Raw genomic sequence first — 283,841 nt, 5'->3', positions numbered from 1 at the left:
TCTTTTGATGTAACTATTGGTACAAAATTCCATTTTTTTAGAGTTTCGGTTACTATTGAGCCGGGTCGCTCCTTACCACAAACTGTTTGATATGCAACTTAAAAGACAGAGTTGAGTCAATGTAGATAACTAAATATCTAAATACTTCCACTCTTTTTATGGAGGAAGTTCCAATACTGATAATTTTAAATGACACACGCTTTACTGCTCTCAAACCTCTCCCGAAAATCAAGAATTCCGACTTCTCTAGGTTAGGTACTAGTCGATCATAATGAAACAAAGAATTTACAATAAAAGCAACAGTTTCGAGGGCCCCTCGTAGGTCCTCCTCCACACCTTAGATATATAATAGAGTTATAAATACTCCTATCTTGCCCATGAGAAGCTTTTGGTACAGAGCTCTGAACTTGGCGCCTCCTAGATTGTACTATAACACCATAGGAGGGAACGCAATTTTGTTTTGCTTTGTCCAATTGCTCCCATCTTTTAGATTCAGACTGCCAGTTTCCTTTTCCAGTCGCTAGCATCGCTACCGCGCACTGTGTCCCAAAAATAAATCGAGTTTTCATAACTATATTGTATATCTAAGCTGTGGCCCTCCTCGTTGCTCACCTTCAAACTAATTGCTGTGTCATCTGCGAACAAATTGGTAATTCATCGTCCGAAGGCATGCAGTTTGGAAAGTCATTCATGTATATCAAAATAAGTAATGGCCCCAATACAAAACCTTGTGGAAGCCCTACATTTTCTAAAGGAAATATATAAGATTCCTCACCAACTTGGACTGTAAAACTTCTTTCTAATAAATAAGATCTCACTAAATCAAGAGCTATTCCACGAATTCCTATATTTTCCAACTTATCAAAAAGAATTACATGTTCTATTGCATCAAAAGCTTTTCTAATGTCAAAAATAGAGTTGCCGCCAAATAACTATCATCCATAGCATGTGATAAGGAATTATGGAAAGCAGCGACCTACCACGCAAGAAACCAAACTGATTGAGAGGGAAAACAAATTATTCTTTCCCAGAAAAGAAGTAAATGTAATCTTTATTATTTTTTCAAGGACTTAAGAAACATGTGAAAAAATAGTAATAGGCCTATAATTATTTGGATTATCTTTATCGCCTTTTTTAAACGAAGCGAAAACCTCAGCTACTTTAAGACAAACTGAAAAAAAAAATTCATGTAAGAAATGGGCTAAATCCCCCCCCCCTAAGCTATACTAATAACAAAAATAGAGCCTAGATCAAATCTATTTCAGAAATAAAGAACTCTCCAATATAGTTTATTTATTAATATTATTTTCCAGCTGTCTAGCATCCTAGCAAAAGTATACCCTCATGATATTTTAACCCTTCTTGGCGACTTCAACGGCACTGTCAGAGATACAGACGGCGTTTGGAACAATGTTCTAGGACCTGTAACACCCGACTGCTTGAACGACAATGGGCTAAGGCTCCTTCAGTTGTGCAACATGCACGATCTCTTGTTCACCAACACCCTTTTTCAAAGGAAAGAGGTTCACAAATATACCTTGTATAGCAATGACGGACGAACAAGAAACATGTTAGACTACATAATCGTGTCCCGACGCTGGCGTTCCTCTATAACTTATTGCCGAACTTACAGAAGTGCAGAATTGGGAAACATCGACCACAGGCTTGTCGTCTCTAAGCTTTGACTACACCTGAAAGCCCAGAAAAGTGACCACCGTCCCCCAAATTAGACCTGAACAATCTCGCAAACTCCAACACGCGCCAGGTCTATGCGGTCTCCATCTCAAACCGTTTTGACAGTCTTGGTCAAATTTCTGAATCTGAAGAAGCGTGGCAACTATTCAAAAACGGCGTATTGCTTTCGGCCGAAAGTACTATCGGTCGTCTGAAGCCCAGAAAAAGTCCTGGATATCGCAGGAAACTCTAGATGTTATTGAACAGCGTCACAAAGCACACCTAGCGAAGGACATGGTTACCTACAGACGTCTAAACGGCGTAAGAAATAAATTCCTCCACAGAGACAGAAAGCTGTTCACCATGAAAAAGGCCGCCGATCTCGAGGAGGCCGCCAGAAAGGGTGACAAATGCGCTCTATACAAAGGGGTCTTACAGATGGAAAGCCATCCTCCCTAGGCCCTATCACATCTAATGATGGAAATATTCTCACTGACGAGAGCGCTCAACTATTTGCCTGGAACGATCAATTCTCTTCACTTCTAAACATGGACTGTGTTAGCCAGCCCGACCCTGACCTCCTTCAAGTTGCATCTAGCACCCCTGAGGCCCAACGTGAAAGTGTGCAACACCCTTTCACCTCTACAGAAATCCTGAAATCTCTGAAACGGAAGAAAAACAATCGAGCCCCAGAAGTCTGTGGTATCCCTGCAGAACTGCTGAAATATGGTGGGGCAGCGACCCTTCTCTGGCTCCAAGTACTGTTCTCCATAGTATTTCGTACAGAATGGATTCAAAAGACTGGCGAGCGGGCATCATTCTGCCTCTCTGGAAACGGAAAGGCAGTCACAAAATCTGCTCCAACTATCGTGGCATCACACTCCTCTCTGTGCCCGGGAAGCTCTTCGTTATGACCCTCTTGGACCACTGTACCACTTTCCTCAAAAGCCAACGAAGAACCCAACAGTCTGGCTTCATGCCGGGAAGGTCTACCGTGGAGCAAATGTTCACAATGCGGCAGCTGATAGAAAAGACTCGAGAATTTCAACAAAAAGCATATGTTGCCTTTGTGGATTTCAAGGCTGCTTTCATTTCTGTCGACCGACAATCACTCTGGCTCATACTAAAAACAACGGGACTACCAGCGAAGTACTGCAACCTTTTCGAGCGGCTCCAAGAAGGGACTGAGAGATGCGTGCAAGTCAATGGCAGGCGCAACCCATCTTTTGAAATCAATACTGGACTCCGTTAGGACTGTGCTGCTACTCCAGAGCTATTTAATTGTGTCATCGACTACATTATGATTTGGACCATAAACCGCCTCCAGTTTGGGTTACATTACGGCTATAGAGTACTTTCAGACGCTGACTATGCCGATGACCTTGCTCTTGTCTCCGATTCACCGTCGAAGCTCACAGAAGCCCAACAGATCCTTGCTGATGAAGCCTTAAAGATAGGGCTGTCTATTAATTGGCAGAAGACAAAAGTGATATTTGTTGAACCCCGTAACTCACCACGTCCCCAGCCAGTCCAAATGGTCGGTGACAAACCAGCTGAGATTGTTGAGGAACTTAAATACCTTGGCTCTATCCTCTCAAATGACGGATCAATCCTCAAGGATCTAATGCACCGAATTGCCAAAGCCTCAGCAGTAGTGGGAAGACTAAGAGCCCTTTGGAGGAAACCTTTTATCAGCCGTAGGACCAAGATGCGCATATACAATGCTTCGGTGGGATCCGTGCTTCTTTACGGAGCCGAAACCTGGCCAGCCACTCAGTCTGTGCTTAGCACCGTTAATATAGCCCAAACAAAACATTTTCGCCGCATTAAAGGACTACGCTGGCACGATTTTGTTAGCAACAAGAACCTCGTGGCGTTAACTGCTCAAACGCCCTTTTCAGTCCGACTGGCCCAACGAACACTACGCTGGTACAGACATCTCCTTCGTATGCCCCCCGACACTCCCACAAGAATGATTTTTGACTTTGATCCCGTGCTACACGGCGGGAAACACCCAAGAGGTCGTCCCCCAACCAGATGGAAGGACACGACAGGTGCCTTCTTAGCCATGGCAAATATTCAGGAGGATGTCCACATCCTTGCAAGAGACCAGTCTAAATGGAGGCACCATGTAGTATCACTCTAGACGCCGGAAGCATTTCGGCTAGAGCATTAAGTCAAGTAAGTCAAGTACTTTCATTCTTCGGCATATATAATAATCATTCTATTGACAACCACTTTCAAAAAATGTTGAGAAAATTAAAGTTGCTATAATCCATCAAGAGGACACATCCCTGGTCCAACAAGATTTTGAAGTTAACTCATGCATTAAATAACAATTAGAAAATGTCTGTTTTGTATGTAATCCTTGCCTCTAAAATTAACTCTCTAATGCTACTGAATAGGCCTTAAATCTGTCAACAAGAATTTTTTATTTCTAGCCAAACATATTTTGGATACGGTTTTAAATTATATGAAAATGGCGGAGGGAATATACTCTTATTTTCAATTTTCTTTTGTTTATATTTTACTGATTCTAAAGAGAATCGCTATTGAGTTATTTTCAAAGCCAGGCACAAAGGTGTTTCTTTTGTCACTACTGCAAAATCTGAACATTTGTTTTGAAGATCATAATCAATGAATGCTAAAAGATATAAATATACAGTGCCTAAGCATTTCGAGAACTTACCATAATGATTTTCTTTTACTTCTTCAGCCTGAACAATGCACCTTCTTAAAAATTCGTCCGCATCTCGACCAACTTTTAAAAGCTAAAAAAATAACAACACTTTAATTTCATTTCCGTTAATGAAAAGGCAACTGAGACAATTACAAAGAGTAGGATCAACTAAAAACCCTAACTGTATACAAGGGAGAGGAACAAATACCAGGCCAAAAGATTTCGCTCCCCATAAATAAAGAAAACCATGAACTGCACTTTTGGATATTTTCAACTCCAAGAAAACCTTCTGTCACATACAGTCACGGAAAGCCTGAAAATTTGCTCCTCAAAATACACATCTGTAAGCATTATCGGAAGAAATGATCTATGGCTTACGGATAGAATAGATCAGCACTCTAAGTCAATTGAGAACACTCTTAAAAGGTGGAAAAAACAGAAAATTTTGACTCTGCCCTTGCAGGACATATTTATGATCATCCGGATCATAAGTCTTCAATAACACAGAGTCACAGAAAGCCTAAAAGTTTGCGCCTCAAAATACACATTTGTAAGCATTATCGGGATAACTGATCTACGGCTTATGGATCGAATAGATCAGCACTCTAAATCAATTGAGAACGCTTTTAAAAGGTGGAAAAAACAGAAAATTCTGACTCTGCCCTTGCAGAACATATTTATGATCATCCGGACCATAAATCTTCAATCACACACAGTCATGGAAAGCCTGAAAATTTGCGCCTCAAAATACACATTTGTAAGCATAAGGAGATCTTCTCTTCCTAAAAAAGGTCCAGAGACCTCTCTTCTAACACGAGGTGTTCAACTACGAAAAACTAAAACGAATCAACTCCATCAAATGAAGCTTACAAATAATTGTCAATAACTATTATAATCATTTATCTTGTATAAAGTACAAGAACCTACCACTAAACGATAATCTAGCCTCTGAGATTAGGCGGCTATATAAATAACTCCACAACAAAGCCGATTGGCTTACTTCAGAATTCTCCCATCATAGCATTTTTTTAACCCTATATGCACGAACGCTGTTGTTTCGGAGCATAAAATAGCAGTAAACAGGATATAATAGTACTTTAGTATCAAACCAACTCTCACAACATAAAAAACTGCCGAACTTGTTGCCTTCAATCAGCTAGCCTACATTTGTATACGCACAAAAAACATAAGTACATAAGTGAAATATCGTCGTCAAGGACACTGAAGGGTTGTGTCCACACTGAAGGCTTTGTTATATATTCCTTCGACTATTTTTAATACACAAGCTATCTCATAATTTTCGATCAGATATGTTTGGGGAAAAGAGGGCGACGGGAGGGGGGAGGGCTAGATGCCCTCCGTCATTTTGACTCTTACGCTAACTAGAAATTTCAATTTCCAATTAAATCAACCTCCTCTAGAATTCAAACGACTGTCCCTTCCATGGAAACCTTATATGCCTTCGGGGCATAGCTTGTAACCCTCGCCTTCAAATTTCGAGGGGTTGTTTCAACCCCAAAGGTCTTGTTATTTTACCTTCCGTCTATTTTGGACAAATTAGGTATCTCAAAATCTCTCTCGGATCTATTTGGGATACAGGGGAAGGGGAGGGGGTATTTGCTCTCCGATCACTTTTAACGCTTAAAAAGGACACTAGGACTTCTGATTACCAATTGAATGAGTCATATCCGAAGATTATGAGACCACCCCTTCCATAAAAACCTAAAATTTTAACAATGGTCAAATAGTATAACCTATAGCCCTTACCCTGAGGGTGGTGAGGGAGTTACCGTCCCCAAAGACATCATTACTAGACCTTTCAAATATGAAGAACAAAATGGCTATATCAAAACTTTGATTTAGTGTGTTCTTTGAAATGAAGGGCGGTGGAGGGGGAGGCTGGTTGTCCTCCAATTACTTTTGACTCTTAAAAGGGCACTAAAACTACTGACTTCCAATCAAATGAGCTCCATAGTTTATACGACCACCCATTCCATAAGAGCCTCCCATGCTCTGAGGTATAACTTATAACTCTTACCCCACGACTCTGGGGGATTCTGTCAACCCCAAAGGCCTTGTTATATGACCTTTGGACTTTTTTTGAACAAATGACTTATCTCAAAATTTCTAGCAAATGTATTTGGGGAAAATATGACGTGGGAGAGGGATAGCAGCACCCCGATCACTTTGACACTTAAAAAGGGCAGTAGAACATCTGATTTCTAATCCACTGAGCCCCCTCCTGAGTTTATACAAACACCCTTTCCATAAAAAACCTTATATGCCCTTTGGGCATTACTTAAAGCCATTGCGCTGAGGATTGTGGAGGGGGGGTGTCATCCTCAAAAACATAATTTCCAGACCTTTCAACTACGCGGAACAAAATGGCTATCTCTGAATTTCGATTAGTGGTTTTTTCGATATGTTGGACGAAATGATGGGCGTTGGGAAGGAGACTGCTTGCCCTCCAATCACTTTTGACCATTAAGAAGGGCACTAGAACTTTCAATTTCCAATCAAAGGAGCCCTTTTCGAAGTCCTTTTTCAAAGGAGCCCTACGACAGCTCCTTGAATACAAAATCTCCTGGTCTAAAACATAAATAAATAATAATAATATTAACGGATTGCACCAACATCCTTCTTTCCTTAGGCAGCGCTGCTGCCCTGCCTGATTCATTTCCTAAGCGGTTTGACTAGCAGCTTGTCTGGTGAAAAAGCACAAGAAATGAAACTGTAACTTCCTTAAAAAGTATGGTTGAGAAGCTGCAAAAGCTTTTTAGGATTTCTTAATTTTTAAATATCCTAGGCCCTAATTTCTCAAATCGCAAAAATTGCTATTCACATGAACATTGTTAGAATACAAAAGATACCAAAATAAATACATGTTTATAAATATAATTATTAAACAAAACCTAAAAAATCTCCAAAAATCAAAAATCAATTCATAATCCGTGTATTTGATTCGTTTGCCAATAAATATATTTTGTATTCCACATATAAAAGGAGTTAATCCTTCTGTGACTGGAGCGTATCAGATTTTCATGGTAACCTTGTGGTCCCGGTTTAAATTCCTGGTCTGAGTGATATTTATGTTTTATCACCGGTTTATAAGTGACTCAGAGAGAGAGAGAGAGAGAGAGAGAGAGAGATCTATTGTCTCCCCCGATTACCAGTTACCGATTTTCATGGTAACCACGTTGTCCCGATCTACATTCCTGATCGGAGCGATATTTATGTTTTATTACTGGTTTGTAAGAGACTGAGTGAATGATCTATTGTCTCCCTCGATCACCGGTTACCGATTACTGATTTTAATGGCAACCTAATGGTCTCGATTTACATCAATGGTCTGAGTGATATTTATGTTTTATTACCGGTTTTATAAGAGGCTGAGAGAGGGGTCTATTGTTTTCCCCGATTTTTGAATAATGTAAAAATAGAGGCGCAATCGTAAATTGAGTATTAATGCAGTTCGTGGTTTGAATCCTAAGTCTAATTTGTTAGATTTATGCCTTGTAGAATCATTGCGCGCCTTGTGGAAAACTTAAAAATTTTAACAAATACCAGAAAAATGTTCTTAGTTTCAATAAAACCAAGTCCGAGATTGTTCTTCTTAATTGGAAAGATTCGACTAATGTATCTATCAGACTTGGTGATACTACCGTTAAGACAGTGCCTTCGTTAACTTGTTTGGGCCTATTCGTCAGAACTTCCATGCGCGTAACCCGCTTGTTTTTAGTTAGTCACCTGCAAAACCAAATTTTCGCATCACATGGTAGCATTGTGGCAAATAAACTCCATTTTCTTCACATGATTTTAGCTGGATTATATGATTTAACTGTGCTGCCACGTATTCTGTATGTTGCACCTTTCTGGAGAATGTTTCTGAAATGTAACATTACGTAAATTCGGTCCTATTAAATTCGTTATGCAACGTATCTATTGAGACTACTTTTGTGGATTCAAATTAATGTATTAGCCTTCCTTATAAAGTTACAGAGCCATGTAAGGACATTCAAAAAGAGACCAACAATTTTAACGCAAGACTGTTGCAAGAGTGGTCGTCCCTTCTACGGCGGTAGTGTTGATATAATTTTTTTTAAGTATTTGTCCTTTCTTTTCTTTTTTAGTTTGTATTATGTTACACTCCGTCTTTTCGCTTTTTTGTAGTGATGGATAAAAAAGATAATAAATGAAGTACAGCACTCCTTAACAAAAGAAAATAAAACTTACATCCCTTATTGCTTTCTCGTCACTGAGAAATCGATTTTTGTTGAATTCTTCTCGAATTTTTTGTCTTGAGGCTACAAAAAATAAAAAGAAATACAAATTAAAAAAAAAAATTGAGAACAGTAATTATTAAAATAAGAACTAGACAGCGCGGCTGCTCAAGACTGGTGTCCTAAAGGAAGATAGTGCCCGTTATCTCCACGCTGGCACCAAGTCGGCAGGAGAATTAAGTCAAAGTCATAAAGCAGTCTACTGAAAACAGAGGTGACAAATTTATAGCTCTTAGGAATACAAAATGACTTTTCAAGGAGCATAACACATCCAAAACATATATTTTTAGCCCCTTATCCAAATTTATTTGATCTAGTACTTTCTTAGCAATAAGCTCGATGGCAGTGATTCAAAATAATCTGTATACAAGCATGGTATTGAAACTGTTACATCAACAAGCTCAAAAAACAGAAGTGTGAGAGTGGAGTCACAGAGGAGAGAGGAACATTCATTTTTTTTCGCTAACTGAAAGAGATCTACAGTGCATTTAGACCCTGAACTAAGGTAGTTAGCTCCAGCTGACTTGACCAAGTTAAGTCACTCTAGTTGAAACTACGTCTAAACATTGACAGTTTGACCCTTCGGCAGCATAGAAAATGCTTCCCAAATTTTCTCTAATTTTCATACTTATTCAAAAAGGGTTGGAGGAGCTTAGATTAAGCCCTTTTCAATAAAATTACCTTTGTGCAAATTTCACAAGTAAAATTCTTAACATCCTTAAGTAATTACATACTGACTCTACTCAGTGACAGGGGTGAGGAAACTTCGACTAGAGGTTTAGGGTTAAATAATCAGAACAGCTGTGACTATGGAGAATAAAAACTTGAAGCAGGATAAGCATAATGATCCTCAAGAGCCAATGGTTGCAAATAGGGCACTGAGTCCAACGTTTCAATTACCGAGGCTTTTTCTAGCCAGAACAGGTACCTAGCCTGTTACCCATTCTTGCAAAACAAGAGTCAAACACTGGACCCAGTATGCCAAGCAGAAATTAGACGCAATAAAGTATTTTTAAAAAAGGCTCTCTTTAAAAAATTGATAAAAAAAACTACTAATTGCACAGGAAAGTGATTTTTTTTTACTGCTACCCAGAAAAATTGAAACTTAAAATATAAGGACAGACAGTAAGGTTTTCACATAGCCTTTAGCATTTTCTGGGTGGCACGATTTTTTTTTTCTTTTTTTTACAACTTTTTAGCTAATTTGGAGACAAGTTTTATTTCACACTTTTTAGTCTTTGGTAGTTCTCTTAAGACAGAATCCCATGCATTGGTTATTCGAAGATTTGATTCTCAAGCCAGCCACATCTAAAAGGTCTTCTTTGCATAATACCAATTGTTTTTTCTAATATTGGCATTTAAGCTATTGTTGTAGAGAAATGGGGGGGGGGGTACTTCTCTTGTGGAAATGAACCCCCATAATTTCATTGCTGGTTTGTTACCCCTCGCCCTCCCCCCTCCAAAAATAACTTAGCAATGAAAACATCAACCTTACCAACTTCATTTTTTCTAAGCATTATGTTTCAAAGCCACACTTAACAACTAAATCAGCATAATTTTGTATCAAAGACAAGTTTCATTCATGTTAACTAATTAAAAAATATATTTATGAATGTTTAAGTTGAATATTCCTTCCATTTAATCGTCACTGTAAAAATCTACAAATCCATAGATTTAGGCTTAGGAAGCCAATTGTAACCAAATATATAATATACCATAGCTGTTGAACTTACCATCTAAAGCTGCAATATCTCCATTAAAGACAATCTTAGTTGTCCTAAAAAGCATTTTGTAGCATGAAAACACCTAAAATGTATAGGTAATATGAAAAATCAAATAGTATACACATACCAAATTAATTTCAGCAACAAATAGTTTATCGAGATGATAATAATACTAGCAAAAACACCCTTTCTTAGAAGATTTTTAAAACTTCCAGACGATATATTTAGGGGGGATGATGCTAAAATTCTTTAACTCTATAAATAGCTCTCTAATTCTATTTGGTAATAAACGAGTTCTATTTAAAATGAGTTTGATTAACATACACAATTGCTTTCTTGTTTTAAATATTGCAGGATGTGAAACTAGTAGAAAACTAAATTGGAATGTGGAGTACAAAAGAGTTTCAGAAAGAGATTCTTGTGAAATGAGCTCCATATAAACTTCAAAGATCGTCTATTCTGTATATGGTGGCTTAGAAAAACAAATGGCAGACAAGTTACTCATTCTTTATTCAATGCCACTACATTGACCATGAAAATAGCAACAAAGATGAAAATCTGCATTAAAATCTGACTGTGTTAAAAATATTGCAAAAAAATTACAGTTTTAAATCATTTAACACCACACTATTACCAGCTCAGCGAAGTGCAGAACACTCATTGACGTTGTTAAAAACTGAGTTATCTAGAAATTTTTGTGCCACAAAACATTGACCTTTAAGGATTAAGTTGAAAATTTTGCAAAAGAAAAAGCCAGGAAACAAAAACTAAACTATGTCATTTTTACTTTTGAGGAGTGTAAACACTTGTTGGATATTTTGATTGTCAGACAAAAAGTAATGAATTTATAATCAAAGCGGATTTATTTTGCTATATTTTAAATATCCTATAGTGTAGTGGCTGAATTATCTCTAAGGGTATCTAGTAAATTTTTGGTCTAGGATGTCAAAAACACTTAAGCTGGCCCTGATTCTGATTGACCATCAAAACATTCCTGGGAAAGCCTGGTATTGAGCAACAGACATTGAAACTTTAAAATGAGTAAACTTACATAGAGACAAGGTAAACGAGGTAAACATGGTAAAACGGTGTCAAGGTACATGACACCGTTTTTTAGCTTCTTCCAAATATTATGATTATTTCACTTGCAAATTATTTCAACTTGCAAAAAGTGGCATCTAATTTTAAAGTACCATGGACATTGAAAATGAAATCTGATATTCCAAATTGGTTTTAAATCTGATTTTATAAAAATCAGGAAAGCCCAAGACTTAAACTTTTAAGGAGAAATACCGTTATATTCAGTTATGAAGTTTAAACACATATTGGGTAACGAGTTTATAAATGAGAAACATATGTACAAAATCAGTAGAAAATTATTAAAAAAAAAAATATATTGTTATGGATCTCCAGAAAGTATAACTTTTCTGATTGCAGTAGTGAAAGACAGACACTACCATTGATTGGCAGTAAACTGGATGAAAAGCAGTTATTGAATGAGTAAAATTATCTGAGATTATGACTCTAGCCTTTTGCTATCAAATAAGAATTTCAAAAGGAATGTTCATATATATATATATATATATATATATATATATATATATATATATATATATATATATATATATATATATATATATATATATATATATATATATATATATATATATATATATATATATATATATATGATTTTCTTATCTTATCTCTATTTCGTTTTCATATTTTATTTTCTTATCTCTATTTCAAGTTTTTTTTTGTTTTTTTGTTTACAATGAGAAAGGCTCCCATGGACATCGAGCCAAAATATTACGAATTTTTTCATGATTTAAAATGTTGTTCGTTTTTGTAACTTTTGTCACTGTTCTGTTTAATTTAAAACCCATTTCTCTTACTTAACATTTTTTATATGTTCTCTTAACAACCTGTGTGGACATAGTGTGTTTCAATTTAGTTCCATACAGTTTCAATATTTCCCAAATTTTTTGCCTTAGTACCCTTAGTTTTAGTAGCAGCAGCAAAATTAATAGTAGTAGCCTTAGCTTTAGTGGCAGTAATAGCTTGTAGAAGTCGTAATAATAATAGTAGTAGTATGAGTAGAAGCAGTAGCAAAAAGGATGCAAATATTTTCTTTTGGTTAGTTAAACATCCCCTGCAATAAGCCCTCTATGTTTGAACTTCACACACCAAACTGTTCCTAAGATATTCAAGTTATGCCCTTTTGACATCCTGCATACAGGTTATGAGCTGTGATTATGTTCACCCCACCCAATCTTCAAAAACGGTTGTAATCTTCAAAAACATAATTACTGGATCTTTCAAATAAGCTGAAAAAATGGCTCTCTCAAAATGGCTCAAAATCTCTCTAAAAAGATGGCTCTCTCAAAATTTTGATTGGATGTATTTAGGGCTCTCTCAAAATGGCTCAAAATCTCTCTAAAAAAATGGCTCTCTCAAAATTTTGATTGGATGTATTTAGGGCTCTCTCAAAATGGCTCAAAATCTCTCTAAAAAAATGGCTCTCTCAAAATTTTGATTGGATGTATTTAGGGAAATGATGGACATAGTGGGGGGGGCTGGTTACCCTCCAATCACTTTTGCTGTTTAAAATGGGACCAAATGTTTCAATTTTGGGTCGAGATGAGCGTTAGGGGCGGTTTAGGGAGGACTTTTTGGAAAATATAATTATACTGTTACGATTTATCCCTTTGGTGTTTCAACTTTATTCATATATCAATAAAATCTTTATTCCCTGCTGATGCTAAAAATCTGACTTTTATTGCTTAATTATATCATGTATTATTTTACCATGTATTGTATTAAAAATTATTGCTTAATTTTTATCATCAAAAATTAAATTCAAGTATTTTGTATCAGACAACAAGAGAAAAAACCTAGATGTGGTGTATTAAAATATTAATTCAATACCCTTATCAAGACCCCTGATTTTTTGCAGGTAACAATCTGGTTGGTCATTGGACTAGCCAATATTTTTTAAACAGAAAAAGCATTGTAAAATTTACTGAATGAGTTTCTGCTCATTTGTTTCATGGTCCAATGGGACAAAAATGGTGTGACTTTGCAAGTGACACCTCAAGTTGATGATTTTGTAATATCCAAAAGAAGAATTATAGAAAATTCCTCTTTCTGGGCATGAATAGATATAAGATCAAGCCAGACAGTGATAAAAAGTTCTCATTTTAACGTCCTTAGTAAATATACTTTAGCTATTTGATTGAAATCACTAAGAGTGGTTTTCAAAAATTCTGTAAAATCAATTGAAACAAAGGATACAGATCAGAGACCACCAGGGGAGGCAAGGGTGATAATAACTAGGTATACTTTTAGGGCCCATTTAAGCAAGCAAGGTACCTACAGAGAGCCCAAAGCAAGGCTTACAAAACAAGAAAATAAGAAATTAGAGACCAAAATAGGTAAAAGTACAGAATAGGGACCTGTTGCAATAAAGGTTGCAGAGGGGCTGCCCAATGAAAACAGAATAAACAGGATGCTACTACTTTTATCATCACTACTCTTGTTAAGTAGTATAGTGACATGAATTAGGTATACTTTTAGGGCCCATTTAAGGGCTTTAAATTAGACTTATGAGAGAACTCATGATTATGCTTGGAACAAGCATAAGTTACAGCCATGAGTGCCATAGAGTAGGCCTATTACCTACTCTATACCACCAGGTGTCCAATTTGAATTTACTAGCTAATTACTAGCTGACCCCTGCCACGCGTTGCTGTGGTGCTGCATGCCCCAACAACACGTAGAGTGTCCCTAATCCCCCCCTACAAATCTTAAAATTAGCCAACCAGTCTATAAATATAACTACCCAAGATACAACTTTTGTGACTTTTTTCTTGATGTATCTCCCCTCTTTTCTCAAAGCTTAACTCTACCAATGAGAGATCCCTAGTTAAAATGACTAAGCTGTAAATCGAAAATAAATGTTCAAGATAACTTTGAAGACCACACTGCCTTTCCATGACGAAAGTAAAACAGTTCAAACAGGGATGAAACCTTTTTATTGACAGTGAACAGATATAAAATTATTTAACTGGATATTTTGAACACATATACAGTATTCATCATCAGCAGTAAAAGTAATCAGCAGCAGTAATCAGGAGTTTTACTGCTGATGATGAACACTGTATATGTGTTTGAAATATCTAGTTAAATAATTTTATATCTGTTCACTGTCAATAAAAAAGGTTTCATCCCTATTTTGAACTGTTTTACTTTTGAAATGTTCAAGATATTTGGAGATGCGAGATTTAGGCTTGAAACGATTGCTCCCACTTACATGTATAACCTCTGGATTTGACAAGGATTTATAGCCAGTCTTCCACATCAAAAACCACTTTTTCAACTTGTATTGAAGGATTAGTGGACAATGGCCCTGAGATATAATATTTTCTGAAAATGAGACACCAAAGGAAACAGCTAACAAAAGAGCATTTCTATGATCATGATTAGTTTCTAATAAAAAATTATCATATTGAATGTGACAAAAATGTTCAAAAGAATCATCCATATTGGCAGCAAAGGTCACTCAGTGTCAAAGAGTGTGTCACATTTGTCAAGGCCTCAATGGAAACATTTTAATTCATAGCAATACACTCAGTCAAGACTGCATTAGCCTTCACTTTAATGACTTGTCACAAATACTTTTTTCTTGATGTTTCAGGCCACATTTGGTGATTAATGTCAAAGAAAGAGGATGCTAACTAGTTAGTCCTATTAACAGGGTGCTACTAGTTTAATTGTCAATACTCTTGTTAAGTAGTCTAGTGACATGGATTAGGTGTGATTTTAGGCCCCAATTAAGGGCTTTAAATCAGACTTGTGAGAGAGCTCATGATTATGCTTGGAACAAGCATAAGTTACATCCATGAGTGACATAGAGTAGGCCTATTCAGGGATACCACCAAATGGCTAATTTTACAGTGTATAGGCCTATATGTACAAATCTTGAAATTAGCCAACCAGTATTATAACCCTAGGAGCCCAGCTGGACATAAAGAAACATGTTAAGAAAACAATTCTTACTCCATTAATGAGTGGGGTTACCCCTCCTCAACACCTTGCTCTTTATGCTAAAGTTTTTTGGCACTTTCAAAAAAGCAACTTATTGTTCTAATTCTAATTAAACAACCCTAGTGTTTAAGAAGTTGATTTTAAAGAATTGGGACAAAATTTATACTTTGGCACAAAGAGTAAGGTGTTGAGGAGAGGGCAACTCCTTATATATGTAATGATTTCTGTTTGTTTTAAATTGTAATGTTTCTAATTACTTTCAGTTGAAAAAACTTGTTTTTTATTTAATTTTGGATTGTTTTTTAAATAATGCCTGAATATCTGGCTCTACATCCATGAAAAATCCCTCTCCCCCCAGAAACATCCTCTGGATAATTCAATACTGACAAAAATTTACCCTGGATTAACCCTTAACATTTTTACACACAAACTCTTAACATTTCTACACAAAAAAAATGAATTAGTAAATAGAAAGCAAGATATATAAAGAAATTTTGAATTGGAATACTGGCAAATTCCCCTAGTGTATGATTGCCCCATGAAAATTTAACCCACTGGGAACATCCATCTCCATGAAAAATTTTCCCTGTGCAACATCCCATTAAGTAGAAAATTTTTCCTCCCCTGCCCTCTCAAAAAAGGCATGCATATTTCCTAATAACAAATACTATGCATAAACAATGGGTAAATGTTATAACTTAAAGACCTTTCCCTAGGGGCTGTGGGGGGTCAAGTTATCTCCAAAGACATAGTTATCAGGCCTTTCAACTATGCTGACCAAAATAGCTATCACAAAGTTTTATCAGACAAATTTAAGAAAAAAGTAGCATGGGATAGAATAACTTCCCATTACCATTAGAGTGAGCTTTCATCTGACTTTCTAGACCTAATGGGATAATATGATCACCCCTGAGAAGAAAAAACAACAACAAATAAACAGGCAGCTGTGATCTTTCTTCTGGCAAAAGCTATAGAATTTTATATTTTTGTAGATGGGAGCTTGAAACCTCCACAACAGGGTTTTTTGATATGCTTAATCTGATGATTTGATTTTCATTAAAGCTTTATGACTTCTAGGGGTCTTTCCCTCTCTTTTCAAATATCAGCCAAATTTTCTCAGGCTTGTCAATTTTACTTTTTAAAACTAAACTTAATGAAACTTATATATTTAGAATCAGCATAATAAGCCAATTCTTTTTATACCTACTAGTGTTAAGACTGTATTTTAGAGTTTCAGATAGCCTACTATTGAGCTGGGTTGCTCCTTACTACAGTTTGTTACCACAAACTGTTTGATAATATGCAGAGCAGTCATAGTTAACATATTTTACAGGGGAAGAACCTTCATCTTCACTTCTTTCCTTGTTTTTTCAGTTTTTCTAAGAAAGTCATGAATTTCTTATAACCTATGTACTTACAGAGTACATAGCCCCATCTTCAAATGTGTAAATACATACCCAGAATTGCATCCTGAATCTAAATATAACATATCAAGCTTGATAAATACAAACATTGGTTTCAACTTTGTGATCAAGTCTATCATAATACAATGATAAGGTGACCTAGGCATATTTCTTTAAGTAAAAAGAATGAAACACAAATTAGGGTTTGTAAGCATGGTTGCCACCTGCTCCTGTCCAAAGTGTGCTATTTTTCTCGAGAACAGGGTGCTACATAAGTGCTACACAAAATTTTTGCTAAATATGCAATTTTCGAGTAATCCTGCTTGGTGTTGATCAATTAAAACTTTTAGTCGAGTTTTCGATCACACAAAGATTACAGCATTTCTACGAATACCTTTGTTATTTTCACTAAGACATTGTACGCACATGCGTAATAAGCTGCGTGGCGCTTTGAGTTGCCAGCGATGGAAAAATTGTACTCTTTTTAGTACATTTTTTTCAAAGTAGTGAGTTGGTAATGCATTTGAAAAAAGTAGTACTTTTGCAGTACATTTTAAGAAAAGCAGTACTTTTTGAAAATAAATGTACTCTTTCTTCCAAAGGTGATCTAGTTGTATTTTGTCATAAATATGTTATCAGATTACCTTAAATTTAGTATTTGTAAGCTATTCAAATGAAGACAGCTATACAAAATTACGAAACATCTAAATGTCTAAAAACATTTGTTTTTGATATGTTATTCAAAACTTCCAAAAATTATTTCAAGGTGTTTCAAGCGGGATCACACGAGGTTAAAATAAATTATTGTTAGCAAGAATCTTCAAGCCCGGCTTCATTTTCCAGACGCCTGGGGCTTCCGGACAGTCAAGCCAACCCTTCCGCATTTTCATGATAATTATGATAGCTAATGTCACTGTCTACCAGTGTTTCCTAGATGTCCCTTTCAAATATCTATCTTTGCTTCACAGTCGCAACTGTCAATCAAAGCCAGGCTTCACCTTTCGGATTCCAGACAGCCGTTTTTGTCAAGATCTATTTTTCCTTGCGCAGCATACGCGGCGCGTTTAGAGTACAAACTACGGTTGCGACAGTGCAGAACGTCTTCTTGCACCTTCTTACTCATATTTGAACTATGTTTTCGAACCAGTTTTACTATAGCTGTCCAGTTTATCAAGTTGCAGTTGCATTGCATTACACACTGCATACAATTCGAGAGTAGTTTACGCTAATTTCGAAAAGTCTTTATCTTTCAGTGAACTGAACTTAGTGAACTGAGGTAGTTTTTAGAGGCAAAGATTTCCGAGGCTAAAGGTTTTTTCTAGCAGAAAAACAAGAGAAAAATACCCCCAGATTTAAGCAATGCGTGAAGCATGTGGTCGAAAGCAGGACTATTATTCGACTCATCTAGCAAAACTAGGCAGTAAAGAGGCTTTAAAGGCACAGTAAACTTGACTAGGCAACTTTCGGCCATCAAACCGGCCAGGGGGGCTTAGATAAATGTACAGGGACTTATTGTCGACAGGACCCCCCTTCTTTGTTATCTCGAAACCCCTCCTTATTGTTCCCAGAGCTAGCTGGCAGGCCCTTGCCCCTTATGCACTGTAATTATACACTTATGTACTGTCAAAGTTCGCCTTTTTACGTGTAGACCATAGTCAAACGTCACACCGGTAAAACGGCGTGGGCTCAATTCCTAGTTGCGGCACACAAACCTTTTGCTTTTTTTTTCTACTAAACCAAAAATCGAATTTTCGGAAACTGCCGGAAACTGCAATGGTCGTAACTAGAATTTTTCTTACTCTCAATATCGACTCAGGGCACATTCTTGATATGTCAGCTAGCTCCCTGAGTCAACTTTGAGTCAAGTTTGCTGTTCCTTTACGGATGCCCAGCTTTTTTTTTATCCAAATCACTGGTTTATTAGAGATCATTTTTTATTGTACTACAGATCATTTTCGAAAAAAATAAGAATGACTCTTGAATCAGTCGCAAAAATCTATTTCCTCTTCCTCATTTTGATCGACGCCAGTTGCGTTGCTACAAATGAGATTTACGTTCGTGGATCTCGATGCTCCCTTCCACTTCTGGAATGAAAGACGAAGACTGTCATCTATTTTCCAGGAGTTGCTGCTTCCAGCATCGGCGGAGCATCTGATCACATATCGCTTTGCAAACATCAGTGCACTCACAGTTTCAGTTTGGAGACGATTTCTAATTTTTGTTTTCAAACTGTGTTGAAACTGTGTCAAACTGCGCTGGAATAAGGAAGAGCACACAATGTCAACATTAACTTGGAAATTTCCAACTACACTGGCCTAGATATGCAGTCCTTGACGTCACTCAGCTGCTTCCAAAAGATTCCAGGATCATCGCTGGGTTCAAATTTCGGGAGATCCTCTTTTACTCGGCCAGCTTAGTCTATTGAACTTCCAGCTTATCTCGTAGAGTGTCACTTTCACCTTTGCTGTCGCCAAGCAGGTTCGGTAACGGATCATGAGTGGAACAATAGTATCCACTTTTCCAGAAACGGCCACGGTAGGATCTATACAACGAAGGTTCACCAATGTTTCATCTTTGTAATCAATTCTTATTGATACCTGCAAGCATATTTCGACGAGAAAGCTCAAACAGTTTGTATGGATTGTTTGCACTTGCTGCCTATTCAGCTGACCTGCGCTAGACGATGTAGCGATATAGTTCAGGGTGTTCGGCCCAAGCTTGAGCTCCTCCAGTTTTAGGAAATTTGGTGGAGTTAGTTTGACCCTGAATGGATCTCCTGCGATTGCTATTGCTACTTTTGTCACAAAGCATCTCAAAAGAGCAAGATAAGTCACTCTGGAACTCTGCAAGAGCCTATGAATGGGAGTTTTACTGCTCTGGAACTCTATATTCAGTTCGTTTACCTTTTCAAGGACAAAGGCAATAAAGTACAGGTAACCTTTAATCTTTGGGTCCTTCATACAAGCCAAAATCGGACTTGCCTTTTCTTTCGAAGATTTATCTCCTGCTGCATCACCTTCTCCGTGGCTTGCGATTCTCTTGACAGAGGCTTCCAATGATAGCCATCTTGTGTTTGCCACTTGAAGTAGGCGGTGGCTCTCTACACGTGCAAATTCTTGACACTTTTTAAACTCTTCCTGGCGCTTTGGGCTGCTTGCAATATAGTTTACAATGTCGTGATTGAATACTTCCAAACCCTCTGGTAGCTTTTTGGCGGCGTATGTTGTACATAACGCGAGCGAGTGACTTGTACAACCAAGAATGAACAAATTTGGTACTTCCTCTTTAAGCAGCACCCCTAGTCCTTTCACAGACCCAGTATTCACACTAGCATTATCGAAGCCTATACCCATTAAATTTTGTATAGGTATACCAAGGTCCGAAAGACATTTCATAATCAGGTTCTTCTGGCCGGCACTTGACGCGTCGTGCACGTCAAGAAGACCCAAAAAAACTTCACGAACATTGTAATTAGCATCCACATACTTTGCAATGATGACCAAAACTTTGGTCCATGACTTTTCCGTAGATTCATCTACAATAATAGCGAACTTGTTATTCCTTAACCAATTTGCAAGCTGCACTTTTTCCTCTGTGGCAAGAACATTCTTGATTATTCCAGTTGTCTTGGTTCTCGACGAGGCTAATGCTTGGCAAACAGCATCAGTTGGGAAACATGATTTCATGACTTGTAGCAATGAGTCAGTTTTTCTTATAGAAATATCCTCTTTGGCAACCAAACCTGCCAGGCGTAACTCAGCATCTTTAACTGAATCGTCAAAAAGCTGCTTCTTCTGCACTTCCGGTTTTTGCACAAACTGGTCAACAGGCACTGTGCATTTCATAGCCTGCACGTTTTGCTTGTGAAATATAGACTTGACATGTCTTTTGACATTGTAGATACTTCCTCGAATATCTTTCTTGCATAAATTACAATGAGCATGCTGACTGTTCATATCAGATTTACTAATAAACCCGCCGAGTTCAGGATCCATTTTCCACTTATCACAGAATTTATTTCGATTTTTGATTTTTCTGGGCTTGTTGGATATTTTCGACTTCTTCTGGTTAGTACTCTGTTTGTTTGGCTTCAGACTACTCTTGCGTTTTCTCGCTTCTTGATTATCAGTTGAGCTAGATTCGGATGTTTCTTCATCATCAGATGATTCAGAAGAGGAAGGGGAACTGTCGATTTTTACAACTGATTCAGAATCAGAAGACGAATCGGATTTATTCTTGTTCTTATTGGCTAGGAACTGAGTCAATGTACTTTGTTTCATGGCTGCAAAAAAAAGAAAAACACATTTGAACAAGCATGTGTTTCAGTCAATGGCTGAAAATTAATGGGATCAAAATTAAAAGAACAGTTTTTTGTTATTTAGATTGAGATTGATAGACAGGGTCTCCAGGTTTGTAGGCCTACCACAACATATGCAGCATTTGTTTGTTAAATATTAATATACTGGGAATTTTTAGTTTGAAACAAAACCTTAAAACCATGTAAAAATTTACAGAAGCCTTAATAACAACTTTGGCACCCGTTTCTAGGTGGTATTAGTAACAGTAACAGAACTTACAAAATAAATTTCCGATCTCATTAGTAATATGTAGAAATGTCACCAAATGTTGACTTGACACTTTGATAGTAGCCTACCCGCTACCTCATTCTTACCTGGTTTTTTGTTTTTTGTCTAGTTTAGTTGCTCTGAGGGAAGCACGCTTCCACAAATATTTGAATGAAAACCAATGAAAACATAAAACAATCTTCAAACCATAAAAGAAAATACTGATTTCCACTTCAAATGGAATCAGACAGTAGTTCAAGCCACTTTTTGAGATTTGTATAGCCCAGACAAAGGATTTGAGGAAATATATTGAAATGTGTCACGGTATCATCTAAACCTGTTGAACGAACATTTTGTGACATTTTCTTGAACCAGACAGTTAGATCGGTAATTTGTTTACTTATTATTTTATTTCAGTGTTATAAATTCCCTTCTATGATTGTACAGTCCAGTTAGAGCACATCTGAACTCTTTCAAAGTAAAATAGACATAGAAAAAGCAATTCTGCTACTTAAAAAAAAACAAATAATTTAATTGAGTTTGTGACCACAGCAGTTTTAAACAGGTCAGAAGGGCTTAAATTTGATTAGGAACTAATAAAATATGATTGAAACCGTGAAAATACAGTTTTGAACAGGATAAATGGCAGGCGCTGACCTTTCATCTTCATCTGGACACAAAATGGAATTCTCCATTGCTTTGCTCAAAAACAAAGGCAGGGCAAAAAGCATTTGACATACCAAAAGATAGACATGGACTCCAGCTACAATCTGATCAAGAGAGCAAGTACACAAGAAAATTACGGAAGATGAAAGAATTGTTTTTAGCAATTAAGTATTGGTAAGTATGGTCCTAAAATGGCTAAAAGGTGCTAACCTAAGCCTAAGGTCACCCTCTTGTACCTGAGTTTGCCTGTACACTTCACTCAGATGCTCTTGTATCATGATTTTTTTTTACCATTTCTTTAACCAACAAAACTGACATTATTGCAATAAGCTGTCAGTAAGTCTCACCTGTCTACCTCCATTAAAATCCACACGTCAAGCACAATTTGAAATTGGCACCAAGCGAGTTTTCTTTTCCTGAGGAAAAATCAAGTTGCTTCAACATAAGTTGAAATTCCCACTTAAGAGAACTTATCAAACTAGAAAGCTCAGCAGAAGATCCTCCTCCAGTCTTTTTAAATCCCCTGACTTGCTGCCACTGGTCCTAATATTTTTTTCCCGAAAATTGTAGCACTAAGGTGCTACATTTTTCCAGACTTTCCGAAATAGTGCTACATTTTACCCTGGTCGTGCTACGGTGCTACATAGGCAAAAATAGTGCTACAATTAGCACTATAGTGCTACAGGTGGCAACCCTGTTTGTAAGCGTTTATCTTATAAGAATAGTGACTAATACAAATCTCTATAACTGTGATTACCACTTATTACCTCAGATCGATGATGATGATGAGATGAATTTCGGACCCCTCTTGACTACATGGTCACTCAGGTCCTCTCTCTATATTCTTCGAATATTTGCTTGCTACGCTGGAAATTAAATGATTCCCAGCGTCTTTAATTACATCCTCTTGTCACATCCAATTTTTTCTAAGAATTGCACTACTAAGCGTATGACTGAGGTATTTAGTTCATCACTTAAGAAACCACCAAGTAGTAAATTTACTGAAATATTTTCCTTTTGTTCCTTGAAGAATGATTCTATGTGTCTTCTCTGATGCATATAATGATCACAATCAATTAAAATATGTTCAACTGTCTCTTCACTGTCACAGTGATCACAGATATTATCATCTCCATAAAATCTTGCAAGGTATGAATGAGTACCTGCATGTCTGGACCTTAGACGAAAAGCTATGGTTCCTTCTCTTCTAGTCAGATTCCTGTAGATTTTCAGTTCTGACTTCCTTCTTGTGTTTTGCTGACTTCCTTCTTGTATTGGTTGTAAACCAATTTCCCGAGAGGTTACGATTTTCTTCAAAATAGTACTGCTGCTGCTTTTTTATAACCTCCTCAATCATCATAATCTGAATTGGAGTTTCACAACATGTGAAGGGGTCCTCAATAGTGGTGCCATCTTTTGCAGCTCGGTCAGCTATATCATTTCCATGTATATCAACATGAGCTGGAACCCACTGTAAAACAATTTCTTGACCTGTGGGTATTGTGACTAATTCTTTATAGCAACTGGCCACTTCCCTTGACCGTGTCCCACTTCTACTTATGTTGGTGAGTGCTTCCAGTGCACTCTTCGAATCAGAGCAAATCAATACTTTAGGATATTCTTTCAGATTTTCTTTTGTATATATTACTGCTTTCTTTATTGCTATAACTTCAGCTTGAAAGATCGACGTTTGTTTGGGTAACTTATACTGTGCTGTAATTTTCTTTTTTGGTATAACAAATGCAGCTCCAACTGGACCACAGTCATCTACTTTGGATCCATCTGTATAAATATCAAGGAAATCCCTAAATGCTTCTTCAATCAGCAACTTGAAGCTAGTGGCAAAGTCCAAGTTTTCTTTTTTCTCCATGACCATTGAGCATTTTATTTTGCAACACTCCCATGGTGAAGGTAAGTCCATGTCTGGAACACGTAACATTTCTGTGATCTTTAGTTCTAAGTCAAATTGAGCACATATTTGAATGGACCTTTCAAGGAAGTTTAATTGGTTCTGCTTTCTGTGTTTGTTTGCAGTTGTATGCAGACCTCGTTTTACAATCCTTGATTTCACTGGATTTGTTTCATCTGACCCCCATACTTTTGCTAAATATTTTAGTGTAACAGTGTTCCTTCTAGTTTCGAGATCATCCAGGCCACTTTCTGCCAACATGAATGAAACCGGGGTCGTTTTCCTAGCTCCAAATGCAATCCTCAATGCTGTATTTTGTATAACATTTAGCTTTTTAAGGGATGATTGATTTGCAGGGTGATATACAGCTGCTGCATATTCTAACTTTGACCTGATATATGTTGTGTAAAACTTAATTAGAAAGTCAGCTTTGCTTCCCCTTGTGATGGCTGTTAGTGTCTTCATTATGTTGATTCTCCTAATGCAGGCTGCTTTAATGCTTTCAATGTGTAAATTCCAGTTCAAACGTTTTTCAATTATGCATCCCAGAAACTTTATTTGGTCCACAAATTTGATGGGCATTTTATTTAGGATTAAAGATGGCACTTCTATAGACTTCTTTCTTGTGATAAGCATGGCTTTTGTTTTGTGAGCCGAAAAGCTTAAATCAATGTCACTTGCCCAAATTTCAAGCTGTTCAAGAACGGATTTTATTACTGGCACAACATCTTCAATTGTTCTTCCAACTGCCCACAGGTTATTGTCATCTGCAAAAATTCCTGCACTAGAATCACCATCATCTAAAGGTATGTTGTGTTCACCCAGATTATAATAATCTGGACCCAAAGTTGATCCCTGAGGGACTCCCCTTTTTCTTTTGGTGAAATGGCTGGTGATGGTGTTTCCCACCCTAACATGCACTTCACGATCTTCTAGATAATTTTTCGTAAACATTAGCATTCTTCCACGGATCCCCGCCTCAATTAGTCCCAGTAATATCTGGCTGTGTACCAAATTATCAAATGCACCATCAACATCTAGGAAGACAGCTATCATTACCAACCCGTTTTGTAAAGTATAGGCAGCATCTCTTTGAAAACAAACCAGGTTATCAATAGTACTCTTGTTTCTCCTAAACCCACACTGCACATCTTTAAGTATTTTTCTTTTTTCCACTTCCCAGTTTAGCCTTTTCTTTACAAGTCTTTCATAAACTTTGCCTGACACGGGTAATAAAGTAATAAATCTGTGGTTTTCGATCTTTGAAGTGTCTTTACCTGGTTTGGGAATCATCACTGCTAGTCCCCCCTTCCACACTTTTGGGAAACATCCACTCTTCCAGGCAATATTTATTATTTCTAACAGCACTTCTACCCATTCTTGTGGGAGATTTTTAACTAGTTGGGGATACACCATATCTGCACCAGGGGCTGTATTTGGCAAATTCCTGATGATATCCTCTATTTCCACTAAGGAGAAAGGCTGATTGTATGGTTCTTGCTGGTCTTTATTAGTCAGCCGTTTCACTTTTGCTGCCATTCTTGATACTGCTTCTTCATCTGGATCCTCCTTTCCAATTATTTTTTCCATATGTTTGACGCTTGCATTAGCTTTGTCCAGATCACTTGCCAAAATTACATTTTCATAAACTAGAGGTGGGTTGCTTGTTTTGTTTGGCTGTTTGTTTTGCATCCTGCGTATAAACCCGTAAACTTTAGCTGCTGGTCTTCTGAAATTTAGATTTTCAAGAAACTCTCTAATACTGCTCTTTTTTGCTATGGACACTGTTCTCTTAAACCTTGCATAGGATCGTTTGACATTAATCAGATTTTCTACAGTTGTTGCTATGGCATAAATTCTTTCATTTTTCACATAGTCCTTCTTTGCTTCTTCACATTCTGTATTCCACCAAATGTTATTTTTGTGAGTCCTTTTTGAGTTACCTTTTAGTGGAATAGCTTTCTTAGCTGCTGTTAATATATTGCTTTGAAATACATGGATTTTATCGTCAATCAATGTTTCTGCTTCCACTAATACCTGAATTGATATGTTTTCAAGCTGTTCTCTATACTTAAGCCAATTTGCTTTTTTCAATCTGAAGTGAGGGGTGCTTGTGCTTTCCAATTGGGCTGGACTACTACTCTTATTATGACCCTCAATGTAGATTATTATGGGGGAATGATCACTAAATAGCAATGTATGATCTGGAATTGTAACAGTAGTCCTTGTGGCTAAATTAGGGCTAGCAAATGTTAGGTCAATTGTAGTGTGACCACCAGTGAAATGATTTTTACGGGTTGGCACTCCATTAGGAGTGGTCAGGCAAATTGGAGATTGTAACAGAAAGTCCTCCATACTCCTTCCAGATGAGTTCACAATATCGCATTTGCACCAAACCTTGCTGTGTGCATTAAAATCACAGTCCTTCATTAGTAGGAATATTCTTTGATAACTCATCAATAATGCCACCAATTTCACTATTGTTGCCATTTGCATTGTATACATTTATAATGTTAATGGTTGATCCATCTTGTTGAAGTATCCTGCAGCCATTGATTTCAACTTTATAATCTGGATGATCCTGCAATTCAATCTCCCATTCAGTGAAATGTAAATGCTTTTTCACGCAGGTCAGTACTCCACCTTTTGTACCTTCTGATCTGTCTTTTCTTATCATATTATATCCTTTAAAAGTCAGATTTATGTATGGCTGCAACCATTTCTCTTGTATGCATATTACATCAATTTCATTCTCCTGACAATATTGTAAAATTAGGTCTTTTTTCTCTTTCATTACTGATTGGGCATTCCATGATAAAATTTTAAGGTTCATTTTGGGCATTTTCAATTATTCCATTCATATTACAAACACTGGCAATCTTTTGTTGATTGAGACACCCTAACTCTAATTCTTCTACCAATCTGCAAAGTCTTTCAATTTGCTCAGATAATGATATCTTGCTCATTTCCAACAATTCGGCTTTACAGAGTAAGCCTATTACCATTTTTTCTGCAGTTTCTTGTTTTGTAACCTTTCTTATTTGTTCAACACTGTTGGCTGAACTAAAATTGTTTGGTGCCAGACTTTTCAAATTTGTCCTGTTAGCTGCATCTGCATAGCTCTTATAAGTTACTTGGGCCATCCTGTAACCCATTTGATAAGATTCTGCCACTTGTAGTATTTCACGATTTTGTTTCCTCACTGGACAAGCAAACAAAGTGGATGCATGATTTCCTCTACAGTTGGCACAAGAATAAGCCCTTGGTCTATCTGGGGAAATTTCACTTTTCAAAGGACATTTGTCTGATGAATGTTTATTTGAACAACGTAGACACACTGGTTCCTTGGCTCTACAATCCTTTTGCAGGTGGCCATACTTCTGGCATTTGTGACACTGCATGATTCTACAATGGTACACATGTACTTCTCTTTTCCTCCCACAAAAGCAAATGTTTGGAGGTAATTTGTCACTTTCAAATGTCACCATTACTGCAAAACTGTCTTCTAGTTTTCTTGTTTCCCTGTTGAACCTTTTTTGTCTCACTATGTCACGTATTATCATTGCACTTTGTAGGCACTCCATTATATCTCCTGTTGTTAAGTTAAGAGGAACTCCCTTTACTATTCCTCTCACAAGGGGCACTTTCAATTTTGCTGATACCTTAATGTCACCAATTTTTTCAATGTTCAGAATTATGTTTTTTGCATCCTCATTTTGAAGGTATACAGTCATTACAGACCTGCCTCTCATAACATCAAACTCAAACTTGTGGCTTGTAAGCAATACTTTAAAAGACTTTACCAGGTCAAAGTCAGGTGGTAAAACTTCCCCTTTATTAATCACTTCGATTTCAACCTTGGTGGTAAATTGTTCTGCTGTGGGAATGTTAACATTTGAAAACTCCTGTTTGGGTAGTTTATCAATATTCTGTCTTTTTGTCTCCAGAATATAGGATTTATTAGAACCTGGGGAAACATCTCTTCTTTTACGGCCAAAATTCTGGATTTGACCAAGCCTTGGCATTTCTGTTTGTCTTTTGGCTCCTTCCACATCATATGGGTTTGCAACTGCCCTAATCTCATCATCACTTTCACATGACAGTGCTGGGAATTGTTCTGAACTTAATGGAGTAAATCTATTAGCTATAGGCACATTGTAACATGGGGGGTTGTTTACTTTTTCTTGTTGGATCACTGAGTTTTGCTGAACATTGATACAATTTGATGGTGCTGAAGCATAGCCATGGCTATAGGAAGATTGGCCCTGATACTGGTTAGGCCAGCCTTGTGGATGTCCATACTGCCCAGGACTCAGCTGATAAGGCTGAGCCCAGTTCAACATCCCTTGCTTTCCATTATAATAAGGGTTAATTGGCACAAATTGTCCCTGACATCCCTGGGGGTCTGGCAAATTATTCATCCTTCCCAAATTCACTTCAACTTATAGGCCTATTGTACAATTGTCAAAAAGTTTTAAAACACAAAAGTATCAATGAATTCTAGAGAATCACAAGTAATCATATAAAATTATAAACTTGAAGCAAAGATTTTACATCCAACCGTTAATCTTTTCTTCCTCCACCTGGAGGATGACTGTTGTTGTTGTTGTTGATTCCAACGTTTTTGGAGCATGAATCAGCTCCGTCACGTACGTATCAATCTTGTCCAGACAATGTGTATGGAGAATTTTTAAGAAACGATGACTACTTTCAGATTAGTGAATCACTTAGAATCGTTATTTGCAGATTCTTTATTGGTGGCAAACCATTTTTTCCACTAGTATAGCCACCTACGTCAGACCACCCTAATTAATTCTATAGTATTTACAGCCGTAAATTACAATTTACATTAAAGTTCGTGGGAAACACATTAAACTTATACAATATATTGAATACATTAATAAACATTTGACTTGATACAACATGACCCAAGACTGTTAAAGCACATCGAATAAACTTGAAGTTCTAATAAAACAACCCAGTGCAGAAACAGACACCCTACGAGCCCACGGAGGGGCGGATGAATGACCCACCACCGCACGGAAAGTAAAGGCACCAAAGAGCTTTAGAACTTTTCTTTTTAATATTTCACGCTGGATATAATACTTTTTACACGACATTATAACATGGCGGACATCTTCATATACATTACATACAATGCAATTTGGGGAGTCAACCAAATTCCATTTAAAGAGAACAGAATTCACTTTAGCATGGCCAGATCTGATTCGAAATATTGTTGTGGCAATTTTCCTCTCACTGTGAATTAGGTCCAATGGAGGAGGCTTAAAATCATATAGATCCAAGATTGTATTAGTGGACTTTCTTGTGAAATCAGCTTTCTCATCAATTGCGGATTTGGCCTCATAACCCTGAATATATTCACTCAGGGACAAGTTTACATCCAACAATTCACCATTTCTGCAAGCCCATTTTGCCATTTTGTCAGCTGACTCGTTCCCAGGAATACCTGCATGTGCTGGGACCCATGTAAGTTGTAGATCATAGCCATGTATTAGAAGGTCATCAACTATTTTTTCAATTTGTGCAGCAGTTTCTTTGGCATCATTTCGTTTCATAGCTAAGTAATTTAATACAGATAGAGAATCAGAACAAATCAAAAAGCTACCAACTATACCGTTTGACTTAATATAAAGAAGTGCTTGATAAATAGCAATCATTTCTGCAGAAAAAACAGTAAGCTTGTCAGGTAGCTTAAATCCGCAAGAAGTACCAGTTGACGGGACTACAAAAGCGCAGCCTACACCCATTTCCGACTTAGATCCGTCAGTATATATGTGAGTAAAGTCAGTCCATTGCAGAGTCAGCCTATACCACTCTAATTTTAAAATTATTGTTCCTGAATCATTAATTCTATTATCTAGAGCTAAATTAATTACATTACCTATTCCGTTGAAGCGTGAGGAAAGGTCATCTATATTTGGGGTTGGAACTAGGCCTGGAAGGCCAGCATTACTCATCAGACAAGAATATTTATAGACTGTAGGGGAAAACCTTGGTCTAAACTGGAGATCTTGATTCCATGTAGCAATGCATTCTTTATAAACAATATGATTTGTTGATCCCATTTTTTTTAGAAAGTAACGGGCTTGAAGATTATTTCTTCTCCTCTGAAGTGATGTGACGCCAAGCTCACAGTAGAGGGCTGGGGTGGGGGTGGTTTTTAAGCAGCCTAGAGCTCGTCGGAGAACTTGATTAAAAGCTGAATCAAGTTTCTGGAGGTTGTGCTTAGTTGCTTCCCTATAGAACATGCTACCATAGTCCAGTTTGCTGGTGATTGTTGCTCCAATTAGTTTTGAAACACAAGAATATGGGGCTCCTCTTTTAGAGAGGCAGATTGCATTGACAAAGTTTGCCCTACTTCTCAGGTTACCAACAAGATAGTCGATGTGGTTAGTCCATAGCAACTTTGAATCCAGTAAGACTCCTAGATAGCAAAATTTCTCTGCATGTTGGATGTCCACTCCTGCTAAAGACACAATGGGGGGTTGAGCATTTGTTCGATTTTTCCTTGAGAAAAGAACACTTACTGACTTCTCTGTTGAAAATGACATGTAGTTTTCCATTGTCCAATTTTCTAAGTAATACAGGGCTTTTTGGACTGAAGCCTTAAGGCATCCCCTATCTCGAGAGGAGGCAGCTACTGCAATGTCATCAGCATATAAGTATAGTTTACAACCCAGTATCGTATCTAAGTTTATATCGTGACAATATACTAAAAACAATAAAGGACTTAGTACCCCTCCTTGGGGGAGACCCACATTATTTGGAGCACTAAAAAAGCCAGACGAATGATTTTCTAAAGTTATTTCTATTTTCCTCTCTGTCAAGAAATTACCAATCCATTCCACGATTTGAGGGTTAATATTTAGCTTCTTTAGTTTTGCCATTAGAGTAGGGATATTAACTCTGTCAAACGCTGAAGTCATATCAAGGAAAACAGCTAGAGTTTCTTTTCCTAGGCGGAATCCCTCTTTTATTTGATTTTCAAACCTCACAAGACAGTCTATTGTACTGCGTTGGGGCAGAAAGCCTAGTTGTTCTGGCTGAACTACTTTCTCAATTTCTGGTAGAACTATCTTTTTTATCAGTCTCTCCATTAACTTGCAGAGGCATGACGTCAAGGCAATTGGGCGATATGATTTTGGGGATGTAGGGTCCTTTTGGGGTTTCAGGATTGGTATTATTGCAGCTTTTTTCCAAAGCGATGGGACATAACCTTCCTTGATGGACCTATTAAACAAAGTTAAGACAGAAGCCTTAAGCAGGGGGGACATGTTGGACAGCATCTCATTGTGAATCCTGTCTGGGCCCATAGCCCCTGGTTTTAATTTTTTAATAATCGTATCAATATCCTGTTCTACAAGTTCAATATCATTCTTAGGGAAGACCTGTGTAGGTTGCATAGTGGGTCGGTTTTGAGTAGAAAGTTGTGGAGGAATGTTTGCAATTAGATACTCTTTCAGAAGTTTTATTTTCTCGGGTGTTGTGGCGGCAGTGGTTCCGTTGTGTATCATGATGCCAGATATTGGGGAAGACCTTTGTCCAGTGTAGACTTTCCAGCTCCTCCACAACTCTTTGATTGATGTAGTCTTCGTAAACTTTGTCTCAATTAGAGTCTTCCATCCATTCTTGATTTCTTGGGGAACAATTTTCCTAAAGATGGCTTGTTTTGCATTCATTTCAATTTTGTTTGTAACTGTAGGATTTCTTCTAAACTTGTTTCTTGCCGTGTTTCGTTCCTTATAAGCTTTTTGGCATGCAGCATTCCACCCTGGTGTGGAGTTTCTAGATTTTCTTTTAAGTTTTACATACCCAAATACCCTTTCACTAGCATTCACCATAACTTGAGTTAACTTCTCATTAAGCTCCTCAACAGAGGTAGGTAGTTCAACATCCGTCAGATCCGAGTCTACCTCTCTCTGCCATTCAGGCCAGGACTCCTTGCGGAACTTCCAACTCACCGACTTCATTAACTGAAGTCTATAAGCAGAAAAATTAAGCACCGACATCACTGGGAAATGATCAGAGTCAAAGGGTGACGGTATAATAACCTCAAAGTCAACTGAAAGGTCTAAAGAAGCAATTGTTAAATCTATAGTAGAAGTCTTCCCATTTAAGGGGTTTAGCCTAGTACCTAGATCTATTGGAGTGATAAGACAAACCATATTTTGAGGATCAGTAATAAAATCTGCCAGTAAATTAGAATTATTATTTGGAGAAGATGTTGAGTCCCACATTGGGTTATGAAGGTTGAAGTCACCAGCAATTATTTTCCTCTCATTACATTTCTGAAAAGCATCTTTGAACTGTTTAAAATCAAAGTCAGTTGCAGTCCTGTTATAATAGTTGATAACGGATATCCAGTTATCCGTTCCATCCTCTTTGACAGATATAATCCCAATTTCATTTTTTCCTGGGGTAAAATCATCTACTATTTTAAACGGGATATTATCCTTAACTAAAGTCATAAGTCCTCCCCCTGGTCCTGTCTTCCTATCCCATCTAGCCATGCTATAGCCTTTAAAATTTGGGGAAGTTTTCTGTTCATTCAATAAAGTTTCCTGAATTAGTACAATATCTGGCTTACTCCTCACTAGAAGGTTTTTCAATTCTACTACCTTTGATTTTCCCATTCCCCTAATGTTTAGTTGGATTACCCTTGTAGTCATTCTTTGATTTTTTGTTTATGAACACGCTTATTTAATGTCTTTTTCTCTGGAGAGGACAAAATTTTCTTTGGAACAAAGATATCTTCATCCATACCATCCTCTGAGTCTGTTTCATTTCCAGAAACAAAGGATTCAGATTTCTTCAGTGAAGACAGGATCTTCTGTACCTCTGACTTCGAGCTTTTGCTTAACTTTACACTGGAAGCAATCAGTGAGCACAATGATGACACTACTGTGGTTAGTTGGTCTATTTTTTCTCTCAGTAAGACAACTTCCTTGTTAATTGGTTCCTGTATTTTTGCTTCTGGTGGGATTGAAGGGTGAACAAGGACTGGAAAATGTTCAAAGTTTAAAGCTGGTGGTGGTGTGTGCAGAGTCTTCCCTTTGGTGTCAGTGAAAGCTTGAACTGCATCTTTGAATGATATACCTTTTGTGACTGACGTTTTCAGAATTGCAGCTCTAAACTTGTAATCCTGGCACTCTTTACTGAGGGCAGTGTGCTGTCCATTACAGTTTGCACATCTTACTTTTTGTTCATTTCTGTTTTTGTTTAACTCAGGGCAAGCTGTCATGGGGTGATTATCTCCACAAATACCACAAGTATCTTTACCCCAACAGTTTAGAGAGTTATGGCCAAATTTCTGGCACTTGAAACATCTCAACGGTTTTGGTATGAACTGTTTCACCACAGTGAGGGCACTCCATATAGGAATTATTGTAGGAAAATCCATTTCTTGAGAGAAGTCAACATGTATAGTGTAGCTAGTGTATGGTTTACCATCTCTAGATGTGGGATGAGGGTTTAGTACAGTTGCCTTTGTAACCTGTTCTACTTGCTGAATCTCCTTACAGAGTTCTTCAGGAGTAGCTAAGTCCCTGGGAACGTATAGTACTCCTTTTCTGCTTGAGTATAGCATATTTTCTGGCTTCATTTCAAATTTGATCACTATATTATTCAATGTGAGATCCCTTATGCCTAAGATCTTATTAGCAATGTCTAGATTTTTTGGAACAACTTCAAGAGAGCCTCTAGGACCTATTCGTGGGAGTATTTTCCCATAATCATTTCCTAGAGCTACAGCCAATCTACGCCCTAGATATCCAGCAGAAGTCTTTGATAGAGGGACTAGCATACCCTTGTCATTAGTGTCAGTAATTTTTGTCATATCATGACCTTTAGCCAACAAATTTGGTACAGTGGGTCCACCTCTAACTCCCCCACAACCTCCACCCTTCCCAGGACTACCAGGAACCATTACTTCTTTCACGTGACAAGCTTACTTTGCAGAAAAAAAAAAAAAAAAAAAAAAAAAAAAAAAAAAAAAAAAAAAAAAAAAAAAAAAAAAAAAAAAAAAAGTGAATGCACAAATACGATTAAACAGACCTCAATAAAGTAAAAAGAGAGGCAAAAATACAAGCAAATAAGGGCACTATATACAACACATACATACAAGTAAGCAATATTTCATATGGCACAAGATCTCAAGGAGATAAAAGAGCCTAAAAGGTGGTCTGAATATCAACCATACAGTCCCTTCACTGTTTTGCATTTACCAAAATTCAATAAACACTTTTTCACCTTCACATTAATTTGTTATTTTTTTTTTCAACCATCAAAATCTTCAGGTATTACTATTTTCTACAACTTGAATTGTTGCCAAGCAGCGTTTTTGGAGGATGACTCTTACCTCAGATCGAATATTCATATTTTAGATTTTTGAAATAGGCACTTCCAGGCTTCATGAGTGTTGCCACATAACTAGGAAGAAAAAATGGTGCCAATCAAGTGAAAGAGTTGTGTTTTTGCGGTATTCTTCCTGCCGAAATGCGGTATAATTTGTAGCATGGTTTGATGTCTGTAACACAAACACGTCACCGCTAACTTGAACAAAAAGCAACTTGTTTTAAATCACTTAGTTTTTCGCAGCTTTTTCTTTTAAGTGTTTACTAAGGTCTATTTTTTTCAGAAGTAAGATTTTACCCTAAAACTTGCGTAAAAATATCAGAAAAGAACAAAAAAAAAAAAAAAGCGACACTCCCGGATCCCATTCTCCTAAATGAAAAGGAAAAATAAGTAATTAATGATAAGTTTATGTTTTCTTTATTTTCCGGTCTTCTCATTCGTTCTCTAGCCTTTATAGCTTGACTGTCTTCTTTCTGGAAAAGTTGAAGCAGGACAATCTACTCTTTTCTTTTGTAGACCAAATTAAAAGTTTATTCTTCGGTTTTCGTCTCCTTTTTCATTTCTTTTTCAAAATGACCTAAATTAATATATTATACTAACGATATTACACATTAACACTTTTGTCCCATTTTTTATTTTCTGATCCTCTTGTTTACCGGTCTTAAAAACGAAAATAAGAGACTTGGTGGCTTTCTTACCAAATTTTTGGAAAAATGAACATACTCCGGATGTCCTCCGAAATCAATTGATGCTAGATTTAAAAATTTATTGCTGGCTTAGCAAATATACAAAGTAATAGTGTCGACCAGAACGCTGTTTTTTTTTGTCTTAGAAACGGAAAAAGGGATGGCTTTCCTATCAGATTCTTATAAAAAAAAACAAAGATACCCTAGCCGTCCTCAAAAACGTTTGAATACTGGATTTAAAAATTATTTCTGGCTAAGAAAATATACAAAATGATAATCCCGACCAGAATTCAGATTTTTTTTCTTCTTTTTTAATTTTAGATTCTTTGCAGCACAGAAAAGTTTTTACACAATCTATTTTTTTAAATAGGTCTCAAAGACATAAAAGTTTAAAATTAAAAGAATTTGAAATGATGAATTTTCTGCAGCTTTATCAACATTTCAGGGGATTATACGATTTACTTGCTGCAATAACAGTCAAAAGCATTGTTTAGATTTTTATTTGTGAGCTTATTCTCACCCTCTACCCTACCCCAAAGAAAAAATGGTATGTACACCCTTGTTTATAAATATAGCTACGCAAGATACAACTTTTGTGACTTTTTTTCTTGATGTATATCCCCTTTTTTCTCAAAGCTTGACTCTACCAATAAGAGATTCCTACTTAAAATGACTAGGCTGTCAATCGAAAGTAAATGTTCAAAAAGTTTGTAGACACGAGATTTTGGCTTGAAACGACCGCTCCTGTTTACATGTCCACCCATTGGGTTTTTACTGGATTTATAACCAGTCTTCCACATCAAAAGCTACTTTTTCAACTTGTAGTGAAGGAATAGTGCACAGTGACCTTGAAATATGATATTTTGTGAAAATTAGACGAAAAAGGAAACGGCTGGCAATAAAGTTTTTCTATGATCGTGATTAGTTTCTAATGAGAATTATCATATTGAATTCGACAAAAATGTTCAAAAGAATCATCCACATTGGCAGCAATGACACTCAGTATCAAAAAGTGTGTCACATTCGCCAGGCCTACATTGGAAACATTTGTATTCATAGCTATACACTCAGTCGAGACTTTGTTAGCCTTCAGTTTAATGACTTGTCATGGCTGCAACTGCCTTTTTCCTGACGTTTCCGGCCACGTTTGGTGACTGATGTTGAAGAAAGACCTATTGAACTAAAAAAAATTCTTTGACAGTTTTACTCCCTTTGAAACGCTGAAAAGACGCTCAGCAATAACGTTTGATATTGGCAATGAAAAGATATTGAATCATTTCAAAACGCTTGAAAGTAATCCTCCAGCAGGAGATTTCAATATGAGGATACATTGCCGATCCGTCACTATCTCGAAGTTGTACAAATTTTTGAGGTTAAAAACTTCAGGTAAAGTTTCCCCTTGATATGGACCTCCATTCCAATTTCATCTTTGCTTTATTCCTTATACAAGGGTCAAAGTACTCAAAAAGTTGATGAGGGTTAGGAACACTCAGTTAATAACTAGAACTTGTGGTTAGAAAAGGGAGGAAGTCATAGATATTTTCAGAGAAGGGAAACCAGCATAAAATCTGTTTGATATTGTCTACATTTGAATATCTTGTCGAAGGACAAATTCTGGAACTTTCAGCTAAGAAAAAAGCATCAACAACTTCACTCGTTTCAATCCCCATAAAGAAAATATGTCCTTTATTTCAAATGTAGATGCTGGGGTCAAGAAGATAATATTTGTATTATCGTGCGCATTGATGATGAAAGGATTAGTTTCTCAAATAAATGAAGGCTTCATGAAGTTTAAACCTAAAGCATGAACTGGAAGCCTTTTACCTGAATTTTCAAAAGATATGTGAAAATTGAAACAAAGTAATGTATACAAAATCAGAAATTAGAGACCAATATAGGTAAGATTACAGAATAGGGACCTGTTGCAATAAAGATGGCAGATGGGCTTCCCAATCAAAACAGCATGTAGCCTAAACTACATCGAGAAATATTAACCGACCTCCTTAAGGCAGCATCTAACCAACTTTACATTTGCAGCCTAATTGACTGAATAATCTGGAATCGGAAAAAAGGTAAAAAATACATAATGATAATTTTTTAACCCTAGCAGGTTAAGGATTCGTAAGATTTACGACACCAAAACACATTTTTGCGGTTACCATGGAAATGGATACATTGCGCAGACACACCTCCCATATATACTAATAATGGTATTATCATTAATCAGTTTTTAAGCTGTCACCGGGGTTTCTTTACCTGAACTAGTTGGGGAGATGTCAAGGCAAGTAGTAAAATTTACGAAGGCTTATTATCTACGTAACTTTTTCACCTGTTCAGGAAAAAGTGTTTTTTTTAATATTAAAACTATGTAATTACTAGGCTTCTTTCAACTGTGAGGTCAGATCAGTTTTCTAACGTTGTTTACAAACTTCTTAGCAAATTTTGCCAATTATAGCATATGATAATGCTGAATTTGGCCATTTTCTTATTTAACCTATTTGTTCCCCTATCTGGGGATCGAATAAAAATGTCACGCTTGACAACAGATTTACATCGATTAAATTTACAGCAGAACTATTGAAAGAGCCGTATCGAATGACGACATTTAGGACTGTGCGGAAAAACAAAAAAGATGTTCTGGAAGAGTTCTTTGTGAGCAAAGGGAGAATTGGAGGAACAAGAATGATATTTTTTTATCAGGAGCTGAAACCAGTGTCTTATCTTGCTAAACCATTAAAAAATGGTTCTGCTTTTTTCAACTTTCCATGAGGGTACCAGCATCACATATCCAATCCAGAAGCTTGAGATCATTGAACACTATAACGACATCAAAATCGGAGTTGAAACATTTGACCAACTATGTAGTTCATTGTCAACCGCTCGGAAGACCAACATAAAGCTCATATGCATGTATTAAGGGCTGATCAACATCGAGTGCATCAAACTTTATGTCATCAACTCCGTCACTATTTCCAAATAAGGTAAAAAACCATATTTACGAAAGCCTTTTGTGAATTTCGTGTCCAGAGAATTGGCCCAGCCGAATTTAGTGACTCGTTTAGAAACCAAAACAATAGATATTTACATTTTAAATCAAACCATCTCCCAAAGTTAAAAAAGCTGTCGTAATTTTTCTCTTCGATCGTACCCTAAGCATTTGTTTTGATTCCTGCGTCACAGCAGAACTAGACTTTATCAGGGACATACTTTTTGGAAATAGTATTCTTTTTTATTTATTAATAATACAATAAGCCGTAGACTGAAAAGATACTCCCGCAAAATCAACGATAATTTACCATTTGAGAATCCCGATAAGCCCTCAAACATAATGTACCTCCCATAGATCCCAAAAATCACTAGGAATCTTAAAAAGGTATGCACACAAAATAGTCTGTATGTTATATTTACCAATAATTTGAAAATCATAAATCTCCTAATTCTGGTAAAGATAAAACTCCAGTTATTCGTCAAAGAGGTGTCAATCAAATACCATGCGATTGTGGCAAATTCTATGTAGGGAGAACTCGCCAGAATTTAGAGAAACACCTACGACAGCATTAAGATGATATTACCAAAGCTCTAAATTCTAATATTGGTTCTTTTTCTTTTGATTCTGCTTTAAGCAGCCCTGTGTCTGAAAATCCTAGGCACAAAATGCTTTTTGAAGAATTTGTCTTTATTAGCAATGACCTAGGCATCAAGCAAGTAGTTCGAGAAGCATTTGAAATTAGACAAGATTAATAATAATATTTCCTTAAATAGGGACATGGGAGAATATTCACCAAATATTCTATACACAAATTTAATTAAAACGATCTTACAAAATACTATGAAAAACAAATAGATATTAACACAGAACCTGTCACAAATAGACCTACGAGATCAGCAGCCAAAAATGCAAAATTAGCATTAAAAACGTGTTTTTAAACCCTTCTCTTTTATTTCAATGAATTGCCTCGTTTCATCACAATTTACTTATCAGTCCTGGTTGAACTTCGCTGAGGTAAGGATGCTGGGACTGTTTTGGAAATATTTTCGTTTTAGTTGCATTGATTTTATCCTGTTGTTAGTTTTTTCTTCTTATTTATTTATGTCTTTCTGAGGACAGCCCCTGAGCATAGGGCCGAAATATTCATTCTAATTTGTTTCCCACTTTCTTACGAAAAGAAATCCCTATTGTTCTTCTTGTTTTTTGTGTTTGTAATGGAAAGAAAGTGTGTTTTTCGTCACTATTTGATACTATATGTAAACAATGGGCAAAGTTCAAAACTTGCAGTCCTTTCCCCGGGGCTCGGGGGACGGAGTTTTCTTTTGGAGTAGCACTACAGCCCTGTCTTTTTTTAACTTTTTGATAAATAAGGCCATAAAACAATTATAATGTCACACAGCAGCAAACGTTTCGAATCTATTATTAAAAATTGTTTCTCTCCTTGCTTTTTTCTTACTTCATACCTTTGGTATTACGATTGGTCATAAGGAATTTGAGAATAAGAGAAAAAGATTTAGTTCTAAATGAGCTTAGTAAAACTTAGCAATTCCACGGGCTCAAATATTAACAAAGTGTTTTAGCTCCTTCCGATATTTTGAAAAAAAATCAACAATATTCCCCAACAAGTTCTTTCACAATAGAGTCACTGGAATTGTCTCGCCTTACCGAGACGTTGCAAAATACCGAGTTTGACAGAAGTTTTAAATGACATGACATTTTACCGACAAAATACCAAGTTTTTTAGGGATTTACATAAAAAATCGTTTTGTAGAGAGTCAATTGGCTTCGATCAACTTTGCGCAAATGGAGTAATAGCTTTCGTCGGGCTCCGCCCAGCTAAGTGCTTTCCAGAAGCTTCACTTTGTGCCAAAACCTGGTAACTTTCTACGGGCTTTGGGTGACAAAAGTCCTTTTTAAGGACCTTTATTTCCATAGGAATAAATCCTATAGGATGGAAGCTCCTCCACTTAGTAATGACTCTGCCCATGCTTAGTCTTAGAAAAGCCGAAGGGTAACAAGTTGAAGCTCTTCGGAGAGGCTTAGGGGAGTATCGAACTAAATTAAAAAACTAAGAGTTTAGAAGTCGTCAAAAAAGGATAGGTTCTATATTTCAGGAAAGGCAAAGGGCCTTAAATTGTAACTTCTAGATAATATTGAAGGTGATTTTTTACTAAACCAAAAGACACTTTATCCATCCAGTTGTTTCTGTAATATATCAAAAACATCAAAGGATATAAATTTGAAGCTTTTCGGGAAAGCTTAGTAAATTTTGAACTAAACCGAAAGTGCCTATGTCCAGTCTATTGTTCGAGGCTGCTGGAATAGAAAATTATAAATCAGAAACCCCCAAAATATTTGTTTAAATGTTAATGATTATCATCAAATTTTTTAATTTGGCTCATTTGGGAAGATGACGTTACATAAACGATCCTGATAAGTGAGTTTAACCCTGCTTCAACGGAATTATTCAGATAGACTTGTTGTTAAATAGGTGGCGATAAATTAGTTTATTAATTTCAGTCTAAACATGTTAACTGAACAAAAGCTTTTATAGTTTCTAATTAGTGGAGTGATGTTACAAAGAAATTTATAAGTTGTTACTACTTAACTTTCTTCAGACATGGAGTCACTCCACATTAGCTTACTCTTACTAAAGGCTCTCTTCCTATGTTTGGAATTTGGTCAACTAGGTAAGGAGATCTGGTTAACCTGGAATAGTATAAACAATTGCCTTGTTGGATTACTTTTCTCAATTGATATTTTAAAGATAAGCTGCTGAGCTAGGTGAATAAACCTATCAGGATTTGATATTTGGGTCAAGTTCTAGATGAGAGACTTCTCAATAACCTAGGCTATGTAGGCTAGCCTACTTTTAACAAAAAATTACCCTAATTTCTTATTATTTTTGTCTATTTCATTGGCTCTAGTTTTGAAATGAAATTAGTCTAATCTTAACAGGATTTTAAATCATAGCTCTATCTAGAATTTTTCTCAAAACTTAAGAAGTGGGCCTAGGCTATTTTAAAAATTGTTAAAGCCCAAGACTATGCAGCAAAACTTTTTTATGCTCTATTTAAGATATAGATATCTGTTTCCTTCAAAAGAGCCCATAGACAATCACTGCTTTCTTTAGAGACTATCATCACTACAGTTGCAATTGCATTTCACTCCTACTCTCTCTATGCTAATAGGCCTAGATGTAAACCTAGGGGCTGGGGCTATTGATTGAATAGAAATTAAATACAAAATATTATACACAATTAGATTCTCCATTTAATGCTCTTTCCAGATGTAGTAAATACAGTCAATGTTCCTATTACCTGAACAAGTGTTTAGGGTCACAAAACTATTGTTAATAGATACATTTTGACTTTTTGAACATCTTTTCTCTCTTGAAAAATTACTGGAGTGGTTATCCCCCTACCTCAAAAGCTTCAAGCCTCAGGAATTTTTTTTTATTTAAAAAGGAGGACAGAAAAACCCTCAAAAGGGTTTTCTGCAATTTTGGTGGCACTAAACTATGATTTTGCCTTAAAGAAAACCAAGCTACTATCAATCAAATTTCTGAGATAGCCAATTAATTTAAAAGTATCAAAAGGCTATATGCATTGAACTTCCTAGTCAAGAGGAAGTAATGTCATTTGGTGATGCATTTGTTCCAGGAGAGTCACATAGTCCATTCAAGATAAATAATTAATACAGTTAATATGATAGCTATATTGTTTTTGATATATGAAATATGATTGATAATGCTTAATATGAATTAATATGGATATTATAATAATTAACTACTGCAGCATCACAAGGATGAAAAATCCTTATATCAATCCAAGGTGTAATTTAAGGTAAATTAATCTTAATGCTTAGTTAGCATTGATTTTTCATGAAATTATGTTCAGTGATGTATCATTGCACATTAGCTATTATGAAGGATGGGTAGTGGGTCATCATTTAGGTGAAGAGAGGCAACAGATGCCTGAAAAAGTATGTTTTTATGCCCAAATTGTCTAACACTAAATGAGCCTTCAGATAAATAAAGAACAGGGTATAGAAGAGGGGGGCTATAAAATAATGTATCATCTCCCTTCATTTAGACTAAGCCTAAATAAAGGTGCTAGAGGGTTATACATCCCTTCCTATTGCAGGAAAAAATATTTCAGGCATTTATTTTAAAGATTCATCTGACTAAATTGATGGGCTTGAATAATTTGTAAAATGATTTACCATGATGTGTAAATGTGCATCAGCTATTGTAAAGGAGAGGCAGTAGGTCATTATGTAGACAGGGAGAGGGGCTATCACGTCAAAGTATGCATTTTAATGCCCAAGTATTCACATCTCATTAAGCCTTCATATAAATATCAAATAAGTTTTAGGGAAGAAAAGAGGTAGAAATTGATATCTAATACATCTTGATTCCCTGAAATATTTTTGGTCTATGCCTTTATCATTGGTGCTGGGTGGGTAAAAGTGACCCATCCATTGCAGCAGTCTTTTCCAATGTGCCATGAAATATTGCATTGACATTCATACTAGTACAGAGGTGGAATTGTAAGATGAAGGATCATGAGTTACCTTAAATCACATTGTCCAGCAAAATAATGATTAGATCCTGTAGAATTGCTGGTTAGTGATGATGATGTTTGGACATCTCAATGGCATCCCACTCAGTTCACCACAGCTTTGATATCCATTCTACATCAACAGCTCTTTTAAAGTCAGCAGTACTGGGAGTAGTGACTGCTTCTTTGGTGAGATTAAATAAAAAAAAACTAATTTTTTTAGCTGAAAGTAAGGAGCAACATCAAAACTTAAAACGAACAGAAATTACTCCATATATGAACTGGGTTGTCCCCTCTGCAATCCCTCACTCTTTACGTTAAAGTTTTTAATTGTTTTAAAAAGTAGAATTGTGGCAAAGAGTCAAACTTCAGCATAAAGAGCGAGGGATTGCAGAGAGGACAACCCATTTCATATAGGGAGTAATTTCTGTTCGTTTTAAGTTTTAATGCTGCTCCTTACGTTTTTGAATTAATGCATGTTTGGTTTTGGCTCTCCACACATAAATTCTTAAAATGAAATTTGTATATTAATTCTTTTTTGGCTAAATGGCTTTCTCTTAGTTTTGATCATACGATTTTGAGAAATAAGGGGTGGAGAAGGAGGCCTAGTTGCCTCCAATTTTTTGGTTACTTAAAAAGGCAACTAGAACTTTTAATTTTTAACAAACGTTTTTATTAGTAAAAAATATTGGTTTTGGCTCTCCGCACATAAATTATTAAAATGAAATTTGTATATTAATTCTTTTTTTTGCTAAATGGTTTTCTCTTAGTTTTGATCAGACGATTTTGAGAAATAAGGGGTGGAGAAGGAGGCCTAGTTGCCCTCCAATTTTTCGGTTACTTAAAAAGGCAACTAGAACTTTTAATTTTTAACAAACGTTTTTATTAGTAAAAAATATATGTAACTTAAGAATTAACTTATGTAACAAACTTTCATAATCTTATATTTTTATTATGTATATGAGGGGGTTTGTACCCTTGTTAATACTTTGCTCTCTACACTAATTCGTAAGTTTTGTCCCAATTCTTTAAGAATGACCCCTGAATCAGAAAGGCCATAGAATAAATAGTTGAAATTACTAAAAATACTTTAGCATAAAGAGCGAGGTATATATCTCCTCCTAAATACCTCGCTCTTTATCCTAAAGTATTTTTAGAACCCCTCATATGCGTAATAATCTCTGTTCATTTAAGTTTAAATGCTACTCCTTCCTTTCATTTGAAAAACGTTTTCATGTTTATTTTTCATTGTCTTCTTATAGTAATGCTAGAAAATCCTGCGCCCTTTTCATTGAATTTTTCTTCCCCCATGACAGATTCCTCCAAGGAAAGATCCTCCAGCATAGCCCCCTCCCCTCAGCCCCACCCCCAAACAAAATAAAATCCCCCTGAAAACGTCTGTACACTTCCCAATAACCATTACTATATGTAAACACTGGTCAAAGTTTGTAACTTGCAGCCCCTCCCCCAGGGATTGTGGGGGAGTAAGTCATCCCCAAAGACATAGTTATTATGGTTTTCGACTATGTTGAACAAAATGGCTATCTCAAAATTTTGATCTGTTGACTTTGGGAAAAAATGAGCGTGGGAGGGGGCCTAGATGCCCTCCAGTTTTTTGGTCACTTAAAAAGGGCACTAGAACTTTTCATTTCCGTTAGAATGAGCCGTCTTGCGACATTCTAGGACCACTTGATCAATACAATGACCCCTGGGGAAAAAAAAACAAAACAAAAAAACAAATACACACGCACCCATGATTTGTCTTCTGGCAAAAAATACAAAATTCCACATTTTTGTAGATAGGAGCTTGAAACTTCTACAGTACGGTTCTCTGATATGCTGAATCTGATGGTGTGATTTTCGTTAAGATTCTACGACTTTTAGGGGGTGTTTCCCCCTATTTTCTTAAATAAGGTAAATTTTCTCAGGCTCGTAACTTTTGATGGGTAAGACTAAACTTGGTGAAACTTATATATTTAAAATCAGCATTAAAATGCGATTATTTTGATGTAGCTATTGATATCAAAACTTAATTTTTTAGAGTTTTGGTTACTATTGAGCCGGGTCGCTCCTTACTACAGTTCGTTACCACAAACTGTTTGAAAATTCCACAAACTAACTATTCTGTTAGAGAAGAAGTTATTGCATAATCTAATGTCAGCTCTCTTCTGGTATAGTTTCAGACTATGCTCCCTACTTCTGGCAGACTAGTTCGTTACCACAAACTGTTTGAAAATTCCACAAACTAACTATTCTGTTAGAGAAGAAGTTATTGCATAATCTAATGTCAGCTCTCTTCTGGTATAGTTTCAGACTATGCTCCCTACTTCTGGCAGACTAGTCAAGTTGAAATGGCTTATTTAATGGAGAGTTAGAATTAAGGAGCTTATGCATCATAATAATATCATTCCTTTTATATCTGTAGACAAGAGTGGGGAGTTTCAGGCTCATCAGATGGGATGAGTAGTTTAAATATTTGCATCCATCAATTGCTTTTGTACCCTGTTGCTGAACTGCTTCTAACTTCTACTGGTCACCTTTGTTGAGGTGTCTAGCAACACACATTCTAAACTCCAAATTAGGCCTGACAAATGCCTTATACAATTTAATCATCACCATAGGGGACCTTCTTGTGATTGTTTGTTTTATAATGCCAAGGATTTGGAGTGCTTTGGCTACGGTTGTCTATGTGTGAATAGTGAATTTTAATTCTTTATCAGCTATGACCCCCAAATCTCTCTTCACTTCAGACAAGATGATAATCCATCTTGATCCATCCATCCTGTTCAACATTTATTTACATTGAATTCAAGCCTCCACTGAGTTGCCCAATGGGAAAGTACCCATAGGTCATTCTTGTTTTATTTTTGACTGTGGTTGGTGTGTCATTAATATAAATGTTGAATAATGTTGGTTCCAAGATGGTTCCCTGGGGCACTCCACTTAATGCTTCCACTTTTTCTGAAAAGAATACCTGTCCATTTTTCCAAATATTTTAACCCTTTGCTTTCTCCTGGAAAGAAACTGAAGCACCCACTCTATGATATCATTATGTATTCTAATTGCAAATAACTTGATCCTTAGTCAAAGGTGACATACTTTATCGAAGGCTTTTGCAAAATCCAATAGAACCAAGTCAACAGGGATGGCTTGATCTAGGTGCTCAGTAATATAATCATACACATCAATCAAGTTAGTCTCAATTGAGCATCCATGACTAAAGCCATGCTGACTATCACTGAGCAGCTCATTGATGGTAAGGTGTCCAACAATGTGCATATTCACAACTCCTTCTAAGATTTTAGTAGCTACAGATTTAAGACAAATGGGTCAATAATTGGAAATGCTGTTGTGGCTACCCCCTTTGTGTACAGGCTTAATGTTAGCATTCTGCCAGTCTTGAGGAATCTGCTTAGCATGAAGAGACTTCTGAAACATGTTTATAAGGGGAAGGGCTATTTCTGCATGAGCTTCTTTCAATGCTCATGGGTTAATTTCATCAGGGCCAATGGATTTGTTAGGATTAAGCAGCTTCAGACAACCCTCCACATCAGAGGCAACCACAGTTATCTTTTGAATAGGTTCCTCAATAGAATATTCTGGTGCTTCTGGTAAGGGGGCATTGTCTGGAGGCATGAACGCTAACTTGAATTGACTACTCAATTCAGCTGCTATATTTTTTAGGATACTAACTGTATTGCCATTCACAAGAATTCTGTAACTGAGTGTCTCCCTGGTTTCTGAGCTAAAGCATACTAAATCTCTATTCATATTCTGTTGTAAGTTTTCTTGTGAGAAACCTAACTTTATTTCAGGTTTGTTTAAATTTTTCATAGTTCTCATGGGAGGGGTTATTTTTGTATTTGCTCCAATACTTCTTCTTTTTTCATACAGCTTGCTTGACATCATGAGTGATGAATAGTAAGGTTTTGGGTCTTCTTTTCCAGGAAATTACTGTATGTTTTTCTGTTGCTTTAATTAAAACCCTTTGAACAATCTTGGTGTTCCAACTCTTGTCTGACCTGGTTGTAATTTGTGTACACATGCTTAATTCAATTATCTTTTTGTGGATACAACCCAAGCCTACAAGTAATTGCAACAAGGTCACTTGCTCCAAATGTTGGTTCCAAGTCAACACTAACGAGTGTCTTGTGGTCATTAATAAACAAAAGGTCTAGTAGGGTTGGGTTCTGCCCACTTCTACACCTGGTCGGAAAATAAATTGCATGGTATAGGAATTGTTCACAAAGGTAATCTAGAAGTGGGTCATTTGGGTTTTCAGCCCCTTCTGTAACAGCAAACCCATCAATCCACTGTAGTTCCAGTAAGTTAAAATCTCCAACAATAAGAGCATTCTTATAATATTGGTTCATTGCATTATAAATAGAATATGCAATTGCTAGAAGGGAATTTGTCTGACAAGGAGAGCTGGGACTTCTATAAAAACAGCCTGTGACTACAGGGAGACTTTGCTGCAGAATTGTTATCCATATTTGCTCAACCCAAGGTTCGTAATCTGAATTTACTGAAAGAGCTCTTATCTGGAGCAGAGGTCTGACGCACACTGTTATCTCTCTACCGTTTGGCTTTGACAGATTGGTGAGTAGCTCAAACCGAGATACTTGAATTTGTATATCAGTAAGAGCAAATGCAGTATGTTTGTGTTTCACCTCAGAGAAGACAAAAACACTTACTTCATGCCTCGTTGACACCATTGACTTGATATCATTCATCTTTGTAGTAGGCTAATACAGTCTGCATTACTATATATTGCCATAAGTCCTTCAATAATAGTTTTGTCATCATTAGCTTCACTTGATCCACAATCACATGATTTAAAAGAAATGGTATCTGATATGGGTTCATAATTTCTGCTATCCAATCTAGCACTAACATACAATTCAGTAAGTTAGTGTCAGGAAATTTCTTGGGAGGGGCAAGTCCCACCAGGAATTTTGTTTTCAGGGATCATGATAATTTTTCTCTTTTCCAGTTTATACATGGTGTTTCAATGTATTGAAACACACATATACAATGTGTTTAAACACCAGAAAACCCTATTGAAGAGTTTGCAATTGCTACAGCTGCATAGAAGATCAAAAGTCACACATAACTTCCAACCATATAAACAATAACACACCTCTCCATCCTTCCAAAATTCTGTAGTAAAAAAATTTATTAAGACACTATCCAGCAAAACTGCTGTTCATGAAACATTTTGACCTAATATTTAAATCTTATCCCAAGTTTTAATTATAGTCCAACATTTTAAATCTTAATTAATTAGGATGCTACCAATCTACTTGCATTTATTGATACATTCAATTTAAAAGCAAGAAATTGGATGTTTCTGTGGCCAGTAGCCCACATCCTATCTTGGTTAGGCTTGGGTATGATTTGAAAAACAGCAAGAAACTGAATAAATAAAGAAGCTTTTTTTCAGCTGAAAATAAGGAACATGAACAGAAATTGTTTCATATATGAGGGGGATTACCCCTTCCTCAAACCCTTGCTCTTTATGCTAAACTTTGACTTTTCCCCCCAATTCTGTAAGAAAGACTGCTCAAACACGAGGGCTGTTCAATTGGAATAAGAAGGATTTTTAAAGCACTGTAAAACTTTAGCTTTAAGAGCAGGGAATTGAGGAGGCAGTCACCCCTTGTATATATCAAGTAATTTCTGTTCATTTGAGTTTTAATGCTGTCCCTTACTTTCAATTTAAAAAACACTGTTTTGTAAATTTAATACCTTTAAGCTTCATTTAGATTTGGTAACTTTTTGCCTATTTTTGTAATTTAACACCCCTGTGCTATGCTATGAAAATTATCTTTGCAGAATTTTATTGGATGCAATTCAAATTTTTACTTGTAATATAAAAGAATTTCTTCAACTTTCATCATGATTAGCTTGCAAAATAAAGAACTCTTGTTTCTTTGAAATTCATGCAACACTAATACCGAAAATTGAACAGAATAAGGTTTGATATTGCATATTTGAATTGGTATAGGACTTGATTGATACATGGTTCTCACCAAATTTAAAATTTTCTGTCAATATGCAAATTTCTCACTCAGTTGTAAAAAATGCAGCCAATTTTTCAAGTTCTAGTATATAAACAGCAAATTATTTGTGTAACAGAGCTTGTTTATTCAACTGTCATTGCAGTTGACTTTGAGAACATTGAGTTCATAATTGCTTTTTGAAAACAAATAGACAAAAACAAACAAGTCTATGGCCAAAATACTGTATGATTTGTATATGAATATTTTGTGAGCGTTGGAGTGAGAGCAAATGTAAACATTTAACTCATGTGTCAGAGGTTTTGAAAAAAGACGAAACTGTGGGTGTTTTTGATACCATAATCTGGAAAGTTGGTTTTCACCGTTTTTGAGAAGATAATCTACATAGGCCAAAATAAAATGAATTCGTGTCATATTCTTTGGTCACAAAACACAGCAATAAGGATTATAGTCAGTGTATTGGCCTATGCTGTACATTCAGAAACTTTGAGAAATTATGCTATAGAAGTGAAACTTCCAAAGGCATATTTATAGCCCAGCTATGGTCTTGCAATATGTTTCCAAGGTCCTACCTCTACTTATTCCTTACTTTTAAGGTTTAAAAGATTATATACTAATAAATCCTAACTAAAAAAAACAATGAGTTTAATTTGGCTGAAATTATAGGAGATGGCTTGTTGTGGCCTATATCCCAAGGGAGACAGACGGAAGGGAGACAAAAGAAGAAGGTTAGATCCATTTTGGCTTATGAAACTGTGAAGATTTTACTCACACTGATGACCTATCAGTACTGAGCTTGTTCTAGAGCTAAAGTTTAGTTCTCGTGTATTTTTGCTACCATCAAAATTCCTTGCTCTCTGATCAGGGAAGTTAGGAGTTTAATGAGAATATAATTAAAGTCCTACTCTAGGTCTGTCCTATTATTAATACTACTACTAACAACTCACTATAGCACGAAGCCACCCAAGGTAACACAGTTACCCACACTCATCCGTCCTAATCTATTCAAAACCTCCCTCCTTACGCCCTCCTGGGAAGTTCCCATTTCCCTTGAATCTTTCATTCAACATCCTCCCACCCCAAGTTGGAACAACCTGCTCTTTGTTTGGCCCTAGATGGTTGTCTAAAAAGGGACAATATTGGTAATCTTGGGTATATTTTTGTCCAAGAACTAAGCCTTAGCACAAAAATTGAGATCAGAGAAGGAATAGCTCAAGTCAATGAAGTTAGATCTTTGTAGTTTGATGAGTAAAATTTCGTCTTTATTTCTGCTGTTTGCAAGCAGCTATTCTTTTATACTTTTAGCACAGGATATAAATAATTATGGTGTTGTAATGAGCCTACCTTAAATAGTGCCTTTTTTAAAAGTCAGTGATCAGAGCGCAGCCCCCCCTGTAATGAGCCTACCTTAAATAGTGCCTTTTTTAAAAGTCAGTGATCAGAGCGCAGCCCCCTCCCCTCCATACACACAAACACGTCGTGTTTTCCTGGGATGCATCTAATAGAAATTTTAGACAGTCATTTTATTCAAAATATTCCAATGATCATATAACAAGGCTTTTGAGGTTGATACAAACTACCAGAGCCTGAGGGCAAGGGTTGTAAGTTATGCCCCTGAAAAATTTAAGGTTCTTGTGGAAGGGATGGTTGCATAAGCTTTGAAAGTGGCCTGCTCATTTGGTTGAAATTGGAAGTTCTAGTGCCCCCCCCCAACTACCCCTCTTTTCGCCAAGCGCATCTGATTGACATTATGCGTTACCAATTTTGTTTAAAAGAGTCCGAAGAACATATAAAAATGCTTCCAGGGTTGGCACAACCCCCCAGAGCCGTAAAGTAAGGGCTTTAAGTTATGCCCTGGGGGTATATAAGGGTTTTATGGAATGAATGAAAAGGTATGAATATTTGACTTCTACTTTCCCAAAATACAAAGGACATTAAGAGGAGTCTTTCAGGGGATGTTGAGGGGAGTATTGAACTAAATCTTAACATATTTTTTGTTTATTGGTTGTCAAAAGGGTGTATCTCAGGAATAACTGAGTATATTAATTTGGAATTTTCAGGAAATGATAATGGAGATGATCAATTGACTAAAAGGCAATATTTGCATGTTCCTACTACTGCAACTACTGCTGCTTCTACTGCTACCACAAGTACTAACTACTATCACTACAACTACTATTACTGTTGTGAGTACTACTAAGGCTGAGGATATTGAAAAAAAATGTCAGAGGAAACTCTAAGGGGGAAGTTGAACTAAATCAATACATACTATGTGTGTACAGATTGCTGATACGGGTGTATCAGCAATAATTTTCGAATGGCTTGCATATTGATAGGAAACTTCAGGGGCATCATGAGTGGGATTTTCAGTTGACCAAAAGGTAAAATATACCTGCTACTACTGCTATTAGTGCTGCTGCTACTACTGTTTCTACTAATAATTATACACTATTACTGCTACAACTCTTCCTACTACCACTACTACTATGATACTTGTTGAATTAAGGCTACACGTATGAAGGTGAAAAGTTGACACAATGTTGAGGGGAATTCGAACTAAATCAAAGCACACTAAGCGCATGCAGATTGTCAAAAGGACGCATCTCAAAAATTGATTTGGGTATTAAGTTGAAACTTTTGGAGAATACTTAAAGGGGAAGATCAATTGACGAAAAGGTAATATATGCATATCACTACTAACACTAATACCTTTGCTACGTTTACTTATGCTACTGCTGCTGCTAAACTACTCCAACTACTACTTCAATTGCAGCAACTTGGAAGGCTTAGAGTATTGAGGTGAAAAAAAGGCGTCAAAAGAGGCGTCAAAAGGGTGTCAAAAGCGCATGTCAACAATATTTTTGGAACGGCTTAACGTGCCAAGGGGAAACTTCCAGGCATCATGAAATCAATGTTCAACTGACCAAAAGGTAATATGCACATGCTACTACCACCACTAATACTGCTGCTGCTACTTCTACTACCACCAAAACTACTGTGATAATAGCACTACTAAGGCTAAGTCTATGAAGGTAAAATTTGAGAGAATATTGATGGCAAATTCAGAACTAACTAAAGACACTATGTGCATTTAGATTGTCAAAATAGAGTATCTTCAGAATTGATTTGTGAATTAAGTTGGAACTCTCAGAGAATACTTAAAGGGGAAGATCAGTTGACCAAAAGATAATATTTGCACACTAATATTAATACTACTACTGCAATATTTACTAGTTCTGCTGCCACTAATGCTCCAACTACTAATTCTATTCCAACTACTTGTAAGGTTAAGAGCATTAGGATGAAAATTTCAAGAAGCATATGAATATACAAGTTACAAAAGAGCAAATCGACTATATCATAGCAATGGCTAATTGCATTAAGTTGAGTAATTATACTACTGCTGTGACTACTATAACAACTATACCTAAGGGTATGAAGGTGAAATTTTCAGACAATGTTTCTGAAAATTTCTGTTACAGTTTTATATTTTCAGCTGTTATTTCTATAACAGCTTAAAATTCAAAAAACAGCTTTCATTATTAAGTTAGACCTTTCAGAGTAAGTTGTGACAGATTTTGAACTAGCCAGAAGACACTTTGTGTATACTTTTGATACTACTTCTATGGTTACTGTAACTAATTACACTAAGGGCATTGAGTTGAAATGTTTAGGGGGAGTTTCAATTTAACGAAAACAGTATACGCATGTAAGTATTAAAAGGGCATTTAAGCAATATCATACGCAGTGCTGCTCTATCATGGCTAGTAGTATCATTGATATTTTGAAGGAGCTAATTTGATTGGAAATTCAAAGTACTAGTACCCCTTTTAAGAGTCAAAAGTGAACAAAGGGCAATCAGCCCTCTTCTTTAGCTCGTAATTTTCTAAACACTTCCAACTAAAATTAAGATAGTCATTTTGTTGAGCATAACTGAACGGTCTTGTAACTGTGTCTCTAGGGCTATTGCGTTGGTCAGTCCCCCTCAGTTTTACAATTTAACTATTATGTTTAAGAACTAAATGTTGTCTTAAGATTAAATCAAAAAGTACTGTGTGTATGTTGATTGCCGATAAGACAGCTCAGCAGTATCCCAAGAATGACTGAGAGGTATTATGTTCAAACTTTCGAGGCTACTTCTGTTCTTAAAATTTAACTAAATCAGAAGTGTGAGTGTATCCAGGCTGTCAAACAGCATAGGTAGATTTATTTTTTGCGAATGGTATCAAGTTTTATTTTTCATATCAACAAGAGGAGGTACATAATTAGATTAAACACTGCTATTTGTGTCTAATTTTTAAAAGGGTGTATAATGTTGAAAAATTTTCTCCTGCATACAAATAGCAGGCCAAGCTATAAATTCTTAAAGAAAAACTGAAAAGATTTAAACTATTATTTTCTTTTTCTCACAAAAGACTATGTCAAAATAAAACAGACAGAAATTAATTTTTAAAACATTTTCTACAAAATCAGTTTTTCAAAGAAAAGTAAAGAATTTTATTAGACCAAAAATGAGCAAAAATAAAATAATCCTCCAGGCATAAAACTACCACAAGTCAGCATTGATGAATAAAAGAAACCCAAAAACGAATAGAAATTACAATAAATAGCCGAGTCAAACTCAAAACGGGCAGAAATTAACATGAATAGGGCTCAAAACCCCTATGTCTTCCCATGGCCAGAACATAATTTGTAATAGTAATTACATTGAGAAAGAGTAGCAAATAAAATACCCTACATCTGCACAAGATATAGCATATAGACGATATTCTTGCCTAAAATGGAGAAAAATATAGATGTAAGATGGATGAGTACAACCTGGACAATCTCTCTACTTATGGTTCAGTAGTTTTTGAAAGCATCAGTACTCAGTACTCAGCAAACTCATTGCTAACCCATCAGTACTCATTGCTAATACAGCTGTCTCAGAGATAGAATTCCATGAAGATTCAGTGCTCTTGTGGGAGAGACAAAGTGTTGAAGAAAGTTTGTAGGTATATGACCTATGCCCGAAGCAAAAGAAAATCTATGCAATAGACAACAATGATAGCAATAAAATATTGCTTTTTGTTTTATTATTATGTTTCTAAAAACTCTCCTGGACGTAGGTCATGCTGATGATTTAGGCACCCTAGATGAAAGTGAGCAAAATAAATGAGCCTTTACAGGTTTTGCGAGTTCGTGGTGCTAGAATAGGTTTGAAAATTAATGTTAAGAAGACTAAGTCACTAAGGCTAGGAATAAGTGAAAATTAAAAGGTCACGTTGGGTAACCAAAAGATTAATCAAGTTGGCAGCTTCACTTGTCTTTGTAGCATTATTAGTAAAGACGGTGGGAGCAGTGAAGATGTTAAAAGTAGAATAGCCAAGGCTCAGGGTGTTTTTTCACAGTTAAAAAAAAGTTTGGAAGAATAGAAAGAACTCTGAAGCATGGGCGCTCTGAAAAGCGGATGAAGATGTGCTAGATGTTTTCCAGAGAAATTGCCTACGGATTGTTCTGGGGACCCGGCTGAATGACCTTGTTTTAATACTACAGAATAGCACGGAAATTGTGTACTTCAATTCAATAGTACGAAAATTGTGGTACAATCCTGCTTTCTAGGGCTATAATGAGAAAAAGGTTGAGATGGCTAGGGCACGTTCTGAGGATGAAGGGTGACAGATTGCCAAAGATTGTCCTTTTTGGCCAACCGTCTAGGGCTAAACGGAAAGCAGTTCGTCTGCAGTTGGTGTGGGAGGATATCATAAAGAAATATTTAAAGGAAATTGAAATTTCCTGGGAGGGTGTAAACAGGGGGCTTTGAATAGACTGAGATGGTGGAGGAGCGTGCGTAGCTATGTTGGCCTCAGGCGGCTTGGTGCTTCAGTGAGTTGTTAGTAGTAGTAGTTGTGTTATAATGTGAATCTGTTTGGTTACTAGTATTTTACTTAATAGCAGCTATTAGCAAACAAGTATTTCTATGTGAAAACATGAAATGGCTCCAAGTGGAATTTAAGGAAAGCATATACTTACAACAATAAAAAGGAGGAACAGTGAATCATCACAAGCTCAAAAAGCTTGTTTCAATTAAACTTAAACAACTAATTTCGGCCTAGACCTTGCGTCTCTTTGGCTGTAAATCTTGGCATGGTATCTCCTGGAATTTGAGCTTAACTCTGAGCCAAATATATTATAATTATTTTTTACGTTACTTTCTATATTCATAAAATATTTAAAGTCTTTAAAGTCGGGACTGAGCGTAGATTGTACCTTCAGAACACCTTTCCAGAGTGCAACAATGGCTATTAATCCATTTATTTGCATAGCAGAAAACATTTAAGAATTCACGATAAATTCAGTGTTCCGGAGGAGATGGGGTAAATGCAGAAATTTGGAGGCACCACCCTAGGCTTTGATTTATCCTCTAGATGTATTCTTGAAGGTTTAACTGGGGTGATGTAAAATGTTTTAAGCTTGCGAAATACTTTTAGGCCTAATTACAATTTATTTATTAAAAGGCAGCCATACTAGTCACACAATAAGTAATAAAATACCCTGATTACTCACACAATAACTTATGTATCAAGGAACTATAATAAACTCTAAAATCTAATCGCTACTATAGTACAATAACCCTACTTTCAAGTTATATTTAATTGTTGTAACAGGTTGCACCACTCAGATTATAACAATTTTCAAATCATACGTTCCATATATTAACTCCAATTTCATCCTTTTCAAGATCTCACTTGGGCAATCACCCACAAAATGAGAAAAACGTCTTTTGCGCGTTACAATAGATTAGGGGTAGAATCCAGGCGGCAACCTGATAGTTCCTATTGGTAATAGCAATTGCTCAAAATTTAATTTTTACTTAATGCGTTTTGATTTTATATCGTTAAACTTTGTGGAAGTACCCTCACGCCATATGGGAGAAAAAAGGAAAATCATGATTAAGCATGGTTGTTAATTTTCACACAGATATTATCTCCTGTGTCCCAAAACTCCATATAGTTAGGCTTTTGGGCATGTAATGTTCTAATATTCTTTTCTAATTGCAGGTCAATGTCATAAACCTCTTAGTGAATATGTTAGCCATTTTGAACCACTAACGTATGACTCGCATGCAATAAAGAAAGAACATTCCAGAGTAAGAAGATCAGCCAATGATGATCATCTACAGCTGAAATTCCATAGTTATGGTCAACATTTTGCACTTCGTTTAAAGAGAGATAAAACAGTTTTTAGTGAAAATGTTGCTGTGCAAAATCACAACGGAACTTCCCTGGAGGTTGATTTATCTCACTTTTTCAGTGGACATTTAGAAGGTAAGTCTGTTAGTTTTTTTATGGCACTTGGTATTTACCAAGTGACACAGAGATGGCAATTTCTGTCGGTCTGTCTGTCTGTCGGTCCCGGTTTTGGTAGTTTGGGCACTTCCAGATAAGCCAAGACGATGAAATTCGGCAGGCGTATCAGGGACTAGGCCAGATTAAATTAGAAAAAGTGTTTTTCCCAATTCGACCATCTCGGAGGGAGTGGGGGGGGGGGGAGACGGTTAATTCGGAAAAATGAGAAAAATGAGGTATTTTTAACTTACGAACGGTTGATCAGATCTTAATGAAATTTGACATTTAGAAAGGTATCGTGTCTAAAAGCTTCCAGTTTAAATCCCAACTGGATCCGGTGATATTGGAGGGAGTTGGAGAGGGAAACCTGAAATCTTGGAAAACGCGTAGAGTGGAGAGATTGGGATGAAACTTGGTGGGAAAAATAAACAGAAGTCTTAGGTACGTTATTGACATAACAGGAATGGATCCGTTCTCTGGAGTTGGGGGAGGATAATTCGGTTAATTCAGAAAAATAAAAAAATGAGGTATTTTTAACTTACGAACAGGTGATTCTTAGTGAAATTTGATATTTAGAAGAACCTCGTGTCTCAGAGCTCTTGTGTTAAATCCCAATTGGATCCGGTGAAATTGGGGGGGGGACTGGAAATCTTTGAAAACGCTTAGAGTGGAGCGATCGGGATGATACCTGGTGAGAAGAATAAGCACAAGTCCTAGATACGTAATTAACATAATCAGGCCTGGCTTCCTCTCTTTGGGGGGGGGGGATTAATTCGGAAAAATTAGGAAAAATGAGGCATCTTTAATTTACGAATGGGTGATCAGATCTTGATAAAACTCGGTATTTTGAAGGACCTCATGTCTCAGAGCTCTTGTTTTAAATTCCAACCGGATTCGGTGACATTGGGGGGAGTTGGGGGGGGGGAAGCTGGAAATCTTAGAAAACGCGTAGAGTGTAGAGATTGGGATGAAACTTAGTGGGAAGGATTAGCACAAGTCTTAGATACGATATTGACATAACCGGGCCGGACCTGCTCTCTTTGGGGAGGTTGGAGGGGTGGTGGTGTTAATTTGGAAAAATTAGAAAAAATGAGGTATTTTTAACTTACAGACAGGTAATTGGATCTGTATGAAATGTGTCATTTAGATGGACCTTGTATTTCAGTGCTCTTATTTAAAATCCTGATCAGATCGGGTGAAATTGGGGGGGGGGGTCGAAGGGGGAAACTGGAAATCTTGGAGAATGCTTAGAGTGGAGATATCGGGATGAAACTTGGTAGATATTGGTAGGTATTTTTCGGGATGAAATATAAGCAGAATTCCTAGATACGTGGATGACATAATCGGAACGAATCCACTGTATTTGGGCTAGTTGGGGGGGGGGGGTTAATTATGAAAAATTAGAAAAAATGACTTATTTTTTACTTACGAAGGAGTGATCGGATCTTAATGAAACTTCATATTTAGAAGGACATCGTAACTCAAATCTCTTATTTTAAATCCCGACTGGATCCAGTGTCATTGGGGGGGGGGGACTGGAAATCTTGGAAAATACTTAAAGCGGAGAGATCAAGATGAAACTGAGTAGGAAGAATAAAAACAAGTCCAAGATACGTGATTGACATAACCGTTTCGAATTCGCTCTCTTTGGTGGAGCTGGGGGGGGGGGATAATTCGGAAAAATTAGAAAAAATGAGGTATTTGTAACTTACGAACGGGTGACCAGATCTTAATGAAATTTGATATTTAGAAGGATCTTGTGCTTTAAAGCAATTATTTAAATTCCGACCAGATCCTGTGACATTGTGGGGAGTTGGAGGGGGAAACCGGAATTCTTGGAAAAGGTGAAAATTGGGTATCTTTATCTTACGAATAGGTGATCGGATCTAATGAAACTTGATATATAGAAGGATCTTATGTCTCAGATGCTCCATTTTTGACTCAAATCGGATCCGGGGACATAGGGGGTTGGAGGGGGGGGTGAACGGAAATCTTGGAAAACGCTTAGAGTGGAGAGATCGGGATGAAACTTGTTCGGAAGAATAAGCACAAGTTCTATATACGTGATTGCTATAATTGGAACGGATCCGTTGTCTTTGGAGGAGCTGGGGGGTGTTAATTTGGCAAAATTAGAAAAATTGAGGTATTTTTAACTTAAGAACGGGTGACCGGATCTTAATGAAATTTGATATTTAGAAGGAACTCATGTCTCAGAGCTCTTATTACAAATCTACTCTAAGAGTGGAGGAATCGGGATAAAACTTGGTGGGTAGAATAAGCAAATGTTGTAGATACGTCATTGACGTTACCGTAATAGATTCGCTCTCTTTGGGGGAGTTAGGGGGCGGGGTTCAGTGCTTTGGCAAGTTTTGTGCTTCTGGACGTGCTAGGACGATGAAAATTGGTAGGCGGGTCAGGGAGCTGCACAAATTGACTTGATAACGTAACCTACGAGGGGGTGATCGGATCTTAATGAATTTTGATATTCAGAAGGACATCGTGACTCAGAGCTCTTATTTTGAATCCCGACCGGCATTAAGCCTCTGATTTTCATTTTAAATCAATCTATTGATTCTTAGAATTTTGCTAGAGCTCATACCATATGAGCTCTTGGCTCTTCCGGCCTCGTCATAAGTGCTATATGAGCTCTTAGCTCTTGTTTTTTTATGTTTGTATGAAAAACATCTATGAACCACTTTCTCAATAATAACTATAGTATAATATTGAAAGTAGCAGGTAATTTGACGCTGGTGTTGGGACAAAAAAAAACGGCTCATCTTGAAAAACATCAGTTTAACACCTAATTCTCCAGGATAGATATAAATTGACATTTTTGTATTAATATTGAAACCATCATAAGAAAGTTTAAATGTATGTTTATTCGAAAATGTTCTCAATATTTCTTTTGTTTTTCTTTCCTTTCTTTCTTTTTCTTTCTTTTGTCTGTTTGTATCTCAATGCTGAAAAAATGTTGTATCACCTGTAATCTTTTACCATTTTACCATCTTTTACCATTACCAAAGCAGCACAGACTGCTGGTCATTCAAAAAAAAACTACAAAAGCAGTAGTTGTGCTTCCTTACCACAACTAATGTAGTGATACTCTCCTGAAGATTGTCAGAAAACATCAGATGAGTGCTCATTGAGCCGTGACGACTAACCCACACTCACAAAAAAAAACGAACAATGAAACAGCTTGACTCGTATCAATTTTGTCTCAAAACCCCAAATTCTTGGAGGGATCTTAAAAGTAATATAGAGCTATTCAAAAATAGATATGAGAAGACAAAGGAAAAGATAATTAAATGAAGATTCTAAATGATTACGGTATATAACTAGTTTAGTTTAGAATAGATGACTCTCATAATAAGTAAAAATTTAATTTTCTATTCATATTTTTGCACCTGTTTGAATTCTATTCATTAATATAAAATGGATTTTTTACATTGTGTGTTCAATTCGCTCTGATCGATTGCGATCCGTTTTCCATGGGACTGTGATCTCTTGGTGTCAGGACCCACAGGGCGAAAACCATTGTTTAGGTAAACGATCGTCAGGGAACTTAGTATTAAAACACAATACCTGCAACAAACATGTTTTCCATTAGATTCGTCAAATATGGTTATCAAAACCAAATTTACAGCATGGAAAGTTTAATTTTTTGGGGCACTGTATGTTTTACTAGGGCTATCAAAGAAAACATGGTTTTGCACTTCGTTTTCGAAAGACCTATCCCTTGTAGCTCAGGGCATACCCAGGATTTTTTTTTGAGAGAGGGGGGGTACAAACACCTTCAAAAACGCATGAAAAATGTGGTTATATGCAGTTTAGTTACATTTTTATGAGTGGGCCACATTCTTTACATATGCTATGGAAATAGGTACATATGCACAATAGATTTGAAGGATGGAGGTAAGTTCTTACCTAGCTGGAGGTAAATTGATTTTCCCTCTACTTATGTGTCCAAATGAAGATTATCATGCAGATGATCATTTTTCTTGTGAAGAATATTTTCAACAATCTTCTTTATTTTGCTTCTGAAGTTGCCCAGATAAAAACTGCTGCAAGAAACCTTCATTTAGAAGTAGAAATTACAAGCTTATTGGGAATAGAATTATAATTATATTGAAATTATATTAAATAATGGCTTTCGGATGTATAAATAAATAATAGACTAATTTTGATACTGGACAGTGCTTATATTTTCTCTCTTGTGATTGATATTAATTTTTTTTCTGGTCTGTAGATGATCCAAAAAGTACAGCTTTCGGTTCAATCAAAGACGGTGTATTTGATGGAAAAATCATAACATCAAACGACATCTACTATGTGGAGCGATCTCACAAGTATTTCCCTGGAGAAAATGCGAAATTTCATTCCGTGATTTACAAAGAGGCTGACGTCGTTGATCCATATGAAAACAAAAGAACAGGTAGGAAAAGAATATCCCTTCACAATACCTTCTCGTGCATCCCCTCCCCCACTATTCAGGCCAGTTAGGGCTTTACTCTAAAAGCCTACTTAACAGTATTTTTATAAGCCAAAGCCTATAAAAATAGTATAATCTATTTTTATCCATCGAAACACAAATAGGAAGGAGGCTGAATAGCTGTAGTTGTAGGGGATTTTTGGAGGGACAACCTAGTGACGTAATCCAGAGAGGACCTTTCGCCTGTCTCCCCCTCATGTACACTTAAATTTTCCTGAATTTTCAGGCACTTCTTATACAAATTGCCTAGTCTTTTTTTAATATTGGCCTCCCATCCCGAATAAGATATCTGTATGTGTGCTATGGATGACTGTTGCAAAATGCGAAAAGGGCAAATGAATTATTATTTTAAGTATAGGTCCATGTATACGCAAAAATTTTAGCCTTTTCTTTTTTTTTTTATCTCGATTAATGAATCAGAGAATCGAAGTCAAACTGAAACACCGAGTTGACAGAAATCATGGTCGATGATAAAGTCAAACTTAAAGCGGATGGAAATTTCTGACAGTAAATACTGTGTTGCCTCCCCACTCGCCAAACAAATGTTGTATTTTATTTAATTTCCTCTTATTTTTAATTCACTTAGTATTCCCACTTATAAATAGCAACAATATCGGCTAATGAGCTCTATTAATAACTGTAGTTAATGGTTATAATAGAAACGTTGGAAGCAGTAGTCATGGCAGATGGGTTATGTACGTAGAAGTATCTGTGATAAGAATAGTCGGGTCTGGTTAAGGCGAAAACTCTGGTTGTGGAGAGTGGTATTATAATACTCGATTTTGGTGTATTTTAACGTCAACGTATCGTGACGTCAGCGTCAAGCAGAAACACAGAGTAGGATAACATTTCCTCAATTTTCAATCACTGTAGTACAGTAGCGTAATTTTGTCAAAATCCTTGGGAGTGGGGGGAGGGGGTAAAGTTGGAGACAATTTTTTTGAATCCGGTGAAAATGACAGTAAAAACTGAAAAATGAGCTATTTGGTACCATTAAAGTGTGATATAGTACTATAAAGATACTTTATAGCACTAGCACTAGAAAGGTAAGTAAATACTAAAGAAAACTAATCCGTTTTTGTTGATGCTTGAATTATGAAGGCTTATGATAATTTTGACTAGATTTTCGAAGAAACTAAATTTCAGATGGGGGTGGGGGGGGGGGGGGCACGGGATCAAGCACCATGTGAGATATATGTACTTACCTTTTTCTGATAGTTTTGCGAAAGTTTCGGACCGTTTTTCCTCTACCACTGCGAGTCAAAAGTTGTGTAGAAAATGTATTTTTACGAAGTTTAGGAGGGGTACATGGCCCAAGGTCGTGTGAGCCTAGCTTCGGGGGCTGCATGTAAGTATATGGAAAATATGCCAGAAGGCATGATTTTTAGGACCTTTTGACCGCTTGGAATTACGATGATTTACTTGAAATTCCACCGATGCCATTTGAAGCTGCGAGTGTCAATGTTGAAAGGGTGGCAGGCTGCTTATTGGTTGTTTTGTCCCTGAAATATTCAATATTAGTTTTAGTTTACGATTGAATGAGCCCTTTTTCGACTTCCTGGGATCGTTCGTTTTGTGTTATAAGGCTGGGGAAAATAAAATAAAGGATGAAAATTAATAACATGTGGGAGACACAACACCCCCTACAAAGTTAACACTGTTTTGATTATTGAAACAACTTGATTTTAAATGGTTTTTAGTTTACTACAACTCCCATCCCTGGCATCGAAAAAAAATGGTTGATTTCAATAGTTTTATCCATATTTTGTAATAATTGTGTAAAACTTCTGGGAAGCTGCTAGGAAAAACACTAAAATCATGGATTTACTGGATGGGACCAGGAATAAATATTTTTAGTTACATCACGTCCTTGTTTCCAGGTCATGTGTCTGGATGCGGAATAACAGACGAGATTTCTCATTGGATGGATTCAGTTCAGCGAAGTGGCGAAGAAGAGGAGCAAAATGCAATAGAAACACCCAAAAAGCCTAAACTCAGCAGCTCTACTCCGAAAACACTTGAAGAAGTATGGAGAGAAAAAGTCAGTGAGGATCCGTCATATAAATATACTTTAGAAGCAAACAAGGAGGAGTCCCGCAAAATATTGAGAAACAAAAGAGATACCCTAAGAGGAAATGAGAAAAGGACCTGCTCCATGTTCATCCAGACGGATCCTTACCTATGGAAACATGTTTATGAACAGGTAAATTTGCTCATTTTGATCGCGTGTTTCAGTGTACCACGGTTAATCACCCTCTAGCAAGGTTACTCGGCCTTGATGTTTTAGAAACGATAAAGAAGTCAAAGTTTAGAACAGCTACTACTCTGGAAGGTAGTCGCTACTATCAGTTATCGTTGCTTGTTCCTGGAGAAGGTGGGACAAGCAAGGATAACCATTATAGGCTATATACAGTGTTCGGACTCGCCTATAAATTCCAATAAATTCCTATATTTTAATGCACTCCTATAAAATGCCTATATTTTGGCTAAAATCCTATTATTCCTATATTTTCGGCTGAAGAGCACTAAGAACATTGCTCATGATTTGCAATTTTCTGTCTTTTGGTGTAGAATGATAATTAATTACAACTGTTGAGCTGTTTGAACTTAACTAATGCTTTGTGTTGGGCTTAGTAAGCTGCTTCTGCCTGGGCTATGCTGTTGTGTTGACTTAGTAGCCTATGTTTTGTTTTTTGTCATGTTGGGCCTTTCCGAAATGAGCGATGATCAGTATGTAGGCTAGCAGTCTCTGCTTAATGAGACTGGAGTTCTTGCGACTTATGTGTTTCCTGGCTGAACGCTGGCTGACTGATGCGAATACGGCCCAGTTATTCAAATGGGCTATTCTAAGATAGTTGCTAATCGAGGGAAGTATAATAGACGTGCACTGGGTAGGCTATATGCTACATTCTGTGATCAATCTGTCCTTTACCTATCTGGTCTTTATCCCCTTCTAAAGAAAAATGATGTTAATCAGATTCGGACTTTTTATTTCAGATATTGTAAATTTTTACTTTATCTCCCCCCTTGGTATAGCAATGGTAAGATAATTCGTAAGTTTGATGTCCCTGATAAAAGTGCAAAGTTGGCCCTCCCTCCTGCATGGAAGGTTGTCAGAATCAGCTTTTTATCGTTTATCGCCTCATCATCCTTTGGTCCGTCTGTTCGGTTAATCTCATTGTAGCATAGTGTTTTTATGGTACTTGGTATTAACCAAGTGACATATAGCAATCGCAAATTCTGTCTGTCTGTCGGTCCTGGTTTTGCTACTTTAGGCACTTCCAGGTAAGCTAGGTTGATGAAATTTGGCAGGCGTATCAGGAACTGGACCAGATTAAATTAGAAATAGTCATTTTCCCGATTTGACCATCTGGGGGGGGGAGTGGGGGGCCCGTTAATTCAGAAAAAATAGTAAAATGAAGTATTTTTAACTTACGAACGGTTGGTCAGATCTTAATGAAATTTGATGTTTCGAAGGATATCGTGTCTCAGAGCTTTTATTTTAAATCCCGACCTGGTGACATTGGGGGAGTTTTGAGGGGGAAACCTAAAATCTTGGAAAACACTTAGAGTGGAGGGATTGGGCTGAAACTTGGTGGGAAAAATAATCACAAGTCCTAGGTACATGATTGACACAACCAGAACGGATCCGCTCTCTTTGGGGTAGTTGGGAGGGGGGGGGGGGGTGATTCTGAAAAATTAGAAAAAATGAGGTATTTTTAACTTACGAACGGGTGATCGGATCTCAATGAAATTTGATATTTAGAAGGATATCGTGTCTCAAAGCTCTTATTTTAAATCCCGACCGGATCTGGGGACATTGAGGGGAGTTTGGGGTGACCTAAAATCATGGAAAACGCTTAGATTGGACGGATCGGGCTGAAACTTGGTGGGAAAAATAAGCACAAGTCCTAGATACCTGATTGATATAACCAGAACGGATCCGCTCTCTTTGGGGTAGTTTGGGGGGGGTTGATTCTGAAAATTAGAAAAAATGAGGTATTTTTAACCTACGAACGGGTGATCAGATCTCAATGAAATTTTGTTATGTAGAAGGATATCATGTCTAAAAGCTCTTATTTTAAATCCTTACCGGATCTGGTGACATTGGGGGGAATTTGGGGGGGGGGGACCTAAAATCATGGAAAACGCTTAGATTGGAGGGATCGGGATGAAACTTGGTAATTTATGTGACCAGGCATCCCACGCCATCTACCATAGATCTGATCCCGAGGACTTCCGAATCCTATATTTGGCCTATATTTGAGCCCAGGAAATAGGACAGAGCCTATAATTTGAAACGAAACAACCTGTCCGAACCCTGTATATACTATTGTAGGGGAAACGGGGATAACCGTTCATATTTATGTAGCCGGGTGCACCAGCACACATATTTCTGAATATAAAGGTATTTTGCAAAATCCATCTGAGCAGACCCGTCCGTCAAGGGAACTGCATTTTTTCTACTTAATCGGTTTGTGTTTTTGAACCTCCTCACTTGGAAAAATGCGATACGCCCCCCCCCCTTCCAAGGATTTAAACTTTGTTAAACTATGGTACAAGCTAGCTTAAAGCTACACCCTTCAAAAAGATTTCATTGGCAGTACCATTTTTCGAAAGATAGTTAAAAGAGCACCAGGTCTTCCCCCTCCCCCTCTCCCCGTTCTAAATATTTCTCCGACTCGTAGACTGGTCATAAACATCTAGGTAAAAAGAACATTTATCCTAAAAGACTAAAAGAAATGTGTCTACAAATTGAAATCCCCCCCCCGGACAACCCAACGAAAACAAGAAAAATCATGAATTCGGCCCTGCATATGTATATGTATGTATTCATTCATGTATATATTTGTGTAGTAATAAAAGATATTTGGAGATTTACATAATTAGTTTGTTGAAGCAACCAGCCATGATTTGAACTAATAAAGTTTCTGTACCTTTAGCTAAAAACTAATATGTATAATTTTATGCACCGTATCCCAAATTGAAGCCATAATATTTAGTTTCATGCTTTTTATTTTCATAGGTTTTTCTTATTATGTGAAGCGCTTAAAAAAGTTATATTCGTTCTTCTGTAAAATTATGGAAATGTTAGATACGCCTTCTCATATTGGTTGCGACAGTATATGCTTTGAGTTGTCATTTCTTGCAATCAAATCTAATTGAAGCAGATGAAGTTTTAACGTTTTCTTCATAATTAAAATTGGTCTTTGGAGTACGACAGTACTTGTCATTTTTTTAAGGAGGCATGGGGGTCTGTAGAACGAAGTTTATTTACTCATTTAAATGATGAACAAATTCCTTGTTTATTTATTTCTTAAAGTACGCATAAAATATCTTAAAGTTTTTGTATCTGATAGAAATATTGGATGATGCCTGTTTCGGGAAAAAACAATTCAGAATAGAATTCGGGAAGAAATCAGGAAAGACGTAGAAATAAGTATTTTCAAAGAGATCTGCTAAAAGAAATCTTTTTGAAAGAATTTTTTATAAAAAGATATTAAATAAAAACTTACGCTGGGTTTCAGAAGATCTTATCCTTAATTATTATGCCAATATGCCAATCCTTATCTTTCATCCGCCAAATAAGAATACTTCATCCATTGGCTATAGGATTTGCCAAGGAGTAAAAAAAAAAAAAATACAACAAAAAACAGAATATAATCTTCAAAGGCTGTTAAAAGTAGAAAATAATTTTTTGCTACTACTCTTAGAGTTCAAATTTTTTAACATTAAAAGTAAAAGCACAGGCAGTCGTTGTCACGAAATTAAATAAAAAAAGAAGTTTTTTAAATGAAAGTAAGGAGTGACATTAAAACTTAAAACGAACAGAAATTACTCCGTATATGAAAGGGGCTTTTCCTTCTCAACGCCCCGCTCTTTACGCTAAAGTTTTTTAATGTTTTAAAATGTAGAGTTAAGAGAAAGAGTCAAACTTTAGCGTAAAGAGCGGGGCGTTGAGAAGGAAAAGCCCTTTCATATACGGAGTAATTTCTGTTCGTTTTAAGTTTTAATTGGCTTTCTCATAATTTTGATCGAATGGTTTTGAGAAAAAAAGAGCTGGGGAGGAAGCCTAGTTGCCCTCCGATTTTCGGTTAATTAAAAAGGCAACTAGAACTTTTAATTTTTTACGAATCTTTTTATAAGTAAAAGATATACGTAACTTATAAATTAGCTTACGTAAAGAACTTTTGTATTCTTATGTTTTTATTACATATATGAGGGGGTTCGCCCCCTCGTCAGTACTTCGCTCTTTACACTAAAGCTTAAATTTTGTCCCAATTCATTAAGAATGACCCCTGAATCACAAAAGCCGCAGAATAAATAGTTGAAATTACTAAAAATACTTTGGCGTAAAGAGCGAGGTATTAGGAGGAGGTGAGCCCCTCATATGGGTAATAATTTCTGTTCGTTTTAAGTTTTAATGCTGCTGCTTACTTCCAGCTGAAAAAAAACTTTTTCATTGTTTTTTTAAGTAATTCTAGTAAATCCTGCGCTCCCTTCATGGAAATTTTCTTCCCCCATGACAAATTTCTCGATGGGAAAGTTCCCCCAGCATATTCCCCTCTTCTCAACCCCTGACTCCAACCAAAAAGTCCTCCTGAAAACGCCTGTACACTTCCCAATAACCATTACTATATGTAAGCACTGGTCAAAGTTTTGAACTTGTAACCCCTCCCACGGGGACTGTGGGGGAGTAAGTCGTCCCCAAAGACATAGTTATAAGGTTTTTCGGCTACGCTGAATAAAATGGAAATCTCAAAATTTTGATCCGTTGACTTTGGGAAAATAATTAGCGAGGGAGGGGGCCTAGGTGCCCTCCAATTTTTTCGGTCACTGAAAAAGGGCACTAGAACTTTTCATTTCCGTTAGAATGAGCCCTCTTGCAACATTCTAGGACAACTGGGTCGATACGATCACCCCTGGGAAAAAAACAAAAAAAAAAACAAAAAAAAAAAAACAAACAAATAAACACGCATCTGTGATCTGCCTTCTGGCAAAAAATATATAATTCCACATTTTTGTCGATAGGAGCTTGAAACTTCTACAGTACGGTTCTCTGATACGCTGAATCTGATGGTGTGATTTTCGTTAAGATTCTATGACTTTTAGGGGGTGTTTCCCCCTATTTTCTAAAATAACGCAAATTTTCTCAGGCTCGTAACTTTTGATGGATAAGTCTAAACTTGATGAAACTTATATATTTAAAATCAGCATTAAAATGCGATTCTTTTGATGTAGCTTAAGCATCGGCACTGTTTCTGTTTTTGAGAAAAACAGAAACAGAAAAAAACAGTTAGAAAAAAAACAGAACAGAAACAGAAACAGGTCAAACAAAAACAGGTGACCTGTTTCTGTAATCTATTCTGTTTTTCAAAAAAACAGAAAACAGCTGTTTTTAAAAAAAAACAGCTGTTTTAACAGCTGTTTTTCCTGTTTTTTCCTTACTTCTTCTATTTCTAATAGGAAAGAAAACATCTTCTTGTTAAATCCTTGTAGTCACATACAAAAGATCAGCAACTTCGTGTAATTCAACACACTAGCGTATTTTTAGGGGGGGGGGGCGAAATTTGTCATAAAATGTGTCCAATCGGGTGATACCAACGCTATATTCCTTTCAAGCTTAAATGTCATTTATAATTGACAATTTACCCTAGTTGCTCTTAGACCGTTGCTTTAGCGGTAAACCATTGCTCAAAGCATATACCAACACTATATTCACCGCTTAAAGCACGGATGCTTTCAAGCCGAGGCTACTTAGACCGCTGCTTGCTAATATATACCAGACAGACACAGAGTCATCCCATCTAGCTTATGTCCACCGCTTAAGTTAGAGGCTATTTAAACCGTCGCTATAGCGGTAACCCATTGCTCTAAGCAAATACCAACGGTCTATAACGCTCTATGGTTAGACCATTGCTCAAGTGGTAATAACCCTCCGCTACACACATACCAAGGTGTCTAGGTTCACCGCTTAAAGTACGGATGCCTTCAAGCCGTGGCTTGTTGGACCGCTGTTCTAGCGGTGACCCATTGCTCTAAGTAAATACCAACACTATATTCCTCTTTTATATGGGATTTCATTGAGCCCATGTTTGCCGCTTAAAGCACGAATCCTTAAAGCCGTCAATGGTTAGACCGTTGCTCAAGCGGTAATAGCCATCCGCTACACATATACCAACAGTAGAGACATTGTCATATGGGGTTCCCATCTAGCCCATGTCCACTGTATAGCGTTCAAGCTTCTCTCTCTTTCTCTATCTCTCTCTTTCGCTCAGATTTACCCCGCCGTGAATTAGCATGAGAGGTTGACTCTAGCTGAGCATTGTGGAGTGACATGCATGAGAGGAAAATTTTCAAGTAGTCAACCCGTAGTCAACGGGTTGACTCTATTTTGGCATTGTCAAGGGACATGCATGCACGGAGAGGTGTAGCATAAATGGGAGACAGTCACAACGGCAATCAAAGGGGTAAAATTAACCTTGACTGGGTTGCCCACTTAATTGGACAATCTGTCTTAGCTTTTTTCTACAATTGGCCATGACTTTGACTTTTCCCACAGCTATTCCCTTTTTGTTTAAATTCAAAAATCAACGGTATCATGGTATCATGCCCGCTAGATGTGCGTTTCAGTACGGTAGGTACGGGTAGGTATCATGCGTTTCGGTATCATGCCCGCTAGATAGCGCGGCATTTGAAAAAAAAAAAAACAGAAAAAAAAACAGAAAACAGATAAAAAAAAAACAGAAACGGAAAAAAACAGATGAAAAAAAAAACAGAACAGAAACAGAAACAGGTAAAACAAAAACAGGTAGCCTGTTTCTGTTTTCTGTTCTGTTTTTTTGTAAAAACAGAAACAGAAACAGGCAGAAACAGGCAAGAAAAAACAGAAACAGAAAACAGAAACAGTGCCGATGCATAATGTAGCTATTGGTACCAAAATTCCATTCTTTAGACTTTTGGTTACTATTGAGCCGGGTCGCTCTTTACTACAGTTCGTTACCACGAACTGTTTGATGCTAGTAGTATTTTAAATCACGACAGCCCCTCCTTTTATTTCTAGGTTTAAATGCTTGAACTTTTCTCTTTAGTAATTTTTATGACACTTGATATTAACCAAGTGACACATAGGAATCGCAAATTCTGTCGGTCGTCCCGGTTTTGCTAGTTTAGGCACTTCCAGGTAAGCTAAGACGATGAAATTTGGCAGGCCTTTCAGCAACCAGACCATATTAAATTAGAAATAGTCGTTTCCCCGATTCGACCATCTGGGGGGGGGGGGGAGTGTGGGACGGGTAATTCGGAGAAATTGGAAAAAATGAAGTATTTTTAATTTACGAACGGGTAATCGGATCTTAATGAAATTTGATATTTAGAAGGACATCGTTGCTTAGAGCTCTTATTTGAAATCTCGATCGGATCTGGTGACATTGGGGGGGGGGGCTAAAATCTTGGAAAACGCTTAGAGTGGAAGGATAGGGATGAAACTTGGTGAGAAAAATAAACAAAAGTCCTAGATACGTGATTGACATAACCGGAACGGATCCGCTCTCTTTTGGGGGGAGTCGGGGGGGGGGGGGGTTAATTCTGAAAAATTAGAAAAAATGGGGTATTTTTAACTTACGAAGGAGTGATCGGATCTTAATGAAATTTCATATTTAGAAGGAACTCGTAACTCAGATCTCTTGTTTTAAATCCCGACCTGATCCAGTGTCATTGTGGTGGAGTTGGGGGGAACCGGAAATCTTGGAAAACGCTTAAAGCGGAGAGACCAGGATGAAACTTGGTGGGAAATATAAGCACAAGTCCTAGATACGTTATTGACATACCCGGAACGGATCTGCTCTCTTTGGGGGAGTTGGGGGGAGGGGAGGGTTAATTCTGAAAAATTAGGAAAAATGAGGTATTTTTAACTTACGAAGGAGTTATCGGATCTTAATGAAACTTGAAATAAAGAAGGATCTTATGTCTCAGAGTGATGCTCCATTTTCAATTTGAATCGGATCCGGAGACATAGGGGGTTGGGGGGGGGGAAACAGAAATCTTGGAAAACGCTTAGGGTGGAGAGGTCGGGATGAAGCTTGATCGGAAGAATAAGCACAAGTTGTAGATACGTGATTGACATAATTGGAACGGGTCCGCTCTCTTTGGGGGAGTTAGGGGGAATTTCCTGTGCTTTGGCGAGATCGGTGCTTCTAGACGTGCTGGGACGATGAAAATTAGTAGCCGTGTCAGGGACCTTCACAAATTAACTTGATAATAGTCTTTTCCCCGATTTGGCCATCTGGGGGGCTGGAGGGAGAGGAAAAATTTTAAAAATTATAGGTACTTTTAACTTACGAATGGGTGATCGGAACTTGATGAAATTTGATGTTTAGAAGGACCTCGTGTCTCAGAACTCTTATTTTTAATCCCAACCGGTATTAAGTCTCTGATTTTCCTTTAAAGCAATCTATTGATTCTCACAATTTTGCTAGAGCTCATACCATATGAGCTCTTGGCTCTTTTGACCTCGTCACAAGCGCCAGAGCTCTTAGCTCTTGTTTTAGTTTTTGTGCGTTTGGGAATAAAACTTTTTAAAGATTTTTGATAATCGTTTTGTTTTTTATAAGTTAAAGTTGGTCGCTGGGAGAATGGCTATGGCTGTAACTAAGTTTTATAAATGTTTATCTACAGACTTTTACGTTTGATAACGTCTGAATGCTCATCTATCTATTTAACAAGTTTTTTTTTCTAATACTAAGTCGCTCTTAAAATTGTAAACCTGAAGTGAGATGTGTCGGACAGTGATTACTTGGATCCAGCAGCCCAAGGAAAGTCACGATTACTAATTTAGTACCATCAGACAGATTGATGATTAGTTTAAAGCTTTGAACTATTTTCTTCTTTTCTGATACATATTTTTACATATAATTAAGAAATTAGCTTCTGATTTTTATGCGTTTTTCATTTTCCTAAAACCTTAACGTTCTCCTCTTGGTACCTTATCTACAACTTTTCTTTGTTCTATAATTACCATCCTGCTAAACAATTTGTTTCCTACTGGAGTCAACTTAATGTCTCTATAATTACTTCATTCATTCTTATCATCTTTATTGTAGAGGAGTCAAAGGCGGATCTAGAGCAATCCTGGGGGAGGGGGGCAATGTGACAAAGGTCTCTATAATTGACCAAATTGACATGACTATTTAAAAAAAGAGTAAAAAAACACTGAATGAGGGCACCAGAAAAATTCTGGGGAGAGGGCCCCCCCTCTCCCCGGATCCGCCAGTGAAAGGAGCTGTATAAAAGTTGTTCCAAGCCCATTTGTCAAAAATCATGTTCATGCCTTTAGTTTGTAGTTACCGTATTTCCAAAGCTCATTTAATAGACTATCAGCACCTGGAGCCTCATCCTTTTTCAGAGTTTTTAATACCAATGTTTGAAAAGAAAATTTTAGTACAATATGTATGTTTTACAGGAAAAGCGGGATTCAGTAAGAACTAGAGAAGAAATAACGGCAATGATAGCTCAACACGTCAAAGCTGTAAATAGTATATATGAAGATACCAAGTTCGATGGAAAACACAAACACAGAATGATTAGATTCGAAGTTCAACGTATTAAGGTTAGTTCCTTTGGTATTGTCGCTCTCTTACAGCGTAAACTAGATTTACGTTGCCTCGGCAACGTGAATTTTCGCCGCAATGCTTTGCTTTTATTATTTTGTCATCAACTAAAAGTTTTAGGTGTCAATCCCTTAAATATTTTAAAACAGCTGGTCCCAAGACAAATCATTTCTTTAAAACAAAGGTGATGACGTGTTCCTTACAGACCGTCTCAAACTGCACGGTTTCTACCAAAAACCAAATTCATTTCATGTCCCTATGAAGTGAAGTTTCATGTCGCAATCTATTTCGTTCCTTTTTGTATATACTATCTACACAACCTGCTAATGCTAAATTGGGCATTTAGCCCACATTGGGTCTCCCCTAATAGAGATATAAAATCTTCTATGATTCAATTTCTGACAAGGTGCCCATTGCTTATCTTTTTGCTAAAAATGCTGTGGGGAGAGGGGCTGAGTTTTTCAGGGGCATGGTCCCACTTTAGTTCTCTGACCATAGCAGTTAAAAGTCCTTGGTGGTTCCGGGTTAAACGAGTTGCAACATGCCTGCCCTTTTGCAACCAAAGTGGCATGGAGAGGAGGGGAAGGGTCCATGTGCCTTAATTAATACTTTCAATCATACTGATTGGAAAATCCTTCAATTATGGCTAAGGTGGTAGTGGAGGGAGGGTGTTGGTCTGCTTTGGTCCACCAGTCATACAAATTGAAAATCCTTGCATGACTCCGGTCTACTGTAGGTCCCATTGTTGATTGTAAAAAAGACAAACAGTGCTATACAAATCCTCAAAACTCAAGAAAATGCTGGGCTCCAACCATAAACTAAAATTAATTTTCTCTAGTTTCTTCTGTCCAACAATAGAATATGCCTGTCATGTTTGGGATTTCGCTCTAACAAATGAAGAAAGTGATAAAATTGAACGTGTTCTGAAGAGATAACTACAAATCATGTACGGTAGTTCTCTGTTGTCTTACTCTTTTTATCTAAAAGAATTTGATCTTGAGTCTTTTTTTGTCTGTCGTGAGAAATTGTGCATGAAATTGACTCAGTCTTCATCTATCCTTCATTCCATCTACAAGACCTTCCTTCCGCCCCCTTTGTCCCTCTTAAATCCTATCTCCCCAGAGACGTGGCTGCGAAAGCTCACAGTAACTGATACCGATTTACTCCAGGTCAGATTCGCGAAGCTTTGGGCTGAGTTTTGTTCGTGTTTTTCCATGACGAAAATAAAACAGTTCAAAATAGGGATGATACCTTTTTATTGGCAGTGAAATATAAAATTATTTAACTGGATATTTCGAACACATATACAGTGTTCATCATCAGCAAGATGATAAACACTTGAGTGAAACTCAAGTAAAACTTGAGTTTTACTGCTGATGATGAACACTGTATATGTGTTCGAAATATCCAGTTAAATAATTTTATATTTCACTGTCAATAAAAAGGTATCATCCCTATTTTGAACTGTTTTACTTTCGTTATAGTTTGTGGATTTTGATAGCTTTTGGGCTTGTTGACAAATCTTCCATATGTTGACCACATCTTAATTGTTATAGTTTTGTTACTAAAAGATACCGTGTTTGGGCCATGCCTTTTTAATAAGTCTTGTTTTCAATGAATGGTTTGATTTGAAGCCCGGTTTTTATCTCTAATAATGATATCAAAAATTTCTCCATGATTCTGTTTCAAACAAGGTGCAATATCCCTACCTTTCTTCCAAAAAATGACGGAGATAGTTGGCACTGGCCAATTTCGTGCCTCCAGCTAATTTTTGCATTAAATTACAACTTGCCTTGCCTTTCCTCCGGCTTAGGACTAATTTCGGTTTTGCGCGGTCATAATTTATTTTTCTATTTTTTATTTTATATTTTATATATGTTTTATTTTTCTATTTTTTCTCTCCTTGTTCCTTTCAGCTCCTTTCACCTACTGCGTTGTTCCCGAAAATTTTGAACATTTTTACTAATTATATAGAACTGAATGCCCTCCGTGAAAATATGGATGTACTTTAATAATAATTAAAACATGTTTTTTTTTTTTTCACGCGAGTACAGAATAATAAAACAGAAATAAGTTTTTCACTATGAAATGTAAGTTAAAGTTGCATTATGAATGACATTTTTTTGGATCAATGAGAAGGATGCATTATTTAATACAATGCAATAAAACAAGATTTGATTTTTATGAGATTAATTTTCAGAATAACAGTTCAGGTTTTTAGAGCTATTTATAATAAAACGATAAACGAACGGTCAGACAATTTTATTGATTTGAAATGGTCTAGCGTGAAGAAAGATGTAATTATATGTTTGTTTGTTGCAGACTTTCCAAGTTATTTTTTCCTTTGTCAAAGAGTATTTTTTTCCCTTGTCAAAGAGTATAGGTAACTTAATTGAGTGGAAGCTGGCGCTAGTGTCGAAATTTTTACCAACGCATTTTTCCAAGCTTTGTAATTTGTTGTTATACTAATTTTTTCAATTACAATTCTTTTATCTGATTATCACATTGAGCAATTCCTAGAAACGCTAAACGTTAGATGGAGCGAGTGTTTTTTTTGTCGATACTAGTACTAGTTTCCACTCTTGTAAATTATCCTTAGTTTAAATTTATGCTCGGTGAGCATAGCATCATCGCTTCATCGGCATCATCTGATGCTGATGATCAGCATCAGCATCATCTCTTGGTATGACCAATAAAAGGTTCGAGCTGAATAAATTGAACCTTGTATTGAAAATAGTCTAATTACGTCTGGCACTCTACTTGTACATGAGGGAGGGGGATTCTCTTCATCGACAAGCTTGAAGAATCCCCTCCTCCCAGAGAAGTGATGGCCTAAAACACACTATTCTATTTATTTTGACCCTCTCCTCCCCCAAGGGGGAGGAATCAGCAACTTAAGCGTCGACTCGACGCCCTATGCGCCAGCAATGGCTAAGAAGGATCTTTATCTTATCCTCCCCCTAAGTGAGAAAAAACCTTAACATGCCTCCTAAGGGTCAGCGTAACATTAAATTATGTCAGTGACATAGGATGGTGGCACGGATGTAACACAAATGGTAAGTGTAGTTCTAAATCTTATTGTCTGTGCCAGGTCGAACTGTTGATCTACAACTTACTCATTTCTTACCCATTGCCCATTTCAATAAACTGTTGATTTTCTAACCCATTTTTGAGATTTATAACGTAATTTAACCTAACCTAAATTTAACTTTTGCCATTAAACTTTGCACAAGACTGACAAATCTGTCTGGCAAAGCTGACTGATCCAAGGAAAAAAAAAGGAATTTCGGACATTCACCGGTGCATGTCGACATTTACCGTATTCTGGTCTTTCACCGTAACATATATAATGCTATTTTCATCGTCTTGACTACTCTGATTCTATTGTTTTGTATCACTCAACTAGTTCACAAATTAAGACGATAAAATTACTGCACTTTACACAAAAGCTTTTAGCACTCGACTTCCTTTTACTTACTGTTCGAATGACATGCCCCCCCCCCCTGTGCGATACTTTACGGACGTATTTGCACCTACGCTTAGTATCATTAATGTGTTATGCCTTCCTCGACTTAAAGACAATAATTTTTTATCGCAAAAAAGATCTATGTGGGAATAAAACCCGGAAGTTTCCAATGCACTGTTACTAATTGATTTTGCTTCTATGCTTGTGTTGGTCAAGCGTGTGATTTTTGCGGGACTTCCTTTTTATTATTCATTACTCGTGTGACTCATTGCATTCGTTCATTATTTAGGCGACTGAAAATTTGTCAAAACTCAAATTAATCCTGAAAAAATAATCTTTTTGGTGCATATATTGAACTGAAAACAAGAAACACGTAGTAACCACTACTACAGAAAGCCTTATAAAGAGATCTTATATAAACTGTTTTTTATAGCATTCGTTAAGTCACTGCTTTCGTATTCAAGTGCAAGAAGGCTAAAATTTCTCCCCTTGTATCATATGCCATATACCCCTTCTTGACATCCTTCTCCAACTAGAAAAGCAATCACATAACAAGTCAACAAATAATGTGAATAATAAATAATCCCGAGTTGAACGTTTCGAATAATTTGGCTAAGTAGCATAAATGATCAAAAAGAACTTTTGAGCCCTCATTACCGCCTCCCTCCAGCAAAGCTAGGGTAAAACGCTTCTTGCTGTTGCAAAAATGTAAAACTCATTAGACTTAAATCTATCCTTATCCTTCAAATGAGAAGCTGTCTACTGTCACTTCGGATTGTCTTCCTTACGGATCTAAAAATGGAAGCTAGAGTATGGGAGGAGTCAAATGTGCTTCGGCATTTCGATTTCCCGTCCCACGACGAAAAAATGTGCACAGATATTCCCGCTGGCAAAATTCCATTTAAATCAGATAAAAGCGTTTAATTTGAAAGATATACCTTTGGACATATTTTATTTTGTAGAATATAAATGTCGGTTTTCTTTTTTAGATATGATCGAAAGAGTATTTTCTACTCCCAAAATTTGCCTAGAATTCTGCTAAAATCCTCTCTCAGAATATATCGTAAAAGATATGCTTCCACTGCTGCTGATTGCTGAACACATCAGCTGTTGTAATTCAAGTCCGTTATGTTTTTAGAAATACATTTAACGTAAAAGCGAAAAAAGCTGATATCGACCAGTATTTCCCACTGTCTATGATGTTTTAGGAGGTTCCCTGAGCTTTGAGGTTATAGTTTTTTTTTTGCTGAGATCGATCATTTTACCTGATTAAGGAAAAAACCATATATACCAAAAATGGTGGAAATGTTTCTAAAATAGTTTCTGGTTATTTTTCAGCATATCATTAGCCGTTCTCACTGGTTTAATAGCATGTTCAATAACTAAAAGTTTAGTTTGGTCCCTCTTCCAGAAAAAATATCTGTAAACCAAAAAATCGTTCTATTTAGTAGCAGATTATTCTTCTACCTATCATTGATCCAGTAACATGTTCAGTTACTGAGAATCCGTTCTTAGCACAGTTTTATTGTGGAAATTCTAAAGAAGTATCAGACACTTCGTCAAGTGATATTCACAATACATCCTATTAAACGTTGTACACCCGATTGATTGGTCTGATCAGCGTGCGTATACCTACTTTGGATCTCCAAATAACTAGGAGTTTGTGTAGAAATAGGAACATCTCCTTTTCTAAAACATAGAAGTAGTTAGCATTTTGGTTTTTGACATAAAAATCGTGTTGATGTCGCTTATGTTTCCTGAGAATTTTGTGTTTTCTCAGTTGAGATTTAGTAACCACCAGTTGTGAGATTTTTTTAGCAACCAAAGATGTGGGGAAAAGAATCTTGTTGTGAAAAGCTTAATGTATTTATAATGAATGAGAAAAGGGGATATAATTCCTAGAAAAAAAGAAACTACTGACTGACATATTGAGAACACTATAAACTAAGAGGGATGTGATTCGACCAATTGATAATGGGTGATAGGGTAAGAATATAGGCTGTGAATTTTAGTTTGACATTAGATGCCACATTACGCCTTTTTATCTATTTCAGTTGACATAGCGGCTTGGCTATGTAGCTGCGGGCCTTTTTCAGAGGGGAAGAACCGATTGATGGAGGGGCTCTTCCCACCGTGTCTTCAACCGTCACATTCTTCCTCTACCAATGTAACATAGCAACTAAACGCTGTACTAGACTAAATAGAAAGAATGCCAGTAGACTTTTACTTCAAGTTAATTTAACACCATCTATTTTTAAACAGTAAGTTATTGCCGGCCCAACTTTCCATATTTCTTCTGACGATAGTGCTAACCATACAATAAATTTTACAGATTGATGACTACGAGATCTGCCAACCTGGATATTCAGGCGAAGAATCAAAGTCCTCGACCAAGTTTTGTTTGCCCAATATTGATGTTTCAAATTACCTGAACCTGCACAGCCAAGGAAACCATGAAGATTTTTGTCTAGCCTATGTTTTTACTTATCGTGATTTCACTGGAGGAACTCTTGGCCTGGCATGGGTTGCTTCCGCTTCAGGTTTTTCCTCATTTTTTCTTCATTACTGCAAAGAATAAGATATGCTGAGTCTTCTTGCATTTGTCAAATTGTAGGAAAGTTAAGAAGATAAGTTTTTTAACTAAGACACCGATACTGTAATCAACAGTCACGACCTTCGTCAAATATGACCCTGAAACATGGGTGTTTTGAAGGGCTAGAAATATAAGCTAGGTGTTTTCACAGAAGAATTGTCAAAAAATAGTTTTTGACAATTCATTACTAGTATTCAGACTAGTATTCATTTGAGTAACCATAAACAATATGGTTGAAATTGAAAACTGAATTCCACACAATTAGACGCAAACTGAAAAACTTATGATGGACCAAATGGGGCGATTCTTTAAGGTACATCATCTTCTTAAGGACAGGGGTGGATCCAAGATTTTCTTTAGGGGGGGGGCGCATAATAGGTTGCTTGGATAAACTTGCGATCAAATAAATACCCACAATTGCAAGGGAGATGGAAATGCATAGAAGACATTTAAAACGAGGGTTTTAAGTATACGCCATAAAGCACTAACTAATAACTGTTTTTTTTTAAATAGTGTTTTAATAAACATTGTCAACTTTGACGAAATCTCAAAAATTTACTAATACAAATTTTCTTTTCATAACAATGTAGTGTATCTTTCCACTTTTTAAAGTTCCACATCTTTCGCTTAAATTACATAATTCACAATTTTACAAGAAAGATTCCATTTTTGTATTTTCACTCCCGCCATATCTATTTATTACGCTGTCGATATCTACCTCAATATTACGGTGAATATTTATAATGACTAGTCCTGTCAGTTTAGAGCTCTTCGTTAGTATTTCCTCTTCTATTCGTCCTAAAATATTCGAATCAAGACCAAAATCGTTAGGAAAATATAGACTCTAATAAAGCATGTGCTTCAAACTAAGTATATGAGTCGAAATACTTCTTTAAAAAACAAGTAATTATGGGTTTGTTATTTTGATTATTTTTCGAATGTTTAAATCTCGGTATGTCTGTTGAGCACAAAAATACAAATTTGAAATTTGGCTCATTAAGCATTAAGTAAGAGAATTATCCTGTAAAAAGTTTGATTTATAAACAACTAATCGTGGAAATATGATTTGATGGTATGCATAAAAATAAGTATAAACATCCTCAGAAGTTAGACAATTTTATGGACAAATATACAACCCCTATACTAAAACCTAACTATATTTTGTGACTAGTTGATATTGAGAAAGTGAGGTTTTCTGAAGTAATTTTGTTGTTGCATTCTGTTTCCGAGGTTAACTCAAGTTGTGTGAATTTCTTGTTTTTTATCAACATTTTATTAGCAAATGTTTGAAAAAAATCGATGCCATTCCAGTGATTCAAACTGAAGATTCAGAGACCCATCTATACAAGCTAAATGAAAAAATAATAATCATATAATTATTTGCCTTCTTTTATAAACAATTTTTCGAAAACCTATTCTTCTTAAATTTTACTCCGACCTTTGATGGAGTATTTCTACTCATATACATAGTTTTAAGTATATACTTGCACGAACTTTTATTAAAGTTCTAAATAGTTTGGCCTATATTTTAATGTTTTAGGATGAACAGAGGAGGTGATATCTCATATAATGCAGAGTTTTAATTAGATGAAAATAGGCAGTAAAGTGGCCACCATTTGCTCACCAAAATCCAAATCTTAAATTTATAATTTTTGCACCTCTCATACATTTACTTTCCATTATAGAAATCGCCTATAAAAACAACGTTGTAAAAACCGCCGCGATTTGCAAAAAAAGCAAACCCAAAACACAAAAACATAGCAAGACTCGAAAACAATTTTTGACAGTAAAAAAAAAGTAAATATATTGCTTTTCAGCTCCGTTGTGACAGCACAATCCTGAAATATAATATCGACTACCTAAAGAATTTAGAATTTTAAGTTTCCCCTCCTTGTTATTACAAAATGAAGATTTTTGCCTCCTAGTTGGCTTTTGGAGTAATACGGACAGATTCCCTTGATTAACCTAAATTTAATTAAATGCTTTTTGGCAGTATGAGTCATTAGTAAAATTTAACAGAGACCGCACAAAGTAACTAAAACCTTATTTCGAACTTGTTTGCAGAAAAGAACAATTTTAACAATTAAAAACTCATTAAAAACTCAACTATTAAAAACAATTACAAAAAAAACTTTCGTCCCAACCCAAACCAGGGCAAGTGGTCCCAACCAAATATCCACCACAACGTCAGGGGGGTGCCCCTCTGGATCCACACTGCTTAGGGATTATAAATGTGCAAAAAATGTGAACTTTTCAGTTAACCTTGCAATTTGCATGCTAATTTGCTCATTCAAGCAGCTAAAAAGTTTTAGGTTGCAATCAAGTTGCAGCAAAAATTTGGAACTTTTATTGTTTATGGTCACTCAAACGAGTACTAAAGACTATTCTTAGACAAATCTGCTCTAAGAACATAGGAGAAAATTCCCTTCAATCCCCTCCCTAGGGCTACAATGACTGTAGAACGATGATAGGCTGCCAAAAATCGCTCTTTTTGGCGACTTTTGGCAGAACGAGAAATAGAACGTTCTTGAGCAGCACGGGATTACATATTTCCAAAAAATAAACAAGAATAGGAACTTAATGGAGAAGGTCTGGGAGTTCTTTTGGCCTCATTTGGCGTCGTGCTGCTTTGATTTGTTTATGTGTTTTGTTTTTACCGCCTGAAAAGCAGGATGTCCTCGAATAGGATAGGAAGAGGTGTTTGAATAGGATAGGATAGGAAGAATAGATATACAGGAATAGGAATTGTATAGTAGGAGGTAAAGAGGGAGGCTCTTGGCAATATGGGAAGGTGAACGGCAGGCAGCTGTGTTGGCCTCAGATGGTGTGGTGTTGCAATGATCTGTCAGTAGAAGTAGGTTTACCAGTAAGAAGTGTGTTAAGACCTTATATTACTAGAATCAAACCATGGGTAAAATTAGAGTGGTTTTCCATGGGCTGAATGCACGTGATTCGCTATATAGGTTTTCTGCCATGACCCTCTAAACTTCTTTTTTCTAATCAATATATGTAAGATGTAATCTGTTTTTGGAAGAGGTCTAAAAAATATTAATTAAAATAATAGTTAATTTGGACGAATTGATGGAAGTTTTAAACATCAGAGAAGAAGAAAATTTAAGATACTGCCACTACTAATACTAAAAATCACCGCAGCACTAATTCGCCTGAGGCCAACACTGCCACACGCTCTTCCATTCCAACCTACTCAAATCCTCCCTCTTTACGCCGCTTATGAAATTCCCAAATCCCTGAAATCTTTCCTTACGACATCCTCCCACACCAGCTGGGGAATACCTGCTTTTTGTTTGACTTGAAACTACAAGACACTACTAGATGTTGATCTATACTTTTAACATCAGTCACAGTACTCCTATATACCTTAGTATTTTGTATCGATCCTCGTAGTCTTTAGTTTACAATAACATAATAAGATTAGCTGTCTTACCATCATTTGAATTCCATGCTCAATTATGGGCCATTTTATGACCAAAAGCTGTATTGGTCATAACTAGATTGTTATGCCTAAAACTGTTTTTCTTGCATCAAATTTTCCTAGGCTTTGGTAGTAGCTATCCCTATTTTTACCGACCTGGAAGTTGAAATCTCCCTATAAAAACACCATATTCCTACACAAGCCCCTGTCTATTTGTTTCTGTAGCTGTAAGTAAAATGCATCTCTGTGTTGCTGACTAATTTCTCCCTATTCCAATAAAGTGTCGAAATGCAAAAAATTCTTTGTTTATTATTAAAGAGACAAATCTTAACTAGCAAAATAAATCAAATAAAAGTTCATTACAGTCTGAGTTCTGCCATCTTGGAACTCACTTACGCAAACAAAAACTTCACATGAAAAATGATTTAGCTACAAGTATAATTTACATGGCCGATTCATGACACCTCTTCCTTCCATAAGAGGAGGGCAGAGGCATCCTTGACGACTATCACCATAATATTACTTAGAATAGCTCTGGAAGTGCATGAGCATTTGCGTTCATGGATCCTGGTCGGCCATTAATGATAAAATTAAATTCTTGTAGTGCTATGACTAGCGAGTCAAACAAGCTTTGCAACTTTGAGCAACATTAAGCCACCTGAGAGGGCTGTGGTGCGTTTCTAAGAAGAAATAGTGTCCCTTCAGGTGGTAATAAAAGCTATCAATTCCCCATTTGAGAGCAATAGCTTTTTCCACGGTCGAGTAACTTTTTTCAGCCAGCACCAGTTTCCTAATACGGAATGCAGTTGGGTGCTCTTCACCATCCTTTCGGGTGAGGACCGCTTCGACGGCTATGTCAGAGGCGTCTATTTGTAAAATAAAATCCTTACTGAAATCTAGTGTTGCCGATACAGGGATTTCGATGAGTGCTTGTTTCAGATTTCAAATGCACCAAACGCATCTCGTTCAGCTCCAACTTATTGGAGCAAAGTGAGGGGTTCAGCATTTTCAGCAAAATTCTTCATAAAAGGTCGACGATATGCTGCCATCCCAATAAAAGAACGAATTTTTTTCTTGGACATAGGTAGGGGAAAATCTTAAACAGCCTTGGCCTTGCTTTCCAATGGGTCAATTTCTTTATTTCCAGTGCGGTGACCCAGGTAACGAACCTTGTTCTGAGCATTTTAATCTTTCTAGAGGGAGGGATCTTCAACTCTGCTTCTTGTATGCTTTTTAGCATTCTTTTAACATGTACTAGGCGCTCCTCCCAAGAGTCACTAAAGATGACAATATCATCCAATACCATCCATCCATCATGATATTGGATATCATCCAATATCATCCAAATAGGCTCGAGCAAATGCCTTACAGGGTTCTAAAACCTTATCCATAAGACGTTGGAAGGTCGCGAGAGCGCCATGCAAGTCGAATGGCATGACCAGAAACTTACAGAGCCCGGAAAACGTCTGGAATGCATTCTTTTCCCAGTTAGAGGGCTCTTACAGCGATTACAGCCCTTACAAGGCTCTAAGAGCCTATCCATAAGCCGCTGGAAGGTCGCGGGAGCACCACGCAAGCCAAATGGCATGACCAGAAATTGATAGAGCCCGGAAGACGTCTAGAATGCCGTTTTTTCCTAGTTGCCTTTCTTCAGTTCAATCTGCCAGTACTCTCTAACCAAGTCTACAACAATAAATATTTTCTTGCTGCCAACCGTCTCCAGGGGCTCGTCTTTACGAGGTAAAGGATACGCATCAAAACGAGATATATTATTAAGCCCACGAAAATCAAGACAGGAACTTAGCGATCCGTTTGACTTTTCGACTATGACGACTGAAGAGCATCTTGGACTGGAAGATGGTTCGATGGTGCCCATGTCGAGCATATGGTTGACGTCCTGCTCAAAGGCGACCTATTGGGTTGGTAGGATGCGATATTGCCTCTGCCTCAGAGGTCGTGACTCACCTGTATTAATCTGATTTTTCACAATCCTAGTTCTTCCCGGTGTCCCTGAGACAGTTTCTCGGAAATCCTGGAATAAACTTAACAGCTCTTCCTTTCTCTTTTCGTCCTGGTGAATTACTGATTCACACAGACCAGAATAAACTTCGCTGTCACCACTGTTCATACGTTCACATACGTTCAGATTGCTGTCAACGACTGTCATTGAAATTTCTGTTAGTCTCCTCTCGAATCGCTGCAAAAGGTTGATGTGAAGTGCTCTGTATTTCTTCCTCGCTTCTGGCATCTCAATTTCGTAATTGACTGCCAATTTTTCGCAAGACTTTAATGGAGCCTTGCCATCGCATTTTCAGCTTCTGGCCACCCGCTGGCAGGAGCTCTAGGACTTCATCTCCCACTTGAGTTGGCTTTGTACGACGGTTGTATAGCTTCTTATGTTGGCTCGCTGCTTTTGTCCAGTTTTAATGAGTTTCCTTCATCAGTTTTCAATGCGAGAGCGTACTTTCAACAGTTCATCAGTTGATCGATTTTGTCTTAGAGCCGTTGGTGCCGCCTCCCACTGTTCTTTGAGGATATCCAGCGGTTCTCTTGGTCGATACTTGACTGTTTTTGACTTTTGTTCTTGACTGTTGACTTGACTTTGTCGATACAAGACTGTTTTGCGATACGCGAAGAAAATGTAGGGGATGTACCGGTCCTATTCTTTTGGATTGTCTATAAGTTATATCTTAAGCAAGTGGATTAAGGTTTAATTGAGTCTTTCCACCAGCACATCGGTCCGAGGATGATACGGAGAAGTAGTTTTTATAAACTTCCGGGGAGGTAGTAGAAACATTTTATAAACTTCCCTTAAACTTTTGGACAAAAAGTTTGATCCTCGGTCGGTCAAAATCTCAAAAGGATCTCTACTCGGCAAAAGAATTGTTTGATGACCTCTGCAATTTTTCTAGCATTGGTCGTCCGTTGAGGTAAAGGCTTCCGGATATCAGGTGGCATAGTCTGAAATTACCAGCAGAAACCGATGACCATTCTGTGATGTTGTTAACGGCTCATCAATGTCCGTAGCCATGTTGTAAAACGGTTCTTCCACTACGGATAAGGAAATCAGGGGTACCCGCTTTTTTACTTTCAGCCTAGCGGTGAGCTGACACGGCTTACACATTTTAATGTATTTTCGTACATCTTTTCTTACTCCTGGCCAGAAGAAACGATGTAAAATCCTATCGCAAGTCCGCTAGTTACCAGTATGTCCACTTAACGGCGAGTCGTGGACCAACTTCATGATGAAGGATCAACAAGTTGCATTACCTCCTCGCCCACTGACGAAGTCCTCTTCCTATACAGCACACCATCAAGGATCTCATAGCTTTCACGTAGCGGGTTGAATACTATGAATCATGGGCCCTACTCCCTGTCTATGCTGGGGCTATATCCAGGTATTAGAGGTTTCTGGAACACTTTGAATATCTGTAAATATATTAAAGGAAGATTCAGGGCGAGATTTCTCATAATCCATTTTCTAAGCTCTTGGCTTCAAATTATGACTGTCATTTTTTATATTTTCTTTTTTTTTAATAACTTCTACAATCTATAGAATTTTTGTGCGTTTATGCACTTACTAAAACTAAATGAAGAAACGATTACAAGGAGAAAAAAAGGGGATGAGGTAAGAGCAATTTATTCCCATTGAGTAAATATGGTTCAGAAATTCAAAGAAAGGATGAGATAATGTTTTGTATCTGAAGTGAACAACACACAGTGTTTTGTCAGTTATCAAGTATGAAATAGACTAAAAAATTCTTTTGAATTTTTGTTAAAACATATATCAAATATGTAGTAAACATATAAGTATACAATTCTTTCGAGTTGATTAAAAAGTTCTTTTGTATATATTAAAAAAATGTACAAAGCATCTTTAAACTCTATAAATTCGAATACAGTAATAATAAAGATGTACAGTGTAAATTTATTAGATTTGAAAAAAATGCCAAAAAATAAACTATTTATGTGGACAAATGTGTATAGAAAGTGGTTGGACATGAAGGATCCCCCCTTTTGAGCTTTTGAATTTTCTGACGCTTAAATGAAGCTTTCTGTATTTTAACCCTCGCCTCTGCCCCCCGAAGAATTTATCTATCACCCTTCTAATGTTCAGATCTTAGATATCACCACAGCATATTTAAGAAGGATATTGGTGCTCAATGATTGTCTAACAACTTGCACGTTGTTTACTTTTTTGCTAATATACCCTCCCACCTAAGAAAAATAGTTTCTTTGGGGGGGGGCTCCCTTTCGCAAAATTTTCTTGAATCCCTTGGTTCCTTTGGGGGGGGGGGGTTGAAAAACTATTGCCTCTAACCGTGTAACCTCAACCATTCCTTCAAGGGGATATTCCTGATATTGGGTCAGATCTGTGCATACTCCCGACTATGATTACAGTTAACGACCTAATTACATTCTTTTTTAACACAGAACTCAAACAAACAATTTTCACAATTTATATACACATCTGTCTTAGAGAGACCATTAGCCTAATGTAGCAATAACATTTTGAATTGATTCAATGCTACAAGCAGGATAAAATACCTTAACATAGGTGGAGGGGAGACGGCTCTATTTAACTGATCTTTGGAGGACCCCTTCTTCCTGGTGCAGGTATGAGTATAAGGTTCAGTGTTCTTAGTGTTGCAAGATTATTTTAGTGTTATAGATTATTACATATCATTGTATCAATATTTTCAACTGTGTTCGTCCAACATGGTCTTAAAATGCTTTCTTTTGTTAGATTGTTTTAGTATTGTTATATTGTTATAGTATTATTTGTATTAATATTTTCAACTATGTTCATCCAACCTGGTCTTAAAATGGTCTTTTGAATACTTTCTTTTGTTAGATTGTTATAGACTATTACGTATTATAATTCTTGTTAGTATAATTTTTTTTCAAGTGTATCAAACCAGCATGGTCTATAAAATAGTCTTTCGCATGCTTTCTATTATTAGGTTATTATTCTATTATATTATAATCCTTGTTTGTATCAATATTTTCAAGCATTTTCAATCAGTAGTGTCTTAAAGTAGTCTTATGTATGTTTTCTAGTATTTGATTATTATAATAGTAGTTTATTATAGACTATTACATATTATAACCTGTGCTTGTATCACTGTTTTCTGTATGTTTCTTTGGCATGGTCTCAAAAGTGCCTTCATAATTCACTGATTACTCTCTACATTTTCTGAGCGTTTTTTACGAACAGCTCATTTTTTTTTTTTTAGGAGCTTCAGGAGGAATATGCGAAAGATACAAGTCGTACACTGAAAGCCTGGGTGGCTACCATCGACAGACAAAGCGATCCTTGAATACGGGAATTATAACGTTTGTCAACTACAATAGCAGAGTACCTCCTAAAGTCTCCCAGTTAACCCTAGCACATGAAATAGGACATAATTTTGGATCACCGGTAATGCTGTACAGTAAAATCGTTTGAAAACGCTTAATGAAAAAAAAAAGGAATTAAAAATGAAGTAACTAAACAAATAAAAAGACAATCTTTTATTCAAAGTACATTAAAAATTACCAAGCAACCTCTTTTCCTGGTACATGGAAAAATTTAATATTTCAGAGACTAAATATGAAAGTGGGATGGTCATGACGAAAAAAGCCGTCCTTGAACAGTTAGTATATCACGTTAATATAATTAATGTATTTACTGTTGTAATTTAATCGATAGTTAATTACTACTACTACTACTAACAACTCACCGCAGCACCAAGCCACCTGAGGCTAACACAGCTACGCCTCCATCCCAATCTATTCAGAGCCTCCCTCTTTACGCCCTCTCAAGAAGTTCCCATTTCCTTTAAATCTCTCTTTATGACATCGTTCCATCCCAGACGAGGACGACCTGCTTTCCGTTTAACCCTAGACGGTTAGCCGAAAAGGAAATTCTTCGGCAATCTGTCATCCTTCATCCGCAGAACATGCCATAAGCATCTCAACGTTTCTTTCATTATAGCCCTAGAAAGTGGGATTGAACCACACTTTTTGTACAGCCCACTGTTTTAAATACGATCAGTCAGCCGGGTACCCAGAACAATCCGTAGGTAATTTCTCTGGAAAACACCTAGTGAATCTTCATCCGCTTTTCGGAGCACCCATGCTTCCGGACCATATTTGACCACTGCCATCACTCTACCTTCCAATATCCTAATCTTGGTTTGCAGACTTATCTTCCTATTCTCCCGAACTGTTTTAATTGTGAAAAAACACCGTGAGCCTTAGCTATTCTACTTTTAATCTCTTCAATGCTCCCGCCTTCTTTACTAATAATACTACCAAGGTAAGTGAAGTTGCCCACCTGATCAATTTTTTCGTTAGCCAACGTCACGTCATTAGTATAATTAATTAATCTTTTAAAAATATAACATGACTTTCTTACACTTTCATTTATGATATTACAAATTTCAGCTTCACTTGGTTATCCGAAAAAAATCTTACATTGTTTAGCGCACTTGATAGGTTTCTTTTCTAGTTTTATTGTAATTATCTTATTTTACCCTTTTTTGTCAAATTTTTGACAATTCTTTTAGAACGCTGGATACCTATAAATCTACCGTGTAAAGAATCATGGTGATACCACGCCTATCTCTACCTGAGCAAAGCAGCCGCTATGGCAATACTTGTGTATGATTAATGCCATGTCTGTAAACATATATTTGGTTTTATGAAGATTCAACCTTTGGTTTGATCATATGAGTAGATGACGTTGTAATAAAGTGTTCAAAACAGGAAAGGGTTAGCTAAAAAGGGGTATAAAAACATACGCAAAGAAAAACCTCACAGAACTGGCGATATGTGCTGACTTCAGTTCACAATAGGTTCAAACTGTAAATGCATCTTTTACACTAGCTAAGCCTGTAGTTATTAGCCTTGTAGTACATTAATAGCCAAATACAATCTTTTAGAATAACATTTTCTACCTTGAAAATGGCTGTGATAATTTTTGCCCCTTTAGTTGAAGTCTCAATTAGTCACTTTTGTGATTGGATTCTTAACCTCTATGAAATTATCATACTTTATTAGCTTAAGATGTTTTCACAATTCACCCGCTGCCTCATAAATTTATACGAAATCGATAAGTTGATCACTTTTGATCAGTTTATTTAATTGAGATAATATACTTGTTTTAATGCAGTGCATAGCTGAAAATGCTATACTTGATCAGAATTTTACTTAGGGTATGAGACGGGTATCAGGACATGTCTTGTTGGCCAAGCCCTGGAAAAATCTTTTAAATGCAACAATGGCAATAAATACTCGCGTTTTGATCAATTAAATTAAAAAAGTTTTTTTTCAGCTGAACGTAAGGAGCAACATTAAAAGTTAAAAAGAGCAGAAACTATTACGTATATGGGGAGGGGGGTTCGCCCCCTCATCAATAGCTCGCTCTTTACGCTAAAATTCGGATTCTATTCCAATTCTTCAAGAATTACCCCTGAATCACAAAGGCTGTTTAATTATAATAAATAGCTCTTTTGAAAGTACTAAAAGAACTTAAGCATTAAGAGTGAGCTATTGACGAGGGAGCAAAACCCTCGTATACGTAATAATTTCTGTTCGTTTTAAGTTTTAATGTTGCTCCTTACTTTCAGTTGAAAAAACTTGTTTTTTATTTATTTAATTTCTGATTGTTTTTTGAATAATGCTGGGAAACCTTGAGCCTCCTTCATGAAAGATTCTCTTCCCCCAATGAAAAATTCCCCCATGTAAAGATCCTCCAACGTAACCCTTTCCTCTACCCCTAGACATCAGCTAAATTCCCCCTGAAAACGCCTGTATACTTCCCAATAACCAATACTATATGTAAACAATGGGCAAAGCTCATAACTTACAGCCCTTTCCCGGGAACAGTGGGAAAAAGAGTGTCCCGGCAGCAAAGAGCGGCCCAACCCAATAGTAACCAAAACTCTAAAAACTGGAATTTTGATACCAATAGACACATCAAAAGAATTGGATTTTTATGAAGATTTCCAGGAACTGTTTGATATATTTGATAACTTCCACTTGATGGGATCGCTTCTTTTTCCTAATTCATTCCTCCTACATTTTGAGATTGGGAAGGACTATCAACATGTGTTGAAGCTTTTAAATACATCTAAGAAGGTAATACAGCCCGGATGTGGTTGTTCAAGAAATTGTGTAACATTTTCTTGCCAAACTGATATTTATAGACCTCCCCGGTTGATCGGTCGGTCGCGGTCAAGGATTAGCTTAATCTGTTTGTTCTGTATTTTTTGCCTCTGAAGATATTGAAAACTTAATTATAATCAATTTTTTCCTTTTCTTCTAAATTTTGTCACATTTCCTTATCTCAACTGCAGATATAGATCAAAACCAGAGTTTTCTTCTTAGGAATTTTTATGGCCCTTTCTAGTATAATTTAAAGAAGTATATTTAAAGAAGTATAACATCAAGTTTGAAACATATTTAATATTTTCAACTCCCCTGTGAAACTTATATTATGAATTTTTCATAAAATCATACAAGGTCACTGACAGTAAAAGAATTGAAAAATATTTCCAATCAAATGTTCGTGACCTCTTCTCTGGGCCGAAAAAAAGAGAAAAAGAAAAAAGGCGACAAAAATAAAATGTCAGTAAAATAAATTAAAGGAAAGCAAGGTAAAAACAAGTGACCTAGAAAGCAAAGGCTAACAGCAAAAAAACTAAAAGCAATAAAAACTGGCTAATTATGTAACTTGTTTATTTCTAAATTGAATCCACTTATAAACAAGTTGTCTCTTGACCTCTGAGAAGCCAAAAATCTTACTTGATATAGTTTCCAAGTTGTATACATATATATGATGATTATATTTTTTCTTAAGCTGACTTTTCTTCCGGTTACATGTCTTCATGCTCCTAACAAGAAGAAAACTGGACGATAGCTATAGAAAAAACAAAAAGGTAAAAAATCTATGATAAAAAGAGAACTATAAGATGTAAAATATTCCATATATTTGTCTAACAAAAAACTAGGACTTGTATCTTTTTCTCATTGCCTTCATCTCAATCTCCTCTTTTCTTCTGTACTCTTTTGTCTTCTCTTTCCCAGTGGTGGTCCTGGGCCTAGGCAGGGTTAGTGGCAGCCCCCCTTCTAATTTGTCTAACATCTGACATAAAATCCTTTTATTTTATATTTTTACACTTCCATGGAGCACCTTGCCCCCCCTCCTCAGATTAAGAAGTCTAAAACTGCTGCTGCTCTTTCCTTGCCCCTTCAAAGTTTGAGTCTCACATATATAAATTCAAATTTGAATCTTTAACTTACCAAGTTAGATTTACTTGATTAAACCTATACTTACCAAATAAACTTAATTGGTCCATTGTTTTGTATTACTTATGTATTATTGGAGTACGTGTTACTGTGCTGTTTTATGAGCATTAAATGGCAATTGTCGAGGCTTGCCACATCTTCAATTGTTTGTGGGGGAATAGGAGGAATTTATCACCTGTAATAAGAGAAATTCTTTGCGGATCTGCCTCCCCCCAATCATGGAAATATTTGAAAGTAATTGAAAATTCATAAAACAAAGGTAGTCTTGGTTTTAAACCCGAAAACGTACTTTATCTTATGGGTCAGTTTTTTCGAATTTTTAATTAATAATGAATTTTATGATTCGATTGGTTAATTTACATAGTTCAGATAAGTCATTTCTAGGATGCAATTAATATTATTTTCTAATGCATCCTATTTCCATTGAAGAATCTAATGATGCCTAGTTGTTCTGGACTAGTTTATCTATGTCTGGTTTCGATTATTTGTTCTCTCTTATAGTATGACTACCCTGTTAAATGTTGGGCAAGTGGCCAAATGAGGTATTTGTATTATGTTAGATTGATGTGATTAATTTGATTTTTAACGATAAATAATGATTTTTATGATTCAATTAACTAATTTCTTTAATTTAGATGATTGATTTTATAATCCAGTTATTATTAGTTTATTTTTATGCTCCTCTTTCAACTAAATCTTCATTGTTTTTGAAAACTATATCCATGTCTTGTTTGCATTATTTTCTTTCTCTTATAGCATGACTATCCTGTTAGTTGTCGGCCTGGTGGTCAAGGCGGAAACTATATTATGTTTGCATCTGCAACTAGTGGCGATAAGCCAAACAATTCTAAATTTAGTATATGTAGTGTTGGAAACATAAGTCAAGTTCTGGACGCTGTTCATGAGGGGAAGAAGAAAAACTGCTTCTCAGGTAATTTCAGTCTGTCTGCTCAAAGTTCTATTGAGAGGGAAGGGAGGAGGGTGTCTCCCCTCTATTTTTTTTCATCATTAATCACATAAAGTTTATTTTAGTTCTTAGACGTGTATTTTTTTTTCGTTGGTTTTTATATTTTACCAATTGGTGTTAAATTTTTATTGAATATTTTTTATGCTTGATTGATAGTTTTTAGTTTTGTCTTGCTGTATTTGGCACTACTGCAATCATAACTTATAGTTAGATGAATGGAAATTCAATTTTAAGAAATTTAGTTTTGAAATTCAATAGGAAATTGAACAAGAATTATAAATTAAATATTGAAGAAGAAAGACCTCTACATGCAGTTATGAGGTTTTTTTGTAAAAGTGTGTTCCAAATTAATAAAAAAGAATCGTGGTGGAAAAATCAGCGGAAAATAAGCTAAAAACAAATGCACCAATAAGCTCGAATTGTAGCTTTTCAAAGTGTAGCTTTTTGACTAATGGTTTTACTTATCCACTTTACGTTTTAATACTGCAACACTGACAATAATGTATTACTGCCCTAAAAACTTCGTAAGTTTGAAATAATCATTAGAAAAGTCTTAGAAAATCGCAGTTTTAAGGTGTGAATAAAGCTAGGATGGGTCCAAGAAACACAAAATTTTTCTATTTTGATGTTCTGGAGTTTTAAGACTAATGTTCTTTTTTTTTTGTATTCGCAAATCAACTAGTAAAATATACCACAAACCAACTACTAAATATACCAACTAGAATTATAATTTATTGTGAAATTAATGAAAATTCAATTTTAAGAAATTTAGTTTCGAAATTCAATAGGAAACTGAATAGGAAATTCAATAATGAAGAAGAAAGACCTCCATATACAGTTATGTAGTTTTGGGTAGTTAAGTGTTCCAAATTAAAAAAAAAAGCACGGCTGAAAAATCAGCAAAAAAAAGCTAAAACAAATGCACCCAAAAGCTCAGTGTGTAGCTTTCATTTGAAGGTATAGCTGTCTATGGAAATCTGCAGATTCCTTATGTTTAAATTTTTACTGATAGTAAGTTAACTAATGAGTTTTGCTTATCCACTTTCACGGTGCAATATGGCAACATGACAAATATGTCTTTCTGCCCTAAAAATTTCACAGTTTTGAAATAATAATCAGAAATTAGAAAATTACAGCTGTTAGGTGTGAATAATGTTAGGATGGGTTCAGGGAACATTATAATGTTTCTATTTTGATATTTTGGAATTTTAAGTTTACCTTTTTTCCTTTTTTATTCGCAAACCATTCTACGTATACCAACTAAAATTACAATTTATTGTGAAATGAATGGAAATTCAATTTTAAGAAGTTTAGTTTTGAAATTTAATAGGAAACTGAATAGGAAATTCAATATTGAAGAAGAAAGACCTCTATACACAGTTATGTAGTTTTAGGTAGTAGAGCGTTCCAAATTTAATAAAATCAGCATGGCTGAAAAATCAGTAAAAAATAAGCCAAAACAAATGCACGCAACAGCTTAACATTTAACTTTCATTTGAAGGTATGAAATCTACAGATTGCTTTTGTTTACATTATTCCTGATAAAAAGCTTTGCTCTATTTAACTAATAAGTTTTGCTTATTCACTTTCACGGTTCAATGTGGCAAAACTGACAAAAATGTCTCTGCCCTAAAAACTTCATAATTTTGAAATAATCATCAGAAGAGTCTTAGAAAATTGCAGTTGTTAGGTGTGTTCAGGGGTGTGTTCAGGGAACAAAAAAAAAATGCTTTTATATTGATGTTCTTGACACTTTAAGTTTGGTGTTTTTGTTTCTTTTGTATTCGCAAAAAATTCTATACATACCCACTAAAATTAGATTTTTCGTAAAATAAATAATAATAATTATCAAAATTAAAGACAGGCTACTGAAACCTTTTTTTTTCATTTTATTTGGAGTTGGATTTATCCTAATTTGATCATTCCCTCCAAGTATCACTTAGTGTCACCTTAGTTGAGTATTTTATTAGTGTTATGTAATTAGTGTTCTCCTTATCTGTCATCTCAAAAATCATTAGGTGAAATTCACCTAGTGAGAAATCCTTCATTGTTACTACCTAGCCTTTGATACATCGTGGTGCTCTGGTTATTTTCAGCAGACCCTGAAGACTAAGGCTACTATTAACAAGATATCAGTGTAAATGGAAGAAACTAGTTTAGATATGGCTTTTAGATAAATATGTGTACCGATATTTGCCCTAAGAAGGGCTCCATTGAACGCAGACTGGGGAATCCCAGGACAAGCTGTGGTTTGGCACCTCACCATCTGCTATTCTCTTACTGTGATCTTTTTTATTTTATTGGTTATATTGATTTTAGAGCAGGGATTGTTACAAAAGTTGTTTTGAAGGAAAGTTGTGTAACCCTCAAAGAAGAAAAGAAAGTTTGCCCACTGCTATCATAGTCAAGAGTCTAAACAAAATTGAAGCTGTGAAAAAATGAAACGAAAGAAGAAAAGAAAGTTTGCCCAGTGCTATCGCGGGCAAGAGCCTAAAGGAAAATGTAGTTTTGTAATTTTTAATGATGATAAATAGGTGTCATCATTGAACGAAAAACTAGCATTAGTAGACTATGATGTAATTCTTAGCTCAGCTATTTGGAAAAAACAATTCTCTCTGCTGAATTTGCTAAAAGTTTCTACTGGGAAACCTAATCTGGTATAAAAAAAAATGCTGCGGTATGAAGATAGAGTCTCGGATTTATTTACTAATATAGTTTCGATTATACGTAATACATCAGATTTCCAAGCCAAAAATGTACAAAAGACGAAATATTGCAGAAAAAGCCTGGGAGGTGCACTGGAGGCGATACCGACAAAATGGAGTCCTAACCTCAGAGTATAATACCGTTCCATACCAATCTACCTCCAGAAATACAAGTAAACGTTTCCAAAAAGAAGAGGTTTTTTTTTATCTGGACCAACTAAGTCGTCGACATAATATATGCTATTTACATCAATAAAAAAATAAGCGTAATTCTACTTAATTTCTATTTCCCTCAATCTATTCTCTTTCTTGCTAGTTTCTATTTTGTTTTGTTTCTAAGTGGAGGGAAAGCACTGGCGTTGGATAACCATTTTGTCCAAGTATATTTCTATTACTGAAAAAAGTTTCTAGATCTTTTTATTTTGTTCTTAATTTAATTTGTTTAGTTTATTTATATTATATTTCGTCACTCTGTTTATTTTGATATCCATCATCAAATCCTTGTTTTAGAATCGGATGGTGCGTTTTGTGGAAACAAAATTGTTGAGCCAGGCGAAGAGTGTGATTGTGGCTTTGATGACAAAGAGTGCTTAGAAGACCGGTGCTGCTATCCAAGGATTGTTAGTGAGGCAGACTTGAAAGTTAACTCTGGTGCTAAGGGTTGTACTCGCCGACCAAAGGCACAGTGCAGGTAAGCTTGAAGTCCATTGGACAGAAAAGTAGAATTAGAACAACGTTCTGTCTAAACAGCTTTAAGTTTTTTTTATCTTAAAATATATAGATTAGTGGGATAGAATCATATCTTTCGTATAACTTACACAGGGAAGGAAATTCATATGGATTTTATAATTTTAGTCCAGCATGTTCTGAAAAATTTAGTTGATTTTATTTTCATCATCCTCTCTTAATTAGCGGTCTGAATCCGTGGTCATAGAATTTTGGTAATTGAAGTTGGCAACTCCCAAACCACAGCTTCCCCCCCCCCCCCACCGTTTGAACAGCTCTGCTTTTACAAAATTTTCTGTCATAGAAAATTTATTTCGAATTTTCTTTCGAATATTTTATTTCGGATATTTCGAGTTTATTTCAAATTATAGAATTTTTGATTTCATCAAGAACGTCAATGGATTTTTGTTAACTTAAGAAATAGATTTGAATTGAAGAACTTTTACTTAGGACACAAATTCAAATTTAGTATTTGTGAAGAGCTTTTCCAAGATCCTTAAATATATCACATTTTTTTCTTTTTTTGTTTAAGATCCGAACAGTCCAAAATCCATACACTTATTTATAGAAGATTAGGACATTATTCGCATGTTCACACTTGCAAAAATCTGATCCTCTTCTCTCCGTTTTCTTCCTCTTCCTACCTTCTTTTTTTCTCCCTTCCTATTCGTCTCTCTTGTAAAATATCTTTGTCAAATAAGTTTGTTTTTTCATTGTCAGGCTCGTATATTTAAATGAGATGGAAATAGGAATTATTTCAAAAAAGTATCCTAAATGAGGAACTGAGAGCTAATTCTTCGTAAAAGTTTCTAATTTTGTTCCTGCGCCCTTTTTACATTTATTATTCTTGTATAAAAATTTAGGAATGTGCGTATAACATTGACTTACTTTTGTATCTAATGGGGTATTGTGTATTGGTTGGGAACAAAATGCACACGGGATGTGGCTTCTAAAACAATGAGAAACAAGCTTTTACTGAAAACATAGCATAAAACAGCTAATAGATTTTAATAATTAAGCACTAGAGCATTACAAGCAAAGGATTGTAAATAAATTTCACACAATAAACTTGAAAATATAAATTTAAATATAAATATTATATAAATGTGATTTTAATTGATATAATAAGTATAATTACATAAATTAAACTCAAATTATATAAATTAAAATTAAAAAAGCTATGTAAAGTCTGAAAGAATTGCTTATTTTTACATAGGTAAGATAAGGACTAGAAACTACAAAAAAACAACTCAGTATTATCTGTGAAAGCCAAGCAATGAGTTTAGGCAATAGAGTACTTCCTTTTCATTTTAATGTATAGTAGCAAAGAAAAAAAAGGAGACAGATTAGTGCTACCCATGCAAAAAAAAAATGATTTTCTTTGTTGTTGAAGATTGGGGGCTATAATTTATAAGCAAATTTAATTCATTTATAAATTAAACTTATAAATATTATTTTAATTCAAATATACAAATATAAATTTAAAATAGTAAATAAATTTGACAAAAACTAAAGTTTGGGAAGATTGGATTGGCGCTTTCTGAAGTCGTAAAAATACTTATCATGCTTAAAAAAATTAAGGTTTTTGGAAAATGGGGTTCTTTTCGGTTATTTTTTTCTATACCAAAAATTAGTAAAAACAATATGCTTATATTCAACTACGACAAAACATAGTGTTTATTGGTATATTTGCCTTTCAATATTACCTACTGCTTTAAGCCCTATCTTTTATTAACAGTCCAAGCGAAGGCCCATGCTGTGATAAGTCATGTCGCTTTCAACCTAGAACTGCTCAAAAATGTCGTTTTGAAACGGAGTGCAGTCAGTCTCAGTACTGCGACGGCAGAAGTGCAGCCTGCCCACCATCGGATCCTAAGCCAGACAAGACGGAGTGTAATGGTAATACCAAGGTAAGACTCTATATTCTCCTACACTTAAAGGTAATCAAACAGGTTGTCTTTCCAGGTGATAAATGCACGTTAGGTGAAAAATCATCCAACTTCGATGAATCTTGAATTAAGAAAATAAAAATTATTGGCCCCGAAGGACTAAAATATCTGTCTACAAAACAACTATGTCTTCTTAGACTTTAAAATAAAGTAATAAATAATAATTTAAATATTTAAATAATAAATAAACAGTTTATTAATAAAAATTGATTATTATTATTTTAATTGATCAATGTAATATTAAATTAAATAATTATTAAAATTAAATATAAATGAAATAAAGTAATTAATTGTACTTATTAGTGATTAATAATTGATTAATATATTTTAATTACATAATTTGATAATTTAAAAAACTGAATAAAATGTTAAGTGAAAAAATTAGCCAACCCATATGAATGTAGAACTGAATGAATACAAAATTTTAGGTTTTGCAGAACTAAAATATCCATCTATAAACTACTAAAAAGATAACTATAATTAGGTATCTATATTAATTATAAAATATAACTATAATTATCTATATTAAGTGTAGTTATCTATATTTAGTTGTCTATATAATAACTAAAAATTTCTGTAAAAACAATCACAGAATTAAAATCTAAAGTCATAATGGAATTTTTCCAAATTTAGAGCACAAATTTTGTTTCTGATACATAACGCAAGATGAATTCGCATTTTTAAAAACAATAATAAAAAAAAAAACGATAAAATAAAATAATTTAATAAAATAAATAATTATTTTAAGAAAATATTTAATAATTAATTAAATATTAAATAGTTTAATAATTTAAGAAAATTTAAAATTTAATAATTTAAATTTAATAATTTGATAATTTAGAAATTTAATAATTTAGAAAATTATTAATAAATCTAATAAATTTAGAAAATTTAATAATTTAATAATTTAGGAAAATAAAATAATTTTTATCTAAAATAGCCAAAACTATTTTATCTAAAATAGCCAAAACTAAGTTCAGTGTCGTTGTTGCTTTCAAGTTCATTTTAAGTTCAGTGTTTTTTTTGTTTTTTTTTAAGGCTTATATATATATTATAATTTACCTGATTAATCTTGCTTTATGTATTAGAAATAAAATTTGTGCTCTAAATTTGGAAAAATTCTGTTATGACTTTAGATTTTAATTCTGTGATTGTTTTTACAAAAATATTTAGTAATTTTATAGACAACTAAATATAGACAACTACACTTAATATAGATAATTATAGTTATATTTTATAACTAATATAGATGCCTAGTTATAGTTATCTTTTTCTTAACTAAAATCAAGACTAATCAAATACAAAATCTTATCGTTACCAATTTCATATGTCCTAGCTCTAAGATTTATTTGATTTAATGTGATCAAAAAGAGTGAAACAGATTTGGCTGGAAAATGACAAACTATCCAAATTATTTGTGTTTAAAAAGCAACTAAACCTTAAATAATGCCGTAGGCATGATCTATTCATTATTATCATAATCCAAATCCGAATAATTTTTATTCATACGACTGTCTTAGATAAGAAAGAATTCCAGCTATATAGCAGACATCCTTTCTATTTTTTATTTTTATTTAATTTTTTGTTTATTTTAAATTTTTTTTTACATCAGAAAAAGCAAAATATTGACAGCGTATGTCAATATCGTAACAACGTTTATTCCCTCCTCCCCCCTGCCATCATAATAAAATAAAAACTTGCAAACACTGGACTAGTACTTGTTAAACCTTTGATTTTTATTTTTATTTAAACAATTTTATCCGCAAAACCAGTTTTCACAAAGAAAAGTAAAGAACTCCATTAAACCAAAAATGAGAAGAAATAGAGTCAAGTAATTTTCCAAACGTAAAACTAACACAAATCACTATCCTTAAATAAATGAAACACAAAAGGAACATAAATTAAAATACATAACGAGGTCAAACTCAAAACGAGCAAAAATTAACATGAGTAGTGCCGATAACCCGAATGCCTTCTCAAGAACAGAACATATCCGCACTTCACTGAAAACAAAATAAATTTCAAATGTTTTCTCCTTTTTTTACTTTAATACATTAAAAATTCTGGAAACTTTAGGAAATAAATATTAGTAGCCTATTTGTGTAGTAAACTGACAATCCATGGTCATTGTTTTTTTTTTTTTTTTTTTTTAGTGGAAATTATGTTCTGGTTAATTTCCGTTGTTTTTTTTTTTTTTTTTATTGACATAGTCTTTTTTGAGAAAAAAATTACATCTCACTGTGTTTTCCTATAAGAATCCATAGTTTGGCTTGTTATTTGTGTGTTAGAGAAACTTTTTCACAAATGTTTGATCAAGACGCAAATAGTATTATGTAATTTAATTTTATACCTCTTCATTTGACCTGAAAAATTAAACATAATATCATTCCCAAAAATTCTTTCAATTCTCTTTGACAACTTGGATACAATTACACTGTTTTGATTTACTTAAATTTTTAGAGTAGAAGTCTGAAGTAGTAAGAGTAGTAGACCCGAAAGTTCTAACTTAGTAGTAGACCCCTAGTCGTTTTCGATACATTGCTGAGCTGACTTACCGGCTACCACATACACTGTACCTTTTGATTTAATTTCAAAGTAACATTCAGTTTTAAAGCATAATAGGCTGATTACATCATTGTGGCGGGTTGATATATCTAATATCCCTTGAGACATAGTTACTGGACCGCTCCAGTACGCTGAACAAAATGACTGGATATGTTTGGAAAATGAGTGGGCTTGGGAGGAGGGCTGCTTGTCCTCGAATCTCTTTTGACTCTTAAAAAATGGCACAAGAGGTTTTTGATTTAGTTCAGCACTCGCCAAAATATTCCTTGAAAGCCTCAGCTTAATGCTCTTAGCTCGTGTATTAGCAATAGTTGTAGCATCGGTCGTAGCAGTATGCACATAGCACAATTAGTTTCTTTAACATCCCCTTCAACACACGCTGAAAGTTTAAACTTAATACTATGAACCGTTCCTGAAGCATTTCTGATACGCTCTCTTAGCAACATGTGTGGGCATAGTGTGAGTCGATTTAATTCCATAAAGTCTCAATATTTCCTAAATTTTTCGGCTTATTACCCATAGTTTTATTAGCAGCAGTAGTAGTAGTGCCAGTAGAATTAATAGTATTAGCTTTAGTGGCAGTGGTAGTAGTAGTAGTAGAAATAATAGTAGCAGCAGTAGTATTATGAGTAGAAGTAGTAGCAATAGTATGCAAAAATTTTCTTTTGGCTACTTCAACATTCCCCACTACCAAGCCTTTTGGTTTCAACTTCACGCACCAAACTGTTCCTAAGATATTGCTGTTACGCCCTTTTGGCAGCTTGCCTGCAGACGGCGTGTTGTGATTAAGTTCACCCCCCTCCCCCCCAAAAAAAAAGACTTGAAAATTTCACCTTCATACCCTTAGGCATAGTTGTAGTAGTAGTCATAGTAGTAGTATTTGTATTAATAGTAGCAGTATTAATCGTAATAGTGGTAGTAATAGTAGCAGCAGCAGCAGCAGTAGAAGTAGGAGTTGAAATAGTAGTAGTAGTAGTAGTAATAAATATAGCAGTGATAGAAGTATTGCTAGTACCGTGCACATATATCCCTTTGGTCAGATGATTTTCGCCTTTTAGCATTCTCTGAAATTCTAGTTTGATGACCGAATCAATTCTTGAAATATGCTCTTTTGACAATGTATATGCACGTAGCGTCTTTTGATTTAGTTCAAACTTTCCTTCGATTTTTTAAATCGATTAGTGCGGTAGTAGTAGTAGTAGTAGTTTTAGCTGTAGTAGAAGTGGTAGTTGTAGCTGTAGTAATAGTGGTAGTATGTTAATATTCCAACTTAATACCCAGGGTCATTCCCAAGTTACGCCCTCTTGGCAGTCTTATTGATCATCTCTCTTGTAGTTGCTGAAAGGGCATACTTTTCTTAATAGCATATATTAGATGTAAACAATGAAAGAATTGCCTAACTTACAGTTCTTAACCTGAGGACTTTGGGGAGGTTGACATCCTCAGAAAAATAGTTACTGGACCTTTCGACAATGCTGGACAAATCTAATTTCTTAAAATTATGATTGGATGTGTTTTTGGGAATGATAGGCTTGTTGGGGAGGCACCGGTTGCACTTCATTCACTTTTGACTCTTAAAAAGGGCGCTAGATCTTCCGACTTCGTAAAAAATGAGCCCCGTCCGATCGAAAGTTTATGCGACAATCCGTTCTATTAAAACCTTATATGCCTGAGGCATAATTTACAACCCTTGCCCCTGGGCTCTGGAGGGTTTTGTCCACCCTGAACGCATTGTTATATGCTCTTTGGAATATTGTGAACAAAATGGATATCTCACAATTATATTTTAAAATGTTTGGGAAAAGAGGGTGTCACACGGGGGGGGGGGCTAGTTGCCCTCTATCACTTTTGACTCTTAAAAGGGAACTCGATTTTTAAGTATTTATTTAAATGAGCCTCCTCTAAAGTTCACTTAACCACTCCTTCCATAAAAAGCTTATATGCCACTGGGGCATAACTTAAGACTCTTGTCCCCAGACTCTGGTGAGTTGTGTCAACCTCAAATGCCTTGTTATGGATCTTTAGACTGTTTTTAAACAAATGGCTACTTTAAAATTTAATAAAAGGATGCATTTTTGAAAAATGTACCGTAAGGGGCGGGCTAGTTGGCCTCTCATCACCTCGACTCTTAAAAAGGGCCCTAGAGCTTCTAATTTTCAATCCAATGCATCTTCCCCTGAAGTTTATACGACCACCCTTTCCATAAAAACCCTTGCCCTGAGGGTTAATGAGGGGCGTCATCATCAAAGATAAAACTACTGGACCTTTCAAGCACGTTGAACAAAATGGCTATATCAAAAAGTGGATCGGATGTATTTGGGGAAATGATGGGTGTAGGGGAGGGGGACTGGATGCAATCCAATTCCTTTTGACTATTAAAAAGGGCACTAAAATTGCAATTTCCATTCGAATGAACTCCCTTCCGAGTTTCTATGACAACTCTTTCTGTACGAAGAGCCTTGGTCTAAAACCAAAAGGGGGGAGTAGCTGACCTCCAATCACTTTGACGTTTAAATAGAGCACTAGAGCTTCTGATTAGCAGTCAAATGAGCCCCCCTTCTAAGTATATGTGACCACGCTTTCTATAAAAAACCTTATAGGTCCCAGGGGCCCTAAGGCCTGTGGGGGATGTCATCCTGAAATATATAGCCTCGGGACCTTTTAGCTACGCTGAACAAAATGGCCACCTAAATATTTTGACTGGATGTGTTTGGGGAAATAATAGACGTCGGGGGGGGTGGGGATGGTTATCTTCCAATCACTTTCAACTCAAACTTTCAATGACAATCCCTTCTATACGAAGTGCCGTGGTCTAAAAAAAAAATCGCCCATATTGCTCTTTGCTTAAGCAGCGCTATTGCTCTGGCTATAATTGTGATTCATAGTCTCTCATTATTCTACGTTTCAAAGATAACCAAATAAGCAGAACAAATTAAACTATAGAAAATAAAAAAAAATTACAGAATAACTTACTGCTTCACTTTTTTTTACTAGTTTTTCCAGAAAAAAAGACTATGCGATTTAAATTAGTATATTGTATTTTTCTTTTCTAAAAAGAAACAACGACAGTTTGTGAAAACACGACAAAGGCAGTTGAAAAGAGCCAGAGAGATTTAATTTTTTAAATTCTTTAATCCGAATTAATTAGGCCTTTGGCCAACTTACTAAAAATTTCACTTTTAGAAACACTTAAAAATTAAATTTCCTGAAAAAAAAAATAGGAGTTATAGAACCTTTTGGACCGCCTGCCCTGCATCTGGTGGGATTGAACCGAGACTTGAAAATACTTTTAAACAAATGGATGAGATGGATATAGAGGTAAGATAAATAGATAGATAGACAGATAAGTGGATAGATAGATAGATAAACAGATAAGTGTATTTCAAAAGCCCATGGGCCATATATACGCAAAAGTATAAATAAATAACAAACAAGCAAGGAAATTAAACAACAGTAAAGATTGACCAAAATCAATCTTTAAAAAGAAAACACTATTAGAAAAAAAAAGACGCTACCAATTTAACATCTTTTAGCTCCAGGATTTCTTTAATTTATTTTGATTAAATCAGTGCAATAGATTTGGCAAGGAAATGAAAACATGGTCACGAATCATTAGTGTTTAAAGGGCAACTAAGCCCTAAATAATTCCACAGGCATGACAAACACTCTTCTGATCCACCCAATAATAACAATAATAAATAATAACTAACAATAATAACAATAATATAAATAATAATAATAATAATAATAATAATAAATAATAATAACAATAATAAAAAAATAAATAATAATAACAATAATAAATAATAACTAACAATAATAACAATAATATAAATAATAATAATAATAAATAATAATAATAATAATAATAAAAAATAAATAATAATAACAATAATAAATAATAACTAACAATAATAACAATAATATAAATAATAATAATAATAAATAATAAATAATAATAACAATAATAAAAAAATAAATAATAATAACAATAATAGAAGAAAAACCGAAAAAAACATTACACTGGGCATAATAAGATACAAGTGAATTTGAGAAGTGTTTATTCAAACAGTAGGCGGTTTTAATATTTCTTTGGATCTTGTATTTACTTTCTTCCTCCCAATAGCAAGTCGTAAAACATTGTGGGATCTTGTATTATGGAAGAATAGTGGGTTTTTTAAGTTTATCCCTATCCATGGTAATGATTTAATCCTAACTAAATGTAGATACTTTTTTTTATATGTTAGGGATTTCTTTCTTTTCTTTTTGTATGCTCCCTTCCTGTTTTTATGCCAGTATTTAAGTGTAGTTTTGTAGTCTGAAATTGTCTAAAACCTTTAGAAAAATTAATTTCCCAAAAACTAGTTAGAATGATTTTCTTGAAAATGCAGTGCAAAAAAAATTGATTGACATAGACTAATGTATGTTTTTTTTTATAGATATTTCCCCTGGCCGCGTCTGAAGTAGTTCTAAGTTTTGGGGATAATAAAAAAATATAGAAATACTAAAAGCCAATTTTAACAGAGAATTTTTAAGATGATTGATAATAAAAGTATAGCAATATTAGAAAATATAATGTTGGCAAAAAATCTTTGGGACGATAAAGAAATATTTGAAAAGTAATCGTAAAAAGGAGCGTTAAAAAAGAAGTACTAAGTCTTCTATTCAGTCAATCGTAACCATGAAAATAATGATACTACTTCTTCTGCTACTAACAACTCACAGCAGCACCCAGCCGCCTGAGGCCCAAACAGCTACGTACGCTCCTCCTCCATCCGAAATTATTCAAAGGCTCCCTCTTTTCATTCTCACAAGAAGTTCCAATTTCCATTAGTTATTCATTACTACATCCTACAGGCCCTTTCGGGACGACTTGGTTTTCGTTTTGCCCTAGAAGGTTGCCCGGCAAGGCAATCTGTCATTCTTCATCCACAGAATATGTCTTAGCTATGTCATCCTTGCTAACCTTTCTCAAAGTTCTCCAGGTACCGCCTTTTTAACGTTACTTTTTATTTTGATTTAAGAAAAACTTAGTTATTATTTAATCCATAGCGGTATCAAAAGAGGTTTTGCTATGTGTATTTTCTTCCCGAGTATTCCATTTTTTGTTTCTATCGCAAAAATAATCCTTTAAAAGCCTCTCCTCCTCTCTATTAAAAACATAAAGCACTGACACTAATATTCCTAGCTATCTTTCAATAATACTCCATATATATATATATATATATATATATATATATATATATATATATATATATATATATATATATATATATATATATATATATATATATATATATATATATATATATGTATATATATGTATATATATATATATATATATATATATATATATATATATATATATATATATATATATATATATACATATATATATATATATATATATATATATATATATATATATATATATATATATATATATATATACATATATATATATATATATATATATATATATATATATATATATATATATATATATATATATATATATATATATATATATATATATATATGTATATATATATATATATATATATATATATATATATATATATATATGTATATATATATATATATATATATATATATATATATATATATATATATATATATATATATATGTATATATATATATATATATATCTATATATATAAAAATAAGTTGTCTGTCCGTTACGCTAGATTATATCTTCTATATATATATAAAAGAAAACAAACTAGAATGTAAAAACTGGAAATTGCATAAATATTTCGAAATATTTTGACAATAGATAAAAGTAATTCGAAAAAGAAAAATGGTAAAAAACTAAAAAAAAACTAAGAGAAAAAACTAAAAAAAAAAATTAAAAATTAAAAAAATTAAAAAAAGAAAAAACCTAAAAAGAAAAAACGTAAAAAAATAAAAAAGATAAAAAACTAAAAAAAAACTAAAAAAGCTAAAAACTAAAAAAAGAAAAAACTAAAAAAAAAACTGGGAATTGCACAAATATTTCAATATATTTTGACAATAGATTAAAGTAATTCGAAAACCTTAAAACAGATACCCCAAATTTGAGGTTTAATTTAAATTGTTGGAGCTTTAGCATGCTTGGCACGTAAAGATTTTTCCAAGTGTCAATGTTAGAATGAACATTGAGAAATTGAAGAAAACAAATCAATAAAAAGAAGAAACTAAAAAAAGAAAAAACTAAAAAAGAAAAAAAACTAAAGAAGAAACTGTATCTATATATATAAAAATCTATCTTCTATATATATAAAAATAAGTTGTCTGTCCGTTACGCCAGATTATATCTTAAATATATATAAAAATGAAACTAAACTGAAAAGCAAACTGAAACTAAAAATGTAGAAACTGGTAATTGCATAAATATTTCTATATATTTTGACAATAGATTAAAGTAATTCGAAAACCTTATAACAGATATTTATAATTTTGAGTTTTATTATAAATTGTCGAGTGTTTGCATGCTTGGTACGTAAAATTTTTTTCTAACATCAATGTTAGAATGAACACTGAAAAATTGAAAAACATTGAAAAAGGTAGAATGTTACCAAAAAGCAAAAATAAAAGAAGCAAAAATCTAAAGAAGGTAAAAACTACAAAAAAAAAGAAAACAAAATAAAAAAATCTAAAAAAGCTTAAAAACTAAAAAAAAACTAAAAAAAGATAAAAAACTAAAAAAAAACTAAAAAAAGGAAAAAACCATAAAATAAACTAAAAACTAATAAAAAAAAAATAAAAAAAGCTAAAAAACTAAAAAAACTAAAAAAAAACTAAAAAAGGTAAAAACTAAAAGAACTAAAAAAGAAAAAAAACTAAAAAAAGGAAAAAACTGAAAAATAAAGGAGAAAAAGAAAACTAAAAAAATATAAATAAAAATAAAAAAAACTAAAAAGATAAAAACTTCAAAAAAAAACTAAAAAGAAAAAAGAAAAAAACTAAACAAACTTAAAAAAGGTAAAAACCAATAAAAAAAAACTAAAAACAAAAAAAAGGAAAAAATTAAAAATTTATTTCATCATAAGTTTTCAACTGACGAAATTACAGACCGGGACATCGGGACACAAATGACGACCGGGACACCGGCACATAGGGAATATGAATGACGACACTCAAAGAGAAAGCGACCGGGACAAAAGGAATGTTCGATTAGCAATCAACAAAGCACCGGGACACAAATGACGACCGGGACACAGGGAGTATAAATGACGACCAGGATATAAGTAAAAAAAACTAAAAAAACTAAAAAAAAGGTAAAAACTACAAAAAAACTAAAAAGAAAAAAAATAAAAACTAATAAAAAAACTAAAAAATCTAAAAATCTAAATAAACTAAAAAAGAAAAAAAAGAAAAAAGGAAAAAAATAAAGGAGAAAAACAAAACTAAAAAACGAATGTATATACAGACAAGGACACCGGGATACAAATGACGACCGGGACACAGGGAATATAAATGACGACCGGGACACAGGGACACAACTACAACGGGGACGCCGGGGGGCACAGGGGGATATAAATGACGACCGAGACACCGGGACACATGGAATATAAATGACGCCCGGGACACTCAAAGAGAAATCACAGACTGGGACACCGGGACACAAATGACGACCGGGACACAGGGACAAAACTACAAAGGGGATGCCGGGGGGCACAAGGGGATATATAAATGACGATGGCGACACAGGGAATGGTAGATTAGCAATCACCATCAACAAAGCTCAAGGGCAATCATTAGAATCATGAGGTATAGATCTGAATACGGATTGTTTTCCCATGGACCATTATATGTTGCATTTTCAAGAGTGTGTAAACAATCTATTTATATGCACAGACAATGGGACAGCAAAGAATGTTGTATATTCGCAAGTTTTACGTAGTTAAAAACATATATATATATATATATATATATATATATATATCTATATTCACAGGTGGGACGTAGGGACACAACTACAATGGCGCGTAACTAATATGGCGCGTAACGACTTACGCGCGCGGGGGGGCTTGGGGGGGGCGCGAAGCGCCCCCACCAACTAGGTGTTGGGGTGGCGCGAAGCGCCACCCCAACAGCTAGTATATATATATATATATATATATATATATATATATATATATATATATATATATATATATATATATATATATATATATATATATAAATGAGAAATAAATAATAAATTTATTTCTAAGAATAATTTCAGAATAAATGGGAAATAAATAATTTTGGCAATATATTTTTGCATATTAGGGGGTATATATTGCACTGGATTACACCGTATGTTTGTGTATCTGAATGGTTTTTGCACACTAAAAAAGGATGATTCTTTTACACATTAATATTTGTAATGGACCAAATAAATTACACTGGAAAGGTGTAATTCCGGTGTAATTATGTAAATTCCTGTGTAATTTTGTAAATTCCGGTATAATTCCTGTGTAATATTGTAAATTCCTTTGTAATTCACTTGTAATATTTAATATATCACACCCGACAAGGCAATCTGTCATTCTTCATCCACAGAATATGTCTTAGCTATATCATCCTTTCCCTCACAATAGCCGTAGATTGCTATTGCTAAATTACTCATTGCTTTGTAAGCCATTTACATACGTAGGCCTATTGAATTTGCCACCCCAACGATTTCTTGCTGGTATTCGACCAAAAAAGAAATATATTTCTTTACCACACTAAAAAATGTATAGACCAAGTAATAGAAACTCCACTATTGTCCTTTGTATAGCAACTGCTAAGTTTCTGTATTTGCAACCCGTATTGTAACTCATCTTGTACTCAAAACGTGATACCGGTTGTTAATATACGGGCTACGAAATAAGAAGAAAATAAGATTATCCAAAAAACATTATCGACTCATTGCAGATTTCCAGTCTTCAATTATGCATCTGAGTGTCAGTTCATTTAAGGTTTTTATTAAAGGAAAATGCATGGGGTCTACCATGTCTATCTCCATTCTATTTTTGACTGTAATGCAGGCACTGAGGAGTTTGTTTGAGGAAAGGGGCTTAGGAGGTAAAATATTTATAGGCGGACTTTCAGACTAGATGAGAAAAAAAAGAGCAGACATATCTTGATCAAAGGAGGGGAGGATATGGACTGAGAGCTTTAGAATGTTATAGCTCTCCCGCAATACACCAGGAAATCTCTTGATTCGAGGGAAAGGGTGGAGGGCTAAAATTCCACGTTTTTAAATTCTATTATTCAAAGGTGTTGTATGAAATCTGAGAACATATGAAGATATAACTTCCTAAAAACTAAATAGCAAGCTTTAAACTTTTTTTGGTTTTATCGTTTTGTTCTGTTAAAGTGTAGAATTTGATAAACATAGGGCAAAATGTGTTATATATTGATTAAGAATTACGAAGAAATAAGATTGTAAAAAGTATTATCAATTGATTGTAGATATTTAGCGTTCAATTATGCATCTCCGAGTTGAATTGTGTCTCTTTCCACTCAGTGTTGATTTATTTTAGGTGTGTATTAAAGGAGAATGCACGGGGTCGATGTGCACAAAATGGGGCATGCGAGAGTGCCTACTTACCAGTGCAATGGTAACTGATAAGCGGCGACTATGCGAGCTTGCTTGTCAAGCTGGTGATGATAATAGCACGTGCCGAGGGACAAGTGAGCTGGCACCGATCACGCACATTACTGGTGGTATTCTTTTAAGACCTGGATCCCCTTGTGATAATTACCAGGTAATTTGTGTTGATTTGTTTTTGTGCACACTTTATACCCGTTAACTATTGTATCAAGAATATGCTTGTGTCATTGAAACATTTTTATTTTGAAATGTTATGCTTTTACTCTTTATTTTTGTATTTACTTAAAAAAAAAAGATAGGAAAAAAGAAGCGGGTCGTCTGGACTTTACGAACTGTGACGAAGACAGTAAGATTTTTTCTAGGTCGAACAATTCTTTTTCAGAGTGGAAGACTGTTTTTCACCTTTTTCGCTCTTACCATGTTGATAATGTAGTTTCTATTCCTTATCTTTTTCCTTAAGATTTCTATCTTTTATCGATATATAGATGAATTCTTACAGGCCAAATTATTTGTAGTGGCAATTATTGGGAAACTAATACAGGGGATGACATAGTACCTGAAATTTTGCTAAGAGTCTGGAAAGCTCTTGCTTCGCTGAATTCCTGTTAAATACTGATGTTCTCGGGCAAGACATCGCTCCTCTGATTTGCAACTATGGCGATTCAGACCAGCCTCTCATTGGCGATAGAAGGGAGCTTGAAGAGAGAGTGTATGCGCTATTTACCGAAGGGGTTGGATGCAGAGTGTATGCACTACTGGGTAATGGGGTTGGAAACGGAGCATATACACTGTTTGGTGTACTGTTAGGTTTGGTGCATTCGGTTCCTACAGAAATGTAAGTAATGTAACTGGCGATTAGTCTTGGAAGGATCCTTGTTTTTCAGCAATTTTCTTTTTCTCTCCGTTAAGCATATCGTAAGTCAGTGGTTATCCATCTTGATGCCTGAAAAGATTGTGGGATTAAAGAGCCAAAAAGATGGTTTTTACATACGGATTCTCAAATACAGGGCGTAGGTGAACCAAGCTTTTTTATAATTTCAATAGAAACTCTGCCAGTCTGAACCTCAAAACCTTTTTTCGATGTATTCATGAAGCAACTTTTTTTCGTTATCTGTACCAGATATTCTAGCAGTTAAGAAAATTTATGCTTTTCTTTCATAGCTCTGAAATAAATCTACTTGGTTGTGGTTTATTGTTCTCAGCTTTTATCTGAAAGCTGCCAACCATTTATTTGTAATATCTTGTAATTAGTGCGTTTTTAAACTAGTAAACAAAGGTATGGGACTCATTAAACTATTCTGCATTTGGTGCAGTCAATACACACAATATATTCGCTTATGCAGAAAATTTATTGTGCATTGAAGACTGCGCAAAAAGAGTTTGTGGATGAAAAGACCATTTCAGAGTGTATAATTTAATTAATAATTTTGGGACTATGAAAATGCTTTTATGTGCCATTGAACTTAGACGGAACTACTTCTCCTATTCTCCTCAGCGATCTTTTTTTTTTTTTTTTTTTTTTTTTTTTTTTTTTTTTTTTTTTTTTTTTTTTGCAAAAAAGGTATGATGATGTTGGAATTTCTTTAATTCGTGGTTATGACTTTGATGCGCTTGTTTTTTTTTTCTTCTCCATGGGGTTGTATAAATATATGTAAAAATTACACCCATACCAGGTAGGGGGGGGGGGGTTCATTGATTTACCTGAATATTATATTTTGGTAATTATATACTAGATGGCATAGCTGACATAGGGACAAACTGAACACACTACTTGATTCCTTTTTCTGTGTTTTTTCCAAATGTGATAATCAATTCATTTACTTCCTGATGGTTCCATATAGCCTAAGAGATATATGAAAATTAAAAGAAAACACTAAAACAATGAAATTCATACTTATTGATTTGGAGGAAGTTCTTATTAATCAGGGTATCAAGTTTTCCTCTATTATTATACACTTTATAAAATTCATTTCAATTAGTATTTTGGTTAATTACGCACTCATTCACTCACAGAGATATATTGTAGACCGAAACGATAACCGAATTAGAGTAGGAGCTGTAATTGGGGTTGCCACCACGGTCAGTTCCTAAAGTGCTATAATTGCTGAAATGTGTGTGCTACACAGCGTTTTTCGGTCGCGTCTTGTGCTGCGACACGCGCATGGTTCGTTTAAATGTGCTTTGGTTAGTTTTTGGTCAATTTTTTTTCTTTTTTAATAAAGAGGAACAAGAATGTATCTTGAGCTCATCAGAGTGCTGAATGATAAAATACCGGCACACTTGTATATCCCGTATTTAAATGTTTTTAGATTATTGTCATGCATAAAAAATGTTTTGACATGTATTTTAATGTGAGACACATCCTGTAGTTGCGTTTTATATGCAGGGCTTGGAATTAGTCCCTAAAAGTCGCTGAAGTCCCTTTTTTGGCTGAAGTCCCTTCCAAGTCCCTTTTTATCTAGAAAGTCCCTTAACTCCGCTAAAAGTCCCTTAAGTCTCTATTTGGGAGCATGGTATATTTGGAAACTGAAGGATGATGTATTTGAAAGACCCTCAATATAGCTCCTCCACAAATTCGGCTGTATTTTTCTCTTGATTACGCCGTCGAAGTTCAGAAAGAAGTAACAAAGCAGTGGGAGCTTTGTCTCTGCCCAAAGTGTCCGTTAACTTATGTAAACATAGAAAGCTTATTACGGCACAAAATAAGCCTATATTGTGGGTGGGATAGATGGGTGTAGTACTGTTCAAATATAAAGAAGAACATTGACCTATAGGCTGGGTGGGATGGATTGGTCATATTGTGGTAAAGTTTAAGGATAGATAATTTCCTGTAGCTTCATAAAATGAACCATACCAGTATGAATTTGTTTGAATTGACTTATATTCCAAAGGTACAAATTATATATTCTTTCTCTGAGATTAGGTTCATAACTAATTGGGGGATGATTGAGAAGAGTACCATGAATGAAATGTTCAGATGGTAAAAATCTAAATGTTTTTCCTGCTGGGTTTCAACCTACTTGTCTTTCAAGTCTCCCAAGTGCATTTAGGAAAGGCACTTGGGAGCTTCAAATTTTGTAGCTCAGCTGGTTCACTGAAGCAAGACAGGAGTGGCAGAAAGATAAACAGATGGTGTCAGATTGGTGATGATGAGTTTTCTTTTTCCTACAAAATATTTAGGAATAATCTTAGCTGCCGCAAAGGCTTTTACGCCTTTAATCAGCCTGCTTCGTCGGGCAAGCACAAGAAACATGTTGTAATCCATATCAATTCATTACAGTCACGATTATGTGGATCTGCAAGGCAACAGGCCTAATGAAAAAACAAGGCCAATAGGTTTTAATCTACATGTAATGCTGAACTGGAATATATTTAATTTCAGAGTGTCACTACCTAGAGATTTGATGAGGCTGTTTTTTACACAGATTTACGTAAATGTTAATGAAAACTGCTCTCATTCCAGAGGATGGGGGATTTGCTGCTGATATCATCTGAATAATTATAATTCATTTTTTAGGGCTACTGTGATGTTTTCCTAAAATGTAGAGCTGTGGATGCTGAGGGACCTTTGGCCAGATTGAAAAATCTTCTCTTCAACCGAGAAACGCTTATGACTATAGCTCAGTGGGTAACGGTAAGTTTTTCAACCCCAGTTTATTGCTTAAAATACAGTCATAAAAAGAGCATATTTAGCTACATACCCATGTGGAAAAGAAAGGACTCTTTTATGCGTAAATTTGATGGCTCTTAAATTATTCTGATCACATGGCTCTGTATATTAAAGCTAAATGTATAGACAATTTTACACGTAAGTGGAAAACTATAACAAAATCTATTTATCAAATATGAAATCGCATCTAGTGCCACCGCTCTTGAAAAAATAATCAAAGCTCTGAATATCGTGCCACTTAAATAGATCTAGCTGAAATCCTTGAATATTTTTTGTTGGTTTGTCTCTTTCTCTCGTCCCTGATGCTCTGTAATCAAAACATGGGCTTTTTTTCAAATTTGGTTCAAACTTTTCAAGTAGTATTTTGTCCAAATGTTAAAGGTCACGCACATTTCGGTTATTTCCCCCTGTTAGAGCCCTACTAATAATTAATCATCTTATATTCTTTGATTTTTGTATCATTTTCGTCTGCTAAGCAAAAGTTAATGAGCAACAAATCCAAATGCCAGTTCAGTTGTCGATACCCAAATGCCAGTGCCAGGTGCCAAATGTCAAATACCCAAATGCCAAATGCCAGTTCAGTTGTCGATAGAAAGTCATTCATCGTTGGTAATGCGTGGTTGCCCATTCAGCTACCTCAATGTGATTTTGGATTCCGATAAGCTAATAAACTAAGCTTTTTAAGTTTGCAGAAAAGATAAGTCCGACTTGGTAAAGTAGAGAAGATGAACTTTTTACTAACATAGCAAGCTGTTGTGAGTGGCTCAATAATATTTCAGGAATGGTCCTCAAGCCTGATTTTAAGGCTTGGAAAGGTGTCTTGAAGATAGGTTTATTACCTTTCTGAAATATGAAAGAAAGAAAGGGAAAAGAAATATAAGTTTCAGGTTAGAGTTGGCTGCATCTCTTAAACTGTCAGCCTTGGCAAAATACCTCACAGGTTTAGAGCTGGATTCTGAGCCAAGGTTGCATCTTTTTTTCATAATTAGGATTGTCTAATTTTCTTAGAATCTTCGAGCTTAAGAAATCAGAAGGACTAGACGTAAAACTTTGACAATCCCTTTGTGGATTCGTGGTTTTGATTGAGTCTGGAAAATTTCCTCTTAAGACAAACATTCTGCAACTGCATGAAAAGTCAGTATCAAGGAGGGCAGGGGAGAGATGATGGGCTGTGGAAAAACCTTCCTGTGCCTCAGTTAAGGTCGAGAATCATTTCCCCTATGTTTCATTCACCCGATACAATAATTTCTGACCTAATAATAAGCCTCTCGTTTATGCTTCAACCTCTTATTTGTAGCATGTAATTGACTTTATTTAAGATGAGGCGATGGTTATATCCTGTTTTAAAATAAAGGTTGATTATATTTTTGCAAAAGGTGAAACTTGTAGGGAAAGGTGAAACTAGGTAAGTGGTTAAAACAGCTAGACTTGAAATCCTTTGTCCAAGAGGACAAGGTTTCGAATACTGCTATCGATGGTTATTTTGTTTGGAACTGGGGTCAGTGACTTGACTCTGTAAGCTCATCCAGAGTCGACCCAGCTCTAATGGGCACCTGGAGATATCTGGGAAAAAGGTGAACAAGGAAGGGTGTTTGAAAGCACAGGGTGGCTGATCCCAACCTTCCATTGCACTTCCTGCCATGAAACAGAGATCAGTACCACCAGTAGTAAAGACTGTAAAGTCCAACGTTGTATTTTTCTAATCTAACTTTTTTCTTTTTTTAAAATATGGGGCAAATTACAAAAATTATTAGACTTGAGAAAGATGCTGATTTCATAGTTTTCCTCCTGCTTACGTGCTTTTCTGCCGGCTTTGACTTCTGACCCATTCTTCGAAATTTTGCCACTGCCTTTCATCAAAATAAGAGTATTTCTCAAGACAGTCTAGGAAACAATAATAATGATATATTTATCCAACTCTACAAAAGATTACAGTGGAACGAGAAAAAATAAAATAAAAAAGAAACTAAGCGCAGCAAGAAAAATAAACACTTATTATTGCAGAAAAATGTCGTCTGTTTGGTGTCACAGGTATCAATACTTATCATGAATTTTCGACCACTGCTTAACTGGATTCGTAATCCCAAACTTTTCGAGACGGGAATTTCGGTGCAGCTTAGGAATAAACAATGGAGACTTTTTGTATGTAAGAGAGTATTTCTTGATTTTATCGGTGTCGCTGTCGGTATGTAGACTGGACGGACCAGCGAGATAAATAGCATGAGTTTGGCACATTGAGCGATAATCAATATGCCTATGTATTTAAAGTCTAATACTGTAGGAATTGCATGACTTCTAAGGGTAACGCTGTCACTTTATCGCGTTGAATGTTGGAAACTAGAACTTATCCATGTTTGTTAAAAGGCCGATAGACCAAAAATCCTTTTGCAGTTGGTTCAGGTTATCTTGTAAGTCTGCTTTCGCTCTGCTGTGAAGAAAGACGTTGTCACCGTAAGCAAGGTAAGATAAGTTGATACTCTGAAGTTGAAGAGAGGATGAGATGCTTTTCAGACTCTTTAGAAATGGCTTGTTTGCAAATGACAGGGCTTACGAAAAGGTAATAAAGTTTCACGATTTACACAAAGATAATAAATTTGGAAAACACTGCTTTAATCAAAACGGGTTCTCCCCGCGCTCAAGAAGCGTGTATATCGAGTGGCACTCGCCTAGCTTGGTTGAAGTGTGCTACGATTAATGTTCAAGTGGCACTCGGAGATGTACACTAGACGGTGAATTAATTAGCCGATTTACATAATTTTTATTAAGTGACAGAAAAGCTGTTGCTCTTCTGGAAGAAGCCGATTATTGCTGCAACTTAAAAAAGAAACTCTAAGATTCCTAATCCTAAGATAAAAAAGATTCCTTAAAATTGGAAGACTAAGGACTAGATATGGTCTTGTAGTGGCGCAGACGGTTTGACCATAACTTGGCAATATAGGACCCAGAGATCAGCCGTCCTGGCTAAGTGGCTGGCGCGCTGATTTGAGGATTTTTTGTCCAGGGGACATGGGTTCTAACCCTGTCATAGCCAGTAATTTGATTTGGAACGGGGGTTGTAAGCTCGTCCAGAGCCCACCCAACTCTTAATGGGTACCTGGGAAAATCTGGGGAAGGTGAGCAAGAAGGGTGTGCTTACCTTGAGGATCTTGTGCCGTCATACTTACTTACTTACCCCGAGATCGAACCTGTACTGTAGCAATACATTGCAGAGTCGACGCAGGGACCTTATTAGTCAAGAATTGTCGTTAATCCTATTACTTTTATATTGAATAAATATGTTTGTGACTAAATTACGAATCATACACTTTGTATGAGCGTTGGGATTAAAACAGGTCTTGTCCCATTGATGTTTCTTCTTTTTACTCTTTCTTCTAGGAGTACTGGTGGGCTGTGCTACTCATGGGTATTGCATTCGTTGTAGTCATGGGCATATTTGTTCAGTGTTGTGCTGTTCACACGCCTTCATCTAACCCGAAAAGAGCTCCTGCACTAAGACTCACTGATACTTTACGGCACCCTTATAGCACATTAAGGAGAAAGGTATATGTATTTTTCAATTTTTTTTTTTTTTTTACATGAGCTGCAGCTCCTACGAGGGAATGAGGAAAAATTGAGGTCCTGTATAAGCCTAAGATACCATTCTCGCGGAAAATCCATCACAAAAATCAACATTGTGCTAGCTAAGGCTATTATGCAGGCACCTACTCTGGATTTACTTCAGAGATATCCAACACCCCAGGAGGGGCATAAATTTAATAAAAGGCATAGAAATATAGGCAAACCATTTGGAAAATATAAGGAAAATAAGGCTTATTTTTTTATATTGGGGAAAGAGATCTATGTATAAAATGGCCACCTGCATTAGAGTTTCATCAAAGTTTCATAATCTTTGTTGCATTTTTGATTGGGTATGGCATCTGAAATACAAGGGGGTTTAATTGTTCCCAAGTCCCAAGCATGTTGAATTATTTCCCAATCATTATATTTCATCTTCTCAAACACAATTATTGTTAGCAGTAACAGTAGTAGAAGTATATTGTTTGTCCTGGGATATTTAGTCTTATGCTGCTGACCATCTATTTGTTTATAAATGAAGTTATTTTTATATTTTCATTTTCTAATAGTTTATATTCATTTTTACTATTTACGTTTATTTGCAGATTTTTTTTCCTGCTCCTTGGGAGAGTGTTATCACGAAGTCAGGGTTGTATATGATTTTGATAAGTTTTTTATTTATTTAAACTATCATTTAAATCTATCACTTTTTTCTCTTTTATTTTACGATGACACTGTTATGGCAAATTAAGAAGAAAATTGCTTCTCTTTTTTTTTTACATTCAGTTCTAGAGAGGAGGATAAGGTTTAGATCGCCTTTAAGTTTTGATAATTATTTCCCTAATAGTGAAATAAGAATTATTCCAATGCCCATCTAAACTTTATTTTGTACCCAATCGTCCATTTACTTTTCTTTTTTCTTTTCTTTTTTTTTCATTACGATATCTCCATGTCATTAATTTCTCCTTTGATTCTTTTTTCTCTCATGGTGCCTGCCTTTTTTTAAACCGTAGAGCTCCATCTGTGTCACTCTTTTCCCCTCCCCGTCTCTCTCTCTCTCTCTCTCTCTCTCTCTCTCTCTCTCTCTCTCTCTCTCTCTCTCTCTCTCTCTCTCTCTCTCTCTCTCTCTCTCTCTCTCTCTCTCTCTCTCTCTCTCTCTCTCTCTCATCTTTGTCACTCTTTTCCCCTCCCGCTCCCCGCCAAAAAGAAGTTTTATGTTTACTTTCTTTGAGGAGAGGTGAGTTTTTTATAGAGACAAATTTTCATTCAAAGTTTTTAAAATCATCTGTCAAATGATAAATACGGTAACCGTGTTTCAACGTCGTAAAATTCTATGTTACAATCTTAAAAATTATATAACCCAAATTATTTATTTCCCATTTATTCTATCACTTCTCTTTGTCTTTTCTCACGCCAAGTTGAAAGAAACTGGCGACAGAAACCGGTTTACAGTGCGTCAATACATGAACAACTTGAGCGGTAGGGGGTATATCACACAAGTAACTTTAAACTTTAAAAAAGCTTCGTTGTCTAATTAAACGACCCTTGTGTTTCAGGAGTCGTTCTTACACAATCTGGACAAAAATTCAAACTTTAGCGTAAAGAGTGAGGTAATGAGGAGGGGGCAAACCCTCTCATATACGGGATAATTTCTATTCGAGTTAAGTTTCAATGTTGCTACTCACTTTCAGTTGAAAAGATTTATTTGTTTTTATTTAGTTTCTGATCTTTCTCACATAATGCCGATATATCCAGCTTCCATCCATGAAAAATATCCTCCCCCCACAGAAGATTCCTCTGAGTAAAACTTCTCCCGTGTAAAATATCCCCCGGACAATTCTATCCTCGCTGAAAATCCCCCAGGAAAATTTCAGGCAGCTACTTTCATTTGAAAAAGACTTTAATTTCTGATTCTTTTTCAAATCATGTTGGATATCCCCCTCTGTGTACAATTTTTCCTGGTAATCTCCCACCCTCAGTGGAAACCTCCTCCCGCGGAAAATTCTGCCATGTAGGATTTCTCCCGTTGAAAATCCCCCCCCCCCTCTGGAAAACCTTCCAGACAATCCTAGTCGGGAAGACAAATTAAGAAAATTCCGACACATTAAGAATTCACAAATTAAGAATTAACAAATTAAGAATTCCGGTAAATCCCCCAGTGTAAAATTTCCCTCTGGAAAGCTCAACCCCTGAAACTTCACTCCACACGGAAATTTTACATCATAGTAAACTTCCCCAAGCTGAAATCCCGCTCCTCCTAAAAAAATGATGTCTGTGTTCTTCCTAATAACAAACACCATAGCCTACGTTAAAAATGGATAAATTTCGTTACTTACAGCCCTTTCTCCAGGGCCCGTGGGTTGTCATATTATCCCCAATGGCATAGTTTTTGGATCTTTCAACAGTGCTTAACAAAATGGATATCTCAAAATTTTGATCAGATGGCTTTGTTAGAAAGGGGGTGCCGGAGGGGACTAGCTGCCCTCCAATCTCTTTGCTTACTTAAAAAGGCTATCAAAACTTAGATTTCTGATCAAATGACTCTCCCGATCTTTTAGGATCGATGGTTCGATACGGTCTCCCCTTAGAAAAAAAAAAAAAAAAAAAAAACACCCATCCGTGATCTTTCTTCTGGCCAAAAATGCAAAATTCCGCATTTTTGTATATTGGAGCATGAAACATCAACAATAGGTTCTCTGATATTCTGAATCTGATGTTAGGATTTTCATTAAAATCAGTTGACGTTCTGGGGGTATTCTCCTTTTTCTTATCAAAAATTGGGCAAATTTTCTCAGTCTTGTAACTTAATAAAAAAAATTTTATTTCGAATCGGCATAAAAATTCGATTCTTTCGATGTATCTATTGTCGTTGAAACCCTTATTTTTTTAAGAGTTACGGTTACTACTGAGCCGTGTCGCTCCTTACTTACAGTTCGTTGCCACGAAATTTTTGATAGATGGTTCCTTCAGTGCAGACCAGGAGCCAATAGTTCCTTCTCAGGTATACATAAGGTGATTCAGCTAGCATTAGATCGAATAGTGTCTTGATTTGACTGGAAGTGTCCTGGGATTTCCAATTAAGTGGAGGCTTTTTGGAAGCCTGAACCCACCTAAGTCACTATGTGATTTTCAGCCCTCCTATCAACAGGAGTCGGAAGTCCTGCCAACCAATTCTTACACCTATTGCCTCTGACAAATTATGTAGTGTTGCGGGAAAATACAATTCTACGATGATGAGGCAACCTTTAATAAAATAAAACAGCGAATGGTGGTTAAAGAGCCCAACGAAACACACAAAAAACGGATGAATTCTCTTGTAAAAAAATCTAGTTTCATACTGTATATGTTAACTCAGTTATAGTTTTCCCGAAGAGTGCAACCCCTCATAGTCCTCGTCAGGTGAACTAGTCAAAGGCCCACCATGACACCAATTTGGGCTGCACAAGGAGGATCTATCTTCCAGTGATTGGTAAAAGAAAAAGTACTTACGGTGAAGGGGAAACCGATAATTCTCTAACAACATTAAAACCGCTCTAGCCTTTTCTGCAAAGACTTTTCCTTGTCAGCGTATTTTTAGAAGCTTCGAAGCTTTTATTTGCGAAACATCGTTGTAAGTATAGAAATAATTGTTTACGAAATCACGAGTTTGATTTAGCTGTGTATGGTGGTGCAGCTGTTTATGTATATTTTTTCGTCTGGAAATATTCCTAAGTCATACTTCTCTATTAAATAGTCTTGTCAACTAGAAAACCAAAATTTCAGAGAGGTTTAATATCTGTATCTTTTTTTGTTTAGCGACCTCGTCGGGAAGGCGGAGGTTTGCAAGGAAGAGCTCCACCCCCATATGGTCCACCTGGTAGACCACCTCCAAACGGGCCACCTCACGGCTATGGTGAAGGAAGAGGGCATTATAACAGACCAAAGGGTAAGACGTTGTCTTCATCTGTTTTTCTTACCATTCAGACGCCAAAACTAAAACCACGAGACTCTAGGAATTAGATACCCAATCGTATGGGAACAATCTAAAAGCCACACACCCCTTTGTTCCTATGTTAGCCTAGTAAAAATAACACCGTTCCCCTAAATCTGGATTAATGCGCAATGCTTGAAGTTTACAGTCACCTAACAGCCAAGGCTAACCTAGCCAAGGTTAGTGGTTTTATAGGGGATGATAGATTCTGTCCCTTCCCCCACCTGAGTCTGAAGAGGAAGTGTCAAAAAGAGATGGGCAGAACATTTTGAGAATGTGCTAAACCTAGATAGAATTGCAGGAGAAGATATAGAGGGAAATGAAAAAGTTTGTGATATCCTTGGATGTGAAGGAAGATCTGTTTTATGAGGAAGAATTAGCGACAGTACTAAAAGGATTAAAAAACATTAAGGCTCCAGGTGCTGATAGTGTGGTAAATGAGTTTCTCAAATATGGTGGTTCTTAGGTTAGAACTAATGTACTGAAGATTATGACTATGATTTTTGAATAAGATGAAGTATCTAAAGATTGTAGGAAAACCTTAATTAAACCATTGTATAAGAAAGATGATAAGAGTGAGTGTGGTAATTATCGAGACATCAATCTGGTCTCTGTAGGTTGCAAATTACTTAGTAATATGATATTTTTTATACTGAGAGATGCTGTAGACAAAGTTTTTAAGAGAAGAACGGTGCAGTTTTAGAAAAGGTAGAAAATGTGCCGACCAAATTTTCACTCTAAGGTTAATAATTGAGAAGTGCCAAATTTGTCAAACACCTTTGGTCCTCAGTATAGTAGATTATGATCAAGTGTTTAATTCTATCGATAGAAGAGCTTTAGCAAAGGTCTTATCATTTTATGGTATACCAGAAAAATATATTAAAAGTGATTAGTGCTCTATGTAAGAGAATAACGATGCTGCGGTTAAGGTAGGAAATAAGGTTAGCATCTGGTGTTGTATTATATCAGGAGTTAAGCAGAGTTGTGTCCTATTTCCCTTTATATGTATCATTTTGATGGACTTTGTTTTAATGAGGACAGGAAAGGCAATGGGAGACCACGGAATGAAATGGGTAGAAAAATCTCTCCTGGACTTAGATTATACTGATGATTTAAGCATTCTAGATGAACGTGTTGGCAAAATGAATGATTTTTAGAGGTTTTGCGAGTTCTGGGTGCTAGAATAGGTTCGAAAATTAATGTTAAGAAGACTAAGTCACTAAGGCTAGGAATAAGTGAAGATGAAAAGGTGACGTTGGGTAACGAAAAGATTGATCAGGTGGGCAGCTTTACCTCCCTTGGTAGTATTATTAGTAAAGATGATGGGATCAGTGAAGATATTAAAAATAGAGTAGCCAAGGCTCAGCATGTTTTTTTTCACAGTTATAAAAAGTTCTGAAGAATAGGAAGATTAGTGTGCAAACCTAGATTAGAAAATTAGAAGCTAAAGTCATGACAGTGGCCAAATATGGCTCTGAAGCATGGGCGGTCCGAAAAGCGGATGAAGATTTGCCAGATGTTTTCCAGAGAAATTGCTTATGGATTGTTCTGGGTACCCGGCTGACTGACCGTACTTCAAACAGTAGACTGTTGACAGATTGTTGAAGATTGTCCTTTTCGGCCAACCTTTTAGGGCTAAACAGAATGCAAGTCGTTGTCGTCTGGGGTGAGAGGATATCATAAAGAAAGATTTTAAGGATATGGGAAACTCCTGGGAGGGTGTGAAGAGGGAGACTTGAATATATTGGGATGGAGGAGGAGCCTACGTAGCTGTGTTGGCCTCAGGGTGGGCTTGGTGCTGTGGTGAGTTGTTATTAGTAGTATTAGTAGATGCCAATTTGATCATGTCTGTAAAAAAAATAGAAGATAAATAGAAGATGATAAAAAAAAATCGTTTCAGATTATAATTTTAATCGACTGGATGATGATTTTCTGAAGTGGACTTAGTAAAAATTACAATCTATTTTATTTTTTAACCAAAAGAAAATGTTAAAATTAAAAATTATTCTTTTGGCATTCATCCTCATTTTTAGTTTTTATCTTTTTGAATATGTAATCTTAGAGGTCAGTCTGTTCTGAAGGCAATGAAGGCTTGCAGATAAACTTTTCAGTTTGTGTGACCAGACTATTTAGAATTGATTGGGCGGTTTTGCCATGACTTTTAGACCGTAAATATGAAATCCGAATAAAGGATTGAAAACTAAAAGCGAACACCTACTTTCCCAGAAATCTAAAAAAAAAATAATCAACTTCTCCCATTTTGTGTGGGAGATAGATATGTTCAGTTTTAATGAAACTTGCATCGTTAGATATCGTGAATTTCGTGTTTTCGATTTATTGGCAAGAGGAGCAAAATTTGTTTGTTTAAATCTTAGGAAAGGGCAGTCCCTAAAAATGTTCTAGCATGCTTACTAGAAAAATACTAAGCATACGCTTAAAAAAAAAAATATTGTTTGAGCAATTTTGGCAGCTTTGGAAGTTCTCTTTAACTATCTTTGATTTAAAACCTTGCAGACATATGGGAGGTAAAATTTCATTGTTTTTTCAATTTAAAAAATATAGAAAGAACATTTTTAAGTTTAAACCAAGTCGGTCTAATTTTAAATGTTCTTGGAGTCTATTCATGATGCTGTTATGGTAATTCGACACCTTAAAAGATCACCCCAACTCGTCTATTTTACACTTTTTCAGTTTGTATTACCAACCTGTTTAGAATTTATTAGGCAGTTTTTTTCATAACCTGTAGAACGTAAATATGAAATCCGAATAAAGGATTTAAAACTAAAAATGAACACCTACTTTCCCAGAAATCTAAAAGAAAAAAAAAATCAACTTCTCTAGTCTCACGCGGGAGATAGAGATGTTCAGTTTTAATGAAACTTAATCGGCAGAAAGTGTGAATTTTGTGTTTTTGATTTAATGTTAAGTGGAACAAAATTTATTTTTCGAAAGTTTAGAAAAGGGCAGTCCCTAAAAATGTTCTAGCATGCCTACTAGAAAAATACTAAGCATTCGCTTAAAAGAAATATTATTTGAGCAATTTTGGCAGCTTCGGGAGTTTAATTTAAAATTTTATTTATCTTTATTATCTTTGATTTAAAACCTTGCAGACATATGGGACGTAAAATTTCATGGTCTTTTCAATCTTAAAATTATAGAACGAACATTTTTAAGTTTAAACTAAGTCTGTCTAATTTTAAATGATTTTGGAGTCTATTCATGATGCTGTTATGGTGATTCGATACCTTAAAGGATCACTGCATCTCGTCTGTTTTACACTTTTTCAGTTTGTATTACCAACCTATTTAGAATTTATTGGGCGGTCTTGCCATAGCTTTGCAGATCTACTCTCCCGTAAATCTTAGAAAAACCATTTAACTTCTCCTGTTGCGTGCTGGAGATAGAGATTTTCAGTTTTAATGAACATTACATCATTGGAAAGTGTAATTCTATTTTTTCTACTGAATAGAGCAGAATTTTGTTTTCAAGTTCAGGAAAGAGCAGTCCTTAAGAATGTTCTAGCTTATTTGCGTAGGAAACAATAAAAAACATCTTAAAGGAATTATCATTTGAGTAATTTAGCCACTCTGGGAGTTCATTGTGGTGTCACAAGCTTGATTGACAAGTTCGCCGAGAAAAGGGACGTAAAATTTCATTGTCTTTTCCGTCACTTCACAGTCAGACCACAAATTCTCGACGGCTCTCAAGGATGGGTAATCCCGTGGAAGAATTAGCTAGTGGGCCCTTTGTCTTAGCGACGCTAAAGCTTGGAAAATTATTTTTAAGAATATCGTATCACCTTAAATGAAAGAAGTAATTTTGATCTAGTATGAGTATTAGTCAAGTTGGAATTACAGTGGAAATAAAAAAAGAGGTATTTATTTTCAACAAAATTGGTTTGCCTAATAATATAGAAAGCTTTGTCGTATTATCATAGATTTAACGCGAAATAAAATGACTAGCACCTGCAACAGGTTAGTGTTACCCAGTATAATTTGAAAAATCAATAATATACTCAATTTATTAAAATTGATTTCAATTTAAGTGCAAGGCTAATTTTACCTGAAATTTTTGAATAGGAGCATCTTTGTGTTTTTGAAACAATTTTCATTGGTTGCACAATAGAACTGAGTTGGTGTGCAGAACAGAGGCTGTTTTGATAAGAAAGGGTAATTATAGTCAGAGCCGTATCCAGGATTTTTTTAGGGGAGGGGGGTAAAAAAAAACTAAAAAAACGCATCAAAAATTTGTTTATATTCGTTTTCGTTACATTTTTACGAGTCGGACAAATATTTTTTGAGAGAGGCATCACACCCTCTACCCCCTTCCTCCTGCATATGACCTTGATTATAGTCCTATTATACCGCCTATTGTATTTTTGGCACCGTGTCTCTTCATCTTCTTTGCAGTCGTTTTAAGTCTATGTGCAGCAGTATTTTCTTTATACTCTTTAGTTATTTTCCTGTTCATTCCTTTTTTGACGAGTTTTTGGAAACATTGTTCTTCCTACTTTTTTTTTAGTTTCTTGTTTTTCTTTCTTTTGGAGAGTTTGTGGCTAATTAACTCTGAAGGTCACCACAAGGTCGGTTTCAAAATTGAATTATCCATATCATTTTATCCTTCACTTCATAAAATACTTAGAATAGCAAAAGTACTTGCAATGCCTAAAGAGGAAATTTTGTCTGGTATACTGAGAAGATCGAGGGCGTATCCAGGGTTTTGGTTTGGGGGGGCGTGGTTAATTTTTCGTGGGGTGGTAATATTTAGGGAAAGGCTTTAAAATCATTTAAATTTGTTTGCGTGCATTTCTGTTACATTTTTACGAGTCGAACAAAAATTTAGGAAGGAAGGGTCAAAGACGGTAATCTCTCACCATCCCCTGGATACGGCCTTAAATAAAATGATAATTTTCTTGAGCTATTATACACATGTCAGAAAAAATGGAGCAGTCTTTTTTGTAAAATTGAAACAAAATATTTACAATGTTTTAGGCAATTAGAGACTAACGACGATTTTATTTCGAGACATATACCGAATAAAGCTGAGTATACAAAACTTTTTTTTTTAGGCACTGCGCCAACAACAGAATGGACGGGACCGAATGGAAGTCGTAGTGGTCAAATGGAAATGCGACCACAAAGGAAATAGCCACTGTGAATATATAGTCAAATTATTGTTTCTGATATCAGGGCAAAAGTGTAGAAGAGGGTACTTTTTACTTAATTACAAAGTGGTTCTTCAAGATAAAATGAAAGTTGTAAATTCAGATTTAGAGTATAAATTTGGCTATGAAAGTGGCTCCTACAGTTACTCCTTTCTATTTGTGGGACTTTAAAAATTTTATGGGGAGAAAGCCTAAATTTTAACAAAAATTCGAATACAGGCTCAAATCCGTTTTTTTTTTTTCAACAATATAGGCAAAATCTTCCAAGTCTTACAATTAGTGAATGAATGGAATTAGGAGTTTAGAAGTATTTTCCCAGACTGGGAAATCGTATATCCATTCCTTTTATTGGGTACTGTTTATTTTACTCAACAACTTTCTGAGTTTGCGATGATCCCTCCTCTATACTTTTATCAGCATCAGAGTTTCAGCATTTCAATAATTAATTTATCGAACCAATTTTCGTGAGAGTTTATTTATTCTTGGATTGCCTCTGTTGTGAATCGTATTGGTGAGAAAGCTGTACAGATAGAGCATTAAGATAACTTACTATGTTAACGAATTTTCGTTAACGCTAATTTTCATTAACGTTAATTTTCATTAACGAATTTTAGTTATATTGCTGTTGTATGACACTTCATACCGATTCTTTAGAGAATTTTTTTTTGAGAAATTGAAATTATCTCGAGATTGGAGTATGATGGCTAATGAAGCTGTGATTTCCCAAATATACAGTTCATGGGCTTTTTCAACATGACTTTCCCCATAGAAATTCTCTGACACAAAAACCCCTGACCAAATAACCTCAAATTGATATTTCAGGAAGACAACTTCCTTCGGATATTTGGGAGGACATTTTCCTTCTTCAGAAATTGTAGGCAAAAAAAATAACAAATCAGAAACAAACAACGTAAGATCAAAATGAAACAAAACTTAAATTAGAAGTTGTCATTCTTATTTTTTTATTCTATTATTTTGCGCACATTTATGTAGGGGGTATCCAACACCTAAAGGGAGGCTCAAATTCGAAAATTAGAAGGAAACAACACAGACAAATGAGACCTGAGTAAAGTAAAAAAAAAAAATATATCGGGAAAGTCATTAGTATTTTGAGATTCAGAAATTGGTATGCTTTGATATGATAAAACAAGATTTCTCTTTAAAGTATAATATTGTAAATTAGAATAACTGCTGACACCCCTCCCAAAATTGGTAATCTGTAAAAGAGGAATCTGTCCATCCATAAATTTTGCTAATTTTTATATTTCATAATTTGCATATATTTTCAGTCAGTTGTGCTTTGAGGAAATTGTCCCATCTCGTTTAAACAATTCAGTAAACTTCAAGAAATTATCCAACTGACTTCAATTTATCATTATCAAATATCATTTTCGCCTCAATTATTTTTCATCGATTTTTCTTCTGCAAAGGTTTTTTGAAAGATTCTATCCCTTTGAGCCCCTCCTATCAGATGCTCTTTCATGTACATGCTAAATCTCATGTTACGTGCTCTCGGATATTTTTTAGACAATTGTGTTTCCGGATGTGCACATTTTTCTGCTTTAGAAATATATAGCGTTCTGCAAGATCAATATTTTAGGGCTGATGTGTAGCCTATTTTTATGTCAGAATTTTCTTATTCTGTTCTTTTTTGTACTTTTTCGGAGTTTCAGTGCTTGTATATATCTGCTAGTCTATTTACTCTTTTTTATATTTTTAGTGAACTTTGTTTGGTTTTTACTAATTTTACCTCTCAGCATGGATAAATTCAAGAAAGATAGAGTGACTTAAAAAAGTAGAAAACTGAAAGGAGAATATAAAATAACTTCTGTATCAGGTCTTTGTTACCTGAGTTATTACCACTCAGTTATAATATGACTAGAAGATTTGTCAAATCAGTAGAAAATAATTTATTCGCAATCCTTTAAAGCCTCAAATATTATAGGCATATTCTTTAATATAGTACCCCTTTGAATTGAAAGAAAGAACAGACAAGAAGTATATGAATATTTAACAAAATCCATAGTATTTTACGTTCGAAAACGAGCATGCACTTTAACTTAGTCTTCCTCGTAAGGCTCTGTGGCCAGAAAAAAGCAGGGGAGAAACAAAACAAAAAGTCAAACCAATACATCCATCAAAAAATTTTTAAATTATACACTCGCAACACTAACCCAAACAATCCCTCCCCCCTAAAAAAGCAGAGAGTATTTTTCCTTGGTCGCCCTGATATTGAAACTGCCTCGATCCTCCAGATTTTATTTGGAAACTTAAATGGTTTTGATGTTAATTTAAAAAACTGTTGGCGGAGGAGGGGGATTTCTAAATTCTTTTTAATGAAGATGCAGAAACAAACATTATTTTTTTTTAGATACGGGGGAAGGTGATTTTAGTTTTTATGTTAATAATAAAAGTACTAACACAAAACTAGTTTTCAAAATCAGTTACACCTCTCCTCCCCCTCCCCTACGATGTGTAGTTCTGTCTTGCCAAAGTTTTCCTCCATTGATCGTATCTTTCGAACAAAAACTTCGGTCGGAAGTCACATTTCACAGAAGGTTTCTTAAACTACTTTTACCTCTTAGTTTACAGAATCAAATAAAGATGGGGTGTTTTGAATACCTCTGCGTGAATATCTTGCCGCTGATAGTTATTGACCGCCCTCATATTCGATAGCCTGTAGATGCTCAGGCTTTTGGTACCAGAGTATAACTAGTTTTGATATTGTGTGTTTAGCGTTGTTTGGTCTAAACCCGTAAAACCCGTAATCAAATTATTAAAAAGTATAGCCTCTCTTTTAATTTACTAATACCGACGTGTCCCATCTACGGAAAAGCTCTTATTATTTTTGCGGTAGGAAACTCATTTTAGAAATATAAAATTTTGTTCAAAGCCAGAAAAAAATAATGAGAAATATGGGAATTGTTAAGAAAAATGCAGGAAACATGAGAAACAGCTATGTTTAGCTGAGTAAAGCTTCAAACTTTTGACTATTTTTTTAAGGTTTTTTTAATTGTTGTGATCCCTTGTTAAAATAAATACAAATATTTTTGCAATTACCAGTCGCCGGGTTCCGGTAGTCGGCACGCTTATATTTAATCATTCTCATCGGTGCTTGTCTTCTAACCGCTGACAATTTGCTGTCTTTTCATACTGCAGTCAGCTTTTGATTTGGTTTCAACTGAATTTTAACTTAATTGATTTTAAACAGGTGAAGAATTGTTTTTGCGTAAAAAAAAAAGACATAAAACAAAACAAAACCCTGGTGTGTAATCTTGTTGGAGCCGGAATAAAAATATTCTGACCATTACTCAAAACACAAGATTCTAAGTCCCTTCTCCCCCTCCCTCCAATAGGAAAAAAACAGCCATGAAACAAAACTGAACATGCTCTCTTTGAATGATTGGAAACCAACCGGACTATGATTGTAATGTTACTCCAGATGAATATTGTTGTCAGCTACCTCTTGTGTAACCTTGTGTGATTGGATAGATGTGACGGACATTTACCAATATTGTAAAGTCAGGAAATTATGGGGAAGTTCAAAGAATATTTCTGTGCACCTGCCTATATTTGAGCACGAAACGTGGTTTCGGATAAAACTTTAGTTTAAAAAAAAACTAAATTGCAAAACAAAAGTAAAACTATTTCAACTTAAAAAAATTTAATTATTTGTAAAGTGCAATATTTTTAGAATAAAATATGAAGTTGTCGTACAAAAATGTAGTATAAGGCTTCTTTGCTCTGGTTTCAGGATTGAAATTCCCTTGCGGAGAAAAAATTATCTGCAGAATTCTCAAGTATATTTGAATTATTAGATAACGCTGTATGCTAGGAGGGTAATCAGTTCCGCTGTAGGAGAGGGTTCCATCCTTGTGAAATGATTCCTCTTCTCCCAAACAACCCCCCACCCCCACTCAAATATGAGATTGGTGCGTTTTTAGATTTTACACAGAAAAAGAAAACAGAACTTCAATATCTGTCTGAAAGTAACAAATCCTATGTGGTCACATTTCTCTAGATTTGTACAATTTATGGTTTCGCAGAAAATTTTCCTGAAAGTGCCGAACGTATATTTTTGGGTACTGGATTTCAATTTACGTTGAAACTAGTTAGCTGCTAGATGTTTTCCTTGTGTTTCACTGGAAAATAGTCTTTTTATGCTTTATTGAAGTCAGTATCTTACTAATTTCCCTCTTAGTAATTGTTTTCATTAAATTGTATAAATCTTAATTATAAATACCTTAAAGTTTTTCTCGCTGATGAAACTTGGAGAAGAGCATTTGTTGGTTTGATTTCTCAATTTACATCGTAGATTAAGTTTAACCCCGGATATGTTTTTATATATTTCGTAATTTTCCCCATTTTCATTCCTTACAAAAAATTTTCATCCGTACAAAAAAAGATTGAGCCGAAATTTCTAATATTGTTCTTTCAATAATTCTTCAAGAATGCTAAAACCGATCAGCTATGAAAATTATCCTTTCAAGCTCTCTTCTAACTAGAACTTTTTAAAATATACACAGGAAAGGAGGGTTTTGACAGTGTGAAGGAATTTGGATTCTGATTTATATAATCCCTCTTCAATGGTAAGTTTAGATATAATTGAAAACCGGCTTCCCATCCTATAAAACGATAGTTTGACTCGGAGAAACATTACTGTTTACCCTCATTTTTCAATATTTATTTATTTATTTTCTTTTTTGAGCCGTCTATTTCTTTTTTTTTCTTTTTTTGAAAAACAGATTTGATGAAATAAATTCTCAGAAAATTTGGGGGAAAGGCAGTTGTAATTGATCCGCAGGTATTAGATTCAAAAATAAAGTTAAAACATGTTGACTTTGTAGTGATCCAATTCTGAGTCCTTGGGCCTATTTCTGCTTACTCTTTGAACAATCTTATAGCTCTTTTCTTAAAAGAAAAAAGAAACAACAGAAAATAGCAGCTTTGGGATGGACATATTAATTTAATATTGATGCATAACAGTAAATAATATTTTAGGAGTAAATATTGTAGACTGAAAAAAATATTTTGCTAAAATTGTCTAATAAAAATATATTAAAGAAACAATAAGTAAGAACACCTATAATCCGGAAATTACAAAAATGAATGTAGTGGGAATACTGTTTTATTAATGTGGAGTTGTGTGTGGTTTTAAGAATCGTTGTAAAACATCATCAAATAGAAAGAAACAAAAACGTGGGAAGACAAAGAATTGATGGACCTTAAATTTTTTTTTTTTTTTTGATGCGTCAGAATATGGGTTTTTTGACCTAACCTAACCTATGTAGCTGGTTCAACACTGCTCCTTAACATCAGGCTAATTTTGATTAGGCGCTCAACTTGTCTCTTCATATTTTATGTTGATGTATACTGCTTTTCAGTCTCTAAGTGTTTTGTTCATTTATCGTATGGCCTTTATGTTTTGCTTTTCGATCTGTAGTCAAATTTTATTTCTGGTATAATGGTTGTATTTGAATATCTCTAAATGGCACATTTGTTTTCTTTGAAGGAAACATTTATCTTTCCCCTTCTTTATATTTTGCCACTGTATTTTTATAGATATTTTTTTCACTTATGGTCAAATATTTTTCTAGGTATAAATTGTATATAATACTTTCTCCTTTCATTCCAATAGCATATTTTCATGTCTTTATTATTTGAGTGATCTGTGCAATGTTAGTGCTAAGCTAATGGGAAAACTGCCTAAGTTGGGACTGGTTTTGGCTCCTTTTTTCTGTTACAAACCCGTACTGATTCCTTTTTATTTTTTTCATTAAAATATGTTTAGTGCTGAGCTATTAGGAAAACTGCCTAATTTGGGACTGGTTTTGGCTCCTCCTTTTTGTTAGAACTCTGTACTGATTCCTTGTTCAGTTTTCGCCATCGAAATTTGTTTATTTCGTCAAGAGAAGCTTAATCCTTATGTCCTTAAGGATTTAACCGTATTTTTGTTTGAGGGAGGAGGGGTCAAATATTTTAGATCTTCCTCATTAAAAGCCAAAAAGTTTCAGTTTTGCGTGATTTTCCAAATTTCGCATATGGTTGGGATGTGATATTAGACTCTTTGCTCTGAGTAAACTCTTGATTACTATTTGCCTGTGAATTAAAAACCGTTTATGTTGTTTTGTCTGTTGGATTTCAGCAGAATTTCTGGCATAGAAATAAGCTTGGTCATATAAAAGCCTTAAAATTTCCTATTGAACATCGAATCAGTCCAGTGTTGTTATGTCTCCATGTTGAGTTCCTGGCACGGCTGCAGAAATTTTCTGGGCCGTGAGGGGTGGGGGCTAAAGACGAAAACGAACCACAAAAGATCTACTTATCAAAGAAATATTGAAATTTTAGGAAAAATTGTATAAAAAAATCTTCATTTTTTGAGAGAATTAAAAGCCCCAACTCTTCACACCCCCCGCCCTCGATGCCTGATGAATTAATTTCTCTGAAATATTTTTATTTCTTTTTTTCCTCCACTTTCTCTGAGTCTAGGTGATATATATTCCTTTCTTTGTAGTAAGGCAAACTGTTTTTATTAAAATTTTGTGTTACGTTTTAAAATTGTTTAAAAATTTTGTCCTTTAACATATAGGGCAACTGAAAAAAAAATTGCAACAAATATCTCAAACGAACTCAAATGATATCTGTTCACTTGAAATTAAAAATGAAAACTCATGGGTGGTTTTGAATTTAATGCACCAGTTATCTAGGGGAAACATTTTCTAGCATTTGTTTTGCTTACTTTTGTATTTTATTACAAAAGTGTTTTATTTGGAAAAGTATATTTGTTTGGAAAAGGGTTTATATCATTTTCCAGTATTACTGCTTATTTTTGGTTGTAAATGTGAAAATTTGTAATTTAGTTAATTGCTTTGATAGCGATCCCTTAAAAGTAATAAATTGGCATCATTGGTTTGCGTTTGAAAGGCTCGATTATGCGTCATCATCATCACATGGTTTTTCATAGCCTAAATAATCAAATCTCAACCAAGCTCTGCGTGACGTATGAAAAGTGTTCAATTGGTCCTTTTGGGAATCTGGACCCGAGGCAACCATTAGGGGGGGGGTCCCTAAACTCTTGTCATCAGGACATCCAGCAGAACGGATTACTGAATGACAACCCATTTGGTTGGAGCTAAGAGGAAGTGACCTAGCTGTGTATTTTGACTACTAAACTTGGTTATACTACTTGGTTATCTACTAAAATGGGCTTGTCAAAGACAATTTGCTGGTTGATAGAAAAAAAAGGTCGTATCTGCACTTTTTCAAATTTTGAGAAGAATACAACTGAAAAACTTGATTTTCGTGGACCTGAAGGTATAGTAGATAGAAAAACGAATAAACGCCAGTTTAAAGCCGCTAGTATGGAAGACCTGTTGGTAGAATTTGGTTCTGTCTGGTGAAATTTACTAGGTCAAAAGGTCAAGCAAAAATGAATACGGCATTTTACCCGTCCTTTTTGCTACTATTTCGCGGATAAGCTTCTGGGCCCTAGGGGACCTTAACTTGTGAATTTCAGCCCGATCGGACAACGCTAAAGGGGGGCTGGGGTTGGTGGGTCGAAACTTTCGGCCAGGTTTTCCCCATGAAGGAAAAGTCGGAGGGGGATGAAATTTGGCAGGTTTCTTAGTTGAAGCTCGGGCTACGAAATGCATCCCTCCCCATCCCTCTGCGACCACTGGAACCGAAGATCGCTTAACATTGTCGTGGTTCGCCTCTTTATAGAGGCATGAGTGTGCCTCCTTGATGGTAGTTACGACAAAAGTGCTGGACAGCACATCGGTTCTTTTTCCATTATATTACGACTGTTTATTGTCAAGGTTTTCTTGGGAACAGCCAAGGTTAGTTTCTACCTATTTGCACAACTTTATTTAAACTGAACCTTAATTCAAAATCATTATAAACCAACTTCAGAAGTTTCAATTACGTGGTTAAAACAACAGAGCAAGGTAGCTGCTCAGTCCTTTACTTATGTCCTTTCCCATTTCTCGGCTTGTTTGGCGAAGGTGGGCTGCCGCTTCTTCTTTTGGGCATGTTGTCTGTACTGTGGTGGGTGGAGGGTCGTTTTCTTGACCAATAATAGCAAAAACGCGCTTGCAGCATGCCACATCTTGAGGGGACATTAACTTGTAGTCTGACTGTACATCTCGGATGTTTTCAACTGGAATAACAGGTTTTCGATCCAACGGCTTTGGTACCACAAGAAACTCAACCACTTCCATGGAAGAAGTGTCCTCTGCTTTAAGTTTAGCCTCCGCAGTTTAGCCATAAAGTTGTATTGTTGATTTGTTCAGCTGAGAGCCAACATACGATAAAAGGTATTATACCACTAGAAAGATTGTAAAAAATGATGCTAGGTAGCGCTCGTATCTCAATTTCGACTAGGGATGTCAGTTATGACCTTTTTGCTATCAATCGGTGCATTGTCGGTAATGTTAAGAGCTGTCATATACAAAAGTAGGGGACAAGAAAACAGCTGGAAGTTTCTCATGCATAAGTAAAAGCTCCTGTTAAGACGTAAGCTCAGTAGCGGTTCTATGCCTCATAATCTGGGGAAGGGGATCAAGGCATACCATAGGAGTGTAAAAATATAAAATCAATAATTTGCCATTCTGCCAAATGCCAAGAAACAACAAAATCAGCAACATTTTTTTCTGCCTAGGGCTACATCAAACCATTAGGGGATTCGGAACATAAATACGTGGTAACGGGCGCTAGCATAGGTGTGAAAATTAATGTTAAGAAGACTAAGTCTCTAAGGCTGCGAATAAGTGAAGATGAAAAGGTGACGTGGGATAACGAAAAGATTGATGCTGTAGACAGAGTTATAAGAGAAGAACAGTTCGGTTTTAGAAAGGGTAGAGGATGTATCGACCGAATTTCCACTCTTTGGTTAATAATTGAAAAGTGCCTCAGTTATCAAACACCTTTAGTCCTCAGTTTTATAGATTACGAGCAAGCGTTCGATTCTGTTGATAGAAGAGCTTTAGCGAAGATCTTATCCTTGTATGGTTTACCAGACATATACATTAAAGGGATTAGTGCTATGTACGAGAATAATACTGCAGCGGTTAAGGTAGGAAATGAAATTAGCAGCTGGTTTCGTATTAAATCAGGAGTTAAGCTTGACTGTGTTCTATCCCACTTTATGTGGATCATTTTGATGGACCTTGTCTTAAGTAGCACAGGAAAGGCAATGAGAGAACAGTGAATCAATTAGGGAGGAAAAACTTCCGTGGAATTAGGTTATGCTGATGATTTCAATATTTCTCTGAAGCATGGGCGCTCCGAAAAGTGGATGAAGATTTGCTAGATGTTTCCCAGAGAAATTGACTACGGATTGTTCTGGGAACCCGGTTGACTGACCGTATTTCAAACAGTAGGCTGTATGAAAAGTGTGGCTCAGTCCCGATTTCTAGGGCTATAATGAGAGAAAGGTTGAGACGGCTAGGGTACGTTCTGCGGATGAAGGATGACAGATTACCGAAGATTGTCCTTTTCGGTCAACTGCCTAGGGCTTAAGGGAAAGCAGGTCTTCCGCGGTTAGGATGGGAGGATGTCATAAAGAATGATTTAAGGGAAGTGGGAACTTCCTGGGAGTGTATAGAAAACGGGCTTTGATTAGATTGGGAATGAGGAGAGCGTGCGTAGGTGTCTTGGCCTCAGGCGGCTTGGTGTTGCGGTAAGTTACTAGCAGTAGTAGTAGATGCTGTGTTTGGAAAGAAATTGGTTAAATGGGATGGTATGTGACAAATACTTATAGCCGAGCGTGTTAGGTCCTGGGAGAGATACCAAGGAAGACAGAGGAAGAGCTAGTGGAACCTGCCCAAATCAGACCTTGAACCTGTAAAGGGGTCCAGAAAGTTTGGTCTCACATGATCAATATAACGGCTCAAGTTTGAAGAGTAGCTAAGAGAAGACCGCTCAGCTTAGTCCAAAGAGGTCTCCAAGACCATCGATGCCGTGCGAGTTGGAAACACCCGATTCCCACCGCAAGTGAAAATGTGTCACTGTCACCGGTGGGGCATGGCAATATTTCAGTGGGCCATGGACAGGGCGTGCACGCTTCGGCTCACTATACTCTCAGAGCCTTAATTTTGAAAAAGAAAATTATGTGAATGATTTAACATTCTTTCGCATTTAAATAGCAAAAAAAGATAATGTTAGCATTGCAATGACGTCTTACATGGTGTAAAAGATATTGTATTCAGACAGTATTTCATTTGTATAAAAATTGTCTAGTGGACGACCAACAAAAAAAAAACGAAAAACAAAACAAAAACAACCTAGTTAAAGGACCTTAAGCTTGCTTGGGGGGAATACACGGAAAATTTTGAATAATAAAATTTAAAAATTGCGAGAGGTCATCAGGATTTTAGCCTAGGTTGGGCATGGCCCAAAATCTGTTGGAAACCACTGCTCTAATCTAAAGGAAAGTGTTTTGTCTATCCTCTGAAGGTGTACCCGAAACAGATAAAATATGCAGTAAAGTCTGCTGGCACAACCGCTTGTTAAGATTGACAGTGGTAGAGGGAAGAGTGATATACTGCATACATTAAAATCTTTTATGACTATCCAAACGCAAATAGTTAATTTTTTGGATAAAAATGTAAATTCTGACGCTCAATAAGGCACCCTTCTATCAACAGTTATTGGAGTCCTACACGGCAATTCTTACCCCCATTAAAATATATTTTCCCACAAGTGCCATAAAACGACTGGAAGAAAACCTACAACAAAATAAGACATCAGGACGGGGTTAAACAGCCCAACAAAACACACAAAAACAGATCAACTCTAGAGTTAAATTTTGGATGCAAAACTGTGTCTTTAACTCGGTTATACTTTTCACGAGAAGCTCCACCTCTCAAAGTTACCTACAACAGAGTTAATAGCATCAGTTCTCGTTGGGTGAACTAGTGGAGGGCCCGCTCCGACACTACTTCAGTGTGCACAAGGAGGAGTTACCCTCTGGGGATTGGAGCAAAGAAAAGTGAAAATACTTGAGCCGAGACCAAAAACTATTTCACAACAGCGGAAAGGCTTTAGTCTTTATGCACAACCTATCCTTGTTAGGGGCACTTTTTAGCGCCTCCTAACCTATAATCACAATGCATTGCTGCAATCAGACATGATTTTCTACGGGACCACGAGTTTGATCTTTTAGCTTAGCTTGACGTAATTAATATTAGTATTCATTTTCTTTCTTTCTGATAGCATTTTCAAATCATGACTTTCTATTAACCTACTCTGTCAAATAAAAAATAAAGAAACAAAAGAAGTTTAAATTCTGCATCTCTTTTCATTGAGCGAGGAAGTTGGGAAGGTGGAGGTTTGCAAGGAAGAGCTCCAGCACCAGATGGTCCATCCGGTAGATCCCCTTTAAACACACCTCACAACTGTGATGAAAGAAGAGGGTATTAATTAGGCGAAATCATACGAAACTGATTATACATGTGTTTATTTGAATTAATCAGATGCCGATTGTTGATGCGAAAACAAACAACCGAGGAAAAAAAATTCTTTCTCAGTCAATCGACAAGATAGAATAGCAAAAGACCTTGTAATAGGCTATCTAACGAGACAATTCTATCTGGCACTGATGACGCTTTCCTAGTGCTTTTATGCATATTGGAAACAAAATCATAAGAATTTTTTATAATAAAAAACAATATATTAAAAGTTTTGAGGTACCTTAACTGGAAGCAAAGGGTCATCTAGTTTGATGTATACGTCGGCTAATAATTAACTATATTGAATCTTTTTCTAAGCTATTCGCCTAACAAAATCGAATGGAAGTTATAGTGGTTAGACCGGAATGCGACCATAAGGGAAATAGTCACTCTGAATTTACTCTAACTGTTGTTTCTTGTATCACGGTAAAAGTATAGAAGAGGGGCATTTCCCTTAATCACTAAGTTGTTTTTCTAGATTACTAGATCTACAATCTAAATTAGGGCACGGGAGAATCTAATGTATATCCTGTATCCACTCTTTTATTCAAACAGTTCGTAGTAACGAACTGTAGAAAGGAGCGATACGGCCCAATAGTAAACGAAACTCTAAAAAACGGAATTTTGATACTAAAAGATGCATCAAAAGTATCGGATTTTTATTCTGATTTTAAATATATAAGTTTTTTCTAATTTAGTCTTTTTCATCAAAAGTTAGGAGCCTGAGAATATTTGCCTTATTTTGGAAAATAGGGGAAACACCCCCTATTTTCCATTTTATAAAGTACTGAAATGCTGTTTAATAACGTAGAATTGAGAGAAAGAGTCAAACTTTAGCGTAAAGAGCGGGGCGTTGAGAAGGGAACAGCCTCTTTCATACACGGAGTAATTTCTGTTCGTTTTAAGTTTTAATGTCGCACCTTACTTTCAATAAAAAAAAACTAGTTTTTTTTTATTTAATACTTATAAGGCTTCGAAGATTTTAGGGAAATAAGGCTTAACTCTTTTTTTAATTTAGGCCAAAATCCTTGGAACCGCCCTGCCAAGGCCAATATAAGAAACACCTAAGCCAGAATTTTGAACAAATACAGACTTCTTGCGTTTTTTTTAATTATACAAAATCGTTTATATGAAAAAAAAAATACAAAACACATAATCCAAAAAAAAAATTTGTACCAATTTACACAGGTCCAAATTTCAAAACTCAAATAAAAGAGAGCTGTCAATTAGCTACACAAAACTGTCATCTAATTAAAATTGTTTGATTAAAATATCCATCTTACCAAAGAGAACAGCCGATTAAATTATCCGCGTGAATGTCAGCTGACTGATATATTGAACATAAAAACAAAATCAGCAATGAAAATGTTTTTTTGCATATGCAGCAGTAATATTCCAAAAATCGCATAATAGCTTTCCCACGGTAAGGAGCCACAAATGAAAAAAATACGAACTAACAAACCTAGTATAAAAAATCTTTTCCTTATGCTACTGTAAAATCCTTAAAATGCCGTTGATATTGCCAAAATGAGAATGGACAAGAAAAAATAATAAAAAAGCACAGAACAAAATAAATAAAAAAAACTGTTTTCTTTTGGAAGTGTTACAGTAAAATCCTTAAAATCACAAAGCTTTTACCACAATCAGGAGGCACAAGTAAAGAAAGGGGAAATATGAACAGCAATATTAAAAGCTTCCACAATATTTAGTATATTTAAATTTTAAGAACCTTGGTTTTGTTCACCAACTTAGTCAAAGTCAAAACTTGGGTTAAAGAAAATCACTATTTAGCTTTTAACAGCCTAACTAAACATTATATAATAATATTAACACTTTGGTACTATTTATTGCACCTAATTATATTTATAATGGTTTTTTTTACCACTATAGACAACTTGCTTCAAAGAAAAATATTATTTAGTGTTTTACAGCCAAATTAAACATTGTATAATAACATTAAACACTTCTATACTATTGATTGGGACTAATTTTAATTACAAAGGTTTTATTTACTAAATTAGTCAAACTGGCTTCAAGAACAACATTATTTACCATTTTACAGCCAAATTAAAATAAATTGTTGGTACCAATCCTTATCTTTAAAGAGATAAGAACAACCTCATCCATATACATACTCGAAAATAATAATAAAAAAAAACACATTACAGTGCTATGGCACTGAATTCTCAAAACAACAAAAGTAGACATAATCAAGTTGGCTCCTAATAGTAGCATAAACTAGATAGCACAATAAATCACAGACAGTTTTATCCGAGGAAATCGACTAAACACCTCAATTACATTCTTTTTGGTACAACTGGGCCTAGATAAAGTTAAACAGTAAGCCAAACAAAAAAGGTCAATAAACACAACTGAACTATTCAACATCGTCAGTATATTTAGGCAAATATTGTACAGCAAAAATTAAATTAAAAATTAGCTGTTTAGAAATGAGCACAGACACTACTGTCTTCTGTTGAATGTTTTCCTTTTCTTTAAAATCAATATCTCGCAACCAAATTGTGAAAGTATACGGTAGGAAAAGGCTAAAAGGAAAATGTTCAGGTTCGGAATAGCGAAAAATTTAAGAAGGGGACACTTCTTAATAGTTCCCGGTCCTTCCTGTAAGTTATTTTAAAAATAATACCTGGTTCTCACAATGTCCAAAATTTTTAGTGATAGTACAATTTTTACAGTGTTTTATTTAAATACAACCTGGTTTTTTAATGTTGTTTTTGATATTGCAAAAATAGGAAAATATGAATAAAGAAGTAAAACATCCATTTAGGATCAAATAGTAGATTCACGAGAACCAAAAAATGTTCCAAAAGTATCTTTTAATCCACATCTTAATTGGCAGGAGAAGCAGATTCATCAGTGGCAATTTACAAAGTCGATTTCAATTCAAACCTGTTTACCAGTTCTGTATTGGCAGTTTACAAACTGGACACCACAACCGTTGAAGAACTTACCAATGGGGACGCGCTATTACACTATTGCACACAATGTAAATAACAAGGAGAAATGAATAAAAAGTTTCTTTTTAATAATATATCAATCAACACTTTAAAATCGGGACAAGCCAAACGTTTCCTTTAAAGAAACCACCTTACATTAAATGTGTCGTATTAAACTTATCAGCAGCGCTTAGTAGCAGAGAAATTATAATTCTCACTTTGATTCGTTTCAGTTTTATTCACTGGAAAAAGTTTTATCAGTTCCATCAATAAATCATAATACAAACAGGATTTGTTGAATGATAATGATCATTTTAGAGATTGGACATCTCAGGAAAGTTTACTAATTCCAAATGGATCTTTACAGAGCCGCACCTGAAACACACAACTACATGCCCCACGGCATATCCTACCAAAACCAACCTAAGACAAATGTAACGTAACATGCAGCACAAAAATTGCTGTTTTAATTTTATTCAACTATCCTCCTGGTTACTAATAAATTTCTGTTCTAATTTCACTGTTGGACCATTTACTGTTACACAATACTTGTGGCTAAAGGGCTCGTCAATCATTTTGTAATTCCAAACAGCAACACAGACTAAACCTTACCTTTATACTATTATAATAGTTAAACGGAAAGTTTCTTTTTTCCAAACAGGAAACCCTTACAGCTCAATAATAACATATCTTGTTGCTACGGTTTTACAACATTTGTTAGAAGAACTACAAGAAACCAGGAGCATACTATTACTGCTATAAGCTATAAGCAATTGGAATGTAGCACTTTATGATAAAATCCCTCCAACGCAGGAACCGTTAAAATTTAAAAGCTACTACAACGTTGTTTAATGGGTTGCTGCTTTTTTTTTCTAACATCAGTTTGCGAAAAGCATTGCACAAAAAAAGAAGCGTACTTTAATACCCTTGTTTTAATTAAGGTGGACTACATAACGGGGCAAAATTTGTTTGTCATTATTAATAATAATCATTTTGCCCCTTCCCAGAGCGTCTTTGTCCACTCGATTTGAGTCATATCCTTCTGCAATGTTGACACGACTTGTTACATCTTGTGATCTTCCAGCTAATACTTTGCACAAAATAAGGGCTTTGACATTTTTGGCATACCCTAAAGCTACATCAGGAAATTCTGAGAAATAGTGGCCATACCCATAAACAGTTTGTTTTATGTATGAACTCTGAAAGTTATTCTGCAGTATAGACTGGATGTTTGACTCCACGGGAGTGCCATGAAACGCAAGGATTGGTTTGGCTTCTTCACTATTAGCACCATATTTCTTTTGAAATTGCTTTATGGTTTTTGCAAATTCTGACTCAAGTTTTGGATTCAGAACGTAAGTAACTTTAATCACCTCTCGGGTTTTACACAAACGCCGAAACTGGGCCTCGGCAACGCGAAAGTGGTAATCCAACTCATTTGAAGAGTCAAAAGACCTACTGGGAAGTATTTCATGAACCTGAAATTTCGTTGATAACGCGTTATCAACAGATATACCCAATTGAGTAACTTTATAATTAATAACATACTTAGGGTATGCTTGACGTGGATCGTAGATAACAAACTCATCAAACAAAACCCCGCCTACACTCTTTGTATCCCGAGGGGCAAAGATGGAGTCATAGCCTAAGCTCCTGATAGTTTCTAAGTTCATTTGGTAATGATGAGCGGATACCTTTAGTTGTTTTCCCAGTAAAACGTCGCACAAAATGAGCAAATTAGACCCCTTTGTGTAAACCTTTTGCGCACTTTTACTAGAATCAGTGGCAAAATATATGCCACAACCAAACATTCGCTGAATACCGTCATTTCGCGGCAGACGAAAGCCGTTATGTACGATTTTTTCACAAGCATCTGCGTCTGTACCGTGAAACTTTTCACGTGCACTTGAAGGGTCAAACAAACTGGCCTGACAAGAATAAAAAGCTTCAAGTAAATTTGCATTAAAAACTTCTTGAACTGATGTAACCTCAGGGTGCCAGCTATGAGCAGGCTGGATGTACTTAACAACTTTATCATTAACATCTAAGAATACTGATGAGGATGGATCTAGATTCACAATTTTGAATTTTGTGGCTTCAATCCTGAACTCAAGCGCTTTCTGCTTTGCCTGATCTTGATACATCTGACGCCGGCGATTCTGCGTTTCTAAAACAAGAAAAATTAATCTTAAAAAGATAAAATAGTTCAAGATATCTAATTTTATAATTTCAGAAGACATTTTTTACATCAAAACATTTCACAGAGACCTGACTGAGATTTGTCGTGATTGAACCCTGCAGTTACCGAATCCCACCATAGTCACACTTCTGCAACATTACCAATATTTTCAGCGGCAGTAATGAAAATTTACCGAGCTATGTTGAAATTTTGAGTATAATGGTGCATAAATTTTTCGGAAAAAAAAAATCTTTGCAAAAGGATAATGAAAGATCTATCAATTTTGTTTAAAGTTTAATGCAAAAGAAAATGTAAATTAAAAACAGCTTAAGTATACAAAAATTCTGCTTTGATTTCTTTTGAACAAAGTTCCCCCTTTTTGGGCAAAGCAAATTAAATTGGCACATTACAAATTTCCAAAAAATAACTTCCAAGATAAAATAAAAACGTTCAGTGTTGTTTTCAATACCAAACAGAAGAATAGTCTCATCTGTGGAATAAAATGCAAATGATACTCCAGGAATAAAAACAATAATAGCGAGTCAATGAGAAGTTCAGGAACCTTTAACTGGCTAATCCATTAAAACTAGTCCCCACCAAAATGTAAGACATTTCCAAGATAATGTAAAGTAAAAGATCACCTTCGTCCAAATCAATACATAGTTGGCACTGGGCTGGTGGTATACAAGGGTCACTGCAGAGGTTGGGGCAGCCGTGACCACAAGCAAGTTTCTTAGGGCAACGTTCGTGACAATTTGTTTTTCCACTGCAATAAGAAAAATATTAATGTGAAACAAATAATTTTAAGAACTGAAATTTATGGAAAAAAAAGAAATGCAAGTAAGTATTTTTTAGCAGAGAAAAACTCTTCTACTTTTCTTATTCTTCTGCATAGTGAGGCATTCGGACTAATATTCAGTTTCTGTCGTCTCTTAGGGGTGCTTAGTAGAAAAGCCCATGTGGCTGGTATAGGCGATCCAGGGATTAATATATGAGCTTTTTTTCAAAAGGGCCTAACCGAGGCCTAAAAACCTTTTCCGCTGCTTCTTCGTAGAAAAGGTGTGGTCGCACAAACTTAGGAGGGGGCCTGGCCCATTTGATTGACAAGAGGAAGTTCTAGAGTCTGGTTGGAAGGCAAAAAGAGAATTGAGGGAAACCAGCCTCCGTTCTGCGTCCTTTTATATTATACGGTCCTTTGTAACACCCCCAGTTATAGACCAATACTCTTGAAATGGATATTTTGTTCAGAAACATCAAAAGGTATTGAAGTTAATCCTCAGGAGAAGACACAGTTCCCATAGCCCCAGGGGGTCATGACACTAAATTATGTAGGTTAACCATCGTTCACGGACGCTTTTTAGCAGAAAGTGATCATATTTGGTCTTGGTTTCTGATCAGATGGGAGCTCTTGGAGATCTTTCACGAGGTCAAGGTTTCCTAAAAGCATACAACGAAAGTGACACATCTACATAAACAGACAGTATATGCAACCAGGTTTTCAAATATCTACGAAATCTCGATATCTAGTGCTACGAAGTGGAAACTTTCAGATACCTTGGATGATTGAACAGGGGGTTGGCTTTGACAAGGGAACTTCAAATTTTGTGTTTGGGGGAGGGGATACGATTAATGAATTTTATTTTTGTTCACGGAAACGTTTTGCAACATAACATTCAATGGGACCTCAGACCTATGAACGGTTCACCGAGCAAAGTATAAAAAAACAACTATCTGTTGCCGATTATCGATCAGAATTTTCCTCTGATATTAAGTTTTTATATAATCTTTTAACAAATTCTTTTTCTGTGCTCTTGTTGTTTTGAACAATTTTTTTTTTTACTGTCTATAAAATTTTTCCATCGCAATTCTGTTTGTTGAATTCAAAAACATAATTCAAGATATTTTTCTAGAACTCTTGATTTGTGTGGAATAATGCTTTGAAGATTTTAGATTATAAGAAGGTGCTAAGTTAATAGAACTAAAAAACTAAAAAACAAAAAAAACAAAAACAAAACAAAACAGCAAGTGTCAATCCATAAGAACTATGGGTATCGAGAATAATCTGAGAGCAATGGTTAACCATAGGTAGCGTAACAGCGCTGCCTAAGTAAACAGCAATGTGGGCACTATGTATTATTTGTTTTGTTTTTAGACCTGGGCACTTCGTCTCGAAGGCCTAACTGGTCATAAAATTTTCCTTCCTTTTTTAATCGTCAAAAGTGATTGGAGAGCAACAACAACCCCCCCCCCCCCCACGACCACCATTTCCCCAAACACATCTAATAAAAATTCGAGGTAGCCATTTTGTTCAGCGTAGTTAAAAGGTCCAGAAATAATGTCTTTGAGGATGACATCCCCCTCTCAGTCCTCAGGGCAAGGGTTGTAAGTCATGCCCTGGAGGCATATAAGATTTCTATAGAAAGATTGGTCGTATAAACTTTGAAGGGGACTCATTGGATTGGTAATCAGAAGATTCAAAGTGATCGGAGGGCGGGCAGATACCCCCCCCCCCTCAGACACACACCACATATTCTCCAGAAATGTATCTGATAAAAACAATTTAGGTGGCCATTTGTTGTCGTAGAAATTAACGAAAGGCCTCATTAGATTGGAAGTTGGAAAAGCTAGTGACCTTTTTAATAGTTAAAAGTGATTGTAGGGCAACAAGGTCCCTCACGCACATCAATTCCTAAAACATACATAATCAAAATTTTGAGATAGCCATTTTATTCTGCGTAGTTAAAAGGTCGGGAAATTATGTCTTTGAGGATGACAATCCCCCAAAGACCTCAGCGCAAGGATTGTAAGTTATGCCCAGAGGGCATGTAATATTTTATGGAAAGGGTGGTCGTATAAAATCCGGAGGGGGCTCATTGGATTGGAAATCAGATGTCTAATGCCCTTCTTAAGAGTCAAAGTAATCGGTGAGCAGCCATCCCCACGCCGTATTTTGTACAAATGCATCCGATATGGATTTTGGGATAGCCATTTGTTCAAAAATGGTCCAAAGATGATACAATAAGGCCTTTGGGTTTCACAGAATCTCCTATAGTCTGTGGATAAGTAATACCCCAGGGGCATATAAGGTTTTTATGGAAGGGGTGGTCATTTGAACTTTAGAAGAGGTTCATTTGATTGGAAATGTCTAGTTCTAGTTCCCTTTTGAAAAGTCAAACATGATGGAGAGAAACTAGCCCCCCCCCTAGTTGATATCCTCTTTTCCCGGAACACATTCAACTGAAATTGTGAGATAGCCATTTTGTTACCAATAGTCCAAAAATCCTATAACCATGTCTTTAGGGTGGACACAATCCTCCAGAGCTCACTGGTATGGGTTTTAAGTTATACCCCGGGACATGTAAGATTTTTATAGAACGGGTGGTCGTATAAACTTTGGATCGGACGGAGCTCATTTGGTTGGAAGTCGGAAGTTTTAGTGCCCTTTTTAAGAGTCAAAAATTAATTCAGGGCAATCAGCACCCCCAAGCCTATCATTCCCCAAGACATATCCAATCGAAATTTTAAGAGAGCTATTTTGTTTGGCACTGTTGAAAGGTTCAGTAATTACGTCTTTGGGGATGTAAACATCCCCATAGTTTTCAGGACGAGGACTGTAAGTTAGGCAATTCGTTCTTTGTTTACATATAGTATATGTTATTGAGAAAGGCGTGCATATTTGAACTTACTTTCCAAGAAGACAAAGGGCATTCAGGTGAACCTTTCAGAGAATGTTGAAGGGGGGTGTTCGACTGAATCAAAACACGTTATGTGTATAAGTATTGTCAAAAGGGTGTAAAAGGAATAACTGAGTATATTAATTTGGAAAATACAGGAAATGATCAAAAGGGCAATATGTGCATGCTACCAATACTACTGCAACTACCACCACCACTACTACTACACTACTCCATTAACAGTATTGAGGGGATATTTAAACCGAATCAGAAGACGCTATGTATGCATATTGTCAAAATAGCGTATATCCAGAATTGATTTAGGTATCAAGTTGGAACTTTCAGAGAGTGCTCAAAGGGGAGGATTAGCTCACCAAAAGGCAATATGTGCACACTACTGCTAATACTACTGTTATATTTACTATATTTACTACTACTACTACTTCTATGGCAACTACTTGTAAGGCAAAGAGCATTGACATGAAAATTTCGAGAAAAATATGAATATACAGGTTATCAAAAGGACATATCAGGAATGTCATAGCAATGGCTAACAGTATTTAGTTGAAACTTCCAGGACTTGATCAGAGGCATGTTCTACTGACGTAAAGGAAATATGTTAATACCACTGTTGATAGAAGTACTACCTCTATTCAATACAACTACAAGAAATACCAATACTACTACTGTGACTGCTATTACAACTATCCCTTAGGGTAAGAAGGTGAAATTGTCAAAGAATTTTTTTTTTTTGGGGGGGGGAGGTAAACTGAATCACAACACACCGTCTCTATACAGGTTGTCAAAAGGGTATAGCAGCAATATCTTTAAATTTTTTTAAAGATTTTATCTTCTAAATTTTAAGAAGAGTTTCAATTAAACGAAAAAACTATATGCATACAGGTTTTCAAAAGGGCATATAAGCAATATCATAGGCCACTCTATAACAAGGGCAGATCCAAGATTTACTTTAGGGAGGTGGGCGCATAGTAGGTTGCTTCGATAAACTCGCGAGCAAAGAAATACCCGCCATTTAAAGGGAACCTGGGCAGTTATGTGTCGTAGGTAGGTAGTGGAAATGATCTTAAATTTAATCTAAAACTGGTGAGGGTTAAAGTTCTAATAAATCTGTTGAAATTAAAATGGTACAAAAATATTGATACAAATAATAGTAAGTTATAAAAATCACACCACCATAAAAAAAAAAATAAAAAGCTGTTCACCATCTATAAAAAAATATGATTTTTAATATTTCCTGCATAATTTTTGCCTTTACTCTTCTGACCACTATGGGGAGTAAGTTAAGCTTTTTATTGTCAAAAAAAAAAAAAAAAAAAAAAATGGTCTTGAACCATCTTTTTGGGGTCATGCACTATTTGTGACAATTTGTATAGGTCAAGCAATTTAGCACGTCGCCCAACTTTGTGGCATTGCTTAGTGACTATGACATTAATGAAGAGTAGGAAATGAGGATAAAGATACAACTCGTATATTCGTAAAAGATATAATAAACATTAAATACTAGTTCTTTTAGGAATGTAACAAGAAAAACAGAACGAAGAGATAGGAATGCATAGAAGACATTCAAAACGAGGGTTTTAAGTGTAGGCAATAAAGCATTAACTAATCACTGTTTCTTTTTAAAAATAGTGTTTTAACAAGCAGTGTCAACTCTGACAAAGTCTCAAAATTTTACTAATCAGAATTTTACTTTTCACAACAACGTAGCGTATCTTTACACTTTTTAAATTTCGATATATTTCGCTTAATTTACAGAATTAACAATTTTATAAGAAAAAGTCGATTTCTCTATTTCCACTCCCGCCATATCTATTTATTACGCGGTTGGTGTCTACCTCAATATTTTGGTGAACTTGTATAATGGCTAGTGTTGTCGGTCTAGAGTCCTGTCAGGTTAGAGCTCTTCGTTAGTATTTCCTCTTCTATTCATCCTAAAATATTCGATTAAAGACCAAAATCGCCAAAAAAAATTGAACTCTAATAAAGATGTATGTAGGTATGTGCTTCAAACTAAGTATTTGAGTCGAAATACTCCTTAAAAAACACATAGATATGTGTTTTTTATCTTTGTATTTGATAGGTATAGATTGGTGGTCTACATTCTCAGGATTTCAACCTGTGGAGATTTCTAATTATTATTATTTATTTTTTTTATCCTAAGATTTTCAGAAGATTCAATTCAAACGTTTAAATCTCGATATGTCTGTTGAGCACAAAAATGAAAATTTGAAATTTGACACAGATTTAGCATTAATTATGGAATTGTCCTGTAAAAATTTTGATATATTAACAAATAATCGTGGAAATATGATTGGACAACATGTATCAAAATAAGTATAAAAATCCTCAGTGGTATATATAGGAGTTTAGACAATTTTATGGACAAATATATACAATCTCTATACAAAAACATAACTATATTTTGTGACTGGTTGGTATTGAGAAGGTGAAAAATTCTGAAGTAATAATGTAGTTGCATTCCGTTTCCGTGGTTAACTCAATTTATGTGAATTTCCACTTTTATCAGTAAACATTTGAAAAAAAAATCTATGCCATTCCACTGATTCAAACTGGGAATTTAGAGACCCATCTATACCAGCTGAAAAAAAAAAAAAAAAAAAAAAAACAGAATTATTTGCCTTCTTTTATAAACAATTTTTCGAAAATCTATTCTTCTTAAATGATTACTCTGACCTTTGAAGGATTATTTCAACTCATATACTTAGTTTTAAGTATATACTTGAACGAACCTTTAATACAGTTCTTAAGAGTTTGGCCTTTATTTCAATGTTTAAGGATGAATAGAGAGGTGATATGTCACATAATGCAGAGCTTTCATTAGATGAAAATAGACGGTAAAGTGGTCATCATTTGCTCACCAAAATCAAGAACTTAAATTAATAATTTTTGCACTTCTCATACCTTTACTTTCTATTATACAAGTCCCCTAAAACACAACAATGTTGTAAAAAGCACCCCGCTTCGCAAAAAAAAGCAAACCCAAAAAACCAAAACAGACAGCCAAAAAAAGTAATATCAATTTTTTCGCCTCAGCGCCATAGCAAGACTCGAAAAAAAATTGTTGACAGTAAAAAGAAGTAAATATTTTGCTTTTCAGCCCCGTTGTGAAAACACAATCCTGAAATATCACTTCGACAGTCTAAAGAAGTTAGCATTTTAAATTTCCCCTCCTTGTTATTACGAAATGAAGATTTTCGCTTCCCAGTTGGCTTTTGTGGTAATACAGAAAGATTCCCTTGATAAGCCTAAATTTAATTAAATAGTTTTTGGCGGTATGTGTCATTAGTAAAATTAACAGAGACCGCACAAAGTAACTAAAACCTTGTTTCAAACTTGTTTGCAAAAAGAACCAGTCTTAATAATTAAAATCTTATTAAAAACTCCACTATTAAGAACCATTTCCAAAACTATAACTTTCGTCCCAAACCAGAGCAAGCTGTCCCAACCACAAATACACCGCTACGTCCAGGGGGGCAGCCCCCCCCCCCGATTTGGCACTACTCTATAATAGCTAAACAATGTCATTGATTTGAAAAGTGCTAATTCGATTCAAAATTAGAAGTTCTGGTGCACCTTTTAAGACTAAAAGGAAATTGGAGGGCAAGCAGCTCATCTCTCAAGTCCATTCATTTTCCAAAGGCATCCCGTCAAAATTTTGAAACAGCAATTCTGTTCAGTATAGTATAACGGTCCAGCAACTATGTCTTTAGGGATAATGGGCATGCCAACCCCACACAATTATGCAATTGGCTCATTATACTTTAGAAATAAAATGTTACTTTAAATTATATCAAAAGGCATTGTACTTGTGGTTGCCAATAAGACATCTCAGCAATATATCTAAAACGATTGGGGTATTAAGTTGAAACTATCGGATCCACTACTATTACTATTTCTGCTCTTACAATTTAAATAAAAAAAAGAGTGTAAGTGTATCCAGGTTGTCAAAGAGCATAGAAAGAATCTTTTGGGAATGACATTAAGTTTTATTTTTCAAGTCAACTTCAGGAGTTATAAAATTGAATTAAACAATACTGTTTACGTCAGAATTAAAAATTGTTGAAAAAAAGTTTCTCCAACATACAAAAAGCTACTGAAACTATGGATTCTTATAGGAAAGAACTGAAAAGATATGAAATATTATTTTTATTCCCATGAAAAAGACAATGTCAATAAAAAACGAACAGAGATTAATTCAAAAAACTTTTTCCACAAAACAAGTTTTTCAAGAAAAGTAAAGAGCTCCATTAAGCCAAGAATGAGCAGAAATAAAGTCAAATAATCTTCTGAGTGTAAAATTTCCACAAATTACAATCGATAAATAACTGAAACTAAAAAAAGAACAGAAATTACAATAAATAACCGAGTCAAACTCGAAACGAGCAAAAATTAACATGAGTAGGGCTGATAATCCCCATGCCTTCTCAAGACCAGAATATAATTTACTTTTTACTGAAAACAAAATACATTTTAAATAATTTCACTTTTTTTACTTTCACAAATAAAATATTATCAAAACTTTAAGGAGTAAATATAAATGTCAATTAAACTGACAATCCATGGTCATTTGTTCTCTGTTTTTCAGTAAAGCGCAAATTATGCTCTGGTCTTGAGAAGGTATGGGGGTTATCAGTACTCATACTGATTTTTGCTCGTTTTTAGTTTGACTCGGTTATTTATTGTAATTTCTGTTTGTTTTGAGTTTTCTTTATTTATTGTTAGCGATTTGCCGTAGTTTTATCCTTGGAAGATTATTTGATTTTATTTCTGCTCATTTCTCGCTTAATGCTTTTTCTTTTCTTTGAAAAACTCGTTTTTTGGAAAACATTTTTTAAATTAATTTAACTTAAAAGACTGTAAAAGAATACATTTTTGCGAATAATTAATATTTTTTTAGGTCTTAAACCGCTAAATTTTAATGAAATGATTTCTAACCGTGATTACGCAAAATCGTGAGTGATAGAAATTCGAAGTCAACGTTCTAATTGTTTCTTCAAATTCAGCACATTAAGATCTATTAGGACTATAAATTTTACGATTTGAAACAAGAAATGATGTTCCTTGCTATGCATATTTCTTAACCAGATTTTCAATATGTGAACTTGAGAACCTTTCAAAAAGAATTTGGCTTACACACGCTTAAGCTCTCATAAATAAGGCAACAATAGCTGAGAGTTTGGACATAATACCTTTGAAATCCTCTTTATATCGTTTGCAAAATAAAAACAACAGCTAAGAGCTCATATGGCACATGTGCAAAATTCTAAGAATTAATAGATTGATTTTAAAGGGAAATCAGAGGCTTAATGCCGGTCGGGATTTAAAATGAGAGCTATGAGACAAGGGGTCCTTCTAAATATCAAAATTCATTAAGATCCGATCACCCACTCGTAAGTTAAAAATACCTCATTTTCTCTAATTTTGCCTCTCCCTCGCCCCCCAGATGGTCGAATCGGGGAAAACAACTTTATCAAGTCAATTTGTGCAGGTCCCTTGACACGCCTACCAATTTTCATCGTCCTAGAACGTCTAGAAGCACCGAACTCGTCAAAGCACTGCCCCCCCCTAACTCCTGCAAAGAGAGCGGATCCAGTCCGTTTACATCAATCACGTATCTACGACATTTGCTTATTCTACCCACCAAGTTTTAACCCGATCTCTCCACTCTAAGCGTTTTCCAAGAATACCGGTTTCCTCCTCCAACTCCCCCCCCCCAATTTCACCAGATCTGATCGGGATTTAAAATAAGTGCTCTGAGATATGAGTTCCTTCTAAATATCAAATTTCATTAAGATGGTCACCCGTTCTTAAGTTAAAAATACCTCAATTTTTCTATTTTTCCGAATTAACACCCAACCCCGAACTCCCCCAAAGAGAGAGGATTCAGTTCGGTTATGTCAATCACGTATATAGGACTTGTGCTTATTCTTCCCACCAAGTTTCATCCCGATCTGTCCATTCTAAGCGTTTTCCAAGATTTCCCGTTTCCCCCTCCAACTCCCCCAATATTACCGGATACGTTCGAGATTTAAAATAAGAGCTCTGAGACACGAAATCCTTCTAAATATAAAATTTCATTAAGATCCGCTCACCCATTCGTAAACTAAAAACACCTCATTTTTTTCAATTTTTCCTCTCCCTCCAGCCCCCCAGATGGTCGAACCGGGGAAAAGGCTGTTATCAAGTCAATTTGTGCAGGTCCCTGACACGCCTACCAATTTTCATCGTCCTAGCACGTCCAGAAGTACCGAACTCGCCAAAGCACTGGAAATCCCCCCAACTCCCCCAAAGAGAGCTGATCCGTTCCAATTACGTCAATCACGTATCTAGAACTTGTGTTTGTTCTTCCCATTAAGTTTCATCCCGATCTCCAATTCCAGTTTCCGGATTCCAAGAATTCTGTTTACCCCTTCAACCCCCTATGTCCCCGGATCGGATTCGAATTGAAAATGGAGCATCTGAGGCATAAGATATTTCTATATATCAAGTTTCATTAAGATCCGATAACCCAATCGTAAGATAATGATACCTCAACTTTCAAGTTTTCCGGTTTCCCCCTCCAACTCCCCCCCAATGTTACCAGATCTGTTCAGGATTTAAAATAAGAGCTTTGAAGCACAAGATCCTTCTAAATAACAAATTTCATTAAGATCTGATCACCGGTTTGTAAGTTACAAACACCTCATTTTTTCTAATTTTTCCGCATTACCCCTCCCCCAACTCCCCCAAAGAGAGTGGATCCGGTCCAGTTATGTCAGTCACGTATCTTGGACTTGTGCTTATTCTTCCCGACAAGTTTCATCCTGATCTCTCCACTCTAAGCGTTTTCTAAGATTTCCGGTCCTCCCCCCCCAACTCCTCCCAATGCCACTGGATCCGGTTAGGATTTAAAATAAGAGATCTGAGTTACGAGATCCTTCTAAATATGATATTTCATTAAGATCTGATCACTCCTTCGTAAGTTAAAAATACCTCATTTTTTCTAATTTTTTAGAATTAAGCCTGCCCCCAACTCCCCCAAAGAGAGCGGATCTGTTCCGGTTAATTTATCACGCATCTAAGACATGTGCTTATTTTACCCACCAAGTTTCATCCCAATCCCTCCACTCTAAGCATTTTCCAAGATTTTAGGTTTCTCCTCCAACTCCCCCCAATGTTACCGGATCCAGTCAGGATTTAAAATAAAAGCTTTGAGACATGATATCCCTCTCAATATCAAATTTCGTTAAGATCTGATCACCCGTTCGTAAGTCAAAATACCCCATTTTTAACTGTCCCCCCACCACACCCCCACCAAATATCCTCCGTGAATCGGGGAAACGACTATTTCTAATTTAATCTAATCTGGTCCCTGATACGCCTGCCTAATTTCATCGTCCTAGCTTATCTGGAAGTGCCTAAACTTGCAAAACCGGGACAGACAGACCGAAAGACAGGCTGACAGAATTTGCGATTGCTATATGTCACTTGGTAAATACCAAGTGCCATAACTATACAAAACGAGCAATCAATTTACCCATTGCAGGTGTATACTGTAGAATGACCACAAGCAAGCTTTGTTTTAATCCTACCACCACAGTTCATTGTTGAAGCTTGCCCACACTTTCCAACTCCTTCATGGCCACACTTAAAAGTGGTCTTGGTTTTGGCATTGCAACGCTCTGTAGTTGTAGTTTGTCCACAGGATACGTTTATCTCATGGCCACATGATAGCTTCCTCATCACCTCTTCACTACATTTATGAGAATAGTGAGGAAATTCGCAAGGAAGGTCACATCGATGGATTTTACAATCTTTCAGTTTATCACAAGTTTCTTGACATCGATTTTGTCCACGACGTACGAAGTGCTTTTGATGACAATATCTTCCATTTTCTAAAACATGATCAATTATTACTTGAAAAAAACGTCACTTGAAATAGAAAAGATCAAAAACAAATAAAACGATATAATCGTTTAGTCTAAAAGTGGTTTGTATAACAGAGCTAGGGATAAAAATAGCCCATAGTTGTGGTCACTTTGTGGCTAATTGGTCTTTGCGTCAATCCCATGAATTTGGCCTCACCCTCCTCCCGTTTCCAAATATAGTTATAATTGGAATGTAAATCAATCAAATTTTTGGAATTGACGAATTTACGAATATCCTCAAGCTAGTGCTATAAAAGAACTTAGATGCATTTTCAAGTTCTTAAAATGTCATTAGATTTGTTTCCTAAAGTATTACTAAACACTTCTTAAATGCTTTTTAAACATAAATGTAGTGGAATTTTTGAATAAAGTATTTTTTGTTTTGTTTTTTTGGTTCAATAGTATTTATTCCTCGGTTTTAGTAACTTTTCGCTCCTAGCAGAGGTATCTCAATTTCTTCAAACTTGGAAGTCACAAAATTTCCAAATTTGGTTTGAAATATATAGGCTATTGTAACTATAGTAAGGCTTTAACATCATCTCTTCGAGTAGAAAAGCTTTCCTCAACAATAAGGGGCATTTTTACTGCAAAAAGGAAATCCTTCGGGTGGCAAAACATTAGAGAAAAATACACTTTACACTAAAAGCGTATACTATAACTCATGAGCTTAAGGTCAAAACCAAGGCTAGTATTCCGGCAAAGAGCACAGAAAATTGGTAAAGTAAATAACTTTGCCGCTTTCACAGGGCCTTGATAGGAATGAAAAAATCCTTAGTACTGTGTTACGAATCCGAACTAGAAAATTCACAATTTTAATTCTACTATGGAAGTTTGTTGTCAAAGTTCTCTGAAACCCCTTTAGACAGATCTCTTCATATAAGAAGGAAAAAAATTGGCAGTTGCAATGCTGTTGTACCTCTTTTCCCGGTTTCCAAGGGCATTGAGGCAACTCCTACCGACTCCTCAAAAGAAAAAACTAGGTAATCATACATTCTAATTATTAATACAATTTAAACTATAGGTAAATTAAAGGTAGTATTTTTTTTTACCTTTAAGAATGTCAGCAGGGCTACCAATTTCTTTTGTTTTTGCATGGCCTGTTAAAAGTAGTACATTTGCTAGATTTATTTTTTCTTCCAGTTGACCGACTGGTTTATATTCATTTTGAACCTTCTGTAAGCTTAGTTTTGATGCAGCATGAGATGATTTAATTTCTTCGCCCTTCAAACTGTTTCCAGATCCCTCATCTAGGTCAGCAAATACCGATTTCATAACACGACAGCTTTGAAGGTAAGTTTCCTGTAAAGAAACTAAAGTAAACTGCTCTTTTGTATCTCGTTTAATATCTTGAGATGATATCTTTGAGTCGAGGGCATCCCTTTGCTCTTCAAAATACCACTTATGGTTACTATTTTCGTTGTCATTCAAGCGATTCATTGACTCCATTTCAGTTGGATGTCTGGCCAGACCTTCAGAAGCTATATAGCCACGAGTATTTAAGGAGCGGTCAGTCAGGTCTGAGCTCTCATTTGATTCTTCACTTTCAGTGGCTGAAACGTCATCGAAAAGCCCTTTACTTTCTTTCTTCTTGCCAAAACGTAATTCGATTGGCATAAGTTTAGCTTCCCTTAAACCATTTTCTCTGGTAATGTTAATATTCCGAAGATTGCTACTTAAGAATTCTACCTTTCCGGAGTTTTTCACCTCCGAATTTTCAATATCACTGTCATCATCATCACTATTTAGCACTCCAGATAAATTTCTATTGCAGAACAAACTATCGCTGCATGACATGTTAACATTAACACCCAAGTTCGATCTTACGTTCCAGTCTGGGCTAGAAGTTGGCACGGTTTTATATATGGATTGCGGTAGAGATTTTGAACCAAGCTCATTTTCTTCTTCAGAGAAAGAATTTACTTCTTCTTCCGAGGAATAGTCAAACAATCCTTTAGTCATCTTATCTAATGACTCATCAACCTAAAAAAAATGCAATTTGCACAAGCTCAAAGATTACAAACGCTGAAAGAAGATATGACATCACATGCAAGCCTTGTTCAAACAAAGACTTGTCAAAACAATAGGTAAAACTATTTTCCCAGTTATCTTTTTTTTCGTTATTTTGCAAACAAATTACTAGACTTTAAGTATCCATGAAATAATAAAGATTTTGACATCATAGGAAAAGTTTGTACTACACATTCTTTGTGGAGATAAAGAACAAAATAACCGTTTAATATGTATTATATAAAATTTGTAAGTGTTGAGAAAATTTTCAGAGGGGGAATATAGATCTTTAACAATTTCAACAGGAAGGGCCCAAAAATTGGTAAAATTAGGATTTTGGTGGAGAGCCCTGACCCTAAAATCCTTTTTTTTTTTTGCAAGAAACAGAATAACAGTAGTTTTTCCGACTTAAAAGTGTCACAATTTTACCACATGTTTTTGTTCCCTAGAGGGGGAAGGGAAGAGGAAACCTTTTCCTCTTAGACGATATTCATTCGATGTCGAATATCAAACGATATTCGTTCTTAAGCATGTTTATTGGCGAAATTCCGACAATAGTTATTTAAGTCTGATACGTCAATGGGAGAAGTCGATCAGCTGTTCACATTGATGGGTGGACTTTACACCATCTTTGCTATTTTATATTTTCATAAAAATAAGACAAAATTCCAAAGAAAATTATCTCCAATTGGTTACCAAATATGTTCCTATAATAAGAATAGTCTTTGTAAGCTTATATAAATAGTCTCAAATCTAAAACATAGTCATCCTAATACAACTGACTGAAAAATCTTAGAAAAACTCAAAAACCTTGAATAGCTCTGATTTTGAAAATGCATAACATGTTGACCATTACATTTAAATGAATAAAAAGGAGGGCGAGGGTTGGAAAAATATGGGTCCAAAAGCCTCATTTTAAACCCTTTTATCTAAGATAAAACACTTGCGACAAATCTCATTAGCCTATTATAAAGTGCAACATATCTCAGTTTCAGTTATAACGTATCGACCATAGCGTAGCTGTGCTGGCGAACTGTATATTTGAATTGACCCACGCCAATAGAAACCAAAAATTTTAAAAATGATTTTCGATAGAAATAAACAAAGCAAAAACTACACTTTCCTTGGTGATTTTAAATGTGTAGAAGTCATAATGTTAAGAGTGGTCCATCAAGAGCTATTTACATAACATAATTGCAATACTTTTTCAAAAAAGGGGAAAAACCCTCAAAGGGGGGTTAGGTAGAGACCTCGATAGTAGGAAAAATAGCCTTCATCCCTAATATAGGTATACGACAAATATTAGAAACTGTAACATTGCATCAAAACTATACGCTTTAGTCACACGTGGGGACAGCTATACGGAATCCTAACCCGTCACCGCAAAGTAGAAAGTTAGTCGTAACCCCACATTAGATGCTGCAGTTCGTAATGAGATCTATAATATCCATAAGTTCCCAGCGCCTGCTGATAGGTAGAGTTAGGTCCTCACATGATCAGCAATAGAAACCTACAATTTCTGATGAATTTCATAGTTCCTGGCCTCTTAATATTAAAGTGGGTTTATAAATATCTATCAATTTCCATGTAAGTGCAATATTTATGACTGCCTTTCCCCTAAGTAAAAATCATTCAATATTTTCACTCTGGTTAAGCTCAGACCAGATTTTCTCTAACCATGTACGTGTGATAAATGCGCATACCAATGCTCCCCCATGGAGAAGTTAGCCCGTGGCCCCCCCCAAAAAAAAAAATTCCCCAGACACTTCAAAATCCTTGGAAAATTTCCGTGGAACATCTCTACATATAAAACTGAGTGGTCAAACAGATAGTAAGACAAATTAAGGAATTCATTAGAGGAATTCCCGTCAATTCTCCGTGTAAGTTTTTTCCTGGAAAACTGCCTGAACAACTTCCCTAGAATAGAAAATTCTCTCCATGTAAAATTACCCTCCACAAAATTTCACTCCACCCAATAAAACAAAATGTATGTACGTTTCTCTATAACAAACACTATATGTAAACAATGGGCAAATTTCATTTGTCCTTTCCCCAGAGTTTGGGGGTTGTATTAATCCCATAGGTATAGTTTTTGAACCTTTGAACTATACTGAACAAAATGTCTATCCAGTTCTTAAGCCCCTTATATTATAGATGCAAGATTCCATACAAAACCATATACAGCTGTAGCAGGAAAAATCAAGTATTTGCAAGTAACTTTTAGCAGGAAAGTCTGAAGGTTTGAAGCCTATCCCTCAAATGCCTAAGTTTTAACAATTTATGATTTTTTCATGTGTAGTCCCTCCCTCTCAAAAAGAGCTATTATCTCCTTTTTAATGATAGAATTAATGATTCCATGCTACTTCACAGATAGTAAGTAAAGGTCTTCCTGTAATTGAGTTCCTGTTCTCATTTTTAACTCTATTTTTACTTTTACATTTCACTTCTGATTTTGAACTGATCAGATGTTTATTTTATTCAATTTTTAAATATATTTCCTCCCATGAAAAACTCCATCGTCCCATTTTTCATGTAGTGTGGAATTCCCATTTTCTTGGGTGAAGAGAATAGAACTCCTATACTAGAACTCTCCATTATTAGAAAAATTTTAATATAAGAATGAGAATTCTAACATATAGGAACTAGAAGAATTCTAAAATATGTCAATAATTTCTTAGACCACACTGATTTTGTCTAAAAGCAGTGTGGTCTTGTTACCACACCGCTCTCGCTAAGACATAATAAAAAATCTGAAACACTTGAATCCGCTATAGTGGAACATGTGTATAATTTTCCTCATACAATATTTTATTTGATCAGACAAAAATTATTGATATGTCTGTAGGAGTTTTACAAAGTTTCAGAGAAATTATAGAAATAAAAAAGATTATGTATGAATCTGCTATAGTGGAACATGTGTATAATTTCCCTCATCACAATATTTTATTTGATCAGACAAAAATTATTGATGTGTCTGTAGGAGTTTTACAAAGTTTCAGAGAAATTATAGAAATAAAAAAGATTATGTATGGGGTATTAGTATTAATAAGATGAAGGGGATTTTAAGATGCGAACGAAAGTCAAAGTAATGTCAATGTTGTGAGACGTCAGCGGATTGCAGCTAAACTAGTAAATGAAAAAATACATTCAATTTATAATTCATAAATTTGTTTCATTAACCTGTAAGACTTCCTTAGGGGTGGTAGACCTGGGGTTTGATGACCTTCTTTTTGTTTGGTTAAAGTAAATATAATTTTCACTTTTAATAGATTCCCATTGATACACCAATTGTTGCAGAGGAAAGGAACCCATGGTTTCATTATAAACATTTGCTTTGGTGCTGTCTTAAACTATTACCATCAGTACTAGGAGTTTTGTTTATAATGTGAGTTGTTCTTATTTATTTAATTTTTTTTGTGTGTTTTTTTGTCTTATGTTTTTAAAAAAACATTTTTTTTTCTTATTTTTTGTCGTTCGTAAATTTTTTTTCGCTGAGAAAGGCTAAAGGACATGGAGCTGAAATATTCAGATTATTTTTATTTCTTTTTTAGTTAAAGTGTAGTTTTGTTTTATATTTTATTTTTTGTTCACGGCTTAGTCGAAATTAAAATCCGTTTCTCTTTGCTTAATTTTTCATGATATATGTCAAATTTGTATTTCCTACATTCTTCTTGTAGTGTGAACTTCTATTATTTTTTTTGTAGTCATCAGACACATCCATTCAAATTACATCATTTTCAGTACATTTTACACCATTCTAACATCAAATATTAAACATTTTGAACATTTTCTATTCCTATATTCAAAATGAAAACAGGTCCTTGGAAATCAACTTTGGTCTCATTTGTGTACTTTTTCACAATGTAAACACGGTTTCGTCAACCCACCCAGATCACCCCATCAATTTACCCCCTATTCAATTGTTTTCCTACCACTATTAATTAAATTGTCGATATTTTTACAATTTCGCATCCTGAGCTTTAAGATTGAAACAGGTCTTGTGAAATAAGAATTTTGGATGTAATTAAAAACAATAGATTAATTATATTCCATTCTTCCTATACTATCGATAAAATGTAATAATTTAATATTTAGTGGATGGTTCGATATCAATATCAAAATAAGTTATATTATCTTTATTTTTTCTTTCAATAACCTTTAGAATCACACCTTTATCTAATTCTTTTAATTTCTTTTCAAAGTTGACTGCTTTAGAATCAAAACGCTTAGGTGCAAATAGATCAATCATTTCACCTTTAAAATCAATAAAGATAACGATTTTTTACTTAATTAGTTGTAACACATTTCATTCATGTAATTGTGCATTCCAATCAAATGTCTAAATCTTCTTTCCTAATAGTTTGATTATATTTATTTTCCATTTTCATTTTGCTTAAAAGATTCTCTATTTATTAGTTGTCAATTTCATTATTAGTTGCCTTTCTGGGGGGTTCCATCTAAAGCTGCAAAGACTACGTCCTCACAACACGCAGCACGCCCATGTTCAAGAATGAAATATTCCCCAACAGCTGGAAAGAAGCAGCTGCAACAATGTTGGCTGAGGAGGCTAAAAGGATGAGAACAAGTGATCCTGATGACAACAAATCCAGCCACTTGTCCATTGATGGTTTCTACAAATTTTGAAAAGATGAGAGCAATTCATCATAGTCTAACTCTGCAGTTAACAAAGTGAATATAGATGTTTTGCAGTTTCTAGGAGACAAATGGAGGGACCTTTGCGTTCTTAAGGATTACCCCCATGTGCGGCAAGTTTTTTGAAAGTACAATTGTGTATTGCCATGTTGAAAGACTTTTTTCTACTGGAGGATCTATTTTGTCTCTATGAAGGAATTTGTTATGAGACCTCAGGCTTGAGTGCTTAGCAGTGCTAAAAGCATATTCCCAGTACCAGCACCTCCACCAGAAGACAAATCATTAGCCTTGAGCAAGGGAGGCTGCACTTCTTTCAATGTTTCTTGACCTAGAATAGTGCAGTTTGGACTAAATGGAAACTAAATAAGTTACTTTCGTAGACTGTTGGATGACTTTTGTCAAATGGATACATCTGGCATTTTACTGTTTAAAACTAACATTCAAAGAAGCGGAGCTCTACTGTCTTTTAAAAATGGTGTCTAATTATCTTTTTTAACTGCATAATGCCTTTATTATATGACTTTATTTTATTTCCATTATACAACTCGAAATGACTGAGCTAGAAATGGTGCTAGTAGAGTTGTACTTGAAGTACTACTTAAATAAAAGTTCTGTACTTAAAACTCAAGCATTACTAAAGTAAGAAAATTGGAAGTACTTAATACTTGATACTGAAGTACAAATCTGAAGTGCTTGTCACAACACTGTATCCTTTGACGTTAATGAAATTTTATGTTTTTTTTCTTGTCTCTTTTACTGGTCTTGAACTGCATGCTCTTCCACTTGTCATTTTTCATTTCTATTTCCCTGGCTTTTGACTAAAGGTTCATTAAGACCTATGTCTCATCAAACATTTGGCAAAAAGATTCAAATGAAGACTTAAATTTGTATTCCAATTCAGCATTTTTGTTCTTAAGTAGAAAACATTTGAAATTTTTACCAATATCTACAATTATTCCATGATAAATCTATGCTGGATAAACAATAAACAAAATGTAAATTTTTAAGTTTTCTGAAAATCTGTGGATAAAAATAGAAGGAAACATGAAAACATGTTTGATTTGAACTTCCTGCATATTAAGTAGAAAGAATTTTTTATTAATATGTTCTTTTGTACTTCTTTATACAGCTAAGCAAAACAATTCCAGTAATCTACTTGAACTGTGCTTAAACTTGGACAGTGTTTTAATTACAATGTATCCTTTATAAAATGGATAACAGGTTGCTAATCTTGGGTATGATGTAGCTAGTTTTAAACACTTAAAGTTGGCTAGTTGTTGGGACTGGGCTAGCTGTGACTGGCTGACTGGCTACATTCTAGTATCACTTTTTGACCATTTAAATTTAAACAAAATGTACCCTCATATTCTATCCTATTCAAAAACAATGGTACTAATGCATTACACCTACTCAAGTTCTTGATATGCAAAAAAAAACTGGTTTTTCTGCTGTAATCAGAGATAACTAGCTTTATATCAGTGAGATAAACAACAGTGTAGGTATATTTCATTTAAATATTTAATATACAAAACTGGTATTTTGGTTAGGTTTATAGTATAATATGTTCTGGGTGGCCTGCTTTTCATAATTCTATTAACAAAGTACTATTCTATTTTCATCATATTTTGGTATATTACATTAGGATTAACCTAACTTAACTTCTAAAGTGGTGTCACTACAACACATAGGTACCAAAACAATTATTCTGCTTCACAGAACTTGCCTTAGATCATATGTATCTCTCATGGTCTTTTAATATTTAGATAGCCTGACTCAGGTTAACATATACATGTTTCCATAACTGATGTATGGACAACTACCTTAATTTACATAAATTGCAAGTGACAGATAAATGGCCCACAGTTAAAATATTCAAGCTAAACATATACTTATTAGAGAAAAGGTAAAATACTAGCCACAGCTACTCTTTCTTATCTTGGAAAGGGAATAGGTTAGGAAATCGAACTTTGAGCAATGAATCTAGGGCCACAAGTATACTCTGGGAAGGTGTTGCCAAGCTACTATGTTAACCCTTTTCTGATTTCTAAGTCTTAAAAATTTGTCTACTTGACATGACTATATGCATTGGAATATTGACAAAACAACACTACACATTAATTTTCAATTACTTTTTTTCTAGTTTTAGCTGCAAAAATACAAATCTTGTAATTCAAAGTCATATCAATTGTTATATTCTAAATTTAGGAAATGTATTTGAATGTTCATAACTTGGAATTGAGCTAAGTTATGAAGCTAAAAATATTTGATTTAAGCAGAAGGTCCATTTTGAAAGATGTCACTTTTGTAATAAAAACAATTTTTAAAGGTTATCAAAGGTTTGTCACTGCTACCTCATTCACAGGCTATGCACCCTGTCTCTTAGTCTAAAAGTGATCAGTTGGATTGAGGATTTTCTGAGGGACAGAATGCAGCAAGTGAAAGTGACCAATGGACCAAACAGTCACGCACTCTCTGATGAAGTTAAAGTCACCAGCAGGGTCCCCCAGGGCAGTGTCCTGTTCAATATATATGTAAATGAGCTAGCCCTTATCACCAGTAACAAAACCACTCTTTATGCGGATGATTCAAAACTCATAGGTCCTGCCAATACTGCTTCTGCCCGCCAATCCCTCCAAACTGATCTCAACCACATGTGCTCCTGGGTCAAAAGATGGTTGCTGGAATTCAATGCTGAAAAATGCAAAGTCATACACTTTGGACACAGCAACAATACCTAATGACCCAAGACCCTGGAAGTCACCACATACTGGAGCATGTTCAGGAGGAAAGAGACCTTGTTGTTATTGTAGACTCCCGGTTGAAATTCAGCTCCCACTCACAGAAGATCTCAGTCAATGCTAGCAGAGCCCTAGGTATCATTAAACACAGTATTACCAGCAGAAGTAGACATGTAATCACCAAGCTCTACAAAGGACTGGTAAGACTGTGTTTGGAGGTGGGGATCATCCTGGCCACCCCTTGACTCAAAAGGGACATGGTAGTGCTTGAGCAAATCCAACAAAGGGCCACTAAGCTGATTACCGGTATGGAAAACAAGCTCTACAGTGAATGGCTGAAGGAACTCAACCTCCCCTCTTTAGTCTACAGGCGGAAATGTGGGGATATGATCCAGGCACATAAACTCCTCTCTACCAATCAAGAAAATGAGCTCCTGGAGATTGACCCCTCCCACATAACACAAGGACACCCAAAACAAATCCGTAAACTTCATGCAATGACTGGACCAAGATGAAGCTTCTTCTCAAACCAGATTGTGAACCTCTGGAACAACCTCAAGGAGAACACTGTTTCTGCTGAATCAACAGATGTATTCAAACGCCATCTGGATGCTGAGTGGAGTGACAAACCATGGAGATTTGACTGGGATGCACCAAAATCTTCCACCAGAATCTAATCAACCACGTATGCAACTGTCATCACAAGGAGTGATTCAACAGGATCAAAAGTCCTTATTTCACTCCAAGCTGTGATTTACAGTAATTTAAGGTAAAGGCCAGTGCCCTCTGTAGAGTTCTCCATTTAAAGTGATCAGACATTGATTTTTCTTACTGATTTTTATATTTATTTTGTAGGTGCTTGGGTCACAATATAAGCTTACTTACTTACGTGATTGATATTTGCCTGCTTGCTGCATACCTGCTTGATGCATAAGAGAAAACTCCACATGGTGTCAGAAGTCTGAGGAATACAACATGGAATTCGGAGCTTGCCCATCAATAAATTGGGATGCAACAAACTTAAAAGTTGCCTGGTCACACTTCAAACAGCATGCAGAACTCATGTTTACAGGACCTCTAAGTGAAAAAAACAAGTGCAGTGAAATGCTCACACTTGCTGATATGGGCTGGTGAAAAGGGCAGAGACATTTTTAATACATGGACATTAACTCCCGATGAAACAAACAATGTCGAAACATATCTCAGGAAGTTTAGTGAACATGTTGAACCACTTGCGAACCCTATATTTGCAAGATATCAGTTCCACAAACGTAACCAGAGAGACAGTGAATCCATAGAACAGTACCTCACTGAGTTGCGCATCACAGCAAAAGAATGTGCATTTGGAATGACCAGTGATGAAATGATCAGAGATCGGCTAGTTTTTGGAGTTAAGCAAGACAAGATTCGGGAACGACTACTTAGTGAAGGAGCAGGACTAACTCTAGGTCGTGCAATAGCTACATGCAGAGGCGACCCAAGCACAGTTGATGATTATGTCCAACCAGGAACATTCAAAAGTGCATGTAAAACAAGAGATAGATGTGGTAACAAGGCAGGGACGAAAATGCTACAAATGTGGTGGCAGCTTCACACCTGGTCATGTATGTTCCCCAAAGGACTCAGGTGAAGGGCCAAAGTGTTACAATTGTGGTGGAGTGTTCAGCAAAAGCCATCAGTGCCCTGCCAAAGGAAAAAGCTGCATAAAATGCAAGAAGATGAATCACTTTGCAAAAATGTGCAGAAGCAGTCAAAGGAACATTCATAGCATTGAAACAGAAGAAAGTAGTACAGATACATCTTCACAGTATTTTATTGAAAGCATCCAAACCAAGGAGGAAAAGAACAATGAACCAGTGGCCAAACTGTATCTAACAAAAGAAGGAATCAACGTGGAATTCAAAATTGATACAGGTGCAGAAGCAAATGTCATACCAATGAAGACCCTTAACAAGATGCATCCACAACCAAAACTCAGGCCAACATCCGAGATACTTACAAGCTATACTGGTGAATCCTTGAAAGTAGCTGGTACCTGCCAGCTAGAGGTTCAGTACAAGAACAGAGAGCTGCAAACACACAAGTTCTATGTGGTGGATACAGACAAGAGACCTATACTTAGTAGGCAGACCAGTGTATTGCTGAACTTAATCAAGTTCATATACAACATAGAACAGACACCAGTAACTAGTACTATGGATGAGATTCTAGCAGAATACAAAGACGTGTTTGAAGGCATTGGTAAAATGCCTGTAAAATACAAGATACACCTGAAGCCCAGAGCAATACCATCAGTACAACCACCAAGAAAAGTACCCTTGGCAATCCAGGACAAACTGAAAAAAACGAACTGGAACAACTGGTATCCCTCAGGATAATCGAAAAAGTTATTGAGCCAAAAGAGTGGGTAAACTCTATGGTCCTAGTGCAGAAGCCCAACAGCAATATCAAGATATGCCTAGATCCTGTAGAATTGAACAAATGGATACAGAGACTGCATTATCTGATACCAACGTTTGACAACATTGCAAAAAAATGTCACGGAGCTCAAAATCTGTTCAAACTAGATGCCAGAAACGGATACTGGTCGATGGTACTTGATGATGCATCATTGGATCTGACAACGTTCAACACCATGTTTGGGAGATTCAAGTGGAGAAGATATCCATTTGGAATAATCTCAGCTCAGGATGAGTACCAGCGCTGGATGGAGGAGGCTTTTGAAGGATTGGGTCTTGGTCTAATAGTGGATGACATAGCAGGCGTAGGAACAAGTAAAGAAGATCACGACATGCAACTGAAAGCAGTCCTCCAAAGAGCAAGGGAAAAAGGAGTCAAGTTTAATCATGACAAATGTGTATTCAATGCAAAAGCCATTCCATATTTTGGCCATCTTCTAACCACGGAGGGTGTCAAGCCAGACCCCAACAAAACAAAAGCAATTGCTGAAATGCCAGAACCAAGAAACAAAGAGGAACTGCAGACATTATTAGGGATGTTCAACTATCTCTCCAGATATATACCAAACTTATCCAGTCTGAACCAACCTCTACAAGAGCTCGGAAAAGCTAAGGACTTTGTCTGGACAAAGAAACACAGTGATGCATGTCAAACTATTCACAAATCATTGTGCAAACACCTCTCATATTTCAATACTCACTGCCAGGAAGTTGAGATAATCGTTGACGCATCACAACATGGGTTGGGAGCCCAGCTACTAGTGAAAGACAAAACAGTAGCATGTGGTTCAAGATCATTGAGTGACACAGAACAAAGATTGTCTCAAATTGAGAAAGAACTACTCAGCATTGTGTTTGCATGCAAACATTTTCACCAAATATTTCACCAATTTTCATGAAAACATTTACAAACGAGTGCACCTACCTGCAAAACAACATGATGCCATTAACAAACATGGAGGTGCCCATGGAACCTGAACCATTGTGCAAATCCCCCCAAATCACGAGCCCATCAAGCAATATCAGTCAGAGGTTTAGCCCACCTGAAAAATCCTTTCAGACACCAAGAGCAAACCAACAACCAAACCCTAAGGAACCACAAAGCACACCTCCTGGTTCCAAAGCCGCAGCTACAGTGCACCCAGTACAACCAAATCTGAAGACAACAAGGTCAGGAAGGGTTATAAAGGAGCCAGCTCAATTAAATCTTTAGCCATGAAACCCCTGTTGGATCACTTGAAGAAGAACAAATCCAAAAGAAAGAAGATGTAGAGTTCTCCATTTAAAGTGATCAGACATTGATTTTTCTTACTGATTTTTATATTTATTTTGTAGGTGCTTGAGTCACAATATAAGCTTACTTATGGAGGTACCCATATAAGCTTACTAACATGGAGGTGCCCATGGAACCTGAACCATTGTGCAAATCCCCCCAAATCACAAGCCCATCAAGCAATATCAGTCAGAGGTTTAGCCCACCTGAAAAATCCTTTCAGACACCAAGAGCAAACCGACAACCAAACCCTAAGGAACCACAAAGCACACCTCCTGGTTCCAAAGCTGCAGCTACAGCACACCCAGTACAACCAAATCTGAAGATGACAAGGTCAAGAAGGGTTATAAAGGAGACATTGATTTTTCTTACTGATTTTTATATTTATTTTGTAAGTGCTTGGGTCACAATATAAGCTTACTTACTTACATGATTGATATTTGCCTGCTTGCCACATATCTGCTTGATGCATAAGAGAAAACTCCACACCCTCTAGAGGGAGATGGAGAGAAGGTGGGTACTTCAAAATACCTTCCTGGAACATATTTTATCATATATATCCATCCCAGACAGTTTAATTTTCATAACCTAACCCCTTTCTAAGACAGCAAAAAGTAGGTTATCTAGAATTTTACAAAAGAAAATTGCAGATAAATTCCAAGTGGAAATAGTCTAAGGCAAATATTGAGCAGTTCATACTATTGACCTACAAATAAAGTGACTATATCACTAGATACCATTTTTTAGGCTCTTTCTGAATATAAGAATTGTCTTTCTTGCAAATACAATTTAAAACCCTATTAGGACCCTTGAAAATAATAATTTTATTCTAATTTTGAATATAAAATGGGTTATAACATCTGTTTTAAACTTACTATTTTATTATAAATCCATTTTGTAAAATGTGTATTATTCATTAACATTTATTTGTCAAGATTATGTTGAATAAAAAAAAATAAATAAAAAAAATCTGCCATGTTTTCTTCTTATTCTGTTAGGCCACTTAAAAACTGCTGTTCAAATATACATTAAAATTATCAAAGCATACAGAAGAAACATGGCAGATGGAAAAATGGAAAAATTTACACTACAACTTAATTGTGACAAATCAATCCTTGCAGATTATGTATAACTTTAACAAAAAGGATTTTATCATGAAATAGTAAGTTTGAAACTGCTGTTTTAACCCGTTTTTATTCTAAAAAACATAAAAGAAATAGCCTAGTCATTTTCAAGGGTCCAAAAAAGACTTAAAACTAAATTTGCAAGAAAAGCAATTATTATATTCACAAACAGTATAGAAAAGGCATCTAGTGGTATATTCACTGTATTTATAGGTCAATAATATGAACTGCTCAATATTTACCTAGTCTAATCTCTAGGCTGGGAAAAATCTGGCTTAGCAGGTCTTGCTATCTTGGAAAGTATGCTAGCTGAATTAGGTGAACTTTCAGAGAATGAATCTAGGGCCAAATATACTCATGTTAATGTTTGTTTCTTAAATAAAGTCTTGCATAAACATTAGCCTATCATTAGAATTAACAGAGGTATAAGGCTAAAACAAACTTTCGTTGAGTGTCTGTTGTACTGTTAGCCAGGCTACATCTATTTACTAAGTTTAAAACTAAGTTAAAGTTTGAAAGTTAAGTACTTAAGTTTGAAACTAAGTTTAGCCTACTAAGTGATGCGTCCGATAGAAAAAAAATTAAATGAAAAATATCTCTACTGATCCAAATCTACATTCAATTTAAAAAGGTGTGGTTAAAAATTACTAGTCCAATTCGAATCAAGAAGGGTGCGTTTCTTTACTTGTCCGATTATTAATCTGATTAATCCAAGCGTTTCTTTAGACACATATGACGTCAGAGGTTAGTCGGATTATCCCCACAAACGCTCAAGATTACTTGTCCGTGGGCTGGCACTTTATAACCCCCAAATAAAAAGATTATTTGAGGATTGTGACGTCAATGCTATATATTTTTTTAAATGGATAAACATGTGAAATCGTTAAGTCTAGAGAAAAGACAAGGAAACTGTAAATAATAGAAATAATCTTAGCTTTTCAGTGACCTGTAAGTAATATTATGCATATTCCTTAGTATCTAAAGGGTTTTTGGTGTTCTAGGCCTGTCTTGCATAGGCTAAGCTTCATAAGGAGTCAGAAGAAAAGTTTTTTTGTTATTAAAAAGGTTGATTCTTAGGGAGGCAGCTATCACATTGGTGAGTTAGTCAAATGTTATTATATCAAACAGGCCTAGTTTCTAAACCATCCTATAATTATTAGTTGGAAAAAATTTAGAATGATTAGGCCAATACCTATAGCCTTTTATATAGTCTATATTTGTTGAGACTGCTATTTAAACTGGATTTTTAAGATACAGTAGGGGTAAAATTTTACTTTAGCTACTTTTGGCTATCTTTGAAAGAGGTTAGGCTAGGAAAATGAAACTTTCAGGGATGTGTCTACAGGCTAAAGTATTTCCCAGGAAGGTATTTTGAAGTACCTACTTCTACTTCTTTTCCCTCTAAAGGGTCCTGAAATTTTTGGGTGCCTTATTTTTTTGGTTATCAGTTTCTTTTTCTCTGGCCTTAGTTCTTAATTATTCTGGCCTTAGACAACTCCTGTTGATTGAGCAGAACTTTAAGCCATAACACTGTTTTTTTCTAATTCTAAAAATAATCTTTTATGCCACCTCATTATAGGTTAAATATATGGCTTATATTATTTATTCTCCATGAATTTTTGTTTTATTTGATTTCATTGATGTCAGTTGCTTTCTGTTAAAAATATATTTATTTTTTTACATCAAGCTTCTTCTTTTGTGAAAAAATTTGAACTGTTTTTCTTTTATATATTGTATAAAATGTAAAGGAATACCTGGCCCTTCATTTCACAGATTCAACTGAAAGTATTAGAGGCATCTTACATCAAAATTCATTTGACACATTTTAATGTTTTTTTTTTTTTAGATGACATAGGACACCATTAAAGTTTTGCATTTGCTTTGCTAAAAATTGTCTTAAAAAGTGCCAAGTTTAGAGAGTTATGTTAATATTTTTCTTGCTGATGAATATAATTTTTTTTTAAATTCCTTCTGTTTAAAGAATTTTAGAGAGATTCTGAGCCAACCATGGGTATATTGTTGTTACAAATGATTATTCTCAAATGGGGTTGTGGAAAACAAGTAGAACATATAATTTCTCTTTTTTTATTATTTCAAAACCAGAATATCACAAAACTAAGCATTAATATTGCTGATTGTACCTTAAGTAAATACAATCCCTGATGGAGTTTTGTTGATACCTGTTTAAAAATTTATTTGTCTTAATGAAATACATATTGTTTGTGGGACAGCAATGAGCAACTATGACTTGAGTTTTTTTTTTTTTTTTTAAATATTTTCTTTTTTCCGAATAATTTTTGTTCTCTGGTGACATTTGTATTCCTTCCTAAGTGGCTGGCACTCTAGGTTGAGAATCCTTTATCCAAAGGGCACAGGTTTAATTTCTGGCATTAGCAGTTTATTTGGTTTGGGACGAAGGTCAGTGATGTAACTCTGCAAGTTCAGCCAGAATTGGCCCAAACTTAACAGGTTACCTAGAGAAATCTGGGGTCAGTAAGCAGGAAGGACATGCAAAAGCATAGGATGACTGGCCCCTAGCTTCCTATTGCACTTCCTGTCTAAAGGATTACCTGGTCCTTTACTAGGCTTCTGACTTAGCCATAGGAGCTTTCTTTTAAACCCATTAAATATAAGTACAAAGGAAGAAATGTCAGTAAGGTGGTCCTTCCTTTTCCATGAATTTTTGATGTACAGACAACAGTGTAGGTCATAAGAATTGGCTGGTGAATGTTTTGCAAGGTTTAAAAATTTAGGGCAATTGCTCAGGTTGGCAACTGAGCACAAAAGTAAAATTTTGTGAATGGTTTTTCTTTGTGAATGTCATATTTATGTCATGTCCAGAATTTTAAAGTTAATCTTCATTGTTTGTTTTTTTTAATTTCCATGGCCCTAGGACTTTAGTGTATTAAAACCTACCTATGTCCATCCATTTTCTTTTAAACAGAGAGGAGTTCTATGTTTCCTAGCTCCAATAAATTTATATGCAATTTTGAGACCAGGGTTACAAAGTAGGTCAAAACTGGCAAGTGGAACTATAATATGACTAATTAATTTGTAAGAAATGTATATCAATTTAAAGATTAAAAAATTATGTAGAAAACAAACAAGACAAATAAATAAAAGTATCCCTTTACAACCATTTAATTAAGTGTAACAAATGTAGATTATCCCTAAGATTGAAATGAACAAAGCTTCAATTATGAATCTGTTTTCTTTAAACAGACTGAAGGGACAAACCTCCAAGCTATGACAAATTCAATCTCACTTTTGATCTCTTTCCTTTTCAATAGGAACTTTCTTTGGATTTTTTTTCAACCAAGTAAAAACATTAGGGACATGATCAGGTATAAGTGACCTTCCACTAAGCCTACATACCCAGGGGAAAATTGTGCAGCTATACTAATAATTGGTAAATTTTTTGTTGTTCATGTGTTTGATTTACAAATAAAGTGAACATACTCCTTGATGCCCTTTTTTATTTTTTACAAACATAATAAGTGCTTCAAGTACAAGTTTTTGAGCTCTTGAAAATGACCAAAGTATACTCAAATAGTTTTTGGGTATAAGAAAGCTTAAAACATTGGTCTCAAACTTACTGTTTCATTATTAATCCATTTTTTACATGTTGTATAATCTATGAGCACTGATTTTCCACAATTAAGTTGGATTAATAAATTTTACAATATTATGCTGTATTTCTTCTTCTTTGATGCCAAATTTTCAATTAAGGTATGTGTTTTTGGTCATTTTTGACAAAATAATGTATGTTTTTCACTGCCAAAATTTGTTAGGTTAAGTAAGGTCAAAAAGTGCTTAAACTTGAACTAGCAAAATAAGCAATTATTATATTTGTAAAGAACATACAAAAAGGCATCAAGTGGTATATTCATTTTATTTTTAAATCAAAATATGAACAACAAGAAATTCACCTCTATCATGCCTAATTTGCAAACATATAGCCCAAATTATATATTTCCAATGTTTTCTGCCACCTGTTACTTGTTTTTCCAGTTCTTGTTTTGCCACAGTTGCCTCAATTAACAGGTACAAGGGTTGAGGGATAGATTGGCAGAATCAATAGAAAATATGTAATTTCAGCTATAGATTTCCATATTAGCAGGGTTGGGGCTAAAGTAGAGCAGGGCTGCATGTAGAAAGCTATAATTATTATGTAAATTACAAAGAATCATCTTTTTTTAACAGGTTTTCTTCTATAGGTCTACAGGTCCTTCTCTTGGCTTATACCACATCAAGCATTATATAACCAAAGAAGAATAAGTAGCAAAAAGCTATATATACATAAGCACATGTTATTTAACAATGACTTCTCTAGTGCTTAACTATGACCCCTTAGTAATATTAACAAGAAACAAGGGTAAAACTGGTGCAAACAGTATTACTGGCTTTCATATAAAGTGAATATACCACTTGATTCCTTCTTATATGCTCTTTACAAATATAATAATTTCTTCTACTGCAAATTCAGATTTAAGCACTTTTTCACCTCTTGACCTCTTAAAAATGACCTATTAATGGAGTCATTACAAATCTGTAATAGTTTAGAAACAAATTTGGGCTATATATTTGCACATCAGGGGGGTGGGGGTAAAGCATAGCATATATTATATATGTAGACTAACCATTGCTGTTTTTTTTTAATTTGTTTGTGCACATCAAATTTTAATGAAAAGAGAAATCACCAGTGCAACAGCACAGACAAAAAAATTCAAGCAATGGTTAGTTTACATATTTAATATATGCTACACTTTACCCCCACCCCCTGATGTGCAAATATATAGCCCAAATTTGTTTCTAAACTATTACAGATTTGTAATGACCCCATATATAGGTCATTTTTAAGAGGTCAAAAAGTGCTTAAATATGAACTTGCGGTAGAAGCAATTATTATATTTGTAAACAGCATTACAAAAGGCATCAAGTGGTATATTCAAATTCTATGAAAGCCAGTAATACTGTTTGTACCAGTTTTACCCAATGGTAAAACTGGTGCAAACATAAATAGGTAACAGAAAAAGTGAAATTTAGTGTAAATGACAATCAGGAACTGGATCAAGGGGGCCAAAAACAGGGCTATATAATTGGAGTTCAAAGAACGTGGTGATTTTTTAGTGAAAAAAAAAGCACTTCCCTGGCTAATTTAGGACTTTGAATTAATTAGCCTACCAAAATTTTCCTATCCTATGCAATTGAAATAATTTTCCCTTTTCAGAGCATTAAGACAATTTATCACAATAAAAAATATCCAAAGCATCTTGAATGGAATGACTTAAAAAGGCAAATGACAACCACAATTTGAAATCTTACAGTTAAACTTCTGGCCACACAAATTGTATTAGGCTACCCAGCTCTGAAATAATTGCTGAAGCTGTATTTGCCTGTAAAATTTGAGACAGGCCCAAAGTCCTAGCCTCTTCCTTGTCAAAACTTCACATAGCATTAAAATAATAATTACACGTGACCAATGTTGTTATTATTCGCAATTAATCTTGCCGTTTTCAGTAACACGTGGCCAGACAAGTATTTGTTGCTATCTTTTAGGGGTTAAACCTCGATTAGTAAAAATCCCATTGGACAAGTAAAGAAACGCACCCGAAGTTATCGACTCGCCGTTGTCAATTTCAGCGTTTTTGATTTAGCGTTTTTGATTTTTGATTTCAGCGTTTTTGATTTAGCTCCGTCATGTACGTATCGATACTTTCCACAGACAGCACGCAGTTATCCCAGAATAGAGAATGGAACAAATTTCGATCAATTGGCTAAGCAGCTATTATAAAGGCGTTTACAGACGATGTCTAATTTTCGTGGGGTGAATCACTTCATGGGATTAAATTCCGTAACCTTGGTGGTGAACCATTTTCTCCACTAGTTTGGCCACTTACGTCAGACCGCCACAATTATTCCAAAAACAATTATACTCAGGAGATAAACATTACAACTTACGTTAGTTTCACATATGATATACATTATAACTATACAATATATTACGAAGATTAATAAATTATTTTGGTTTTAACGACATGTTTAACACTGCTACAGCATATCATTTAAACTTGTACTTCTAATAAAACATCCCAGTGCAGACACAAATATCTTACGGGACCATGGTGAAGCTGAAGAATGGCCAACTTCTGCACAAAAATTAAAGGCACCAAATGGCTTTAAAACTTTTCTTCTTAACATTTCACGCTGGAAATCGTATTTTTTGCAGAAAATTATAAAGTGGCGAACATTTTCACATACATTACTGACACTACAATTAGGGGAATTCACCAAATTCCACATAAAAAGAATTGCATTAACTTTTGCTTGATCAGATCTAATTCAATATATTGTTGTTGCAATTTTCCTTTCCCTGTGAATCAGATCCAATCGGGAAGGCTTAAAATCATAAAGATCCAAAATGGTGTTCGAAGAATTTCTTGAAAAATTAGCTTTTTCATCTTCTGGCTAGTGGGCCTCATCCCTAAATATCCCTAAATATATTCACTTATAGATAAATTAACCTTTTTAAAATTTCACCAATGATACTAGCATACTTTTTATCAGCTGCCTTATTTCAAAGAAAACATACATGGGCTGGACCCCAGGTCAATTGTACATCAAAGCCATGTTTTAGCAAATTATCCACTACTATTTCAATATTTGTAGTGATTTCTTTGGCACAATTTTGTTTCACAGCTAAATAATTTATCACGGACTAAGAGTCAGAACAAATAAGAAGACTACCAGTTATATTATTTGACTTACCATACAGAAGAGCTTGGTGAATAGCAATAATTTCTACATAACAAAACAATAAGCTTGTCAGGTAGGTTAAATCCAAAGGAAATACCAGTTGAAGGGACAATAAAGGGACATCCCGTACTGGTTTTAGACTTGGATTCGTCAATATATATGTGGTTAAAGTCAGTCCAATATATTGTCAGCTTATACCATTCTAATTTTAAACTCAATAACCCCACGTGCTTGTTCCTGTCACCTAAAACTAAATTAATTACATTAATAATTATGTTAAAACTTGAGAAGAGACGATCTATGTTTGGGGTTAGGACCTGACTTGAGAAGTCAGCATCATTCATCAGAGAAGAAAATTTACAAACTTTAGGTGCAAACCGTGCTCTAAACTAAAGTTCTTGGTTCCATATAGCAATGCATTCTTTGTAGACAATGTGATTATATAATCCATTTTTTTTAAGAAGGCAACGGGCTTTGGGATTATTTTTTTCTCTTCTGAAGAGAAAATTGCTTCTTTGTATAAAATACTATCATAGTCGAATTTGCTGGTGATTGTTGTTCCAATTAGTTTTGATACTCGGGAACATGGAGCGTCTCTTTTAAAAAGGCAAATTACGTTGACGAGGTTTGCCCTACTCATCAGGTAATCAGCAAGATAATCAATATGGTCCGTCCATATCATTGTTGAATGCAGCAATACTCTCAAATAACAAATCTTTTATGCCAATCAAATGCTTTAACCTGCCAACGACAGTATGGAGAATGAACGCTTAATTGATTTATTCTTGAGAATAGGAAAATTACCGATATCTCTGCTGAGCATTACATATAGTTTTCTACTGTCCATTTTTTTATGTAATCTAAGGCTTTTTGGACTCTAGCCTTGAGGGATCCCCCATCCCAAGAGAAGGCTACAACTGTCATAAGCATATAAATACAGCATACAACCCGAAATGGTCTCCAGATTTATATCATGGCAACTCTCCAAAAACAAAGAAGGGCTGAAGACCACTTTTTAAGGGAGACCTGTATTCACTGGGCTATTAAAAAAACGGGACGTCTAATTTTCTAAAGTTATTGCTATTTTCTTTTCTGTCATAGTGTTCAACCCATTCTAGAACATGGGAATTAACATTTAGGAACTGCAGTTTTGCCATTAGAATAGAAACAGATGGTTTTTTTTGCTTACCAATATAAACAAAATTATTGTTCATGTATCACACATTGACATTTGTGGACGTGAGATATCTGAGAATAAATATCTCAAACGAACTCAAATTATGTCTTTTCACTTGAAATTCAAAATGAAAACCCATGGGTGGTTTTGACCTGAATGCACCAGTTATCTGGGGGAAACATTTTCTAGCATTACTTGACACATGTTCTCAAAGTTCTCAAGGGTAATTAACTTTTTGTTAATTATGAAAATGGTTTATATCATTTTCAGTATCAATTCTTGTGTTTAGTTGTAAATGTAAAAAGTTGTAAGTTAGCTAATTGCTTTGATAGCAATCCCTTAAAAGTAAAAATTTGCATCATTGGTTTGGCTTTGAACGGCTCTATTTTGTGTCATCACCATCTCATGGCATAAAGCAATGATTGAACTAATGTTTTTCATTGCCTAAATAATTAAATCTCAACCAAGCTCTGCGGGACATATGAAAAGTGTCCTATTGGTCCATTTGGGAATCTGGACCGGACACAACCATTGGGGGGGAGTTCCTAAACTCTTGTCATCAGGACATCCAGCAGAAGAAATTAATAAATGCCAACCAATTTGGTTGGAACTAAGAGGAAGTTACCTACCTGTACCTTTTGGTAGTCTATCCCATTTTGTCCTTTGTGGGACGATTAAGCCCATAATTTCGATATCTAGTAAAACGGGTTTTGTCAAAAGACAATCTGGTGGCTGATAGAAAAAGGCCGTATCGGCACTTTTTCAAATAATAAGGAGAATACAACTGAAAAGCTTGACTTTCGAGGACTTGAAGGTGTAGTAGATAGAAAAATGGATAAACATCAATTTAAAGCCGCTAGTCTGGAATACCTGTTGGTAGTATTTTGGTTCTGTTTAGTGAAATTTACTAGGTCGAAAAGTCAAGCAAAAATGAATGCAGAGTTTTTATCCGTCCTTTTTGTCACATCTAGAGAGAATATAAACTTGTAGACTGACGGCACGTCTCGAATGTTTTCAACTTGAATAACAGGGTTTTTGATCCAACAGCTTAGGTACCACAAGCAGCTCAGCCTCTTCTATGGAAGTAGTGTCCTTCTCTGCTTTAAGTTTAACCTCCGCAGTTTAGTCACGAAGTAGTATTATTGATTCGTTCAGCTGAGAGCCAACATACGATAAAACGAATTACACCACTAAAAAAAGTTGAAAAATGATGCTAGGTAGCGTTAGTATTTCAATTTCGACTAAGGATGTCAGTTATGACCTATTTGATATTAACCAGTGCATTGTAGGTAATATTACAAGCTGTAAAATACAAAAGTAGGGGACAAGAAAACAGTTGGTAGTTTCTCCTGCATAAACAAAAGAAGCACCTGTTAAGACGTAAGCTGAGTAGTGGTTCTAGGCCGCATAATATGGGGGGGGGGGGGGTTCAAGGCATGTCATAGGAGTGAAAAAATATTAAATCAATCATTTGGCATTCTGCCGAATCCCAAATACTAAGAAAACAACCAAATCAGCAAAGTTTTTTTTTGTATACCGCTTAAGGCTACATCAATTCATTAGGGGATTAGGAACATAAATAAGTGGTAGCGGGTGCTAGCATAGGTTTGAAACATGGGCACTCTGAAAAACAGATGAAGATTTGCTAGATGTTTCCCAGAAAAATTGCCTACGGATTGTTCAAGGAGCCCGGCTGACTGACCGTATTTCAAACAGTATGCTGTATGAAAAGTGGGGTTCAGTCCGGCTTTCTAGAGCTATAATGAGAGAAAGGTTGAGACGGTTAGGGCACGTTCTGCGGATTACATATTACCGAAGAGTGTTCTTTCCGGCAACCGTCTAGGGCTTAACGGAAAGCAGTTCGTCCACGGTTAGGGTGGGAGGATGTAAAGAGGGGGGGAGGCTTTGAATAGATTGGGATGGAAGGGAAGCGTGCGTAGGTGCGTTAGCCTCATGCGGCTTGGTGTTGTGGTGAGTTGCTAGCAGTAGTAATAGAAGTTATATTTCGAAAGAAATTGGGTAAATGGAATGGTATGTGACAAATACTTCTAGCCAAGCCTGTTAGCTCCTGGGAGAGATGCCAAGGAGGACAGAGGAAGAACCGGTGGAACCTGGCCAAATTATACCATGAACCTGTAAAGGGGTCTAGAATGTTTTGTCACACAGGATCAATGCAACGGCTCACGTTTGAAGAGCAGTTGAGAGAAGGCCGCTCAGCTTGGTCCAACGAGGTCTCCAAGACCACCGATGCCACGCGAGTTGGAAACACCCGATTCCCGCCAGAAGTGAAAATATGTCAATGTCAACTAGCGAATTAATCTGAACTTTAACAAGTTTATCACCAAATTTTCCTAATTGAAAATTAAAATACTTCAAGATGTTGTACTTTTAGTTGCTCTAATCCCGCGATTCCCAACGTGGGGCAGATACCTCAACGGTACGACACGGTAATATTTCAGTGGCCCATGGGCAGGGCGTACACCATTCAGCTCGCTATACTTTCTGAGCCTTAATTTTGAAAAAAAACTTTTTTTATGTGAATGATTTTACATTCTTTCGCACTTAAATAGCAAAAAAGATAGTGTTAATATTGCAATGACGTCATACATGGTGTACAACGTGTTGTATTCAGACAATATTTTTCATTTGTATAAAATGTGTCTAATGGACGACAAAAAAAAACTTAGTTAAAGGACTTTAAGCTTTCTTTGGGAGAATAAACGGAAAATTTTGAATTATAAAAACTTAATATCACGAAGGGTCATCATGATTTTAGCCTATGTTGGGCATGGCCTAACATCTGTTGGAAACCACTGCTCTAACCTGAAGTAAAGTATTTTGTCTGTCCTCTGCAGGTAAGAGGGTATTAAATAGGCCAACTTATACGAAACTGTTTATACTTGTGTTTATTTAAATCACTCAGATGCCGATTTTACCAAGTCTGTAGAAAACAAACAACCGAGGAAAACTAAGAAAAAAAAACTCTTCCTCAGTCAATCGAAAAGATAGAATAGCAAAAGAACTTGTAACAGGCTATCTAATGAGACAATTCGGTCTGGCACAGTAAAAAGATGATGCTTTCCTAATGCTTTTAAACATATTGGAAACAAAATCACGAGATATTTTTTGTAATAACAAACAATATTTAAAAAAAGTTTTGACGTATCTTTTTCTAAGTTATCAATCTAAGAAAAGAATTAACAAAATCGAATGGAAGTAATAGTGGTTACACCGGAATGCAACCATAAGGGAAATAGCCACTCTGAGTTTACTCTAACTGTTGTTTTTTGTGTCAGGGTAAAAGTATAGAAGAGGGGTATTTCCCTTAATCACTAAGTTGTTGTTCTCGATTACTTGACCTACAATATAAATTAGGGCACGGGAGAATCTTATGTACGTCCTGTATCCACTCTTTAATACTTACAAGGCTTCAAAGATTTTACGGAAAGAAGACTCAACTCTCTTTCTTAATTTAGGCCTAAAACCTTGGAACCGCCGTGCCAAGGCTAATATAAGAAAAACCTAAGCCAGAATTTTGAACAAATACAAAATTTTGCACTTTTGTTAATTATACAAAATCGTTTATATGAAAAAAAAAAATACAAAACACATAATCCAAAAAAATTTTTGTACCAATTTACACAGGTCCAAATTTCAAAACTCAAATAAAAGAGAGCTGTCAATTAACTACACAAAACTGCCATCTAATTAAAATTGCTTGATTAAAATATCCGTCTTACCAAAGAGAACAGCCGATTAAATTATCCGCGTGAATGTCAGCTGACTGACATATTGAACATAAAAACAAGCAGAAGAACACAATCAGCAGTGAAAATCTTTTTTTTCATATGCTGCAGTAAAATTCCAAAAATCGCATAATAGCTTTTCCACGGTAAGGAGCCACAAATGAAAAAATAAGAACTAACAAAACTAGTATAAAAAATATTTTCCGTATGCTACTGTAAAATCCTTAAAATGCCGTTGATATTGCCAAAATGAGGATGGACAAGAAAAAATAACAAAAAAGCATAGAACCAAATAAATAAAAAAACTATTCTATTTTGGAGGTGTTACAGTAAAATCCTTAAAATCCCAAAGCTTTTACCACAATCAGGAGGCATAAGTAAGAACAGGGGAAATAATGAACAGTAATATTAAAAGCTTCCACAATATTTAGTATGCTTAAATTTTAAGAATCTTGGTTTTGTTCACCAGATTAGTCAAACTAAGTCAACTGGTCAAAGTCAAAACTGGCGTTAAAGAAAATAAATATTTAGCTTTTAACAGCCAAACAAAACATTATATAATAATATTAAACACTTCCGCACTATTTACTGCAACTAATTTTAGTTATAATGGTCTTGTTTATCAATGTAGATAAATTGCTTCAAAGAAAATTATTATTTCGCGTTTTACAGCCAAATTAAACATTATATAATAACATTAAAACACTTTTTACCTTTCATTGCGGCTAATTTTAGTTACAACGGTTTTGTTTACTAAATTAGTCAAATTGGCTTCAGAAACAAAAGTCAACACAACCTCAGAATAGTAGAACAACCTCATCCATATACATACTCGAAAAAAAAAACTCATTACAGTGCTATGGCACTGAATTCTCAAAACAACCAAAGTAGACATAATCAAGTTGGCTCCTGATAGTAGCATAAACTAGATAGCACAATAAATCACAGACAGTTTTATCCGAGGAAATCGACTAAATACCTCAATTACATCCTTTTTGATACAACTGGGCCTAGATAAAGTTAAGCAGTAAGCCAAACAAAAAACGTCAATAAAACACAACTAAACTATTCAACGTCGTCAATATATTCAAGCAAATATTACACAGCAAAACTTATTCAGAAATTAGCTGTTTTGAAATTAGCACGGACAATATTGTCTTCCAATAAATGTGTTCCTTTTCTTTAAAATAAATATCCCGCAACCAAATTGTGAAAGTATACGGAAGGAAAAGGCTAAAAGGAAAATGTTCAAGTTCGGAATGGCGAAAAATTTAAGAAGGGGACATTTTGTTCTCATTCCTTCCCGTGGATTATATTAATAACAGTTCCTGGTTCTCATTATTTCCAAAATTTATAGTGATACTACAATTTTTATAGTGTATTATTTAAATGCAACTATGTTTTTTAATGTTGTTTTTGACATTGCAAAAATGGGAAAAATATGAGTGAAAAAGTGGGTAAACACCCATTTAGGATCAAATAGTAGATTTACGAGAACCAAAAACTGTTCTAAAAGTATCCTTTAGCCCACATATCAATTGGCAGGAGACGCAGATTCGTCACTGGCAATTTACAAATTCGATTTCAGTTGAAACCTTTTTACCGGTTCTGTATTAGCAGTTTACAAACTGGAAACCACAAACTTTGAAGAACTAACCAATGGGGACGCGCTTTTACACTATTGCACACGCTGTAAATAACAGGAGGAATCGAAGTTTCATTTTAATATTATCGCAATCAACACTTTAAAATTAGAAAAACCGAACTTTTCCTTTAAAGAAACCATCATACCTTAAATGTGTCGTATTAGACTTATCAGCAGCGCATAGTAGCAGAAAAATTATAATTCTCACTTTGATTCGTTTCAGTTTTATTCACTGAAAAAAAAAAAGTTTCATCAATTCCATCAATAAATCATCTGAGATAGAACAAACAGGATTTGTTGAATGATAATGAGCCATTTACTAATTCCAAAATGGATCTTTACACAGCCACTCCTGAAACACACAGCTACATGCCCCACGGCATATCCTACGAACACCAACCTAAGACATGTAACGTAACATGCAGCACAAAATTGTTGTCTTAATTGTATTCAACTATACTGCTGGTTACTAATAAATTTCTGTCTTAATTTCGGGGCTACCTCAACCTTGGCTAAAGAATAAGTCTTTTGCAGCCAAACTTTTTAGAATAAAGCAATCAAAATTTCATAAACGATCAAAAAAAAAAAAAATTACATGGAATAGGTTTCAACGGAGACTGTTAACCAGCTCTGCATACGCAGTTTACAGATTTTAGACCACAGAGGCTGCAGAATCTACCAAACGGACTCGTGCTTTTACACTATTAGACAACTAACTTTTACACAATACTTGTGGCTAGATGGCTCGTCAATCATTTTGTAATTTCGTAACAGCAACACACACTAAACCTTACCCATATACTATTATAATAATTAAGTGGGAAGTTTTTTTTTAGACAGGACATTCTTAAAGTTCAATATCAGCATATCTTGTTGTCACGGTTTCACAACCTTTTGTTAATTGAAATGTAGCACTTTATGATAAAATCCCTCCAACGCAAGAACCGTTAAAATTGAAACCAAATATAAGCGTGTTTAATGGGTTGCTGCTTTTCTTTTTAACATCAATTTGCGAGAAGCATTACACAAAGAAAAGAAGCGTATTTTAATACCCCTGTTTTAATTAAAGTGGACTACATAACGGGGCAAAATTTGTTTGTCATTGTTAATAATGATCATTTTGCCCCTTCCCAGAGCGTCTTTGTCCACTCGATTTGAGTCATATCCTTCTGCAATGTTGACACGACTTGTTACATCTTGTGATCTTCCAGCTAATACTTTACACAAAATAAGGGCTTTGACATTTTTGGAATACCCTAAAGCTATATCAGGAAATTCAGAGAAATAGTGGCCATACCCATAAGCAGTTTGTTTTATGTATGAACTCTGAAAGTTATTCTGCAGTATAGACTGGATGTTTGACTCTACAGGAGTGCCATGAAACGCAAGGATTGGTTTGGCTTCTTCACTATTAACACCATATTTCTTTTGAAATTGCTTTAAAGTTTTTGCAAATTCTGACTCGAGTTTTGGGTTGAGAACGTAAGTGACTTTAGTCACCTCTCGGGTTTTGCAGAAACGCCGAAATTGGGCCTCGGCAACGCGAAAATGGTAATCCAACTCATTTGAAGAGTCAAAAGACCTACTGGGAAGTATTTCATGAACCTGAAATTTCGTTGATAACGCGTTATCAACAGATATACCCAATTGAGTAACTTTATAATTAATAACATACTTAGGATATGCCTGACGTGGATCGTAGATAACAAACTCATCAAACAAAACCCCACCTACACTCTTTGTGTCTCGAGGAGCAAAGATGGAGTCATAGCCTAATCTCCTGATAGTTTCTAAGTTCATTTGGTAATGATGACCGGATACCTTTAGTTCTTTTCCCAATAGAACATCGCACAAAATGAGTAAATTAGAACCTTTTGTGTAAACCTTTTGGGCACTTTTACTAGAATCAGTCGCAAAATATATGCCACAGCCAAACATTCGCTGTCGACCGTCATTGCGCGGCAGACGAAAGCCGTTGTGTATGATTTTTGCAGAAGCCTCTGTGTCTGTACCGTGAAACTTTTCACGTGCACTTGAAGGGTCAAACAAACCGGCCTGACAAGAATAAAAAGCTTCAAGTAAATTTGCATTAAAAACTTCTTGAACTGATGTAACCTCAGGGTGCCAGCTATGAGCAGGCTGGATGTACTTGAGAACTTTATCCTTAACATCTAAGAATACTGATGAGGATGGATCTAGATTGTCAATTTTGAATTTTGTGGCTTCAATCCTGAACTCAAGCGCTTTCTGCTTTGCCTGATCTTGATACATCTGACGCCGGCGATTCTGCGTTTCTGAAACAAGAAAAACTAATCTTAAAAAGATAACTAGTTCAAGATATCGGATTTTATAATTTCAGAAGACTTTTTTTGTATCAAAATATTTCACATAGACCTGACGGAGATTTGTCGCGCTGAAACCATGCAGCTTCCGAATCCTATTAAAGTCACACTTCTGGATAAAAGCAACTTTACCAATATCCTCAGCGGCAGTAACGAAGATTCATCGAGATTTACTGAGCTATGTTGAAATTTGGAGTATAATTTTAAAGATTGATTACTCAGCCTGAAGTTTTGTAGGCTCATTTGTTGAAACCTCACCCAGCATAAAGATGTGGATTATCATTTTTTTTTAATCCAATGATGGATTACTCAGCGGGCAAGGCATTATTTTTTGAAGTTAGAAGCTTGGGAAAGAAGTACTTCTATCTCTATCGTGAATAAGGCAGCGCAATATCAATTAAGTATATGTTTAGTTAATATGTATTATATAACTAAATATATATTTTGTATATTTATATGTGTGTAAATACATAAATATATGTGTTTAACGTAAAAATAAATCATAGAAGTGTACCTTCATCTGATCTGTCGCGTTCTTCTTGAATGTTGTTGCATATAAGGCACTGAGTTAACAGCATACAAGGCTCACCACAGAGGTTTGGACAGTAGTGACCACAATCTAATTTCTTAAGACATTTTTCTCGACAGGTTACTCTATCCCTAAAAAAGTTGGATAAATATACGTATAGCTACCGGGAAAAACTAAATAGGTTATGAGACCTATTTTCGTACAAGCCTTACGAAATATGACAAAAAAAAAAAAAAAAAAAAAAAAAAAAAAAAAAAAAAAAAAAAAAAAAAAAAAAAAAAAAAAAAAAAAAAAAAAAAAAAAAAAAAAAAAAGAAACCGACATTATCAGAGCCAGAAGGTGGAGATGTCTGGGACACGTCCTCCATATGGATGCCCATAGACTCCCAAAAGCCGCCTTACACTGGCAAACACAAGGAAATCTTAGCCGGGAAAACCAGGAAATACACTGCGCCCAATCTACCGGAGGGATCTACGCAACATACACACATCCGTTCTACCAGAATGGGAGGACATCACTGCAACAGCAAACCTGATAGAAGATTGGCGGCTCCTCCTTGATGCCTTAGGTGCCTCAGGAGGCACGGCCAGAATTAAAATCTAAGATAATAAGATTGCTTCGTGCATCAGGAAAAAGAAATGAAAATAGAGCAATTAAACAAAGAAAATTCCGAATAAGCCTTGTGAAAATTTATGTTAAGAAAAATAAAGTAAACAAAGTGAATGCTTTTATCTTTTAGTAAAAGGCTAAATAAAATGAACAAGATCACAGACAACAGAAAAATGTATCAGACAATGAGACTACAGACTGGAAAAAAAGAGCAAATGATAAATAAAAAACTAAATTATATGAAGAAAATTTTCCACAATCCAAATCGACAGCAGTGATTCAACATGTGTAAGTTATAGAATTCAATCAATCCATCAGATAGCGATTGTATCAATCCAAAGCAAAATCTAATGTAGATGATTTTATGTTAAAATAAAAAAAAAAAAAAATCTTTTTAGTGTGGTTTACACCCTTATCTTATTTTTACGCTTAATGTTGCCTATCCAAGATGGTAGTTGTCCAAGATGCACATGATTTCCCTGAAGTGCTTCTGATAATGGTAGACAATATAACAAAACCTCTGCTACCATTCGATAGCTGGGATTCTGCTATATGCATTTACGGGATTATTTTCGAAACCTGTTTTCGTAATTTTACTAGGGTAACAATTCCTTAAAAATAACATTCAAATTGTTGAAAAAAGGGAAAACTTCCCTACTTTTGAAGTGACTCTAGATGATGTTTAATCAAAGTTTCAAGAAATATTACACTTCTTGCTCAGTGAATGAATGAAACTGAAACCGATAAATCCATTTGTGCAAGAATCTTGTCCTGTTTGTGAAATCTACAGCGGCAAGCGTATCGTAAAATCAAATCTTTTAGCGGGGAAGACCAACCAACTTCAGACATTTAAAGGGTCATGTTAATTTTGACGTTTACCTAACAACATTCGTTTAAAAGCTATCAATAACTGTAGAATTTCATGCAGACGTGGACGTAGTAATTAAAACTTCCTTGGGGGGAATATCAAGCTAAATTATCGAAAATCAGTTTAATGTAAATAATTGGATATAATTATTAATATATAATTATATAATTGAATATGGTTAAATAATAATTGGATTCCTTGAAAACTCAAATTGGTGACCTTTCCCCCATCTGAATGATTTAAAATAAAAAATTTAGAATTGGTGAGATAAATCACATGCTTTTCTAAACAGGAAATATTGGTGTTGGATTTTTTCGTTGTAAGTTATCAAATAATGCTCCATATGATGAAATAATGAGCCAGCCCCGATCCACTTGTAAAATATATATCTGCCCATCAGCAACTATCAGAGGATAAGTTAAGCTGAAGTGAACCAGTGATCTATTTTTAACCTGTTACACTATCTGCTATAACATATAGAAATTGTAGGCCAATTCCAGCACTAAAATTACAGAAATTGCTATGTTTCTCATAAGATTCAGCAACAATCCGCTATTGACATGTCGAATACTGGACGTAATTCGGCCTACCGAATAAAATTCGGCCTACCAGCCTACCAGAATAGAATATTCTATACTGCATTGATCATGAAAGCCATGAAATCGTGACTGTAACCGCTTCACTGATTTCGGTGTTTGTGAGCATCCCAAAAAAGGCCAAGTAAAATAAATTCTGTGTAGCGGACACTGATTTTAAAGGTACGGAAATTATTTACTTATTATATATGAATTATTATTTTATTCGTTTATTCATTATTCAATTAATTTGTTTTCTTATTTGTTAATTTATTTATCATAAATTATTTGTTTTAGAAGTATAAGTTTGCCACATTCCTCAACAAATTTAGCTCTACCGGACATGGACGAGCTAAGTCCAGAGTTTTATTAGAATATAAAAAGAGCAATTCTGAAAACATGAGAACAGGAGCATGAATTTTGCAAATCAAGTAGAGAAGACGGGAAAAAGGAATGGCATTAGCCACCAGAATTGCAGCGGTGATAACAGTTCAGACTATCTCGATAGTTTAACATCCTTATGGTTTTATCGTCCCCAAATTTCGAATGCTGCTAATCCTGAGAAAAAAAGAAGAAGTAACCGTTCCGATAACGACAAGTGTAAGGCAATTTACGTTATATACATACAATACTAAATTTTAGTTAAACTCTCATAGGAGGGCTTCCCTAATAATACAGGGATACTGATTTATATTCATCCTTTCAGATCAGTTTTATTCTGGACGGTTGTGTTTTTCGTTCCTCTAAGAGCCAGAATACATAGAGGCACCTTTTACAATAGGAAATGTACACCCATAACAAGACGAGTTCTGAAGATTTATACATTAGCAAGACACTATAAACAAACGTGGAATATTGATGTTAAAACACTATAACATGAATGAACATGATGTGGTATTTTAGAAGCTCTAAAATACTACAGCACACTGACTGGACTGAAAAAGTATGAGTGAAGAAACCTCTGGCTAGATTGTGACAACGTGTCGGCAGCCAAGAGCACTTACAGATATGTAGCTTGTGAAAACAAAACATTATGTGATAGGACAATAACAATTATAACCATTAATTATACGAATAAAATGTGTTTGATTACGTATAATTGAATAATGAGAATCATGTAATTGAGCTTCTAACAACTTCAAGCGACCAGAAAGGCAACTATCATCTCTTTGGATACAACAATTATGCTGAAAAAGACACAGAAGAAGCTTACCCTTTGCAAATATACTTCTTTTGATGACCACACTGTAGTTTCGCTACCAGGGACATTCCACAATAACTCGTCGATGCTTCTCCACACGCCCCAACTCCAGAATGGCCACACTTGAAAGTAACTTTATCTTTAATGGTACATCGTGGCAATTTACCTGACTGACTGCACAGAATAATAGCTTCATGACCACACGAGAGTTCTTTTAGAACTTCTTCTGTACATTCATGGGAGTCATGGATTGGCTCACAAGAGCGGTGACAACGATGTATTTTACAGTTATTGAAAATTGAGCACCGCTCTTGGCAGAAACTTTGTCCAGGAGGGAGACAGTGTTTCTGGTGGCAATATATAGAGACGCCTGTAACAAGTGAAGGCTTGTTAATTTCAAACGTCATCTATACTGATATAAGCAATACTAATAAAAGATAAAACACAATAGTAAAACCAATAGTTTGCTTAGTTGAAATTGCACTCAGTATAGATGAATGCTGTGAAAAAAATCGTAAAATAATCTTATATTATAAATTTATAAATTATTTTAATTTTTATTTGTTACAGATTAATGCAATTACAGATTATATTACGTTAATATAAGAAAGATTTAAATGATTCAAAACTCCTTATTAAATATATTGCACATGTCAATTTAGAAATGAATCAATGTTTTGACATCGTCATCTGTGACCAATCATAACTTGATTCCATTTTTACAAGCAGCCCTGATTGGCGCGGAGTGATTGTACCTTGATAATAATGTAAAGCTAAGCACACATGAGAACAGCACTTTAATCTTTCGAAATACAGGATATATCGATATCATTAGTTTCTAATTCAAACCAAATACAAGATATTATTGACAAACAAAGGCACTCATTGGGAACATCATTTGTTCTTTCTTTTCTAAATAGGCTCCATTTAAGAATTAAATAAAAAAAGTTTTTTAACGGAAAGTAAGGAGCGAAATTAAAACTTAAAACGAACAGAAATTACTTCGTATATGAAAGGGGCTGCTTCCTCGTCGACGCCCCGCTCTTTACGCTAAACTTTGACTCTTTGTCACAAATCTACTTTTTAAAACAATAAAAAAAAACTTTAGCGTAAAGAATGAGGCGTTGCGGAGAGGAGAACCCCTTTCATATACGGAATAATTTCTGTTCGTTCTAAGTTTTAATGTCGCTCCTTACTTGCAGTTAAAAAAAACTTGTTTTCTTTATTGAATTTCTGAACCTTTTTGAATTAATGGACGTTTTGACTTTGGCTCACCGCACATGAATAATTAAAACGAAATTCGCATATTATTTTTTTTGCTAAATGGTTTTCTCATAGATTTGATCGGACGATTTTGATAAAAAAGGGTGGGGAAAGAGGCCTAGTTGCCCTCCAATTTTCGGTTATTTAAAAATGCAACTACATTTTTTTATTTTTTGTACGAACATTTTTGTTAGTAATAAACATACGTACCTTACGAATTAATTTACGTAACGAACTTCTGTATTCTCATGTTCTTATTACGTATATGAGGGGGTTCACCCCCTCGTCAGTGCCTCGCAATTTACGCTAAAGCTTAAATTTTATCCCAATTTCTTAAGAATGACCCCTGAATCACAAAAGCCGTAGAATAAATAGTTGAAATTACTAAAAATACTTTACCATAAAGAGCGAGGTATTAGGAGGAGATAAGCCCATCATATGCGTAATAATTTCAGTTGGCTTTAAGTTTTAATGCTGCTCCTTATTTTCAGTTGAAAAGCTTTTTCATATTTATTTTTTCATTGTTTTTTTTTAAATAATGCTAGAAAATCCTGCGCTCCCTTCATAAAAATTTTCTTCCCCATGACAAATTCCTCCAAGGAAAGTTCCTCTAACATATTCCCCTCTTCTCAGTCCCCCCAATTAAAAAAAGTTCCCCTGAAAACGTCAGTACACTTCCAAATAACCATTACTATATGTAAGCACTGGTCAAAGTTTGCAAATTGTAGCCCCTCCCACGGGGACTGGGGGAGTAAGTCGTTCCCGAAGACATAGGGGTTTTTCGACTACACTGAATAAAATGGCTATCTCAGAATTTTGATCCGGTGACTTTGGGAAAATAATTAGCGTGGGAGGGGGCCTAGGTACCCTCCAATGTTTTTGGTCACTTAAAAAGGGCACTAGAACTTTTCATTTCCGTTAGAATGAGCCCTCTCGCAAGATTCTCAAGATCCAGGACCACTGGGTCGATACGATCACCCCTGAAAAAAAAATCACCAATAAACACGCATCTGTGATCTTCCTTCAGGCAAAAAATACAAAATTCTACATTTTTGTAGATAGGAGCTTGAAACTTCTACAATAGGGTTCTCTAATACACTGAATCTGATGGTGTGATTTTCGTTAATATTCTATGACTTTTAGGAGTTTCCCCCCCTTTATTTTCTAAAATAAGGCAAATTTTCTCAGGCTCGTAACTTTTGATGGGTAAGACTAAACTTGATGAAGCTTATATATTTAAAAGCAGCATTAAAATTCGATTCTTTTGATGTAGCAATTGGTATCAAAATTCCATTTTTTAGAGTTTTGGTTACTATTGAGCTGGGAAAGTTAAACAAATATAATTAATCAGTTTTATAAGAAATAATCAATTAAATAAATCAAGCAATCAATTTCAACCAAATCAATCAACGGCCAAGTTAATCAATCTTGCATTCCTACTAGTACCACTAACGAATCACAACAGGTTCCATGAATCTTTTCCCGTTCCCCCTATGTCCCCCTATCCTCTCAATATCCCTCCTAGTTATCTCTTCCTACCCCATTCAGGGAGGAGTGGGCGGCCAAAAAACATAATCTATGGGAATTTCTCATCTGTAAGCTATGGTCTAGTCATCTTAACTTTCTTTCATTATAGCCCTACAAGGTGCGATCAAGCCAAATTTTTCGCATAGCCAATTATTTGATGTTAGGTTTGATACTTTGATCTTCAGCTAAGCCCAGCAATCTGTCTAGGTAATCTAGATTTTGCTTATGACATTGAAAAACTACAGCCCTGTAAGAATTGACTCCAAGAAATTTGAAATGGGCTGAGACAAAGAGCTGGTCAAGTGGGTCTCTAAATATTTTAACGCCGAAAAGACAAAATGTATGGCGACTACCGAAAATTCTTAGAATATCAGCACTTGCACATGCACCACAGCACCCGGTACCCGGAGAACAACCCGGAGTTGTTCTCCGGGTGCTTATTTACAGTGCAGGGATCAGGACATAGAACAAGTAGTTCAGATCAAATACCTAGTGAGCGTAATTAAGAATATTAATCTGACAGCACATAAACAGTAGCCGAAAGCTACCAACCAGAATAGAGTAGGCAAATTTCACCATCAATAGGACCAGTAAAATTAGACAATAACCGATTTTCTTTCTTCACTCAATGATATGGCTTTTTAATAGCACGTACTGATATATGTTTCAAAGAACTGACACTTAAACCAGCAGCAAGAATACCGAGTCCAGGCGTTCAAAAATTTTTGGCCTTAGCTCTAAACTCTAAAATTCCGATTCACTGGACTCAGAATTTGACAAAATCAATCAACATGAGAGGCAACGGGACAACCTCTTGTGCCAGGCGCCATCAGAGTTTAATAATGGATATATTTAGGATAGGTCTTATGAATATGCAATCTACGGTTTCCGAATGCTGCCCTTCACTGGCTTTTAGCGGACATCCATCAAATGGGAAGGCCCTGGAACACATAACGGCACAACTATTAGGAATACCTTCCTTTTACAAATGATAATATATAAAATAATAAAATGGAGTGCTCGAGACAGCTATTTCAGTTTTTCGGTTTTTAGTTTTCATTTTCCCGTTTTCGCCCTGAGGTAAAATCTATAGTAGTAGTAATCGGATTAACAACGCTGCTTGAATACTAAGGTTTCTACGTCAGCCCATCAGTGTGTCGATGCAAAAAGTTTCGATCTCTGGGTCCCATATTACCAAACTAAGGTCAAACCCACTGCGCCACTACAGGAAAACAAGAGCTTAGAGCCAAGAGCCAAGAGCTCATATGGTATGAGCTCTAGCAAAATTTTAAGAATCAATAGATTGATTTAAAAGGAAAATCAGAGGCTTATACCGGTTGGGATTTAAAATAAGAGCTGTGAGTCACGAGGTTCTTCTAAATATCAAAATCCATTAAGATCCGATCACCCACTCGTAAGTTATAAATACCTCATTTTTTCTAATTTTCCCTCTCCCTTCAGCCCCCCAGATGGTCAAATCGGGGAAAACGACTTTATCAAGTCAATTTGTGCAGCTCCCTGACACGCCTACCAATTTTCATCGTCCTAACACGTCCAGAAGCACCAAACTCGCCAAAGCACTGAACCCACCCCCTAACTCCCCCAAAGAGAGCGGATCCAGTACGGTTACGTCAATCACGTATCTACGACATTTGCTTATTCTACTCACCAAGTTTCATCCCGATTTCTCCACTCTAAGTGTTTCCCAAGATTTCCGAAATAAGAGCTTTGAGACATGAGTTCCTTCTAAAAATCAAATTTCACTAAGATCTGGTCACCGTTTTTTAAGTTAAAAATACCTCAGTTTTCCTAAATTTTCCAAATTAACACCCCCCCCCCCGCTCCCCAAAAGAGAACGAATCCGTTCCAATTATGTCAATAACGCATCTATAACTTGTGCCTATTCTTTCAATCAAATTTCTTCCCGATCTCTCCACTCAAATCGATTTCCAAGATTCCCGGTTTCCAAGATTTCTGCTTCTCCTCCTCCAACCCCCTGTGTCCCCGGATCCGATACAAATTGAAAGTGGAGCAACTGATACATAAGAGCCTTCTATATATCAAGCTTCATTAAGATCCGATCACCTATTCGTAAGATAAAGATACCTCAATTTTCACGTTTTCCAAGAATTCGGGTCCCCCCCCCCCCAACTCCCCTAATGTCAACGGGTCTGGTCAGGATTTAAAATGAGAGTTCTAAAGTACAAGACCCTTCTAAATAACAATTTCATTAAGGTCTGATCACCCATGCGTAAGTTACAAATACCTCATTTTTTCTAATTTTTCCAAATTACTCCCCCCCCCTAACACCACAAAAAGAGAGCGGATCCGGTCCGGTTATGTCAGTCATGTATATTGGACTTGCTTTTATTCTTCCCACGAAGTTTAATCCTGATCTCTCCGCTTTAAGTGTTTCCCAAGATCCCCCCCCCCCTCAATGACGCTGGATCCGGTAGGGATTTAAATTAAGAGATCTGAGTTACGAGGTCCTTCGAAATATGAGATTTCATTAAGATCTGATCACTCCTTCGTAAATTAAAAATACCCCATTTTTTCTAATTTTTCAGATTTAACCCTCCAACTCCCTCACACAGAGCGGATCCGTTCCGGTTATGTTAGTCACGTGTCTAGGACTTCTGCTTATTTTTCTCGCCAAGTTTCATCCCGATCCCTCCACTCTAAGTGTTTCCCAAGATTTTAGGTTCACCCCCCCCCCCCCCAACTTCCCTCAATGTCATCGGATCCGATTGGAATTTAAAATAAAAGCTCTGAAAGACGATATCCTTCTAAATATCAAATTTCATTAAGCTCCGATCACCCGTTCGTAAGTTAAAAATACCTCATTTTTTTCTAATTTTTCGATTTAACCGTCCCCTCACTCCTCCCCTCCCAGATGGTCGAATCGGGGAAACGACAATTTCTAATTTAACCTGGTCTGGTTCCTGAAGCGCCTGCCAAATTTTATCGTCCTAGCTTACCTGGAAGTGCCTAAACTAGCAAAACCGGGACAGACACTTTTTTTTTCTTCCACCCGATATCCTTGTCACCCTTTATTACTCTTTTATTTACCCATCTATCTCATACTGCGGATCTGTTTGGGGTAACACTTATCCTTCAATTACCAATAAATTAAAATCTGCCCAAAACCGTGACGTCAAAGCAGTTTTTCGGCTACCCCAACTATATCCCACCCAGGACTTGTACTCCGATTTTGGTATTATCCCTTTTGAACAAATCATCAAAAATTAAATCTATCCCTTGCATACTCCGCTTACCATAAAAATCTTCCTCCCCAATTATTATCTTATTTTAACAGTAATAATTCTGAAGGCCTCTGTCTCCGTTCATCCAACCGTTCCTTCATTGTCCCCAAATGTGTTTCTAGTTCCGCCCAGCGATCCCCCATTAAAAATCTATACTTCAATGGAATATAATACCCTCCACTGTCGAGCTATCCACAAGTTTTCTCACGCTGTATAACAATGTACTAAAATTTTGATATTATAATTCTCTAAATTCTTATTCAATTTGCTTTAATTACCCATGTTTTCTCTTTTCTTTTTTTCTTTCTTCTTCATTTATCTAACATAATACATTTTGAATTGCCTTCAAATGACTGTACAAGAGAACAAGAGTGACGTAAAAGCTTTTTTTATGACATCTTCTTTTTTAAATGAGAGAAAAGTGCAAACAATATTTGGTCCGTTTTGAAATGAATATCAGAAATTTACACTATTTTCAAGGGTTTTCTGGCTATTTTTTAAAATTCTCATAAATTGGTTTTTCAAAATAACATTTTACTATGAAGACTAATCGAGACAATGGTTACCACTCCTGAACCACCAACAAATGGCAATTTTTCTCATTGGTCATTTGTTTTTTTAATGAATTTCTTTAACTTTTAATTCAAAAAGGAGCACTAAATAAAGGTACAAAAAAGGTTTTCTTTTTTAAATTATCAATTTGATGGAAAAAACTAAAAAGTATGACTGCTACTTCATTTAAGTTGCAGGAACCCTAGTTATCACAAAGAGCATTCTTAGAAATATATGAATTATCAGGATTTAAAGCTCGATGATAGGATTCAAAGGTTCTTCTTGTATGATTGACTCACTTTATCAGAAAATATTTCACATTTTGATCATTTTATCGCAGCTGCAAAAAGTAAAAGATCACGTAAACTTTTATTATAGCCATTGTTTATATTATCATTAAACAAATTATTACCGCTTCTCTTAGGAAACCTTCTGCAAGGACCTTGATATTAACTACTTTGTTGTGTATTATTACCATATGCGTAGCTCAAGCGTATTCATGGGAGGGGGGCAAGAAAGGGTTCACATCCGGAGAATCAGGGGCATGGGAAATACTTAAGGGGTAAGGACTGTTGGAACATTTCTACTATTTGTCTATGTCAATTTCTCTTATATTTTACTCGAATAGGTTCCATTCAGCGGTTCAAATTGGAGGGGACATGGGAGCTTAGGTTTTTGTCTCTCCCCCAGACTTCACAAAGCGCATGTTTTGGTGTTTCCCTTCCGTTGTTTTTACGACCGATATATACCTTTGGATCCTGCGATCTGTGGTATTCGATGGATCTTAGCTATCTGGTAGCCTGGGTTGCCTTGCAGTAATATAAGTGGGCTTATAGGTTGAGGAGGTAAACGGTAAACCGGTTGACCTTTGAACTGTTTCAGAGCTTCATTCAGAGGAATTTTATTATCCTTTAGCTGATCATCACGCTTAACTGGAGTGTCATCAACAACTACAAGAAAAAATAGATAGAAGGGATTAAAAATAAACAGAGAAGAAGGCAAAGGAGTTTATAAAAAAACACATTACACGATTCATCGATTGTCTCGATGAACTGGGAGAAAAAAAAATCGAAACAAATTTTAAGCAATAAGTTTCCCTTTGCGACGGCGTCAAAGTGATAAATATTTGAAATATTTTCTGATAAAGAAAGTCAATGATACAAGATGAACCTTTGAATCCTGTCATCGAGCTTGGAATACTGATAAATTTATACATTACTAAGAATAATCTTTGTGATTTCAAGGGTTCCTGCGATTTTTTTACTGGTTTCCTGAAAAAAGAAGGCAAAAAACATTTGCGAAGAGGTGACAACGAACATGTTTCGCCATAACAGGTGATTTTTCACAACAAAGTTATTTTTTCTATTATCCAATCTACCTTTGAGCTGGGTCCCTCCTCGATAAGAGGGGTGGGAATAAGAGGATTCTTCAAGTGTAAGCTAGTTCTATTGCCAACTAAAGAAGATATAGGAAGGAAAGCCTAATAGTGAATGAAGACTTAAGATAGTGGTTTTTAGAAATGGATGTCTTAACTAAATATGTTTTTCGAGGTCTAGGGGGGAAATTTTTATTTTTCAATTTTTAAGTAAGGATACTGAAAAAGAAATGCGTTTTTCAATGAAACTACTAAATCGATTTATTTTCAAAATCTAGGGAGGTGGGCAATATTTTGGAAATCTCTCATTTCTTACAGACCTTTTCCTTTCATAATCTAAGTTCTGAATTTGGATTATGAGAACATACAAAGAAACAAGAAGTTCATTATCTGGAGTGTTGTTGAGAATAAATCACTCAGCCGTTGGATTCTCAATTGATTTTTTTTTCTTTTTTTTACTAAGAGTTTTAATCGTGAAAACATGAGCTATAAAATACATTTATATTAAATGAACAAATCAAATGATCTCGATCAAGCCCTACCTATGGGGCCCGCTAAAAAAAAAGTCTTGTGAAGTCCACCGGGATCGTTCTCCTCCTAACACCTCAGAGACTTCGTAGTTCTTGTCCCTTACCCTTCCAAGGGATATCCAAGCAGGTAAAGAAATTTTGCTCTGTTTAATAAAAAAAAATAATACGCTTTCTATTGATGTAGGTTTAACTAAGTCTGAATATCTCTATCTTTGGCAAAAAACTGGAGAAGTTAAATAGTTTTTCTAAGATGTCTAGGAGAGTAGGTGTTGGCTTTTAGTTTGAAATTTCTAAAACATTCGTCTATTTACTATGGACATACGAGGAGAAATATCTATTACTATTCTCTAGTTTAGGGTGAAAATTAGGCATGTACCCAGAGACAGGCATAATATCAGGTTTGAACCCCATACCACGAAACATTTCTCCAATTCGTAAATTGGTTAATTTTTTTTTAAATACATGTGAGAAAACCTTGCTTGGAACTCTTAGACAAGACGCACGGGAGGTTAATCCTTCTTCTTCATTCTTTTAGCAAAATTTTTATTTCTTTATTGCATAAAATGTCCTATATTTAATTATTTGTTTCCAATTTACTTGATTAGTAACACAGTTTTTATTTTTATTTTAAGAATTCTATAGCATTTATTTTCTTCTCTCTTTTTTACAATATTTTCAGTATTCTATTTCTAATACAATTTTACGATTGCGCTATTTTATTTCTTATTTATGTTTGGAGATCAGGTTTAAAAAACTCACTTATCATACTATTTCTTGTTTTATAAGAACTCTTAGTAGCACATAGATTTATCAGAAGATACCCCATAATTAGTAGAATTTTTTAAGTGGTCAAAAATACTTGCGCTGCAGGAAGATCAACTCGCTATTTACTTCCCCGCTTTTAAAAATCACATTCATAGTCTTCAGTTATTTATCTCAAACTTCACAACCATTATGTTTAAAAAACTTAATTATCATGATATTTCTAAATGATATTTTTATGAATATTTTTATTAATATGTAAGTATATCAGAGGTACAAATACCAGTTCAGTAGGGACGACTGTTCAGTAGTTCAGTAGTGAAACAACAACAAAATCTTTGGATGTTTCAGTCACATATAATGTCATTGGATATTTTTGGATACAAAATCTTTGGATATTTCGGCTACATAAAATGTGACCGATATATTCAGAGATTGTGTTGTTGTTTCACTGTCAAATAAAAAGATTTATCCCTACTGAAGTGGTATTTCCACGTTATGAAAAGGCAGTATTGTCTTCAACAATATCTTTATCAGTAGATATCCCATTATGGGTGGAATGCTTTAGTAGTCAGAAATACTAATGTTGCGTGAAGCTCAACACAATTTTTTTTGAATAGCAATGTTAGTGCTGGCTTTTGATTTTTGCTGATCTATATTTTGATATTGAGCTACATTTGATATTATATTGCTAATATGGACTGGCTCAATATCAACATATAGATCAACAAAAAGTACAACCAAACAATAATCATTACTTTAAAAAAGTAAGTGTGTTGAGCTTCAACTAGTGATTTCTTACCACTAAAGGATTCTACCCATAATGCAATATTTCCTGATAAATTTATATAGTACTAAGAATACTATTTGTGATGTCAAGGGTTCCCACAATTTTTTACTGTTTTCCTGACAGAAGAAGGCAAAAACCATTTGCTCAAAGTTTGAGAAAACGAAGAGCTGGTAAGAAATCTGCCTTCTTAATAGGATTATACATCGATCGCAGTCAAATCACAAATCACCACCCAAAATTGTTCCCTGCCCCATCTACTCTAGGAATCTAGGACGTACTCTCAACTCAAAGACAACAATAGAGTTGAAAAGAGAAGAGTGACATTTACCAATAACATTCGGAACTCTAAATATTGTTATTGACTCAATACATTATTTAAATAACTTTGGAGAAAAAGATATTTAAGCAGACCTTTTGTAGCGATTCCAAACATATTAAAAAACATTAGATTTAAAGTTAGGTAAAGAAGTTACGAACGTAAGAAAAGTTACATAACTAAAAAAAAGGATCGAAATGGAACAGCCTTTAAAAGTCTGTGATCTGACTGAAAATCATGGTACCGATTGCAACGAATTCAAAAACCCATGCACACAGTTTAAATTTCACTTTTTATTCAAAACACGGTCACAAATCCTTCTTTTCGCTGTTTTTCAGAGTCATTGTGGTGATATACGCTAGAAGTCATTTCTTAATAGAACAGAAATTTAAAGTTCGAGTGCTCTTTTAGCTAAAAAAAAAGAAAGAAAAGATCTAAAAAGTATCGATTTTTCCACTTTGCACCAAAAAACAACAATATTGCACCAAATAAAGCTGTAGTGACGCCTAGCAGAAATTTTGAAATGGTTAATCAGCTGCTAACATCGAATAAAAAACTATTCATATAGACTCCATTTCCGAAGTTTTTACTCTAATATACGGATTTTAGTATTAACAGTAAAAAGTATACTTATTTCGATGGGCCATGACCATTTATGCTCAATCGATACTATCACAGAAAAGATCATGGTTACAGCAGTAGTTGGAACATAGTAGAGAATTAACCACAACCTATAATATCCAAATAAAAAAAAAAAAAAAAAAAAAAACGTGTTAAAAAACTGCCTTGTGAGAAAAAATTACCGTCTGATACTGATTCAGGAATGGTAACAATTATTTCGGTTCATCTTAAAAGTAAAAGATTAGTGAAAAAAGAAATATGTGTTAATTTCGAAAAAAGCCTGAAACCCCTCAAAAATAGCGCCAGACCGAAAAAAATGCACCATTAGAATTAGCATAGTTTCATGGTTTGCAACAAAATTCCTAGTAGATCACTAAATCCCTATTCCAACTCCTTGCCACTTAGGTGTTGGAGAAGTGTAGGCAAATGGTTCTGGAACTACTCTAAGTTGTATATTCAAAGAAAGATTACTTACTATTATATTTACTTTTTACAATTTAATAGACAGGATAAAACTATTTGTACCGTATGTAGAGAAACCATGGTACTAAAAAGCTAGTTGTATTTTTTTTTTCTGTGATACTCTTCTAGTTGTCCGGTTACTTTCAAACCTTTGCTTGTTTATTGCTATTCCATACCTGCATGTCTAAATTGTTTTGGTGTTTATCAGGGAGGGGGGGGGGGGGTGAGACGTTTAGGGAAATAAGTTAGAAATACGAACATTTTGCTTAAGGAAAACCTCAAAAATCTTGTTTAGAAAAAAAGCTATTCCTTTTTAACTGTCGAGGTTGTCCACTTTCAAAAATCGTGCACACCATTTTGTGTAGCATGGATTTCTCAGCACTATTTGAAAAACGATCAGAAATCAAATAAAAAATTAAACTTAAAATGAAAAGTGATAATTCTGTATACGAGGAGGTTGCCCCCCCCCCCAAAAAATGAAAAAAAATCGTTGCGGTATTGTTTCTACATTAAACTTCAATTAAAAACAGGCAAATATTAATATTGAAAAAACAAATTTTTATGACGGAAGTAATGAGCGAAGTTGAAATTTAAAACGAACAAAAATTATTGCTTCACAGCCTTTCTAACATATACCAGTAAACCTAGTACCAATAAACCAACTAATTAAGTTCCCCTATATCTGCAGGATTATAAAGACTAGCGCTTTACTGAAAACACAAAACAATAGGCCTATAGGAGTTTTGGTGCAGTAAAATTAAAACGATGAAGGATACTTTTTATAATATATAAATAAAGCATTTAAGAATTGTTGCTTTATTATTATTTTTTTCGTTTCATTTGGTATCATTTCTGCATAATGGCTCCTTGGAATGATTGGCTCCCGTTTTGGTTCTGAAAAGGACATGTCATGACCAGTTTGTTGACAAGTTCGGAGTGAAGCCATCTTGATAGTATTAGGACTATAGGGCTCGCTTTTGAATTTGTATCATAACTTGAAATTCTTTTTTGCATAGAGAGAAATAACCGGATTTTCAGAGTTCATATTAAGGCTTATTTGATCTTCACTTCGAGTAATACTAAAGCCAATTTCTTAAAATTTAAGATTGTGTATTGTATAATATAAATTGTATACTGAAAGTTACTGGTATCAAAGCTGGTGTAAGACTATGAAAAACTTTGTAGATTAGTTTGTTGTTGTCAGGCTGCTTACTCACTTTTGACTCCTAAATGAATTTTCTTGTTTTTTCATACTTGTTTTTTATGTTTTCAGTAAAGCACTAGTTCTCTATACCCTTTCAAACATAGGGAGATATAATTAGTTGGTTTATTTTGTACTAATTTTATTGATATATGTAAGACAGACTATGAAGTAATATTTTTTGTTAGTTTTAAGCTTCAACTTCGCTCTTCGCTTCTGAAAAAAATCAGCTCTAAAAACAAAGAAAAACTCTGTTTTTTAAATTAACTACATTTAAAGAGTCCATGATAGATTTTCTTTTGCAAAACCCGATTATTTCCAAAACAATCTGTAGAAAGAAAGCTTTTTGTAAGCCAACTTTTTCCATGTTGCCCACTGCTTGCACTTACAAATTATGCAAAGCTGCCTCACTTTCAACTATTCAAGGAGTGTCCTTTTAAATCACCATAACACCGTACGAAAAAAAAAGAGGAAATATTACAATATTTCCACATATTCACAAGAAAAGAGGTACAGGATGTTCTTGAATAGGGAAGAGCCAAAAATGAAGTATTTAAAAGAAATAAATAATTTATGGGAGAAAGTAAGAAGTGGAACTCTGGACATGTTCGAGTAGAAAAGGATAAATGCGCAGAACTGTTGGCCTAAGGTACCTTGGTGGTGTGCATGAATTAAGGATTATTATACAAATTCTTATGAACTTAAATATTGACTGAGCTAAAATTGTTCCTTCTTACGAAAATTAAAAAATGTACTTTAACAATTAAAAGCTTTATATAGCCGCTCACAGTAACTTTCGTAAATTTGACACTGTGAGCTATTTTTCTGATTTTTTGTCTTGCACCAATTCTTCCAAAGTTCAAAAGAGGTGGAATCGAGTCACTCTTGCCATCCCATGGCCAGGATTGCCACGGAGTGAGACAAAAATCATCCCGATGAGATGGGTTTTAGTGATTTTTTGGTTGATATAGTTATTTTCTTCAATAACCTAGCTGATTTAGTATTTTTTTTGTTAGATAATATAAGAAAATCACTAGAATCAGTGATAAATCACTAGGGGTCATACTGCAGCATTTTCTCACAAAAATGACCGATAAACAAAGAGCAAGAAAAATCTATATGTTTTATTTGATTGTTTAATGATTGTTTCCGACAGTGTAAGTTACCAGACTCTTTAAAATAAGCAAGAATGACATCGATTTATAACGGTATTGATAAAAATGATCTTGGTAATTATTGCCCAATATCGGTTTTGCCATTTATTTCTCGTCTTATTGAAAAATAATATTGTAATCGGTTAGCCACATTTCTTGAGAAGCTTAATCTTTTGAATATTAATCAGTTTGGGTTCCGGAAGAATAACAAGAACGGAGGATGGGTTAGTATTTTTGACAAGCAGAATTAATGTGTCTTTAGACAAAATGATTTAATGTTGATGTAGCATTTCTAGTCCTAATGAAGGTTTTTGATAAAGTTCACCATGGCATACTCTTTGAAAATGTGAGGTGTATGGGATCCGAGGCAAAGCTCTCGATCCTATCCGGGAGTTTTCTTAGTAACCGGCACCAGTTTGTAAAGATGAATTGCACCCAGTCACTTGTGTTGTCCCACAGGGATCTGTTATTGGCTCGATTCTCTTCCGTTTTAGTGTTAGTGTTGTGACTAAAAGTCTTTGGAATACAATTATGTTATTATTTACGGATGCCACTGTGACTATCAGCACTGCAAAGATGGAAGAATTACACCTGACATCGATGAAAGATAATGTGGATAGGTTACATTCCTGGTTGAGAGTAAATAGGCTTAAGATTAACCTTTGTATATCAAATTCTGTCAATTTTTTCCCGATCAAATGTTTTTTTTAATCGTTCAAATCATGAAATTGTAATGTATTGTGCAATTTTAAAGCGTGCTTTATTGATTCAGTACCTGGAAGTTCACATTGAGGAGATCTTTTCATTCAAGTGTCATGCAGTCTGTGAGTAAAATTTTGTCTCGTAGCCTAGGTATAGTCAGAAAACTTAGGCATTTTTTCCCTACATATTTCCTATTCGTCCTTTATTTTCGCCTAGTCTATCCATATATTCTGTATTGCAGTAGCGTTTGGCTTTGTACATTTGCTTCTGTTGTCCGGTCTTTACAAGTTCTTCAAAATACCGCTGTTCGTTTGTTGGTTGGCCTGGAACCCCGGGATGCAGTACGGAACGTCTACGAGCAAATAAGGATACTGCCAACTTCTGGACTACAATTTATATACACTTTTGTTTATTTTTAAACTACAACATGGTATATTTCTTTCATGTTTTGACAATTTAGTTAATTTGAAATCCATAATCCACAATTATGACAGTCGATCTTCTGGAGAGATTAATACTCCATTGATTGTTTCGACCCGATTGACATTTTCTGTGCTTCATAGGTGGATTAAGAGTTGGAATCATCTAGATCAGAGCATTAAAAATAATAGTAACATTTCTGTGTTTAAGAGTGCAATTAAAGAAATCCTTTTTAGTAACAATGAATTCTAGTTCTTTTGTTGCCTTTTTTCACGGGGGGGCGGGTCAAATGAATAATTGAGTAGCTTATTATGGCCTCTCGGTGTAAGGTCTTAAAAGTAAACTTGAATTTGTCTTGTTAAATCTGCACTATTTGTATTAGTTGTTTCATAATTTATTTAGTCCTGTGTTATTTTTTAGTATATTTTTGTCACTCTCCCGGAAAGGTTTTTCTACTTCTCGGGGTGACTGTTAATATTAATGTTGTTTTTGGTTTAATAAATATATCTATCTCTCTATTATAGTATGTTAAAAATTAAAATCGATGTCACAAAATTACTCTCCAGATTATCTAGCCTAACATAATCTATAGAACGACAGGGGTAAAATATACAACCCCTTATAATCTACAAAAACATTCTATTTTTCTAAATATCCAAAGATTCAGAATAGACGATATGTAAGATTAAATAAAACCGTGTAAAAGTTTTTTGGGAAGTAATTTATAATTAGGTAATTTGGGAAGAAAATCACCAAAATTACCTAAGCAATTGTCAACACATTAAAATTCAGAATTAAAGGTTGGAAATTAAAAAGGAAAAAAAAACACCAAAATGACACACAATGCATTATAAAATCACTAAATTCCATAATAAATAATATGTTGTAAGAACACTAGGTTAAATTCTATCAATAGAAAAAAGTACAATAAAAACCTATTGGTTTTACTAGAGGGTGTTAAAAATCAATGTCATAAAATTACTTAGCATAACCTAATCTATAGTACGACAGATGCAAAATATACGATCCCCTTATAATCTATACAATTATTCTATTTTTCTAAATATTCGCATATTCAGAGTTGACGATTGGTAAAATTAAACAATACCGTGTAACAGCCTGTTTTATTTTCCAAATGAACTAATATTAAACTAGGTATTAAACTATTTACTTTTAATTATTCTTTTTGTGCTTGATTATTTTTTACTTTTTTCCGTGAGCATGTTTTTGAAGTACTCATTTCACTTTTACAATCAATAAATTGATTTAACATGTTTGATTTAACAATTTAACATTTAAATATTGTAAAATTCATATAATTAGTCTAACAGTAAACGAACAACATTTCTAGAAGTGAAACAGGAGGTATAAAGTGGGCTACCATCTGCTTGCTTAAAATTTTCAACTTACATTCCTGATTTGTCTTGTTCCGTTTCTTTCCTTTAACATGAATGTAGATGCACGCTGGTCGTGTGCATCCAGAAGGTTGACTTTCCCAATAACATTTAACATGTAAATTTGGCTTCTAAAAATATACAGAAATTACTACAACGACTAGAAAAAAAACTCCTGATTTTTCAATGTTATTATACATGTGTATTATATTACATGTGATTGTGTATTATAAATAATAATAATAATAATAAACATGTCCTCTTTACATACAAAAGATGTACACAGAGGAGCATGAAAAGGAAACTGAAAAATATAAAAATTACAATTTGAATGAAAACCAGTTGTTCATAGCTTTTTTAGTTTTTGCACATAACACAAAAAACCACTCACAAAACATGACCTATAAATCCATATATATAGAAATAAGTTGTCTGTGTGTGTGTCAAGTGACGTCATGTTTCTGTGTCGACTGACGTGATGTTTGTCGACTGACGTCATGTTTGTCAACTGGTGAAATTACATACCGGGACACCGGGACACAAATGACGACCGGGACACAGGGAATATAAATGACGACCGGGACACAGGGACACATCACTAGAATAATGAGGTATAGATCTGAATACGGATTGTTTTTCCCATGGACAATTATATGTTGCATGTTCAAGAGTCAGTAAACCGGACAATCTATTCATATGCATAGACAATGGGACAGCGAAGAATGTTGTATATTGGCATGTTTTACGTAGTTAGAAACATATATATCTATATATATATAAATAAGTTGTCTGTGTGTGTGTGGGTCTGTCGGGTGACGTCATGTTTGTGTGTTGACTGACGTCATGTTTTCGACTGACGAAATTACAGACCGGGACATCGGGACACAAATGACGACCGGGACACCGGCACATAGGGAATATAAATGACGACCAGGACACTCAAAGAGAAAGCGACCGGGACACAAGGAATGTTCGATTAGCAATCACCATCAACAAAGCACCGGGACACAAATGACGACCGGGACACAGGGAGTATAAATGACGACCAGGACATAAGTAAAAAAAAACTAAAAAACTAAAAAAAGGTAAAAACTACAAAAAAACTAAAAAGAAAAAAAACAACGAAAAACTAATAAAAAACTAAAACAGCTAAAAAACTAAAAAACTAAAAAAGAAAAAAAAGAAAAAAGGAAAAAAATGAAAAATAAAGGAGAAAAACAAAACTAAAAAAATAAAAAAAAAACCTAAAAAGAAAAAAGAGGAAAAATACAAAAATTTATACAACTACAACGGGGACGCCGGGGGGCACAGGGGGAAATATAAATGACAACGGGGACACAGGGAATGTTCGATTAGCAATCACCATCAACAAAGCTCAAGGGCAATCATTAGAATGACTAAAAAAAACTAAAAAGACGTAAAAACCTAAAAACTAAAAAAAATACCAATTCAAAAACGAATGTATATACAGACCGGGACACCGGGACACAAATGAAAACCGGGACACCGGGACACAAGGAATATAAATGACGCCCGGGACACTCAAAGAGAAATCACAGACTGGGACACCGGGACACAGGGAATATAAATGACGACCGGGACACAACTAAAACGGGGACGCCGGGGGGGGGGGGCACAGGGGGATATATAAATGACGACGGCGACACAGGGAATGGTCGATTACCAATCACCATCAAAAAAGCTCAAGGGCAATCATTAGAATCATGAGGTATAGATCTGAATACGGATTGTTTTCCCATGGACCATTATATGTTGCATGTTCAAGAGTCGGTAAACCTGACAATCTATTTATATGCACAGACAATGGGACAGCAAAGAATGTTGTATATTCGCAAGTTTTACGTAGTTAGAATCTATATTCACAGGTGGGACATAGGGACACAACTACAATGGCGCGTAACTCACATGGCGCGTAACGACTTACGCGCGCGGGGGGCTTGGGGGGGGGGGCGTGAAGCCCAGCTACCCCAACAGCTAGTATATATATATATATATATATATATATATATATATATATATATATATATATATATATATATATATATATATATATATATATATATATATATATATATATATATATATATATATATATATATATATATATATATATATATATATATATATATATATATATATATATATATATATATATATATATATATATATATATATATATTCACAGGTGGGACACAGGGACACAACTACAATGGAGCGTAACTAATATGGCGCGTAACGCTTGGGGGCGCGAAGCGCCCCACTAACAAGGTGTTGGGGTGGCACGAAACGCCACCCCAACAGCTAGTAATAACATAACTGACAAACATAACTCATAAAATAGCACCCATAAACATAGCGCATAAATATCTACTTTATTACAGAAATGACGACAAAACTGTTTTTCCATTAAATGAAACAATTAAGGAAAAAATGTATTCTATTTTCTCTAGACCGTCTAAGAAATCGGTCGTATTGCTGATCCATTTTAATAGTAATATCAAATATTCCGAATTTTCGTATAATATAACTATTTTTGAACCATAGTGGAACTCCACGAAAATATTTAAAGAACCGGAAAAAGTAAACGCGGATACGCTTTTTATCACTTTTACTCCAAAACTTCAGAAATGGAACAATGAAAAATACATGAGGTGCAAACATTGAATTATAAATTATAGCAAGTGCTTGTTTATCAAAATGACCTTTCACCCTGACTAGCAGGGCATATGTTTTCCTAAGTTTTTCCAACACAGATGATAACACCAAGTCCCGCGTAGCTCTAATTGACGGACCAAAAGGCAACCCAGGGTAATTAATGGAATCTTTATTAATAAGCATATATCTGTAGAATTGCAATAAAACAGTTTAATATGAAACAGTTTATGGCAACGAACTATGATTAAGGAGCAAACTCAACAGCAACTGAAACTCTAAAAAACAGAATTACGACACCAACAGATATATCAAAAGACGGGACAGCCGCATGGGATCAGGGACAGAAGTAGTTAACCGGAACTGATAGAACCAGAATCGGACCAGGACTGGGACTGGAACTGGTGTCGGAACCAGCAGAGTCAGAACTGGAATCGCTGTGAGCAGAGCAAGAAGCGGCGGAAGCGTCATTTTATTAAAAAAATGTCTGAAAATATCTAGGGTGTAATATGATTGGCTTTTAAAAACACAAACCGATGGATTTACAGCATGATTTATATAAAAAACTGTAGAATATGCATTGAGAATATTATTAGGTACCACGGATCCAGCATTTTTATTGAGGGCTACAAAAGGGGCTTACGTCCTTTGAATCAAGGGGCAGCCATTAGGTGAACCTCCCCATTGAAACACTTATTTACTGAAAAAGAATATATAGGCTGAAACAGAATATATAATTAATCTGTAAATTTTTGAGGGTAAAGCCCGCTCCAAGAGGTACCGGCCAAGTTACATAACGGTTTCCAAAGAAAATGTTTAAACGCTTGTATAGACTTCCGGGGGCTGGTGACCGTTTGGACGTAGAGATCCCCATACTACTATCTAAAAGTTCAAGGAATTGCAATCTAAAAATTACTAGGGGGTAATATAATTGGCTTAGAAAAACACAAAGCAATAGACTAAAGGCATTATTTCTATCAAGAAAATGCCTAAAAATGCTTTAGAAATGTCAATAGGCGCAATAGAGAGCCACAAGCCAGCCACAAAGGTACACAGGCTGGCAATTCCTATACAGTATCACGATCTAATAATGAAATGGTATGTTCCCACTGTTCAAATAAAAATAATCTGCCAGAATACACAAACGTAGGAAAAAGTGATACTGACGGGAACCACAGGGTGCCAGCGGGCAGCCAACTCTTTACAAAATCACAGGAAATAAGAAGAAGGCTGGTTCAAGAAAATGTTTTAAATTCTATATCTTTTTTAACAATTAGAAAATATAAAATTAAGACTGAAAATATATTGAACTTAATCAAAGGTTTTTCTAAAAGTAAGGAGTCGTGTTAAAACTTAAGAACCATATATAAAATGCAAGGAGGGGGTCGCCGTATTTTTAGAAGGTAATTTAGGTATGCTTTAGAAGGTCTTAATTTTACAGGGGAAATTTTGTTTTCATATTTTGTGTTTTCAGTTTTCAGGAAAATTGGTTGAAGAGAATAACAAAAAGGCTTATTCAAGTAAACGTTTCAAGTTCTATGCCCTTTTTAACAATAAAGGGGATTTTTTTTTTTACAAAATCACTGGAAATAAGGAGAAGGCTCATTCAAGAAAACGTTTGAATTCTTTGCCCTTTTCAAAATAAGGAAATATTTATGTAGACATTACTCGATAGTAAAACAGTTTAAAATAGGGATGATAGCTTTTTATTGACAGTGAATAGATATAACATTATTTAACTGGATATTTCGAACACATATACAGTGTTCATACACAATATGAACACTAGTATGAACAGCAGTGAACAGTGTTCACTGCTGATGACGAACACTGTATATGTGTTCGAAATATCCAGTTAAATAATTTTATATCTATTCACTGTCAGTAAAAAGGTATCATCCCTATTTTGAACTGTTTTACTTTCGTCATGGAAGGGCAGTGTGGTCTTCGAAGTTATCTACAATACTCAATTGAATGTCTTCAAACTGAAAATACCTTTTCCTAGCTGTGTAATATTGATTTCAATGCCCTAAGAATAAAGTATTTTAATAATATTAGTTAATTTGTTTATTAATAAAACTTATATGTACAATAAAAATCTTTGTCTTCATCTTTTATATTTCTTTTTCTACGATGAATCTTCAATATATTTCACTGTTGCAATTAAGGCATCTTGCCACCTATGTACATCTGTAGTCATTAAGCAGACCCGTTCAAGATTGTCTCTAATATAACTGTAAAATTCTGTGTAGCAAAGAAGAAAAGAAAGAAAATTGACCGTATAAGAGGGTGTATCCTATTCTAACCATAAGGGTACTCTTGGTTTCATTTCACCACTGCTAACACCTTCAACTTCCAACTTCACCTTAACACCTTCAACTTAATAGAGTAAAAGCATCCATTACTAGAATATGCTAAGAACAAGATCAATATTCACAATGTTGCCACTCTGATAATATCCCCTAGACTATTGCATATGCGATCACACGAGTAACAGATTAATAATCAATGATTTTGCTGGATGCGAGTGCGCTGACTGGAGTTGCTTGCATGGGGTTTGCATAGGTAAACAATTGACTAAGATGTAACATCAGGTGGCTTACGCTCCGGAACAATGCGTTGCGTATTCCTGGAACATAATAACAATAATTGCTTGCCAACTCTGTTGTCTAAGGTACAAATTCCTTGGAGAAATCTCTGGTCTTATGTTTGATTCCAATAGCGGACATGAATCTTTGATGACGGATTATAAAGGATCCCTGAATCAAAACACATTAAGTGTAATCGATTTAGGGAATACCTTGATGAAAAAGCTCGAGGGAAAAAACTTGGAAAAAAATCTCGAATTCCTGAACTAGTCAAGAAACTTCCACTGGACGCTTTTCTACTCATTAGTTTTGTGATGGTAAGGCCACAAACCAGCTTTACGTCATAGGACACGATTTGCCCTCAGTGAAATTTTGAAAGGTTTAGTGCCGTTTTTAATAGTACGAAAGTGATTGGAGGGCAAGTACCATTTCCCCAAACACATCCAATCAATGGAAATGGCGCCCACCATTTCCCCAAACACATCCAAAAAAAATTGAACATGCAACAAATAATTGTCCATGGGGAGAACAATCCGTATTCAGACCTATACCGCATTTTTCTAATGATTACCCTTGAGCTTTGTTGATGGTGATTGCTAATCAAACATTCCCTGTGTCCCGGCCTTATTTATATATCCCCCCTGTGCCCCCCGGCGTCTCCGTTGTAGTTGTGTCCCAGTCATCATTAATATTTCCTGTGTCCCAGTGTCCAGTCTGTAGTTTCTCTTTGAGTGTCCCGGTCTATAGCGTCAGCTTATATTGACGTCATATACAAAGCCTTATATACTTATAATGACGTCACATGCAAACCCACAAACAAAAAACATGCATACAAAAACTTATTTTTATATATATAGATATAATTTCTTTTTTAGTTTTTCTTTTTTTTAATTTCTTCTTTTTATTAATTTGTTTTCTTTTTTTAGTTTATTTCTTTTTTAGTTTTTCTTTTTTCTTTTCGATGAATTTCAGCTATTCTTACCAACGTCGGACACAGGGAGTATAAATGACGACCAGGACATAAGTAAAAAAAAAACTAAAAACATAAAAAAAGGTATAAACTACAAAAAAACTAAAAAGAAAAAAACAACTAAAAACTATTAAAAAACTAAAACAGCTAAAAAACTAAAAAACTAAAAAAGAAAAAAAAGAAAAAAAGGAAAAAAAAATGAAAAATAAAGGAGAAAAACAAAATTAAAAAAATAAACTAAAAGCTCCCCCAGCTTCCCCAAATAGAGCGGATCCATTCCAGTTGTGTCAATCACGTATCTAGGACTTCTGCTTATTTTTCCCACCAAGTTTCATCCCGATTCCTCCACTCTAAGCGCTTTTCAAAATTTAGGTCCCCCCCCAACTCCCCCCAATGTCACCAGATCCGGTTGGGATTTAAAATAAGAGCTCTGAGACACGTTATTTTTCTTTATATCGAATTTCATTAAGATCCGATCACCCGTTCGTAAGTGAAAAATACTAAATTTTTTCTAATTTTCCCGATTTAACCTTCCCCCCACTCCCTCCCCAGATGCTCAAATCGGGGAAACAACAATTTCTAATTTAATCTGATCTGGTTCCTGATATGCCTGCCAAATTTCATCGTCCTAGCTTACCTGGAAGTGCCTAAACTAGTAAAATCGGGACAAACAGAAAGACCGACAGAATTTGCGATCGCTATATGTCCTTGGTAGATACCAAGTTCTATAAAAACAAGGATATAACTTTCTTGCACGGATAACGCTTTTATGTCTCTTTTTCCGTGGGGATGGTCGTATTAAGGCAGTGGTCGTAAACTGTCGGGAGAGGGCTCATTTGGAAGAAAATAGAATTATCTAGAGCTTTTCAGTAATAAGATAGATGGCGCTACAGCAATGCTCCGTTTTCAACCATTTCGCACCGCAAAACATCAATTTTCACCTAAAGAGGTCAAAATGCAGGAAAATACATTTTCTGCCATTTCAAATAGATATCTCATAACCAAAATTCTTAACTGGATGTTTTTGCCCTATTTGAAGTTGGAGCTATCATCTTGAAACTTCGCAAAAGACTTATATTTTTATATATTTTTGGGAACATTTTGTCCATTTATTATAATGCAGGTAATTGGTGCACGCAACGTGTGATGGGGCTAACAGCTGAGGCCGTCTTCTAAAAGAACAACTGTTCTATGGTAAGGCCTCTTAAATAAAAAAAAAAATGGGATTTCGTTATTGCAATTGGCATATTGTTTATTGTCATTACGTCCATTTACTAAGACATGCTACCACTCTGATGACAAATAAAGAGTTCGTAAGAGCGTCAGGGAAAAGGCCGTGGCGCCAATTGAGGGAGGGGAATAAGTTTCCCTTCCCTCAAATTTTCAAATACACTTTTATTTTCTATTTTCAATTAAAAATACTTTTATTTCGTATTTTGATTGAATAAAAAAACAAAAGTGTCTCCCATAGATTCAGAAAAATACCCCCTTCCCCTACTCTTTCGTGAATTGGTGCCACGATGAATACACATCACCCCAGAATAGGTACATTACCTTAATTTGTAAAATACAGAAAAACCCTGTATAGTGCAGACACACGCTTTATTTTAATCAGAAAGCACACAAGATCTTACCAGGAACTTCGTATGCCGAAAAGAACAGTGTGGCTCATCACACTTTCCCCAATTCCAAAATTTGCAAATTGTTTCACTGTACATTGCAGCAGGCTCATGGCGAAACGGACACTGATAGCCCTAAAAAAGAAATATAGTATAACCAAGGCCGCATCCACGGGGGGCCGGGAGTTTTGTTAACCCCCTCCCCCGAAATGTTTTTTCTACTCGTAAAAACAAAAAGAAATGTATAAAAACAAGTTTGGATGTGTTTTTGTACCCCCCCCCCACCCCCGACAAACAAATCCTGAAGCCCCAAGTATAATTGTTGCAGGCTCATGGCGAAGCGGACTATGATTGTTCAAGAAAAGCAATACAGTATCAGAAAGGCCGTATCTAGGGAGGGGGGCTAGGAGATTTTAACTGACCCCCCCCCCCACCACAAAAAAATCGACTCATAACATTGATTTTGAGAAAAAAGGAGCGGGGGAGGAAGCAAAGTTGCCCTCCAATTTTTCGGTAACTTTAAAGGCAACTAGAACTTATAATGTTTTACGAACGTTTTTATTAGTAAAAGATAAACGTAACTTACGAATTAGCTTAGTTAACTAACTTCTATATTCGTATATTTTTATTACATATATGAGGGTTCACCGCCTCGTCAGTACCTCGCTCTATACACTAAAGCTTAAATTTTCTCCCAATTCCTTAAGAATGACCCCTGAATCACAAATGCCGGAGAATAAATAGTTGAAACTACTGAAAATACTTTAGCGTAAAGAGCGAGCTATTAGGAGGAGGTGAACCCCTCATATGCGTAATAAGTTATGTTCATTTTAAGTTTTAATGCTGCTCCTTACTTTCAGTTGAAAAACTTTTTCATATTTATTTTTTCATTGTTTTTTTTTCAAACAATTCTAGAAAATCCTGTGATCCCTTCATAGAAATTTTCTTCCCTCATGACAAATTCCTCCATGGAAATTTCCCCCAACATATCCCCCTCTTCTCGACCCCTCCCCCCAACTAAAAAATCCACTGAAAATGTCTGTACGCTTCCCAATAATCATTACTATATGTAAGCAGTGGTCAAAGTTTGTAACTTGTAGCCCCTCCCTCAGGGACTGTGGGGGAGTATGTCGTCCCCAAAGACAAAGTTATAAGGTTTTTTGACTTTGCTGAACAAAATAGATATCTCAGAATTTTAATCCGGTGACTTTGGGAAAATAATTAGCGTGGGAGGGGGCTTAGGTGCCCTCCAATTTTTTTGTCGCTTAAAAATGGCACTAGAACTTTTCATTTCCGTTAGAAGGAGCCCTCTCGCAACATTCTAGGACCACTGGGTCGATACGATCATCCCTAGAAAAAAAAACAAATAAACACACTACTGTGATCTGCCTTCTGGCAAAAAATACAAAATTCCACATTTTTGTAGATAGGAGCTTGAAACTTCTATAGTAGAGTTCTCTGATAAACTGAATCTGATGGTGTGATTTTCGTTAAGATTCTATGACTTTTAGGGTGTGTTTCCCCCTATTTTCTAAATTCAGGCAAATTTTCTCAGGCTCGTAACTTTTGATGAGTAAGACTAAACTTGATTAAACTAATATATTTAAAATCAGCATTAAAATGCGATTCTTTTGATGTAGCTATTGGTATCAAAATTCCGTTTTTTAGAGTTTTGGTTACTATTGAGCCGGGTATCTCCTTACTACAGTTCGTTACCACGAACTGTTTGATATTTAATAAAGATAGGCCTACAACGTTGATTTCAACTGAGTCTAAGCTAATTGTCTTCGTATACAGACAACTATAAAGAGGTTATTACATATTCTTGAAGATCCAAATTCTGGACTGTGTACTGGCTAATACGGAAGTACCCACTCAACTTCTCTGATCAGATTAACCTCTAAAAATCTCTTGACTGAATTTGCTACAAATCTTTGACTCTAAATTTAAACAGTAAGCGGTCCAGTGTAAAATTGCCTTTTTGACAATAATTTGACAAAGAAAAATGGCTCCAGGCATTCGTCATTATAGTCAATCTTCTACCTCCCAAAATGAGAACATTTAAGACTAAAAACAGATAAAGTACTTAGTTATAATACAGTATCGCAATAGCCCATTTTTAGCATAAAAAGTATTTTCGTATAATTTACTAAAAGAACAATTTTCAAAAGATCTTTTATTTTTGCTTTCTTAAACTCATTTCAATATGCAGCCAAAAATCACTTGCATTCTCAAAATAGGAGAAATGAGAAAACAAACGCTCTGTGCCAAAACCTGAAAAGGTAATATGATAGTTCGGAAATTAGCTTTCTTAAGGTAAAGAATGCAAAATAAGCACATTCTCTTGTTTCTCAATGCATCAGTTACATTTTTTACATTAAATTGATAGATAGGCAACAAGCAAGATTATCAGGAATTATTCAGGAGTCTAATTTTGGGGTGGGGAAGAATCGAAATCAAATGTAAAAACTTAGGAAATTATCGGAGAAATTCAAAGAGAGGAAAGTTGATTTTATTAAAACTACAAAAACTGGTTAGCGGACAATTGTTTTGCGATATAATTTGTCTGTAGTCTTATTTCACTGTTTCTCATGTTGAAAAGAAACAATGTGACTTACCTTCTTTTTTCTTTTTTTTATCTACTGCAACTTTAGGGCAGAATTTATGTCCAGGGATTGAAAACTAGGCAGCCTTGTTCGTTTTTTTTTTTTGCAAAAAAAAGGATATTTGAGCATTAATCAAAAGCCTACAGTAAAGGGCCACGAGGCTTAATGCAAGGCCGTATCCTGGATTTTTATTCAGGAAAAGGGGTTCAAACCCCTACCCCCTAAATACAGCCTTGGTTTCATGTTTTAGTTTTTCCCACAGACACTTTATATCGAAGGGGTGGTCTTAAAAACCTTGGGACAATAATTGAAAGTTCTAGTGCCCTTTTAAAGAGTCGAAAATGACCAGAGGGCAACCAGCCCCACTTCCATGCCTCTAGTCTAAACGCATCCAATTAAATTTTGAGATAATCGTTTGGTTCAAAATCATCCAAAGGTCAAACAACTATACCTAAAGGTTGAAAATATTCCTGATAGCCTTTCGGGGCAAGGACTGTAGATTATTCAACCTGCCCATCGTTAAGATACAAGGTATTTGATTAGGAAAAGAGAGCATGTTTGATCATGAGTCTCCAAAAAGGAATGGGTTATTAATATGAAACTTCAAGGAAATTTTGAGCGGGATAACAAAAACAGCCAAAAGACACTATATGCTTGCTGGTTGTCAAAAGGAGATATCAGAAATTTTAAAATGAACAGTTTAAGCTATTTAATCGAAACTTTCAAAGTACTTTGAATGGATGCTGAATATAATTTGAAGGCACTCCCCCCTTCTTGCCCTTTTTAGGTGCCCCCTCTGTTGAAATTGTAATTCTGTTCAAATTGGTCCTAAGCTCTAACAGTTGTGCCGGGATGGATGTCTTGCAACCCACAGTCCTGCGACAAGGATTGCAAATTATGCAACTTGGCCATTGTTTACATGCAGGATTTTCCATTATGAAAATTGGAAATGTTTGATTCTGGGAGTCAAACAGTTAGTGGTAACGAACTGTAGTAAGGAGCGACCCGGCTCAACAGTAAACGAAACTCTGAAAATCAGAATTTTGATGCTAAAAGATACATCAAAAGAATTGGATTTTCATGCTGATTTTAAATATATAAGCTTCATCAAATTTAGTCTTTGTCATCAAAAGTTACGAGCCTGAGAAAATTTACCTTATTTTGGAAAATAGGAGGAAATACCCCATAAGTCATGGAATCTTAGTGAGAATCACACCATCGCATTCAGCGTATCAGAGAACCCTATACCAAAAATTTCAAGCTCCTATCTACAAAAATGTGGAATTTCGTATTTTTTGCCAGAAGACAGATCACTGGTGCGTGTTTATTTGTTTTTTGTTGTTGTTTTTTTTTTATCTAAATAAGGCTAAAGACACGAAGGTGAAACTTTAAAGAGCGTTGAGGGGTATGCTAAACTAAATCAAAAGTCACTATCTGTATCCAGTTTATCAAAAACGAAGATGTGCAATATTTTAAGATAAGCTGGGGGTATTAAGTCGAAACTTTCAGGACATGTTATAAGGGGATGTTGAAAAGAGGTCGGAATGCTGCCAGCACCCCTCCCACGCCCCTTTCAGTTGCCTTCCCTCTAAAACATTCAATCAAAGTTTGGAAATAACCGTATTGTTCACAGTAGTTTAAACGTCAAATAACTGGACTATTTCTATTGGGATGGCATACCCCCCCCCCCACATCTTTTGAGAGGGCTGCCGATCGCAATCAAAACAAACCGTTGTCCATGCTCGTTGTCAAATGGGCGCAGAAGCAATATCTAACGAACAGCTAAGGATATTAATTTGAAACCTTCAGGGTATGTTGAGGGGGTGTTGAATCGTGATTGGAGGGCAACCAGTCACCTTGCCATTTTTGATGCTACTCCTCTGAATACTAATCAAAATGTTGAAAATACGATTTGGTTCAAAATAGTCAAAAGGTAGAGTAACTATGCCTCTGGGGTTACAATGCCCCCCTCACAGCCCTCAGGCCAAAGATTGCAAATTATGAAACTTGCCTTCTTCTACATGCAGGAATTATCGTTAGGAAAAAGGGAAATGTTTTATTTGGATGTGCTCGAAAAGGCTGAAAGTGTTGAGGTGAAACTCCAGGGAATGTCAAGGAACATGTCAAACTAAATCTAAAGATACTATGTGCGCTCAAAAAGGTGTACCTGCAATATATCAAGAACGACAGAGGGTATTAAGTTTAAACGTCCAGGGCATGTTGAGGGGGATGTTGAAAAGTGGTCAGAGCACAAACACTCTTCTTCTCATTCACTTTTAACCTTCCCTTCCCTCGAAAAATATCTGATTAAAATTAAGAACAGCTATTTTGTTTAAAATAGTCAAAAAGTGAACTGACTTTGCCTTTGGGGATGACATACTCCCCGCAGCCCCTGGGACAGCTGTTGTAAGCTTTATAAGTTGCACGTAATAATTAGGCTATATAAGCTACACATACAGATAACACTGTTGAAACAATAAATGTGTACACGATTAGGACAGAATCAAAACTGAACTAAGTAAACTTAATTAATAACTTATATTCACTTAAACCCCAAAAGAGTCGACTTTCAAATGTCAAGACCCGACTTTCAAATCTCACGACCTGACTTTCAAATGTCAAGGTTTGACCTTCAAGAAATGGCAATAATGAATTTAGTTTGCTATGAAATAGACATAAGAACATTATCAGAATATAATACGAAAATATGCTAAACAAAACACATACATATCCAACTATACATAACACTGATAGAAATCTTACATAAAACTGATAAAAGTCATTTTATTTAAAAGTCTAATAGCTATGCCTCCAGGAATTTCATGCCTCCACAGCCCCCAAGGCAATGAATGTAAATTATGCGATTTGTCTGCTTTTTACCTGCATAATTTATCATTAGGAAAGGGGGGGGGATGCTCGATACTGTGTGTGTGAGAAAAAGCTAAGAGTGTTGAGGTGAAATTTCGTGGAATATCGGGGGATTTGTTGAGCTGAATCAAAAGAAATTATCTGCACACAATACATCAAAAACTCGTTTCTGCAATATCTTAGGGATAGCTAAGGATCCTAACTTAAAACTTTCAGGGCCACTACTACTGACACTACTGAAGCCGCAAATGCGACTAGTTGAGACTGCTTCCAACAGCAACAACTTCCAATTGTTATTACATCTACTTGTAACTACTTTCAGGGAATACTGAGGGGGATGTTGAACAGAATCAAAACACACTTCGTGCAAGCTGAATGTCAAAAGGGCGCAGCTGCGACATTTGAGGAAGAGCTGACGGCATCAGGTTTAAACTTTCAGGGCATGTTGAACTTTGTTCGCAGTGATCATAAGATCTAGAAGCTAAGCCTCTTGAAGGGATGTTAAAAAAAAAAAATCGAAAGAAACAATATGCATCCAGGTTGTCAAAACGGCTTGTCAGCAATATGTCAGCTAATAATATTTAGCTGAAACTTTCAGAAGATATGGAACTAAATCAAAAGATACTACGTACATCAATTTTGTTACAAGGGTGTGTACAATATGCGAAATACCTCAGAAACAGTTAAGGGCATTAAGTTGAAACTTTCAGAGAATGTTGAGGATATTGCACTTCATTAAAAGACAATACATACATCCTAGGTGTCAAAAGAGCGTATCTGCAATAAATCACGAATGACTAATGGCATTTAATTGAAACTTTCAGGGAATGTTGAGTGCTCATTGGACTAAATCAAAAGAGCCTAATTTTAACTTATAAATAAACAAGAGTCAAGAGTTCATATGGCACTTGTGACGAATTCGGAAGAGCCAAGAGCTCATATGACACTTGTGACGAGATCAGAACCTAAAATTAGACTCGGGATTAGAGTTATCGATTTTGCTGTTCTTTGTTTATTGGCAATTATTACAAAAATAAGATGAGGGGACCATCTGGGATCCCCCCCCAACATGGTCGAATCGGGAAAACGACTGTTATCAAGTCAATTTGTGCAGGTCCCTAACACACCTACAATTTTTCATCGTCCTAGCACGTCTAGAAGCACTGAACTCGCTAAAACACTGGAAATCCCTCCCAACTCCACCAAAGAGAGTGGATCCGGTTGGGTTATGTCACTCATGTATCTACGACTTGTGCTTATTCTTCCAACCAAGTTTCATTCTGATCTCTCCACTCTAAGCGTTTTCCAAGATTTCTGGTTTCCTCCTCCAACTCCCCTCCAATGTCACCAGCTACAGTCGGGATTTCAAACAAGAGCTTTGAGACACGAGGTCCTTGTAATTATCAAATTTTATTAAGATCCGATAACCCATTCGTAAGTTAAAAATAGCTTGTTTTTTCTATTTTTTCTGAATTAATTATCCTTCCACCCCCAGATCGCTCGTTCGCTCACTCCCCCCCCCCCCCAGATGGTCAAATTGGTTAAGAGACTATTTCTAATTTAATCTAGTCTGGTCCCTAATACGCCTGCCAACTTTCATCGTCCTAGCTTATCTGGAAGTGCCCGAACTAGCAAAACCGAGACCAACAGACAGACTGATATGTCACTTGGTAAATACCATGTGCCATAAAAATGATTATTTCAATTCTTAAGCCAAAGATGTGAAAACTGTAGAAACACTCATTATATATACCAATAACAAACTTTGACGATGAAAAACAAAGAGAAATTAATGTTTCAACAAAAATTCTAAAAAAAGGCTTTTTATATAAAAGTAAATAGCCACAAAAAACTCAAGACCAGCAAAAATAAAGTCCAATAAGAATTAAAACTCAAAACGACCAGACTACAATTAATGAAGAAATGGCACCTAAAACAAAAACAAATTAAATAAATAATCATATCAAACATAAAGATAACAGATACTGATGTAGACCAGTAAATACATATTAAAACAAGTAAAAATCAAACTGAATATTGATGTCAAACCTCACCTCTAACCGTTTAAAGCTCTGTAGAAAAATGTGGTTCAATCCCACTTTATGGGGCTACAATGAAAAAAGGGAAAATAGCAAGGATACTTTTATGAATGAAGGTTAATATTGCCAAGTGTTATGCTTTTTGGAAATCCATCTCTGACCTAGTAGGTTGTCCCCAAATGGGGTAGAAAAAGGCTATAAGAAAAGATTTAAAGGGAACTGGAATTTCATGAAGAGGGGTTAAGAGTAAATCTTAAAATAAATTGAGGTAGAGAAGGAGTGTACACAGCTGTGTTGACCTTAGGCACCTTTATGGTGTGGTGAGTCCTTAGCACTAGCAGCAAAATAGGGAGATTCACAATAAATTTGATTTATTTCAAAAACTGTGCTTGGAAACCATAAAAAAAGATAAATCTAAAATTATTCTTTTGATGATTCAGACCTCTCCACCAATAAACCTTTTAAGGAGTTCAAATCTTTATTAGTGATTATTGTTCAATGATGCTTGAAGCAAAGTTACACAAAGATTAAACTTGAATTTAAAAGATGAGGGTTGAGAGAGAGGATAAGCCATCTCCTGCACACTTAAGCGAGCCATGAATAAAACGGTTGGTTGGGGTGGGGTGTGGGTAGTCTCTATCACATGTAAGAGCCCTTTTCAATTAATTTAGGGCATCACATGGTAAACAAACAACAAAACTTATCATTACAAACCAAAGCCTTACAAAGAGAAAATTTCATTACGATATATGTGTTAAATGAATTTCCTATTTACAATGATTCCAAATTTGCAAAGTAAACCAGGCTTTAGTTTGCTCATCAAAAGCTATTGGCATACAAATATTAATTAATATAATATTTGTGAACAGGGGCTAAATGATATAACAGCTAATATACTGAAAAAGTGCATGCAATCAGGAATATAATGGTAGTACTTTTATTATCGATACTCACAACAAGTAGTGACTAGAATTAGATGTCACTTTGGAATTCAGTTAAGGGTTTTAAATTGAGTTTGTAAGTAAAATGATTATCAAATATGGAAAAAGCATAAACAAAGGTACTGAGTAGTGTGTTCACATTGTCCCTATTTAAGCAACTGTCTCTCATAATTACCAGATATAGCCTACCAAGCTGCTAGATCCATCCCCTCTGTCTCCTAAAGCGACCCGCTTTTGACGCTGAAGTTTGACTCTTTTTCTCAACTTTACTTTTTAAAACGGTAAAAAACTTCAGCGAAAAGAGTGGGCGTTGAGGAGAGAACAGCCCCTTTCATATACAGAATAATTTCTGTCCGTTTTAAGTTTTAATGTCGCTCCTTACTTTCAGTAAAAAACTTGATGTTTTTTTATTTAATTTCTGAGCGTTTTTTAATTAATTCATGTTTTGATTTTGACTCTCCCAACATGAATAATTAAAACGAAATTTGATTTTTTTTTTTTTTTTTTTTTTTTATTTGCTAAATGGCTTTCTCATACTTTTGATCGGACGATTTTGAGAAAAAAGGAGCGCGGGAGTAGGCCTAGTTACTCTCCCAGTTTTTGGTTACTTAAAAGGCAACTAAAATTTTTAATTTTGCGAACGTTTTTGTAGGTAAAAATATATGTAACTTACGAGTTAACTTGCCAAACTAACTTCTAAATTTGGATGTTTTTATTACGTATATGAGGGGGTTCGCCCCCTCGTCAATACCTCACTCTTTACACTAGAGCTTAAATTTGTGTCCAATTCCTTAAGAATGACCCCTGAATCACAAAGACCGTAAAATAAATAGTTGAAATTAATAAAATTACTTTAGCGCAAAGAGCAAGGTATTAGAAGGAGGTGAACCCCTCATATGCGTAATAACTACTTTTCGTTTTAAGTTTTAATACTGTTCCTTACTTTTAGTTGAAGAAACTTTTTAATATTTATTTTTTCATTGCTCTTTTTAAAAAAATGCCAAAAAATCCTGCACCTTCATGAAATTCTCTTCCCCCATGGAACGTAAAACCGCATAATCCCCTCCCCCTAACCAAAAAAAAAACTTGAAAGTGTCTGTACACTTCCCACTCACTATTACTATGTGTAAACGCTGGTCAAAGTTTGTAACTTGCAGCCCCCTCATGGGGACTGTGGGGGAGTAAGTCGTCCCCAAGGACACAGGTTATAGGTTTTTGACTATGCTGAATAAAAAAGCTATCTCAGAATTTTGATCCAGTGACTATGGGAAAAAATAAGCTTGGGAGGGGGCCTAGGTCTCTTCCGATTTTTTGTCACTTAAAAAGGGCACTAGAACTTTTAATTTCCGTTAGAATGATTGAAATTCAATGTGTAGTGAAGAAATTGAAAAACCCCAAAGCTGCTGGTATCTGCAGAATCTCTACAAAGCTGCTCAGGAATGGTGGTGGTACTATGCTGCTACGGCTCCTCTAAATGCTATTCACTGCAAAATAGCATCTGGAAATTTTCCCAAAAGACTGGCATGCAGGAGTAATCCTACCCCTGTGGAAGAGACAAGGTTCCAAGAAGGAACATTCTAACTTTAGAGGGATAACACTCCTCTCAAAGCTAGGCACGCTCTTTTCTATGGCTTTGTTCCAGCAACGTTTTGCCCATCTCCAACAAAAGTGCAGAACAGGCTGGTTTTATACCTGGCTGATCAACAGCAGAACAGATATTCTACATAAGGCAAACCATTATGAAAGCAAAAATTTATGCCAACAGACTTTCATTGCTTATGTCAGTTTCAAGGCAACATTCAACTTTGTTGATTGAGATTTCCAATGGAATATCCTTTCAAATACTGGCCTCTTGCCAAATATGTCCATCTACTCAGGGTCATGCATCTAGAGACTGAGACCTCTGTGCAAGTAAATGGTAGATGTAGCATGTTTGTTCCAACAAGAACAGGAGTCAGGCAAGGTTTTTCAGTTGCTTCTGAGCAATTCAACTGCATTATAGATCATGTTATGGTTTGTATGACCCAGAAGCTGAGTTTTAGACTAAAGTGTAGGGACATAGTTGTCACTGATTGTGAAGTTACTGATAATATAGCTTTAGTTGCCCACTCCAAGTCAGCTACTTATGGCTCTGAATATGCTTCAAAAAAAAGCTACCAGGACTGAACTATTGATTAACTGAAAGAAGATATGAAAATGGTATTTCAGCCAAAGTCTCATGTCAACAAATCAAATTACTTGGTTGCTAGGAAATAAATCAAAGTGGTTGACCATATCATTTATCTTGGTTCTATTATATCATCAAACAGCTGCATCAACCATGAAGTTTTAGCCAGCTCAGCCAATGCCTCTGCCATCTTTGGCAGGCTGGACTATGTTTGGAAAAAGTCAATGATCCAACAAGCCATCAAAATGAAGAGCCTTAGAGCCTCAATCTGTTCAAAAATTCTATATATCTGATACCTGGCCTGCAGCTGCAACTGTCTTGATACTCTGATGCTCTGTCTTGATGATCAGTGAATTGTGTGAATCCAATGGACAGAATTTGTCAATAATGACCACCTACAAAGCATGACTTCTTGTTGCCCAGCAGACACTTTGCTGATTTGGACATCTTTTGTGGCTAACTGCCAACACTCCAGCTTGGATTCTTTACCACTTTGAACCAATCAGTAGTGGCAAGAACATCAAATAGTAACACCCAAGATCAAGTGGAATGACGGTCCCATGAAATTCCTGAACCAGGCTGGAATTTGCTGCCTGATGCAGGGGCTTAGGCTACCAACTGCCCCACATGAAGAAGGCTGACATTTCTCTCAATACCACCTGGCATGTGCATTAAATAAGTAAGTCATTCCATAGCCCCCTTTAAGCATGAGAATATCTTGTAATAAAGTACTTACCCCCACCCCCCTGTTTTAGGTATGCTTGTGATTGATTAATTTTGTCTGGGTTTGGCGTTTGTGCATTTACTTTAGAAGAGTTAATGGAAGGCAAGGTTTCTTCTAATTTTCTTGTGTTTATTAAAAACGAGCAGATTAATATAGGTAAAAAGGGTGCCATCTCATCAAATTATCTTTTAAGCAAATCAGTTTGTGTGCCTCTTTTTATTCCAATAGCTTGAAGAAATTGGTAAGTAGCCTATATACAAGAATTTGTAACTAACATATGGACAAGGTGAACACATTACTTAATCTCTGTTAATGCTGTTTTGGAATATAATAATCTATTTTACTCTCCTATGAAACACCCCCTAATGGTCTTATTATAGCCTATGGAATATATAAAAACTAAAGAGACAAAATAATAGCACATTTCTTACCTTTTAATATGCAGGATGTTTCTATTTATGAGACTATCATATTTTCTTCCATTATTATTCACTTTTTAAGATCATGGTAAAATTGTATTTTAGCTACTTTTGGCTATTGTGGAAAAGGGTTAGGTTCGGAAAATGAAATGCTCAGGGATGGGTCTACAGGTTGAGTATGTTCTGGAAAGGTATTTGAAGTACCTACATATATTCCTTCTCTCTCTAGAGGGTACTGACCTTTGATGACTTTTAAAATCTGTGTGTTATAAAAGTAAAACCTTGCAAAATGGATTTTCTGCTTAAATGAAGTACAAGAAAATTGTTTTCAGCTTTACAACTTTGCTCAATCCTAATTTATAAGGTTTTAAAGATATGCAAATCTATTCTCTAAATATTGAAAAAACAACTTCATACAGCTTAAAATTCCACTCAAATATGAGGAATTGCATTTTCAGAATTAAAGCCAGAGAAAAAGAGATAAATTTATAGCAAACCATATAACTAGACTTTGTATAAAGTGAATATACTACTTGATGCCTTTTTTTAAGCTCTTTATGAACATAATAATTGCTTTTACCTTAAATTGATATTTAAGCACTTTTTAGCTCTTAACAATGACAAATTTTCAAAAAATTATAACAGTTCATATAACTAACTTATCAATAAAGCAAACATACCACTTGATGCCTTTTTTTACGTTCTTTACAAATATAATATTTGCTTCTACCACAAATTCAAATTTAAGGACTTTTAAACTTCTTAAAAATTATAATTTTCAATTAGAGTACAAGCTATCTGTTGTTTCCAACAAAATTAAGAAAACACCATAACATTGGTAAAATTAATTTATCCAATTAATGTTGGAAAATCAGTGCTTGTGGTTAATTAATGTTTTCTTTAAAACATTAAAGAAATAGATTTATAATGAAACAGTAAGTTTGAGATCAATGTTTTAAAGTTTGAGACAAATGTTTTTAGCCTTTTTATACCCCATATTTAGGTCAATTTTAAGAGCTTAAAAAGTGCTTAAATCTAAATTTGAGGTAGAAGCAATTATTATATTTGTAAATAGCATAAAAAAAGGCATCAAGTGGTATATTCACTTTATACAAAAGCCAGTTATAAGGTTTGCTATAATTTTACCAAAAATGAAACTGATAACTGAAAACTAAGGTGAAATGTTGTTTTATTCAAAATTTCAATGGGTATAGAACTGTCATGTAGCCAAATTTCAGGGCCCTCTAGAGAGAGGAGTGGAAGTAGGTACTTCCTTGGACGTCCTTTGGCCTATAGACCTATCCCTGAAGGTCTCATTTTCCTTACCTAACCCCTTTCCAAGATAGCCAAAGGTAGCCTAGCTAAATTTGAATTTTTTTCATCATTTTCAGAATCATTCCAAATTGTAGGTATTTTGGTAAGCTGTAATTTGGTAAATATAAGACTGTTCTAATTATTGACTTACCAATATAGTGAACATATCACTCAGAGCCATTTTTTAAGCTCTTTACAAATAGGCCTATAATAATTGCTTCTATTGCAAATTGAAATTTAAGCACTTTTTGACCAAACCTAACCTTATTATAAATAATTTTGGCACTGAGAAAATGTAGTAGGCTGTTATTTTGTCAGAAAATGACTGAAAACTAATACTTTGATTGAAAATTTGTGATTTTTAAGAGCTCAAAAGTGCTTAAATATGAATTTTGAAATAGATGCAATTATTATAGGCTATTTGTAAAGAGCATAAAAAAGAAATTACGTGGTACATTCATTTTATTTATAAGTCAGTTCTATGAACTCAAAAATTTTTGAAAATTCATCAACTTTCTGGAAGCTCAAAAAGTGCCTGAATTTGAATTTACAGTAGAAGCAATTATTATATTTTTAAAGAACATAAAAAAGAAATTAAATATTATATTCACTTTATTGGTAAGCCAGTTATATGAACTGCTAGATTTTACTAAAAGGAATTCCATAGACTAGTGTATTCAATATGGCCCTGTGTCAATTACGAGATCTTGTAAATATTTACAAATACGCAATCGAAAGTTTTCACTGACTATTTGAGGCCTAACAGGTTCTGACAGATAAAGTTGGATAAATATAGCCTAATAAGACATGGACATACTGTAAAATACCTTAGAACAAGATGAACTGTAATAATAAAAGCAATCCGGAATCTTTTTGCAATCCATTTCCAAGATGGTTGCTTAATTGCTTCACCATATAGAGAAATAATATTTCTACAAATCTGTGGTTTTTAAATTTTTGCTGTGATTCGAACTCCCTAACCCAGTGTTGCCACTCATCAGTGTTTCCACTTGAAATTTTTAAATCCCTAAGAGGCTAGTGCATAATCCCTAGAAATCCCTTTTTACAGTACCCAAATCCCTAAAAGTTTTCGCATTTTCTGACTTCTTTCCAAGTCACCGGTCACTTTTTCAAGCACTATTTTTGTTTTTTAGAATTTTACATTAAGTTATGCCTATATTAATAAAGATCTCTGAAATATTTTTTTCAAATTTAGAAAATCCTAGTTTCCAAGGGTGGGAGGGAATGGTGAACGTTATGAGCCTTCTCCTAGAGGGCTCTTTTGGGATGGCCACCCGGTGAAAAAAAATCAGTAATTCAGCACACAAATCACTGGACTATTGAAGAAAATCGCCAAATATACTAAAAAATTATTAGAATTATAATACTTTTGATCAGTATAATGAATAGTTCTTTTGCTTCTTTACCGTGTTCTATACAGGAGCATAAAAGGGAAGGGTGTAAAATAAAAACAAATATAAATGCTCAATGTCAGTTTAATAAACATATACTCATTTCTATTCTTTATAATCTTAATTATTTTTTTATTTACTAAAGTTATTAAAGTAAAAACATTCAATATTTTTTTCAGTAAAATGAAAATTATGTTATGGCCTTTATTAAAAGTAAGGTTTGTGAGTCCTAATCATGTTTTTTTGTCCTCGTTTTGAGTTTGACTCAGTTAATTATTGTAATTTTTTATTGATGTTGATTTGTCGTAGTTTTACGCTCGGTAGATTATTTGCTTTAGTTTTTGCTCATTTTTGGTTTAGTGGACTTCTTTACTTTTCATGGAAAGCTTATTTTGTGGAAAAATATTTTCTGTAGTTTTCTTTGGATCTTTTTTTAATTAAAGATTCTATAATACATTTTCTTTGGATCTTTTTTTATTAGAGAAACAGCAAGACCAATGCTTATTAAATCTTGTGGAGGACAGGACATTTTTTTTCATGAAAATATATCATTGCATCATTTTCTAAAAATTGTTGCTTGTGTCCCAATAATTGCGCTTTATCTTAGGGTTGTTTCCCATTGTATGGAGAGAAACCTGAAAAAATTTCTTCTTGAAAAATCACACAAAAGTTTGTCTTCTGTGAATCAAGGTGTTCAGCGTATACTTTTTTAGAAGGGGCGGGGTGCACAAAATGTCATTTTATGTCTGAAATTCCTCGTGGAAGTAGAAATTCTGTCTCTTGTTACTGCTTATCAAAACTTACAACCATAGAAAAAAAGGAAAGGTTGATACCGCATATATGTGCGTATAGTTTAACAACCTTTCAACTATGCTGAACACATGGCTATTTCAAATTTTGATCGAACGATTTTTGAGAAAAAAAGGAGGTTTTAGGGGGGCCAGTTTCTCTCCAAATCTTTTGTTTACTTAAAAAGGGTACTAAAAATTTCAATTTCCGTTCAAATCATTTGATATTCAAGGACTATTGGTTCGATACAATCATCCCTGGGGATGATTGTATCATCAACCCTTATAAAATAAAAAGTTTTTCATGCTTAGTTGTCATCTGAATTACAAACAAGAGAATTTGGAGAATTATTGGAGTATCAATTAGATTTATAAGTAAAAATTAAAACCATTAAACAACTCCCAAAAGACACCCCACTCATTTTACACAGATTTTCAGTCAAGTACCAAGCCCTATTTTCTTTTTTAATAATTTCTTGTTTTCATTCTGAAAATTATATTTCATGCATACCAACCTTATTTTTTTCAATGACTCCTATTTGCTGATGTAGAGGGTGTATTCATCTTCAGTTCACTTTCAAAGGTTTTAATAAAATTAAATCTTATTTGGAACTAATAGACTATAGAGAGTAAAAACCTTCAATATGAAGAAAAAGTTGGCCTGAGCAAATGATGTTGAATAGGAAGTATAGAAAATATTTGATATTTTGCAAAGTACGAAATAAGAAGTATCAAAGGCAGTATATTTGCATAAATACTAATTGGCATATATTGGGAGGTTTAATGGTCCACTATTTTCCATTTTTCTTATTAGTTAGCTTCCTGTATGATTTGTTCGATTGAATAATTAATCTGTGCGCTCTATCAGTCAATATTCAGTCATTGAACACTTACGATATATCAATTCTATTAAAAAGGATAAGTCTCCGTTTTGCACCGGTTGTTGAGAGAAGATGTTTATTGTGATTTAATTAGATACTGAATTCTTTCAGTGTCACGAAATAGTGAGAACAATTTTACGTCTTAAATTATGAAAAATATCTATTCAGTATCTGTAACCGAGTGGAATATGTGGCATCACTGGACAAATTGAATTGACTGGATTTTTCATCCGCTGTGTTAGTTGAACTTTCGGCATTCTTAAAATAAGATAATTTCATACAAATTAAAGAGCAGTATGCCAGTTTGGGAATAATAAGGATTATAGTGATACATTATTGCATTTGTATTGGCAAGACCTTTGATAATCTTCGCTTTGAATTTGTTCATTTTAATCCAAGGAATGTTTACACAAAGCCAGAATCCAGGGGATAGCCATATTTCAAATAATGCAGAATCTCAAATAATGGTCGATGCTCACCCTAAAGAAGGGTAAGTTAGCAAAAATAGACCCAATTTCATCAGAAATAGCGGGATTAAATGGGGGACTGGCATAGTTATCAACTAAGTTGGAGGTAGAGATCGCTGAGGTTAAGGCAGAAAACATAAATACGCATTGAGAAGTGGATTCTCTGAGAACAGAACTGGAGAAGAAAGGACTTAAAATGAGTAATACGGAGGCTGATTCGAAAAGAATAATTGTGATTTTGTATAATTTTGATTCATCAAGACAAGCACAGACATTACTTGATGATGCAGTTGTCACTTTTAACCAGTTTCTTCCGAACGCCTCGATACATCTTAGTGACAAAAAATGCATTTTCCGTCTTAAATGTAATCAACCCCCCCCCCCCGTTTTGATAAATATACGAGCAATTTTTAATGCGATTTTGTTCTGAAATCAGGTCAACATTTTAAAAATGCCAAAATTTGGAAAATGAGATTTTGCCAAAATTTGGAAAATGAGAAAATTGGAAAATTTTAATTGTTTTAAAAAGCAGAATTTTGGCAAAGAGTCAAACTTTAGCGTAAAGAGCGAGGGATTGCGGAGGGGACAACCCATTTCATATACGGAGTAATTTCTGTTCGTTTTAAGTTTTAATGTCGCTCCTTACTTTCAGTTAAAAAACTATTTTTTTATGTAATTTCTGAACGTTTTTGAATTAATGCATGTTTGATTTTGGCTCTCCACACATAAATTATTAAAATGAAAATTGCATATTAATTCCTTTTTTGGCTAAATGGCTTTCTCTTAGTTTTGATCAGACGATTTTGAGAAATAAGGGATGGGGAAGCAGGCCTAGTTGCCATGCAATTGTTTTTGGTTACATAAAAAGCCAACTATAGATTTTAATTTTTAATTTTATTTTTTTATTAGTAAAAAATGTACGTAACCTAAGAATTAACTTACGTAACAAACTTTTATATTCTTTAATTTTTATTATGTATATCAGGGGGTTTGTACCCTCGTTAATACCTCGTTCTTTACACTAAATCGTAAGTTTTGTCCCAATTCTTTAAGAACGACCCCTGAATCAGAAAGGCCGTAGAATAAATAGTTGAAATTACTAAATACTATAGCATAATACTATTATGTACACTATACTATATGTATACTATATGTATAATAATACTATAGCATAAAGAGCGAGGTATTTATCTCCTCCTAAATACCTCACTCTTTATGCTAAAGTATTTTTAGAACCCCTCATATGCGTAATAATCTCTGTTCGTTTTAAATTTCAATGCTACTCTTTACTTTCAATTGAAAAAACTTTTCCATTTTTATTTTTTCACTGTTTTTTTTATAGTAATTTTAGAAAATTCTGCGCCCTTTTTATTGAATTTCTGTTCCCTCATGACATATTTTTCCAAGGAAAGATCCTCCCACATAACCCCCTCCCCTCAACCCCATCCCCAAAACCAAAAAAACCCTGAAAACGACTTTACACTTGCCAATAACCATTATTAGATGTAAACACTGGTCGAAGTTTGTAACTTGCAGCCCCTCCCCCCGGGGCTGTGGGGGAGTAAGTCATTCCCAAAGACATAGTTATTATGGTTTTTGACTATGCGGAACAAAATGACTATCTCAAAATTTTGATTTGTTGACTTTGGAGAAAAAATGAGCGTGAGAGGGCGTAGATGCCCTCCAATTTTTTTGGTCACTTAAAAAGGGCACTAGAATTTTTCATTTCCGTTAGAATGAGCCCTCTTGCGACATTCTAGGACCACTTGGTCGATACGATGACCCCTGGGAAAAAAAAAATAAACACGCACCCGTGATTTGTCTTCTGGCAAAAAATATGAAATTCCACATTTTCGTAGATAAGAGCTTGAAAATTTTGCTATAGGGTTCTCTGATACGCCGAATGCGATGGTGTAATTTTCGTTAATATTCTGTGACTTTTAGAGGGTTCTTTTCTAAAATAAGGCAAATTTTTTCACGCTCGTAACTTTTGATCACAAAGACTAAATTTGATGAAACTTATATATTTAAAATCAGCATGAAAATCTGATTCATTTTGTGTATATTTTAGCATCAAAATTCCATTTTTTAGAGTTTCGTTTACTATTGAGCCGGGTCGCTCCTTACTACAGTTCGTTACCACGAACTGTTTGATATGGTTAAGAGTAGAAGCCGATGGACGGTTTATTATTTCTTGTGTAGTTTATATCTGTCCAGAGTCGAGCTCGTACAACGAGGAGGATCCGTGGTGTATAAAAAGTTTAGGGTATCAGTTATAGTAGTATATCCCCCCATTGAACCAACTGATGGAGATACTAGTGACTCAGATGAATTTTACTTACAGTTACAGGAGCAAAAAGACAGGGTACCAGGTAGAAATATGGTGTTTTTGCTAGGAGATTTTAATGTCCAGGCTGGTAGAAATAGGGATAGATGGTATCCTAGCCTAGGTAAATTTGGTGTAGGAAAAGAAAACAGTAATGGCTATAGGCTTTTGCGATTTTGTAGGTATAACAACCTAGTTATAACCAATACGGTGTTTGGTCACAAAATGGCCCATAAGTTGACATGGTATTCGCGTGATGGTAAGACAGCAAACCTTATTGATTATGTTATTATAAACAGAAGACTAGCAGGATCAATACAAGATACTAGGGTGGATAGGAGTGCCGTTATTGATGTTAAAAGTAGAGATCACCATCTATTAGTGTCTAAGGTTAATTTAAAGCTGAAATTTCGGAAGGGTAACTCCCTCCCGGAAAGTTATGAAGTTGGTAGACTTCAGGATGAAAATTTGAGAAAAAAAATTCCAGGAACAGTTGAGTACTAAACTTGAGGGTTTAAAATTTGACAATGTGGAAGATGGATGGAATAATGTCAGAAAAACAATTTGTGAAGTTGCTGATGGTGTCCTAGGGAAGAGTGCTAAGACAGCAACTAGGAATGTTAGTGAAAAAGCTTTCGGTTTAATAGAGAGTAGAAGGGGTTTGTATAAGAATTATCTGAGTGATAGGTCGTATGAAAACAAAAAGGAATGTAAAGAAAGTGGAGAAAGCATTAAAATATGAACTAAGGAGATGTGAAGTGGAGGCGATGGATAAAATTGCTGAGGATCTGGAAGATGCGGCTAGACGGCATAATAGTAAAATATTATACTGGCATGTTAATAAATTGAAAGGGAGTAGCCAATCCGGACTAGTCCCAGTTAAAGATAGAAATGGGGCCACAATTAGTGATAAGGAAAAAGTTAAAGAAAGATGGGTGGAACATTTTGAGAATGTGCTAAATCGAGATACAGTTGCAGGAAAAGATATAGATGAAAATGAAAAAGTTTGTGATACCTTGGATGTGAAGGAAGATTTGTTTAGTGAGGAAAAATTAGCAATAGTACTAAAAGGATTAAAAAATAATAAGGCCCCACGTGCTGATAGTATGATTAATGAGTTCCTTAAATATGGCGGCTCTGAGGTTAGGAATAAGCTACTGAAGATTATGAACATGATTTTTGAAAAAGGGGAAGTACCCAATGATTTTAGGAAACCTTAAATAAACCACTGTATAAGAAAGGTGACAAGAGTGAGTGTCGTAATTATCGAGGCATTAGTCTGGTCTCTGTAGGTAGCAAATTACTGAGTAATATGATACTTTTTAGACTGAGACATGCTGTAGACAAAGTTTTAAGGGAAGAACAATGCAGTTTTAGAAAAGGTAGAGGATGTGTCGACCATGTTTTCACTCTTAGGTTAATAATTGAGAAGTCCCTTCGTTGTCAAACACCTTTGGTCCTTAGTTTTATCGATTATGAGCAAGCTTTCGATTCTGTTGATAGAACAGCGTTAACAAAGGTCTTATCGTTATATGGTATACCAGAAAAATACATTAAAGTGATTTGCGCTATGTACGAGAATAATACTGCTGCAGTTAAGGTAGGAAATGAGGTTAGCAACTGGTTTTGTATTAAATCAGGAGATAAGCAGGGTTGTGTTCTATCCCCCTTTATATGGATCATGCTGACTATGCTTAGATTATGCTGATGATTTAAGCATATTAGATGAAAGTGTGAGCAAAATTAATGAATTTTTAGAGGTTTTACGAGTTCAGGGTGCTAAAATAGGCTTGAAAATTAATGTTAAGAAGACTAAGTCACTAAGGCTAGGAATAAGTGAAGATAGACAGGTGACATTAGGTAACGAAAAGATTGATCAGGTTGGGAGCTTAGTTACCTTGGTAGTATTATTAGTAAAGATGCTGGGAGCAGTGAAGATGTTAAAAGTAGAATAGCTAAAGCTCAGGGTGTTTTTTCACAGTTGAAAAAGTTTGGAAGAATAGAAAGATAAGCCTACAAACTAATATTAGAACATTGGAAGCTACAGTGATGACAGTGGTCAAATATGGCTCTAAAGCATGGGCACTCCGAAAAGCAGATGAAAATTTACTAGATGTTTTCCAGAGAAATTGCCTACGGATTGTTCTGGGTACCCGGCTGACTGACCGTATTTCAAACAGTAGGTTGTACGAAAAGTGTGGTTCAATCCCGCTTTCTGGGGCTATAATGAAAGAAAGGTTGAGATGGCTAGGCCACGTTCTACGGATGAAGGATGACAGATTACCGAAGATTGTCCTTTTTGGCCAACCGTCTGGGGCTACACGAAAAGCAGGTCGTCCTTGTCTGGGTTAGGAGGATGTCATAAATAAAGATTTAAAGGAAATGGGAACTTCCTGGGAGGGTGTAAAGAGGGAGGCTTTAAATAGATTAGGTTGGAGGAGGAGCGTGCGTAGCTGTGTTGGCCTCAGGCGGCTTGGTGCTGCAGTGAGTTATTAGTAGTAGTAGTAGTAGTAGTAGTATTAGAGGATGAAAAACGTAGATTTTCTATTCAGTTTTCTTCCGATTCGTTTTTTCTTATGGGGGACTTTGATGGTTATGTTGGGTTACTATAGAAGTTTTGATTTAACCTCATGCACATACGGATGAAGCTGATGGGGAGGTTTGGGATTATTCAGCAATCAATCTCCCTCCAAGGGTAAGTAGGGACCATAGTAGATGAAAGAATAGTTGGGGCCATGGAATTTTGGATTTTTGTGGTAAGGAAAATTTTGTTATTTTGATTTGAAGAGTTGGAAAGGATGGAAGTGTGGAAAATGTTATTTGTTTTTCAGGAGCTTCTTCAAGAGTGATTGATTATATTTTGGTGGTTGTTTTTCTTTGGTGTCTCTGTATGGATTTCGAGGTGATGGTGGAATTAGGCTCGGATCACTTGCCTGTTAGGGCTACTTTTGAGTGGGTTAGTCCTAAGAAATATAAAAACCATTTTATATGGATTATAAGTTGATTCGGAACAAATACAATAAAATGTTGAAGATTAAGAAAAAGAGCAAGAAATTAGGGCAGGCGACCAACTGAAGAAAGATTATAGAGAAGGGGATATTAGGACCTTTTGGCCTGTAGTTAAGAATTCTATAGGAGGAATTGAGGCTTATGATGTTATATCAGCAGTAGATTTTTGGCCTAAATATTTAGAGGAGAGAGAAAATGAAGTGATTGTGGGTCCAAGGGGAAACTAGTTTGAGTGTAGATATAGTATCCGCAGTATGTGATATGGTAAATAGGCTTATGAAAGAATGTGATCATGATTTGGTTGTTCCCATCCAGGTAAGTGAAGCTTGGGAGACAATGAAAGGAATGAGAGGCGGATCTGTTCCAGGTATAGATGAAATATCAACCACACTTTGGAAGTAGGTTTGGCTGCTGCCTGTTACAGCAGGGACATTTTCTGGTATATTGAAAAGTGCAGAGTGACCCTTGTCTTTGGCTACATCTATTCTAGTGCCTTTATTTAAAAAGGGGGATGGATTAGACCTCGGGAAATATAGAGATATAAGCCTAAGTAATTTGCTTAGTAAGGTTTTTGCTAAGATATTATGTTGTAGAATATAGTTGTATAGACCAAAATAGAACTTTATCAGACTCACAGGCAGGGTTCATAAAGGCTATAGTCTTATAGATCAGATTTTTATTTTATTAGGGATGATTAGGTAACAAGCTAGGAGAAAAGAGGGCAGGCTAATTGTTGCATTTTTGGATTTAAAAAGGACGTTTGATGAAAAGGATTTAAGCTTAATTATAGAAATGTTGTTAGCACTAGGGCTACCAAGCGTACTTGTTAAGATTATAGCATCTATGCATAATACAGTTAAGACTGTAGTACGAGTAGGCAAGGATTTCGCCAGCGTTATTAGGAGTAGACTTGGTGTTAAGCAGGGATGTACAATTTCCCCAAGGCTAAATTCATTGTATATTAATGATTTTGAAGAATATTTGATAGGCAGAGGCGCCCCAATAATTAAGCTTGCAAGTGCAAGTGTTACGGCATTAATTTTTGCGGATGACATTGCATTAGTAGCAGAAAGTAAAGAACATTTGTAACAACTACTAGATCTAGCATCTTCTTATTTTAGAAATAAGAAACTAATATTAAACGCAAATAAGGTGGTGGTTGTGATTTTTAGGAGAAGTGGAGAACAGATGGATTCGCAGTGTCATGAAGGTAGGACACTAGACCAAGTAGATGATTTCAGTACTTATGTTTTAGGTTATCGTCAGATGTGAAGTTGGAAGAAACCTCTTAAGATGGTGGAAAGTAAGGGAAACAGACTACTAGGAATGTTAAGTAAAAGTAGTGTTAAGGAAATGAGGTATGTAGGACTGCTAAAGAATATTTTTAATGCAAGGGTTGGATCGGCTTTTCATTACAGGGCGGAGCTGAGGGGGTTTAATAAAGCGTTAAATTTAGAAAGAACGCAGTTGAGGTTTTAAGAGCGAATTTTAGGCCTTGATAGTAATTTTAATGGGTTAGTACTGAGAGAGAATATAGGAATAAAGTGTATGAGATAGAGTAATTCTCATACAAAGTATAGTTGAATATTGGGAACGGGTGTCATCGATACAAGATAATAGGCTAGTTAAACAAGCATTTTTAACAATGCTTCAAGATAGGAAGAAGGATTCGTGACCAAATCAGGTGAAGAATATATTAGACCTTGCAGGGCTAGGTAATTTCTGGAATGTGGGGAAGGGGATAGGAGGGATGGTAGGGACTATATATAAATTAGTTGCTACTAGGCTAGAGTCTCAGGCAGTTCAGTTTTGGCGAGCTGAGCCGTCCCTTGGGCTGTATGCAGAAGTCAAGGAGAACTGGGGTAAAGAAATTTACTTAAAAATGGGAATAGCTCTGAAAGATTTGAAATGGGGAATGTATGCAGGGGTAAGTTTTATGCCTCTTAGAGTACGTAGGACATATTTAAGGAGAAATGGATTGAGGGATGGTCCTTACAGTTGCCCTATGTGTGGAGAGGTGGATGAGTCTTTGCATTATTTTTTAAGGGATTATGGGGATTTGTGTTTAGAAATATTTGGTAGAGAGGGGGGGGGGGTGGATTTTGGAAATTTTGAGAAGTAGGCATTACTTAAATATAAATAATATTGGAAAGTTCGTCTTAGTAGGTATGACGTGTCGTGATGATTTTCTTAAATAATTAGTTTTGGTGTCTTTTCAGTCTATGTTTTGTTGCTGTATTTTTTCGCTTGTTTTCTGTATGTCACCATGGCTAAATTGGACTTTCGTGGGAATAAATCCATCGATCTATCGATCTATCTATCTATCATGAAAAATCACTAGATTTAGAAAAAAGCTAGAAATTCTTTAAAAATCTAGAAGAGTTGTAAAATCCCCAAGAATCTCCAAATCCCTAAATGAAAAAGTTTACCCCTAACTGATGTCAAAATCTCTAGTATTGGGTGAGAGTCCCTAGAAAAGAAAGACTGCCGCTTACAGACTAAGGTTGTGCATTATTTATGGCTTTGTCAGGCAAAGTCAACCGGGCTTTTTTACATTTCGAGTCAGCCTTAGTCTCCATTAGTACTTCTAAAGCTTCAAAAGGCAAACCAAGGGCATGTTAGGTGGATTCTTTTCAGAAAAGTCTATTTTTACATGACCTGCTTAGCCTGAAAAACTCGTAATAAAGACTGAACTCAAAGCAGTTACATGGTTGCCTCGAACGAAAACATTTTATTTCGCACAAAATAACAAAATTGTGTTTTTGTTTTCATAATATTTTATACCTAAAATATACTGATGCCTTTTGAACTCATTTTATTTTAAATCTACAGCAATTATATATATATATATATATATATACATATATATATATATATATATATATATATATATAAATATATATATATATATATATGTATATATATATGTATATATATATATATATATATATATATATATATATATATATATATATATATATATATATATATATATATATATATATATATATATATATATATATATATATATATATATGAGAACTCTTAAGCCGAACTGGCAAGACATGACTTAAAAATTACATCAATGCTCACAGGTCAAATGCCATAAGATAACTGATATACATATATACGTATATATATATATATATATATATATATATATATATATATATATATATATATATATATATATATATATATATGATATATATATCAGTATATATATATCCTGGATAGCTCATTTTGCACCCGGACTTTGTAGGTTCCATCAGAAGGATAATCAAAGAGAAACTTAACAATTCTATCCGGGGAATCCATCCCTTTTAGAATTTGACAATACTTGCAAACGTGGTCAGAAGCCGATTCAAAGTCAATTAAGACTCCTATCATGATATCACCGCTATTTATGGCACTTCTTGCAGCTGCTTCAATCTGGATTACATTATCTACAGTATTACACCCCTTACCGAAGCCGGCCTGGGAATTAGGTAGAACTCTATTAATTTCCGCAAACCATTCTAACCTCCTGTGCAGCATCTTTTCGAAAAAATTTCAATGCACTGGTAGTGGTGAGATAGACCTGTAGAAACTGATCAAATCTGGAGGTCTACCATGTTTTCTAATTAGAATTATAATGGCCTGTTTCCATATCCTTGGGAATATTTTTGTAGTCCATGCGCAGTTATATACATGAAGTAAAGCAACATGAAAAATTTATCCTGCATTTATGACCCATAGGATGCTTATTTCGTCTTCTCCTGATCCAGAAGTGGTATTGGACGATGTTACAGCCTACTTTATTTCGGAATTGGTCAACATACATACAAGTTCCTTCTTGGAATTTGTCTTCTCATGCAAATTACACGCTTTAGGCCTTCCTCTATGTACGGTGGGGATCTCTTTTGAGATGAACTGTAAATGCTCCGGTAATGTCTTTGTCGGTCTTCAAAGTGCTTTCTGTTGTTGTAAGACAGGGGATCTTTGAGTTATAAAACTTATTATTACCAGCCATTTGATTTATAAAGGAATGAATTTCACTTGAAGGAAAACTATGGTCAGTCTCGGCTGAGAAGTCATTCCAGGCTGAGCGTTTGGCCTTTAAAACTGTTTTCTTCACTGAAGCTTTAGCCTTCCTAAGAGTAATGAAAGTTTCATGGCTTGGATGTTTCTGGAAAATGTTTCTTGCTTTCTCTTAACTTAAAACTGCACTTGTGCAGTCTTGACTCCACCAGATTTTGTTAGACTTCTTTAACGGAGAAATGGGCATTTGATCAAAAAATTTCTTGATTGAGTTTTCTGTTGCTGCTAAGAGTGTCACTTAGTTTTTTGGCTTAAATTTTAATATCTTCCGCATGGCTGGTAGTAGAGTAATCAGTGCTATCTAATTGGTTTTTGAAGAGGGTCCAGTTTGCTGTCTTTATACTGAATCTCATTGTTGAGGGAACAGGAGAGTATTTTGCAGCATGGATTTCGATTAGGGTTGCAGTATGGTCGGTCTGAAGATCTAGAACAAGAGAGATTTGGATTTCAGACTCAAGTCATGTTGGACCAATCTGCAAATCAATCGTTGATGAGGTATTATTCCTGATATTGTAGTATGTGAAGAGATCATGCAGAGTTAGAACTGTAAAATTGTTAGAGGTAAGGATAAATTCTTCTATGACCTTACCCGCAACGTTGGAATATATTTATTTTTCCATATAGGGCTATGAGAATTAAAGTCATCAAAAATGACAGTGTTTTTAGCTCTTGTTTCTTCTTCAAGCAGGGTTTTAATACCGTTGCTGCTATCAGGATTGTAAAAGGATGAGAATTATAAGGGATGTCTATCAAGGAGATTTAAATTTACGCTGACCACATCGAACATCGATCTCATTCAGGTACTCTCTTGGGGCTATTGCTGAATACGGTATATCCTTTTTCACGAGGATTGCCACTTCCCCTCCTTTCCTTCTGGTTGATCTATCCTTTCTATAGAGACGGAATCCAGGTATAACTACTTGCCTGAGACTGTATAAATTTGTTTCCTGGAGGCAAACAAGATGAATGCAATAGATCATTTGTTTTTGCTATTGAGTCTTGAATCTGAAGGGGTGAGTTTAATTAAGCTTCCTTGACTTCAGGGAGAGTTACTCACTTTTTTTTTTCAATCAAACAAACTTTATCAGGCTCGTATCTTTTGATGAATAACATTAAATATAATGATGTTATATATTTGGAATCCGCACGATAAGTCAATTCTTTCGATTTATCTATTGATATCAAAAATATGAAATATAAGGTAGTCCCACTAACTGTTAAATACCAGCTAACCTGTTTGGTTTAAGGGTTTCTGCAATGTATCAGAATTTTTAGGTTCGAAAAGCATGGTCGAATTTACAAAATTAGTATCCACATTTTGTTTTTTCAAAGTTCAGTTCAGAAACTAAACCCATGGAAGAATAAGAAGATAAGTCTGCGAACCAAGCTTAGAATATAGGAAACTGCGATGATCACGGAGGTCAAATAATGAAAGTGGGCTGTACAAATAGTAAGGTTTAATCCCGCTTTCTAGACCTATAATGAGAGAAAGGTTGAGATGGCTAGGGCACGTGTTTCAAATGAAGGATGACATATTGCCAAAAATTGTCCTTTTTGGCCAACCATCTAGGGCTGCACAGGAAATTATATCTTCTACAGTTGGGGCGGGAGGACGTAAAGAAAGATTTAAGAGAGCTTCCCAAGGGGGTGTAAAGAGGGAGATTCTGAATAGATTGGGATGGAGGTGGAGTGCGCGTAGCTATACTGGTTTCAGGCGGTTTGTTGCTACTGCAAGTTGTTAGCCGTAGGAGTGGCTTAGAAACACTGTGAAACTTATATTTTTTTGCAATCAAAGAAAAAACCATAGAAAATTCTGGTTAGACCGATTTCAGGCCCCCCCCCCCCCCTCCCCAGAAAATATATCCTCACTGAAAGGAAATTATTCCTAAATATTTACTCTCTACTGAAAATTCCAGACTCCCCTCTCACCCCGCTCCAGAAACCTCCCTCACGAAAAATGTCCGAATGTTTCCCAATAACAAATACTATCTGTAAGCAGTGGACAAATTATAAAACTTAAAAAGGCACTTAAACTTCTAAAATAGATGTAGAAAAGAGACTTTAAAAACCACATCAAAGATGTGAATTTGATATATACTCCCTTATGATTTCTGAGAATATTTCTGGTCTACGCTGTTATTATTAACGAAAAGAGTAACATTTAACCCCAAAACGAGCAGAGTTTATTCATTATAGAAGGGGTTACCCCTTCCTCATCCACACCTCCACCGCATAGTCGCAGAAATTTCGTAGGGTGCTCATTGAATCAGAATTTGAGGATTCAAGTCCTTTTTTATAAATTGAATGTGATCGGAGACCAACGACCCACGGGGGGAGGGGTACTTTCTAGGAGGGTGTTCACCGTGGGAGGATTTTCCGTGGGGGTGTATTTTCCGGTTGGGTAAACGCCAGCTACCGGATCGACCAATGATGGAGCCAGGGGTAGGGAAATGTTTTCATTTATATGCATTTGGTACTACAAAAAAGGAAAAGCAAGTAGGACTAATTAAAAGTCTACGAATTACGACCAATTGGCAATGCAGATGGCCAATGCCCATACAAATTACAAGTATTACCAGCAGGCGTGAGTAAATTTAATCTGAACACATATATAACTTGTCCTACAAATTACTTGCTCTAAAAATAAAAGCCCTACAACTGAAAAACAGAAAAGTTGGATGAGCGGAACAAAATTCAAAATAAATATAGATAAAGCAGCTATTCAAATTTAAAATCGAACGCAAGTCCCCTTAACTATATCTGATTTTTTTTGGAAAAAAAGGGAATACTCTAGAGCTAAAAAAACCTATCCCTTTGAATTTGGTGTATTGGCAGGATAAAAAAGAACACAAAATTTGACATAAATAAAATAACAAATTCTTCCACGTCAAAAATCAAATACAAGTTGTCTGGGAGTCATAAACCCCCTAACGATGTCCTCTGTAATAGATTTTTTCTTGGTTTGATGATCTAAAACGACGCGAGTTAATTTCTTAATTAAAATCTCCTTGATTTGTCCGCTGAACATTTCTCCACTAGAATAAATCTGCAAAAAAAAAAAAAAAACTTTACACATACGTACACACACACACATATATACATATATATATATATATATATATATATATATATATATATATATATATATATATATATATATATATATATATATATATATATATATATATATACATATATATATACACACACACATATATATATATATATATATATATATATATATATATATATATATATATATATATATATATATATATATATATTGATATAAAACCCTTCAACTAACTTTAAAAAACTTGCCAACAAGAAAAAAGTTACTAGAGTCGAAACTAAAAAAAATAAAATGATAAACAATAAACAATAAACTCAACTTAGATAACTTCGAAGACCACACTGCCTTTCCATGACGAAAGTAAAACAGTTCAAAATAGGGATGATACCTTTTTATTGACAGTGAATAGATATAAAATTTTTTAACTGGATATTTCGAACACATATACAGTGTTCATCATCAGTAGTAAAACTAAAAGACATGAATAAAAATAAACAAAATTTATACCTAATAAACTAATTACATATAGTTTATTGCTCTTATTTTTTTCAATGCAACAGCCGAGGCAAATCTCTTTGACCTTTTCGGTTCCGGTTCATTAGAATTATCTGACATATTACGTGGACAGAGGTCATAGTTCTTAGGTGAGGTGATATTTACTTGGTGGCAACCGTATTTGTAAATAAAGTAAAATGATATTACTTATATATAAATGATATATATATATATATATATATATATATATATATATATATATATATATATATATATATATATATATATATTGCTTAACATAATAAGCATAAAACTTTAAATTTTTCAAAAAGGAGCAATTCCTCGCGGATCAAAAAGTGCTACCATCTACTTCTAAAAGTCACTTTTGTTTGATATTATGGATGAGTTTGTAATTTCCTTTTTTATGCTTAGAACTTGAGAAAAAAGAATGGTATCACATATGCCTCTTAAGCTTTAATAGTTTTCTCTTTAATAGAGAAATTAATTAATAGAATTAAATTAATAACGATTTCTCAGAGATTCTAAGAGGTAAGAATTCCTTAAGTAAGAAATACGAAACCTCAGCTTCTTTCTTAGCAGTAATATTAAAAAGCTGGTCCGCAGCAAGAAAATCCACTTTTGAACTAGAACAAGTGAACTTCTTTGAACAATGATCAATAATCCTCAACGAGTTGATGAATCTATATTGCATGAAAATTTTTTTGACACAATTCCGTTAATAAGATACATGAATAGTTTGAAGGATTGACGATTTTCGATAATGACGCTGTTCGATATGTCCTGATTTGCAGCTAAAACTACCTGGAGAAAATAAGTGGGCCTGTACCCCTCTATCACCTTCCCCCCTCCTTCCAACGCTTTGACAGGAAGGTAAAGAAGTTTCACCATATTGAATTAGAACCACGCCAGGATTTTCACTTTGAAGGATTGAGAAGCCAAGCGGAGTCAGTAATCATTAGACAAAGTGCTAATTGTTTAGGATAAAGTGAGACATGCTGTATTCTTTTTTAATATATCGTACAAACATATTTAGTTTATAGTATTAAGAAGCACAATATGGACCTATGGTCCTCGAATTTCCCCTTCCCTAACTTTTTTTTGCAGAAAGGCAGGGATGTTTCCACCTTTCTTGAACAAGCTTCATACAAGAATTATACCCCGCCCTTCCCTCTGTCTGCAGGTATGTGTTAGGGTATAAAGGCCGTAAATTAGGTTGGTGTAAATAATTAAATGTTTTTATTAAAAAAGTAGCCTACCCTCAAAATATTTCTTAGCAGGAAAAATATTCCCATTAATTGAAATAATCCCTTTCATCAGCTAATAATAACCATGACAAAGTTGTGTTATATAAAAAAAAATCCTTTACTCAGGGTTCCTAGAAGGTACATCACTTAAGTGTTAATCAAAATTTTTAAGTCACTGACAGTCATCATTAGTTTCACCCCAATAAGGTATTGAATAAAAAAAAATGAATTTAAGATAGAAAAATAATGAATTAAAAAGAAAAGAATAAAAAAAAAACAAAAAGAAAAAAAAACAAGGTCTGGCACTCATTGATACTTTATCAGAAATCTTGTGATTCCGTCAAGAGTTTGACATCTTTGAAGGGTAAAAACTCTAAATACTATTCTCAAAAGGTATACTAAGTATATATGTTATTATTTAATATCCTGGTATTTTCTTTCAAAAGTTAGAATTTTTGCAAGTGAATCTTGAGATATGGTTAAATTCTTCTTGACACTTTAAATGGTCTAAAAGTTGTTGCTCAATATCATCGCCAGCAAAGCATAGATAGCAAGGCGGGAGTTTGAGCTGGCAGACGAAGTAGATTACCATGTTGGCACAGCGTGAGAGACTCGAGCTGCACAGTAGGGGGTTGGGATGGCAGTTTGAGAAACCAGAGAATCTCCAAGTTCCATACCCTATCAAGCGTTCAATTTAGAGAGGTGTTTTATCTGGACAGCATCTACATTAATCATTTGCGTCTAAGTTATAGACGTAAGCTACTGAGGAAGAATCAATTCATACTTAAGTAAGGCTGGGTGTTTGCAATCTGGACCTAGGGTGCCCGAGACACTGGGTGTATAAGGTTGGGTTATCTTCGGATTGTCAAATATTGTTCTCCAAAGACAATGTTGACCTGTTGCTGAAATTATTCCCAAGCTGATATTTCTGTATCTAGAATTACAGCTGAGCAGAAGTTTGATAGCCCTGGCGAAATATAATTTCGGGTAAAGTATTTTCCCATCTATCTTTGATAAATAATTAAGTGTTTTTGCTTCTAACCGCAAAATATTAAAAAGAGTTGAATACCCTTAGAGATTCCTTAAAGAAGTTAAAATATCCAGTTAAAAAAAAGAAATCCTTCAATAGCTGATATCGACTATGGCAAAGTTATATTATAGTTGAGATGAGTTTCGAGATTTACATTATGATTGTTTTAGTTAGTAACTCAATTCAATAGCTAGAGCTTTAAAATAAAGACAGAAAAATGTCACCATCACTCACAAGTTTTACATCTATAAATATTTTTTGGGATAATTTAAACCATCGTGCTTTCGGAAAAAAAATCTAAGAAACTTTAGTGAAAAATTGAATTGTCGTCTTCAAAGTTATGTGTTTGGAACGTCAAAAACGCACGAATCTACAGGGTGATCAGTCGTGCAAAATCTTGGTCATAGTTTAAATACATGCTGGGCTATATTTAAATGCCACCATTTTTCCTAAATGAAATCCCAGATTATATATTTAAATGCTTATTTTGACACATTCAATAAAAAAGTTCTTTTAAAACACACAGTATTTACTGCAACGATATTAAAAAGATTTTTGTCGTTTCTTGGCCTCGCGAAACTTTTCTAAGCCAAACGAATTCTTCCTTTTAAAAACAATTGCTTCTAAATGACAGTAAGGAAACTCAAAACAAATTTTTTTAGTTTTTCTACTCTCTTGCATCGGCTATATATCACCACTGGTACGCTTAAAGGTCGCATCAGACATTTTCAGACTTAAAGAGAAAATTACCAAAAACCATTTGCAAAGCTGTTCTTATAGGGAGGATCAGCAGGAGAATAGATCAGGAGCACTGAATTGTGGTCAAACTTAATTTCCCCGGTTGGGTCATCCCTTTTATGGCAGCTTACCAAATGGTTTCGGCAATTATTCCTGGAGATTTAAAATGTCAAGATATGACCTTTAGGCGTAACAGCGACGACATTCAGCAACTCATCACCTCTTGAGCTCCTGTATTATTTCGATGGTGTTAGAGGCTTTGCCACTGTTGAACAGCAATGACGCTGTACAATACATCCCCTCTTGAATTCCTGGTGCCGACAGTGTAGTAATGACATTATTGTTAATTCAGGTAATAAAAAAAGTCATGCTTACCTGTCTAATTTTTTCTAATTCTTCGTCATTTTCTTCAAAATACGTTAAATATTGAAAAGCTATATCAACTGAACAATCACCACCCTTTTCCTGGTGCTCTTTTACCGTATCGCGATCACCAGAGTAAGCATACTTGTTTATCTGAAACATAAATTGCCATAAAAATCGCGAGTAGGGTTCTTAATGTCAATAATATGAGCCAAATGTCAAATCATTGAAAATCAGAACTTATTTGCGACTCAGAGCAATTTTGACGTGACTCTAAATCTTTTTGTTCTTTACAGTGGCATAAGACTTCATACTAAAGAGCCCAACAGGTTTCCTGTTCTTTTTACCAGATCAACGCTTAACAAAATATAAAATGTTATGTACGTGCATAAAAATAAAACTCAGGAATATTGTTAGTGATAAATCGAAAATTAGTCCAAAAATAAGCTACCGGGATAATACCCTTTTTAACACGACTGCAAAAGTCAGTAATCTCTCTTTCTCTTATCAGTCTTATATAGTCTTATCAGGTCTTATCAGGATATAGTCTTATCAGGGTGAACAACCACTTTCTGAAAAAACTTCGGCTCGATATTTCAGAGAATGTAGTAGAGCAAGGTATCTTAAGGAAACACAAAGGGTACTTGAGAATATGGTATCAAAACGGAATGTAAAACTCTCCTTGACTATATTGACAGTTTGAGTGTCCTACATCAAAATATTAGGAAAACAATAATGAGAGCTTACAATACAAGAAAAGGTAGGCAAATTAATGTTAAGAAGAAGAAGAATAAGTCGCTTTGACTTAAGATAAAGGGCGAACAAGTGATGTCGGATAACGAGAAAATAAAACCCAAAAAAGAACGGCATGTTTTGGACTTTCTGCTTTAGATTTATTATTTTTGAAAACTTTAGTGCTTTCTTACTTCAATTTAATTTTATTTTTAGTCCAGTAGTTTTTATGTTAGTCATTTGATTTGATAAATTTGTTCTATCCAATTCTGATATATTTTTTGCATGTTATCTAATCAGAAATTTTGACTTTTTTCGTATGTCCCAGTTATTTGTTAATTACTTATTAATTCATTATTTAATTAATTATTCCTGATTAATTTTTGAACTTCTATACTTCAAACTTTACAGAAATTTCAGTTTATAGCAACGTTTATGAAAAAGATGAAGTTGAAAATTCATCTTAAATGAATTCCCATTCTCTCCCCAACCACAAATGAACTTATTTCTTTTCAATATGTGAAAAAAGTCGTCCGCCCAAGTAGACTACGTAAATCTATAAGGATTATCCTCCAATTTTGTTGAAGGTAAAAGAAAAGGACAAAATAAATAATATAATTTATTTTTCCCAGGAACACAATATAGTAAAAATAGTGTTGTATAGGAAAAAGAGTGGTGAAGTATGGCTTTGGAAATGCGACGATCCGGAAATTGGAGGAAGATGCACTAGAGATTTGCACTGGATACCCGTTTCAACTACCGCATATAACATAATAAGCTACCATCAAGAGCCCCAGCAGAAAATTTTCCAGGGGAGAGGGGCAGACGCTAAAATAGCAGTGATGGTTGGGTTACAGTTTGGGTGGTTTAGGGCACCAAACTACGACTTTAACCTAAAGAGGACGAATTTGGAGAAGCTAATTGATTTAAAAATATCAATAACTATATTTTAGGCGTCCCAGTTGCAAAAGAAGTAATGCCAAACGGTGGCAATACTTAGTTCAGCCAAATTGATTCGCTTTATTCGTAATGAAATTAGGCTATGTTTGGTGATCTGTAATAGCATATCAACTATAATGAAGGGGAGAGTCATTGTTTAGGTGGGGGTAGGGTAGCTTCCTACAAACGTGCATTTTAATGGGTAAACTGCTTACTCTTCCTCAGGCTTCAGATAAATGTTGAAAGAGGTAAACTTTTTTTCCCCTCAATTGTAACCGATCAAATTTTAAGATAGCTTTTTTTTCAGCATAGTTGAAAGGCCCAATAGTTGCGTTTTTGGACATAAAATGACCCCCTAAGGCCCGTGGAGAAAGGTTTTAAGTTATAAAATTTGCCCATTGTTTTATTTTTATTGGAAAGTACGCACATATTTTTTGGATGAGAGGGGAAGACGAATTTTCTGCTGGGAGAACTTTCCATAAAGAGGAAAGTTTTCAGGGGGTGAACTTTTCAGGGAAAATTTTACACTGGGTGAATTTTCCAGAATTTCTGTACGATATTTCTTTATATGTCTTGCTTTTTCTTTACCGATTCAATTTTACACGTGAAGATGTTAAGGGTAATTGTCCGGGGTAAATTTTCTCCAGAATTGAACTGTCCAGAGGATATCTCCATTGGGTGATGGATTTTCCTGTGGAGGTGGAGCCAGTTATCCCGGCGTTATTAGAAAAACGATCAGATATTGAACAAAAAACGAGTTTTTCCAACTAGAAGTAAGGAGCAACATTAAAACTTCAAACGAACAGAAATTAATACCTATATGAGGGGGGGTTGCCCCCTTCCAAAACCTCGCTCTTTACACTCAAGTTTAAATTTTGTTCGAATTCTTTAAAAACGACTCCTGGAAAACAAGGGTCATTTAATTAGAACAACAAGTAACTTTTTTTAAAGTGCCGAAAAGCAAAGAAAGCAAATAATTGCTTGAGGAGAATTTTTTTTATAATTTTTTTTTAAATGTCGCATGAAAAGCAAAGTGTTGAGGAGGGGAAAACCCAACGTCATATATGTAATAAATTTTGTCCTTTTTAAGTTTTAACGTTGCTCCTTATTATAAGTTGAATAAAACTTGAAAACTTTTTTACTTCATGAAGGTTAGAGACTAACATTTTTCTAAAGAAAACGGAAAAAGTATGTCAATTAAAGTACAAGTATACAAAAATGAAAATAGTAAGTAATTACAAAAAATACACAGAACAATAGCCTACTTAAAAAAATTAATATATAAACTCCCGGCATTCAGTTCTGTTGACAAATGCCGAGGCGTTGGACGAATTTTTTTTAACAATTTCGACAGTTTTGAACTGGGTCATCAAACACCAAAAAATTCAATGCCTTTAAACTCATATTAATAAAAAGTAACACATTATCATAGTAGTTTGTTCAAAGTAAAACAATAAAACAAAGATTTAAAAAATCAGATAAAAATTTTAAAGTCAATATTTTCAATCTAATTTTGACAAAACCAATATATTTGACACCTTTATACTTCATAAATGTAAAAAATTTAATCTTTTTCAAAGTAAAAACTAGATAAATACAATCACTCCTGTAAAAAGAAAAAAAAATGATAATAAAAAACAAAAAACGAGTCCGTTCAGGGGGTACAGAAATTCCCAGCATTCCTTTCAGGGAAAACATTTCTGATTATAGTGGCCTCCTATGTCAGCTCATGGGTACTATTGAAATGCAAGCAAAAGTTGACGGCATATTATCGAAATTGCCTCTGTTGTTTTCCTTGTATTTTCTACAATTACACGAACTTTCTTGTGTAGTAATAACTGCACTAATTACTAATAAACAAATGCATATTTAAGATCACCATAAAAAGCTGATTCTTTGATTGAATATTATCAATAGTTAGGCTCTTATACTTTCGTTACTGACAAGGATCGTTATTTACTTACCATTCATTACTATGAATTAAATTTTTTTTTTTTTGTTGCTCCAACCAAAGTCACATAGAAAAATGTTTGTCGAAAACTCGAAAGGGGTCACTCAGTCAGAAATTAGAACTTTTATTTTCCTTATTAATGGTCAAATCTATTGGCAGGCAGCCAACAATGGGGCAACACACATTTTTCTCATGGTTTTTCCCTATTCTGCTCTCTTTTCTTTAGTTTCCTTATGATTACTTTATAGTCCCGAATTTCCAAGGGGGGGGGCATGGCCCCCTTGCCGGCACCCCTGGCTACCACGATCAACAAAACCGGTTCGATTCCATTATCTATAACAAAAGAAAAGTTAAGACCGTTCAATCATATTTTAAGACGAAGGAAAATAGGTTACCAACAAACTATATTTTGTTGATAGTTCGGTCATGTTTTAAGACAAAGAAAGATATGTTGCCAAAAGACAGCAGTTTGTTGATATTTCAGGTTGCCAAATGACTGTATTTCGTCAATAGTTCGGGTTATATTTCATAGGAAGGAATGCTGCCAAGACTGCATTTTATTGGTAGTTCGGTCATGTATTAAGACAAATGAAGAAAGGTTACAAAAAAAACTGCATTGATAAAGCAAAGCTAAAATGCGAACTAGGGAGTACAAGAACTGGATTGATAGGCTTCCTAAGAAAGGATATAAAGCAAGTACTAACTTAAATTGAGGAACCACAGGGTGAAACATTGGACGTAAGGAAAGGGGAGGAGTGGTCGCAACTGTTTTTGCCTCATCCAGCTTGGTAATGCGACGACTTTAACAGTAATAGACTTATTACCAATACATTATCCAGGTTGGGGGTACAGGTTTTACTCTCCTATTCAAATTGTTTTTACTCGACTCGTAAAAACACGATAAAAATACATACAAACTTATATTTGATACATTTTCTAAGATTTTTTTTTCGTAGCACCACCACCCCCGAACCGAAATTCCTGAAACGACCTTGGGCAGCAACAATCATTTTTTGAACATCGCGGTAACTTACAAATAAATATTTTGACTAGTTTTGAAGAATTAATTTTATTAAATATTCTGCAGAAAATCTACAGACGGTCTAGAAATCCTGAACAGGTTTTAATTAAATACTGAAAATTTATGCGTAATATATATATATATATATATATATATATATATATATATATATATATATATATATATATATATATATATATATATATGCATGATCGGCAAATTTTTGTTATTTGTTCTTAGAAACACCAGCATAATTAAAGCAATATTACAGAACTGTCAACCTTTCGGTGACATCAATTGCAGATTTTAATAGCATCCTTAATGAAGATGTACCTTAAATAAAAAAATAAGTACCTTTTCTTTAATTTCTTCGTGTGTATCTGTGAGAAAAATTGCCGAGTTGGGATCACTCGCAGACATCTTACTGTTGGCACCTTGCAAAGCTGGGAAAAACTTCGAATGAACTAGAGCAGGTTTTAGAAATTTCAGCCGCGGAGCCACGTCACGTGTCATCCGGAAATACGGATCTTGATCAATTCCGCAAGGAATTAAACAAGGTACGTTGTTTTGCCTTTGAAAATTTGAGGGAATGCCGACGAAAAAGACGGCACCGCTTGGTTAAAAGGAAACGAATACTGGAAAAGAAATTATAAAAGGTTATTTAAATATGTAATATTTTCCGATGTTCTTTCCTGAAAGTCTCAATTTTTAACTTATCAAGAGGTAACTTTCACAGCCATAAATAACTAAAAAAAAATAAAAAAAAAAAAAAAAAAATCAGGAATTCAATTTTAACGAAAAAGGGCTCCTTGTACACTTACCGAGTTTATGTAGCGAGCGGCAATTAAAAAACTAGTAAAAATAGCCAAAAAACTTAAGGCTCCGAAGCCTAAGAAGGTGTAGCTTCCCTGCGAACGTAAGTTTGTCTTTGAGAATCAGCAGCATCTTACGAATGAAAAGAATAATCAAATTTAACTAGTTAATTATGCTTACTTATCTTGATGGTTCAACGCGCCTACACTGACAAAATAGGGTTCCACCCATAAAACTTCATAACTTTGAAGCAACATAAAAAAACAAAAAAACAGAAAATTGCAAATTCTTAGTATGGATAGACTTAAGATGGATCCAGGAGGCTAAAATTATTTTAATTTTGATGTCTTTGGTACTTTAGATATGTATTAATTAATTTCATTTTCAACTAAATAATTTTTTATACCAAAAAAATTACCAAAATCTTTCTTCATCTTTCTACCAAAAGATGTAGGGCATACTTTTGTTCCTTCACACAATCTTCTTCCTCATAGCTCTTTTTGTTTTGGTTTTTAATTCATTAGTTTTTATTGATTTACAAATAAACAAGTAAATAAATAATTTATTCCTCACGCCTCTCAATACAAAATTTCCACATAACTGACAAATTATTAAAAGAAAAATGTTATGGCAGGGCGAAGAGCGGATTGACTGCGGCACGGCTGCCATTTAAGTCGTCCTACGTTGAAAGTCTCGAGATATGGTATGTTTATGTCTAGGCTATTGGAGAAGGCTTCCAGTGATTTCATCTTTTCGACTGGGAATGGCAGTTCATTCCAGATCCTGATGACACGGGTTATGAACGAATGATGGTAAGAATTAGATCTTATAATCTTCATCTTCAGAGGCTCCAATTGCAGACTGTGCGATCTTGTGTTACTTTGGGGAGTTGTTTGAACAAGCTTGTCTTTTACGTTCCCAAAATTCTCGAGAACTATCTTGAAGAGGGTTTTAAGTCTAAGATCGTTCTTCTTGTCTCAAGTTTATGGAGAGTGAGCCATCTTTAGAGCTTCGTCATACGGAAGGTTTCTAAATCCTTCAAGTCCTTTTAAAAAGCGTTTCTGGACTCGTTCTATTCTATCAATATCCTTTTTGAGATATGGCGACCAGATGACAGTGGCGTTTTCAAGCTGTGGCCTGACGTAGCTTGTGTATGCTGAGATCTTTGAGTGAATGTCAAGGTGTCGTAGGGAGTGATTGAATAGCCAGAGAGTATTTGATGCTTTACGCACAACCAGGCCGTGTGCTTTTCTGGTTTGAGGCCCAAGCTCAGAATCACACCTAGGTCCTTTTCGCAGGTTTGGGAACTGGCGTTTATGCAAATGTCTATGTACATGACGAACAAGACAGAACCGAAAACACTTACCTTGTAGGACGCCGCTGGTTGCATCTATCCATAAGGATAGTAAGTAAGTAAGTAAAATATTTATTACCCGTATTTTTCACATGGAACAAAACGGAGTACAATGAAAAAAAAAAAAAAGAAAAGAAAAAAAGAGAAGAAAAACGGAGAGAAATTTAAAACACAACATGGAAAAATACATAATCAAGAACTGTAGAAATGTTTAAGCCAGGGGTGGTTCCATTTTGCCTGGAAATTAGAAATCAACCGGTTTACCGCGATACTGGGGTCTGCAATGTGTTTATCAATCGATAATGGGACCTGTGTTTATCAATCATATAAGTATTTCTCGTCCACAACGGGCATCGCAGCAGAAACTTCGCGAACCTAAAATAAAGGGACCGGAGTTTGCGTTTTTGGGTGTCAGTTAATAAATACCACAATGGTGCGATATATAAAATATACGGCAGTGGGACAGCGTTATACATATTCGCGAGATACTTTCGGCATAAGAGGAGTCTGCTGGCGACGATAGACCCATACGCGGTGAGGAGTTTTTTTCTCGACGTGTTTGACGAGCAGTAGACGAGTTTCATTAAGATAACAGCCTATGGGTAAACCCAGATACACGACTTGAGATGAACGGTAATTGACTCGCTACCCAGCAGGAGGTGTTCAGGCTGAGAAGGACTATCGTTGAAAAAAAGAACTGCAGATTTAGAAGTATTGAAAGCCAGGCCGATCTTTCGGTATTCATCACGCAGGATCGAGAAGTTCGATTGTAGACCCCTAATAGACCGACTTAGATTTATTAGATTGTCCGCATATGTAAGTAGCGACACATTTATATTCTTGGAGATACATGAAACATTTACACATGCCTGGGCATTTAAAACACTGTTATTGTACAAACTTGGGGATAATAATGAACCCTGGCGGACACCTTTGTTTACTGGAACAACCACTGACGTGATGCGGTTACCTATTTTTATACGCGCTTTGAAACGGCAATACATATCGTACAGTACGCTAGTGACACGGAGGTTTACACCTTGCTGGTAAGCGGCTAAAAGGGCCTGAGCGTGAATCGACGAATCAAACGCTCAACTCACATCAAAAGCACCAATCACTATAGGGTCACCAGATTCGTGAGAATCTGCTAGAATAGCGGCAAGACTGAAGAGAGCGTGAGCACAACCCAGACCCGGTCGGAAACCGAACTGGTGGTCAGGCATTCGGCACGAATATTGAATTTCTTTTGAGACTAAGATCTCTAGAACTTTACAGAGCACTGGAGCAACAGTGATTGGCCTGTACGAGGAGCATTGGTCTGTTGGTTTCCCTTTTTTAAGGATGGGCGAGAGCAAACCGACACAAAAAGAGTCAGGCACTATACCAGTGGTGAAAATAATCTGGAGTAGCAGCGTCAGATATTCAATAAGCATAGTAGTACCGTGTAGCAGCTTTAGCGCGCACAGTTCGTCTACACCACGGGAATGTTTCTTCTTCAGCTTTAAAATAGCTTCATGTACGCTTCCGTAAGTAACGACAAAATCAGGGACACAGTGGCTGGATAATACCGATTCTAACCGGTTCACGAAGGGATTAGACGTATTTGGGTCGGGGGCACTGAATTCGTTGGAAAAGTACGATCCCCAATCTTTTTCGCTTATCAAATCACGGGGTTTTTTGGCAACCGGTTCGCTCAGCCGGGCTTTCCAGATTTGTTTTGGGTCACTTACGATTCTGGAGGAGTACTCTTCTTTTAATTTGGTACCATGAGCTTTCAGTTGCTTGTCAAATTTTCGTTTAGTCAATAAACAGACAGAGTTAACAGGACTAGATTTGGGCCTATCACAATCTTGCCAGATTCTAAACCAAAACTTAGCATCGTTGCAACACTTAACTAGGGCCGGATTTTGCGAGAATTTGTGAATTTCTGTTTTCATTTTAGCCTTTCTAGTAGGAACTGCTTTTTTTCAGCTATGAGAAGCGAGTGAGTAATCTCGGCACAAAAAAAATTGATGAGTACTCTCGCATCCGCGGGATCAAAATTCGAATTCACTTGGAGTAAATGGAAGGGGATTCGTATCTTTACAAGAAGTGAGTTCAGCACCTGATGATACAAAGTAGCATTAACTTTATCCCATTCACTTACTACTTTCCACTTGTCGTTCTTGGGTTGACGCAGAGCTGGTTTTATGCTTAGAGATGCCAGTAGGGGTAAGTGATCAGCGAAGACAGCGTCTTTTAGAACAGTTACACTTCCGTTAATATTCTTGGAGCAGGCCGTATGGTCAATGCTTGAAACAGATCCAGAATTATGAACGAAGGAGTAATCACTGTCTTTTGGGAGGATGATAAGTTTGTCATCAAAGATGCCGTTTAGAAGCTGACTACAGGCACACATGCTGTCAAGCAGGTTGCAGTTGAAGTCCCCCAGGACTAGGCAATGCAAATCTCTCTGGGTCACAGACTTCAGGCACTTCGCTAGTTCGCGAACTGCGTTCATAAACTTTCGCTCCGATTTGTCATCATGGTAGTTTGTAGGAAGATATACGTTGAAGAATGCGATACTGCCGGAAGATATAGCCAAGAAGTGATCATGCGTAAATAACACCTTACTTTCAATATAAGGGTGGCAAATAATTGCCAAGCCACCGGAGGGGCGTCCGAAAGACCGAATTTTTGGGGCTCAAAATAAAAAGTAAGTTTGTTCGAGAATTTTAGAAGAGAAATATTGTGAGGAGAGAGCATATGTTCTTGTATAGACATAATGTCACAGTCTGCACAATATTTTTGAATTGTGGCAAGTTTGTTGGGGACTCCTCCGTTCATGTTCCATGACGTAATTTTGATACAGGCTGGGCTATTAGACATTGGGCCGCTTCAGCTCACTGACGATTTTTATTATTGTGGGGCACTTGAAGGAATGGCAAGCTATAGGGTTTCCAAAGAACTGGTCGGGGCTAGAGCCATGACCTCCTTCTCCGCATCGAGAGCAAATTTGCTGGCTAGAGCAGGTAGCAGAAATATGACCCATTTTCACACGAATTGGAGAATATCTGGTTGCAAGTTACAGAAAACATAGTATAACTTTAAACATTTTATATGCCAAACGTTCAAAATTATGAGGTTCTATATATCAAACGCAATTGCGTCTTATATATTTAACGCAATAAAATCGTCAGCCTTTGTCTAAACGTATATTCTTTGATGTATTTTAAGAAGTTAATACTATCCTTCAGTGTTTATTCATAGATTAAATGCTGAGGAATTCTCTCATTTTTTTATTGATTGTTTTATTTTATTTTGTATTAATTAATAATTAAATTTTTAATGCATTTTTCCGATATTTTTAATGGGTCATGCTACTATGCTAAAACTATAAGTTGTTATAACTAACATCCACCATAGACATGGTAATGTTATTACATAGACACGGTAATGTTATTATATCCTGACTTATATCTTTTACTCTCAATTTATCTGTTTTCTTGTTGACATAAAACTGATAAAATAGTGAAAAAGACATAAAAGAATAATTACCCCATATACTCAAAATTTCTGAAAATGAACGTCTTGTCTGGGTGAAAGCAAATAGCTATAATATCTTTTATATTTTTGACTGCCATTTCTTTTACTTCTTTTAAATTTAAGTGTTTCCAGTAATATTTCTCGTCATCAGTAATTTGGATTATAAGTGGAACATCAAAAACTTCCTGTAACCATCTAAAAAATAAAGAATATAAGAAAACAATTCTATCAAGACCATTTCTAAAATACTTTAGTGCCTCCTATGGCAATACAAAAAAAATATCAAGCCTCCTGCGGCCATTTAAAAAACAGAATCTGAAAAAAAACCGTAGGGAGGCCATTCGCGGACTGTCTTAGTGCCTGTAGCCAGGGAGATGGCCCGCCATGGAAAATTGGGGTAGATGAGTAGCAATTATACTTGGCATCTTTCATGACCTAGTGAAATTTGTTGGCGGATTTTGAAATTTGTTGGTAGATTTGGCAGCTTTTGGAATTCTGGTGAATTCTGCTACTGGCAGCTTTGGAACTTTTTCCATACCTGGAGATGGCAACTTTAAAAAAGTGAATAAAAAATAAGCTTTTATGAGGATCATTCAGAAAAAGCTTTTAGCGTCTAAAGTCAAGGAGATTGCAACTTCGACAGATTGAAATTTCAAAGAAAATGAAAATGGATACAAAAAAGGATTGTATAAAGGCCATTTGCAGACTGTTATATAATTCCTGTTAGGTCAGGAAGATAAAAATTTCACTGTCTGAAGCATCTTTCTCTGCTGAGAAAAACAAATCTGGGGATATTCTGAAGGCAAGCTGATTAACTCCAGATATTTTCATGTTTTAGAAAGAAATCAAAGTCCTTATTGTTACTATTAACATAATTATTACTAATGTGGACAAACCTAAAAAAGCTGAGTCAAAACTGCTGCCCATTCCCCCCACGTAAAAAGAAAGAATGAAACAATTACCACACAACTATTAACGCCCTTTCAGGTTTGGTACCCCGGGATAGGGGTTTCCCATCTCTTTTTTGCCTTCATAGAATAAGTCTTCCTTGGTAGTGTCAAGGTGCCCATCATTAGTTTCCACCATATCAAGAACGCCAGCTTCATCAATCGTCAAGATTGATTCATCATATCAAGATCGGATTGGACAGGCAACACTCGTCTGTCAAAAGTGAGGGGAGAGTCTATCTCTACTCCCCATCCTTCAGCAATGCTTAATCCTCAGAAGGAGTACTAGCAAGATAACTTATTTTCCCACCTCGTTTGGTCCTCAGGGGATCTTTTCTAACACCACGGTTGACACCTCATACATCCAGGAGAATTAACACCCTAGACATGATTTTGAAAACCAGGACTGGTTTTAGCCCATCCAACCTTGACAACGGCTTTAAAAAAACCTTCGTCACGGCTAGACGTCAAACAGTACGTTCAGCAGCTGGAGGGTGAGTATAGGTTCTTATTTGTACTAATTACTTTCAGCACGCCAAAAGAACGCTTTAATCTCTACCTCCGTCAAAGCCCTTGATCAAATCTAATTGTTGTAATTTACAATGACGTCCTCTATATAACAAAACAATAGGTTCTATTTTGGATACTAAACGATTTTTTGGGGAGCCAACTTGGCCAGCTTTCCAATAAAATATGCATTGACGCCTTTTATGTACGCTGCTATAGATTATCTAGAATTAATAGAATCTAGCAGTTTTAGACAAATGAAGTAAAGGAGTAAAATTTCATACCATTAGTACTTAAAATGAATAAAAATTAAAACAAGATTCTGTAATATCCATGACGGAAGGGGGAGGGGGGATATTTATTGAGACTCAGTAGTAAGTTATAAAAGGTACAGCAAAATTAATTTTAATTTTTTAAAAACCCCTTCCTGATTATTTCTGTTGAGTGAAAAAAGAAGACTTCCAAATACCGTGAGAACAAGCTAGGGCAAAAGAAAATCAATTTTACTTCCTGAGACCAGATTAGCTAAGGGTGACAAAACATAAGAGAACGAAGAAACAACGAAGAACACATATCAATGGAAAAGGGTATAAAATTACAAATAGCTGGGCCACGACCTCCTCTCAAAAAATCTAGACCACAAATTTTTCCATTTGATAATTTAATATGCCACTTAATATGGGCTTAATGTTCAACTGTTTTTTCACCGTTATTCAAGAAAGGGACTTCTTGTGTTAGTTTTTGTTTCGTCAAATTTGTAAAAATTGTCTGTTAGACTTTAAACTTTAGTAACTTCGTATAAAAAAAAAATCTTATTCCTTCACTGATGACGGCTGAACGGCGTTCTCAACAGAAATTTTTACGATTTTCTCTTTTTTTCACTGACTGATTTTTACCAGTACCTTATTTTAGTATTTACATTAGACGAAAATGAAAAAGAAAACAAAATATGGTATAAGCCTAGAACTGGGCCTATTGAGAAGGAAACGTAATAAGAAAACAATTCTTATTCATAATATGCAGAAAAATGGTAGTGAATACATTTCGAAGATACTAAACCGATTTTTTTTTATTTTTCTGCCTTTTTTTGCTGACTGCTTTTTTTCTTTTTCTTTGTTTTTCCTACGTTTACTCTGTTAAGAAATCTTTTGAAAAAGTCAATATAGTCTGTTTAGTTTAAAAGGGCGGGCTGTAAGCTCAATTTTTCCCAAAAAGTCTTAAAAACTTTTTGATTTGGCGACATCCAAACTGACAAGAACTGAAAAATGAAAATGTAAAAAAAAAAAATCAAATCCAGTTTTGGCAACAGGCGATAAACTGCGATGAATTTTAGGCTAAGGGTGTAGATCCCAAAAGCGTAACTTAAAAAACAAATCATCTTGCTTTTTTTATTTCAAAACAAAAATTACTTTCGGAATAGCTGACGTAATTGTTCATAAATTGTATTTTAGATTCAAAGATGATTATCAAGAAAATATATTGAATGAATTCAAGGATCTTTTTGGTATAAGCCTAGAATTGGCACTGTTGAGAAGGAGATATGTTAAGAAAACAATTCTTACTTCATAATGTGTAGAAGAATTCTAGTTAACACGTTTTGAAGGCGCTTCAATTATATTTTATCCTCCCACCTTCCCCAACGTGCAAATATATAGCCCAAATGATATATTTCACATGTGTTTTTCCGTTTCTTGATTACGTCAACGTTGATTCAATTTAAGGCATGGGAAATACATAAATTGGGCTATATATTTACTTTTTTTTTATTATGTATAAGAGGGGGTTTGCCCCCTCGTCAATACCTCGCTCTGTACACTAAAACTTGAATTTCATCCCAAATCTTTAAGAATGACCCTGAATCACAAAATCCGTAGATTAAATATTTGAAACTACTAAAAATGCTTTAGCGTAAAGAGCAAGGTATTGTAGAGGATAAAACCTTCTTTTATACGTAATATTTTATGCTCGTTTTAAGTTTTAATGCTACTAATTACTTCCAGGTGAAAAGTATTTTTTATTCATTTTCTCATTGTTTCTTTTTAAATAATGCTAAAAAATCCTGCACTCCCTTCATGAAAATTTTCTTCCATCATGATAAATTCTTCCACTGAAAGATTCTCCCACTTAACCCTCTTCCCCGACCCACTCCCACCCCATCGCGAATAAGACCCCCTGGAGAGAGCTATTAAACTGAATTCCCATGATTTTTGGAATGATTTCCAAAATCATTTCCAAACGACAATAACGATATTAGATAGAATATCGTTAACATTTTTTTTTGGTTGGGGGGATGGAGGGAGGGCAATATGTCAGCTCCCATGATTTTGTAATAAACCTATTCAAACTACCAATTTTTTTATCCCCCACGGCAAAATTCGTGGGAACGTATTTTCTGCAAATTATGGACGATGTAGAGCTACAGAATGATTTCTTCGCCTGTGATCGGGGCTAAAATAGGATAAGAGAGACACTGAATAAACTGAGCCACGTAACAATACATATCTGTTTGAACAGACGCGTATGCATGTTGTTCTTTGCTTGGAGTGAAATCCTACAAGGATTTTCAAAGAATACTATTGGGGGCACAAAGAGAGCGCTTGGCCCCTGCAATTCCACTCCAGAACCAGCTTTTCAGAAGAACATTTGTAAAACTTTCAACACTGATAGGCTAGGCTTGAATTTAGGGGAGCAAGTAGGTTGATAAAATAAGGCATGGAAATTGTGATTTTCCTAGGCATTCCCCCCCCCCCTACCTCACCGCTTCAACCAACTTTAGCAGGAAAGTGCTTAAATCTATTTTAAAATTTAGACACATGTTTCAGATATTCAGAGACATTTCAGATAAATTCAGAGGAGAGGATCCAGACTTCCTGATATAGAAATAGATAGATAGGACAAGATAGAATAGATAGGACAAGATGCAATAGATACGATCCCCTCCCCTTAAAAAACCACGATTGTTTGTCGTCATTTATATTCCCTCTGTCTCGGTGTCCCGGTCGTCATTTGTGTCCCGGTGTCCCGGTCTGTAATTTCTCTTTAAGTGTCCCGGTCGTCATTTATATACCCTATGTCACGGTCGTCATTTATGTCCCGGTCTGTAAGGTTTAATGGAATTTTTACCCTATAAATTAAAGCACTTTTTGTTTCCTTTATTAAGCATATTGGTTTTTTAGGTTATTTTTTGTTTGTCACTGTTAGATTTTACTTTGCATGGACACACTTGCGTAAAAACTTACAAAATGCGGATATCCAATTGTTTAAAAAAAGAAGTTTTTTTTAATCTTCCAGAAGTTAATATAAGCGATTGGTAAGCTGCGGGTAGTTAATAATAGGTAATTACTTAAAGCCCCAACTCAATAGCCTAAGTCCTTCCTGGGATACACCCTTTGGACAGCCTGCATTTTCATTGTGTTTAGGTTTAATTCGACATTTCTCTCAGCATTCCCTGGAATCTTCACCTTAATATCCTTAGCCTTTTTAGTGCTCTGTTGGTAAAAGAGCGAGTTCAATTGACGTCAATCAGTGAGGTTTAGCCATCTAAAGAATATTGTTTACAGGTCCTGCAATGATCGGCAGTAACAATGAAAAGAAACTATCAACCGCTTGAGCAAGCCGATTTCTTTTAAAACCTTTTAAACCTTTCTTTTTGCAAAATTGGGGGCATGTACAAGTGAGCGACGTTGCTTTGTATGTCTCTTAACTACTTCTTGCAGTTGATCATTGTCTTCAATTGAATTTTAACAAAGCTCATATAGAAAATTAATGAATGCATTGTCAATACCATGTTTAAGCACAGCTTTCTTAAACCGTGGTTTTGAATTTCTAATGCAAATAATTAAAAAGACATTTTGAATCTACTGGAAAAATTCTCCTCTTTCGAATGGCTCACCTATATAGTCAAGTCACTAAGATAACCTGCGAAAAGGCTTTAAGTAGAACGCCTCAAGAGAAGTATATTAGTATAAGTATTTTCTAAGATTCCAGTCACCCCAACTGCCCCCCCCCCCCCCAATTACGCTTGATCCGGTTGAGATTTAAAATAAGAGATCTGAGTTACGAGGTCCTTCTAAATATGAAGTTTCATGAAGATCCGATCACTCCTTCGTAAGTTAAAAATAAGTAATTATTTCTTATTTTTCAGAATTACCCCCCTCCAGCAATAGAGCAGATCCATTCCGATTATGTAAATCACGCATGTAAGACTTCTGCTTATTTTTCCCACCAAGTTTCATCCCGACCCCTCCAATCTAAGCGTTTTCCATGATTTTAGGTTCCCCCACCCTAAACTTCCCCCAATGTCGCCAGATCTGGTCAGGATTTAAAATAAAAGCTTTGAGACACGATATCCTTCTAAATATCAAATTTCATTGAGGTTCGATCACCCGTTCGTAAGTTAAAAATACCTCATTTTGTTCTAATTTTTCAGAATTAACCCCACCCCCAACTACCCCAAAGAGAGCGGATCCATTTCGGTTATGTCAATCATGTATCTTGGACTTGTGCTTATTTTTCCCACCAAGTTTCATCCCGATCCCTCCACTCTAAGTGTTTTCCAAGTTTTAGGTTCCCCTCTCCCAAATCCCCCCCCTAATGTCACCAGATCCGGTCGGGATTTAAAATAAGACCTCTGAGACACAATATCATTCCAAACATCGAATTTCATTAAGATCCCATCACCCGCTCATAAGTTAAAAATACTTCATATTTTCTATTTTTCCCGAATTAACCGGCCCCCACTCCCCCCCCCCCCCCCGGATGGCCAAATCGGGAAAACGAGCGGGAAAACTATCGGGGAAATAGAAAACTATTTCTAATTTAATATGGTCCGGTCCCAGATACGCTTGCCAAATTTCATCGTCCTAGCTTACCTGGAAGTGCCTAAAGTAGCAAAACCAGGACCAACAGACAGACCGACAGAATTTGCGATTGCTATATGACACTTGGTTAATACCAAGTGCTATAAAAAGAGACATTCTTAGATTGTTAATTTTATGCGCAATTTCACAGTTTTGTTTACATTTTTACAATTCACCCTCCCCCTTAATTATCTTATATATCTCTTCGCTATATAAAAACTAGGATATATTTATATTGATCGGATCATCACGTTTCCTTTTATTATTACTTACATTTTTAACTCATTTAAAATAGTTTATTTTATCCAATATTCAGAAAACACTCCGGCTAAACTGAATATCTTGAAGTCGATAGAGAGTAACTGATTTCACAACAGACCAATCGATTGAAAGAACAATAAACAACTATATTATTAGGGCTATATATGTTTCCATCAATGGAATGGGGGGGCATTACCAGGGCAACGACTATTATAATGAAAAAGAGCATAAAATAGGGAATATAATGGAGCAACTTTTATTTTTTTTTTTTTTTGTATATAGCCTAAGGCTATATAGAGGGGAGGGTGGGTATGAATTGCCAAAAACGCGAACAAGTTCATAAAAAGGAGCATAAAATTAGCAATCTAAAAACGCCTCTCTTTTTGTCCTTGTATGTCTCCTTCTGGAGAGCCACTATTCGTAACCTTTGCCAATAGCCATTAATGATTGTCTGCTATTTTGAAAAAATACCAGAGAAAATATAAAATCCGCACTTAAAAAAAAAAAAAAAAAAAAAAAATCCGTTACATGACTCCTCTACATCATCAAAAATATCCCTTACATGATCCAACGGTATCATCGAATAACTACCCTTAAATAATAGTAAACACCACTTACATGATTGCCAAGTGTATATATATTCGTGATAAATAAGCATAAATATCAAACTAAAAAACAGGTTCAGATCCAGAGCATAATCGTTTGCTTTGTTTTTTTAGTTGGATTTTTTTTTTTTTTAGAAAAATAATATCTACAGATATCGAAGCACCAAGTAAATGAACAAATGATTAAAATAATTATTAATACAAGATTTAAAAAACCAAATACAAAGTTATGTTAAAAAGATATTTGTTTAGTTAGGTAGTCGCATAATCAACTCTTTAGTATTAGCTTTAATTATTATGAATATGAAATCAACTTAAAATTATAGAACTAAATACAAAATTAGAGCATAAGTATGTACTATTTATATAAATACATAATTATAAGCTATCAAACAATATTTTTATATTACAAAATATAATATTTTCTATGACAAATATATAAATTATAATTGTCATAAACTATGACAATAATCCTAAAACTACAACTTACTTTGTAAACAAAAATGGAATCAAATGTCCTAAGTGCATTGCATCAGAGGAGGGGCCACGACCAGTGTACAAGTAGAATTTCTGCCCCTTCTCAACACAATCTAAGATGACGTGAAGATCTCGATGGCTAAAAAATACACCTCGTCTTAGGAGGGGATGAACTTCCTCAACCTTAGCAACTCGTTTGAATCGTTCAATTAGTGAGTCATCTATAGCAGAACAACCAAATTTCTCTGTAAAAAAGGATTTTCGAAATAAATACATCTGCATGAGATTATTATTAAGTTTTCTAATAAGTTTTAAAAGAAAGAATAATAGTAATTTTCTTCATGAGTATAATACAAACTCTAATAAAGAACGGTAAAATTCAAACACTAAGCTTGATAAGCCATGTCTTGGCTGTATTTTACAACATGATCATCTTTTAGTTAGGGGACCTCCAATAAAGACTGAGAGTCCCAAGAAATCTAGAGGAAATGGAAACATCCATGCCCACAACTCTAGTCATTTTCAACAAAACAACCATTTTTCAAAGCCGTCTAACTATAGCTTAGGTTCTTCTGGGCCACTCAGCAATGGCTTCTCAGTGTATCTCTTTGTGGATTATATCAAGGAGGCACACTCGTGCCTCTATAAAGAGGCGACCCACGACAATGTTAAGCGATCTTCGGTTCCAGTGGTCGCAGAGGGATGCATTTCGTAGCCCGAGCTCCAACTAAGAAACCTGCCAAATTTCACCCCCCTCCAACTTTTCCTTCATGGGGAAAATCTGGCCGAAAGTTTCGACCCGTCAACCCCAGCCCCCCTTTAACGTTGTCTGATCGGGCTGAAATTCACAAGTTAAGGTCCCCTAGGGCCCAGGAGCTTATCCGCGAAATTTCAGCTCGATCCGATAACTCCTTCCCTGTTTTCCAGAAACCATGCATAGCCACTTAAAATTCATTTTCTTTTTTTTCCTAGACGCCTACAGGTCACAGCCGACATCGGATCTGGGTGTACGAAGACTCATTCGATGCGGAATTCTCCGAGTAATTTTCCTGGAAAGTTTCGTAGGAAAATCTTAACCCCCCCGAAAGTTTCGACCCCCCAACCTTACCCCCCTTTTAACGTTGTCCGATCGGGCTGAAATTCACAAGTTAAGGTCCCCTACGGCCCAGGAGCTTATCCGCGAAATTTCAGCTCGATCCGATAACTCCTTCCCTGTTTTCCAGAAACCACGCATTAGCTACTTAATTAACACATTTCTCTCCATAAGAGCCCATGTTAATTTGAAATTTTTAAAAGTTAAGAAGTTACATTTACACACATGCAAGTGATTAGCTCAGTCGGTAGAGCGTGGGACTTTTAATCCTCGGGTCAAGGGTTCAAGTCCCTTACTGGCGGATTTTTTTAACAACATCAAAATAAAAGTGTATACTTTTGATAACACCTGGACAGCTTATCAATTGAGAGATAACAGAATATTAGCTTCTTATGAGCAAAAGAAACATTTCGGTCATTCTATCTATTTTTTTTTCTATTTTATACAATGATTTAAAAGCGGGAGGGGGCGGCAGCCACCCAAGTTCCTCTCCTAATTCCTTTACGAGGAGTACAGGAATTATTAAATTACATCCACCATGGATTGTAGAAAAACGTACAGAAATAATATGAAAAAAAACTTCGTTTTCTTAAAGAGTTAAAGAGGCTGCGTCCCAAAGTCGAACCTTAAAACGTACAGAAATTAGAAGAGGCAGTTGGGGGGCTGCCGCCCCCCAAACCCCCAGCTTTTAAAGACTCTTTTGTACAGGTTTTTTGTTTTTTGCTAACCCCCCGCTCTTGGCTTCGGAGAGGCCCTCTTTTAATTAACAAAAAATTGAAATGAATGAATAATGGAATAACTTCGAAAATGTTAAACACAAGAGGACAGGAGAACCATTGCGCCGAAACTAGTAATTAGTAACAATGAAGTCCCCCCACAAAAAAAAAACCTGTACAAAAGTCTTTAAAAGCTGGGGGTTTGGGGGGCGGCAGCCCCCCAACTGCCTCTTCTAATTCCTGTACGTTTTAAGGTTCGACTTTGGGACGCAGCCTCTTTAACTCTTTAAGAAAACGAAGTTTTTTTCATATTATCCTAACAAGCAACAACTGAGATCAGGCAAAGACCTCTGTATGATTCTCAGACACAAGAAGATAGTTATTTTTACTAAATTATAACTATTATTAGTTACTAAACCAATCGAATTGGGTGAGTTAATTTATTGACTGGATTAACTGAATAAATTGACATTATTAATTGATTGAAACATTATGCAAATTGATGAAAGTTCATAACATTTAAATACAACTGTTGTATGGACACGCGTGCTTTGTTTAGTTTTAAATCTAATTAGTGAATTTTAAATCTAGTAGGAGAATGAGGTTATGCTGATGCAAGAAGTATTGGCGTTTGTAGACATGTATTTAAAATGTAGTGATTTACTTAATAGATCGCCATTATGAAAGAATCTCTTAGCCTGTTCGAGTCTAACCAAATCTTACAGGTTTGAACACCCCCCCTCCCCCCAAAATTTTGGGCCAGCTAGTTGAAAGAGAACACAAGTGCATATAAATGAATTTTTGATGCATTATATGTATTTTTTTTACTCTATCTCCCTGAAGAAAAATTGTGGATATGCCCCTTAAGTTCAGAATTTAACAGGTTTGACTTAATTGTATACTTAAGATTGATCTTCCATCTTCTTTTACTTTTTTTAATTTGTATTAGTTTAACTACGTAGTATAGCTTATTTTTTACTTACAGTCTGTTACCACAAACCGTCTGAAAGAATCTCTTAGTCCATTCAATAGAAAACGATTCTTATTTTAACATATGTTAAAGCACCAAGGACAGTGAAACCCCCATCTTTTTCTATCAGAAAACTTGTACAGCTATGAGTGTCTTAAAACATTAGAAAAAAAAATAATCAAGAATTAGGTTTTAATAAAGAAGATCTCCTAATTCAGGCATCTAATTTCTGGTAGTAGTGGTGCCAAATAAATAAATAAAAAACGTTGCAAAAAAAAAATCAACAAAAACAAGCTAAAAACATGTGGCACCAAACAGCTTAAGAAGGTGTAGTTTTCCTTTGAAGGTTTACCTGTTTCATAGAATCAACAAATTGTTGATGTTTGAATCATCACAGATGAACGGTGTTGTAAATTTAACCAAATGTTTTTGCTTTGTTATTCTCAGAGTGTAATGTGGCAATACTGATGAAAAATGGGAAACTACCCTGAAAACTACATAACTCTGAAACAGCCAAAAAAAAAAAATATGAACATCAGAGCTTTCAGATAAATAGTCCTATAATTTGGTACAAAACAAAAAAAATTTCTATCTTGATGCCCTTGGTACTTTAAGGTAGAGGTTGATAGTCCTTCCCGTTCCATGATAGGGCATTCCTTGTTGGGCAATTGTTACACTTGCAGAAAACATTAAAAATTAATATTAACTTACTTATGAGCTTGTCATAGTCAACTCCTTTCATGGATGAGGTAGGAACATTCCATGGATCCACAAAATCCTCTACTGCATTTTGCCCATTTTGATCAGCAGCAACCAGTGGTTTACCTATAGAAGTGTCTAGTGCGTCTGTTTCAGATGCCATTGTACTGTAAATTCAAAATCTTTTGTTAACAAAACCTGACATTTTCTGTGATTTTTAACTGATATATTTGGTATGTTCAGAAACAATTGGGTATGAAAGTTAAATTTATACATATGTGTATTGCTTATGGACAGGTGGGGAGGGGGGTACTACCAAGGATGTTTCAGAACTCCCTTGCTGCCCCCCACCCAGGTAAACTTAAAATGTTGGCCACTTTAACAGACCACTTTCATGTTTTTGCCCCCCAGGACAGCATCTTCCCCCTAAAAGCTGACTACCACCTCTCAAACAGTCAGACCTGTGTACACCTTTGTTATGAATACATTTTCATCAAAACTTTTGCCTTATATTTGTAATACTTGTGGGCAATAATGTTAATGTTTCTTTAACAAAAGGAGGAGAGGGTCAAGGGAAACTTCTTTTGATAAAAATATTTGTTATTATTATTCATAATGTTAGAAAATTTTATGTTTGACACATATTTCTATTATCTCTGAATAACTGACAAGAAAAAAATCCATTGGGGCTTCTTGTTTAGCAGCAAACAAGATAGTGATGATAGTGCACTCACTGGTAACCTGCACTGCTTAGATCACTTCTGTTATTTCTCATTTAAAATATATTTAACTATTCCCCTTTTTCTTCTTTTACTCTACCACACATCCAATTTTCTTTTTTTCCATCCTAGAAATTTTTTTGCATCTTCATTGAAACCAAAACTTGGGAATTAAAATTAAAAAAATTTTTCATCTACCCTCCCATATATTATTCCAATTCCAATCCTCACCAAGGATACATAAAGAATAATCATCAGGAAAGCAACTGCCCAGAAAAAGTACAAGACAAGAAAACACAGGGAAATTGGCAGAAGTATGCAAAGGCTTAGAACCTTGCCTAAAATGCAATTAGGAAACTGAAATCTGAACATGAGGAGTAGCTTACCACACATATCAACGCAAACCCAATATCCTTCTAGAGATATGTTTCTGCTAAGAATCCTAACCATTTCTGACCTCAAACATTACGGATTAACCCACTCTTCCCCAGTAGACAAGGCTAGTGTTTTGAAAACCCAGTTTACCTCTACTTTCACCATCTGATCTTGTCTAACTATCCCTGCAGCACCTGCAGATTTAATACCTGATCCAATACCAGAATTGTCAGTCACTGAAGAAATGGTCTTAACTTAAATTACCTTAAATTGCAGCTTGGAGCAATATAAGGATTTTTCCTTGTAGAAACTCCAGAGTTGATAACACATGACACATAGTTGAATACATACACTTGACTAGTGGTTTGATGTTGCTGATTCCGATTCGAGTGCTTCCCAGTTATACTTCCATTCTTTTTTTGACCATTCATTGTCAAGATGATTCTTAAAGCTGTCTGTGCTTTGGGCAGCAACGGTATCTGGCAGTAATTTGTTCCAGAGGTTGACAACACGGTTGGTAAGAAAATGGGCGCGTTGCCGCTTTGAGGAGAAATACCTGGATAACTTCGAGTTATGTCCCCTTGTACGAGAATCCTGAGACGCCAGAGGAAGAAGACCAGGAACTGCCTTTGTATTAATAAGTTTATGAACCAGAATGGCATCACCCTGTCTTCTTCTATAAACCAGAGTTGGGAGTTTCAGCTTGCATAGCCTTGTAGGGTAAAGGAGCTCATGCAGTCCACTCACCATCTTAGTAGCTCTTCTCTGGACATCTTCAAGAATTTTAGCATCTTTTTTGAAAAAGGGGGATGCAAGGACCATGCCTGTCTCAAGCCTCGGCCGAACAAGTCCTTTATACAAAAGGCTCAGAATTTTAGGAGAACGGGAGGAAATTTTTCTTTTTATGAGCCCTAGTGATGAGCTAGCTGATGCTGCTGCCTTCTTTGCATGAGTGCTAAATTTAAGATCATTGTCAACAATTACTCCTAGGTCACTACTGGAGAAAGGAGCTGACCATAAAGAGAGTAAGTTGTACTGATATTCTTGTGCCCAAAGTGTAAAACATGACATTTTGACACATTGAAAGTGAGTAGCCAAGATTTCGCCCACACGCTAAGGAGATCAAAGTCATTTTGAAGTTGGGAAGTATCTTCAAGAGTGCTAGCTGAACCAATTACCTGGGAATCATCAGCATATTACGTCATCCCTCTCTTAAGCGCTAGAGGAGCATCATTTATGAAAATATTAAACATGGTGGGGCCAAGAACACTACCCTGTGGAACCCCACTGATAACATTCTGAGACGAGGATAGAATAGGATTGCCATCTGCATCAAACAGTCTTACATGCTGAACACAATTCCTCAAGAAATCCAAAATCCATTTAAGAATTTTTTCCTCCAAACCAATAGATTGTAGCTTAAGCTCAAGCCTCCTATGACAAACTTTGTCGAATGCTTTTGAAAAATCAAGGAGGATCATGTCAACAGGGTTCCCAACTCCAGTAGTTTTGTAATATAATCATATGACTCAAGCAGATTAGTGTCAACTGATCTGTTGCATCAGAAACCATGTTGAGAACTGTTAAGAAGATGATTCCGATCAAGATGCTCAATAACTGCTTTGTTGACAATATGTTCAAGAAGCTTAAAAACAACAGAGGTAATACTAATAGGCCAGTAATTTTCCACAGAATCTTTCCTTCCCTTTTTGTGAATGGGGGTAATATATGCCACTTTCCACTCAGCAGGAAGCTTTGAGCTATCAAGAGATAGTCTAATGAGTTTTGAGAGTGGGTATACTATTTCTGTTCTGCACTCATGCAAGAGATGGGGGTGGAGGCCATCTGGCCCTGCAGATTTATTTACATCCAACAAAGCTAGCTGTTTCATAACAGACTCCTCAGTCAGCTCAAGAGGTGGCATTGGTTGAGTAACAATATATGAGGGGGGAGCCGGGAGCTTACTAGCAGTTTCTGATGTAAAAGCTGATGCAAATTGGTTATTTAGGATCTTGGCTTTAATAGCTGGGTCTGAAACTGTCTGACCATGATGAGTCAAATCAGGGACAGAGTGCCTATTTCAACATTTAACAGAAGCATACTGCCAAAACAGCTCGGGATTATTTTTTATATTTTCAGCTAACCTTTCTTCATGTCTCTTCTTCAGTTGTTTGATGGAATTGGTGGCCTCATTCTGTGCCTTTTGATACTTCTGATAGTTTGCATCTGTTTTCTTTTTTTGAAGTGTTTCCAGGTTCGATTCTTCCTATTCAGTAGTTTGCTAGTTAGACAAGTCATGAAGGGTAGTGTTTTTGCCTGTCTCCTCCAAAATGTTCTAGTGTGAGCTTTTTCAAAAACTGGCAATACAGCTTTGAATTTCTGCCAAGATTCTTTGATATCTGAAGTGAATATGGCATCCCAATCAAAGTCAGCAAGTCTCTCAGAGATACGCCTGTAATCAATAACTTTGTGATGTTTAGGAGGAGGTTGAGTAGTAGACAAGGGCAATTCTGTGAGGATAGCAGCATGATTAGGAGCAAGAAATTCATTTTTAGTCCACCAATCTGGATTATTAAGAATAACTAGGTCCAGTATGTTGGATGCATGACCATCTCTATACTGTGTAGGTTGGTCAACAGTTTGGAACAGCGAATGTTCAGACAGACAAGTAAGAAATGGAGATTCCTGTTCTTTGGCTGAAAAACCAGAACCATCAACCCAATCATAATCGGGAAAATTTAAGTCTCCAAGAATCACCACATGTTGGTTGCAAGAGTCTTTGATAATATCAGAAATGATATTAGCAATATACTGTTCTGATTCAAGGCAAGAGGGAGTATTAGGACTACAATAAACCACTCCAACCACCATTGTAGAATTACCACACTGCAGTCTAACCTAGACATTCTCAACCCAAACACAGCAATGGAAAGAAGGAATCAAAGGGCTTACCTTGAAACTGCTTTTTACATATATTCCAACACCTCTCCTGCAGGCATTCGACTCAATGTTAGATATGAGTTCGTATCCACTGATTTCAATTGCTTGGGCTGTAAGAGGCTGTTTCACATTTTTGGGGCATATCTCAGATATGGCTGCAATATCAACTGTTTCTTTTGCTAGGCGGAGATGGAGTTCTGGAACCTTGTTGAAGAGGCCATCAGTGTTCACACTAAGAATCCTTAATTTTCCAATATCATTTGCATGACGAGTTGCTCTTTTGTTTGCTCTGTGCAGAGATGATTTATTAGCAAAAAATACACCAGCAGAAAGAGGCTCAGTTGATGAAGCACCAGAAGAAACTGTTGAATTAGCACTGAAAAAATGGGAACTTCTTGAGGACAACCCATTAATATATGAAACATCATCATCAACTGAAACAAACGAACTATTTACACTCTCATCTGGTGACAATAGTCTGTCCAGATGAGAAACATTACAGCTTAGTCCAAAATCATCCCCTGCTGTGGAACTGCAGTCTGCAGCAGATTTGCATCGTTTTTTATGACAATTTCTAAGTTCCTGATTACAAGATTTTTTTCACCTGATGCTGTTCTCTCTTTCAGTTGCTGAACAAGCTCTCTATGTTTAAGGCGGTCCTCCCTGGATTGGTTAGATCAAAACTGGACGTCTGCTCTCAGTTCAAACAATTTCTGAAGGATTTTTTTTCTTAACCTTGAAATTGGACACAGTAAAAATTACCGGTGGAGGACGTTGGTTTGGGGTTGAATTTGGACGAGATGGCAGACATCTAACATTAATTAGCTCGCCAGGATTGATACAATACTGCTGCACTAAATAATATTAAATAAAAATAGATGGGTCACCAGACACTGGTATTCCAAGTGCAATAATATTTAATTTTCGACTATCACGATTCTTTTCAGCTCAAACTAATCATATAATATTGGATGCACTCAGGGCTGAGACATTAGCAGATTTGATTTCTTCTTGGGCAATCAACCAATAGTCTTTTCATCACACTTTGTCGAGAGATTTTGCTCAATAGTAACCACTTTAGTGTTTAAAAGTTTGAAGTCAGCTTTCAATGTATCCATGGTACTATTGACCAGTTCAGTTAGCGTCTGGGTGATAGTTGTCTGGAATGGCAACATGGTGGCTGTAACAGCAGACATTATGTCTGCTACACTGGAGGCATGAGTTGGTGGGCTTGTAAGGCATTTAGAACAATTCCATGCACACTCAAGCTTACTAGTAGCCAAGCTCAATGCAGCAAATTCTTCATCATTCAAATTTAAACAAATAGCACATGTCCATTTGCTGCAAGAGTCACACTACAAACATTTGGAACTCTCATCAAGGCCTGTCAGGCATTTCATAGAGCAGTCTGACCTGGAGGGGCTTTCTTGAACGCACTTTTCAGGTCTTTTTCCCAATTCATCAGACATGCCAACACTTTTTACTGTTGATTTTGGAATAATATTGGCAAAACTTATTACAACTTTGAAGAAAAAAAAAAAAACAGTTGAAAGATAATCAATACTAATTCAGTGACATGGCACTTATCACAAATAAAGTAATTGTCTAATAAAAAGCAGAATAAGACAAAAATGGTATTATTTTGTTAAGCGTTTTTTTCTGCATCCATTAGTATATAACACATTGGGAAAGAAACACTCTGTCTATAGGAAATGTTGGATAAATTTAAACTAGGTCACAGCACATCAATAGAGTTTGTATCACCATCATAAACTGATTGTAGGCTACCAACCATCATCAACCAACTTGTAGGCTAATGAAGGCTATTGGGATTTTAGCCAAATTATCAACAAAATGGTTCAGATTATCAAGTAGAGGTTGATTATTGTTTATTTCTGTTGTTTATATAAACAATGATTAGAATATTGATACTTATTGATGATAGGATACTCCTTGATAACAATAGTCCAATATAATATCAATACTGTTGTTGTTGATCATCAACTTAGGTTCAGCACCCAAATAAAATCTGTATTGCTGTCTTCCCTCCAATCTCTCAGAAAGATCAAAAGAACTATCTCCAGAAGATGCCCAAAAGTATTTAAGAAGCTCTACAAGGCACTAGTTTGCCCACCCATAGAGGTTAGAATGTTCCTGGTGTCACCCTACTCCAAGAAAACAAAGACAGAGTTCAGCAAAGGGCAATCAAAGTGGTTGAAGGCCTCAAACAAATGCCATATCTTCATACATACACATATGATGATTTACATAATTTGATGCTAATTACTCTTACATGCTAGAGGAAATATGGCAACATAATTTCCAAAAATATTCTTCCTGATCTCCTTTTCCCAACTGGAACATTTTGTGATTAGCAACTTTATAAAACAGGCAATAGAAGTCATCATAGAGCATTAAGGAAAATCTTTACATTTGCTCCAAGCAGTAATTTATGGTAATTCTTCCATTGTTGCATTCCTTTTATATTTAGTCAATGCACTGATAAAAAAAAAACTGTACCTATCTATTAGCCAGTACACACTTGAGAATTTGGATCTACATGCATGGGGTTGAAACAACAGAGATGATTGGGAGATATATAGGATATACATAGTTTGGGCTGTATATTTGCACAGGGTTAAATATAGCAGGGTTGCATGCAAAATGCAACCAAGCCTAACCAAAATATCAACTAAATATTTACTAAGATATAACTTTCCAATGAGCTGAAGCTAATTGTCTGTGTATACAATTAGCAATAAACTGCTTATTGGCTGAGTTTATAGATCCACATTCTTGTGTGTGTGTGCTAACAGGTAAGTACCAAAATAATATTTGGTACCTCAACTCCTTGATTTTTTGCAGGCATTCAAAGTCATAGTTGCAAAGTTTACAAATAGATGGTAATAATGCAACTTTTAGGAAGCAATAGTATTCTAAGATTAAGGGCTCAAAATGTAATTTCCTTCAGAAAGGGTGATTACTGAATTACAAAAGAACATAAAGGAGGCATCAAGTGATCTATTAACTCCTATTCTAGTGAAATTATTGGAATGACATATTTACTGAATTCTCAAAAAGAGCCAGAAACCTGTTGAAAATGATATCACTTTTGTTTTAGGATGATTTCAGGCACTTCTTAAAATTAGGTTAGGGTTTAGCACCTTTGAGGGCTCAATATTTGATTTATCCCCAGAAGCAATAACTGAATTATGAAAGAACAAAAAAACATGAGGTGTTTGAGAAGCTCAGCCCTGAGCTTCATTACTTTGCTCAATTCCATTTTATAAGGTTTTAAAGATGTGTAAATATATTTCCTAAATTTTCAAAAAAAAAACATTGATGTGGCTCAAAATTCTACTCAAATAACAGGAATTGCATTTTCAGAACTAAAAGCAGAGAAAAAGTAACTAGTGACTGAAAATTAAGGTAAATGTTGTTTTGTCAAAATTTCAATAGGTATAGACCTGTCATGTAGGCCAATTTCAGGGCCCTCAAGAGGGAGAAGGAGTAAAGGTGGGCACTTTAAAATACCTTCCCAGGCCATACTTTAGCATGTAGACCCATCCCTGAAAGTTTCATTTTCCTCATCTAAACCCTTTCCAAGATAGGAAGAAGTCAATTAACTAGAATTTTACTGATTATTCAGATAGAACTTTGTGTTTGGCTCAAGCACTAAGTAGGCCTATTGGGAATCCAAGCAAAACTCTGGTTTCAGTCTCTCTCTGCTGAATGCCAAGTTAGTGTCATAAGATTATAATGAGTAGTCAGAATTTGGATAGACACAACACTAATGCCCTTGCTCTCTGGTTGCTGTCTAACAGAATTCCATATGCCAGAACTTATCTCTTCAGTAAAAACTTACCTCTATAGTCAGAATTTTATCTTGAATCCAAATTTAAGGTATAGGCCAATATAAGAACTTCACATAAGGAAACGTTAAGAAAACAATTCTTACTTTATAGGCCTAATAGCAGAATAATCATAGTTATCACAGTTTGCACAGGGAGAGTTCATTTTTTGACAAAAATGAATGTTAAATTTGGATTCAGAATTCAATTCTGACTTAGAAGGTAAATTTGTTTCTTAACTACCTGAATAGTCTGTTATTATAGGCTAAACTTTAGCCATAAGAGTTATGTTCTGATTTCTTGATTCTTTCTCAACAGCCCAAATTGTAGATATAATAACATAATGTATCCTTTAGGAAGCCACTGTTTTCTAATAATACTATACTAGGTATATTCTACACTCCAGGCTCTGTCTATAGGGTCCTAGATCTTGTTGGGTATCATACAATAATACTAACTCATTATTTCAGAGAGTATATATGCAGATTTTTATAAGGAGGGTTCATTCATGAATGAAAACAATTATGAACATATTTTCCAATTATGAATATATTTTCCAATTATGAATATATTTTCCAATTATTCCAGAATTATTTGGTAAAAGTAGCTGGGGCCAAACATATTCCACAGAATCTTAGCAAAGAATGACTACAACAGGAGTAAAATCAGGAAGCTCTCGACTCATCAACCCAAATATAGCAAGCAACTTCATGAAACAACCTATAGAAGTCATCATAGAGCATTACAAGGAAGGAAAATCTTTACATTTGCTCCAAGCAGTAATTTATGGAAATTCTTCCATTGTTGTATTCCTTTTATATTTAGTTAATGCACTGATAAAATAAAAACTGTACCTATCTATTAGCCAATACACACTTGAGAATTTGGATCTACATGCATGGGGTTGAAACAACTGAGATGATTGGGAGATGTATAGGATATACATAGTTTGGGCTATATATTTGCACAGGGTTGCATGCAAAATGTAACCTAACCTAACCAAAATACCAACTAAATATTTACTAAGATATAGCTTTCCACTGAGCTGAAGCTAATTGTCTGTGTATACAAATAGCAATAAACTGCTTATTGTCTGATTTTATAAATCCCCATTCTTGTGTGCGTAGACTACTAGCTAACAGTTAAGTACCAAAATAATATTTGGTACCTCAGCTTGTTGATTTTTTGCAGGCATTCAAAGTCATAGTTGCAAAGTTTACAAATAGATGGTAATAATGCAACTTTTAGGAAGCAATAGTATTCTAAGATTAAGGGCTCAAAATGTAATTTCCTTCAGAAAGGGTGATTATGGAATTACAAAAGAGCATAAAGGAGGCATCAAGTGATCTATTCACTCCTATTCTAGTGAAATTATTGGAATGATATATTTACTGAATTCTCAAAAAGAGCCAGAAACAAGAGCCTGCAAATGATATCAGTTTTGTTTTAGGATGATTTCAGGCACTTCTTAAAATTAGGTTAGGATTTAGTACCTCTGAAAGCTCAAAATTTGATTTATCCCCAGAAGCAATAACTGAATTATGAAAAAACAAATAAATCAGGTGATGTATTTACTTTCATCCTAGCAAAATAATGTTTAAAACTACATATTTAACAAAAACAAAAGTGGCAGATGGCAAAATTCTTGGGGAATATATAATTTGGGCTATATATTTGTACAGATAAAGTAGGCCTGTAGTGGAAGAATCCTTAAACTGTGTTAACTATAATTTTCCATCATATCATAAAGTAAGAATGGGCAATGTTTATATTAATAGATTATTTGGTAAAATTCTACTTAATTGACTTCTTGCTATCTTGGAAAGGGTTTTGGCTAGGAAAATGAAACTTTCAGGGATGAATCTACAGACTAAAGTATGTCCTGGGAAAATATTTTGAAGCAACTACCTCCACTCCTTTTCCCTCCAGAGGGCCTTGACCTTTGATGACCTTTAAAAATATGTGTGTTATAAAAGTGAGACTTTGCAAAATAGATCTTCTGCTTAATTGAAGTACAACAAAATTGTTTTCAGCTTCATAACTTTGCTCAATTCCATTTTATAAGGTTTTAAAGATGTGTAAATGCATTTCCTAAATTTTGAAAAAAAAAACATTGATGCAGCTCAAAATTCTACTCAAATAACAGGAATTGCATTTTCAGAACTAAAGGCAGAGAAAAAGCAACTAGTGACTGAAAATTAAGGTAAAATGTTGTTTTGTCAAAATTTCAATAGGTATAGACCTGTCATGTAGGCTAGGCAAACTTCAGGGCCCACAAGAGGGAGAAGGAGTAAACGTGGGTCCTTTAAAATACCTTCCCAGCATGTAGACCCATCCCTGAAAGTTTCATTTTCCTCATCTAAACCCTTTCCAAGATAGCAAGAAGTCAATTAACTAGAATTTTACTGATTATTCAGATAGAACTTTGTGTTTGGCTCAAGCACTAAGTAGGCCTATTGGGAATCCAAGCAAAACTCTGGTTTCAGTCTCTCTCTGCTGAATGCCAAGTTAGTGTCATAAGATTATAATGAGTAGTCAGAATTTGGACTGACACAACACTAATGTCCTTGTCCTCTGGTTGCTGTCTAACAGAATTTCATATGCCAGTACTTACCTCTTCAGTAGAAACTTACCTTTATAGTCAGAATTGCATCTTGAATCCAAAATTAAGGTATAGGCTAGGCCTATATAAGCTCCTTCACATAAGGAAATGTTAAGACAACAATTCTTATTTTATAATATGCAGAATAATCATATTTAACACAGTTTGCATAGGGAGAACCCATTTCTGACACAAATAAATGTTAAATTTGGATTCAGAATTCAATTCTGACTTAGAAGGTAAATTTGTTTCTTAACTACCTGAATAATCTGTTATTATAGGCTAAACTTTAGCCAAAAGCATTATGTTCTGATTTCTTGATTCTTTCTCAACAGCCCAAACTGTAGATATAATAACATAATGTATCCTTTAGGAAGCCACTGTTTTCTAATAATATTATACTAGGCACATTCTACAGTCCAGGCTCTGTCTATAGGGTCCTAGATCTTCTTGGGTAGCACACAATAATAGCCTACTAACTCATTATTTCAGAGAGTATATAGCCTATGCAGATTTTATAAGGAGGGTTCATTCACAAATGAAAACAATTATGATCATATTTTCCAATTATGAATATATTTTCCAATTATTCCAGAATGATTTGGTAAAAATAGCTGGGGCCTAACATATTCCACAGAATCTAAGCCACATTTATGTAGGCTAAGCTCTGTACAGGTGCAAAAATTAAAAATGACGTGAGTATGAAAATAATAATCCAAATCAGAACTAGCATATTAGGTTTATCACAGTTTTACCAGCTGTCTAGTCCCCCCCCCCAAAAAAAAAATTAATTAACCTTTTAGTTTTCATCAGCCAGAATCTAGAGAACCTTGCAAGGCTTTTTTCTATCTGACCGTGCCTACGCTTTGCAGGATAAAATAATTCTTGCTATAAAATAGGTAGCGTTTGCTAAAAAAGCGTCATCCAAGTTACTAAGTCAATGGTAGAGATAAAATGTATATAATGCAGACGTTCAACAATTTTATGATACCGATTAATTTGGTATTTGTGCTCATCTATCTTCAGATTCTTAGGCTTCTAGCATGCATCAGAGCAGAGCCATTCAAAGAGGGGGTAGCTGCCCCGGGCGCCATTTTACCTGAATGCTCTTTTTATTTTTGGACACTCAAGGTAAAACATACTTATATTTATTGGAGCTTTCAATTATGATGAAACAAATGGCGATCTCACTTTTTCGTTTGGATGTTTTGGGGGAAAAGGAACACGAGAAAGGTCTAGCTGTCCTCCTTTCTGTTTGGTCGCTTAAAACGGCACTTAAACTTTAAACTTTTGTTCGAATGAGCCCATTTCCCGATCTTCTAGGATCCTTGTTTTGATACGATCATCCATAAAGGAAACAAAAAAGAACAACAGACATCCATGACCTATTTTTTTGGCAAAAAATACATAATTCTAAATACTTGTAGACGTGAGCTTAAAATCTTTACAGTAGTGTTATCTGGACGTTTTATAGGGAGGGAGGGGGGCAGATGCCTCAAAGGGTGGATTTTAATGCCAAAAGATCCATCTAAACTGTTATCATGAGAGTAAAGAGAAACAGTAAACCCCAAAATGAGAAGAATATATTTAGTATAGGAGGACTTCCGTTCCTCATCTCCGACCTCCCCCTCATGGTCATAGACAATCGGAAACACGTTTAGAGAAAAACTACCAAGTGAAAAAAATCGCCATCTGAAACAGATTTTCGAATGGTAAATATTATTTCGGTTTATAAATAATAAGTAAAAGTTTATTATGAAAAGAAATTTATAGCGATTTATAAAAAAAAAACCTAAAACCCCTTGAAAACAACCATTGGAATCAGCGTGGTCGATGGTAAATGTTATTTCGAATTGTAAATAATAAGTAAAAGTTTATTGTGAAAAGAAATTTATAGCGATTTATAAAAAAAAACCTAAAACCCCTTGAAAACAACCATTGGAATCAGCATGGTCGATGGTAAATGTTATTTCGAATTGTAAATAATAAGTAAAAGTTTATTGTGAAAAGAAATTTATAGCGATTTATAAAAAAAAACAACCTAAAACCCCTTGAAAACGGCAAAAATTGAACCATTGTACCATTGGAATCAGCATTTTCGATAACCTTAAATAGGGAAATTACAGTCACCCTCCAAGAACAACAAGGAAAACGACTATTTTGCATGGGTAGCACTGATCTGTCCCGTTTTTTTTTTCTTTTTTTTCCACCAGGGCTAGTGAATGACCAGAACATCATAGAGAGATGTTTAATTGCTCATTCGAACGGAAATTAAATTTAACCACAAGTTCAAAACACGTTTTGAAAAAAAGTGCCTAGTAAAAAAAATTACCATCCGACACTGACTCAGGAATGGCAACTATTATTTCGGTTTGTCTTAAAAGTAAAAGTTTATTGCGAAAAGAAATTTATGGTGATTTTGAAAAGATGTCTAAAACCCCTCAAAAATGGTGTCCGATCAACATGAAAAGATTATCATTGGAAGCAGCATGGTCGAAAACCTTATACAAAGAAATCATAGTTCCCCTTCTTGACAAACAATGAAAATCACTTTTTTGCATCGGTACCGTTGATCTGTCTCCCGTTTTTTTGTTCTTTTTTTTTCAGCAGTCCTAGTTGGCTACCACAACGTCATAGAGATTCTTAATGGCTCATTCAAAAGCTTTTTCTCACGTATATGTACTTTTTGTAAATCCTACCATCTGCAAGTGCCATATGGCACTAAAATGGCTTTTTTGTGTCATTTCTCAAGGGGTGGCATTAGCAGGTTACCACAATATCGTAGACAGATTTTTTCTAGCTCATATAAAAAATATTGCTCATATCTACTTCCTACAAACAAATTCCATCATCAGCAAATTCCAAATGGCTCTAAAAACGGGACTTTTGGTGCCATGTTTCAACTGGAAAAGCTGAGGCTAGTGGGTTACCAGAACTTTGAAGAGTGATTTTTAATGATTCCTTTGAAAGCTATTGCTCCTATATACGTCATCTTTATCAATTCTACCATTCGTAAGTGTGATAGAGCACTAAAAAGCACTTTTGGTACCATTTCTTAAGTAGAAAAGTTTGGAAGCATAAAACGATATCGCTGTAATAATTATTGTCCAAAATCCTTAAATGGAGGCTTTCAAAAACACCTCCTGTATGTTCTTCCTCTAAGCCCTTTAATCAGCTACGTAATTAAGGTAGGCTGGAAACACCAATTATTTCTCACAAATTATTTCACTCTTGTTTTTTTTTCAATAACGATTTTTTCTCTTATATGATTATTGTTAAAAAATGATAATTTCATTGATTTTGCAAATGTGATGCACTCATTTTTAAAGAATGTCCCGTGAAGGTATTTTGTACAGCATGTTGATTTAAAAGAGAATAGAGGTCATCTAGTTCATGGTTTTTAACAGCAAAATTCTGTAAAAATCCTGAGGGGGTGGAAGGGGGATGTAAATTTGGAGCCATTGTTTTCCAAATGAAGTTAAAATGACAAAGAAAACTGAAAAACGAGCCATATAGCAATAAAAAAGCTAAAGTTCTACTAAAGAAAACTGAGCTCTTTCAGAGGATGCTTGAATTGTGCAGGTCTTTCTTAGTTTTGACAACATCTTGGATAAACCAAATTTTAGCTTGGGGATGGGAAAATTGGGGTCTGGGGGAATACACAACGAGAAGACATTTCCATCACGGCTAAGACAGCAGTGCAATTTTAACTGGAACTGCATATTGTCTTCAATGCCTAAACATTAATTGTTTTGTAGAGTATGGATAATAAACTTTTTGTTGTAAACTGAAAGCTCTTCGTAACTGTCAAGGTTGTCTGCCGTATTCTCTAGAGGTGTCTTATCTCCCCTAGATCGCTGATGATTAGAAATTACACCAAAAAAATAATTTCAACTGAAAGTAAGGAGCGGTATAAAAATTTAAAACAAACATAAATTATTTTGTGTAAAGTAAAAGACTACGGCAGTATTCTTTCTACATTAAATTTTAATCAAAAACGAGCAAAAATTAATAAAAAAAAAAACTAGATTTTTCTGAGGGAAGTAAAGTGCGAAGTTTAAATTTAAAGCGAAAGACACAAAATCCAAGCATAAAAACAGGAATATTGACTTGGGAGTCAAAAGTGAGTAGGTAGCCTGAAAACAATAAACTAATCTATAAAGCTTATAGTCATACACCAGTTATGACATCAGTAACTATCAGTACGCAATTATAACTATCTTAATAACATGAACATAAAATTAAATATGTTTGTAATAACCACTGTCGTTGAACAACATATAGAAATACTGGCTTGATTTATCAGGTAACATTTTCGTCTCACCAGCTATAATAACAATAGTGAATAATATACAATTTAAGTTTTTAAGAAATACGCTTTAAAATGCTTTATCTTTACACTTTTAAGTGTCCTTAAATTATATACTTTTTCTGTACCTTAACTCTTATATTATTTTGTGTTTTCAGTAAAATAGTAGTTTTCTATAATCCTAGAAACGCAGGGAAACATAACTAGTTGGTTTATTTGTGCTGCTTTTATTGATATATATCAGATAGGCTGTGAAGCAATAATTTTTGTTCGTTTTATGTTTCAAAATTCGCTCTTTACTACCCTCGGAAAAACTTTGTATTTTAAATTAATTAAAGTAAAAAGTGATTGGAGACCAACCATCCCCTGCCATAGAAATGTTTTTTGATATCTGGTCCTTTTGTTACACCTTGGGACATCTGACCGATATTTTTAGGTACCTATTATTGTACATTTTTCTATGGCAGCTCAATTTTGCATATGGGGGAATTACCCAGTGGGATTTCTTGGGGAGATAGGGGTTTACGCGGGGGAATTTTCCAAGGATGAATTTTCAAGGAAAATTTTCCAGGGAAGGGAGATTTTCCGTGGCGGTGGAAATTCTGCGGAGGGGGGACTTGTCGGGGAAACATCGGCCTCCCTTAGGAACAGTGTGACAATGTGATCGGAGACCAATGACCCATGGGGGGAGGGGTACTTTCTAGGAGGGTGTTCACCGAGGGATGATTTTCCGTGGGGGTGAATTTTCCGGTTGGGTAAACGCCAGCTACCGGATGGACCAATGATGGAGCCAGGGGTAGGGAAATGTTTTCATTCATATGTGTTTGATACTACAAAGAAGGAAAAGCAAGTAGGACTAATTAAAAATCTACGAATTACGACCAATTGGCAATGCAGATGGCCAATGCCCATACAAATTACAAGTATTGCCAGCAGGTGTGAGTAAATTTGATCTGAACACATATAACTTGTCCTACAAATTACTTGCTCTAAAAATAAAAAGCCCTACAACTGAAAAACAGAAAAGCTGGATGAGCGGAACAAAATTCAAAATAAATATAGATAAAGCAGCATTTCAAATTTAAAATCGAACGCAAGTCCCCTCAACTATATCTGATTGGTTTTTTGGAGAAAAGGGGAATACTCTAGACCTATGAAAAAAAAAAAAACATATCCCTTTGAATTTGGTGTATTGGTAGGATAAAAAAGAACACAAAATTTGACATAAATAAAATAACAAATTCTTCTAAGTCAAAAATCAAATACAAGTTGTCTGGGAGTCATAAACCCCCTAACGATGTCCTCTGTAATAGATTTTTTGCTGGTTTGATGGCCTAAAACGACGCGAGTTAATTTCTCGATTAAAATCTTCTTGATTTCTCCGCTTAACATTGCTCCACTAGAATAATCCTGCAAACAAAACAAAAAACTTTACACATACATACACACACACACACATAATATATATATATATATATATATATATATATATATATATATATATATATATATATATATATATACATATATAACCATGACAAAGTTGTGTTATAAAGTTGCACAATATGTGTTATATTGTGTAAATCTTTTACTCAGGGTTCCTAGAAGGTACATCACTTAAGTGTTAATCAAAATTTTTAAGCCACTGACAGTCACCATTAGTTTCACCCCAATAAGGTATTAATATATTTTGAGATAATTTAAACCGCTGTGCTTTCAGAAAAAAAAAGAAACTAGTGAAAAATTTGAAAATTGAATTGTCATCTTCAAAGTTATGTGTTTCGAACGTCAAAAACGCACGAATCTAGAGGGTGATCAGTCATGCAAAATCTTGGTCACAGTTTAAATACATGCTATTTCTAAATGACATCATTTTTCCTAAAATTAAATCTCTGACTATGTATTTAAATGTCATCTTCAACGCCATGAGTTTGGAACATCAAAAACGCGCGAATCTACAGGGTGATCAGTCGTGCAAAATCTTGGTCATAGTTTAAATACATGCTGGGCTATATCTAAATGCCACCATTTTTCCCAAATGAAATCCCAGATTATATATTTAAATGCTTATTTTGACACACTCAATAAAAAAGTTCTTTTTCAACACCCAGTATTCACTGCAATGATATTAATAAGATTTTGTCGTTTCTTGGCCTCGCGAAACTTTTCTAAGCCAAACGAATTCTTCCTTTTAAAGACAATTGCTTCTAAATGACAGTAAGAAAACTCAAAACAAATTATTCCAATGGTGTCAGAGGCTTTGCCACTGTCGAACAGCAACGAAATTGTACAATACAACCCCCCTTGAATTCCTGGTGCCGACAGTTTAGTAATGACATTATTGTTAATTCAGGTAGTAAAAAAAGTCATGCTTACCTGTCTAATTTTTTCTAATTGTTCATCATTTTCTTCAAAATACGTTAAATATTGAAAAGCTACATCAACTGAGCAATCACCACCCTTTTCCTGGTGCTCTTCTACCGTATCGCGACCACCAGAGTAAGCATATTTATTTATCTGAAACATAAATTGCCATAAAAATCGCGAGTAGGGTTCTTAATGTCAATAATATGAGCCATATTTCAAATCATTGAAAATCAGAACTTATTTGCGGCTCAGAGCGATTTTGACGTGACTCTAAATCTTTTTGTTCTTTACAGTGGGATAAAACTTCATACCAAAGAGCCCAACAGGTTTCATGTTTTTTTTTGTTTTTTTTTGACTAGATCAACGCTGATTAGTTCAACGCTTGCTCCAACCGAAGTCATATAGAAAAATGTTTGTGGAAAACTCGAAAGGGGTCACTCAGTCAGAAATTAAAACT

General features: G+C 35.3%; 6 protein-coding genes across 9 annotated transcripts in view; 1 reads left to right on the top strand and 5 right to left on the bottom strand.

Moving 5' to 3' along the window:
• Window positions 1-4,363: 4,363 nt before the first annotated feature.
• On the bottom strand, window positions 4,364-15,302 carry LOC136031447 (complex III assembly factor LYRM7-like; the record flags this gene model as incomplete). The annotated part of the gene is given in 4 exon segments (XM_065711042.1): window positions 4,364-4,445; window positions 8,588-8,658; window positions 10,368-10,440; window positions 14,671-15,302. Coding segments are annotated over 4 exon segments (457 nt in total), but the record flags the coding sequence as incomplete, so codon positions are not given.
• A 25,174-nt stretch (window positions 15,303-40,476) lies between these two features.
• LOC136031446 (disintegrin and metalloproteinase domain-containing protein 10-like) lies at window positions 40,477-125,894 on the top strand. The gene is made up of 15 exons (XM_065711041.1): window positions 40,477-40,689; window positions 55,622-55,888; window positions 60,156-60,341; window positions 62,279-62,601; window positions 71,860-72,006; window positions 77,806-78,013; window positions 86,737-86,921; window positions 91,550-91,724; window positions 94,976-95,156; window positions 96,930-97,101; window positions 109,225-109,449; window positions 112,813-112,929; window positions 116,341-116,505; window positions 120,316-120,445; window positions 125,559-125,894. The coding sequence occupies exons 1-15, from the start codon at window positions 40,620-40,622 to the stop codon at window positions 125,636-125,638; spliced, it is 2,631 nt and encodes an 876-aa protein (XP_065567113.1). The 5' UTR covers window positions 40,477-40,619; the 3' UTR covers window positions 125,639-125,894.
• A 13,217-nt stretch (window positions 125,895-139,111) lies between these two features.
• LOC136031445 (uncharacterized) lies at window positions 139,112-168,785 on the bottom strand. The gene is made up of 5 exons (XM_065711040.1): window positions 168,766-168,785; window positions 154,913-155,843; window positions 153,473-153,830; window positions 142,882-143,006; window positions 139,112-142,228 (listed from the first exon to the last, which is right to left on the bottom strand). The coding sequence occupies exons 2-5, from the start codon at window positions 155,820-155,822 to the stop codon at window positions 140,994-140,996; spliced, it is 2,628 nt and encodes an 875-aa protein (XP_065567112.1). The 5' UTR covers window positions 155,823-155,843; window positions 168,766-168,785; the 3' UTR covers window positions 139,112-140,993.
• Window positions 168,786-179,616: 10,831 nt separating this feature from the next.
• Window positions 179,617-225,827, bottom strand: LOC136031444 (uncharacterized). Of its 2 annotated transcripts, XM_065711038.1 has the most exons (7): window positions 225,653-225,813; window positions 211,763-211,882; window positions 203,914-204,028; window positions 194,920-195,120; window positions 187,578-187,935; window positions 184,298-184,443; window positions 179,617-183,735 (listed from the first exon to the last, which is right to left on the bottom strand). In XM_065711038.1, the coding sequence occupies exons 1-7, from the start codon at window positions 225,707-225,709 to the stop codon at window positions 182,501-182,503; spliced, it is 2,232 nt and encodes a 743-aa protein (XP_065567110.1). In that variant the 5' UTR covers window positions 225,710-225,813; the 3' UTR covers window positions 179,617-182,500. The 2 variants fall into 2 exon arrangements, with proteins under 2 accessions (XP_065567110.1, XP_065567111.1); XM_065711039.1 differs by lacking the exon at window positions 194,920-195,120 and having other exon boundaries at window positions 179,618-183,735; window positions 225,653-225,827.
• A 12,710-nt stretch (window positions 225,828-238,537) lies between these two features.
• Window positions 238,538-249,908, bottom strand: LOC136030831 (tryptophan--tRNA ligase, cytoplasmic-like). The gene is made up of 3 exons (XM_065709877.1): window positions 249,750-249,908; window positions 244,765-244,905; window positions 238,538-238,735 (listed from the first exon to the last, which is right to left on the bottom strand). Exons 1-3 carry the CDS (start codon window positions 249,906-249,908, stop codon window positions 238,538-238,540), a joined length of 498 nt encoding a protein of 165 aa, XP_065565949.1.
• Window positions 244,766-283,841, bottom strand: part of LOC136031443 (tryptophan--tRNA ligase, cytoplasmic-like) — a 71,694-nt gene continuing 32,618 nt past the window's right edge. Inside the window, exons 1-6 of one of the 3 annotated variants that reach the window (XM_065711034.1) lie at window positions 277,505-277,570; window positions 266,234-266,388; window positions 262,757-262,988; window positions 255,100-255,282; window positions 249,750-250,030; window positions 244,766-244,905 (exon numbers count right to left, since the gene is read on the bottom strand). In XM_065711034.1, coding sequence (XP_065567106.1) covers window positions 249,928-250,030; window positions 255,100-255,282; window positions 262,757-262,988; window positions 266,234-266,388; window positions 277,505-277,518 — 687 coding nt within the window. In that variant the 5' untranslated portion in view covers window positions 277,519-277,570 and the 3' untranslated portion in view covers window positions 244,766-244,905; window positions 249,750-249,927. Of the gene's footprint in view, window positions 244,906-249,749; window positions 250,031-255,099; window positions 255,283-262,756; window positions 262,989-266,233; window positions 266,389-270,267; window positions 270,292-277,504; window positions 277,571-283,841 lie in introns of those variants that run through there. The other 2 variants (XM_065711035.1, XM_065711036.1) reach the window with 2 other exon arrangements.

The sequence above is a fragment of the Artemia franciscana genome, chromosome 9, assembly GCF_032884065.1.
Source record: "Artemia franciscana chromosome 9, ASM3288406v1, whole genome shotgun sequence".
NCBI classification, from domain to species: Eukaryota; Metazoa; Arthropoda; class Branchiopoda; order Anostraca; family Artemiidae; genus Artemia; species Artemia franciscana.
This window is presented reverse-complemented; position numbering and strand designations above follow the sequence as displayed.

Coding starts and splice junctions, on each gene's coding strand:
- LOC136031446 (XM_065711041.1), top strand. CDS start 40,620: ATGGAGTCACTCCACATTAGCTTACTCTTACTAAAGGCTCTCTTCCTA. Junction 55,889..60,155: donor TTTCAGTGGACATTTAGAAG/GTAAGTCTGTTA, acceptor TCTGGTCTGTAG/ATGATCCAAAAAGTACAGCT. Junction 86,922..91,549: donor GACATAATTTTGGATCACCG/GTAATGCTGTAC, acceptor TTTCTCTTATAG/CATGACTATCCTGTTAGTTG.
- LOC136031445 (XM_065711040.1), bottom strand. CDS start 155,822: ATGACTAAAGGATTGTTTGACTATTCCTCGGAAGAAGAAGTAAATTCT. Junction 143,007..153,472: donor ACAGTATACACCTGCAATGG/GTAAATTGATTG, acceptor TTCTTATTGCAG/TGGAAAAACAAATTGTCACG. Junction 142,229..142,881: donor ATGTATTGATTTGGACGAAG/GTGATCTTTTAC, acceptor TTCTTGTTTTAG/AAACGCAGAATCGCCGGCGT.
- LOC136031444 (XM_065711038.1), bottom strand. CDS start 225,709: ATGGATTGCAAAAAGATTCCGGATTGCTTTTATTATTACAGTTCATCT. Junction 204,029..211,762: donor TTCGGCATACGAAGTTCCTG/GTAAGATCTTGT, acceptor GTATATTTTTAG/AAGCCAAATTTACATGTTAA. Junction 195,121..203,913: donor GAACAAGACAAATCAGGAAT/GTAAGTTGAAAA, acceptor TTTTTCTTGTAG/TTGTTGATGACACTCCAGTT.
- LOC136030831 (XM_065709877.1), bottom strand. CDS start 249,908: ATGACACGTGACGTGGCTCCGCGGCTGAAATTTCTAAAACCTGCTCTA. Junction 244,906..249,749: donor ACGAAGAAATTAAAGAAAAG/GTACTTATTTTT, acceptor TTTATGTTTCAG/ATAAACAAGTATGCTTACTC. Junction 238,736..244,764: donor AATTAGAAAAAATTAGACAG/GTAAGCATGACT, acceptor GTTTGCCTCCAG/GAAACAAATTTATACAGTCT.